Genomic DNA, 288,358 nt, shown 5'->3' with positions numbered 1-288,358 from the left:
CTGTCTCCATTTCAGTTTTGAAAACGACATCCCTCCAAAGGCTCTCGTTGCAGCGCCATTTCCCACTATTTTTAGGTAGGTCGGCCCACTGGATGTCTGTGAGGACCATGTTGTGGTCGGACCAAGTAATCGGGGTTATCTTTTCCTGTGACGTTATTTCAGAGAACTCTCTGGAGAGATACATGTAATCTATACAGGTGTACGTATTATGGGGAGCGGAATAGAAAGTGTAGCCTTGTTCTTCCGGATGAAGAGCTCTCCATGTGTCTACCATGTTATACAGTTCCATCATATTAGCTAGCTTAGTCGGTTCAGGTCTATTCTGATGAGTCGTGGTAGGGTTCCCAGGATTCCGGTCTGTGGCCGGGTTCGCCCATTGGTTAAAATCCCCCCCCCAAGATGATGTGCCTGGTGGCTTCAAGTAGTATCTTAGGGATTGTTGTGGAGAGTAATCTAGACTGGCCTGTGTTCGGAGCGTACAAGGTGGCAATTGTGATGTTCAGATTACCTAGTTGCCCATTTACCAGCATTGCTCGTCCTTCAACGTCTGACCATGCCTTGGTCATCACAAAATCTATGCCTTTTCTAATGAGGATTCCCACCCCTCCCTTTCTGAGTGGACCCAAGCCCCAAAATTCAGTTCCCACTCGTTTCCCAAGAATCTGTCGTTCATCTCCTTTTATGTATTTTGTTTCCTGGAGTGGAAGAATATCTAGTCCGCTTCTACGAAATTCTCTGGCTACAAGGGACCGTTTCGTCGGTGAGTTGAGCCCTTTAACAATGAGTGTTCCAACTCTTAAGGAGACCGGTTCCCTTATATTAACGTTCGTAGCCATAGTTCTTTCTCGCTGGGAGTTGTCTCTTTGTATAAACTCAGCGATGCTCTATGCTCATGAGCCGCACGCTGATTTGGCTGTTGTCGTTCATTATGTTTGCTGCTCTGACCTTCTCTGTTCCCACCTCCTCTGCCCCCTCCTTCCTCCTTCCTAATTGATGGCATCGATCGAGCCCAGTCGGTTGTCCCAGGTCGACATCGGACCACTTCCGGGGGTCGTTACTTCACGCCCCTTGACCAGAATAAGTCATCGTAGTCCAGAGTGAGCCCCCTGGTGGTTCCCCCCTAATTATCTTCATTAGAGTCCAGGGAATGTGTGTGCATTTGTGCATCCATATCACACCATTTAAATACTTTGATTGGAATTGTCTTACCGGTATCACATGGTGTCAGTTGTCCGTTTCTGGGGAGAGATTGACCCTCCTGAATTTTCGCGACCCCTTTACTCTCTTTCTCCAGGGGCCTTGGAGTCGCCATTCTCTTCCTTCCTTATTTGTCGCTTCTTGACTCGCCTCTTCTCCTTGTGACCCTAAAAGGTCAGATATACACGATTTTATCTTATTCTCCGGTCGCAGTCTGAATCTGGTCCCCTCGTATTGGAACGTGAGGGAAAAGGGATAACCCAATCTATATCGAACGTTCTTTTCCTTGAGCATCTTAGTTAGAGGTCTGCACATTTTTCTGAGGGCTAGGGTCAAGGAGGAGAGATCTTGGTAAATGGAGATTTGTGCTCCGCATAGCGTAATCTTCTCGCTCATTCTGGCTTTCTCAAGAATTCTAGCTTTGTCCCTGAATCAGTGAAATCGGGCGAGGACTGAGCGTGGTCCACTCGCTGGGCCTCCTGCCCTATGAATTTGTTCGGTTACCGGTTCATCCACCACATCATCCGTTGTCACAAGTTTGATGATGTTGTGAAGTGTCTCCTTAAGGTCTGCTTCGGTTTCCCCCTCTCTCTCCAGAATACCAAAAATGTGTATATTATTCCTCCTTTCTCTGTTCTCCAAATCATCGAGCTTAAGTTTAAACTCGTATTCACGTCGTTCCAGTTCCGTCATTCTTTGGTCGAGTTGCCCTTTCAGTGTGGCCTGATTGTTTTCAACTCCCTCGAGTCTGTCCTCCATGCTATCAAGCCGTTGAGTGATCCTATCTATTTTGCCACCTATATTTGTTCCCAGGTTCTTAATGTCCCCCAGTAGGGCGGCTATGTCTCCTTTCGTAGCTGCAGCCAGGTCATCTCCTGTAGTGGCGCAGTTCGCCATCTTGGCGCCAGTGGTTGTAAGCAAGTTGGGGATGTAGGCGAAGTGAGCTAGTTTATGCTTAGTACTCATACAGATCACCGATGGTGGGCCTGGGTAGAAGCTACGTGCGCTGTAATAATCCACGCCTCACTCGATCGAGGTGGATGATGACGGCCTACTCCCTCAAGGTGCGTTGCGTGTTGTTTGCGGATGGGGCGGCGTAAGTTCTTGTGTGGGCCTGGGGTGGTGTCGTGGGCAGGCGGGGAGTCGTGCTGGGTAGTCGGCTCCGAGGGGTGGTAGGCACTGTCCCCTGTCGGTTCCGATTATGAATTCCGTCTCTGGTGGAGTTCGTGCATCTTTTTTGGGCCTGGACAACTCCGCCGTTGGGTTCACTCGGGAAGTCGCAGATCTGTGAGGGCACCACTCGTTTTCCCCAATGTCACTCGGTCACAAATTGGTATGTTCGCAATCCGCAGTTCACTCCTACTTGCAGCACTTATTTGCGCTCACCGGGTCAGTCGGCTGATCTCACGTCCTCGTGTGAGGGTGTTGCACTCCAGGAGCCGAACACACGCCTTCCGGGCTTTCCAACGGTGAGACACACGCAGTTGGTTTCGATTTCCACGTGCCTCGGAGGCCCTGATTTTCTTTCGCGTTTTCTGAGGCCGTGGAAGGCTGATTTTCATCGGGATTATTCCTCGGGGTGGGGGGGGGCGTTCACACAGCGAAATCCTGTATTTGTTCAGTGGGTGGGTTCCAAAAGACAGGGCTCATTCCATCTTCCGGGGTGCTGGTTACGGAGCTCATAGAGAGAGCATGCTGATCTCTGCGCCCCCTGGTGGCCGTCCCCCCGCATTTTAAGTTTTTAAGTAGGACAATGGAATCTAATGCTTTTGCAATTGTGGAGTTATATAGGTCTACTAGTTCAGCTGGGTCCGATGCTTCTGATGAGGAGTTCAAAGCAGGAAGGAAAAGGGGAAGGAGCTTATCTGTGGTTATGTTCCATTTGTTCCTTGTAAGGAGAGGCGGAGCTATGAGGTTGGTCTTGGTTGTTACTTGCTTTGCAGGGATATTGAAGGATGTTAGAAAATGGTCTGTCCAGGTCTGAGGTTCGATCGAAGTAATAGAGGTTTCGCAATTGAAATCTGCTACCCAGTCTAAGGTTCTGCCTTTCTTGTGGGTAGGTTGGTTGACTCTTTGCGTGAGACCAAGTTCAGTTAAAGTATCAGACAGTGCCTTGGCATGTTGGTCGTTGGGGTCGAGGTAGCCCAAGTTTTTTTTTTAAACAATTTATATTATTTTTTATTACAACCAAAACAAAATGCAACAAACTTACAATGCACATTATAACATTTCAATATTTAAATTTACGCTTCCATGTCTGCTGCCCGCCCACCCCCCACAATCTGTGCCTACTCCGCTTCTCACTCTGCACCTGTTTCTTCTAAAGGGATTCCTCTTTCTGTATCCTCCTCTGAGTCCTGGTCGCTTGACCGGTCCCGAGTGAGCCCATATAGTGTGGCCACTAAGTGCTTCCAGGCCGTCAGGGTTTCTGCCTCTTCCTCCCCTCGTCTACTACCCGTTTCGTGACATACTGCTGTTTCAGCTTCAGTCCATTTTTGAAGGTCACTCCACCAGACATCTATTCTAGGTCTGTTACATGCTTTCCATCCCATGGCAATTCTGCGCTTGGCAAGTATGTATGCCAAGTCCTTTAATTTGCTCACATGTTTTAGTTGGCGTGGCTTAGGGAATCCTCCTATAAAACATGCCCACGCTGATTCGACATTTAATTTGATCCCCTTCTATTCAAGCCGGTGGGCTATTTCTTCTCAAAATTTCCCAATTTCCGGGCAGGCCCAAAACATATGTGTCATCCCCGCGTTGTCTTCCCCGCATTTGGGGCATGTTTGCCGTTTTGCATTCTTGAATCTGGCTATTCTTTGGGGAGTCATCTATGCTATGTGGGTTATATATAGCTCTATTTGTTGTAGCCTCGCGTTTCTAGATACTTTCTTGTGGTACCCTTGGGCCTGCTCCCACATCCCATCGCTCATTGGTACCCCCACCTCTAGTTCCCAGTCATGTCTCAATTGTGCCACCTCCTTCCCCACTTTGGACATCAGAAGTTCTTATAGTCTGGATATCTCATGCCCTCTTCTGCTATTTCATATATTGTTTCTATGGTGGCATCAGGGTGCTCGTCTAATGTTTTCTCCGACCATGTCTCTTTAATCCGCTGTACCATTCTGTTATATGTGATGTATTGCCCCTCATGCAACACCGTTTCCTCTACCAGCCCCCAGAATTCCTTTATCTCCCCTTCCTGCCATTTATCTCCCAGTGTTACAATTCCCACCGGTTCCCAGTGCCTCCTGATTGTCTTCATTAGTTGCTCATCCCTTCCCGGCAGTGCGACCAGCGGTATTTGTGGAGAACAATGTGTCAGGTTCTCCATGACCTGACAAGCTTTTCGCCATGCCTCCCATCGCAGTGCCAGCATCTTTGAGCGCTCTTTTATCTTTACTTTGGGCAGCCATATTATTTCCTTTGGGAAGAACGGGGCACATTCTAGTCGCAGCACTCTCGATTCTGAGGTGTGGTCTTCTGACAACCATTTGGCTGCATATTGTAGTTGACTAGCTAGGTAATAGATCTCATAGTTCGGCGGTTTTATACCCCCTTTGTCGTGTGTATTCTGCAACTTCCAAAGGGCGATTCTGTTCCTTGTCCCATGCCATAGAAACCCCCTGCATATGCTCTGTAGCTTCATGAAGAATCGCCTCGGTATCAGGTATGGTATATTCCTGAAAAAATGTAATAGTCTCAGCAATACTACCATCTTCAGCAGCGCCCACTTCCCATCATTGCCAGGGGGAGCATAGACCAGAACCTCGTACGATTTTCTGTACCGCTTTCTCAGTGGTGTTCTGATGTTCCCCCTCCACCATGTGATAAATCTCTATCCCCAGGTATCTAAATGATTTTGGCTCCCATGGTATTTGCAAGACCGGTAATTGATCGCATGGGACTCCTGCATACCTCCCTAATGGGAATATGCATGATTTTCTGGGATTCACCGCTATACTTGATAGCAACACGAATCGCTCCAGCATTTCCAAGATATATTGGAGATTTTCTTCAGGGTATTGTAAGTATAGCAGCATGTCGTCTGCGTATAGCGAGATTAAATGTGGCTCCCCTCTTATTCTGATCCCTATTACCTCGTACTGCTGCCTCAGGTATATTGCCAGGGGTTCCAGTGCTAAAATATACAGCATCGGAGACCATGAGCATCCTTGTCTGGTACTCCTGCTCAGTTGCCATCTTTCAGAGATGGTGGCTCCCATTTTGACTCTGGCTAGCAGTGCGCTGTACAGTAGGTTGACCCATTTGATGTACCCTGGTCCTATCCCATAGTGAGTCAAGGCCACGATCAGCCAGGGCCATTTGACAGAGTCAAAGGCTTTTATTGCATCCAGTGATACAATTGCCATCTCCGCCGAGATTTCTTTTGTGTGTTCTATAACCCGGTGGAGTCTTCTAAGGTTGTCGGATATGTTCCTGCATGGGACATACCCAGTTTGGTCAGGGTGTATTAATTTGTTAATGATCCATTTAATTCTGTTTGCTAATACCGCTGTAAGTATTTTGCTATCTTGATTCAGCATCGATAGTGGTCTAAACGATCCACAGTGCTTGCCTGGCTTGTTGGGTTTGGGGAGTGGGATGATTATTGCTTCTCTTAGGGATTCTGGCAACCACCCTGTCTCGAATGCCTCATTTAGCATTGCGAGCAGCGGGGGAGTACCTTGTTTCTGTACATTTTGTAAAATTCACTGGGCAGCCCAATCGCCCGTGGGGTCTCACTAATGGGTAGTTGTACCACCAACTCTTCCAGCTCTTCTAGAGTGATCGGGGCATCTAGGACCTCACGCTCCGCCGTGCTTATTTGTGGCAATCCTATGGCCTCCAATGTGTCCATAATTTCCCCGCTGTTGCTACCTTCTTCGTCGCCATATAATTTCCTATAATATTCAAGGAACTTTCGATTGATGCCCTCTTGGGTGTCCACTAATTGCTCATTCTCCCCTGTTATTGCCCTTGTCGTAGGTCTGGGGGTCTCCCTTTTGTACAACCATGCCAACATCCTTCCTGGTTTGTCTTCCACTGCATGCTGCCTCTCTGCATACTTTTTATAGTTCAGATTACATAGTCTCTACCAGTATTCTGCACATTCCTGTTGCAGTCGGCTTATAGTTTCGGCATCCTCCTTCGTGCTACCCCCGCTGCCCCAGGTTATCTCTAGTGTGGTTTTGGCCTTCTGCAATTCCCTTAGTATGCCTCACTGTAACCCTTTGGATTTGGCTATTTCTACCCCTCTCACCAGCACCTTAAAGGTTTCCCATAGAGTACCGGCCGACTCCATGCTCCCAGTATTGGTCTCAAAGTTCCTTACAATTTCTTATTTTAGCTCCACCCTAAACAAATGGCGAGTGATCCGATAGGACCCTTGCCTTGTATTCTGTCTGTAGTACTTCTGCTATCACTTCCTGCGTGGCGAACATGTAGTCTAGTATCGTATACAGATTGTGTGCGAATACTGTCTGTCTTGTGAGTGGCGCACCCTCCATGTATCTTCTAGTTGAAGATCCGTGAACAAGGTCTGCAGGGCCTTGGCTGCAGGAGCGGGCCTGTCTTGTTTATTATCCGACATGTCTACCTTCGGGTTTAATGTGCAATGAAAATCTCCCCAGATCACCGCCCCCCTGATATGCAAGCTCAATTTGCTGTGTAGGGTCCTGAAGTATGTCACTGTGTCACTGTGTCCTGATTCGGGGCATATGTGTTGAGACCATGGACTCAGCTTGTATAATCTTTATAGCTGACTGTATTATTGGCTTATATACACATCATATAAATCGAAATTTAAAATGGCAACTATCCTAATGGGAGTGCGCCGTCCTGAAGAAGATGGGCATCAACCGTGAAACAGCTAGATGCTACATACCATAGAAACTACCTATTTCCATCCATGCCAGACCTATTGTTAAACATTGGATTATGACAGTTTAGTAGTTGATGTACGGCACCCCTTTACTAGTTTTTGAAGAAATCCTCACTGGTTTGGTTGTATATTTGTGATTCTTTTTAAAGCTTGTTTTGTAAATTTTGGTAATGCATCCGTAGCTCCTGGCTCCCACTCGGGTGATCCCCTTCACCCTTTTGGTGTCCAGATAGCTCGGCTGCATTATGTTAGTTTTGACTGGATTGACAGTCTTGGTTTTATACAAGTACTTTATTTGACTATGCACTTTACTATTATAAAAATAATATGTTCATATTAAATGTGAGCTCATAATAAGGTTTAATATATATTTTAACAAATAATGAAATTTAATTAAAAACTATCATATTTTTCAGTACATTTTTGTTTGTTTGATTTTAGTTCCGATTTGGTGGGCCCTTTTCCCTGGCTTTGTGCCAGTCCCCTTTACATTTTCTTTTCCTATTCCGCTGACATACATATGTGTTAATAAGGCAAATTTCTTTATTTTCCACCAGCCCCTGTATAGCCACCAACCTCCCATCCGCTTCAATTGTGGATTGTAGTAATTGAAATGGGACATGCGGTGCTACCTAGGTAATCACTCCCCTGGCATAAGCCGAATATGTTGCCTCGATAGCGGTCCCTCCCCACTTCTTCTGGATCATCTTTAATTTTTCTTTTGTGAGGTGGGTCTCCTGTAGGAGAGCTACATCTATTTTCTGCCTTCTTAGATACATCATGATCTTGTTCCTTTTTAGGTAGCTGTTGAGCCCCCTGACATTCCAAGAAATTACCTTAAGGTCCACCATGTTCTAGCCTCTCCCCACCCCCTTTTGTATCTGCCCAACCCCTGTCGAGTATGCAAGTGCTAGCATGTCTAAGCCGTACCCCAACATAAACTGCCCTTAACTATTAATACTTCAACTTCCCCAACCTCCTCAACTCCCCTCCCTCTCCGTTCCTTCCCTGCCCCAATTTAATCCCCAACTCCCTGCATTCCCTCCCCCATCCCAACTGTTGCCCAGCTCCAGCCCTGGATCGCAGGCACCCCCGCATCCAGCCCGTTTCTTGGCTGTCACCAGTACTCGGGGCATAGCAGGGAGATATCGCCCTGCAGGCGTTTCAACAACTTTAACTACTGGGGGTAGGTCGTCTTCATCCTATGTCTCCTATATTGACCATAGTTTGCAGCGCATTTGTGACTCATAGCTACCTTGTAGAATTCTATACTCCAGTCCAACAAGTCTGCCCACTGAATTTATCAATTAGTTAGCATCTCCACCCCGTTAGCGCGCTCACTTCACCCGTTTCTGATATCTCACTGTAGCTTCTCCTACCCCCTGCAATATCAAGCATGGTGCTGTGTCACTTATCCTGTCCATCTCGTTCTTGACCGTCTCCAGACTCTGGGCAGCCCTGGGTATCCAGCCAGCATGCCGCCTCCTCCAGGGTTTCGAAGAAGTGTACTTTGCCTTTGTGTAAGACCTTAAGTTTCGCAGGGTACAAAAGCATGTATTTGAATCCGGCTGTTCGCAATCTTCTTTTCACAGCGACGTAGCTGTACCGTTGTCTCTGTACCAGCATGGTATAATCCGGGTATGCCGTGAAAGTCGCCGATGCTCGCGTTATTGTCGCTCCTTTCCGAAAAAATTCCAAATCTTTTCACTGTCTCTGTAGTTCAATATCTTTGCTATTATAGCTCGGGGAGGGGCCCCAGTTTGAGGCCTTCTCATCAGGGCCCTGTGCACTCGTTCAATCTCAAACCCCTGGGAGAGCTTGCCAGCCCCTATTTCCTGGATGAACATGTTTTCCACGTAGTCCGTAGGATCCAGGCCTTCGTCTCCCTCCGGTAGGCCCACCATGCGTATATTATTGCGTCTTGCTCGCCCTTCGGCCTCCTCAGCTCGATTTTCCAGGTCAGACATTTGTTGTTTCAATATGTGGACCTCTTTGGCGTTGGTGGTGCTAACCTCAGCATTGGTTTTTACGGCACTCTCTAGGTCACTTGTTCGGTCCACAAGTGCTCTCACATCCTGTCTCAGTAGGTTGACCTCTATCCCTACAGCATCTATCTTAGTTTCCAGTGCCGCTTTCAGGTCTGCCATCGCAGCTCCCTACAAGGATTTCAGTTCCGTTATGGCCGCCAGGATCTGGTGATCGCCTCTCTTCAAAGTCGTCTCTTCCTGTGTGGTGGCCATAGCTTGTGCAAGCATGGTCGGGGCTTGCTTTGATTTGGTAAATATGTCCATTATTGGCTGCTTGCCTTTACCTTTGCCCCCCTTGAGATCCATTGCACTGAACGTCCCCAGGCCTGCCCGTCTGCTCCTCAGGCGTACGCCACACCTACGTTATGTTGGTTTTTGTGCTGGCCCGCAGCCTTAACTTCTCAAGTGCGGGTCTCCCTGTGGCCCTGTCTTCTGTGTGCGCCTATTCCTCAGTGTGCAGGTCCACCATGTGTGTAGCCTGCAGTTCTGACCCCCCGGTTTCCCGGCTCTGCATGCTCTTAACTGTTCTGTGGGGGCTCCAGCACTGCACCTGTTCTGTGCTTATACCTTGGCTCAGTCTCCTCTGGACCCCACTTCTATGTATACAGTGCGCGCCACCCACGCCTAGGCAGCCCGCATGCTGGCAATCCAAGTGGGGCTAGTGCGCTGTTTTGGAGGTGTAGGACGGGCCCGGCGCTAGCTCTACTGGCCTGATATCATTTTGTGGGGCTGCCTGTGCCACGTTGTTATACTGCACTTATTTGGCAGCCGGTGCTCCTCTCGCACCGCACCAGGGGTATCCCCCTCTCTTTTCCACACTCTTTCAGTTGCCTTCGACTTTTGTTTGTGGGGGTGCGCCTCCTTATGCGCCAAAGTCTACTTCCTTTGTGCCTCTGACTGAGGCTTAGTTCCCCTGTCCCCGAGGGCCTCCGCTGTTCAGCTGTTCGGCGCTCAGTCTTGGCCAGCGTCCTCAAGGCAATGTTTCTGTGTGTGCAGCTGCACTTCGGTGTACGTGTCTTCTGGTGGTGGCCTCTTTTTACCTCGAGACTTGCCACCTATTTCCTTTGTCAGGGACTACTTCTCGTGTACCACCCTCACGGTGCACCGCAATTTGTCGCTATTTTCCTGATTCTCATTCAGGGCGTGCTGCTATGTCCATGTCATGCACATTGGCCTGCAGGGGAGATGTTACACTCGTGTTGCATGGCACCTTCCTATAACAAGGCTGTGTCTGCTTTGTGTTCACCTGCCTTCATGCAGTGTTGATGGATAGTGGCGTTGTCCTCATTCCGTTGGCTTTTGCCTAGCAGTGCGATTCACCGGGGCTCCCCATAGCCTGCTATACAGCACATATTTTCTTTGTTGTGGCCACGCATTTATTACATATGCGCTCGCAACATTCTGTTCAGTGTTTGCAGCTGCCCGTCATTCTTGGCTGCAGGGTCTTACCGCGGCGCAGGAGGCCGCTGATTTTAGCCCAGTTCCTGGGCATTTGGCATCCGTACTGTGGGGGGCACCGGGCGTCACAGCGCAGTTGTCCCAGTGCTTTCAAGGGAGACTGCCTCCCGTTCCCAGGCTACCGCGGGGCCGCCGCCTACTATCACTTTCGTTCGGGCGCTCCAGCACGGGCAGCTTTGTTCGGCTGAGCTTCCCCGCGTCCTCGCTAGGTATGCTCCTTGATATCGAGCCGTTGTCCGCCTTTGAAGATAAACACCTGCTTCCCTGGCCACCGCAACCCTCACAGCAGGCACGGTCATTTACCCAGGGGCACCTTTGTTCAGAGCTTGCCGCCATCTTGATGCCAGCCCTGCATCGCCCGTCGGAGGCTTCAAAGTTCCATAACTCCTGGCATCTTCACTCGATCTGCACGTGGGAACGTGCGTTAGAGTCCACTCACTTTCCTGTTTATTCAGTCTGGTTTTCCTGCTGGAATTGGTGGTCAAAAGGCATGCGCTCGTCCGGATCAATTTTGGGATCCAGGAGCTCACAAAGAGAGCAGCCTATTCCATGGCTGCCAAGCCACGCCACCCGAGGTAGCCCAAGTTAAAATTTCCCAACAATAATATTTGCAAGGTGGCTTTGGTGTTATCTGAGAGTATGGTCATGATGTCTTCCTCAAAGGAGCCATTGGGACCTGGAGGTCTGTAAATTAAATGGATAGTTAATGTGCTTGACTTGCTTATAGTTAGTTTGACTGTGAGCAATTCGCAAGACTTAACGATGGGCGAAGTGGATATTCTGAGCCCTAGGCTTGACTTTGTGATGAAAGCAATACTGCCTCCTTTCAAAGTTGTTCTATCTGCTCTCACAATGGTGTACGATTCACAGCCAGTAAGAGGGAGGGTCCTGCTGCAGCGTGGAGCCATGTCTCGGATAGAGCTAGGAAATCTAATTCTCCAGTAGTGATTAGGTCGGCTATATCTGTGGCATGTGCGACCAATGATCTAGAGTTAATTAGAGCACCTTTGATGTAAGGGGTCATAATGTGAGAGCGGGAAGGGCACTCTTTCACTTGGTTGTGTTTTGTTTTTTTCAGGTAGTTAGTCTTAGGCTTTGAAACATTGTGGCACGTTGGTGGGTAAGGTTTAGCAGGACGTTTGGTTTGTAAGGAGAAGTTTGTAGTAAGTCTGGCACCAAGCCTTATGTTTCTAGCTCCAGCGGAGCAAGGCTGGTTAGGAGTGGGTTTCCTGGCATAACGGTTGATCCATTGGCTAGGAGTTAAAGTGTCTCCTGAGTCAGCAGTACTGATTAGGTCAGTACTGTGGGACTTAATGCTTTGTTTTAATTCAGGTAGGAAGGTAGCTGGTCTAATATTAGTTTGAGATAGGCTATGCTTCAGTGGCGGCAGAAATTTGGAAGGTTTGATCACTAGTAATGTGGATGGAATCATGATTATTAATGGATGTCTGGACTCTAGCTGGAGGTGGTTGGTCGCTGTGGCATGAAGAAGGCTGGCTACTATAAAGTGCAGTGGGCTGGTAGGGAGGTTGGTAGCATGCATAGTATAAGAAGGAGCCGGCTATTGAGAGTAGGAAGGATGTTAAGAGACTAGGTGGATACTGCGTCAAGTGACCCAGGTACACTAGTAGTGCTCTAGTACGTGATGGTAAAGATGGCTGGGGTAGCAGGAAGTAGACAAAAAGAGCAAGTACTCTATACAGTATGTCACATACTTCATTATGAACAATAGGGTGCTACTAATCACAGTAGACATGTGGCCTGAGGACATTATTTGTGTAGGTAAATAAAAACAGCAATTTACTGAGCATGAGACACTTATGATGCAGTGACGTGAACTTCACCATGTGTATAGACAGTAAAACATGTGCAACTGGTAGAATTTGCTTAGGGCTAATTGCGAATATTAATGGCTAAGCATCTTGTAATAGGCTTAACAGTACAGTCAAGTATAGGTTTCGCATAAAGTACATGGAATAGTTGTGTGTGCCATTTACTGTATACATACTATTAGCTGTATTAAGAAAGCCGCCAATTAAACGACAGGCAGATATATGTATAGTCGAGCAGTAATGGCCAGCTCCGGGCATATGGGGATCAACCAAGTACACGTGGCAATTCAGGGGTGCTTAACAATGTGTTAGAGTGGCACACATATTATACGATAAACAATATTAAATATAACTGAGCAAAACAGTAGTCAAAGTGTAGTAACGCCTAACAGTACTATCTAAATGCTTAAGGCAGATGTGTTAGTTGTACAGGCAACATTATACCCATGAAATGGGGCACATGTGGAGGCAATAGTCAGTAGACTTTCTCCGGCATATACAGCATCATAAGCAATAAATAAGCTTACGGTAGGAGCATTTATAGCAAGTAGCTTGTATCCGGTGAATGTTAGTTGTACATAGAGCCTTATGTTCCTTGGAGGGGTCGCGACAGTTCCATCGGCATGGATTAGGCTAAAGGAGTAGAATTTTTAGTAGTTGCCGAGCATAAAAGAGGAATGGGTGCCTGAGTAGGCTCTCACCTCATAGTGGGAATTGAGTCAGTGGCATGAAGAAAGCCTTACAGAGGTGCTTTTCGTGCGGACTGAAGTGTCAGGGGAGGTGCCACGGTACGGACCTCCCTGGAGAGACACAGACATATGGCAAGCCTTCGGTGAATAGGCCGGCTATCGCCTTCCGGTGATCCCAGAACTGCCAAATAGCTCACGGCAGCCAATCAGGACAACAGGTTGCATTCAAATGTTGTTAGGCAACTTGTAAACATCTTGCGGTGGCCATCTTAATTATCAGCACACGTGTTGCTATGTGTTCAATACAAAGAAGAAGCAGCTGCCGGGTTGTCACTGCTGCAAGATAATTAGAAAGTTTCAAGGGTGCCACTGGGGACAATCGAGGTGGCAGGTAGTGCTTCCTTGTGCATATACACCGTTACCCTAGGGTTAGTTCAGGTCAGGATCTCCGGCAGCAATGTGAGAGGACAAAAAGGTCAGGGACGGGCTCCAGCCCTCCTCCCTTCGCAAGGTGGTGATGCGGAAGGGAACCCTGAGACCTGAGGAACTGCAAATGCTGTTTTGGGGATGGAGCCTTAAGACCCTTTTCTTTTGAACTGTGCTGCTTGGAACTTGGGGAAGGAAATCCTGAGGATTGTGCGGAACTGTATTGCCTTGGCCCAGAAAAAAGTAATCTTAAAATGTTTGTGGAACTTTCTTGAACTTGAGGAAGGGGAGCCGAAAAGCAGGCTAAAAGCTGGGAGAAGCTCAGACTTTGTGTTGAACACCATTTCTTTGATTAGTGACATCTCTACATATTGTTTAGCTTTAGATGTGAGGGCAAGGATAGGTTTTGGACACAGACAGACTTTTAGGTTAAACTCTTTGGCTCAGACTTTCCTTAGTTTTGTTCAGGTAGGGAAATCCTGCCTTAGCATAGGTTAATTTAGGTCTTCAACCATCCTGACATTTACTTTCATAAATTATCTTATTTTGAACTTTAAGTCTGTTGTCTGTGTCTTGCTTCAAGATGCCTTCACAGAGGTAAGCCAAGGGGATTACGTTATGGCTTAATGATTGGTGCAAAAGGGGAATGGAAGTCTGAAAGTTTATTGTAAGGAAGTGGTTAAAGGTGAATTTGGGATTTAGAGCAAAAGAAGAAAGTCAGAGGGTGATGGGTAAGGAAAACAGGGTAAATGAACCAGAGGTAGAAATCTGGAAAGGTAGGTTGCCGATTCAGTGCCTGTTGCAGAGCTCTGGGCCTAATCTGCATTTAAGACAAATGAATCTATACCTGATTTATGCGAATGTTTCAATTAAGACTTCTCTTATATTTTGTCAGGTTGCTTTATCATGCAACTTGGTGCTTTAAAACCCTGATTTATTAAACAGTGTGGTAGTTTATCCCTTGAATACAACTTTGCTGAGAGTGTTTTGTTGGTTCTAATATTGAAGATGGAATAGAAGATGTACTCTCCTCTGCTGTCTACATTTAAAACAGGAAGCTAGGGCCTAAACCCTGCCTTTGAAAAAATATACACATTATGTGATCGTGAGCCAATTACTTTTCATCACCGTGCCTTGTTTTCCTTAACTGTCTGTAAGGATGCGTAGTGTTACTCCATAAATACATATTAAACACTTACATAATGCTTACTGGTGGGGAGGCAGGAGGCCAAGTGAGATTCTAATGCTGTGTGGAAGGGGTGAACAGGATGCCAGTTGTGGCTTTTGTATTGTGGTTGTGGAGGCAGGAAGTCAAGTATGGATCTTTTGTGGTGCCAGAACATGTTTGGCTTTTAGAGCGAAGCCAGGCCCCCTGACTCGGATCTACTAATTAATTCTCTAGCTTCTCCACCTCTTTACATATGTTCAAAACTAAAGATGGGATGTGATGAGCTGGGAGGAAATGTACGAATTGCAAACTGGAACTCAGGGTAACCTGGAGTAAAATTATATCATCCTGCTGAAATCATTTTGCTGCATTTGCATACATGCCAACATTCTGCAGCACCTGGGAGGGAGATTTCCATAAATGCCAACATTCCGACCCACCTGGGAGGGAGATGTCCTCCGAAAAATCGGGAGACAATATTTGTGCCATAGGAATGCATTGGCCAAAGATGTATTTTTGGCAGGAGACGTGAAAAATAACAATATTTTTCAAGGAAAAATCGGGAGTCTCCCGCTGAAATCGGGAGGGTTGGCATGTATAGATTTCATCAGAGAAATCGGGAGGAATTAATTTCCCCATAGGAATACATTGTGGTTTAAATTAAACAAAATCGGAAAGGTTGGCATGTATGTGTTTGGTATGTGTGGGAGGTTCCCTGGGACTCCGTTATCTAAGAAATGACAAACATAACTGAATGATGTATTTCATAAAAGGACATAGCTCTCAAATCACACGCTTTTGGCGGGTGTCACCCCCCTTGTAAAGAGCGGACTCACCCGCCAAGCCTCCTGCATGCCCATTCATTTCAATGGACCTCTCACCCGCCAAAAACAAAATCGGGTGTTTTCACCCGCTTTTGCGACACTGTCAAACTGGATATTAAATTATGCCTCTTATTACAAACGATTTGTATGTTTATTGGCCTACGCCAAGTTGTTTAAAAATTGTACGCGAATAACTCTCTGTGGCAAGGTCTTGACCTTAGAAATTGATGTAAGCCGCCATCTTGAATCAAGCCTCCATTTTAGGTTAGAAACCGCCATTTTGGGGTTTTATACAAAGTCACCCTGTAATCTAAAATGGCCGTCTCGTGTGTCCTTGTTCTTGCCTTAACCTCTCCAACCTCAGTAGGGAAGTTAATGTCCAACCTGCCCTCAGGCTACATGTTAGGGTCATGTAGACCTTGTCCTTTGTTGACCTCGGGAGCAGGGGATTACTTGAATTAGCAATGTTAAAGTACAAGCATACAAGAACATTAATGCTATCCGAATATAATATGTGAAACATTGTTTGGTCTGTATTAAAGCAATATATAAAGAGTGTAAATGTTAAATTGAAGAATAATGGAGTGTGTTAGTAAATGTATTGAAAAGTAAACCGCATGCACGAGATATGTAAATTAGGAAAGTGAACCTGGCGCGACCCTAGCCCAGTGCATGATTAACCTGTAAAGGGGCTGTACATCATTTTACAAATTGTATAAAAGCGTCGATGTCCAGCTAGGAAATTCCCTCACTGCTCATATTGAACCCTGCTGGTGGTCTCTGTGATGTATTGACGGCCAAATAGCTATTTGTGTACTTTGTTGAATACTGTTCAGTTTTGTAATAAAGATTCTGGGAATCTTTATAAGCCTGTGTCGGTGTATTTTCCTTTGTTCTGTGTAACAGCCGTAATATTGTATTTTTTCTGATTCCAGAGATGGCGCCCGAATAGGGACCCTCAAGATTGACTTCGTCTCGTTGAAGGTTGGCTCGGCTATCGGACCGGGATCGGACGGTGTCAACAGAAATGGCCACTCTAAGACGAGAAGTGAATTCCTCGACGAAACTGCACGATCCGATCCCTGGACGGTGAGCTGTAGCCCGAGACGACATCTTGACGAGGGTCCATATATTTGAGGTGGGTAAATTTGCCGAAAATCACCAGACACGTGGGTCCTTTGCATTGTCCTTAGTAACCCGATCGGGCCTCCCAGTCCTTTGGTCAGGTGAATCGTGTCCCGATTCTTAATTTAACCCTGACAAATTTGAATTTGGAGCATTGTACTCGCGAGCACAATTATTTAACCAGATAACACCAGAACTTTGATATGCCTGGGAAATTGTCTGCCTGCTTTAGGGAATTTTTCCGCAGTGACAGATAATCTTTGGAAGATAGCCATCCCGCACCACAGGAGGGGTCGCCGGCATTTACTATGTACTGTAAGAAAGGCTTTGGTAGTATAGCATTTAATGTCATTTGGCACAGACAAACCAGACATAATTCTAATCTTCGGTGGCCAACCAATGGTAGTTTTGAAATCCCTTGTATAGAATATTTAGAGTCTGTATTAGTAAAGAAGAAGGCTAGGCCTGTGGCATTTTACGCGTTGCACAGTTGGAAAATGGAAGCTTTGCAGCAACAAAAGAGTAGAGAGAAACATATGCGTCAGCATATGACGAGTGTCGAAAAGGCACGGTTATATGATCAAAATAAGCAATTGGAGTCAGTTAGGAACACGGACAGGGCATTTCAATTAGGCATTCAGAAAATCTACCCTTCAAAAGATTTTCATACGTCAGAAGAATTGATTAATAAACTTTTGCATGAACGAAGGCCCGATGCCTCCACGCCACCTCCATATGTCCCTCCTCCTGGCGCTTTGCCCCTTCCTGTTGTAGTTCCCCCTCCCATAGTTCCTCTGGTCCTCCCTGTTGTTCTTCCTGTTGTTCTTCCAGCCGTCACCCCTTTGCCTGCCCCCTTGCCTTCACCTGTTGTTATTCAGAATGTGCCTACTTTTCCTCTTCCAAGTGATCCTGCATCGCTTGTAGTAGACCAGGGAGCAAGACCAAGGGTTGTGACTCGTAATACTGTGCCGCCAGACTAGAGGAATGAATTGACTGCTTCGGCTAAACATTGTATGGAGAAGGGTGAACAAGCCCACGCTCGAAAATTTAAAAGATATTCCTGAGAAAAATGTTTTTATCGAAGGATTAAGGACTCATTTAAGTATAATGTGGAATAGACTAAATGATGTAGATTTCCCACAAGGGTTACGGGATTTGAACGCCTTAGCGTTGTCCAGAGATACTGCGGAGAAGGTATATGAGCATGTTGAGAGGATTTTTGAGTATAGGAAGGAGTTGGAAGAGTTACAGAACGAGGAAGTAGATGGTGATAGTTTAGGTATTATGTACTTACAGAAACGGTTTTCTCCTCGTCGAGAATTAAAAGGTGAGGAAGCACGAATTTGTATAAAGGATGGATTTCGGATATGTCGATAACTCCAGATGAAGTATATGACACATACAGTCAATATACGTTAGAAATGCAAAAGAAAGTGATACAGGTGATGGTAGAGCACCTGCAGAATGAGTGTGTAAGAAGAAAGATTTGTTGTCCCGCAGAATTATTGAGTGTTTATAAGAGAGCTTTTTCGATTGATACTTCTTCGACTGCCTTAGCGCTTGACTTGGCTCTGTTGCTTAGTAAGCGTTCGGAGATGCCTATTTCTCAGTTGCCTATGAGAGAGGTCCCTCCGACATTTGTCCCAAAAGTTGAGATTGCGGCTGATGCTGCACGAGGTATAGTAGCCGGAGAAATTCCTGCACATTACGTTTCACAGTTTGTTCACGTCCCGTTTTCAAGACAGGAAGTGAACACCATAAAGCAATCTATTCCTGATATACGAAAAAATCTGACCGGATTCTATAAAGAAATAGAGTCGGTCTTACAGTCGTCGGTATTCACTCTAAGTGATATTGACCTATTATTTCCCGTACTCCTGCCAGTTGATTTGTGGAAGCAGATTAGGACTATAGATGACATACCTGAGTTGGGAGATACATGGGATAACATGACTAGGCTGGACAGAGAAAGACCAGCTGGCGAACGACCACCACCAGTGATATTAACCTTGCCTGATAGAATTATAGTGAAATTGAAAACTATGGTTCCATAAAAAAGAATCATATGGGACAAGCTTACGGCCTGTGTCCAAGGAAAGTCTGCGGGTTTGAGCAGGTATTCTCGTATTTCAGTGGACAAGACTTGGGCACAGAGTCAGGGAAAAGGTTGTTTGTCAACAAATTTGTATGTGGATTGCTGCCTGACATCCAGTTACAGATTATGTCCTCTGAAAGCGCTTGGCAGGCGAAGTCCCAATCAGAAGTATTGCATATGGCTCAGTATTATGAAAATCGTGTAAACACTGAAAAAGAGAAACTTGAGAAAAAAAAGGGTGACTTGAAAACTAAAGTTTTATTGCAGCAGATTGTTAGAAACCCTAGAGGAGGTAATCAATTTAGAGGTCAGTACATTCCACAGGGAAGTGCGCCCTTGGCTCTGGTAACCATTAACCAGCGTGCCTATTGCCGGCAGGAAGGCCACTGGCGCGCACAATGTCCGACCTTACAGCAAAGGTCATTTGCGAACATGAATAGACGATGCAGAGGTCGCCCAGGTGCAGGGGGCCCTGGCAGAGGTCAGTTTACACCAGAATCACAGCAACCTCCTTCACAAGATAAGCAAGTTTCGAATGTGGATAGTAGAAACATTTTTGATCACCCTTCTGCCGCGTACCTCTCCGAAGAACTTCCTTTTGATAATATTTTGTTCCGCTAGGATTGCCCGAAACAGGATTTGTAACCTACGCCTATTCCCGTTCATCAGAAAGGCCCCTACGTTGAGATGGCGGTGGGAAATAGGAAGCATCTATTTTTAGTAGATACGGGAGCACAGAAATGTTCCATTGACCATTCACGGGTTCCAAATATTCCCCTGTCAGGGCAATCCAATGTTTCCGTAGGGTTTTCAGGCACACCTGTAGTTTGTCCGGTCTCTTTGCCGGTACCGATAACACTGGGTCCCTTCACGGAACAGTGTCCATTTTTACTTACCACAAACTGTGGGGAGAACCTGCTGGGGCTAAACTTGTTGAAGGCATTACACGCAGTAATTTATTGTTCTCCGGATGGAATTCGGCTAACAATTTCACCCCAGCAATCACTCGCCTCTCAGTTTTTGACTCGACCTTTACCGCCATAATTTAGTAATGTTCCAGAATGCTTATGGGCAATTGATGAAAATGATGTGGGCATTCTCCAAATTGAACCTGTTAAAATTATTTTGAAACATGGAATAAAATTGCCTCGCATCCCGCAGTATAAGATCTCAGTTGAAGGGGAACAGGCTTTGAAATGAATAGTTTCTGATTTTGTACATTGTGCAGTAATTGAGGAGATTACGGGTAGCATATGTAACAGCCCCATTTTGCCAGCATACAAAAAAGGTGATAATGTGATTCCCTTTCGTTTTATAATTGATTTACGCGCTATTAACAAAATTGTGGCTCCTCAATTTCCTATTGTACCTGATGTTACATCGATATTAACCATGATTCCGGCTTCTGCCACTCACTTTAGCGTTGTTGATCTTAAAAACGCGTTTTTCAGTATTCCTATACACAAGGATAGTAGGTATTTGTTTGCGTTTACCCTAGGTGGACGCTTGTTTACATTCACTTGTGCACCACAAGGGTACACTGAGAGTCCAAGTATATATAGTAGGGCATTGAAAGAGCAGCTTGATACCCTCGAGTTGCCTACTACTTGCACGTTACTACAGTACGTAGATGACCTCCTCTTGGCTGCTGATTCTGAGAGTGCCTATAAAGAAGGCACTGTGTTGTTGCTTTGTCATCTAGCAAAACATGGCCACAAAGCTTCACTTAAGAAATTCCAATATTGTTGCCAGGAGGTCACCTATTTAAGCTATCTCCTGTCAAAGGAGGGAAGACGGTTGACACCTGAACGAATAAAGACCATTTCTGGTATGCCTGTCCCAAATACGCAAAAGGAAGTTGGAGCCTTGATAGGTATGGCTTCTTATTGTAGATTGTGGATCCCGAATTTTTCGTTAACGATTAAACCAATGTTGGCTTTGACAAAGAAGGGCATTTCTTTGCCATTGCCATGGACCTTGGAACACCAGACAGCATTCGATTTGCTCAAATCCCCGCTGTGTTCGGCGCCGGTTTTAGGAACTCCGAATTATGATAAGGCCTTTGTATTGTTTGTGCATGAATGTGATGGATGTGCTTTGGCTGTGTTAACGCAGGAACATGGAGGGAAGAATAGGCCGTGCGGCTACTATTCCTCCGCCCTTGATCCTGTAGCATGCGCTTTGCCAAGATGTTTGCGCGCTGTTGCTGCTGCTGCTGCGTCTGTAAAACAGAGTGAGGGAATGGTCCTGGGTCATGCGTTAACCCTAATGGTACCTCACTCTGTAGATATTCTATTGAATAGAACTCAAACGCAACACCTCACTTCTAAACGATTGACAAGATATGAACTGATCTTGTTTGCGCCCCACATTCAAATTCAGAGGTGTTGCATATTAAATCTGGCTGAACTTTTACCTGTCTCACAAAATATTGTTAATGATGACGATATGTCACACCATTGCCTTTATATGACAGAACAAGAGACTAAAGGCAGAATCGATTTGAAAGACACGCCTTTGAATAGCCTCCAAGGAGAGCTATTTTGTGATGGCTCTTGTTTTAAACTTCCAGACAGTACATCCACGGCTGCTTATGCTGTCACTACTTTAAGCACGGTTGTGGAAACTAAAAGAATTATGCATAACTGCGCAGGCCGCAGAAATTATAGCGTTAATTCGAGCTTGTGAGCTTTCTGAAGGGCGTACAGTGAATATATATACTGACAGTCAGTATGCCTTTGGGGTGGCCCACAATTTCGGTAGACTTTGGAAAGAACAAGGTTTCTTGATCTCGCACGGAACGAAAATCCAGCACGGCACTTTAATAGTACGATTGCTTTCAGCACTTGCACTGCCTGTTCAGTTAGCTATCATAAAATGTTCAGCACATCAAAAAGTTACAGATGATGTAGGAAAAGGGAATGCCTTCGCCGATCAGATAGCTAAACAGACTGCCACTGATTTTAGTTCAGAAATGTACGCTGTAAAAGAAGTTGTACATGTTTGCACTTTGGGAGAAAGTATCGATGTTGTAAAAGATATTCAAGCAGATGCTACTATAGAGGAAACTAAGAGATGGATCGAGTGTGCAGGAAGATTGGATGATGATGGCTGTTGGGTAGACAATGTTGAAGGGAAATGGATACTCCCTGATGCCTACTGAAGTGGGAGAATGGAAGAACAGGCTCCCGCCCTTCCCCTCTCGCGCTTGGCCTAGAGGATCACGGCCTAGACACCCGCCACGAGAGGAGTTTGCCTATCTACCAGACGACCAAATACCCTGGTACAGGAACATATGGATGTGCCCACCTACCTGCCCAGCAGCCCGCCCTGCCCATGCCGACACCTGCGGCATGGATCAACTCGACTAAACCTACACGTCGTTAGTGATGCCATGACGACCTAGCCAACGGTCAGCACACCTGTGCAAACATGCACACCGGACACTCCCACACCAATCCACACGAAGAACATACTCAGTGCTATGACGTAGGCGACAGACATACCCACGGACGTGCATCTTTATTATTTTCCACATAGGCTCTCAAAATGCAGAAACGCAAGACGCATAATGAACTTATCTAAAAAGGCTTGCTCATGCTTCTTCTAAGAACCATGTACTATAATGAAGAATATAACGGAGACACAATACTGGGGATAGAGCAATATGATACCGTAACCTAAAGCGCTCTGCATCAAACGGTTCCACCTATGCACCAGGCCCAAGTAGGCTGCAAGCAAAAGCTTCCATGAACATTGAATGAGCAAGAGCTCGGTTGCTGACCCTGCAGAATGAGCCCGGCGAAAGCACACAGCCAAGGGCACGATGTTGCAATCTCGCACGCCGCAAGCCGACGCCAAGGTCGCACCTGCAAGATAAACCGGGCACACAGTGGGAAAAACAATATTAATTGTGCTGAATTATGCCTCAAACACGGTCCCACCTCACGTGACAAAGCCAAACCTGACAGGCTGCCAAGCCCAGGAGGAAGGAGACGCCTGAATCCCACGTTTCAAGACACAGGCAGATACAATTAAAAGACTCATTGGACATCTGCAGCAGTGGGAGTAGTCGACCTCCCAACATATGAATAAATCCTCACATTGTTTACACCAACCCATAGTAAAACATTGTTGCAAATGACAGGTGCACCGCGAGCTGGGAACAGCGATAGTCCCAGACGGGGAGGCTCGCGAGTGGACCAATCAGAACATGGGGCTCTTATCACTGACGCCATTAACATTGACCAATCCTCAGAGGTCTTCATGTAACAATTTTCATGTATCAAATTGAAGGGACAGCCCAAGTATATCACCTGACTAACCCTCAACCACTAACACCGTTCTCTATATGTAAGCTATACTAACCCTACCACTCGAGTAACCGATCCAGAGTGGAAATAGGTTTTTTGCTAAACTTTGTAAGGTGACGCAAGTAGCGCGTCATACTAAGGTAAAAAGGGCCTGCGAGCCCCACGATTGTGTGTGTGTCAGGACGGACGCGTACGATCCTTGACCCATCCCTGCCGTTTTGTCTAATAAACAGCAGAGTCACCTTGCTTCTTGCGTGTGTCTCATACTCTATCTCTTTTGGGATATACGGGAGGAGTTGGGGCCTCCCTGCCCGGAGGTCTACGTACGGCCCGGCCGACCCCGGCAGAATTTCCCCCCGACAAGTCGGAGGCACTGCTGAGATCTGTTTAAGATCTGCTTTTTTATTTTTATTTTTCCAGGTACTCCCGTTGCGAGGAGGCCCGGCGGCGCAGCCCCCTCTGCCGTTGCCCCCTTCTGAGGACTACAGGACCATCACGGAACTGCAAGACGACCGGACAGCGCAATCCGGATATTGGCCTTCGGGAGCCGGTTGAGAAGTATCCCGCCCGCGGTTGGCGAGTGTCCAGACGTGGTCCAGACGAGGGGAGGTGGCGAGCCGCTTGGAGGGGTGCACGCAGTCGAGCGGCCCCGCATCAAGAGAACTTGGTGAGCATGCCACGCATAACAAGCAATGTGAAATTGTGATGGAGGGGGGAGGAATTAAATACGGGAGGTGGGAGGTGTTGCACAGGTGCGCGGCGAAGGTTTGACAATTTAGTGTTGGCAATGAAATGAATGGTAGCCGAACGAGTGCGAGAGCAGTCGGCTACGTTATGCGAGAGAGGGGGAGGAGCACGAAAACATCACGTGCGGCCGCTCGTAGACACTGATTGGCCTAGGTCGCGACTACGTGTAAGGGTGTGTGTGTGTGGTTTCCTACGATTTGGCATTTATTGATCAATGAGTAGATGAGGATCCCTTTTGTTCGAGCAAGAAACTCGATAGGTAGATGACGTTTCCCTGTAGGCGGTAGCTAGTTAGTTGCCCAATACGGAAGATAATTGGCTGGTTAAGCCCTCCTGTCGAGGGGCGTATCACACGCAAGGCGACGCAGCGTGCACAGTCCGATTATATTATTGATTACCTTGTTCCAGGAGTGACAGGAAGACAGCTGTGAGGTTAACGGGGGTAGATTGCAAGTGTATTTTGGACTTAAAGAATATATGAAGAACTTACCAGTAGTTCGAAGAGATCGGTGACGTCACCAGTAGGGCTTTCATAGGATATCCCGAGCACAAGGCATCTTTCTTTCTGAGAGTGGTGGGGAAGAGAACTGTGGTAAGGGAGTGGAAACGGAGATAAACGGTAATGAGTTGATCGGGGAAAGGCGAAACGGGGGACGTGGCTGCGCACGGAGAACGCCGGCCACGGCAAGTTTAGAAGAAGGAGGAGGAGCAAATGAAAATAGGACGACTGTATAAGAACGTCACAAGGGCTACGCAGCCGCAGGGGGCTGCTTGCGCTTCGGCCGCAGGGGGCCGTAAGGGTGTTGTGTAAAGGAAGAAAGAAAGAAGAAAATATACAAATGTAAATACTATATTTTAATAATTTTCCTTAGCGGACTATCGCAAGTCCCCATATTTACGGGGCCAGGTAAAGGTATAAGGCTGTGTATTGTAAGTGTTAGTAAGATAATAGCTACCAAATAGGGGAAGGATAATAAGTGAAGCGCTACTATGTCATACGGGACAGGATCGGGAGGGTGGGGGAACACCCTCACTACCCCACTACAACACATATGTACAACACTGTCACCCCATAGGGAGAAACTGATCAAGTATAGCATAGAATGGACACAGGGGATGGACAACAAAATGATAACACCATGGCCGCCTAATGGTAGCTTCGATCCATATACCCAACATTCACTATTAAACCATCTGCATAATACATACAAAGGGAAGAAGTTGACACACCACGTGGAGGTGTTTAACTTATGGAGGATGTTCCAAGGGTCCCGACCAGGACCAAATGGAATGTTCACTGTGGGGGAAATACCGGAAGAAAAAGAGATTAAGGAGGAAGGAGAGAATGGGAAAAAGGGGAGTGAAGACCCAAAGAACACGGGGAACGGACAAGAGGGAGGAGAAAAGAATAATAACTCAAAAGAAAATGAAATAAAAAAGGAACAGAGCAACGATATACCCCTAGCAAAGGTAGTGAAAACAGAGGGAGGGGGGTTGTACCCTTTAAGAGAATTAGGAGAAATAGCAAGAGGACAGTTAAGGGCGGCTGAGGGGTACTCGAACCCGGCATACAGCCCGCCACCATATGTGGCTCATAGGAAGATGCCAGCAGGGGGGGGGGAAGACTGGAGAAGAACAAACTGTGGAAATAGGACATGATGAGTGGGTAGCTGCGCAGATACTATTAAAATTATGAGGTTCATTAACCGGAGACGAGAAGGAGGTAGTAAGGAAAATAGACGAGGATAATACCAGGGAGAGTGGAATGAGAGGGGAAGAGCTGTTGCGACAAAAGGAAGAGATTTTGGAGGAACGACTAGCAGAGTTAAGGGATGAGCAGAATGAACTGATCAAACAGCTCGAGAGGGAGGAAAGAGAGAGAGCGAGGGAAAGGAAAGAAGGAAAGAACGAATTGGAAAAAATAAGGGAACGAACTGAGGAGCAAAGGAGAGAAGCTGAAAGGGTAAAAGCAGCAGCAGAAAGGGTATCAAGAGCAGTGCTACGAGAGAGGAAAAGGGAAGAAGAAGAGAAAGAAAAAGAAATGGCAATGTGGAAGAAGAGATTACTATCAGAAACGACTAGGAAATACGAAGAAGGGAGGGTGATAGAGAGTATATTAGAAAGGGAGAGGGTGAGATGGGAAAGGAAGAAAGAGGATGAAAGGATATTGGAAAAGATGAGTAGTGAAGTAATGGAGGAATTAAAAAGGAAAAGGGAGGAAATTGGTAGAGAGATGGAGGAGAGAAATGAAGGGGAAAGAGAAGATAGGAGAGGGGAGAGTGAAGTAAGGGGGTATGTATATAGAGACACAGAAGTAGCAACAACATCAGCGCAAAGGGGAGCGGTTGGTAAAGGAGAAAAGGGGGAACCGGACCTAATAGACTTAAAAACAGTAACAATCAAGGGGAAAAAGACAGAGTGGGGGCTGCCATTTACGAATGACTTTTGTAGTGAGGAAGAAGAAGGAATGGAGAAGGAAGGAAGAAACAGTGAAAGGGAAAGCCTAGATAAACTATACACCACCCAGACCAATACAGACTCACCATGGATCTGTAGGAGAAAGGGTGAATTGGAGAGAAGTGAGGAGGAAGAGCAAGCAATAGCGGAAAGACAGACACATGAAGCCACACCGTCACCATCACACCCTCTCCCATCCCACCCTACATGCTCAACCACCTCACGCTCATTACGTACAATCAAACTTGCGCTCTTCACAAACGAACTGACACCCTATGCAGGACGGCTTAGAGACCTCCCTAGACGCAGGCAGGAAGGACGAATACACACGCCCACATTAAATACAGGAAATGATGGAAGAAGGGGAAAAGATGGAGAAGAAAGAGTTACGAGCAGGGGAAATACGGACGAAATTGACGATGTAGGAGAGAGGGAAGAAGAGGAGGGGTGTGAGGACTCGATTTTATGGAACCCAAGTGGTAAAACGAGACACAACTTAATGCCACTTCTGGAGAGGGGAGGGGTTAGACCACAATACGTCCCTTGGAAGCATACAGACAAAGAAAATATAAAGTGCAGGCTCCCATCATTAAGTGGAGGTGCGGGTAAATGGATATATGAAATGGAAAAACACACCGCAGGACAGAAACTGGCAGTGGGAGATGTAAAGGGCCTTCTAATATCGATATTAGGGGATGCAGCGGATGACATTTGGAAGAGAGCGGGATTCACTGGGGTAACAATAGCAAACACATCGCACGATGGGGCACCATTCGCAAACTGCAGACATGCACTATGGCAGGCACTGAGGGTACAGTACCCAGACACATCAGACATAGGAGCAATTACCTCACGCAAGATGCGTGAGAACGAAGATCCTGTTGATTATATCCAGGAAATCCAAGAGAAGTGGCGCATGGAAACTAGAGAACAATGGGACAAAACACCAGCAATATTTTATCATATACTAGTACAAGGGCTCCCAGAAGGAGTTCAGAAACAACTGAAGAAAGTAGTGGGTATGGAAGCAAAAGCATGGCCATAAATACAACTGACAATAGTGCATCATTGCAGGACATGGCAAGGAAAAATGAAACAAAAGGAAGAGGACAGGAAAACGGAAGAGGCTAAACTAGTACAGAAAAAACGTACTAAATACACAATGGAAGGGGCACTAATAACTACACCTACAACAATGACCCAAAGCCCCACAAAAGTAGTGGCTGCACAAGATCCCTCCCAAATACCACCCTCACAGACTATAACACAACAGGTGCCGCCACCCCAACCATACACGACCAACATGGGAGGAGGATACTCAATGCCAGGAGCTGGGTATTATAATTACAACAGGGGAAGAGGAGGAATTATGAGAGGGAGAGGATACGGATATAACACACAACAGCAGGTGGGAGGACTTAGAAATTCCTACCCCACCGGGCAACCAGTATACCAGGACAACACAGGAAGCTTTCCATGGCAGAGTAGGGAACCACCGGTGTGTTGGAGTTGTGGATTAGTAGGGCACATGTCACGCACGTGTAGAGTAAGACCAGGAATACCATCATGGAGCGAACAGGGACAACCAAGGCCCACACAGGAACAGCAGGGCATACAGCAGCAGCAGACGTTGCAACAGGGAAATGAACAGCAACAACTAACAACACAACAACAGCCACAGACATATTCACTGCCACAACAACAGGTAGCGATAACACAACAACCCCAAGCACAACAAACACAACTGGGTAGGGTGACGGTCCTGGGACACAACCCTTACACAGGAAATGGTCAATCGTTGTACCCCCAATAGGACAGCACACAGACGGCCTTGGTGTGTCCCATCCTGTCAGTAACACCTAATAGTGCGGAGGAACCACACATAGAGGTAACGATAGATGACAAAAAATTATCATTCCTTGTTGACACCGGGGCGACCCGGTCTTGCATAAGGGAAGGTAAATTTAAGATGTCGGGCGAAGCCATGAACACCCAAGGATTCTCTGGGGCTAGAGGGTTGGTTCCCTTTACTGATAACATTCCCTTATCTATAGGAGATTATGACATGTCACTCCCACTTTTATATTATAGTGCCTCACCAGTAAATATACTGGGGAGAGACATCATGAACAGGTTGAATATGACGATCTCCTTTACGGAGGACGGCATAATTTGCTCTACTCCAGGAATTAACATGCTCACAGCACGACAGATTATGCAGGCATACTGCGGAAAGACAGCGATTAGGGCTGAGCCAGTAGATGGCGAACTATTCCAGTACGGGAAAGACATGGCATTTGCATGGATGCCAGGGATAGAGGGAAAGATCTGGAGGAGGCCAGCAGCCTATTTGTTCAGACCAGAAACACCAACCAATGAACCAGAATGGAAGGTGGTTCCAGTGGACATTGAGAGCATTATAGCAACAACTGATTACATTGCGGTACATGCCCAAGACAGAGAAGGAACAGCATGGAGGGCAGTGATAGCACTAGCAGAAGGATGTAGACTCACCCAGGTGTCAGATGAGGAGCTGTTCTCAGAAGAAAAGGAGGAAGGTGAAATGGTGTTTATGATGAGTGTGGAAATATGGCTAAGAGTGGCGTACAAACAAGTGGCATAGAAAATTGCAATGGCACTTGAGCCCCTATGACGTGGGGTGCATAAAAAGTATAGGGGGAGAAAGGATAAAATTGAAAAAAGGTGCAATACTCCCCAGAGTGAAACAGTACCCACTATCAAAAGAGGCAGATGAGGGCATATATGAAACCATAACGGCCCTTATAAATAATGGCATATTGGTCCCCTCAGAATCACCATGTAACACGGCTGTATACCCAGTGCGCAAGGCTAGAGGGTGGTCTTGGCGCTTCATACAGGATCTCAGGCTCTTGAACAACATAGTAGAAGCAGAATACCCCATAGCCGCAAACCCGGCCACAATATTGTGTGGCATTCCAGCAGAAGCATCACAATTTACAGTGATCGACCTTAAAAATGCTTTTTTCTCAATACCATTGCACCCAGACTCACAAGATCTGACAAGCTTCACTTACAGAAACACAAAGTGGAAACACACCAGATTGCCACAAGGGTACTGCGAATCACCCTCAATCTTCAACAGAGTAATACAGATGGATTTGGGTAACATTGAAGTGGAAAGCACAGTGTTGCAGTATGTCAACGACATAATAATTTGCAGTACAAACGAAAGAACATGCAGAGAGGACTCATTAAAGATGCTGACAATATTGGCTGAAAAAGGTTACAAGGTAGACATGGAAAAGTTACAGTACTGCATCAGAAATCACCATGGGGTGCCCAACTACACTGTTTGTAGAACATGCACTATTTGCAATATTGAATAAACCTAAGTCCACCCTAACCACGCAAAGGGCATCAGGTTATGAGATCATCTTATCCAGAGCTGAACTACCAATTGTTAGATGTAGCACGGTCAACCCTGCAAGGTTCCTAGCAGAAGTAATTGAGGAAGGAGATTATGCCCACGATTGTACGCAAATAACTGAAATGTACTCATGTACTAGAAAGATTGAAGAGAACGCACTCGAGGGAGGTGAGCTCCTGTTCATTGATGGGTCATCAACTATCGACCAAAGGGATGGTATAAGGAGGACTGGGGCAGCAGTGGTAAAAATGATGGAGGTACCGGTGTGTGTGGCAATGAAATGTGTACAACTACCACATAATTATTCCGCTCAAGCAGCAGAATTAATTGCACTAATCTTGGCGTTGAAGGAAAGCTTTGACAAACGAGTGACCATATATTCCGACAGCGCATATGTTACGTCCACTGTCCACTCAGGGCTGTCGAAATGGAGAAGAAGAGGGTTTAGGAGAGCTGATGGCACTCCAGTGCAACATGCCCTCCTATTGGCTGAACTAATTGAAGCAATAAATGACCCCCGAGAATTAACTTTGGTCAAATGCACCGCACACACCAATGGTGAAGACCACATTTCAAAAGGGAATGCAGCAGCAGACGCACATGCGAAGTATGCTGCATATTTTGGTGAGATATGGAACCCCCCAGAGTCAAAGAGAGGGAGAGGGAGGGGAATGGCTAAGGAGATGTTGATAAGAGAAGGGTACACCCATCTCCCAGCCACACAGATAATGGAGCTACAAGCGGCTGCACCAATGGCAGAAAAAGAAATATGGGTAAAAAGAGGATGCACAATGTCACCAACTGACGCACTATGGCGCCAGGGTGACACTGGAAAGATTGTAATACCACTGGCACTATTGAACACCGCCCTGAGCCAACTACACCACCCAGCCCACACAGGCAAGGAAGTAATTGCAGCACGAATTAGGGAAGACTGGTTCTGCCCCGAGTTAAATTCTCATGTGTCAAATTGTATCAGCAATTGTCTCACATGTCAACAGTTTACGGCCGGTCACACTCTGAAGGTGATAAGAGGTACTATACCCCGGCCAGAGGGACCCTTCCGACATCTCCATATTGACTATGTTGATATGATCAACGTATGTCAAGGAAATAGGTATGATTGTAGTAGTATGCCCATTCTCGAGGTGGATTTAAGCAGGGCCCTGTTCACACCCAGATGCATTCAGAGCAGCTAAATTCCTAGTGAGGGAGGTCTTCCCCAGGTGGGGAGTGTGCGAGGTACTGCGGTCAGATAATGGCCCACATTTCGCAAACAAAATGTTCCAGCACATCACATCCTTACTGAATATCAAGCACAAATTTGCATGTGCATACCATCCACAGGCCAACGGTATATGTGAACGCCTGAATGGCCTATTAAAGGAGGCAATTGCAAAAATACAGCAAACAACAAAGAAGAGTTGGTTGTATTGCCTTCCACTAGCCCTATTTGAGCTAAGGAATAGACCAGGTTCCGACCACCACCTCACCCCTCACGAGGTGGTTACCGGACGTCAAATGCGCCTTCCCCTAACGCCAACATCAAGAGCATTTACCGACCACGAGAGTACTGCAAATGTCCTTGGTGATGAAATGTACCAATATGTGTCTTCTTTGATTACTAGTGTAGTGTTTGTGTCTCAACAGCTCGAGTGCACGCGGGGCGGGTCTAACAGCAATCAACAAGAAGACGCGGATAAAGAATTGGAAAAGGAAAGACTGTGCAAAGTTGCTAAAGGTGACCACGTACTACTTCGCAATTTCAACAGAAAGTGGAACAGCCCACGCTTCACTGGTCCCCATCTGGTAGAGGAGGTATCAACGAGAGCAGTAAAGCTACAGGACAAACGTGCCTGGAACCACCTACACGACGTAAAGATCTACAAACTCCAGACCCGCCCCAGCGCCACCGACAGGGCCACTGGAAGAACAACAACAGCGTCACCAACGGAGGAAGAGACTTCTACCACAACTAACGGCCTAAGTGTCCCCATACCCTGCCACCCCTCAGATTCCCCAGAGACAACTACTAGAAAAGAAAGGGGTGATCCCCATACCGCCCACCCCATGGTTACACGATTAAAGAGTAAAGAGACTTCCGCCAGTTGAGCCTCAAACCCTCTGCCCATTGACCCCCTACCCACTGTAGTAATAACTGAACTGAAGGACATTGTCTTGCACATATACACATGTAAACACCTGAATGTTCTCTTTCTTTTCTCTTGCACATGCAGGTACAGCGTATTATTGTACTACTAAGAAAGTAGATAACTAACAAATTCACTGCCCAGGAGTAGATGGTACCCTCAGACGATAATTACCTGGAAGAATTATCACACCAATTTGTATATGAAATAAAAAGGCCAACGTACCTGAAAAGAAGGAGGGTACGTGTCTACTACACAGCATTCCTCTTGGCCATAGAACATTCAATGCCCCACCTCCAACCATACTTGCCTGCCCTAAGAAATAGATCGCTTAGATTGGCGTGGGAACAGCTCTTCGCCTGGGCACTGAATGACTACTTGATAGGGAGAGCTTAAAAACAACAACTAACACTAATAACAAGCATATTAAGAATTTTCAGGCGGGCAACTGTAACGTCGCAAGAATAAGCTGCCGGACTGCAGCAAGGTAAGAGCAAAATGCCGGTGAAATTAGCATATGTAATAAAATTGATAGGGATTTTAATGACCACCGGGTTCTTGGCTGCCTCTGTATGGCAGTACAGCTATGCTATCAATATTATTGCCGTACCCAAACCTAATACACCCCCACCCCCAGCTGCAACAGGTGTTACGTCAGGTGGTACTAGTAAAATCCCACACAAGGAAAATAGAGTTAAACGCAGCACATACTCAGATAATAAAGGTATTGACAACTACATACAAGATTCAACACACATCTCAAACAACATATGGTACCAACACATGACCCACATAGGTAAGCAGACAACAGAAGACAGCTGCTACGTTTGCTCATTAATACAATACGCCATGAGCGCTTCTCGAACATTTGTTGCCACGGAGATAGATGAAAAAATAGCATGATGTATAATATACCTGGCACTGTTCCAGACGAAAGGAAGATTTCAAGGGACAGTGGTGCAACTGGTGTGGAAAACACGAGATACATATCCATATGAAAACAACTTCCTCAAGACTTATTTGAGTTACCACAAGAGCAGTTTACATGCTGAAGGATTCAGATACATAACAAGTGGTCCTGAAAAAGGAGAAACAAAGAAAGTAACACTACAGTACCTACCATGTGATTGGTACGCCACTGAAGTCCCTGGTAAAAACGGATGTTGGGAAAGACCACTGGTGATAATAACAGGGAAGGTGTACATGAACAACAAATGGGACATAGGAGTGGTTGGCAGCAACCTGGTAACAAGAGAGAATATTTCAACTATTGATGGACACAACCATAGATGTTGGATGACTTGGGTCAAGTACGTACCCATGCTCACGTGGATGGAGAAGGATGAAGACCCAATAACAATACTGCCGCTAACTGCGCCTAAGGTATGCTACCAACATAAAGGGAAGGTGAACAGCAACTGTGCAAGCGTGATGGAGTTACCTGAGGGGGGAGCAGGAACAGCAGTAGTAATGGACCATTACTGGGCCTGTGGAGAAAAAGCATACCACACACTGCCCCCTCTGTGGAATGGTATATGCACAATGGTGCACGTTAATGTACCATCACTAGTGGTACCCCAGAAACATGTCAATGTGGCGAACTTCCCCAAAATGGATGAAGGGAACAAGAGGAAGAAGAGATCTGTACAACCTCAGAAGGGGCCAGAGAGCAAAACCAACAGCAATAATACTGTCCTGAATAGAAAGAAAAGACAAGGAGAACCTCTGACAGGAAATTACCTATGGGGAAGGTCGGAAACAGCACTCACTTCAATTCCACCAGACCACAGACTATTCAGCAGAGCAGCAATGTTCTTCTCCTCAATAATACATCCTGGACTACAGGCTTAGGCAAACGCAAAATGGCTCCAGATAACTCGATGGGAACTAATGATGACTATTAATTCTACGGTAAATGGATTCAACGCAATAAAAGAGGAACTGCGAGCTGTGAGGATGGTAGCACTTCTGAACAGATATGTACTGGACCTCCTCACAGCAATGGAAGGAGGAGTTTGCGCTAAGATAGGCCAATCATGCTGCACATTCACCCCTGCCAACGATGCTGACAATGGTACACTGACAGAAGCAGTTTTACAATTGGCCCAGATGCACTCAAAAATGATGGATGAAAGTAAAGGTGTGAAAAAGGATGAGAGCTGGTTTTCAATATTATGGTCATGGATGCCATCTTGGCTGTCAGATGGACTGAAGATTATAGTTGGATGTACTATTTTGGCTGGAGCTACACTGATCATAATAAGATTTTGGAAGGCCCGGAAGGAACGCACCACAGACGAGATGATCGAAATGGTTGGTATACACCTCTTGATACCAACAGATGACGGCCAACACACAGGCACAATCATAAAAGAGAGAGAGAAGTTGCGCAACCAGATCATCACCAACCACCTGGACCCACCATCTGTGAAGCTCGAAAACCCAAGAAACCCAAGGAGCTACATAGGGAAATGGGTATACTGCACTCCTGGAGGAACCTGTGCATATATGTATTGGTCATTTGAAGACCATGTTAACCACTATGGACATTTGGGAGGAATAACTAAAATATGGAGAGTAAGAGGAGATAAAGAAAAGGATATGTTTGTGGTCGACAAGTCGACCAGAGGGGGGACTGAAGTGGGAGAATGGAAGAACAGGCTCCCGCCCTTCCCCTCTCGCGCTTGGCCTAGAGGATCACGGCCTAGACAACCGCCACGAGAGGAGTTTGCCTATCTACCAGATGACCAAATACCCTGGTACAGGAACATACGGATGTGCCCACCTACCTGCCCAGCAGCCCGCCCTGCCCATGCCGACACCTGCGGCATGGATCAACTCGACTAAACCTACACGTCGTTAGAGATGCCATGACGACCTAGCCAACGGTCAGCACACCTGTGCAAACATGCACACCGGACACTCCCACACCAATCCACACGAAGAACATACTCAGTGCTATGACGTAGGCGACAGACATACCCACGGACGTGCATCTTTATTATTTTCCACATAGGCTCTCAAAATGCAGAAACGCAAGACGCATAATGAACTTATCTAAAAAGGCTTGCTCATGCTTCTTCTAAGAACCATGTACTATAATGAAGAATATAACGGAGACACAACACTGGGGATAGAGCAATATGATACCGTAACCTAAAGCGCTCTGCATCAAACGGTTCCACCTATGCACCAGGCCCAAGTAGGCTGCAAGCAAAAGCTTCCATGAACATTGAATGAGCAAGAGCTCGGTTGCTGACCCTGCAGAATGAGCCTGGCGAAAGCACACAGCCAAGGGCACGATGTTGCAATCTCGCACGCCGCAAGCCGACGCCAAGGTCGCACCTGCAAGATAAACCGGGCACACAGTGGGAAAAACAATATTAATTGTGCTGAATTATGCCTCAAACACGGTCCCACCTCACGTGACAAAGCCAAACCTGACAGGCTGCCAAGCCCAGGAGGAAGGAGACGCCTGAATCCCACGTTTCAAGACACAGGCAGATACAATTAAAAGACTCATTGGACATCTGCAGCAGTGGGAGTAGTCGACCTCCCAACATATGAATAAATCCTCACATTGTTTACACCAACCCATAGTAAAACATTGTTGCAAATGACAGGTGCACCGCGAGCTGGGAACAGCGATAGTCCCAGACGGGGAGGCTCGCGAGTGGACCAATCAGAACATGGGGCTCTTATCACTGACGCCATTAACATTGACCAATCCTCAGAGGTCTTCATGTAACAATTTTCATGTATCAAATTGAAGGGACAGCCCAAGTATATCACCTAACTAACCCTCAACCACTAACACCGTTCTCTATATGTAAGCTATACTAACCCTACCACTCGAGTAACCGATCCAGAGTGGAAATAGGTTTTTTGCTAAACTTTGTAAGGTGACGCAAGTAGCGCGTCATACTAAGGTAAAAAGGGCCTGCGAGCCCCACGATTGTGTGTGTGTCAGGACGGACGCGTACGATCCTTGACCCATCCCTGCCGTTTTGTCTAATAAACAGCAGAGTCACCTTGCTTCTTGCGTGTGTCTCATACTCTATCTCTTTTGGGATATACGGGAGGAGTTGGGGCCTCCCTGCCCGGAGGTCTACGTACGGCCCGGCCGACCCCGGCAGAATTTCCCCCCGACAAGTTGGAGGCACTGCTGAGATCTGTTTAAGATCTGCTTTTTTATTTTTATTTTTCCAGGTACTCCCGTTGCGAGGAGGCCCGGCGGCGCAGCCCCCTCTGCCGTTGCCCCCTTCTGAGGACTACAGGACCATCACGGAACTGCAAGACGACCGGACAGCGCAATCCGGATATTGGCCTTCGGGAGCCGGTTGAGAAGTATCCCGCCCGCGGTTGGCGAGTGTCCAGACGTGGTCCAGACGAGGGGAGGTGGCGAGCCGCTTGGAGGGGTGCACGCAGTCGAGCGGCCCCGCATCAAGAGAACTTGGTGAGCATGCCACGCATAACAAGCAATGTGAAATTGTGATGGAGGGGGGAGGAATTAAATACGGGAGGTGGGAGGTGTTGCACAGGTGCGCGGCGAAGGTTTGACAATTTAGTGTTGGCAATGAAATGAATGGTAGCCGAACGAGTGCGAGAGCAGTCGGCTACGTTATGCGAGAGAGGGGGAGGAGCACGAAAACATCACGTGCGGCCGCTCGTAGACACTGATTGGCCTAGGTCGCGACTACGTGTAAGGGTGTGTGTGTGTGGTTTCCTACGATTTGGCATTTATTGATCAATGAGTAGATGAGGATCCCTATTGTTCGAGCAAGAAACTCGATAGGTAGATGACGTTTCCCTGTAGGCGGTAGCTAGTTAGTTGCCCAATACGGAAGATAATTGGCTGGTTAAGCCCTCCTGTCGAGGGGCGTATCACACGCAAGGCGACGCAGCGTGCACAGTCCGATTATATTATTGATTACCTTGTTCCAGGAGTGACAGGAAGACAGCTGTGAGGTTAACGGGGGTAGATTGCAAGTGTATTTTGGACTTAAAGAATATATGAAGAACTTACCAGTAGTTCGAAGAGATCGGTGACGTCACCAGTAGGGCTTTCATAGGATATCCCGAGCACAAGGCATCTTTCTTTCTGAGAGTGGTGGGGAAGAGAACTGTGGTAAGGGAGTGGAAACGGAGATAAACGGTAATGAGTTGATCGGGGAAAGGCGAAACGGGGGACGTGGCTGCGCACGGAGAACGCCGGCCACGGCAAGTGTAGAAGAAGGAGGAGGAGCAAATGAAAATAGGACGACTGTATAAGAACGTCACAAGGGCTACGCAGCCGCAGGGGGCTGCTTGCGCTTCGGCCGCAGGGGGCCGTAAGGGTGTTGTGTAAAGGAAGAAAGAAAGAAGAAAATATACAAATGTAAATACTATATTTTAATAATTTTCCTTAGCGGACTATCGCAAGTCCCCATATTTACGGGGCCAGGTAAAGGTATAAGGCTGTGTATTGTAAGTGTTAGTAAGATAATAGCTACCAAATAGGGGAAGGATAATAAGTGAAGCGCTACTATGTCATACGGGACAGGATCGGGAGGGTGGGGGAACACCCTCACTACCCCACTACAACACATATGTACAACACTGTCACCCCATAGGGAGAAACTGATCAAGTATAGCATAGAATGGACACAGGGGATGGACAACAAAATGATAACACCATGGCCGCCTAATGGTAGCTTCGATCCATATACCCAACATTCACTATTAAACCATCTGCATAATACATACAAAGGGAAGAAGTTGACACACCACGTGGAGGTGTTTAACTTATGGAGGATGTTCCAAGGGTCCCGACCAGGACCAAATGGAATGTTCACTGTGGGGGAAATACCGGAAGAAAAAGAGATTAAGGAGGAAGGAGAGAATGGGAAAAAGGGGAGTGAAGACCCAAAGAACACGGGGAACGGACAAGAGGGAGGAGAAAAGAATAATAACTCAAAAGAAAATGAAATAAAAAAGGAACAGAGCAACGGTATACCCCTAGCAAAGGTAGTGAAAACAGAGGGAGGGGGGTTGTACCCTTTAAGAGAATTAGGAGAAATAGCAAGAGGACAGTTAAGGGCGGCTGAGGGGTACTCGAACCCGGCATACAGCCCGCCACCATATGTGGCTCATAGGAAGATGCCAGCAGGGGGGGGGAAGACTGGAGAAGAACAAACTGTGGAAATAGGACATGATGAGTGGGTAGCTGCGCAGATACTATTAAAATTATGAGGTTCATTAACCGGAGACGAGAAGGAGGTAGTAAGGAAAATAGACGAGGATAATACCAGGGAGAGTGGAATGAGAGGGGAAGAGCTGTTGCGACAAAAGGAAGAGATTTTGGAGGAACGACTAGCAGAGTTAAGGGATGAGCAGAATGAACTGATCAAACAGCTCGAGAGGGAGGAAAGAGAGAGAGCGAGGGAAAGGAAAGAAGGAAAGAACGAATTGGAAAAAATAAGGGAACGAACTGAGGAGCAAAGGAGAGAAGCTGAAAGGGTAAAAGCAGCAGCAGAAAGGGTATCAAGAGCAGTGCTACGAGAGAGGAAAAGGGAAGAAGAAGAGAAAGAAAAAGAAATGGCAATGTGGAAGAAGAGATTACTATCAGAAACGACTAGGAAATACGAAGAAGGGAGGGTGATAGAGAGTATATTAGAAAGGGAGAGGGTGAGATGGGAAAGGAAGAAAGAGGATGAAAGGATATTGGAAAAGATGAGTAGTGAAGTAATGGAGGAATTAAAAAGGAAAAGGGAGGAAATTGGTAGAGAGATGGAGGAGAGAAATGAAGGGGAAAGAGAAGATAGGAGAGGGGAGAGTGAAGTAAGGGGGTATGTATATAGAGACACAGAAGTAGCAACAACATCAGCGCAAAGGGGAGCGGTTGGTAAAGGAGAAAAGGGGGAACCGGACCTAATAGACTTAAAAACAGTAACAATCAAGGGGAAAAAGACAGAGTGGGGGCTGCCATTTACGAATGACTTTTGTAGTGAGGAAGAAGAAGGAATGGAGAAGGAAGGAAGAAACAGTGAAAGGGAAAGCCTAGATAAACTATACACCACCCAGACCAATACAGACTCACCATGGATCTGTAGGAGAAAGGGTGAATTGGAGAGAAGTGAGGAGGAAGAGCAAGGAATAGCGGAAAGACAGACACATGAAGCCACACCGTCACCATCACACCCTCTCCCATCCCACCCTACATGCTCAACCACCTCACGCTCATTACGTACAATCAAACTTGCGCTCTTCACAAACGAACTGACACCCTATGCAGGATGGCTTAGAGACCTCCCTAGACGCAGGCAGGAAGGACGAATACACACGCCCACATTAAATACAGGAAATGATGGAAGAAGGGGAAAAGATGGAGAAGAAAGAGTTACGAGCAGGGGAAATACGGACAAAATTGACGATGTAGGAGAGAGGGAAGAAGAGGAGGGGTGTGAGGACTCGATTTTATGGAACCCAAGTGGTAAAACGAGACACAACTTAATGCCACTTCTGGAGAGGGGAGGGGTTAGACCACAATACGTCCCTTGGAAGCATACAGACAAAGAAAATATAAAGTGCAGGCTCCCATCATTAAGTGGAGGTGCGGGTAAATGGATATATGAAATGGAAAAACACACCGCAGGACAGAAACTGGCAGTGGGAGATGTAAAGGGCCTTCTAATATCGATATTAGGGGATGCAGCGGATGACATTTGGAAGAGAGCGGGATTCACTGGGGTAACAATAGCAAACACATCGCACGATGGGGCACCATTCGCAAACTGCAGACATGCACTATGGCAGGCACTGAGGGTACAGTACCCAGACACATCAGACATAGGAGCAATTACCTCACGCAAGATGCGTGAGAACGAAGATCCTGTTGATTATATCCAGGAAATCCAAGAGAAGTGGCGCATGGAAACTAGAGAACAATGGGACAAAACACCAGCAATATTTTATCATATACTAGTACAAGGGCTCCCAGAAGGAGTTCAGAAACAACTGAAGAAAGTAGTGGGTATGGAAGCAAAAGCATGGCCATAAATACAACTGACAATAGTGCATCATTGCAGGACATGGCAAGGAAAAATGAAACAAAAGGAAGAGGACAGGAAAACGGAAGAGGCTAAACTAGTACAGAAAAAACGTACTAAATACACAATGGAAGGGGCACTAATAACTACACCTACAACAATGACCCAAAGCCCCACAAAAGTAGTGGCTGCACAAGATCCCTCCCAAATACCACCCTCACAGACTATAACACAACAGGTGCCGCCACCCCAACCATACACGACCAACATGGGAGGAGGATACTCAATGCCAGGAGCTGGGTATTATAATTACAACAGGGGAAGAGGAGGAATTATGAGAGGGAGAGGATACGGATATAACACACAACAGCAGGTGGGAGGACTTAGAAATTCCTACCCCACCGGGCAACCAGTATACCAGGACAACACAGGAAGCTTTCCATGGCAGAGTAGGGAACCACCGGTGTGTTGGAGTTGTGGATTAGTAGGGCACATGTCACGCACGTGTAGAGTAAGACCAGGAATACCATCATGGAGCGAACAGGGACAACCAAGGCCCACACAGGAACAGCAGGGCATACAGCAGCAGCAGACGTTGCAACAGGGAAATGAACAGCAACAACTAACAACACAACAACAGCCACAGACATATTCACTGCCACAACAACAGGTAGCGATAACACAACAACCCCAAGCACAACAAACACAACTGGGTAGGGTGACGGTCCTGGGACACAACCCTTACACAGGAAATGGTCAATCGTTGTACCCCCAATAGGACAGCACACAGACGGCCTTGGTGTGTCCCATCCTGTCAGTAACACCTAATAGTGCGGAGGAACCACACATAGAGGTAACGATAGATGACAAAAAATTATCATTCCTTGTTGACACCGGGGCGACCCGGTCTTGCATAAGGGAAGGTAAATTTAAGATGTCGGGCGAAGCCATGAACACCCAAGGATTCTCTGGGGCTAGAGGGTTGGTTCCCTTTACTGATAACATTCCCTTATCTATAGGAGATTATGACATGTCACTCCCACTTTTATATTATAGTGCCTCACCAGTAAATATACTGGGGAGAGACATCATGAACAGGTTGAATATGACGATCTCCTTTACGGAGGACGGCATAATTTGCTCTACTCCAGGAATTAACATGCTCACAGCACGACAGATTATGCAGGCATACTGCGGAAAGACAGCGATTAGGGCTGAGCCAGTAGATGGCGAACTATTCCAGTACGGGAAAGACATGGCATTTGCATGGATGCCAGGGATAGAGGGAAAGATCTGGAGGAGGCCAGCAGCCTATTTGTTCAGACCAGAAACACCAACCAATGAACCAGAATGGAAGGTGGTTCCAGTGGACATTGAGAGCATTATAGCAACAACTGATTACATTGCGGTACATGCCCAAGACAGAGAAGGAACAGCATGGAGGGCAGTGATAGCACTAGCAGAAGGATGTAGACTCACCCAGGTGTCAGATGAGGAGCTGTTCTCAGAAGAAAAGGAGGAAGGTGAAATGGTGTTTATGATGAGTGTGGAAATATGGCTAAGAGTGGCGTACAAACAAGTGGCATAGAAAATTGCAATGGCACTTGAGACACCCACATCCACCCCAGTTCCCTTCTTTGAGGAGGATATGACAAAAGTACCCACATCATTATGGACTACTAGCCCCTATGACGTGGGGTGCATAAAAAGTATAGGGGGAGAAAGGATAAAATTGAAAAAAGGTGCAATACTCCCCAGAGTGAAACAGTACCCACTATCAAAAGAGGCAGATGAGGGCATATATGAAACCATAACGGCCCTTATAAATAATGGCATATTGGTCCCCTCAGAATCACCATGTAACACGGCTGTATACCCAGTGCGCAAGGCTAGAGGGTGGTCTTGGCGCTTCATACAGGATCTCAGGCTCTTGAACAACATAGTAGAAGCAGAATACCCCATAGCCGCAAACCCGGCCACAATATTGTGTGGCATTCCAGCAGAAGCATCACAATTTACAGTGATCGACCTTAAAAATGCTTTTTTCTCAATACCATTGCACCCAGACTCACAAGATCTGACAAGCTTCACTTACAGAAACACAAAGTGGAAACACACCAGATTGCCACAAGGGTACTGCGAATCACCCTCAATCTTCAACAGAGTAATACAGATGGATTTGGGTAACATTGAAGTGGAAAGCACAGTGTTGCAGTATGTCAACGACATAATAATTTGCAGTACAAACGAAAGAACATGCAGAGAGGACTCATTAAAGATGCTGACAATATTGGCTGAAAAAGGTTACAAGGTAGACATGGAAAAGTTACAGTACTGCATCAGAAATCACCATGGGGTGCCCAACTACACTGTTTGTAGAACATGCACTATTTGCAATATTGAATAAACCTAAGTCCACCCTAACCACGCAAAGGGCATCAGGTTATGAGATCATCTTATCCAGAGCTGAACTACCAATTGTTAGATGTAGCACGGTCAACCCTGCAAGGTTCCTAGCAGAAGTAATTGAGGAAGGAGATTATGCCCACGATTGTACGCAAATAACTGAAATGTACTCATGTACTAGAAAGATTGAAGAGAACGCACTTGAGGGAGGTGAGCTCCTGTTCATTGATGGGTCATCAACTATCGACCAAAGGGATGGTATAAGGAGGACTGGGGCAGCAGTGGTAAAAATGATGGAGGTACCGGTGTGTGTGGCAATGAAATGTGTACAACTACCACATAATTATTCCGCTCAAGCAGCAGAATTAATTGCACTAATCTTGGCGTTGAAGGAAAGCTTTGACAAACGAGTGACCATATATTCCGACAGCGCATATGTTACGTCCACTGTCCACTCAGGGCTGTCGAAATGGAGAAGAAGAGGGTTTAGGAGAGCTGATGGCACTCCAGTGCAACATGCCCTCCTATTGGCTGAACTAATTGAAGCAATAAATGACCCCCGAGAATTAACTTTGGTCAAATGCACCGCACACACCAATGGTGAAGGACCACATTTCAAAAGGGAATGCAGCAGCAGACGCACATGCGAAGTATGCTGCATATTTTGGTGAGATATGGAACCCCCCAGAGTCAAAGAGAGGGAGAGGGAGGGGAATGGCTAAGGAGATGTTGATAAGAGAAGGGTACACCCATCTCCCAGCCACACAGATAATGGAGCTACAAGCGGCTGCACCAATGGCAGAAAAAGAAATATGGGTAAAAAGAGGATGCACAATGTCACCAACTGACGCACTATGGCGCCAGGGTGACACTGGAAAGATTGTAATACCACTGGCACTATTGAACACCGCCCTGAGCCAACTACACCACCCAGCCCACACAGGCAAGGAAGTAATTGCAGCACGAATTAGGGAAGACTGGTTCTGCCCCGAGTTAAATTCTCATGTGTCAAATTGTATCAGCAATTGTCTCACATGTCAACAGTTTACGGCCGGTCACACTCTGAAGGTGATAAGAGGTACTATACCCCGGCCAGAGGGACCCTTCCGACATCTCCATATTGACTATGTTGATATGATCAACGTATGTCAAGGAAATAGGTATGATTGTAGTAGTATGCCCATTCTCGAGGTGGATTTAAGCAGGGCCCTGTTCACACCCAGATGCATTCAGAGCAGCTAAATTCCTAGTGAGGGAGGTCTTCCCCAGGTGGGGAGTGTGCGAGGTACTGCGGTCAGATAATGGCCCACATTTCGCAAACAAAATGTTCCAGCACATCACATCCTTACTGAATATCAAGCACAAATTTGCATGTGCATACCACCCACAGGCCAACGGTATATGTGAACGCCTGAATGGCCTATTAAAGGAGGCAATTGCAAAAATACAGCAAACAACAAAGAAGAGTTGGTTGTATTGCCTTCCACTAGCCCTATTTGAGCTAAGGAATAGACCAGGTTCCGACCACCACCTCACCCCTCACGAGGTGGTTACCGGACGTCAAATGCGCCTTCCCCTAACGCCAACATCAAGAGCATTTACCGACCACGAGAGTACTGCAAATGTCCTTGGTGATGAAATGTACCAATATGTGTCTTCTTTGATTACTAGTGTAGTGTTTGTGTCTCAACAGCTCGAGTGCACGCGGGGCGGGTCTAACAGCAATCAACAAGAAGACGCGGATAAAGAATTGGAAAAGGAAAGACTGTGCAAAGTTGCTAAAGGTGACCACGTACTACTTCGCAATTTCAACAGAAAGTGGAACAGCCCACGCTTCACTGGTCCCCATCTGGTAGAGGAGGTATCAACGAGAGCAGTAAAGCTACAGGACAAACGTGCCTGGAACCACCTACACGACGTAAAGATCTACAAACTCCAGACCCGCCCCAGCGCCACCGACAGGGCCACTGGAAGAACAACAACAGCGTCACCAACGGAGGAAGAGACTTCTACCACAACTAACGGCCTAAGTGTCCCCATACCCTGCCACCCCTCAGATTCCCCAGAGACAACTACTAGAAAAGAAAGGGGTGATCCCCATACCGCCCACCCCATGGTTACACGATTAAAGAGTAAAGAGACTTCCGCCAGTTGAGCCTCAAACCCTCTGCCCATTGACCCCCTACCCACTGTAGTAATAACTGAACTGAAGGACATTGTCTTGCACATATACACATGTAAACACCTGAATGTTCTCTTTCTTTTCTCTCGCACATGCAGGTACAGCGTATTATTGTACTACTAAGAAAGTAGATAACTAACAAATTCACTGCCCAGGAGTAGATGGTACCCTCAGACGATAATTACCTGGAAGAATTATCACACCAATTTGTATATGAAATAAAAAGGCCAACGTACCTGAAAAGAAGGAGGGTACGTGTCTACTACACAGCATTCCTCTTGGCCATAGAACATTCAATGCCCCACCTCCAACCATACTTGCCTGCCCTAAGAAATAGATCGCTTAGATTGGCGTGGGAACAGCTCTTCGCCTGGGCACTGAATGACTACTTGATAGGGAGAGCTTAAAAACAACAACTAACACTAATAACAAGCATATTAAGAATTTTCAGGCGGGCAACTGTAACGTCGCAAGAATAAGCTGCCGGACTGCAGCAAGGTAAGAGCAAAATGCCGGTGAAATTAGCATATGTAATAAAATTGATAGGGATTTTAATGACCACCGGGTTCTTGGCTGCCTCTGTATGGCAGTACAGCTATGCTATCAATATTATTGCTGTACCCAAACCTAATACACCCCCACCCCCAGCTGCAACAGGTGTTACGTCAGGTGGTACTAGTAAAATCCCACACAAGGAAAATAGAAATAAACGCAGCACATACTCAGATAATAAAGGTATTGACAACTACATACAAGATTCAACACACATCTCAAACAACATATGGTACCAACACATGACCCACATAGGTAAGCAGACAACAGAAGACAGCTGCTACGTTTGCTCATTAATACAATACGCCATGAGCGCTTCTCGAACATTTGTTGCCACGGAGATAGATGAAAAAATAGCATGATGTATAATATACCTGGCACTGTTCCAGACGAAAGGAAGATTTCAAGGGACAGTGGTGCAACTGGTGTGGAAAACACGAGATACATATCCATATGAAAACAACTTCCTCAAGACTTATTTGAGTTACCACAAGAGCAGTTTACATGCTGAAGGATTCAGATACATAACAAGTGGTCCTGAAAAAGGAGAAACAAAGAAAGTAACACTACAGTACCTACCATGTGATTGGTACGCCACTGAAGTCCCTGGTAAAAACGGATGTTGGGAAAGACCACTGGTGATAATAACAGGGAAGGTGTACATGAACAACAAATGGGACATAGGAGTGGTTGGCAGCAACCTGGTAACAAGAGAGAATATTTCAACTATTGATGGACACAACCATAGATGTTGGATGACTTGGGTCAAGTACGTACCCATGCTCACGTGGATGGAGAAGGATGAAGACCCAATAACAATACTGCCGCTAACTGCGCCTAAGGTATGCTACCAACATAAAGGGAAGGTGAACAGCAACTGTGCAAGCGTGATGGAGTTACCTGAGGGGGGAGCAGGAACAGCAGTAGTAATGGACCATTACTGGGCCTGTGGAGAAAAAGCATACCACACACTGCCCCCTCTGTGGAATGGTATATGCACAATGGTGCACGTTAATGTACCATCACTAGTGGTACCCCAGAAACATGTCAATGTGGCGAACTTCCCCAAAATGGATGAAGGGAACAAGAGGAAGAAGAGATCTGTACAACCTCAGAAGGGGCCAGAGAGCAAAACCAACAGCAATAATACTGTCCTGAATAGAAAGAAAAGACAAGGAGAACCTCTGACAGGAAATTACCTATGGGGAAGGTCGGAAACAGCACTCACTTCAATTCCACCAGACCACAGACTATTCAGCAGAGCAGCAATGTTCTTCTCCTCAATAATACATCCTGGACTACAGGCTTAGGCAAACGCAAAATGGCTCCAGATAACTCGATGGAAACTAATGATGACTATTAATTCTACGGTAAATGGATTCAACGCAATAAAAGAGGAACTGCGAGCTGTGAGGATGGTAGCACTTCTGAACAGATATGTACTGGACCTCCTCACAGCAATGGAAGGAGGAGTTTGCGCTAAGATAGGCCAATCATGCTGCACATTCATCCCTGCCAACGATGCTGACAATGGTACACTGACAGAAGCAGTTTTACAATTGGCACAGATGCACTCAAAAATGATGGATGAAAGTAAAGGTGTGAAAAAGGATGAGAGCTGGTTTTCAATATTATGGTCATGGATGCCATCTTGGCTGTCAGATGGACTGAAGATTATAGTTGGATGTACTATTTTGGCTGGAGCTACACTGATCATAATAAGATTTTGGAAGGCCCGGAAGGAACGCACCACAGACGAGATGATCGAAATGGTTGGTATACACCTCTTGATACCAACAGATGACGGCCAACACACAGGCACAATCATAAAAGAGAGAGAGAAGTTGCGCAACCAGATCATCACCAACCACCTGGACCCACCATCTGTGAAGCTCGAAAACCCAAGAAACCCAAGGAGCTACATAGGGAAATGGGTGTACTGCACTCCTGGAGGAACCTGTGCATATATGTATTGGTCATTTGAAGACCATGTTAACCACTATGGACATTTGGGAGGAATAACTAAAATATGGAGAGTAAGAGGAGATAAAGAAAAGGATATGTTTGTGGTCGACAAGTCGACCAGAGGGGGGACTGAAGTGGGAGAATGGAAGAACAGGCTCCCGCCCTTCCCCTCTCGCGCTTGGCCTAGAGGATCACGGCCTAGACAACCGCCACGAGAGGAGTTTGCCTATCTACCAGATGACCAAATACCCTGGTACAGGAACATACGGATGTGCCCACCTACCTGCCCAGCAGCCCGCCCTGCCCATGCCGACACCTGCGGCATGGATCAACTCGACTAAACCTACACGTCGTTAGAGATGCCATGACGACCTAGCCAACGGTCAGCACACCTGTGCAAACATGCACACCGGACACTCCCACACCAATCCACACGAAGAACATACTCAGTGCTATGACGTAGGCGACAGACATACCCACAGACGTGCATCTTTATTATTTTCCACATAGGCTCTCAAAATGCAGAAACGCAAGACGCATAATGAACTTATCTAAAAAGGCTTGCTCATGCTTCTTCTAAGAACCATGTACTATAATGAAGAATATAACGGAGACACAATACTGGGGATAGAGCAATATGATACCGTAACCTAAAGCGCTCTGCATCAAACGGTTCCACCTATGCACCAGGCCCAAGTAGGCTGCAAGCAAAAGCTTCCATGAACATTGAATGAGCAAGAGCTCGGTTGCTGACCCTGCAGAATGAGCCCGGCGAAAGCACACAGCCAAGGGCACGATGTTGCAATCTCGCACGCCGCAAGCCGACGCCAAGGTCGCACCTGCAAGATAAACCGGGCACACAGTGGGAAAAACAATATTAATTGTGCTGAATTATGCCTCAAACACGGTCCCACCTCACGTGACAAAGCCAAACCTGACAGGCTGCCAAGCCCAGGAGGAAGGAGACGCCTGAATCCCACGTTTCAAGACACAGGCAGATACAATTAAAAGACTCATTGGACATCTGCAGCAGTGGGAGTAGTCGACCTCCCAACATATGAATAAATCCTCACATTGTTTACACCAACCCATAGTAAAACATTGTTGCAAATGACAGGTGCACCGCGAGCTGGGAACAGCGATAGTCCCAGACGGGGAGGCTCGCGAGTGGACCAATCAGAACATGGGGCTCTTATCACTGACGCCATTAACATTGACCAATCCTCAGAGGTCTTCATGTAACAATTTTCATGTATCAAATTGAAGGGACAGCCCAAGTATATCACCTGACTAACCCTCAACCACTAACACCGTTCTCTATATGTAAGCTATACTAACCCTACCACTCGAGTAACCGATCCAGAGTGGAAATAGGTTTTTTGCTAAACTTTGTAAGGTGACGCAAGTAGCGCGTCATACTAAGGTAAAAAGGGCCTGCGAGCCCCACGATTGTGTGTGTGTCAGAACGGACGCGTACGATCCTTGACCCATCCCTGCCGTTTTGTCTAATAAACAGCAGAGTCACCTTGCTTCTTGCGTGTGTCTCATACTCTATCTCTTTTGGGATATACGGGAGGAGTTGGGGCCTCCCTGCCCGGAGGTCTACGTACGGCCCGGCCGACCCCGGCAGAATTTCCCCCCGACAAGTTGGAGGCACTGCTGAGATCTGTTTAAGATCTGCTTTTTTATTTTTATTTTTCCAGGTACTCCCGTTGCGAGGAGGCCCGGCGGCGCAGCCCCCTCTGCCGTTGCCCCCTTCTGAGGACTACAGGACCATCACGGAACTGCAAGACGACCGGACAGCGCAATCCGGATATTGGCCTTCGGGAGCCGGTTGAGAAGTATCCCGCCCGCGGTTGGCGAGTGTCCAGACGTGGTCCAGACGAGGGGAGGTGGCAAGCCGCTTGGAGGGGTGCACGCAGTCGAGCGGCCCCGCATCAAGAGAACTTGGTGAGCATGCCACGCATAACAAGCAATGTGAAATTGTGATGGAGGGGGGAGGAATTAAATACGGGAGGTGGGAGGTGTTGCACAGGTGCGCGGCGAAGGTTTGACAATTTAGTGTTGGCAATGAAATGAATGGTAGCCGAACGAGTGCGAGAGCAGTCGGCTACGTTATGCGAGAGAGGGGGAGGAGCACGAAAACATCACGTGCGGCCGCTCGTAGACACTGATTGGCCTAGGTCGCGACTACGTGTAAGGGTGTGTGTGTGTGGTTTCCTACGATTTGGCATTTATTGATCAATGAGTAGATGAGGATCCCTATTGTTCGAGCAAGAAACTCGATAGGTAGATGACGTTTCCCTGTAGGCGGTAGCTAGTTAGTTGCCCAATACGGAAGATAATTGGCTGGTTAAGCCCTCCTGTCGAGGGGCGTATCACACGCAAGGCGACGCAGCGTGCACAGTCCGATTATATTATTGATTACCTTATTCCAGGAGTGACAGGAAGACAGCTGTGAGGTTAACGGGGGTAGATTGCAAGTGTATTTTGGACTTAAAGAATATATGAAGAACTTACCAGTAGTTCGAAGAGATCGGTGACGTCACCAGTAGGGCTTTCATAGGATATCCCGAGCACAAGGCATCTTTCTTTCTGAGAGTGGTGGGGAAGAGAACTGTGGTAAGGGAGTGGAAACGGAGATAAACGGTAATGAGTTGATCGGGGAAAGGCGAAACGGGGGACGTGGCTGCGCACGGAGAACGCCGGCCACGGCAAGTGTAGAAGAAGGAGGAGGAGCAAATGAAAATAGGACGACTGTATAAGAACGTCACAAGGGCTACGCAGCCGCAGGGGGCTGCTTGCGCTTCGGCCGCAGGGGGCCGTAAGGGTGTTGTGTAAAGGAAGAAAGAAAGAAGAAAATATACAAATGTAAATACTATATTTTAATAATTTTCCTTAGCGGACTATCGCAAGTCCCCATATTTACGGGGCCAGGTAAAGGTATAAGGCTGTGTATTGTAAGTGTTAGTAAGATAATAGCTACCAAATAGGGGAAGGATAATAAGTGAAGCGCTACTATGTCATACGGGACAGGATCGGGAGGGTGGGGGAACACCCTCACTACCCCACTACAACACATATGTACAACACTGTCACCCCATAGGGAGAAACTGATCAAGTATAGCATAGAATGGACACAGGGGATGGACAACAAAATGATAACACCATGGCCGCCTAATGGTAGCTTCGATCCATATACCCAACATTCACTATTAAACCATCTGCATAATACATACAAAGGGAAGAAGTTGACACACCACGTGGAGGTGTTTAACTTATGGAGGATGTTCCAAGGGTCCCGACCAGGACCAAATGGAATGTTCACTGTGGGGGAAATACCGGAAGAAAAAGAGATTAAGGAGGAAGGAGAGAATGGGAAAAAGGGGAGTGAAGACCCAAAGAACACGGGGAACGGACAAGAGGGAGGAGAAAAGAATAATAACTCAAAAGAAAATGAAATAAAAAAGGAACAGAGCAACGATATACCCCTAGCAAAGGTAGTGAAAACAGAGGGAGGGGGGTTGTACCCTTTAAGAGAATTAGGAGAAATAGCAAGAGGACAGTTAAGGGCGGCTGAGGGGTACTCGAACCCGGCATACAGCCCGCCACCATATGTGGCTCATAGGAAGATGCCAGCAGGGGGGGGGAAGACTGGAGAAGAACAAACTGTGGAAATAGGACATGATGAGTGGGTAGCTGCGCAGATACTATTAAAATTATGAGGTTCATTAACCGGAGACGAGAAGGAGGTAGTAAGGAAAATAGACGAGGATAATACCAGGGAGAGTGGAATGAGAGGGGAAGAGCTGTTGCGACAAAAGGAAGAGATTTTGGAGGAACGACTAGCAGAGTTATGGGATGAGCAGAATGAACTGATCAAACAGCTCGAGAGGGAGGAAAGAGAGAGAGCGAGGGAAAGGAAAGAAGGAAAGAACGAATTGGAAAAAATAAGGGAACGAACTGAGGGGCAAAGGAGAGAAGCTGAAAGGGTAAAAGCAGCAGCAGAAAGGGTATCAAGAGCAGTGCTACGAGAGAGGAAAAGGGAAGAAGAAGAGAAAGAAAAAGAAATGGCAATGTGGAAGAAGAGATTACTATCAGAAACGACTAGGAAATACGAAGAAGGGAGGGTGATAGAGAGTATATTAGAAAGGGAGAGGGTGAGATGGGAAAGGAAGAAAGAGGATGAAAGGATATTGGAAAAGATGAGTAGTGAAGTAATGGAGGAATTAAAAAGGAAAAGGGAGGAAATTGGTAGAGAGATGGAGGAGAGAAATGAAGGGGAAAGAGAAGATAGGAGAGGGGAGAGTGAAGTAAGGGGGTATGTATATAGAGACACAGAAGTAGCAACAACATCAGCGCAAAGGGGAGCGGTTGGTAAAGGAGAAAAGGGGGAACCGGACCTAATAGACTTAAAAACAGTAACAATCAAGGGGAAAAAGACAGAGTGGGGGCTGCCATTTACGAATGACTTTTGTAGTGAGGAAGAAGAAGGAATGGAGAAGGAAGGAAGAAACAGTGAAAGGGAAAGCCTAGATAAACTATACACCACCCAGACCAATACAGACTCACCATGGATCTGTAGGAGAAAGGGTGAATTGGAGAGAAGTGAGGAGGAAGAGCAAGGAATAGCGGAAAGACAGACACATGAAGCCACACCGTCACCATCACACCCTCTCCCATCCCACCCTACATGCTCAACCACCTCACGCTCATTACGTACAATCAAACTTGCGCTCTTCACAAACGAACTGACACCCTATGCAGGACGGCTTAGAGACCTCCCTAGACGCAGGCAGGAAGGACGAATACACACGCCCACATTAAATACAGGAAATGATGGAAGAAGGGGAAAAGATGGAGAAGAAAGAGTTACGAGCAGGGGAAATACGGACGAAATTGACGATGTAGGAGAGAGGGAAGAAGAGGAGGGGTGTGAGGACTCGATTTTATGGAACCCAAGTGGTAAAACGAGACACAACTTAATGCCACTTCTGGAGAGGGGAGGGGTTAGACCACAATAGGTCCCTTGGAAGCATACAGACAAAGAAAATATAAAGTGCAGGCTCCCATCATTAAGTGGAGGTGCGGGTAAATGGATATATGAAATGGAAAAACACACCGCAGGACAGAAACTGGCAGTGGGAGATGTAAAGGGCCTTCTAATATCGATATTAGGGGATGCAGCGGATGACATTTGGAAGAGAGCGGGATTCACTGGGGTAACAATAGCAAACACATCGCACGATGGGGCACCATTCGCAAACTGCAGACATGCACTATGGCAGGCACTGAGGGTACAGTACCCAGACACATCAGACATAGGAGCAATTACCTCACGCAAGATGCGTGAGAACGAAGATCCTGTTGATTATATCCAGGAAATCCAAGAGAAGTGGCGCATGGAAACTAGAGAACAATGGGACAAAACACCAGCAATATTTTATCATATACTAGTACAAGGGCTCCCAGAAGGAGTTCAGAAACAACTGAAGAAAGTAGTGGGTATGGAAGCAAAAGCATGGCCATAAATACAACTGACAATAGTGCATCATTGCAGGACATGGCAAGGAAAAATGAAACAAAAGGAAGAGGACAGGAAAACGGAAGAGGCTAAACTAGTACAGAAAAAACGTACTAAATACACAATGGAAGGGGCACTAATAACTACACCTACAACAATGACCCAAGGCCCCACAAAAGTAGTGGCTGCACAAGATCCCTCCCAAATACCACCCTCACAGACTATAACACAACAGGTGCCGCCACCCCAACCATACACGACCAACATGGGAGGAGGATACTCAATGCCAGGAGCTGGGTATTATAATTACAACAGGGGAAGAGGAGGAATTATGAGAGGGAGAGGATACGGATATAACACACAACAGCAGGTGGGAGGACTTAGAAATTCCTACCCCACCGGGCAACCAGTATACCAGGACAACACAGGAAGCTTTCCATGGCAGAGTAGGGAACCACCGGTGTGTTGGAGTTGTGGATTAGTAGGGCACATGTCACGCACGTGTAGAGTAAGACCAGGAATACCATCATGGAGCGAACAGGGACAACCAAGGCCCACACAGGAACAGCAGGGCATACAGCAGCAGCAGACGTTGCAACAGGGAAATGAACAGCAACAACTAACAACACAACAACAGCCACAGACATATTCACTGCCACAACAACAGGTAGCGATAACACAACAACCCCAAGCACAACAAACACAACTGGGTAGGGTGACGGTCCTGGGACACAACCCTTACACAGGAAATGGTCAATCGTTGTACCCCCAATAGGACAGCACACAGACGGCCTTGGTGTGTCCCATCCTGTCAGTAACACCTAATAGTGCGGAGGAACCACACATAGAGGTAACGATAGATGACAAAAAATTATCATTCCTTGTTGACACCGGGGCGACCCGGTCTTGCATAAGGGAAGGTAAATTTAAGATGTCGGGCGAAGCCATGAACACCCAAGGATTCTCTGGGGCTAGAGGGTTGGTTCCCTTTACTGATAACATTCCCTTATCTATAGGAGATTATGACATGTCACTCCCACTTTTATATTATAGTGCCTCACCAGTAAATATACTGGGGAGAGACATCATGAACAGGTTGAATATGACGATCTCCTTTACGGAGGACGGCATAATTTGCTCTACTCCAGGAATTAACATGCTCACAGCACGACAGATTATGCAGGCATACTGCGGAAAGACAGCGATTAGGGCTGAGCCAGTAGATGGCGAACTATTCCAGTACGGGACAGACATGGCATTTGCATGGATGCCAGGGATAGAGGGAAAGATCTGGAGGAGGCCAGCAGCCTTTTTGTTCAGACCAGAAACACCAACCAATGAACCAGAATGGAAGGTGGTTCCAGTGGACATTGAGAGCATTATAGCAACAACTGATTACATTGCGGTACATGCCCAAGACAGAGAAGGAACAGCATGGAGGGCAGTGATAGCACTAGCAGAAGGATGTAGACTCACCCAGGTGTCAGATGAGGAGCTGTTCTCAGAAGAAAAGGAGGAAGGTGAAATGGTGTTTATGATGAGTGTGGAAATATGGCTAAGAGTGGCGTACAAACAAGTGGCATAGAAAATTGCAATGGCACTTGAGACACCCACATCCACCCCAGTTCCCTTCTTTGAGGAGGATATGACAAAAGTACCCACATCATTATGGACTACTAGCCCCTATGACGTGGGGTGCATAAAAAGTATAGGGGGAGAAAGGATAAAATTGAAAAAAGGTGCAATACTCCCCAGAGTGAAACAGTACCCACTATCAAAAGAGGCAGATGAGGGCATATATGAAACCATAACGGCCCTTATAAATAATGGCATATTGGTCCCCTCAGAATCACCATGTAACACGGCTGTATACCCAGTGCGCAAGGCTAGAGGGTGGTCTTGGCGCTTCATACAGGATCTCAGGCTCTTGAACAACATAGTAGAAGCAGAATACCCCATAGCCGCAAACCCGGCCACAATATTGTGTGGCATTCCAGCAGAAGCATCACAATTTACAGTGATCGACCTTAAAAATGCTTTTTTCTCAATACCATTGCACCCAGACTCACAAGATCTGACAAGCTTCACTTACAGAAACACAAAGTGGAAACACACCAGATTGCCACAAGGGTACTGCGAATCACCCTCAATCTTCAACAGAGTAATACAGATGGATTTGGGTAACATTGAAGTGGAAAGCACAGTGTTGCAGTATGTCAACGACATAATAATTTGCAGTACAAACGAAAGAACATGCAGAGAGGACTCATTAAAGATGCTGACAATATTGGCTGAAAAAGGTTACAAGGTAGACATGGAAAAGTAACAGTACTGCATCAGAAATCACCATGGGGTGCCCAACTACACTGTTTGTAGAACATGCACTATTTGCAATATTGAATAAACCTAAGTCCACCCTAACCACGCAAAGGGCATCAGGTTATGAGATCATCTTATCCAGAGCTGAACTACCAATTGTTAGATGTAGCACGGTCAACCCTGCAAGGTTCCTAGCAGAAGTAATTGAGGAAGGAGATTATGCCCACGATTGTACGCAAATAACTGAAATGTACTCATGTACTAGAAAGATTGAAGAGAACGCACTCGAGGGAGGTGAGCTCCTGTTCATTGATGGGTCATCAACTATCGACCAAAGGGATGGTATAAGGAGGACTGGGGCAGCAGTGGTAAAAATGATGGAGGTACCGGTGTGTGTGGCAATGAAATGTGTACAACTACCACATAATTATTCCGCTCAAGCAGCAGAATTAATTGCACTAATCTTGGCGTTGAAGGAAAGCTTTGACAAACGAGTGACCATATATTCCGACAGCGCATATGTTACGTCCACTGTCCACTCAGGGCTGTCGAAATGGAGAAGAAGAGGGTTTAGGAGAGCTGATGGCACTCCAGTGCAACATGCCCTCCTATTGGCTGAACTAATTGAAGCAATAAATGACCCCCGAGAATTAACTTTGGTCAAATGCACCGCACACACCAATGGTGAAGACCACATTTCAAAAGGGAATGCAGCAGCAGACGCACATGCGAAGTATGCTGCATATTTTGGTGAGATATGGAACCCCCCAGAGTCAAAGAGAGGGAGAGGGAGGGGAATGGCTAAGGAGATGTTGATAAGAGAAGGGTACACCCATCTCCCAGCCACACAGATAATGGAGCTACAAGCGGCTGCACCAATGGCAGAAAAAGAAATATGGGTAAAAAGAGGATGCACAATATCACCAACTGACGCACTATGGCGCCAGGGTGACACTGGAAAGATTGTAATACCACTGGCACTATTGAACACCGCCCTGAGCCAACTACACCACCCAGCCCACACAGGCAAGGAAGTAATTGCAGCACGAATTAGGGAAGACTGGTTCTGCCCCGAGTTAAATTCTCATGTGTCAAATTGTATCAGCAATTGTCTCACATGTCAACAGTTTACGGCCGGTCACACTCTGAAGGTGATAAGAGGTACTATACCCCGGCCAGAGGGACCCTTCCGACATCTCCATATTGACTATGTTGATATGATCAACGTATGTCAAGGAAATAGGTATGATTGTAGTAGTATGCCCATTCTCGAGGTGGATTTAAGCAGGGCCCTGTTCACACCCAGATGCATTCAGAGCAGCTAAATTCCTAGTGAGGGAGGTCTTCCCCAGGTGGGGAGTGTGCGAGGTACTGCGGTCAGATAATGGCCCACATTTCGCAAACAAAATGTTCCAGCACATCACATCCTTACTGAATATCAAGCACAAATTTGCATGTGCATACCACCCACAGGCCAACGGTATATGTGAACGCCTGAATGGCCTATTAAAGGAGGCAATTGCAAAAATACAGCAAACAACAAAGAAGAGTTGGTTGTATTGCCTTCCACTAGCCCTATTTGAGCTAAGGAATAGACCAGGTTCCGACCACCACCTCACCCCTCACAAGGTGGTTACCGGACGTCAAATGCGCCTTCCCCTAACACCAACATCAAGAGCATTTACCGACCACGAGAGTACTGCAAATGTCCTTGGTGATGAAATGTACCAATATGTGTCTTCTTTGATTACTAGTGTAGTGTTTGTGTCTCAACAGCTCGAGTGCACGCGGGGCGGGTCTAACAGCAATCAACAAGAAGACGCGGATAAAGAATTGGAAAAGGAAAGACTGTGCAAAGTTGCTAAAGGTGACCACGTACTACTTCGCAATTTCAACAGAAAGTGGAACAGCCCACGCTTCACTGGTCCCCATCTGGTAGAGGAGGTATCAACGAGAGCAGTAAAGCTACAGGACAAACGTGCCTGGAACCACCTACACGACGTAAAGATCTACAAACTCCAGACCCGCCCCAGCGCCACCGACAGGGCCACTGGAAGAACAACAACAGCGTCACCAACGGAGGAAGAGACTTCTACCACAACTAACGGCCTAAGTGTCCCCATACCCTGCCACCCCTCAGATTCCCCAGAGACAACTACTAGAAAAGAAAGGGGTGATCCCCATACCGCCCACCCCATGGTTACACGATTAAAGAGTAAAGAGACTTCCGCCAGTTGAGCCTCAAACCCTCTGCCCATTGACCCCCTACCCACTGTAGTAATAACTGAACTGAAGGACATTGTCTTGCACATATACACATGTAAACACCTGAATGTTCTCTTTCTTTTCTCTCGCACATGCAGGTACAGCGTATTATTGTACTACTAAGAAAGTAGATAACTAACAAATTCACTGCCCAGGAGTAGATGGTACCCTCAGACGATAATTACCTGGAAGAATTATCACACCAATTTGTATATGAAATAAAAAGGCCAACGTACCTGAAAAGAAGGAGGGTACGTGTCTACTACACAGCATTCCTCTTGGCCATAGAACATTCAATGCCCCACCTCCAACCATACTTGCCTGCCCTAAGAAATAGATCGCTTAGATTGGCGTGGGAACAGCTCTTCGCCTGGGCACTGAATGACTACTTGATAGGGAGAGCTTAAAAACAACAACTAACACTAATAACAAGCATATTAAGAATTTTCAGGCGGGCAACTGTAACGTCGCAAGAATAAGCTGCCGGACTGCAGCAAGGTAAGAGCAAAATGCCGGTGAAATTAGCATATGTAATAAAATTGATAGGGATTTTAATGACCACCGGGTTCTTGGCTGCCTCTGTATGGCAGTACAGCTATGCTATCAATATTATTGCTGTACCCAAACCTAATACACCCCCACCCCCAGCTGCAACAGGTGTTACGTCAGGTGGTACTAGTAAAATCCCACACAAGGAAAATAGAGTTAAACGCAGCACATACTCAGATAATAAAGGTATTGACAACTACATACAAGATTCAACACACATCTCAAACAACATATGGTACCAACACATGACCCACATAGGTAAGCAGACAACAGAAGACAGCTGCTACGTTTGCTCATTAATACAATACGCCATGAGCGCTTCTCGAACATTTGTTGCCACGGAGATAGATGAAAAAATAGCATGATGTATAATATACCTGGCACTGTTCCAGACGAAAGGAAGATTTCAAGGGACAGTGGTGCAACTGGTGTGGAAAACACGAGATACATATCCATATGAAAACAACTTCCTCAAGACTTATTTGAGTTACCACAAGAGCAGTTTACATGCTGAAGGATTCAGATACATAACAAGTGGTCCTGAAAAAGGAGAAACAAAGAAAGTAACACTACAGTACCTACCATGTGATTGGTACGCCACTGAAGTCCCTGGTAAAAACGGATGTTGGGAAAGACCACTGGTGATAATAACAGGGAAGGTGTACATGAACAACAAATGGGACATAGGAGTGGTTGGCAGCAACCTGGTAACAAGAGAGAATATTTCAACTATTGATGGACACAACCATAGATGTTGGATGACTTGGGTCAAGTACGTACCCATGCTCACGTGGATGGAGAAGGATGAAGACCCAATAACAATACTGCCGCTAACTGCGCCTAAGGTATGCTACCAACATAAAGGGAAGGTGAACAGCAACTGTGCAAGCGTGATGGAGTTACCTGAGGGGGGAGCAGGAACAGCAGTAGTAATGGACCATTACTGGGCCTGTGGAGAAAAAGCATACCACACACTGCCCCCTCTGTGGAATGGTATATGCACAATGGTGCACGTTAATGTACCATCACTAGTGGTACCCCAGAAACATGTCAATGTGGCGAACTTCCCCAAAATGGATGAAGGGAACAAGAGGAAGAAGAGATCTGTACAACCTCAGAAGGGGCCAGAGAGCAAAACCAACAGCAATAATACTGTCCTGAATAGAAAGAAAAGACAAGGAGAACCTCTGACAGGAAATTACCTATGGGGAAGGTCGGAAACAGCACTCACTTCAATTCCACCAGACCACAGACTATTCAGCAGAGCAGCAATGTTCTTCTCCTCAATAATACATCCTGGACTACAGGCTTAGGCAAACGCAAAATGGCTCCAGATAACTCGATGGGAACTAATGATGACTATTAATTCTACGGTAAATGGATTCAACGCAATAAAAGAGGAACTGCGAGCTGTGAGGATGGTAGCACTTCTGAACAGATATGTACTGGACCTCCTCACAGCAATGGAAGGAGGAGTTTGCGCTAAGATAGGCCAATCATGCTGCACATTCATCCCTGCCAACGATGCTGACAATGGTACACTGACAGAAGCAGTTTTACAATTGGCCCAGATGCACTCAAAAATGATGGATGAAAGTAAAGGTGTGAAAAAGGATGAGAGCTGGTTTTCAATATTATGGTCATGGATGCCATCTTGGCTGTCAGATGGACTGAAGATTATAGTTGGATGTACTATTTTGGCTGGAGCTACACTGATCATAATAAGATTTTGGAAGGCCCGGAAGGAACGCACCACAGACGAGATGATCGAAATGGTTGGTATACACCTCTTGATACCAACAGATGACGGCCAACACACAGGCACAATCATAAAAGAGAGAGAGAAGTTGCGCAACCAGATCATCACCAACCACCTGGACCCACCATCTGTGAAGCTCGAAAACCCAAGAAACCCAAGGAGCTACATAGGGAAATGGGTATACTGCACTCCTGGAGGAACCTGTGCATATATGTATTGGTCATTTGAAGACCATGTTAACCACTATGGACATTTGGGAGGAATAACTAAAATATGGAGAGTAAGAGGAGATAAAGAAAAGGATATGTTTGTGGTCGACAAGTCGACCAGAGGGGGGACTGAAGTGGGAGAATGGAAGAACAGGCTCCCGCCCTTCCCCTCTCGCGCTTGGCCTAGAGGATCACGGCCTAGACAACCGCCACGAGAGGAGTTTGCCTATCTACCAGATGACCAAATACCCTGGTACAGGAACATACGGATGTGCCCACCTACCTGCCCAGCAGCCCGCCCTGCCCATGCCGACACCTGCGGCATGGATCAACTCGACTAAACCTACACGTCGTTAGAGATGCCATGACGACCTAGCCAACGGTCAGCACACCTGTGCAAACATGCACACCGGTCACTCCCACACCAATCCACACGAAGAACATACTCAGTGCTATGACGTAGGCGACAGACATACCCACGGACGTGCATCTTTATTATTTTCCACATAGGCTCTCAAAATGCAGAAACGCAAGACGCATAATGAACTTATCTAAAAAGGCTTGCTCACGCTTCTTCTAAGAACCATGTACTATAATGAAGAATATAACGGAGACACGATACTGGGGATAGAGCAATATGATACCGTAACCTAAAGCGCTCTGCATCAAACAGTTCCACCTATGCACCAGGCCCAAGTAGGCCGCAAGCAAAAGCTTCCATGAACATTGAATGAGCAAGAGCTCGGTTGCTGACCCTGCAGAATGAGCCCGGCGAAAGCACACAGCCAAGGGCACGATGTTGCAATCTCGCACGCCGCAAGCCGACGCCAAGGTCGCACCTGCAAGATAAACCGGGCACACAGTGGGAAAAACAATATTAATTGTGCTGAATTCTGCCTCAAACACGGTCCCACCTCACGTGACAAAGCCAAACCTGACATGCTGCCAAGCCCAGGAGGAAGGAGACACCTGAATCCCACGTTTCAAGACACAGGCAGATACAATTAAAAGACTCATTGGACATCTGCAGCAGTGGGAGTAGTCGACCTCCAAACATATGAATAAATCCTCACATTGTTTACACCAACCCATAGTAAAACATTGTTGCAAATGACAGGTGCACCGCGAGCTGGGAACAGCGATAGTCCCAGACTGAGAGGCTCGCGAGTGGACCAATCAGAACATGGGGCTCTTATCACTGACGCCATTAACATTGACCAATCCTCAGAGGTCTTCATGTAACAATTTTCATGTATCAAATTGAAGGGACAGCCCAGGTATATCACCTGACTAACCCTCAACCACTAACACCGTTCTCTATATGTATGCTATAATAACCCTACCACTCGAGTAACCAATTCAGAGTGGAAATAGGTTTTTTGCTAAACTTTGTAAGGTGACGCAAGTAGCGCGTCATACTAAGGTAAAAAGGGCCTGCGAGCCCCACGATTGTGTGTGTGTCAGGACGGACGCGTACGATCCTTGACCCATCCCTGCCGTTTTGTCTAATAAACAGCAGAGTCACCTTGCTTCTTGCGTGTGTCTCATACTCTATCTCTTTTGGGATATACGGGAGGAGTTGGGGCCTCCCTGCCTGGAGGTCTACGGACGGCCCGGCCGACCCCGGCAGAATTTCCCCCCGACACTACATTACAATGATGGTTATTATGGCTCATGGTCCGACACATGTGTGTGCGAGGAAACTAACAAAAATGCTACACAGTGTATGGGCCAATGATAAGATTTTCAAAATTGCGGAGCGTTTTGTCCAGAACTGCATGGTTTGTTTGCAGCACAATGTAGGGAAAGGTACCTCGACTCCTAGAAGAAGTTTTGCTCCACCTTCTGTCCCGTTTGAGGTTATTCACTTTGATTTTATTGAAATGGAACGGTGTAACAATCTTAAATATGTATTGGTTGTTATTTCCGCCTTTAGTAAGTGGGTTGAGGCCTTCCCGGTTAAAGATGCAACGGCCATAACCACGGCAAAAACTCTGTTGAAAGGGTATTTTCCTAGGTTCGGGCTGCCGAGAGTAATCTGCCGAGAGTAATCTGGTCTTTATTGCCACTGTAATCCTGCAAATTTGCAAAGGACTACAGATTGACAAGCGGTTCCATTCAGCTAGACATGCCCAGAGTGCCGGATTAGTGGAAAGGCACAATGGCATTATAAAGAACAAACTTGCTAAGACGTGTGCTGGCACCAAGCTAAAATGGCCGGACGCCTTACCAATCGTGTTACTATCGATGAGAACGACCCCTCAAACTAAGACTGGGCTCTCTCCCTTTTAGGTGGTAATGGGGAGACCTGCTAATATTTGGGGTATGCCAAAAAGTCGCTCATTACAGGATATAGAAAATGTGCTTCTTTCAGACTACTGTAACTAGTTGACTAAAAATCTGTTTTCAATTTATCACAAGCTGCGAGAGGCATTACCTGTACACTACGAGGGCCCCATTCACAGTCTACGACCGGGGGACTGGATCCTCATGAAGGTTTTTGAGAGGTCATCTTGCCTTGCACCTCGGTGGAGGGGTCCCTACCAAGTCCTGCTAGTCACCCAGACTGCCGTGCGGGTATCGGGTCGTAAACACTGGATCCATGCGACGCACACCAAACGGATCCCACAGCCCGTGCCATATGATACAGAAGACACAGAATCTCTTCCCACTGCTTTAACTTGCGTGCCTGAAACAGCAACAACCAACAAGGGAGAATCGGAGACCGCTTCAGAATCCGCAGGGCCGGACAAAACGGCCATCTTGTCTCTACACTCCCCAACAGTGGAACTTCCGGATCAATCCTTTGATCCCATTTCCGTCCGTTCACCACTTCCAGGAGGAAGTGACGACACTTTGTTCTCACCAGAAACTGCAAAATATAATTTGCGCCAAAGGAAATAAAATGTACAGCATGGTCTGACTGTGCGACTGGAAAAAAAATCATTTGAGGGCTTGTCTTTTTTGGCCTGATTGTACGGAAAGATTCTGTTAGCTAAGGGTTGTGGGAAAGACATTAAGAAGACGCGCGACTGGAGTCGCCAGCAAACAAACAATTGGTGTTTTTCGATTGAAGACTACGATGCCAGCACCCGCTACCGCTCGTACTGAACTTTTAGATAAAAATGTGACTAGCAAAGACAATGTTCAAATATTTAAAGGGACCCCCAAAGTGTATTGTTGTCTTCTCGTACTAATTATTGGATTTGTAATGACTTTTGGGTTTGGGTTATGGTATCTGGAAGAAGCATATCCGTTAGAGGACTTTTTACCTATTGAAAATGTATCTGTGATTCCCACTCCTTCTGTGCAATTGCATACTTTGTCGCCTAGAGATTCTTTGCATAGACGGAATTATCAGAATAATACCCTTTTATTAATAATGAATGCCACTCATACAATTTTTAATAAGACCAATTGCTGGATCTGTACACATTTACCGCAACATGGGGATAAAGGGCTAGGTTGGTATATTTACCCTTTGCCTCTGACAACTGCCTGTTATGCTTCTCTTAGAGCACTATTTTTTGGTCGATGGAATGACAGCATCTCAGGGAACTTTGATGGTACAAATTTAAATAGTTTTGAAAAGAATGTTTTGATGCCCCTGGGATGCTCGCTTTTTGCAAATAGAAGCAAGCCAAACGTTGCTTCTGTTAGGCCCTCTGATAGATTGTCTCGTCCTTTTCATCCTTTAATCTCTTTCAAAATGGCTCCTATAGGCAATAAGGATGCCACGCCTCCATCTTATTCTGTTAATCACAGCCCCGATTCAGTATCCTTCTGCATACAGAGGAATGGAACACGGTCAATGGGTAATTTTAGAAAGTGCGCCAATGTTGCGAATTTGACTAGTGAAAACAGACCTCTGTACGCAGGCGAACCTGTCTATTTTGTTTGCGGTAATGTGCCATTTCCATGGTTGCCCAGGGATTGGCAAGGAACCTGTTATTTAGGGATTCTATTACCTGGGGTAATTATTGCCAGTACTACAGAAATTTCAAAGACTCGTCCACAACAAGGTGTAAAAGGGGATACTCCAGCGCAAACTTTAGGAGATATTATGAAATCTTTTGTGCCATTTTTTGGGCAAATTACGAATTCAGAAGATATTAGGGGACTAGCGAGAGTATTGGAGAGAACTATTAATCGGACCACTGACATACTCTATAATATGACGTTAGAGCAGGGAGCGATAAGATTAGTGGCTCTTCAGAACCGGATGGCATTAGATGTCGTCCTGGCAGAGCGAGGAGGAGTATGTAAATTAGTGGGGTCCTCTTGCTGCGTTTACGTTCCAGACTCCTCTCCAACGATCTTTAGGGCGATCCAAAATCTACATGTTCTTAGTTCAGAAGTGCATGTTCCTGAGGGAAATTGGGAACTTGGTACATGGTTTTGGGACCTCCTACGGTCATGGGGATGGAAGTTGTCCTCGGCCCTACTGATTATCTTGGCAGGTTTTCTGTTTCTTTGTTGTTGTATACAGTGTCTCCCTGGTATATGCTCAGTATTAGGGGGATGTTGCGCGCAAGCAACAAGTGTATTAGGGAATAAAATATACGCCCCAAAGGAGCTCTCCAAAGAGTATGTGTTGAAGGAAACTCTGCTATCAGACCTAATGGCAATAGATATGTCCGACAATGATTCGGGGTGTCTGGACGATGACGCATGGAGTTACTTGCAATCAAATCAGAAATAGTATTAGCACTTGGCATAGGCCAAAAGGAGGGTTTGTCAAACCGGATATTAAATTATGCCTCTTATTACAAACAATTTGTATGTATATTGGCCTACGCCAAGTTGTTTAAAAATTGTACGCGAATAACTCTCTGCGGCAAGGTCTTGACCTTAGAAATTGATGTAAGCCGCCATCTTGAATCAAGCCTCCATTTTAGGTTAGAAACCGCCATTTTGGGGTTTTATACAAAGTCACCGTGTAATCTAAAATGGCCGTCTTGTGTGTCCTTGTTCTTGCCTTAACCTCTCCAACCTCTGTAGGGAAGTTAATGTCCAACCTGCCCTCAAGCTACATGTTAGAGACATGTAGACCGTGTCCTTTGTTGACCTCGGGAGCAGGGGATTACTTGAATTAGCAATGTTAAACTACAAGTATACAAGAACAGTAATGCTATCCGAATATAATATGCGAAACATTGTTTGGTCTGAATTAAAGCAATATATAAAGAGTGTAAATGTTAAATTGAAGAATAATGGAGTGTGTTAGTAAATGTATTGAAAACTAAACCGCATGCACGAGAAATTCCCTCACTGCTCATATTGAACCCTGCTGGTGGTCTCTGTGATGTATTGACGGCCAAATAGCTATTTGTGTACTTTGTTGAATACTGTTCAGTTTTGTAACAAAGATTCTGGGAACCTTTATAAGCCTGTGTCGGTGTATTTTCCTTTGTTCGGTGTAACAGCCGTAATATTGTATTTTGTATGATTCCACAACACAAATGGTTGAGAGCTATGAAAGGAAAGTAATGTCTTTTGCTATGTATGCTAGAGAATGTATACGTGGGGTGTGGTTGGTATTGAGTTAGTTGCTCTGAAAGTTGGGGCCAACTTATTGTGTGCTTTGACCACTGCACCATGGGCCAGAAAATGGTTCTTGCACCCCAGGCCAAGAGCTGCTAGTCTCCCTGGCCCCAGATCATTTAAAGAGTATGAAGTAAAAATGTAACATCTTCTTAGTTATCCAAGTTAGGATATACACACATGCAATAGAATCTGTCACTATAATGTGTAGGTGGCTGCACTAAAACCAATAGTCTACTGACAAAATATGTAGGGTATGCAAGTATGCTATACACGAAATCTTTAATGTAGCTCTCGTGAGGGCAAAGGCAAAGCCCAACCCTGCCTCCAGCCTTCTCGAAGTAAACAGCACGGAACGTTTTCAGTTACAATTCTTAACATGGGAGTTGTATAAGTGCTAACTCTCGGCTGTTACTAGTGAGACTTCCTATTTTTTTACGGAAACAATGTATTTTCCACAATTTTATATTCTCCCCACTAAAACCTTTCTAGGCCAATCCAAGTCAATGGACAGATCGAACTCTGTTGGCTAATTTGAAATGTTGACATGTTAGGTTGTAAAATGAACTTTGAACATGCAGAACTTGTCCATTGTCCAAACCCTGGTAAATTAGTATTTCCTCTGTTTCTATCACTCTTGCCAATCCGCTCGCTGGAGAGATCATTGAAAGGACTGGGAGGGAGCAGCTGACCGCACGTCTGTGGAATTGCGTAATGGCATCATCGCCGATGTTTTTACGTCACAAAAGGAAGTGCAATGCACTTACAGCTGTATGTATAGAGTGCTGCGGTAGAACGAGTCGGCTGGAATTGTGGGGACTAGAGACAACAGCGTGGGTTCTACAGGAGCCGGGGATTCTAAAGACAAAGTACAGGCGGCGAAGAGGGACAGAAAGCTTCTGCAGACGAAAACTCCGTGCGACCGGAAGCGCTGCCTTTATTAGCACAACAATAAGCGGCAGGAGGCAACGCGTAGTGCTGGCCACAGCGCCTCCCTCGGTGGCAGGCTTCGCGGCGGCGGCGGCCCGGTGAGCCCGAGCTCCCCAGGGCAGGGGAAAGCGTATAGACGGGGCAGTGCTTGCGGGGCCCCCGGGAGTCCCGCCGCGCAGCCCCAGCGTGTCACTGTGACACATAGTGCGCTCTGTGCCCCGCGGCCAGCGGTCGCTGTCGGCATCGCACTCCGGGGTTCATGCCCCCCGGCCGCGTCACTGAGCCCCGGTCCCTGCTCTAAGAGCCGCTGACAGTGGGGTGACGAGAGCAGTCGAGCCCCCTTCTCTGCCAATCCCCCTTTTTTTTTTTTTAGTTCGGAGCCCCTAAACTGCTGGACCGTGGGGTACAATTTCCGTTGCCCCGCCGAACACACTGCGTTGACTATCAGCTACTGATATCTTGCACAGCCCAGGGGGTAAGGCTAACTGCATCCTATCTCAGGCGAAAGAAGAGCCCCTGTACACCTAGTTCTGGGATAAGGAGTGTCCCCCCACTCTCAGCGTGATCGCTTCTCTGAAAGACTTCTTGCAGCTTCTCCACTGTGTTCCCCTGCAGAGTCCCCCTGGGCGTTATTCTGCGCTCCTTCACCATGGCCCACCAGCAAGTGACCAGCTCCCAGAAGGCCCTGATGCTGGAGTTGAAGTCGCTACAGGAGGAACCGGTCGAGGGCTTCAGAATCGCCCTAGTGGACGAGTCTGACCTCTACAACTGGGAGGTTGCGATCTTCGGGCCCCCGAATACCCTCTACGAAGGGGGCTACTTCAAGGTAAACGCTCTCATCTCCTGTGTGTCATCTCGTGCACTCTGTTTACTTGCGCTCATGCCCGCTCACAACACTGTGGCACCCCCGGGCCGCCTCATTGTTTATGTTGGGTGTTAGCATAGCACGTAAGACAGACACGCAGGCAATAACGCACAACTGTAACTGTACCTGGTTTAGGGCCGACCAAAGCACTAATGTTGAAGAACATCTGGGTTGAATAGCTTCAACTGTAGTGATGGGTGTCCTGAAATCTGATCTTTGCACCAGGAGTCTCCTCCCGAATACACCAAACTGCGCACAAAAGCGACCTCCATCATGGTGATAAAGTAACAATGATGGTCTGTCTATGTTTGTGCTATTGGTATTTTTTGCGTTTGTGGGCTTCGTGATATGTACTACAATACAATCCAGTACACGTTATTGGTGCATTTTGGCACTGCGTTTTAGCTACCAATTTCAACCTGGGAGAGTTAGTTTCATCATACATATTGTAATAGTGTCGAGCAGGAAGTTAAAGTTTCCCTAAAACTACGAACGCCCTACATAAGTAAAGTTCTGCTGGGTATAGTCTCTGTAGTTCAGACCAGTAAACTGTATGTTCTGTTTACATTCGCGGTATCGTACAACATTGTGAGGATCTGCTAGCTTCAAACGGTTCTGTGCTCCATGCATGGGGGACCAGTTACGTTTCGATGCCACCTACCTTTTTAATGTGTATGTCCAACCTTAATATCAGGCCAGTGTTGGGAGAATTATATAATCCTCTGCTTGAATGCGGATTGCACTCACCTATTCAAGTTTCCAGTCATTACAAAAGTAATATTATCTCGATCATATTGAGATGGTTCTGTGACTATCATTACTAATTTGTAATCTTTAGGCAATATTTTGGCCTTGCCACATTTTGTCCCTGAAATTTCTTTTAAAAGAAATTATTCTGGCCGGTCTGCCATTCTGTTTGTCTCCCGAATCCATAGCGCAGCCTTACCAAGTTGTAGGTATGTTGCCAAAGTGTCCACGAACGGATAGCGGTGAGAAAGTAAACACATTGGCAGCACACCTCCTGTGTAATGTTGCCTTTTAAGGGCAGCAACATGGAGGGCCTCAACTAGGCCAAGAGCGTAAGAATATATATATATATATTTCTCCCATTGGTTAATACATTTTGACCTTTTACTGCACCAAACCAATTTTTCTTTTAACTGTAAGAGCTGATATCGGTCTGTGTGGGGCCTGCGGACATTTGCTTTAATTTCTAAAATGGATGCTACTTTTCCCGTTTACAAAGTTGCCCATGACCTTTCAGTAAATAAGGAACGTTGTCTTGCAGACAGAAAACTGCCTTAATTATGAACGAAAATGTGCAGTAGATGTTCACGACACAAAGTAGGTGCCATATTTTTTTGCTTGCAAAACCAGGGTTTTAGGATGGAGAATCCCTTCGCAGTTCCTACCCTGCAATCCTGAGGGTTGCTAGGGCTGTTGTCAAGCTGTAAACCGAGCACATGCAAAAGTAGAGTCTTGTATGCCAGTCCTCCATTCACTGTCACAGACTATGGCGCTTTTATGGAAGAACACTTTTCTATTTTTGCATGCACCTCAGCGTCTGGCCCTCATTGATTAATGGTGTTTCCTGATATACAATTATTTTATTTATTTATTTATTTTGGGCCCTGAAATCTAATTCTGGAGATTTTTTTTCTTGATGTTGTATTGCCAATTTTGATGTTAAATAACACGCCTGTTATGGTTGACAGCAAGGTGAACTCTATTTATTCTTTGTAGAATCTAAAATAAGTTCCTGGTTCGGACATTTTCTTTCTAATGCGGCTTACTACCTAGTGTCCGCTGTTTCTCTTAAAACGCAAAAGGTGCGAGTGTTGGCAAGCTACCAAACGGCAATTGAAGTGTTATTTAAACTCAAAATTGAACAGCAAATTGTAACGCTCGGAAGAAGTATGAAAGTATTTGTTTTGTGCTGGCGATAATAATGGGTATCTATGCACCTAAGCCAACAACCATATGACCTGACATTAGAAAAGCTCGCAAACAGAAAGTAGCAATAAAGCAGGTTCCAGAAAGAAGAGGGATAATTGGTTTGTAAAATATATTTTAGTTAATGTTTGGCTTCTTCACTAAGTGGACACCCTTCTCTAGTACCCATTAGAAAACACCCCCACCCTACAATTCTAGGCAAGGCGCAGTTTTATCAAAACTCAAATGTAATTAAATAAATGGTCCCCCAAGCGTTATACAGGAGAGGTCACTGCAATATTGGCCTGGTTGCTATAATCTCACTATTTCTCACAGACAAACATCCACTGTATATTATAAATCTGAATAGCAATCAGTATTTTAAACTTGAAAAGGCTAGAATGTTTGATAACGTGACCTAAGCGCTCCCCTATGTTATGTTAGCGCCTTATGTACCATTGGTATGATCTCAAGGCGCTGGTAGGTTGAACGCCCTCGGGAACCGAAGTTCAAGTCAGTAGAGAGACAGTCATAAGGTGCATGTGAGCACCGGATGGATATGTGTGCAGCAGGTGTGGTATTCGTGTGATAGCTGCTTCTTAGCAGTAGGTGTGGTGGTTGGGAGATCAAGAGTATGTGTTTGTTCTGGCAGGTTGTTATCCAGACCGATTCTGGCTGCGTTAGGCCTGAGAATGCCTAGGCTGGAGGGTGTGTAACCAGCTGTGTTTAGTTAGGATGATGGGGAGTATGAGGCAATTGATGGCATGAGAACAGCTATACCGAATGGTGTCATAGTATTGCTGTGTTCTATTTGGTTGGTGGTGTAAAGAAGAGAGTAAGCGTGGAGATGGGATATGGTGGTTTACCTTAGCTGCTTGGAATCGAGCACACTCCTATAGTTCCAAGCACTCCAAACCGTTCAATTCACTCCGTTTTATGCACTCCAACCATTTTATGCACTTCAGACCATTCCATGCACTCTAATCATTTTTGTACAGTATCCGTTCCATGTCCCCTATCTGTTCTGTGCATTCCATCCGTTGCATGTACTTGCTCAGTTCTATGCACACTATCAGTTCTATGAACTCTTCTGATTAAAGCACTTCGTCCGATCTATGCATGTTATCCCTTCATCTGATTCGTTCTACCCACATTATCCATTCTCCATGTCATCCATCCACGTACTTCGCCGGTCCGCTCCGCAAGCTCTACACTTGCTCCATCTGCTCAACAACCTACATCCGCTCCACGCTCTCAATCATTCTGCGCACTTCATCCATTCATCCTGCATTATCGGTTCAACCTATGTCACTTGTCGAATGTGCTCGATCCGTCCCTTGTACTCATCTGTCCCATGCACTACACCCGTCTCATGCACTTGAATCGTCTATTCTATTATTTCCATTTGTACCATCAAACTAATACCTCTAACATTCCATGCCAACTATCTGTTCCATGCACTCTACCTATTCTGTGCACTAACCCATATCATGTATTCATCTTTTGCATCTTCTCCATTTTATTCCTCTCGACTATTTTGTTCCTCTCGTCCTTATCTATTTCATTAATTTCAACCACTTTACTGCTCTCATACAACTCATTCTTTTTATCCACTTCAATGCTTTGAACCTTTGTACTCATTCTATTTTGTTTGTCCTTTTTAGTTTACCTTATAGATTATTAGTTATCGATTTTTCGCTCGGATTATGATGCTGGATTGTTATTTATGATCTAGCAGTTTGGCTGATGTTATTGAGTTGAAGTTATCCAGTTTGAGTTAGGGGTAGGTTTTAGGGGGAAGAGCCATGTTTTCAGTAATTTGTGGAAAGACATGAGGTCCTTGGTGAGTGGGATGGGAGTGCGTTCCACAGTGTGGGGGCCAAGGCTGAGAATGATCCACCTAACCTGACTGAGCTTGTTTTTGGTATGACTAGGAGGCCGGCTGAGCTTGATCTTGGAGTACATACAGGGTGATGGGGTTTTAGTTTGTCTTGAAGATATTGAGGTTCCGTTTTATGCACAGCTCGGTGGGAAATGCATAAGGTTTTGAAGGTCACCCTTCTGCAATCGGAAGCCAGTGTAGAGTTTTGAGGGCTGGGGAGATGTGGTCCCTTGAGCCAAGCGCTAGTAGCAGTTTGGCTACAGCGTTTTGTGCTCTTTGTAGTTTAGTAAGTTGGTATGCATGTACTCCGAGGTAGAGGGGGTTAGCATAGTCTAGTCTTGATATAACAATTGATTGGACTGCGGCTAGTCTGTTGGGGACAGGAGAGCTAAGGAAAAATGTGCCTAAAGTTTTAAGGTGGTAGTGGCAGGACTTTGAGACGTTGTTGACTTGGCGCGAGAGGGTTATGAGTCTAGGGTCCATCCAAGGTTTTTTACTGAATTAGAGGGTGTCGGTGAGTTGCCCATGGTAGATGGCCAGGGTAGTGGGTGAGGAAGAAGTTTGGTGTTGCCACATACCATGATTTCTGTTTTGGAGGGGTTTAGCAAGAGGTGGTTTGTGGTCATCCAGAGATCTATGTCAAGGAGGCAGGAAGCGAGGTTAGGTCGGCAGTTGGATTTTTGGGTTCAGGAGTTTTAGAATTAGTTGAGTGTCATCGGCGTAGTTGAAGCACAGTATGTTGTGCAAACAAATTATTTGTGGGTTGGTGGCCATGTAGAGGTTAAACAGGAGGGCTGATGGGCATGCTCCTTGTGGAACTCCAGTGTCGACTGGTCGGGCTTGCGAGGAATAGGAGGAGACTAGGGTTATTTGTTTCCTATTATTGCGGAAGGATTCTATCCATTTGAGAGCGGTTCCACGAATTCCTAGGGAGTGCAGGCGGTCAAGGAGGATTGAGTGGTTGATTTTGTAGAAGGCGGTGGATAGGTCGAAGGATTAATGCGGCGCATCCCGCAGAATCTGCCGTGTTTTTAAGGTCATCCCAGATTGAGGTTACGGTGGTTTTGGTTCCGTGTCGGGATCTGAAACCTGATTGAGCGGGATCTAGGCAATTGTTGGCTTCGACAAAGGCATTTAGTTGGGAGTAGGTGGTTCGGTCAATGAGTTTGGCAAGGAACCTGGTGTTTGAGATGGAGCAGTAGTTTTTGGTTTCAAGAGGGTCGAGGGGGGGTTTTTAAAAACATTTGACATGATTCGTTTTGAATACGTCAGGAAAAATTCCTGAGGAAAGGGAGTCATTCATTTATGATGATTCTTGCATGCGTGTTCTCCTGCGCAGGTAGATGCGAACATTTCTTTGATGGTTGTGGCTGGGCAAGGGTCATGTAGTCATTATTGTGCTTTAATCAATCGGCTTCTAATGCAGAACCCCTGCTGCGTGGCTCATCTGGTGGTTGTATCAAGGTTAAAGATTAAGAAAAAGAAATCCAGACCTTACCAGCGCTGAGGATCTAAAAAAAAAAATCATTTATAAAACATGGTTATTTCCAAACATCATATGATTTCCAACAAAATAATTTAAAGTCAGTGGTCACATACACGATCATGTTATCTAACACCATCTGCAAAGATGCATTAAACCGAGGAGTGTACCTCAATGTACCCAATTATGAAGACCTTAAGAAAAACCCAACATGAACTAATTATCAAGAACATGCTAATGTTGCGCCCATTTGTTTGGCTTTGTCCAGGCTATATTCTTTGACAGTAGTTGTTGAACATTAAGTTCCAATATTGTCCTTAACACTCCTATTTGTACAACCTAATCCTACATCTCTCAAATGTCTATCCTATTAATTAATGATAGATAATATTGCATTCTAAGTTTCAACAAACACTATTTCATTTCATGTATAACCAATTGCGTCAATTTGGAAAACTACATCTAAGCTGTTGGCCCTGTTATTGGCTTATTGTCCCGAATCGCACACCCCAGGTCCCCCACCTTGACCAGACGCACTCAAAAGATGTACAGTTCCAATTCGTATGTTATACAAAAGATATATATGATTCATGACTTAAAGATGGGTCAGTAGCACAATCTATATGAATATAATTTTTCACTAAGTCATGTTCACTCCATTGCAAAATGTTTTTAAATGATTGGCCATGTTCTGTATTCCTGTTAAGAATCGGGTTATCACATCAAACTATGTGCCATCAGTTACTATATCGAAAATTGGTGAAAGCTATAGTTGAATCAATGGCATGTTCTGCCTTCCTAACTCGCCTATGGTTGTGCGCACTGTTCAGCTTGGTTTCCGGCCGTGCCCTGCATTCAGGAATGCCGCCGCCATCTTGTTTTTTCTTTTATGTAAGTCACGTTTGTGACGTCAGCGGGACATTCCGCCTTTGTAAATACCGCGAACAAGAACGAGCGCTGCCAGCTATGTTGTATCCACTTGTTGTTGGTTCAAGCATTATTTTTGTCTACACTTGACTGGTGCCTTATGTTAATATGACATGCTAACATTCAGGGTGTGATATGGAATCTTTTATAATAAAGGTTCCAATTATTATAGAATTGCCTCACTCAATTATTATACAGGCATTTATCTTTATATTAACCTCTCCTACCATTAGTGATATATCTATCCTGCCAGACTTGGCACAGTCCAACCGTGTATGTAAGAAGTATGACCAATAAGCGTTGGTTTGAATACCCCTTCACTTAACCACACCCATTTGTAGATATAGTTGCATGGTCTCTCTGCGTTACTTAGTTATGGTTCTGATTAGTTAATATCGTCAAAGGTGTAAAAGTATTACAATGTCACCATCAAACTTCTAGTGACAATCTGATACTGGTGTCAAATCAACAGCAGTGAAAACGGTCCCACAAGACATGAGCAGTATCTATGCCAAGTTTGCAGCAAATTATAACTGTGCAAATACATAGTGTCCCATATACAGGTCAAGAAACGAGTGAGTTAAACATTCAACTAAGTGTTTTCTAACCATGCGACTTCATATAAAGGCTTGCATTTCTGTATCCTTGTTCGTCCCAGTGTGGTACTTTTTTAGTTTTGCCTCTTCCTGTCGCAATATCAATGGCCCCCCCCCCCCCAGATCATAATATATTTTTGTTTTCCAACATTTGATCAAGGGAACAGCATGGTCCTACTTCTTTGGACTGTGCCAAGTCTGGCAGGATAGATACAACACTAATGGTAACTTTGAGTTGGAGGTTAATATAAAGATATATGCCTGTATAATAATTGAGTGACGCAATTCTGTGATTGTTATGTAATAATTGGAACGTTTAGAGATGCCATATCGCACCCTGCATGTTAGCATAAGGCACCAGTCAATTTTAAACAAAAATGTTTGTGAACCAAGGACAAGTGGATACAACAGAGCTGGCACTACTCAGTTTTGCGGAATTTACAATGGCAGAATGACGCGATGATGTCATGGAACGTATGACATCCGCAAAATCTTACTTAATCATGTTCCTTCTATAGCTACATCTTGCCAACTTCCATTAATTCTCACCTGTCTCCACATTTAATACAGGATGCACTACCTGCATAAGAGATCCCATAAAATATTCCCATGCTCTTTTTCTCCTTCTGTTTGCCGCATTTGACTAGCTCAATAACCTTTTTAACATAGGAAGAAAAGGCAACAAAAAAGAGAACTGCACATAATCAACATTTCATCAATGATAATAAAAAAAAAACTTGGGTTCATCAAACTCACTACAAAGCTTTATACAAAAGTAGAGAAATATGATCCATTCCCATATCCTTAGAAACGATGCAATCCAGTAAGATTAGTCTGAAGAAAGCGTGACCACATGCCAATTTTGAGCCTTTAAAACTAATAGCATGGCAGTTTTCCATTGACTCTCCCAAATTCTGGCCAGCCTTAAAACATAATCTACCCAATTCCTCAATGAAGACATAAGAGTGGAATATTATCTTGAAAGCAATTATTCATGTGTGTTTTGTGAAGCATGGTAATGGAAGTATCTGGGTTGAGGGGAAAAGGCATGCCCACAAAGCGTAGGGGAGTAAAGTGCACCAGAGGCAGGAGTGTAAGGAATCCTGCAGACCAACAAGGATAGGCAAGAACTACAGACGGGCAACAAAGGTAGTGAACAGAAATGGGCAAGGAGTAGAAGTAAGAGCAACATGTTAGGTTCCCAATTGTGGTGTACATGGAATTGGGGAAAGAGTTTCCCACAGTGTCGGGGGGAAACTCTAGCCTTCTGAGCTGGTTACTATTACAGGTCCCCACTCTGAATGCTCATGGAAAAGGCAGCAGGAGTGGGTGTCTGTGTCTGGACCATAAGGCACGAACAAGGAAACGGTCCCAAGGCTGAAGCCTGTATGGGTTGAGCAGGAACTGAACAGTGATTGCCTCCTGAACCAGGACACTGTTAACAATATGGCACAAGGTACAATAATGAAACGCAACAAAGGAAAGGGGGTGAGATTGCCTGCTGGGAAACAGCCAAACTCTTAACAATGAACTTTCACAAGTGAGGGCTAGAACAGCAATGGAAATATCCAAGGTTCAGGACCGAGAACCTGAAGAAAGAGGAAAAGCAAGAAGATAAGAATCTAGTGCAAGCTTACAGGAGACTGGAACTGGAGACTGGAAGCAAGGAACAGCGAACTGAACTATAGACCAGGAACAAAAAAACTCCAGAGGACAACAGGAACTGAACTGCAGACTGGTAGCAAGGAAACTCTGGACTGGAAGCTAAAGCAAGGAGAAACAGGCTATGGGCACAGAGCAAGGAACCGCAGGGAACATGATCGTTGGTGGTAGAGAGCAAGGGTCTGCAGACAAGGAACGACTGCAAGCAGTGGAGCACAGCTGCAGTGCAGGATGCGCAGAGGTGCAGGGAGCACAGTGCACTGGAACAAGAGCAGATTCTTGAAACTGCAGCAACATGATGAAGCAGAAATCCAAGGATCGAAGCACAAGGGGCAGGCAGCGAACTCGATGCAAGAGCCTGTGATCCTGCAGGCAGCTGCATAAATACTAACTTGTTTGAAGCAGGCTCGTTAGCACCTGGAGCACCACACCGGAAAGTATTTGCATCCTCCCTCTCTGGGTCTAGGGCAAATGAAGGAAGCCCAGATCTCTAAGGCTTCTGGGGATTGTAATCCTAAACTGCTGCATATGGATAGCCGGTGCATTATGGGATGTCGTTTCTGAAATTAAATAAGGCAGTACCAGTCTTGCAAACAGAAATTAAAGACACATTATGAATAGGTATTGCTCGGTAAGGATTATGGTGATGAATGAGTCCCAAATGTGCCGAAATGGGTTCCAATTGGTGCACCAGTGGCACTTCTTTTTAATTATCCCCTTTCTTGTATGCATCAGAAACGTATACAAAACCTTATCCTCCTGTGCCCTCACCCTGGGATGACACTCCGCCTGTCACTGCATTTACACTTACTTTGGGCATACTAATCTGGTTTACACAGTGCAATTGAATATGTAGGCTTTAATGTGCTCCCTTACATGAAGACAAGAACTATGCCCTAGGATCTTGTATGATCGCTCTTTCAATTGTATCTATCTTCTGTTTAGAAAGTGTAGTTAACGTTGTTCATGCTAGGTGGAGTTTGATTCTTCACTGGCTCTTCCTCTGTTTGCCCACTTGTCAAACAAGGCGCATCAAAGCAGCGCTTCGTGTGGTGGCTCGGACACCCACATATGCTGTGCTAACATTTTACATGCAATACCAAAGCAATGGAGTTCTGGGCTAGTTGTGGATGGTTGTCATAAATCTAATTCTGCAGCTGTTGCAATAGGTACGATTTTTCTCTTTTTAATGTATTTCTCATATTTTCTTTTTTGAATAACGCACATAAAACCATATCTGAGTTTAGTTTTTAAGTGCAGATCTGGGATTCGTACCTCTATTGGTATGCATGGTCTTGCTTCCAAGACCAGCACGTTGCTCCTGTGCTATCCTAGACATTTAATTGTTGGTATATATCTAATCGTTGAGAATGTGCATTTCATTGGGATAAATTGTGCTACAGGCTTAAGCGAAATGGATCGTTTGCTTGCAGTCCATCAAATAATAAGTGCTGCTAAATGAAGCAAGGTGTTTTTTTTTTTTTTTTTTTTTACGGAACGAATTATTTCAGTGCAAAGCTGCATTTCAGAGAAACGATACATCAATCGGGTCATTTCTGCTGAATCCCTTTCAGGGCATGCTACAGCAGCATGACTGTAGCAGGCATGCGCTTCGATTGATTTCCCGCACCCCTCCATGACTTTGTAATGGCTCTGCTGTGGTCCAAGGGCATACCATCTTGGCTACTGTATTGTAGTTACTGTAACTTTGCTATATTGTACTCTGACCTGGCATGTCACTGCTCAGAAGTAGAATAGATCTCCCTCCACCTCATGAAGCTGTTGAAGTGGGATGGTGCACACATTTTAAATCCGCGTCCGAGTTGTCGCCAAACTCTTTGCTGTTATCGCTGGAGTAACATGGCTCCTTCCGAGGCCCATAGATCAGTAGTGTTTGCGTTTAGCATTGCAGATGGATGTTCTGGATGGGATTTGTAGTTAGTTGAGTGAATTCCCCATCTTAGTTGCTGTGGGGCAAGTACTGGGGACCGAGTTGACCCAGCCATTACTCCATGTGGAGTAGTGGTATCATTCAGGTTTGCCACCCCTCCTAAGGTGCAGATCCCTTCAGAGTTGACGCAAGAAACGGAGAAGAGATGATCTGGATACATTGGGGAAGAGACAAAGATCAGAAGTAAGCTAGTGAGCATATCTTGGATTTATAGGGAAACTACTATCTTGGAGGAAAGGTAGTACATATTCTAACCATCGGCTGCTCTAGAGAAGGGTAACTCTGGTACCTAGCCACCAGTAGAATCGGAATGAGAGTATGTGCTTTAAGGAAGGCCCTTAGGCTAAGCAGAAGGGAGTATAGAGAACCAGGGTTTCATAATGTCTTTCTGGAGAAGAGAACCCTGGCCGCGGGGTGACCTAGTATGGCCTGCCTGGAAAGAAGGGGGAGAACCTGAACGAGGTGGTGTGGGGACAAATACCCATTGATGTTCAAGTGACTGCATTTCAAGGTCTGGGAGAGAGCTAAGCAAGTCTGAGATGAAACCTGAACCTCTAAGGTCTTTAGAGACAACTGAAAGCAGGAAGACAGTGTCGCGTTGCTGGGCCTTACATTGCAGTCCAAAGAAGCATCTGGTTGTGCAGGGTTGTTTCAAGCTAGACCTTTTTAATGCTGAATAAGAATTGTAAATACAGTTTTGGGCTTTTAGCACAGCTATTCCCTCTGCTTATGAGACCGTTTTATCTTTCTTCTCCTTTGTCGAGCATGCCAGGGTGCTGGGGGGGTTATACACCTAGAAATGGGGCCATTGAAGAGGCAATGAGGCTTCCTGACGTGGGTTGGTAAGTACTGGAAGAGGGATGTGAAGTAATGCTTACACCGAACTGGTTTGCACATGACATCAGAAAGAAATGCCAACAATTTGTCTCCATTTTAGCTGGGGGTGAACAACCTTGTAGAATGTGCTGATCTAACTATTTATGGCTCCACTGTGGGGGAGGTGTGTGTGTGTGTGGTAAGATATGAAGTATCTCAAACGTTTACATTTTGAATTTTACATCTTGCTAAAGAATATAGGGGGGTGTACAAAAAAAGTTATGGTGGGTTCATAAAGGCTTGAGAATTGAAAGGTGAAATGCAGTATTTATTCCAAGTCACACATTGCACCCCACCACCTAATAATAACCATTGCTGGAAGTTCACTTCGAGTTCACAGGCACATCGGCATAGAATTGTGGGTGTCCAATTACCTCAAATGCATGCCTTTTGCTCCAGAAAATGGACTGTTTTACAGGGCAGTTGCTACTTTATATATGGCGTAATCCGTGTTTCAGAGGAGTTTTGGCTGTTGGGCTGCCACTCTGGTTCTTTGTTCCTGCAGCACCTGCTTTGCAGTCGGTAATCAGCAAGAGGGAGAATGCCTGCTGGCTCACCCCTACGTTATCACCCAAGTAATTATTTGGATTGTGTGCTTGTGCATACGCTCTGGGACTTGTGCTGGTGCTTGAGCGGTGGGCGGCAGAGCCATTATCTGATTACGCTGTCATTTTTATTTATTTATTTTTTGTTCAAATTGCAGCCCCTCCCGCTGTCCTGCCCACTGTTTCAGCCTACCTATAAAGATCCAGTGCGCACGCATCCGTAAGTGTTTCAGACGTGGTCTGGCTGTTGGCTGGACAGTGGCGGGGAAGTGGCAAGTTTTTCAATTAATATATATATATTCCACGTTATCTTTGATAAATGTAAGTTCTTGCTCATTAGGCACACTGTTGAAAGCTCATCCGCCTCCAATTCCCTCAGGGTTAGCCGCTTCTCGAAGCAATGAACTGGGGGTAGATCTCTCTCCGCGGCAGGGGCCTCCCTCTGGAACAGCCTTCCTGCCTCCCTGAAACTTGAGGAGAACCATCTCCGGTTCCGGAAGCACCTCAAAACCTTCCTCTTTGCTTCTGCTTTCTCTCTCCCTCTCCCCTGCTGAACAGCTAATTAATTCTTCACTGAAACTGCACTTATCCTGCAACTGGACCACTCTAGACGGCCTCGGTCCTTGGCCCAGCCACTCTCCTCTTGCACTGATGCCCTGGAACCCCTTTGCACTGCGGTACTGTCTCTGTATCCCTACAGCCCCCCCCCCCTTCCCCAGCACTTGCTTTGCACTTACCTCGCACTTGCCACCAGCTGGCCCTATTTATTTATTTATTACTTTACGCCACTTACCTTGTACTGCACCTCCCCCCTCCCCTTCCCTTTGCACTTTTCCCCCTCCCCCACCCCTGCACTTGCGCGATCTGAATGACACCTGGCCTAGTAGGATCGTTGTCTGTCTCCCCTTGTCCCTCCCCTCCCTGCCTCGTCGCGCCTTGAAACACCTGTGCATAGGCGCGTTACAAATATCATATCATATCCTTCTGTGCGCGGTTGAGGCGCTTTGATGTTCGATTGTTGAAATTTGTTATTACACTCACAAGTTGCATTTAAAATCTACTTGTCATTCAAATACATGGCTCCTCTGAGGAGATTGCATACGGCTTGCGCGCCATGGACACGCACACCGTCCCTTATAGTACACAATCTTTGGCCATCGAACCCACTGATAGTGTGCTTACCAACTTAATGATCACCCCTGCACGGGAGATTCCTTTGTGGGTGCCGTTTGACTCTAGTAGCAAGCATCAGTTTACCCATGATAATCCAACAATGGGTGCTTTTTGGCACTGTGGGAGCTTTTAATAATCATCTGTTTCGATTTTGGCACCGACTCTTAAAATTAATGGGGGGAAACATTGCCGTATATATTATTGGATCCTACATCGCCGGTAGTATTTCTCCCCTCAGAGGTGGAGAGTATATGTCTACATAATATACGGAATGAAGATAACTTGGATCAGTGCAAAGGGCATCCAGTGCAGTTAAGAACAAGGCCGCCTGACTAGTTCACCAACGCATTTTCAGAAAGGGAGCCTGGCTAGGGCTGGCTTTACGGTAACTAACCAAACATTTGACTCCTCTGATGGTGATGGGATCGGCCAGTATGAAATTGAAAAGTCATGAATGTTTCTGCCCTTCAAAGTGAGCATTCTAAACCACTTTCCACCTCTGTGGTAGAATCCTCAACATTTCCAGTATTCTAAACCTTCTAGACAAAGAGCATGATCTGACTCAATAAGGTAGAATCATTGATTGCGGATTTTGCTGTCAAAGTCCGTAAACTAGAGGGATTTATGGTAGCTCATGTTTCATGCCAGACTGAGACTTTTTTTTTTTTTTTTTTTTTTTTTTTGGACTGTGCCATTTTGAAACTATTGATTCCGACCTCTCCGGTTGTGTGTAACAAATCTACTCAAATTCGTGAAGAGGAAATGGGGGGGATGCTTCTTCTCGGCGTTTTATGTGAATGCCATCTGTGGCTGTGGAGTTGTAACCACTGCCCCTGCTTGTAATGACTTGACTTCTCCCACTATTGGAAGCTATTCATCCAGTTTAGGTGGTGATTTTCAGTATTGCACAACATCCAAGAGCATCAGATGGTGCCGCACCCACATCTTATACGGCTGTTATTACTTCGACGCACTCTGATATTCCAGATGACTCGCCTAATAGTCGTTCACCTCTCATTGATATTATTGAGCGAGCCGTCTCTGAACTTAATGAATCTTCTTTTGGTCAAGTCTCTGCTGACACACATCCATACTTATTTTCGCGTAAAATTAGACGTTTCCATGCAAGAGCTCTACAACGTAATAATATTTTTAAAAAAAGTTGTATCACAAGATGCTCATGAGAAACCACTGCCTGTGAGAACCATGGGTCACAAATCTAACACAAAACAGTATGCAAACGTGTCCACTGGTGACGCACAAATCGACTTGAACCAACTTAACAAGGAATCGAAGATGGTTCTCTATCTAGAATTGCCTGGGGGACAGAGTGAAGCGCCCACCAAAAAATTGTTCCCTGACTGCCTCCCAAATAGTTCTGAGTAAGGAAACGTCAATACCAGTGGCGGTGCAACCGTCCAGCACACATGGTCAACTATTCAACTATTATCCTTTTGGTTTCCATCAAAATAACAGGTGGTCATTCTGGTTGAGGTGTCAAGATGGAGTCGTCGGTCACAAGTCTTCCAAAGGGACCCACGTTGCCAACAATGTCCTTAATGCACCACCCCCCCCCCCCCCACCCCCCCCCGCTCCCCCTCCACTCATTGGAATCTCGGAGTATGCCTGTGGCATCTGTTCACCTGATCTCACTCCTCATAGCATAGAATCCACTCGGGCTAGTCAGTCGTGGCTGGATCGATGGTAATGATTGTATCAGGCCTTGTGGTGAAGCTCCTCCTATACCATCTGCGATAAGATGATTGTAATTCTGGTAGGGAGTAGTCTGGACTGAGACAAAAAAGTGCTCACTCCCCTACCAACTACAGGATGGAGCAAGAGGAGTTTGAATTTGATAGGGACTCTGCGTTCATCTTGGAGTGAAGTAGTGACCCGAAGCTAAATGGCCCCCAACGGCCAAATGGGTCCTATATTTTAATATGTTCAAAGGCAACGCACAAATGTGCACTCACCATTCAGATAACATAGACTGGATCAGATTAGCAAATCATAATTTCCGAATGGGCTCCCCAATCAGTGATTATTTTTAAGCTGTTATCGGAACATAGAGCGGATTTTGCAATGTGTGGGCTTTTGCTCTGTCTATTTCACACCATCCAAGAGGCCACAAACTTCTTAGGCTCCATGACTTGCACAAAATGCTAATGCAATGACTTATAACGCCCCCTTGAGGGAGGAATTGAATAATATTGTAATACAAAATCATCTTAAGGCACTTGCGCTTCGCTCTCATACAGCGCATAAGATGCACGCCACCTCCTCAAATCCAACTATAGCCGCATTGAAACATGAAAAAAAAACATAGAAACTGGTCACTTACCCACATGAAATTGCGCCCTGAAAGGTATATGGAAGCCAAACGTAGGATCCTCCAAAAATATCAGAATCGCACAAAAGCCATTAAATATCATCTACATCTTGAGGCCAATCAACGGATGATGTTGCTGCTTGTTAATGACTCGTAATATCTGGTCAATATTAAATGGTAAACCCAGTGCTCCAGATAAGATTTTGAGGTGGGAGTATTTTACTCCCTGTTTTTAAACTTTAAGAGTAAAAATGACTTTTCTCCTTTGCAAGAGTAAAATGTATGTGACATCCAGCGACGCATGCACAAACTGTATGGAAATCCTTACCGTACGGCAGCTTTCTGCATTGTGACATAATACACCTTTTATTATTTCTCTAAGGTCTGGCCATTTGATCTCTCTTGTATACATTTAAATGTTGAAATCACAAAAACCTAGCCGGCTTCAGAAAAATAAATTCTGTTTCAGAGGTGGCTTGCAATTACATCCATGTAGAGAAAAAAAGTCTTCTGGTTTCTGTCAAGTAACCTGACCTTTGCACTGCCCTCTGCTCTAAACCTGTGCGTAAATGTACACAGGAAAATAAAAAAGCTGTCGTATTTGCAAGATTTTCATGCGTAAAAAGGCCTGGTACGCACCTTATCTGGAGGCCTGGGTAAACCTCATGGTGATCAACATGAGTTGGCTGCATCCATTTCCGCAAACACCTGGAAGGCTTACATTGTTTAAGTTTAAATTACCCCTGGCTTTCAAATATATATAACTCGGGGATCCATCTCGTTGGTTGCAGAGAGACACTGCCATTTTTTACAGAGGATATTCTCATTGCCATTCAGAGTTTAACATCTTCGAAGGCCGCAGGCCCTAATGTGATTCCCTCGTGTATTCTGAAATCCGATGCCCGTTTTTGGGCAGCCATTTTGTTTACTAAATTCAGTAACTTTCTATGAACCAATTCTATTCTGGCATCGTGGCAAAATGCAGTGATCACCCCCATTTCCCTTGAATCCTTTATCGATGAAAATAACATCTATTCCAAGTATCAAATTGGATTTTACAAGCATATGGGAACGTCCCTAAACGCCTTCATTATAGAACATATTCTTGGGAAGTCCAAACTAACCAACACTGGGCCCATATACGTGGCGGCATTAGATCTCTTGTGTGCCTTCGACACAGTGATTGGAGAAGTGCTGTGGACTAAGTTATCATCTCTGGGTTTTTCAAAGAGGTTGGTACAATTGATTGCAATGCTCCACTCAAATGCCACCTTCCAAGTCAGTCACTCAAGGTGTGCTCACTCCTCCCCATTGCTAACATGACTGGAGTGAAACAGGGCTGTATCCTCACCACCACCATGTTCAATCTTTACGTCTGTGACCTGGACAAATTATGGCTTGAGCCCTCCATGTATCCAGTTAACTTGGTGGGATGAGATTGCATTGGATCTGCTTCGCTGATGACATTATACTGCTGGACAGGACTCCCCATGGGCTTCAAAATAAATGAAATCACTTCCAGGTATATACGACTCAACACAACCTAAAGGGCAGTTCTGCCAAGTCCCAAATCTACATCTTCAGCAATAAAAAATATTGATTAAATCGTAATACTGGCACGTTGCTGACGCTAGAATTGAGCATACTAATGCCTTAGGCTATCTTGGCTATTCATTATCAGATGCCAACTCCATCAAATCATGGGCCAATCGCTTAACATCCAAAGCTCGCCCCTTTACTTCCATGATGAGAACATTTTTTTCGGAAGCATTGTAAGTTTTAAATGTTGCAGTTAATCGATTTCTATCTGATGAAAGCTGAACCAATCTTACTATTTGGTCTCTGTCTTCTGTAGATGGACGATATCCTAAATAGCATTCAGGGGCAATTATGGAAATGTACATTAGGATTGGCGGGATTGGTGCCAAACTCTATTGTTCGTCATAAATTAGGGCTTTCTTCTCTAGCGTCAAGATGGTCTTGGCGTAAACTGCCCAGTTAGGTGAAAATTCTGACACCGCCGTGCAATTCTCTCAAGATTTACATGTGCTCATGTGGGATGGCAATCTCCCTTGGATGATGAAATTTGTAGAACAAATGAATCCAATCCTGGCTAAATTAGATGTAACCTCTGATCTTATGTTGGGCCTTCCCAAGGTCAACTCAAACTTTGAGGTCGATTGGATCACTACGATTGACTCAAACAATTCTTATAAAACATGTGGTGAGTATTGTGATCTCATTACATAATCAAGTGTCCATGTGACAAGGTTCTATTAAGCTATGAGATTCAAGCTCAAACAATTTCACAATGCAGAGTTGCCATGGCAACTGAACACTGTAGCCTTCAACACTGCAGAGGTATCATTTGCCACTTTTGCAAAGTTACCAATAGGAGAAATGAAATTATGCTTTGAAATCTTGGAGGCTTTCAGATTAGGGAATGCTCGAGTTCTCTGCATTGCAACGCCTCGGGCAGTAATATATTCATATTAGAGTAGCACGAGTGGAAAACGTGCTTTTCAAGTTGGGGGGGAAAGGTCGGCTTATTGCCAACATGTTGGAATTCCCCTACTAACGTCCTCACCTTCCAACACCGTTTTTTGTACCAGGCTGCGTTATGCTTGTCGGATTGGCAAACAGCAGCTCATGTGCTCTTTGTAACCAACGCCCATTTTCATAAAGAGCACTTGCAAAGTCATGAAAACATTGTTTTTCAAAAGCGTGTTCTTAAAGCTACACTTCCCTTTCCTATGTACACCAAGCCATGCCAACAGCCAAATCCCACAGGATGGGCTTTTATCCGACTCCAACTGGCTTTTAGGTAGGACCCTATATAAATAACCAAATATTCCATTTGATACTGCAGGATCCATGATGGTGACCCTGTAGTTAGTTACGATGCCTTCCCCATTTTTTTTTATTTTTAAAACATTTTTTTTTTTTATATATAAATCTTGAGCTCGTACAAATTATTGTGGCAAGTATGAAGAAGACCATGGTGATTGCCGTTGTTTCATTGGGGGTGGTGGGGGTGTATTGAGAGAATATATGAAGGGATACGATGGTGGATGGGGTAATTTGCCTCTAAGGCATGATCCAACTTCTCTAGTCAAAATCTATTAGTAATAAGAATGTCATTAAAAGTTTGTTGGTTTTATTTGAACTATGGGGCAGCTACCACTGCCCCATAATGCATGCGCAGATCAAACCCATGTTGCACAGCATGGCCGTATTCCCAAGGCTAACATGTTGCCTTTGACCTATACTCGCAGCATAGAGTAGTGCGAATCGTGAGGCTTGCACAGAGGCACGTTAGTCTTCTATTCTTTAAAAAAAAAAAGCCTACTCTTTTTCTCCTATAGCTGGGGACTCCATTCTAATCCGAAAAAGAATAAAGGGGTGCTCGTCTGGGTGTACTCACCATAAATACAGTGCTCACCCTTAATACTGTACTATCTAGAAATCCTGACCTAGTTTCTGTCCCCATTTCTAGAAAGCGAAAACCACAAACTGACCTATTTTGGGTAATTTTCTCATGAAGGGCGAGGCTAGTTGCTTTTGACTTCCACCCCTTTTGGACTTGTTACTATAGACCCTTGCCTAGATTTACAATTCCAGTTTGTACCGTTCAGGCACTGTAGAAATACTGTCCTAAGCTTTTGGGTGTAGGAGGGTGCAGGGGAATGTCGGTAATTTGTCTTGGTTTCTCAATCTGTATTTCTCATTGTTGGGTTTGCTCATTCTTATTCCCCACTCAAGGGTTATTTCTTATTCTCTACCCCGCCCCCCCCCCCCCGTCACTATGTACCATCTTCTGCCGTGTGGTGCCTCTCTCCTCTTGCTTGCTTCACGTGGGTATGCGACTGCAGCTTCCCTGCTGCCCTATGTCTCAGCGCTCTGTTATCTGCTGATTTGCCAAGGTTGACCGTGCCGGCTTCTTGTCCGGTATACACGGCTGCCTTTTCTCAGTGCAGTCCGTGGGTCGGGCTGCCGAGTTTGCTGTGCTTTTTGTGGCCAACCATATAAACTCTGGGCCTTCCTGCTCACTTAAACTCTGTGCGGGGTTCTTCCAATGGCGCTTATGATATATTCTTTATCTGACGCCCCCTCCAGGGGGCACGTCAACTCTCTTCCCCACTGTAGGACTGTGGTGCGTCAGAAACCAAAGTCGCCATGACAAAAGGGAGTTTAGGATTATCATACATCTCATCTCTGACAAATCCAAAAAAGGTTTTGATATTTTCTGTCACCGGGTTGGGGGGGGGGATTAGGTTGTAACCATTCCAGAGGAACCCTTTTTTTTTTTTTTTTTTTTTTAAATATTTTATTGATTTTATATTTTAGAAAACAACAACACACAACGCAATACAACTATTAATTACTTACAGAAACACAAAAGAAAATACGAAAAAACTCCCCCTCACCCCCCATCAAGTCAGAGCCGGCTTCCTTGTATCCTCAGTCGGGGCACTGTCAGGTGGAGCATTGTCCGTAGGCCCATCTTCCGAATTCTCAGATTCGTCCAAACCCTGTTGTGGGTTGGTCATAGAGGCCACCAATTGTCGCCAGGCCAGCAAGGGCCCTATCTCCTCCTCGCCCCCTCTAGTGACCGCTTCAAACCATACCACGGATTCCGCCTCCGCCCACCTCACAAGGTCCGCCCACCATAGTTCCACTCTCGGCCTGCTAGCCGATTTCCAGTTCATGGCAATCCTGCGTTTGGCCAGAACATATGCCAGGTCCCTCAGCTTGCTCAGGTGCCTAAAGTGTCTGGGCCTGGGGAAGATCCCAAGCATACACAACCAGGCAGATGTCACGTCCAACACCACTCCCCCACCTGCGAGCTTCATCTTAACCTCCTCCCAAAATCTATACACTTCCGGGCAGGCCCAAAACATGTGTAGCAACCCAGCGTCCACCTCCCCACACCTGGGGCATTTTTGAGTGATCGAGCCTCTGAACCGTGCGATCTTCTGGGGAGTCAGGTAGGCCCTGTGAGTAATGTAGAACTGGAGTTGTTGGAGCCGTGCATTTCGGGACCCCTTTTTATGATAACCCAGGACCCTCTTCCACTGACCCTCCGTCATGAGTCACCCATCTCCTCCTCCCATTCATGCCGCAGTTGGGGCAACTCTTTCCCAGCCTTCGTTCTGAGGAGTTCGTATATCCGTGATATTTCATGCCCGCCCTCTGAGACATCATACATAGTTTCAAGGGTGGCATCAGGATCATCTGCCAGTGCCGTCACCGGCCATCTCTCTCTTACTCATTTCACTAGCCTGGCATAGGTGATGTACTGGCCTCTGTGCACCCCCGTCTCATCCTGCAACTTTTGGAAGTCCAACGCCTCCCCCTCCCGCCATATGTCCCCGAGCGTGGCCAGCCCACCGGCTCCCAGTGCCTACGGACAGACTGAAACAGTTGGGAGTAGTTTTCGCACAGGGCCACCAGCGGGACCTGCCAAGATAGCGGTTCTGACTCCCCCATCAATTTCCACGTTCTGTGCCGGACCTCCCATCCCAACCTCAATAGCCGCCCTCTTCCTGTCAGTTTATTCCTTTGTAGCCACACCACCTCTCTCAGGAAGTATGGGGCCGCATCCTCCCGCAGTAACCTAGATTCCGCCGAATCTTCATCAGACAACCACCTGGCCACATACAACGGCTGTCCCGCCAGATAATATAGTTCGAAGTTGGGCAAGCCTATACCCCCCCCTTCTCGTGCGGGTTCTGGAGCTTCCACAGGGCCACCCTATTCCTGGAGTTACCCCACACGAAGCCCCAACACATACTATGAAGTCGTACAAGTAGGCTCTTAGGGATCAAATACGGGACGTTCACGAAGAAATGCAGGAGTCTGGGAAGGACCACCATTTTCAGCAAAGCCGCCCTCCCCATCATGGACAGGGGCAATCTGGACCAGAATGTCATGCTGTTCCTGACCCCCTCTATGGCTCTCTCTCTGTGTTATGCTTGTGTACCGCCTCAGTCCGATGGTAAATATTTACCCCCAGGTACCTAAACGTGTCGGTCCGCCATGGTATTGGCAACACAGGCAGCCTCTCCAGCGGGACGTCCCTGTACCCGCCCAGAGGGAACAGGCTAGACTTCCTGGGGTTCACTGATCTGCCCGAGAGGACAGCGTAATGATCCAGTACCTCCAGTACGTACTGCAGGTTCTCCTCCGGGTAGCGTAAGTAAAGCAGCATATCGTCCGCATAGAGAGATATTAAGTGGCTGCCGCTGGCGGTGTTAATGCCCACCTCTCCGTATTGTTGCCGCAGGCATATCGCCAGCGGCTCCAGCGCGAGTATATATAACATGGGTGACCAAGGGCATCCCTGCCTGGTCCCCCTGCTGAGTTGCCAGGCATCCGAGACTGTGGCCCCAGTCTTGACCCTCGCCACCGGGCTGCTATATAACAACTGGACCCATCTGATATACCCAGGGCCCACGCCGTATCCCTGCAGGGCCGCTTTCAGCCAAGGCCATCTCACTGAATCAAAGGCCTTGACCGCATCCAGCGACACTACCGCCATCTCGCCCGTGTCATCCTTAGTATGGTCGATAACATGGTGCAGCCTCCTATGGTTATCACTGATATTCCTGCCTGGGACATATCCCGTTTGATCCGGGTGGATCAGCTTGCCAATCACCTTCTTCAACCTGTTGGCCAGCACCGCCGTGAGTATTTTGCTGTCCTGATTTAGCATGAACAGAGGTTTATAAGATCCACACTCAACAGCCGGCTTGCCTGGTTTCAGTAATGGGACAATCATGGCCTCACGGCGGGACAACGGGAGTTCTCCCTGTTCGTATGCCTCGTTAAACAAGGCCAGCAGTGGCTGGAGCAGCTCCTGCACGTACACCTTGTAAAACTCACTAGGCAGTCCATCCACTCCAGGTGCCTTACACGTGGGGAGGCCCCGGATCACCACCTCCAGCTCGTCTGAAGTGATAGGGGCTCTTGTACAGCCAGGCCAGCAGTCTGCCTGGCTTGTCGCCCCCCCCCGCGTGCAGCCGCTCGGTGTATTTCCTATGGTTCAATCTGCATAGTCGATCCCAAAGAGCGCTGCACGCCACCTGAAGGTCCCTCGTCCTAGTCTTGTCTTCCTGAGTGGCGTTCTCGAGACGAGCTAGGCTCTCCAGTTCCCTTTCAGTGTCCTGAAGCTCCCTCTCGATACCCCCTTGAAGTCCCTTGGATTTAGAGATGGCCACTCCGCGCACCACTACCTTAAAGTCCTCCCACAGAGTTCCCACAGAGCGCACGCTACCCGTGTTTATCTCAAAGTATTCCCCGATGGCGACCCTCAGGTCCTCCCGGAATCCCTCATCCTGCAGTGCCTCCGACCGGAGCCTCCATTTGGGGACCCGAGGCCTAGGGGATTGGTGTCGCCACTCTACCACCAGGGGCGAATGGTCTGACAATACTCGGGCCTTGTATTCCGCCCCCACTATTTCACCCGCTATCTCGGCAGTTCCAAACACATAATCCAATCTCGTGTATGAATCGTATGGCGCCGCATATACTGCCTATCTGTGGGGTGGAGTTTCCTCCACACATCTACCAGTCCCAGGTCTCCCAGCAATGTCCCGAGCGCCTTGGCCGCCGGCGACATTTTCCCTTTGGTATCAGCGGACCGGTCGATTTTGGGATCTAAGACGCAGTTGAAGTCCCCACCCCACACCATCGCACCCCCTACCAAGGGGCCTAGTTTGCCATAGAGGGATCTAAAGTTGGCTGCAGTATCATGATTGGGGGCATACAGGTTGAGGATGTGTACTTCCCTGTTCTCCAGGAGTCTAGTTATCGCCACCATTCTACCCTCCAGGTCCACTATCGAGTCAAGCACCCGGAACGGCACGTGCGGCGCCACCCAGGTGATGACCCCTCTAGCATACGCAGAGTACGTGGCACCCACCACATTGCCCTTCCACTTCCTCTTGACCACCTCCAATTTCTCCCTAGTGAGGTGGGTCTCTTGTAGCAGGGCTATATCTATCTGCATCCTCTTCAGGTATAGCATTACCTTGTTCCGCTTGAGGTAACTATTGTGGCCTCGGACATTCCAGGTAGCTATGCGAAGACTATCCGATGCCATCAGTTCGGTCTATATTCCGCCCCGCCCTCCCTAAAATACTCCCTTGGTCTAACACTCCGCTGGCTCTTCCGTCCTTGATCCCCGTCCCCCCTCCCTGTTTCCCGTCCCCCCCCTCCCTGTTTCCCAACTACACACCACAGCAAACAACCCCTCCCACCCCAACAAAAGCCTAGCTCCATCCCTGGATCTCAGGCCCACCCGCGCCTGTCTTATCCCGTATTCAAGGAGTAGGGCCCCGCGGGGCGTCGCCGATCTAACAGCGACCTAACTAACTAGATATGTTACTACTGGGGACAAAGGAAGCCTCTCGGAGCTCCCAACCAAGTAACCACGGGTAGGCACGCCCAATTGGCCAGCCAGTCAGCACCACATCATACGCATCATATACCGTATAAATGACTATATTCAAGTCCCAATGTCTCGGCCCCATTGCCCTAGGCGACCCAGCCGTAAGCTACTTATCTTCCATAGTCTCTGCCTGGATGCCCGGTTCTTGAGGACTGCCCAGCGCGTCTAGCCAGTCCTTTGCTTCAGTCGGTGTTTCAAAGAACAGGGATCTGTTTCAACTTTCAACTTGGCCGGGTAGAGTAGCATGTAGCGATGGCCAGCTTCACGAAGTCTCCTTTTCACCGCCCCGAAGTGCATCCGACTCCGCTGTACTTGTAGCGTGTAGTCAGGGTAGGCCGTGATCTTGGCCGATCCTCTGTCAATCGTTCCCACTTTTCGAAAGAATTCAAGAATCTTTTCGCGATCTCGGTAGTTCAGAATTTTCGCGATCACCGTTCGCGGGGGGGCCCCAGGAGGCGGCCTCCTGGTTAGGGCCCTATGCGCCCTCTCGACTGCAAACCCCTGGGTCAGTACCCCGCCGGTAATCTCCTGCAAAAACATGGATTCCACAAATTCCGTGGGGTCTGGCCCTTCCGTTCCTTCAGGTAGGCCCACGATGCGAATATTGTTGCGCCTGGCACGTCCCTCCGCCTGCTCCGCTCTGTCCTCCAGGTTGCCCACCCGTTGCACAAGGGCATGTAGTTCCTTTTTATGAGCAGCGCAGTCTGCCGTGTTCGTGGCCGTCTCCTTCTCGATGGTCCCCGTGCGCTCCGAGATCGCCCTCACATCCAGTCTAAGCAGATTCACCTCCTCCTGGACGGCACCGATCTTAAGGTTTAAGCCTTCCTGCAGCCCTTTCATGGCGAGGCCCAACTTGGTCTCCCATGACACTTTTAAGTCTGCAATCGCCGCCAGCACCTCCTGTATCGTGCCCGGCGACTCCGCGGCCGTCACGGGGGTCTCTTTGTTCTTGCCTCCATCCGCCCCTGAGGGGGACTTGGCGTAGGCCTCCATCGTGGGCTGTTTGGCCTTGGGTTTCGCACCTCTCGTGGTCATGTTGTTGTATGAGTCGGGCGGGGGCCCGTCCCGCCAGGCACCGAAGGGCAATCTCGCCACTCAATGCTCAAAGCCTGGCCCACCATACCATGGACCATCCAACACGCCCAGAGCACCCCAACCACCGGGCCCACGGTCCCGTCGTCACAGCTACATCCGTTCGGCCCTCCAGCTCGCCGGGCCACCGTGCGTCCTAGGTGGCGCTCGCGTGTACTAGTCCCCAAGCGAAGGGACCCATGGGTCCTGCACTCGTGATTGCGACACTGACTTCACGGTCCTCGGTGTTCGCAAAGTGTCGCCGCCATTTTGTCTTGTCCGCCTGCACAGGGCTCATCCCAGTCAATTGCATTTATTTCGGTTCCTGGGTCTCCTAGACATCACAAACTTTCATCGGGTGTAGTGGTGGCATTCCCACACCTGGACATCGATTTCCAGCGTCGGCCGGCCCCCGTGGACGTACCCCTCCATCAGGATCAAAGCAGGATCAGCGGCGCTCCTCCAGAGTGCGACCCTTTACATGGCCGTCCCCCCCCCCCCCCCCCCCCCCCCCCGAGGAACCCTTATTCCCCTATTCCCCCTTGGGGCTGTTGGGTGGCAGGCTCGCCTCCCCAGTCCCAACGATGTGGTTCTTTTTTAGATGGAGATGACATCTCATTGGACTCGTCGCAAGTACTAATGATGATGATGGGATTTCAAAAGTAGAACTTATTTTATAGTGGTAATATTTGGTTAATCATGTTTGTTTTGGATCGGTTCTTGCGTTAATTGACCAATCACACGAAGGGGACTAAAAAAATAAAAATAAAAAAAAAAAATCTACTAAAGCACATGTAACCTATACTGGGGAATTTTATAATTTGATCACTCTGAAGAAGAAAAAAACAGACTAAATGCAAATCATGAGCAATTGACATTAGCCATATTGCACTAGAAGAACATTGCAGTTCTTGTCAGTTTGTCCTTCTTTCTCTACCAACTGCAAACACCATGCAGTCTATAGCTCTAGTTTTAATATTACTACATTAAATATTCACAACTATTTAGATCTGCTACCAGTTATATAACGTATGTTGTGTCCAGATGTTTAATTCTGGTTTGATTCAGTCATATAGTGGTATATCGGTTGATGGTCTGTGCCACGTCTGAAGAGACATTTTTATCCATGTTGTGGTGTGATGTTGTACCAAACATTTCAGAAAGATTGAGGGTACCTATTGCTTTTGCAGGTTGTCTTGCTGCATAAACCATCGAGATTTGCAGAGGCACTTTATTTTTTTTTATTTTTTGATACTGGGCGCAGTGTGCTTATTGTGGGGGGGGGGGGCAGGGGGTGTCAGCTTCTTGCGTACACTGGATGACGATTCTACAATGTTCTTGGGCCTTTGCTCCAATTGTGAACTAAGGGTTGTAGGGAAATATATGCAAGAGAAAAGGAAAATTCCACATGTAAAAATGAATGTATGAACTGCATTCTTTGCACAACCACTCTGGCAAGAGTTGGCAAAGGTGTGAGTAATTGCGTGTCTTTTGATTATGGTGGGGAGATCCGCAGCCAATGCAGGATCTTGAGGTAGGCGAATGTAGCCCTGCAATAAATGGTTGATGGCGCTGTGGCTCTACATTCCCAGGAGATCACTGGGGGGGTGGTAGGGCTGAGAGGGGCCCCATGGTTCAGGCAGTTGAGGTGGTTAAAGGTAGACTTGTCGTGAGACAATGCACTCCCATTGTCATGCTTCCTTTCCCAGAACGTGGCAAGGGATAATCTTGGGCTGTAAGGGTACTTCGTGAAGCTCCTGTGTGTGCTAGGTATGTGTGACACCTCCCTGTACTTTAGTCTGCAACTGTGGGTTTGTCTGTCTTTGCATAGTATTATTAGGGGTGATAGCATTTATAACGCACCTATGCACAAGTGTTTCAAGGTGCAACGAGGCAAGGGTGGGGGGAACAGAGGGGAGACGGACAACAATACTACTAGACCAGGTGTCATTCAGACTGTGCGTGCATTGGGGGTGGGAGGGCGAGAGAGGGGGTAACAGTGCCTGGAGGAGGTGGGGGGGGCGGGGGTTTTCAAGTAAAGTACGGCCAGCAGGGGGCAAGGGTAAGTGCAGACATCGGGTGGCAAGTGCTGGTAGTGGGATTGTAGAAATACAGAAACAGTCCCCAAGTGTGGGGGTTGCCAGGAAGGCAGTGCAGGGGTGTGTGACTGGCAGTGAAGGGACTTGGGCCCGAGATCAGAGGGTGGCAAGGTAAGCTGTGCAGATTCAGTTTCAGCCAGGAGGTCTGCAGGGGAGAGGAGGAGAAAAAGCAGAAGGGAAGGGTTTTGAGGTGCTTTAGGAACCGGAGATGATTCTCCCCATGTTGCAGCAAGGTTGTTCCAGAGGGAAGCCCCAGCCGAAGAAAGATCTACCACCAACTTGTTTCTTGGAGAAGCGACTGACCCTGAGGGAGTTGGAGGCGGATGAGAAGGAAGATATTTAGGAAGAGAGAGTTGGGGGCATTGAGGCCCCAGAAGGCCTTGTGGACAATGCAGAGGGTTTTGAACTTGATCCTTTCAGCCACTGGGAGCTAGTGCAGAGATTTCAGTCCTGGAGAGATACGATCCCTGGTCTTGAGGCCAAGGACAAGTCTCGCAGTGATGTTCTGGATGAGTTGCAGAAGGAGGAGAGTAGTAGAAGCAGGCAGATTTAGAAAGAGGCTGTTGCAATAGTTCAGCCTAGAAAGAACCAGAGCTTTGGAGACAGTGAGCTTTTGGGGGAAGGATAGGAAAGGAAGAATACCTCTGAGGAGGTGCAGCTGGTAGTGCGACTTCTTAGAGACGTCCGACATGTGAGGAGAGTGTGGAGTCGAAGAGGACCCCAAGGTTTTTAGCCTCATAGGTGGGAGCAGGAAGAGGTCCAAGAGAGGCCGGCCAAAGTGACAGGAAAGGAGGGAGCAGGTGTGCCAATGAGGAGAATCTCAGTTTTACTGGCATTAAGGCAGAGATCATTGGCGGCACACCAGCCAGGATGCCATGGTTGACCGTGTCAAAGGCAGAGGAGAGATCAAGTAAGATAAGGACAGGGGGTGGAGGGCTGTGGGAGGGAGGGGTTGGAGAGCAGGTCTTCACGGATGTTTAGGCGAGCAGTTTCCATGTTTCTGGCAGCTCTGAAGCCAGACTGATGCTCCTGGAGACAACCAACAGATTCAGTGTGAAGATTGAGTTGGGAGAGGGAAGACTCCAGTGGCGAAGGAGTGGCTGCCAAAGTCGGCCAGGGCAGGAGCCAGGGAGTCCATGTCCCCAGGGATCAATTGTGTCTCCCACTATGTACAACATCTTTACCAAACCTTTGTTTGACAAGTTGGACAGACTGGGCGTCATCTACACGAACTATGCAGATGACACTTGGATCCTTATCCCCCTTTCGGGTAACTTCCTGACCAGAATTATGCTTTGTTTAGCATTGTTGCCAGCAGTCAATACCTTTTTTGGGGGGGGGGGGGGGGTTATTTGGACTCAGCACTCACTCTTAAGAAACAAATCAATTCCCCAGCTTCCTCCACAGCCTATACTTGTAAACTGATCCGAGCATGTGGACCATTCCTTAAACTACAAACACTCCTAAATAACGCTCTTGGAGTAGCCTTAAACATTCCTAACAGAGCCCATGTCTCTACTTCCAGAAGGAACATCCACTGGCTAAAAATTAAAGACCGAATTACCCTCAAAACTCTCTCTCACGTCCAAAGGCCTTGACAATATAGCTCCTCCCTACCTAGCAAATAGAATTAACAAAAGAATCTCAAACCGCCCCACAAGAATGACTTACACTTATACACTGACGGTGCCTAGATACAAAAAGAGCACAGCTGGCGGCGCTAGCTTTCCAGTCATAGCAGCCCAAACATGGAACAAACTCCCCTTAGAACTTAGAAAGGACCAACCTTATCCAAGTTTCAGGTGCAAGATCCTTTCATAGATGTCATTCGATCGTATCCAACGTAATCCCCCCTCTCACCAGAACCACTTGTACCGAGTGTCACCCCTGTCTATGCCCTTTGTTAAACCTGACCCCCCTGTAGGGACTTCCGTCTACTACTGCTAGTATCTAGGAATCTCACTGGATCCTCTGGGACTACAATACTTTGGCTGATGGTAACTTAGCACTTCATGCTCCTGACACTTGGCATTAATTGTGTTGTATAGCATATTCAGACTAACGCTGCTGAACTGTCCCACTGCCTATTCTGTTTTCTATTGTAACAAAGTTCTCAAGTTTCCTTGCAGTGCTTACGCCCGGCACCCTGCAGGGTTGGTTTTTTGCGCTATATCAAATAAATAAACGATGTGGTCCTTGATGGTTTTGGAGGAACAGGGGTGAACCTGTTTTGACGAGACTTTCATAGAACCAACTTGTCTGTGTGGAGAAAGGAGGAAAGTTAGAGAAGGAAGGAGAGGTGGCCACAGAAGGGCCAGAGGAAGAGCAGGGAGCAGGGAGCAGGGAGTAGAGGGAGAGGACCGGATGTCCTGAGTTTTGGAGATGAAGTGAGAAGCCATGGCCTGGAAGGGACCAGGAGAGGTAGGGACTGCAGAAGCATTGGCCAGCTCCTTGGAGATTTTTATAAAAGTTCAGCCGAGTTGTTTGATGCGGAAGAGATGCATGCTTGGATGTGGGCTCTTCTTGGTGCAGACAGAGCCGGTATTGCCTTTGGAGCAGGCGGCAGGCCAGTTTGTCAGAGGATGTACATGAAGTACGCCATTTCTTCTCAGACAACCATCACTTGCGTTTAAGGGTGAGGAGGTCTGAGTCGTACCAGGAGTTGCACTTGGCTTTGGGCTTCAGGCGGCTCCTCATGGCGGGGGCAAGAAAATCAAGAGTATCAGATTGGAGCATGGAAAGGGCTGGCTCAAGGTGAGTCAGCCAAAGAGCGGGGTTGGGGGAGGGGGGGTAGGTGAGAAACGTGGCGGTGAAAGCCTCAACATAGACATGCTTCATGGGTTGGATGACTGAGAAGGTGGGTGGCAGCGATGGAGTTGGCTTGGCCTGAGGGGGTATGGAGGGTGAGCTGGGAGGAAAGGAGAAGGTGATCTCTCCAGGAGAGGAGTGGTGAGAGGGACAGAAAGGGAAGGTCTGAGATCAGATCATCCAGAGTGTGACCTGCATAGTGAGTCGGACCAGAGGGGAGATTAGGGTGAGAATCTCAAAGGTCGCGAAAGAGTCCAGAGGAACCACAGGTGGCATCCAGGTGGATGTTGATGTCTCCAAGAAGGAGTTGAGTGGTTGAGACCAGGAGTGAAGAGGAGAGGTCCGCCCACTCGGAGAAGGATATCTGACCAGGTGGCCGATAGATACTAGCCACAGTAAGGGAATGACTAGGAGAGAGGGAGCCTGCAGACCAGGCATTCGAAAGGAGTAGTAGGCCTGCATAGAAATGACAGAGGCAGGAATTCACTTGGGGAAGATCAGGGCTATATCCCCTCCGGAATGTTTGGACCTGGGCACAGAGAGGTTCTTGTAGCTGTCAGGAGTGTCAAAGCTCGTGACAGAGCTGGCCGTGAACCATGTCTCGGTGAGACAGAGGACATCAAGGTCAAGTTCCTCCAGAAGGTGGCAGATGCCGAGTGTTTGACAGCTGAATGAGAGTTGAGAGTGGCAATATGGAGAAGGTTGCCGTCCTTGGAGACTTCCAGGGAGGGGTACGAATCGGAGGTATGCCCTGTGGAGGTGTAAAAGAAGCTTGGGGGGGGGGGGGGCAGAAAATGAGTCGAGGCAGCCAAGGGTGAGGCAGTAATTAACACTGCACTCCTTCCAGATCATTGAGTCCAGCAATTTCTAGTGCCCAACTACAAAAAGGCAAATTAAGTAATATTGATTTGTATTTGTTTTATTTATGTTGGCCCTATTTGCATTATGCGGGTCTACCTCCTAATTGAAACGCAGAAGTTGGTGAGAAGGGGTATGTGGTGTCTGTTGCTACTGCTGGGTTTGTGACCTTTTGAGAATGTGAGGATTATGCAATCTACCAAGTCTGCGAAGGCTGTTTATGCGTTAAACCATTGCTTGGGGATTCTGCACCTTTAAGCCTGCATTCGGCAAGCAACGTGACAACAGGAAAATAGTCACTTATCTGCACGTAGCACACGTGGAAGTGCATTAGAAGTGGTCTGTGGGAGTATTTGCTCCGTACTCCTCTTCTCATTGGTATAGTGAGCTCCCTTTCTTATTGAAATACATGGTTGCAGACTGTCCTCACTGTTGGTGAGTGCTGGCGATGGCTTGGTAACAATAAGCTAGTGCTGCGACTGCAGGCTCTTGTACCCTTTGAGCAGCAATATTTTACGTGTCAGGGAGCGAGGGGAATAAGGAAAATATGCATTTTGTGATACATATTGTGTACTCGGTGACTGCGGAACAGGAGTTTTGAGCTGTTGTCATGGTCATCGGGCCAGGGGCACTGACCTTACAAGGTCCCACACACAGGGGCCCCGGGTGGACACAGTCCTTGCGCCTTTGGCACCAGTCTCATAAAGAACAATAAATAAAACCATCAATTTGGGTCCAAAACATCTTTATTATGGACATAGCACCTAATTTCTGGTGCATCGTGTGTTTAACAAGTGAAATATTCTCAGCAGCCCCACGTGCACTCTTGGGTGGGGCTGCTGCTTTTGGGTTGCCTGGCACATGCTGACTCACTAGGAGTGGCAGGCAAGCCAAGCCTAGTGGGCGTGCCCACGATCACAGCTATATAAGCTTCTCCAATCCAGAGGCAGACGCTTTGTGTTATTCTGCACTTCCATGCAGCCCAACGTTGCCTGGGATTCAATTTACCTGGGGAAATCCTGTAATCTACATCCATACTTACCATCTGGAGGACCCTGCTCTCGCCTGTACGCTTCTTCTGGCACCGGGGCTCACCTGCAAAACATCTCGGAGCGCAGACCGTAATCATCTGGGCACCGCGGCACAGTGCACTCCATCCGCACTCGCAGCATCTGCCAAAGACAAGGTTAGACACTTAACAGACATTACGGTCGCGCTGCCATTAAACCTCGTGAACCCAAGGTCCCTTTGCTTCACTTCCTCACATGCCGCAGTTCCCCTCAGATGAGGACAAAATGGCAGCCATTCCCGCCACGACCACGGCGGCCATTTTAGGTACTACCCCCTACAACTACGCCATCGGCCCCTGGTGTAGGGTTCGGTCCTTCGGGTGAACCCAAGGTCCCTTGTGCGGGACCTTTGTCAATAAAAAAGATTGACGCGAGGTACAGGCTACATTCCTTGGAAGAAGTGCCTTGTAGTCTTGTCCGCCTCCCTCCTCCACAGTGGTGGCTGCGGCCACGTTGCAATCCAGACCTGCAGCATCCTCCTCCGCGACGGCTACTCAGGTCTTGGGGAAAGGAGGACAAGCTTCTGGACTCCCTAGGGAGGAAAATCTTTGCCAATTCGGCCTTGCAGCTCAGGCAGGCCAATGCAGAATTGATTTTGGCGGGAGCTAACATGCGGATGTGGAGAGGTCTGTCGGAGTTTGAGGAGCACATTCCGGTCGAGAAGCTGGAGGATTTCAGAGGAGGCCTTTCCGATGCCAGGGTCTTGGCCCAGGATCTCCTGGAGGCTGCGGCTCATCACGTTGACAACTCGGCTTGGGGTTGATGTCTCGCGGCAAGCATTGCCACATGCCACTAAGTTCTCGAAGGAGGTGCAAGACAAGGTTCTGGACCTTCTATTTGATGGTAAGGAGCTTTTTCACTCTTCTACTGATTTAGAACTCGCCAAGACCAAAGACAGCACTCAGACGGCCAAATCATTGTCTGTTCTGGTCAAAGCTCCCTTCAAGCCTCAAAGGCCGTTGTCGCAAGGTCGACCTTCCTCTGGTTTTAGAGGCTTCCTCGACCACAAATTGCAGTGGATACTCCTGCAGGAAATAACTGCCATAGACAACAGCGTACGCGGTATTTCTCCCGCTCCTCAGCCTCCTCATCTGGTTCAGGTGGCACCGCCACTGATAAACCTGCCAAATGAGGGTTTTCCGCGCTTGCACGAGACCCCGGTGGGAGGACGCATTGCGTCTCATTGGGAGGCGTGGCAAGCTATCACAGAAGACAGATGGGTCTTGTCAGTCGCTCGAGCGGGCTTCCTTTTACCTTTACCCCCTACCCCACCCTGAAACCCACCTTTTCAGCTGTCGGGCTCACCCTCCCTCAAGGCTGAGGTTCAGAAACTTCTGCTCCTCAGAGCTGTGGAACCCGTTCCCCTTGGGGAGCGAGGGGAGGGCTTCTACTCCCGGCTGTTTACGGTGCCCAAACCCAACCAGGCTGGCCTGCGCACCATCCTAGACCTTTCCCAGTTCAATCTTTCCCTACCCCAAGAGAAATTCAAGATGATCACGCCCAGCCAGATGCGGTCCTACTTGCAGATGGGCGATTGGCTCAGCGTGGTGGCTCTTGAGGATGCGTACATGCATATCCTGATTTGGAACCCACACAGGAGATACCTCCGGTTCTCTTTGGGAGAGGAGCACTTCCAGTTTCGAGTGCTTCCTTTTGGCCTCAGTTCGGCGCCGCGTGTCTTCACGAAGATGTCCGTGATTGCGGCCTATCTTCGTCTCCAGGGTATCCATGTGTATCCCTATTTGGACGACTGGCTCCTACGCAGCCCTTGTCCATTGGCAGCAGCGGGCAACCTCCAGTCTCCTTCAGCTCCTGGTCCATCTTGGGCTGTCGGTGAACTGGCGGAAATCCTCCATGACGGTCTCAAGGGCCTGACTTTCCTGGGTTTTCGTTGGAACACGATAGACTGCCGAGTATATTTGACCGGGTACAGAATGGCAGATCTGTTGGCCACGTGTCAGATGTTTACGCAGTCAGAGAGCATGTCGGCCTGGTGGTTCCAGAGGCTTCTGTGCCTCATGGCCTCGTGTGTACTGGCTCTTCCTCTTGCTCGTCTCAAAATGAGACGACCCAGATGGGCTCATTCGGAGTTCCTGGCGTCAGGCTGTGGACCCGGATTCCAAACAGATAGTGATTCCGGATTCCGTGAGAGTGGGCCTGGACTGGTGGTCGCCTCTCAGCAACCTGTCAGTGGGCGTGGGGTTCCAGTACCCAGCCCCCATGGTGACGATCACGACAGACTCCTCCCTTTTCGGGTGGGGCGTGACGTTCGATCTTCTTCAGACCTCTGGTCACCTCAGGACAATCTCCTGCACACCGGAGGTGGACCTCTTCGCCACAGCGGTAAACAAGAAGCTTCCTCGGTACGCCTCCAGAGGGGGGCTGGGAGCCTCCACTCTGGGGGACGCACTTGAGATCCCATGGTACAACATGAGAGCTTACGCCTTCCCGCCTCTTCCTCTGATTCATCGAGCAATTTGGAAGTTGAAGAGCTCTGTCAACTGTTCTCTTCTACTGATAGCTCCGTGGTGGCCGGCCAGGTTTTGGTTCTCAGAACTTCAACACCTGTCGGGTGTGTCCGCCGATCAGGTTACCAGTAACTCCCGATCTTCTTCACCAAGGGGAACAGCAGATGTAGCACCCCTCCCCACAATCGCTCAGCTTGGCGGCATGGTGCCTGAGTTCACGGCTCTAGAGCATTTGGGTTTGTCTGCGGATAACATGTGCATTATCAAGGCAGCCAGGAAACCCTCGACCAGATCTCAATACCAGAGTAAATGGCTCAGGTTCTGTCATTGGTGTTTGGAGAAAGAATTGGACACGAGGGTGGCGACGATTGACACGGTGCTGTCCTTCGTCTCCTCCCTAGCAGAGTCAGGGGTTCGTGTCTTGTCCTGCAGGACTTATCTCTCAGCGATCTCCGCCTACCTCTCTACAGACCAGTTTTCTTATTCGTTAACTAACCCGGTAGTGAAGAAACATTCAGGCTGGTTTGACACGCATCTACCCTCCGGTTTCTACTCTGCACCTGCCCTGGGGCCTAAATGTAGTCCTGACGGCGCTGTGCCATAAACCTTCTGAGCCAATGGCTACGGTTGACCTCAAGTATGTGTCCTGGAAAGTGTTCTTTCTGGTAGCCGTTACGTCAGCGAGGAGAGTGAGTGAGTGAGTTCCAGGCATTGTCGATGGAGCATCCTTTCTTGGTCTTTCACAAGGACAAGGTAGTCCTTCGGATGAACCCAGCTTTCCTACCAAAGGTAGTGACCGAATTCCATCTGAACCAGTCGATTTCCCTTCCGTTCTTTTTTCTGAACCCTGCCTAGATGTCCGAAGAGCTCTCAAGTTCTACCTGGACAGGACTGCCGAGCTTCGGAGCTCTTCCCGACAGTTTGTGTCCTTCGGTAAACCCCAGGGCAGGCCGGCGCCTAAGGCATCCATTTCCAGATGGATTGCTGCCTTTATCACGGAATCTTTCACCGTCCAAAAGCTGAAACCTCCTAAGGGTATCCATGCACATCAGGTGCAAGGCAAGGCAGCTGCGGTTGCTTTTCGGAAGTATGTTCCCTGGGAGTCCATCGCTAGAGCGGATACTTGGGCCTCCCCATCTGTTTTCTGTAAGCATTACTGCCTCGATATGAGCTCTAGGGCTGACGCTCAGTTCGGCCAGGCTGTGCTGAAGAACCTGTTTCAGTAAGGGGTATTTCCATCCACCCATAGTTCCTGTAAGGAGTGCTTGGGAATCTCCCATAAGTATGGAGGAAAGGGGACGGGACGTAGGAGTATTACCAGGTCACTACTCACCGTAGTGACCACCTTACTCCTAGTCCATAGTCCCATTTCCTCCATACGCCCGCCTACCATCCGCTCTAATAAGGTTCCTCTGTTATTGCTAATGGGTCTTGGACCCTGCGATAGAAAAGGACTGATGGGCGATGCGTGGGGCGGAGCCAAGGTGGGCGGGGTCATGGCGGAGGGACACATTTTTGAAAAAAATTTGGATGCTTTTTACAAAAGTGCTACGGTCCCGTCCCACAGGATGGAGAGATGTCCCATAAGTATGGAGGAAAGGGGACTGTGGACTAGGAGTAAGGTCGTCACTATGGTGAGTAACCTGGTAATTCCCCTGGGTCGACAAACACTTCATTTGTGTCTCCCAAGAGACTACATTGAAACGTCTTGTTGAACATGCAGGCTCTTCAAGCCTAAGACATTAAAGGACTGCTCCACGAAACGCTGGGCCCACTACGCCAGGCAACTGGAGGCCATGGAGGTAGAGGGAGCCCTTAGCGATGGGTACTTTCGGATGGTGAGGGCATCTGAGTAGCTTCAGCTACTCAAGCACAGACCCCCGACTCCGTAGGACAGGGTGGTGGCCATGTAGTGGGGACTACATCAGGCGATGCAGCTCTACAAAAGCACATAAACCCATTCGACAGACTCAAATACTCGCCAACGTTCGACACCCCGAGAAAGGTCCGAGTCCCGGTCCTCTGGGCAATCTCGATGGAGATCACCACACGACAGGGTTCAACCGTCGAAAGACGGTAAGGGTGTTGCTTGAAAAACTCCTTCTGAAGGCCGATCGTCAGCGGATGAAGCCTCGGTTCCCACACCTGAAGTTCGTCAAATAAAGCAGCAGGCCTCAAGTCTGACTTCTGAGCCCCAGGGTGGGGGAAAACGTCATTTAAAAAGTCATCTAAGACCCCTCGTGGGGACAGGAGAAGACACGACAAAAGGGAATATTCTCCAAGCCCATAGAGAAACCTAAGGACTCTAGACCTAGAACTATACCTCCCACTGATGAGGACTTTGGTATGGCCCCACAGTCTATTGTGATCCCAAGTTCAAAGGAATGGTCATCGCAGGATATTGATAGGGTTATGCGAAGAATGACCTTCATGGCTAATTTTTGAGAAAAACCTGGATTACTTTCAAAGCTCCCACCTCAGCCTCTTCCGGCTCTCAAGCCTCTGCCTTAACCACTCAACCCCCTTTAGAGGTCTTGCTCTAATGTCACCTTACAAAATACAGTTCTAGACCTATATGACCCCGAATTAGAAACGGGAGGATCTTTTTTGTGGAAACACCTGATGCTCAACTTAATGAAGACACAGATTAACTTTATTATGGGGATGATGCAGACACAGAGGCAGACCAGGAGGCGTACAGGTACTCCATAGATTCCCCTCTTAATCGGGACACTCCAGTGGTCGATTCCCTCGTCGATAATCGGCCCCTCCTCAATGAAGTCTTAGCCAAAGCGGCGGAACACTTCCAAATTGACACACGGGAGGTACAGGAGGATAGAGACTTCGCTGAACAAATACTGGGGGACAAAAGGACAGTAGGTCAGTTTATCCCACTACTAAAATCGGTCTAACACAGAATACAGCCTTCCTTAGAATAACCCAATCTCGCACGGGCCGTTAACCTGTGTGTGGGGAAAAACGATTCAGGCCTGCACCTTCAGATCCCCTTTATATAAAGGGGCCAATTGAAACCAGACTCATTGGTCGTTACTACAACAAGAAAGAGAGCAGACCCACACCTTGCTTCCTCTGAGGCTCCACCGGATAAGGGAAGCAAAAAGCTGTATGCCATGGGCAGAAAGGTCGCTTCCTCTGCAGCCTATCAAACTAGAATAGCCAACAACACAACACTTTTGGCAAGTTATAATTGCCACAAGTGGGAGGAGATTTCTGCATTACTTTAGTCCGCCCCAGAGCCACTTTAATCGCAACTAACTTAAGTGGCAGCAGACGGAAGGGCCGTATCTACCTCAAATCCAATTTCGATGCAGCTGGCCATGCCGTAAGAGTCATTGCAGTGGGGACTATTATAAAAAGGCATGCATGGTTTCGCCGGTCAGGCTTTAGGCCAGAAACACAAGCCACTCTAATAAACAAGCCAGTGGAACCTAATGTGCTCTTCGGTAAGGCGGTGGAAGATGCACGTAAGACAGCAAAGGATGAGTATGACACTCTAAAATCTTTAGGCCAGCTCACAAACCAGCCTACTGGTCAAAGGGGTAATGGTAATTTTTGCTGTTTTTTGGGGCTAAAATTCAGAGGATCTGGCTACAATGAAGCCCAAGGTTCCTATGGAAATGAAGAACAAGCCTTCCAAGGCTATCCCAGAGAACAATGCATGGGTCATGGTCTGGGCAGAGGCCCTGCTCGAGGTGGCAAGTGACATTCCGCTCCAGGTACCCTCCCATGCATCTCCAGTAGGACGACGCATTTCCAACTTCACCCACGCATGGGAGGGTATCACCTCCGACAGATTGGTGCTGTCCACGGTAGCAGGGGGCTACTGCATAGAACTTCTTAAACGTCCTCACAATCAAGAAAATCCCCTTGGAGGAACATCAGCGGATCCTTCTAGAAGAAATAACAATGCTTCTATTAGGGTATTTATTGAACTTCCTTCCTTGTGCCAAAGAAAGATTTAACAATCCGCCTTGTATTAGATTTATGCCCTGCAAACAAGTATGTCGAGCCACGAAAGTTCTGCATGACTACACTACAAGAGGTAATACCGCTACTAAAAAAGGATTACATGGCAACACTGGATATGAAAGATGCCGATTTTCATATTTCAATGTTCCCAGTGCACTGAAGATTCTTGCAATTTAAGATGGCGAACAAGCACTACCAATTCAAAGTGCTGTCCTTTGGAATAACCTCGGCTCCAAGGGTTTTCACAAAGGTTTTGGCAGTAGTGGCAGCGCCCCTGCGCAGGGGAACAATCCCAGTGTACCCTTATCCGAACGACCGGCTCATAACAGGGCAATCGCCTCTGATTTGCAGACAAAACATCCAAACGATCAACCTCCTCTTTCAATTGGGCTTCTCAATCGACGAGAAAAAATCAAGCCTAGTGCCAAGTACTTCCAACAGTTCCTAGGAGCTATACTAAACACAGAGGAAGGATTGGTCTTTACTTCAGAGGAAAGAGTGTAAAATGTATTACTGCAAATACCACATCAGGCTCGCCGCCAGATAAGGGTGCGCAAAGCAATGCGTTTAATAGGCACAATGGCATCTTGCATATACCTGGTTCCCGCACGCGTGCCTGCGTCCCATACAGGAGTGGTTGGCGACAGTGGTCTCAGGCAATCGGTCCGTAAAATAATCTTCACTGGTGGACGACAGAACATAAGAGGGAAACCCTTCTACGACCCACAGATACAGGCAGGGGTCACAATGGATGCCTCACTGGCAGGGTGGGGGAGGGGTGGCCCTCACTACCTTCACCACCCAGCTCAGGGTCTGTGGTCTCACTGCAGCTCAGAACCACATCAATGTGCTGGAACTTCTGACCGTATTCAATGCCCTTCAGGCATTCGAACCCCATTTAACAAACCTGTCGGTGCAGATCCTAACAGGCAGCACCACAGCAATGTTTTATATCCGCAAACGGGGGGGTGGAGGGGGAGTCGGGGTTACACGTTCTCCAATCTATCCAGACTTGCACAGAAAATCTGGAAATGGGCACTCGGACGGAAAATGTTCCAGGGGAACTCGCCGCTCTAGCAGAGATCCCCTACCAGAGGCGTCTACACGAAGAAGTAGTAGAACACCTCTTCTCTCAATGGGGTTTCCCAACTATAGACTTATTCGCCACAAGTGAAAATCATCAATACCCAGACTTCGCATCTAGGTTCCCCCAGCCAGACTCTAAGGGAAAAGCCCTATGGATGAACTGGTCAGGGAAATTTGCTTATGGTTTTCCCTTATCTCTCATGAGGAAGGTGGTGAACAAGTTGCACAAGGAACCGATGAAGCTTATCCTAGTTGGTCCTATGTGGGCAAGGTAACCGTGGTATCCCCATCTGCGCAACTGGCGATGTGCGATCCCATCAAGCTCACGTGCCTGTACAACCTACTCACCCAGCATGAGGGACTAACCGTGCACCCACAACCGCACTCAATGAACTTGGCAGCATGGCTCCTGAAGTCGGTGTTCGGGTATCTCAATCTACCGCAAAGATGCACGGATATCTTGAAAGAATAAAGAAAATCAAACCCTAGGCACTATTATTATGACTAACGGAGACTATTCGTAATCTGGTGCCAGACTAAGCAAATCAACCCATAGATTGTACTCCATCTAACCTATATGCTCCACTTGCTAGATGCAGGGTTAGTGTTCAACTCCCTAAAAGTCTACCTGGTGGGCTTGTCGGCCTACACCACCTCCCATAATAAGGTCTAATGGTGGAAGGTACCATCAAATAATTTATGGAAGGGGTTAAAGAGACTCCACCCTCCAACTTCTAACCCACCGCCAGTTTGGGCCCTCCATGTGGCACTCTGACACCTATTCGAACCTATGCACAAGTCTAGTCTCAAACACCTGACTTATAAAACTGCCTCCATAGTGGCTATCACTTCCATAAGAAGGGTTGGTGAAATCCAAGCATTGTCAGTGCAGGATCCTTTCTTTACTATACACAAGGACAAGTTGGTTTTACGTACTCTCCCTAGGTTAATCTCCAAATTCCATGTAAACCAGTCTATTGAGCTACCAGCTTTCTTCCAGGAAGGGCAGTCAAAGTAGGCTTTGGCCTTCACCCTTGGCTGAATTCTGTGACTTGGCACAGGTGCATGCTGCAAAGTTTACTATTTGCAGGATTGCGCATGTGCTAAAATGGCACTGGTTTAAATTTTTGGACAAGGCAGTTTCTTTTGTGTAAATTTGAAAGCCACAAAACATTTGTCAAACATGAGGGACGTGCCCTCTACAAGCAATACCGATGTTGAAACTTCCCCCACCCCCCTCGTCCCTCTAGCCCTAAGTGAACCCAACCCCTAACTTCCCGATTTTTAAACTGCAAGCAAAGGACCAATGTCTGAGTGATCCTGTAAAGCTAGAGTTCCAGCATAATGTGCTTCCTGTTATGTCTTGTTATCCATCCAGGCCAGACCCGGTCTAGCCATATGTCCCATCTGCCCGTTAACCCCTCCCCCAAAAGTGTTCCAAAATTGTTGCCGTGTCTTCTCTATGCATGAACTCCCTCCATGAATTGCCACGATATTCTTTTCCATCAAATATATATCCTTTGCTGTGTTTGACCACTCTTGTTATACCGGGGCGTGACACCGTTCCTTGCACCTCAAGACCAAAGAGTACCAGCATTGTACCAACATCTGAAGCCCGAAAACCGTCCATACTCCATTATCGCCAGGTCTGCGGGAGTGGCGCTAGTAGGGTTCGCTAAGTGTAACAGTTCATAGGTCTGCATAAAGGCCCAGTTTAAATTCCCTACTGCCCTCCACTTATGGGGCCCTCCTCGGCCGCTTGGCCTGCACCTCCATCGTGAGCACGAATGAGGGATAAGAGGGAGCAACCCTGCCTGGTGCCTCTCTGTAGTTCAAATGACCGCGACAGTCGCAAGTTGTCACCCGGGCTACCGGTACTGCGCAGAGTGCCCTTATCCCTCTCAAGATCCTCAGGTTATTTATAATGCGCTTAATACCCAGTCATATCCAGGGCGACCAGTTCAAGATTACCCTCCTTCTTTGTTGCTACTTCCATGAGGTCCAGCATTTTCCGCAGGGTGTCGGCACCTTGCATGCCCCGAATAAGCCCTGCGTGGACCGTTTTGCCATGAGCCCCTGCATCCACGTGGCCAACACCCTGGTAAAAATGTTAGCATCAATGTTTAGAACTGAGAGGATATGACTTTCAACTCTCAGGGTCTCTTCCTGCCTTAGGTATGACCGTGATTGCCGCCCTCCCAAAAGCGGGAGGAGCTCTCCCTGTGGCCAGAATGTTAAATAATTTTGCCAGATGTTGGGCGAGAGATACTGCAAAAGTCTTATAAAACCCGACTGTGTACCCGTCGGGCCTTCCCTGGCTTCAGCCCACCAAAAGCCCTCAGCACTTCCTCCTGGGTGACTGGCTGTTCCAATTCAATGATTTCACTACTTTGGAGGTTCGGTAGGGACACTTCTCCCAAGTATCTATGTAACTCCTCCTCCCCTGTCTCCCCCTCTATCCCATAGCAGTGTTCATAGAACGCAGCAAATTCCTGGACCACCTCTCCCGCAGGGTAATATGACCCTGCAGCCTGGCCTCCAGCACGGCGTCGGCCTTGTCCCCTTTCTCATAGTAAATTTGTTTCAGAAAATGCAGGCTGCAGATCACCCTTCCCACTCCAGGTCACTCGGCTCCCGACTGCTAGCCTCAAGTCCTCCTCCTTTCCCTCTTCCCCTTTCCCTTCCAATGTCTCCAACTTCCAGCTTTCCTTCCTCAGTTTCTTGTCTAGTTGGGTCCTAATTCTTTTTTTGGCAGCACCCTCTCGCATAAGAAGGCCTCTGAAGGTCACCGTGGACGCGTCCAACGTCGTACCCAATTGCACCTCCCCTATGTCATTAAAGTGAAAGAACTTGTCAATCGCCCCCTTCATTTCCCCCTGCAAAGACCATGCCCTTCAGCAAGGTGTCATTACACCACCACACTGATTCCTGAGGCCTCAATCTCGTCGAGCACTGTACCCATCCCCACTGTTGTGATCTGACCAACTGATTGCGGGGGGGTGTGAGGTCACGGTCACTAGTGTTGAACCTAGGGACATGCCGCTGATGCGCGAACCAGTAATCGATCCTTGTGCGGGGAACCATGAACAGGGGAGAAAAATGTGACCTTTTCACAGGGTGGCTGTCCCTCCACACATCATTCAGCCCCTGAACCGACCTGTAAGACCTGAACCCACCCTCCCAGTTGCACTACATCTCCTCCCATGGTGTCTGCCTGCCACTGTGTTCATGGCTTGATCTGCCCACATATTAAAATCACTTACTGACTTATCCAGGAATTGTAGCTGCCCTGTGTTTGGGCAATATACTGAGGCAATGGTCACCTGCACTCCTGCAAGGGTCCTGGAAATCACTGAGCCATCTCATCTGCCTTCCCCCAAACCAGTGGATCCACTATCCGAGTTCTACGATTAGCTAATGCCCACTCCACCCCTCTTGAAGGGCCCGGAAGCCCAGTCCAACGTGAGCTCCTGAGATGTATCTCAACTCCCTCTGAGCAAACCCTTGCACCACCAATATATCCAGATCTCGGTTGCATATTACCCTGCCCAACAGCGAGTGCTTGGTGGGTGAGTTCAGGCCCTTAACATTCAGGGTCCCCAACCTAAGGACTTCGGTCCAACTCCCATTCTCAATGTGCGACATCTGGAAGCATAAACTCTCGTCCTGACCACTCGACCCCTTGTGATGCAGTAACCGCAGTCTTCGCATTCACTGTAACCTCCCCCATTCACCCCTAAAACTCCCTTTCAAGACGCCCACCTTATGATGGGCCACCAGGAGCGACTACTTGCCTCGCCCTCCGTCTGTTATCCCCTCTCACCCCCACAATCTCCTCACTCTTGGGTGACCGTGTCGTCTACCCTTCCATGACTTTGTTGGCACCTTCCCTGTGGTGGTGTGTTTTGAGGTTCTTGAACTTCCTGCCATCCAGAATCTTCTTCTTTACACTCTGTGGACCATCTGGTCAACGCTGTTCCACCACTCAGGGCCTTCGTTCTAGTTTTTACCCTTGAGTACCTGTTGTGCTTCTTGGCCACTGGTCACCTATAATCCACCTCACCTCTTTCAAATGACAAGGCAAATTGAAAGGACCAACGATATCTAATGCCCTTTTCTGTCCGCCACTGCATAAGGGGGAAACAAACTCTTCAGTGGGACAGGGTGAGTCCCGAAAGATCCTGAATGTGTCTCCCTCGTATTGGAAGTTCCCAGATGCTTTGCCTTTTCCCGGACCTCCATTTTTGTTTTCTCTATACCTTAGGAAGCAGACTACTATGGACCTTGGCCCCTTTCCTCCTCCTCTCTGAGCCTTTTCCAGTTGCACCTCCTTTCCGTCTTCAAAGGCAAAGAGCTAGTTGATCAGTCCTTGCACCTTCCTACCCACCTGTGTCACCGATTCTCCCTTCTGTTCTCGGATTCCAGGATGCGCAGGTTTTTCCGGCGCTCCCTGTTTTCCAAATCTTCCAATTTCAAAAGGGTTTCTTCTTCCCATACCTCCAAGTCTGTCAGGCGTGCCTCATGTTTCTTATCCAGGAGGTCCATCTGTAAATGATTATTCTCCATCCCTCGACCCTTGTGATCACAAATTGACGCCTAGATGTCTGTCTAGATCGCCTTGATCTCCTGTGATATATCATGCAGGTCTTCCCTGGTCAGGGCCGGAGCTGGCGTACTTCCTCCTGCTGCCATCCAATTCTGGTTTGGATGGGGGTGGGGTTCACCTCTGGCCACTGCCTGAGCTTCTGCAAAGCGATGTAGTGACGCAATCCCCGTCGGAGCACTACCACTATGTCCAGGGGACCCCCAGGGCTTCGCCAGTGTGGTCCAGGAGGGGCCCACTGCAACCCCAAGACTTACTGAACACCAGGAAGTCACTCCTCGGGCCCTAAACAGCACTTGTCTCGCTATGTCCTTTCGCCTCCTTCTCTGCTCCAATCCCAATGTTTACTCCTCCTCTCCCTGTGGTCCGGTGTGTCCACTTGCCTCCCCATTCGCCAAGGATACAGACACCTCCTTGATAAAGTTTCTCAATCCTCCACGTGTCTCCTTCATACCCTGGTTCTGGTCACCTTCTGTTCACCACCTGCTCCACTGTGTCCCCAGACTCTATTCCCTCAAGTGCTGCGTAATCCGTTCCATGCCTGTCCAATGGCGCTGGGGATCTCACATCCGGCACGGGCTGGCCCTTCACCCGCTATCCCGGGTTACACAGGGGGTCTCTGACCACCCAGGGGCCAACCCAGATCTCACTCTCCAAGGCCCCTCAGGACTCATCACTTCTGCACTCGGGCCGCCACCTGGTGAGTCAGAGCTGTTGTGCAGGGTAATGGGCCTTTCTCCTCCTCCTCCTCCTGTGTCTCAATCAGCTGGTCTGCTCCTACATCTAAGGATCAGCCATCTCATCTCGTGTCTCTCCATGCTCTCTATGGCTTTGCTCGGGATTCACGTCCTTTTGTCCCTCCTATGTGTGCCATGTGCCCACTGCGCTGCTCTACCGAGCCTTTGGATTCCGGCACTCCTCTCTGCTCCAACGCAGCCTGGCCCGCTGTTCCTTTTCGAGCATCCTCCGCTCCCTCTCTAGTCTGGCACACCGCGCATAGCGTCCTCTGCTCTCCCTCTGCCAAGGCTTACAAGGCCTCTCTGGGCCAGGATCATCCCTTCAGGGTGGTTGTTGAACTCCTGAGTCGCTGCTCCCTTCCTGGTCCAGTGTCACCTGTTGTTGGGCTGCTGTTCCCTCCCTGGTCGGGAGTTCCTTAGCGGCGTGCTCTATTCGGTGGGCCCCACACTGCACCACTTGGCTCAACCTGCTGGCCGTACCCCACATGGTCTCCACTTCTCCTTTCCACGAACAGCGCCATCTGCCTCCGGTCCTTTACAGGCTGCACCACTCCTTCACACGCCACCCACACCTCTGGGTATCTTTATAAGGACCGGGGGAGCCAGATACTGCTTCGTATGGATAGTGAATGGCTGAGCTCCAGTGCTACACAGCCATGTTGATCTGTGCTCAATTTCTAAAACCATAATAACACATTGAAAAATTCTTCCAATTGCATTGCACGTGTAGTCCCAAAAGTAAATTACAAAGTACACTTGTTTAAATCTTGGATTCCGAAGTTGGTGGACCATCCAAAAACAATGCAAGACATGTCATTTCCATCAAGAGAGGGAGACTGCTTTCTTTTTCTCCAGCATAAAAGGAAGCGTGTGCTCAATTTGCTGTGCCAAAGTTGCAGTGAAAAGTGTAATGTAGGCATTTTGCAACAATGCATACAAATTATGAAAAGAATGTTCTTAATGAAGCAGTCTGCGATCCCAAAACGTAGCTGAACTGAAAGCTGCACTTTTTGTACCCAACCAGCAAAGAAAGCAAATGCTGCATCAGAGGTACTTTTACAGATTGTGCAGTTTTGAAAGGTGCAAGGACTTGTCAGTTTTTCGGAACTGCCCTGATATTGTCTTTCCGTTTCAGATGTGCAGTTAGTGCAGGGTACCCTCCATGCTATTGTATTTGCACCTATAAGCCAATGTGATGTGGCAGCTAGAAAAAGATCTTAAGAACATTTAATAATTTTTCTCTATTCAATGTGATGAATCAGTTGACGCTGCCCAGCTCGCAGTGTTTGTTCGAATGGTGTTTGAAAACATCACCAACAAAGGCATTCTTGACATTGTTGCCTCTGAAATCCACAACCAGAGGTGTTTATTTACGAGGTGAAGAATTGTTTTGTCAGAACAAAAAAATCAATTTAACAAGTTGCCAGGCGTAATTCTGATTTTGTTGTAAACCACCAAAATGATGGGGTTTGATAATGTGATGGCTCCTGAGAATTATTAATTCAATTTGTGCAGTGGGCAAACTGCAAAGAATGTTGAAGCTATTCCTGGAAGAACTATCTGCTGCACATGGTGATCTATTGCTACACACTGAAATCTGATGGCTTAACAGGTGAAAAATACTACGTTGATTTTCTTTCACTTTTGCTCGCAATCAAAGACTTCATGAGGCCAAGAAATCAAGCTATCTGCTAATTATGCACCATTTCTTGATTTGGCATTTCTGGCAGATGTTACAGAGAAATTGAACACTGAGCTGTGACGAAGGTAAAAACATTGCTGACATAAGCGCAGTAAATACATTTAAGTCCAAACGTAAACTTTTCAGTGAACAAGTGGTGAAAAGGAAAGAATCATTTTCTTTCTGTAATCCAAATGCTGACGGAGAATACAGCTAGTGCAGAATTCCTGAACATTGCTGTATTTGTCAATCTCCTGAGCAGGCTTAAGGAAGAGTTGGTGATCGGATCAGGGATTTAGAAAAGATTGAACCGCGTGTGCTGTTCATCACAAACCCCTTCATGCAAGTCCAATGTTGGTGAACTTACAGAACAAATGGGTGAGCTGTTTAACCTGAACAGTTTTGCTATAATGGAGATTCTGTGAATCATACCTTTTTCAGATATGAACTTCCCCAAATCGAAATTTCTAACCTGCCTGACAGATGAGCATCTGAGTGACTCCATTCGAGTTGCTTCACATTGAATGTCGCCATTGTTTTCCTGAATGTGAGTCTTTTTTTTTTTTAGACAGCTACTAATAAAAAAAAAAATGCAGTAAAGCGTTTTTTTTAACTTATAAACATTGTGAAGGCATGTGTAAAAGTTCTGATGTTTATGAACATCCCCACTCCCAAGATCACCTGCAAGTAGCTCTCCACTATTGGCCCTCCATTGAAAGTAGCTCTAGCTAACGTAAAAGTTGGAGCCCTTAGGCTAGAGCAACAAAATAATGGCGTAGCTTTTAGATGTGAACCTGCGCAAGACAATAAATCGGAACAATGAGTTTAAAAGGAACACGAGCAGTGTTCTCCAATTTAGGAGGCCCTAGTTCTGAAATACTAGGGTACTCGCACACAGGTGAATCTGGTCTGAAGCACGAGATAAAATCAAATCGTAATCCGTTTTCACTTTTACTGCCTACAATACACTAATCCATCTTGAGGATGAGGGCTGTGAATGGCTGAGTCTATCCAACCAGTTTAACAGACACATGACTCATGGCATCAACCTGTCCCCAAGGCAAGCATCTTGTGCTTGTGCTATCGGCTCAGCTAATTACAGCTATTGATGGCCACAGGCAACAGGAGTACACAAAGTGGCAATACTGATTAATATTTCCACATGCAGCATTAAAATGTTTACAGTGGTAAAATACTTCCATATCATGTGGGTACAGGAATCGTGGTCTTGCAGTGACAATGCTGGCATACGTTGTGGGAAAAGGCAGCATGAAATGTGTTTGGAAAAAGCTGAGTTGCCTGGAATCCATTGGATTTTTTTCATGCAATAACCTGCAGAACCAATTCTAAATAGTTTTTGCCCGAATAAACACAAAAGATGTGCATTAAAGACACCATGTTATACAATTTTGTTTTAAAAAAAATAGCAGGGTAAACCCCCTAAACCTTTTTAGGAGCTCTTTGCTGCAGTCTATCACCAACTGCCGCTGCCGTTGGCTTGCTTCTGTGTGAGAAAGTTACTTCAATCCCTTGCTTAAATGCTAGTGATACGTATGACTTTGTAGTGCTGATCGTCCTGTTTTAAACACTCGTATTAGAGAATTCGTCCACTTAAATTTCAGCATGCTTACATTGATTACATCCCATAAATTACTATTCCTTAGTAGGCCAGCCATCTATTGGACTTTTCAAGCAGACGGAAGCTACCGAAAAATTAGGCTTTGGTTAGTGTTTTATACAGTAGCACTCTGTGACGACCAAGCATGGCTTTGCCGCCCCAAGCAAAGAAGTGTGTTTATAGCCAGCATTTGCAATGCCAACAGTTTGGGCTTTTGTGTAAGCGTGGCAAAGGCCCTTGCCAGCCACTGCTGTAGTTGCATTAACTGCATAGATGGTAGCAGGTGAAAAATGGTGCGAGTACCTGGGCATGTGTAAGGAACTCATGCTGGCAACAGTAAAGACAGACACAAGTGATCACAGTTTAAGGGTCTTTATTGAACAATAAATGCAGGGTGGAAAAACGCCTGAACTAAACCTAAATCTAAGATTGGAGCAAGTGTCGACCAACAAATGGAAAAATAAGGCGGTCCTAGTGGAGTTGTCAAAATAAAAAGGCCTATGCTAAGAAAAATCTATTGCCAAATCCTAACAACTAATCTGTGTGTGTGTGTGTGTGTGTGGGGTAGGGTATCACAATAAAGGAAATGGTGTTCAAATAATACTCCGGGGTGCGATTGCCATGAGGTCTCCCCACATTATTGGCACAGGACAAGGTGGCACTTTGGAGTACAGCACACACTCATGCTTTCTCTGCTTGAGCTGACCGTTCCGTATCGGCTATCGGGTTCTTCGTTGGAAGTCTCTTGTCAATAGGTGGGTCACCTTCTTCTGGGTGCCGACCCCTCAAATTGTATCCCAAATTCCCAAGACAATCCCTTCTCAGTGAACTTTGGGTGATAGTTTTCCACCCCTGGATCTCCCTCGATTGGGCTCGGATCCCACCCCAAATGACAAGAGGGACACTTCCTTCCCCTTGTCTTTCAATACTTCTTACTATCTTTTTTAAACAGGTTTTCGGGCCTTTGCCCCTGGTTGTCGACTTACCTCTGCCAAGTTAACTCTCATCGACTTAACCAAAAAATTCCTCATGGGACTTCTAGACTCCACTCCTTTCATTTTAACGTCCTTTTGGCCGTGCTCACTGTTGTGATTTGTGAAACACAGTTCATGTGCTATTTTTCAACTTGCAGGATTCACTTCCCTTAATCTCTCGGTCAAAGGCTTTAGATGCTACGGAGGATTTGACAAGACCCCTGTATGACCACTTTGACCCCTCTTCTCACCTTTCTCCCAAGGTCTTCTGGTTACTGTAGTTCAATAGCAGGGTAATTGCCTAGCGTTTCTCAAACACCCATGTGGTGTTTGATTCTGTTGGGCTGGCTTTCCCCTTTTCCAGTAAGCATCAGTTCCTTATTTATCCGAAGTTCAATTAGCCGTGTGCTACTTTCTTTCAAAACAGTTGGGTTTCTTTATTAGCGTTCCCCTCGACTCACCGGCTGTGATGCTTTGCTTTGTCTTGTATATTCAAGGCCAGTACCATTGGGCCATGTGGCTCTTCCCCGGCTTGGCTGTCAGTGGAGGAGGCGCCTGGGTACCGTTTACATCTGCTGCAACACACGTTTCCTATGGTTCGTGGTCTTAAGATTTCTTCTCTTGAGGCTTCACTGATCTGTCGATGGGCGCGGTTACTTCTGCCCTTGGTATCCTCTCGTGGTGTTTCTGCCCTTGAACTGCCACGCAGAGTTAGCGCTCACGTCTTGGGGTCTTGTCTGTGCTCTCGTGCTCCACCTTTTAACCCTGTGGGGGATGGGAAAGGGCTGTTGTGTGTGAGATTCTGATCAATTGCCTGACTTTGCTTGACCCTGGTATTGGGTCACGTCGGGTAAATGGCCCTTGTGTTGGTCTTTCTTTCATGTTGTGCCAGTGTTCGTGTGAAAAAAGGGGGGGGGGGCAGCGTTTTGGAATATTCTATATGGTAGGCTGGGGAAAAGGTGTTGAAAGAACTCATTGCACGGAACCGCCTCCTCACCACCCCCAACGGATCCTCCCACACTGGTCCACACCGAGGGACTGGATCCAATGTGATGGCTGTGTCTTGGCCACCTGGATGACCAATTCCTGGGCACTAGACAGGGGTGTACCTTCAGGTTTCTCAGAGCAGGTAATAACAGTCCCTTGCAAATGCCTAATACTTGCAAAGCCAACCATTTTGGCGTCTGTATGTGTGTTAACAATACTTCAAGCAAGGACATGCATATTCCTTATAAAGAGAGCGGCTGAATGCCGATTTTATTACAGGGTAACATGGGGGCAACGTGCTTGCCTTGGAAGCAGGATGAGCCAGAGCAACACAGGTTCGATCCCAGGGTCCGCGCTTAGAAACCTCTGGGTATTACGCGTGTTATAAATAACCTATCATATCAATAGCTTCATTTCAGCTTACATGAAGTCATTAACTGACTGCTTTGTAAAAAACCGTGTCAGGCATTTGGAGTGCAATATTTGTTGAGGCTTGATAAAGGCGACCTCAGATTTCCCATGCAGAGGTGGTTTGGGCTGCGTCTGGGTGGCAATGGCCATAGGCACCATCCTGTCCATAAGAAAGCCTACAAGCTTTGTATCCCTCTTTCTCTGCCATTTCTCCCTATCTGTACTTTAATGCAATTAGTTTCAGCTCTGTGGCTCAAGCGCCACTTAATGGCACAGCCTAAAAACACCCTTGGCAAAATGAGGTATCACCTACACCAGACAATACCCAGATCCTCCTCCCACTTACAGGGGACTACGAGGAGGACCTAGCAACTAACCGCAACAGCACTTGGTTAGAAGTAGCCAGAGGCAGGCAGACCATGTTTGGGCCAGTGTGGCATGCAAGTGGAGAACCGCAGGCAGTTTCTTTTGTAACTCAGGTACAGTTGGACCCCGTCTATGGGCCTTTGGAAAGGTGACTCCTGCCTGTGAGGGTGCCACGGACACTTGCATGGTTGAGTCCTGGGTACCAGACTCCTAACAAGCAGGCCTTTTCCAAACGCATATCACTTTGAAGTTTCCTCCAAAGTGGTTGGTGTCTGACTCGCACCTTGCAAGGCTTTATCTTCAACCCAGTGGCCAAGGACTTTGGTCAGACAGTACCCAAATAAAGTTTTATGGGAATAAAGATGATTCAACAAAGAGGCGGGGGGAGCTCACTCGCTTCCACTCCACCCAGTGTCCTTTTGCCAATTGGATTGAGAGGTTTCTGGCCACCGTAAGGGGCTAGTCCTTGCTGCCTTATCAACTGTCGTCCACTTAAAGAGTGCCTTGTCTGCAGGAATTTTGGCGGGAATACTGAGTGTGTGGCCTAGGAAAATTTGAGTTGATGGAATTATTTTCCTGGTTATGTCTCTCCTGGGCTACTCTAAACATCCTTCTCTTCCGGTCTTCCTTGCATCAGTTAACAATAATTTCCTCATTGGTGTCATTTCATCTTTTGTGTTTCTCTGGCATGCCAAGTGATGAAGAATATAGATTACGATTGTCCTCATATTCTGAATGTTACACCTCGCATTGGGGGGGAAAAATGACGAGGGCTCAGAAGTTTACCATTTTGCTTTTTGGAAATCACCTGCAAGCAGAATGATCCATTTGATAATGTCGGTTTCTGTTGTCGGGAAACATCGTTGTTGAATGGTCCAATAATTGACTGCTTTGAAATCTGCCTCCTGGGGAAGGGGCAGACCGTATGGGTGTCTAATCTGTGCGATTAGAAAAGGATTGAGGCATTCAAATGCAGAAATTACCGACAAACGGGAATGCCATTTTAATGGTGAACTGCCATGGCAAGAGGATTTGGATACTGTAAAGACTTGCCTATTGCTAAATGTTTATTTGATTCCAAAGTTGGAAGGTGCAGATGTAATTTTGGAATGCCATTTCTGAGCTTTTAATGATGGAAATTCCTGATCGTGTTTATTTAATGTTTTTAGTTGATTTTAACACTGAATGCCTTCATGTAAAGTATTATAATGGGGTTGGGGAGCATCTTGTTTCACTGAGCTCCAGGGAACGTGGCTTAAAAACGGGAGCTGCTTTAGATGCTTGGGACTTGTTGCTTACAAATGGTAATATTTCAGGAGACTGAGCCCACCCCTATCCTCGATACACTTGGCATGGCTCATTTTCACATTCAACTATAGATTACACTTGAGTCTAGATTTGAATGTTTTAGATTGCATAGGGAGTGATCATAGCATATTGGCTCTGTAGCAACTACTTTTCAACCAGTAAATAAGGCTAGGTGCATCCAAAATGTGGTTTAAAAAAAGAACTCTCCCAGAATTATGACTGGTACTCCTGCATAATTGCTTTACTAAAATAACTCCCCCTTTTGTCTTGGATAAAGCCAATGTGATATAATTTAGAGGCCCTAGTAACTATAGGTTATTGGCTTTATCTGTGGTCGTGTCCAAAATATATTTTTCCTGCTCAAGAAATTTGAATGAGCCGGTTGATGAACTGACTATACTGATGGATGGATAGAATACAGTGGAGTATTGATAATGTCGAAATATTCCAGAGAATGTTCTTCTCGATTATGGTGCCAAAAACAGGGTAATTATAGTAGCATTGTGATATATTTTGATATGTCTTGATGAACTATGTGTTTGTAATTTCGATTCTGTCTAAGGTTTTATAATAAACCAAGTACATAAGAAATCGTACCTAGTGATTGTTCAGTATTTTGGTGTCCAAGAATGGTAAGTTGTTTTTAATTCAATGATTGAATGTTACTCAACAAATGTTGTGTTTTTTTTTTTTTTTTTTTTTTTTTTTTAGAACGGATTTCTTTTGTACCTACTGAAGTCATACTTCGTGGTTTGACTACTGTAAGGCAATTGAAGAGTGTACCAATAAACATCCCAATGTTTACCATCTAATGGTACGTTGGGGGTAAGGGGGAAAACTTAGTAAGATGACAGTCTCTTTAGACTGGGTGTCTATATGGACACTAAAGAACATATATTCGAATTGGCGCTAGATACCAAATAGCCTTGAGAGATGTGGAAACAATGTTGCAGTGACTGGAGGGTAGAGACGGAACTTCATTCTGGACAATAATGAAAGCGCCCTATGTGACCCAGGGCTTCCCATTGTGGGTGGACTACTTTTTGCAAAAATATAAGGGTTCCCATTCAGAGAGCCCGTTGCCAGAACAAGTGGGTGGACGCTAGTAATTTTGATTTAAGCTCATTTTATAGTGCAGTTCTAAATCGTCAAATGCCACAGACCCCAAAGGTTTTGTCTAATGTGGCACTAAAATCTGAACCCTTGCTTTGGGACAATGTATTGTGGTGCTTATTTCACGATATTCTAAGCAAGCATTTCCACCCTTCACTTTTACTTTAACGCACGTCAGGGACTTGGAGGCTTAAGGGCACAGACAAATGATAACCCAATATACATTGCGTCAGTTGATTTGTCTACAGCGTTTGACCGGGTGATCCGAGGTCGCATTGGGCTAAACTGACTAAATGGGGCATGCCAAGCGGCCTGCTGAAGCTTAGTACGGCCCTCTATGAAAACGCAGGAATCTGCTCAACCTTGACCCATTGGTATGATGATGGAACCCCCCCCACCCCACATCCCCCTGCAAATATCTGACTACATTCTGGTATATTTGCGATAAGTTGCTATTGGATCTTGGTATGTGTAGGCCAATCTGATTACGAATCCTGACAAAGTGAAACTACTGCTATATGAAAGGGACTGGATCATAACAACGGAGAAATTTCACACCTATCCGTCACTAAGCCATTTGCAGTGGACCATAGACAGTATGGGTCTGTCTCATTTTTACAGACCCAATTCCCAAACCGATATTAACACAATCTACTGCTTAAATTACCCTGCCAACGAGAGAGGTACCCTATAGGAGGAAGGTCATAGATGTGGTGGACACCGCGTGCCATTATTGTGAGAAAACCAGGAGAAACGGAAACGATGGCGCATTTGCTATTGTATTGTCAGCGCTTCAGACAATGAATGTGGACTTATCAGAAGTTTGTCAAGTGGGGGACAAGGGGATGTCCATTATATTTGATCCAGATATATTACTATTCAGAATATCTCAGTTCTGGTGGTAACATCTTTTATTAAATCTTTACATTTTTCTATGGTCCAGGATCAGGAAAAATTGACCGGTTAAATTGATAAGACTGTAGAAATGGGATTTTTGCTTGGGTTGTTGAAATATGTTGCCATTGATGTTATTGGATTTATGTTTATATCTCTTGAAAGGATCTGTTTTTATTTTGTGATTAGGTATGTCTTCCAGTAGTTGTGTAGTATCTCTATAGGTTAGGGACACTGAATAGTAAGCTCACTATTGGTGATGGGGGGGGGGGGGGGTGGGGGGGTGCGGGGGGGGGGGAGTGCTGTATTTTGAGAGCGGCAAATTTATACCATCTGTTGGTAGGTGTCCTGTTTTATTAAATCTCTACTGTATGGCATTGCTCCTATGATTTTAGTAGGACTATAGGCCTTTTAGACTAGATTGCTGTTTGGTTCAATGATATGATGAAATGTCATATTGAGGTTTTTTTTTTTATTCTTGGTGCTTGATTATGTTAATTCAATCACATGATTAATTCAATCACATGAGTCTGCCTTCATATGTATAATGAAATTTATGCATTGTGGTTTAAAGGTTTCAATGTAAATCGTAAACCAAAAAATTAAATCCGTCCTGGAAAGAGCATTTAACTGTCTTCATCTTTAACGGGTGTTGTGTGGCTGCTACCAGCTGTCTAATACTGCCCAATTTCTCTCCGGGATTCATCTAGATATTTGCGACTATGATCTTGAGGGAGCTGCAAAATTGGGCGTATAAGGCTGATTGCAGTGATTATTACCATCTGTATTAAAAAAAGGGAAAATGCCTGATGCTTCATCCAAGAAGGTCAGTTTGACCAAAAGATTGTTTTAGCGTGCCTTCTTGGCTTTGCTGCAGGCATTTGATTGTGTAGTCCGAAAGCAAACTTTGGCAGAAAATACTGGCCTTGGGTTGTCGTCGTGTTATGGCCGGAATTTGTGAGGTACCAGATCGTGAGACAAAGGTGACTTTTACCTTCTAACATTAAAGACAGCTGTCCCATTATCGTGTCTGTTTTAAATTGATCGAGATCTAGGGCAAATCCGAAATTTCCTTCTATATTTGTGTATTTTGTTCACTGGACCATGAAGGTGTGGTTCCGGGGTCCCCAAATGAACAGATGCATGTTGACCATGCGATAAACCCATTTTTGACTGGGGCATAGGTATGTGACTCTTGGTTTAGCTGATCAAGATCCCGCTACAGAAACTTGGAATGCTATTCTCTGTCGCATTTACGGTTTGTTACAAATCTTTATACAAACACATTATTTCATCAATTAAAATAAACATACATTCTATCACAAATAAAAGAATGGGTTTAGTTTAGAAAAGTCAAATTTCTAATTTAAAACTGCTCTTCACCTAAAAGAGGGTAGATGTGTTTTTATAAAAGAGCAACAGTCGGTCAGATTTTAGTACCACATATTAGCTGGTGCTGTATGTCCACTGATAATTAATTTGCCTAGCCACTAAATAAAAGTGGAAGTTTTTCTTTTTTTCTTTTTTTTTTTTCGTTTCTATCGCTAATTTGGGTGTTTCCAACATTCCAATTTGTATTTATATTTGCACAGCGGATGCTCATTACTTTTGGAATGCCCAACCTCGGGCCAAAAACATCTCAAGTGCACAGCTGGTTCAATCTAAACCTCATACAAAAACGTTATGATCATTGGATCAGGAGGGAATACATCGATTTTCTTCATTAAGTGTATATTCCTTTAAGAGGGCATATCTCTGTAAGGCCTCATACTGCATAATCCAATCGATCTTCCTCTTCCTTTTTATCGTTAATGGATTAGTAGCTAAAAGATCTTTATTGCATTCCTCCAACCTAGATATACACTCCATCCTAAACAAATGTTTTTTATTTAAACTTTATTTTTATTTTCCAATAAAACATGTAACCGGATCAACAAAAGGTAACAGTTCTCAAAAGTTCTAACAGTATTTACAGTACAAACTATCAATGAGTTAAATGAGTAATTCCTGAGATTATAATTATCCAATGAGCATAATAACAAACGTACCCATACCCTATTGTCATCAACCGTCTATACACAATTAGTAAATTGGTATATCTAAAACCAAGAAAAGAGGGGAAAAAAACATGAAGAGGAGAAAAAAAACACTACACACCCCTCACCCAGCATGACTTATATTTGTCATAACCCACATGAACACGCAGCGATCAGATGTCATTCACTAAACCCACTTCTATGCACCATACAAATCGTTAAAGGGCGACCAGATATCCAAATAAATCTCTACCTGATTTCTCCTGTAATGCATATACTTTTCAAAATCTGATATCATTGACCCAATGTTCCACCTGCCGCTTTTTCCTAGTTTTCCACAATCGCTAAATTTGTTTCACTGCCACTATTAAAACCTTATTAATCCAACTCCTATACCATCTAGCAGTCATAGATTTAGTGCATGAGATCCAGTGTCTTTCTCACGTTCTCTGCCCCTTGCCTACCGGAGATTAAAACCAACTTGGTCCCCATGCACCAGTGTTGGAAGATGCTTAGCCAGCCTGTTAGCAAAGAGTTTGGCCAGTGGTTTAACATCGGTGTTAAGAAGAGAAATTGGACGGTAAGATTGACAATGGGTAGGGACTTTCCCTTCCTTCAGGAGAACCACGACTAGAGTGGACATCTTAGGAGGGAGAGCCCCCGTGACCAGCACAGAATTAAACATTTTAACCTTAAACGAGGCCAGGACCGAGCAGAATGGTTTAAAGAAACTAACCATGAATCCGTCATCACCAGGCGTAGTGCCCTCTTTCAGTGAAGAGGTAGTATCTATTATTTCCTGCGGCGTGATGGGGACCTACAGGGGGGTCAGCCCTCTGGGGTGGTGGTGAAGGGGGTCAAGAGAATCCAAGAACCGATCAATATCGGTACTGTCCCCCGAATAATCGGAGGAATAAAGACGCTCACAGTATTGCCGAAATTGTGGGACCCGATGGCATCCACCTCCTATTATTTCTGAGCTCCCTCAATCTCCAAGCCAATATCCTGTCTGCCGTTTCCCCCTCATCTCCATATTTTTTTTTATTTTACATTTATAAAACGCTCACAGCCCGCAGGCATCGAGGCGCTGTTACAGGAATTGTTTGTTTTTCTTAGTTGCGTAATTGTGTTTTTTTTTTTTTGTCTTAGTTACGTATTTATAACGCGCTTAAACACCCAGAGGTTTCTAAGCGCGGACCCGGGGATCGAACCTGTTGTTGCTTCGTGTCGTCTTGCTTCCAAGACGTGCGCGCTGCCGCTGAGCTATCCTCCCGGGACAATATCCTTCTGCTTTAAAATAGGCGAGCTTCCGCTCCGTCTGACCTACCAAGAGAGCTTGAACCTTAACTGCTGCTCTTTCCCATATACCTGGGAACATCTGCAACCTCAATTTCCCCCCTGGTTGAATGGAAGCTATCTTGGCTGTTTTTTTTTTCTCTCCTCACTGGCCCTTTCCCTCTTCCTCTGCGCGCCCATCTCCATGAGGATGCCCCTGATGGTAGCTTTGAACGCCTCCCAGACCACTGAGACGCCCACCTCTCCATTATCCCTAATAGTGAAATACTTGTTAATGGAACCCCAGAGAGACTGCCTCAATTCCTTATCCTGCAGCAGGGAATTCTTGCATGACCATCGACTTCCAGATGAGTGGGGAGAAGGGACTCCCAAACAGACCCTAACTAAATCATGGTCAGACCACGGAATGTCCGATATGTGCGCCCAGAGCGACAAATCTATCGGGATGTAATCTATCCTGGAAAGCGTCGCATGAGGCTTAGAGAAGAATATGAAAAGCGGGTTGTGACCCTGTCCACTGTGAGTCCAACAACTGCAGCTCCCCATTAACCCTAGGCACAGATCGGCACCCAATTTGGCCGACTTCCTATCCCTCTCAGGACAGAGAACCATATTAATATCCCTCCCCTTCCCCCCCACCACCAAGAGAATACCCTCTGAGAAACCCATAATCTTCTCCCTTCTCCCTCATCCCCTCCCAGAATAGATCTTGTGCCTCGTTTGGGGCATAGATGCACATCAAAGTCACTGTCCTACCCCTCACCTCCCCCTTAACCATAATATATCGACCCTCGTGATCGGAGCGCTGAGCTCTGGGAGTAAAGAAGTGGGCCTTGGGAGACACCAGGCTTTCAGCACCCCATTTTTTTTTTTTTTTTTTTTTTTTTGCAGCATAAGATGAAGAAAACATGTGCTGGAGGATTGCAGCCAATGCCCCCCCACCCCGCCCCCCCCCCCCCCCGCAGCGAGGGTCCAGAGGACTCCAAAAAGGCCTGCGGTGAGGGGGGGCACGGGGCGCACCAAGGCCAGCAGAACATCTCTGCGCCCCCTGGTGGCTCCCATGCTGGCTTTTTTTTAAAACATTTATTTTTGTTTTCAATTTTGATCTACAAAGGGAGATGAAATTCGTTTCTTGGGTTTTCATCTTTGGCAACTGTCTCAGAATCAAAAAATGTATGCCTGCTGTTAAAGCAAGGAGACCTGCTGATGGTTTGCGCCCCCTCAGTAACCCGCTCGCCGTTATACTTTGTACTATATACTGTTCTTAGGTTACCAACTGAAGTTCTGCAACCTGGAATGTGCTTCCTTGTGTCCCACTCTAAATGTTCTTATTTCTCAGGACTTTAACGATTAGCCTAGTTTGGGTGCACCACAACCAAGACATTTGGATGGGCTCATCAAACGCATGCCACAACTCCCCTTCAAGGTCTCCAATGAACTCTCCTAACAATAACCTGCTTACATTCTACACTCCAACACAATACACTTGCCATCCAGGTCGTCATCCATTCACAGCAAATCCACCCCCAGTTATCCCACATCTTATTACATTTTACCTTCAATACCCGACTAATGTATTGTGGCATAGTGGACACACAAGGCACCTGTTTAGATCCTGATTGCTAACTGCATGCATCCATTTAACAGCAACATTTCTTTTTTATTTGGTTTGGTTCTCTTCCCTCAAACCGAGCCACACTTATCAGCTAGAGCACCAAGTATACGCATTGCACGTTGACTGCAGCTGCTCCAATCGCCATGCCAAGAGCCTCTCCCAAGGAGAGCAGCACAATTGACAGAAGTTTCTTCACATGCACAGAGAACACAGGCGGTATGCTAAGTGATGCATGAACTTCAGTGGATGGATATGAAAGAAAAAGTAAGACATTTTTACATGTGTTCTGCTGCGGCAATTCATTACCACTTGGTCTGTTTCAAGATGCATTAGCATGTCTTTGCAAGCTTCTAGATCAGGTCCTGATAAAGTAAGTATAACTGCAGTTTTTAATACTAAATAAAGTTCTATATGCAAAGCCTGCCCCTACGCTATTGTGTCTGGAATCCGTGCGATGCAGTGGAGTAACTTTGCTGAACATGTTGGGGGGACATGACATCTGATGAAAAGGTGCCCCATCCAAATGAATGGGGACAAAATGGTGTGCCATGAAAGTTGGGGGGGGGGGGCACAAACACACCCGCCCCCCCTAAAATTACGCCCATGGTGCGATGTGTATTACTTTAACACTTGAATAAAAGCATTGCGTGGTTGGTAGCCAGACTGGGTTTCTGGGCCATAGTGTTTTGCTTACCCAGTTCTTATCTTGGTGCACATTTGCTCAGTGTAGTCTGTCCTGTGCTGCATAGGCGGGCTTGGCACATTTTGGGCAGGTTAAAACGGTTTGCTGAGCCATGATGCTGACAAGGCGTTGGCAATAAATGGTGTCTGTGTTGCAGAGCGTGCAGCCTGCCTGTTGCTAGGGCTGTTTGCCATTCTGCCTGCACGCGGCTCCAAAGTGACTTTAACCCCATAGCTGCTATTTCAATAATGAATGGAGGCAGCAAAACGCCTCCATAACTTTTGGTTCGAGGCGTTTCCACAGTGCACTTTTTGTGCGATTCATATTGATTGGGATAAACCATACTAGTTTAATTGCAAGTTGAATGTACGTTTCGAAGGTCTCCTGCAAGCAGTGAAACTGAACTAATGCAGTTGATTAGGAAAAAACAGAATCGGATGAAGTTATATTTGCTATCGCACAAGGACTGATCAAGGCATATCCACTGCATGCAAACGAAGGAATACATTGTGTCCATCCCATTTAAGATTTTTTTTAAAATGTGATTTGCTTTACAAAACTTCACATTTCATTATACTAAAAGATTCACCTTTTCAATGCAATCAAATAATTGACAATTCATGAATAGGTTAAAATATTTAAACTAGATTTGCGTGTCTTATATAAAAAATGAAGACAGTTAAATGGCGCTCCTAACATAGCATATACTAGTGCAATAATGATAGATTTATATGTGCGTGCCTGCAAGTAGAAGACACCACAATATTTCAGATTGATTCATTGTAATGGGGCGATATTCCCCCCCATGCCAACCCGGTCGGCATATTGCTCCGTTGGCATCTGCGTAGTTCCCTACTTGGGTGTTAAATGTTGCGTTTTAAAAAAAAAAAAATATATATATATATATAACGTACCTTTGCTCCCCGTCGCCGTGCTATTCCGAAGTTGGTTATTGATGTTGAAAACGGACTTCCGGAAAGCACTGAGCGGCCCAGTGGCGGGAAGCAAAGGTATTTTTCCCAAAAAAGATTTCTTGGCACCTTTTGTAGGAAACTACACATGTGCTAAGAGGTGAAGTGGGTGCGCGGGGGGTGGGGGGGAGCGGGTGAAGGGAAGTGGGTGCTGCTAGCCAGCATCCACTGCCCCGACCCACCACTCAGCGCACGGAAAGCTGGCTTGTACCATACAGTACAGCCCGTGTTCCAAGCATCCGATACACTAAAGGAGTTGTGTACATGATCACCTGCCCGTGCAATTTGCGCTACATTGGGATGACGGCCAGAGAAGTCAAAAAATGAATGATTGAACACACATCCTGCATACGAACAAAAACTGGCAGCACCTATGGTTCCTCACTTCCTGGCAGAAGGCCACATAGCCGAATCCTTCAAATGGACTATCCTTGAAAAGCTAAAGCGGCCAAAACAAGGAGGAAATTACCACGCTCTGCTCTTCACCCAAGATAGGTTCAATCGAGGCCTCAACGAAGCCATGCGGTAGCAGGAGCTTGCTGTTCTCCAATTTTGAAGTACTTTTCAGCCCCTTCTGTCCGCCTGCAACATGTACCCAGCAGATGTTGTGGCCCTGCAGACATTTTGGCACACTATGGAATTGACCCACTGCATTCTGTTTCCTTGTGCTTTTTTTTTTTCTGTTCCTTCTTTTCGCCCTTTTTTTCCCCGCCCTTTTCTTTCCTCCTTTCCTCTTGCACCCAGCAGTTTTTGCACACTGCAGCCCTGCAGTCCCTGAGTTTGCCATCCCCGATGCATTCCATCCATGCAACCACATGACCCATGGCGGCCGCTTCTCCCACCAACCACCTGATCTTGTGCTCTCATCCTCCCCCCACCCCACCAACCTGTGTTCCTTTCCCCATCCACAGGCCTCCGCCTTATCCACCTACCCCCCCCCCCCCCCCCCGGTGCTGTGGCCCACCGCATCTTGTTGCACCCCGTGACTTGCCCCAGCCCTTTAGCTGCCAGCAGACCAGCCCCCCCCCCTTTCACCCTGCCACTCCCTGCCGGCACAACACCCTTTTCCCCCACCCCCTAGTCAGCCACCCTTTCCTTCCCCCTCAGACACGGGCACTTGGTGCGGGCCTCCCATCCCCGGGACCTGCCCTGAGCGATCGTTCGTGGCTCGCACACACCCGCGACCATAATCACCCACATGCAGAGAGCTTAACTCCGCTCCCATTTTCATCCCCCCCCACCTCCCCTCGCAGACAGGTATTACACCTTTCCCTGTCCACAGCCAGGCAACCCCAGGGAACAAGAAACCCCCAAGCAAACCCTCCCTTTCCCCCCTTTTTTCGTCCACGGCGGGATTGAGGGTGCCTGACTAGAGGGCCAGAGCAGCTCTTTTTCTTGTGTCCAACGACCAGGACTTCCACCACCATTACCTGTCTCCTAGTATCCACCCTTAAGTAGTGTCCCCATTGCACCGTCCACTGTGTACCATTATGCCCTTACGGTGTGGGATGGCATTTGCTACCCTGGCTTAGGTAAGCCATAATTGACCGTGTTACTTCCTGAATACTCACAAGGCATAGTAAGTTCGTCCTCTTCTCCTTTTTCCCCCAACTGCTCTTAAATATTGTGCATTTCCCCCCTCTTGCTCCCTCCCTTGCCCTGTCGGGACTTAGAAACAGTATTTTCATATTGTATAAGCGCCTCACAAGTAAACAATAAAATAAGTGGACCACCTTACCCCGTGAGGTTAAACGTGGGGAAGAGACTTTGCTCAGCCACAGCAACATATCAATTGACAAAAGACTGACTAGGACTGTGTTTTCTTCGATTTGATGGTCAAGACTGCTCCCATTTTAGATCTATGGCTAGATAGTTTTTTTAACACCATCCAATTATTCAAATAAAGATTTTGGAAACTTGCAGCCTTTGTATCTGTCATACGTTTGATACCATGAGTCTCTCTCACCGCACACTACACTACATTAGTTAATAAAAACAACTTCACACCGGGCTTAGGCTACTGCTCTATCTATGACCTCTTCAACCACAGTATTAATTGCAGAGCAAACCTCCATCTGCTCCCTGGATGCTACATTCTAACATGTTTTCCTCCACTTGAACCTTTTTGCCTGGCTGGAATGCTCTAGGTCATGGGTGCACAACATACGGCCCGCGGGCCAGTTGCGGCCCGCCATGCCGTTTTTTACGGCCCGCCTGCAACAAAGACTTTCCTAATGGAGGGCAGCCCGCAAGCAGCATCGGCCGCCCTCCATTAGGAAAGTCTTTGTCTTTCGGGCCGGACAAAACACATGCCCTCATTGGTTCAGTGCACACGAACCACGCAGCTCCTACGAGCCACATAGTGCGTGTGTGCTGCACCAATGGAGTGCCAGCACTACGGCTGGCGTGGCCAGTAAGGCTTGATGCCGGCAGGCATTTCAGCCTTGCTTGCCACGCCAGCCGTAGTGCCAGAAGCCTCGCCAGCGTTCCAGCACGTCTGGGTAAGTACATTTGGGGGGGGCGGCTGTATGTTTGTGTGTGTCTGTCTGTCTCTGGTCAGGCCTGACTGTTTTTTGTTTTTGTATTTATGTTGAGATGTGGAGGTGGGGAGGGTGTCGGGTCTTCCTGAATGTGTTTGTGTGCACGTTCAGTGTATGTTGAGATGTGGGGGTGTGGGGTCCGGGTCTGTCTGTCTGTCTGTATGCATGCATGCTTGTGAGTTTGTTTGGTGAGTCGGGGGGGGGGGGGGGGGGTTCAGGTTTGTATGGATGAATGGTGTATGCATGTGAGTTTGTATGGTGAGTTGGGGGTGGGGTCTGTATGGGTGCATGGTGTATGCTTGAGTTTGTATGGTGAGTTGGGGGTGGGGGGTTCGAGTCTGGTCTGTATGGGTGTATGCTTGAGTTTGTATGGTGAGTTGGGGGTGGGGGGTTCGAGTCTGTATGGGTGCATGGTGTATGCTTGTTTGTATGCAGGGGTTGGGGTCTGTATGAGTATGTATGTATGCATGCATGCATGGTGCATGCTTGGTGGCATGGGGCATAGTGTTTGAGGGGTGGGTGTCTTGGGGCATAGTGTTTGAGGGGTGGGTGTCTTGGGGCATAGTGTTTGCATGTGGGTGGGTGTCTTGGGGCATAGTGTTTGCATGTGGGTGGGTGTCATGGGGCATAGTGTTTGCATGAGGGGTGGGTGTCATGGGGCATAGTGTTTGCATGAGGGGTGGGTGTCATGGGGCATAGTGTTTGCATGTGGGGTGGGTGTCTTGGGGCATAGTGTTTGCATGTGGGGTGGGTGTCTTGGGGCATAGTGTTTGCATGAGGGGTGGGCGTCTTGGGGCATAGTGTTTGCATGAGGGGTGGGAGCCTTGGGGCATAGTGTTTAATAAGAATTAGGGGTTGAAAAAGCCTCCTGCCACGCCACGCCTACCGCCCCACCCACATCTACTTTTCGGCCCACTATAGCCATCATGTAGGGTGCTTTCTGCCCTCTGTCAAAATCAGCTGTGCACCCTTGCTCTAGGTACATCAAGTGTTACGTTTTTAATTTGAACTTATTAGGGTTAGAAATGAGCTTTTCGCTATTGGAGCCAATGTTGTCCAGTGCTGTCAAGCAAACTGTATACATTCTAGACCGAGTGGTAGAGTTGGCCAGGCAGACTCATCAGATCTTATTGCAGTCATTTTTTTTCTTTTTTTTGGTGGATTCATGATCTTGTGTAATACAATCATCCTTTTGTGTAATACGATGAAATCGAGAGATTGTAACGCAACTCCATTCTAATTAAGACAATTGGTAGACTAAAAGGAAGATATAGCGATTGTTTCCATACATAGTTCTCCAGGTTGTCGAAAGAGGTCGCCAATGCGAAATTAAGGATCTCAAGACCATATAACTGGGTCTGACTCATTTTGCCCTTGTAATATCTTCAGTGGACTCATTGTAAATGTGAAAAATGTAACTTCTGTTGCATCTGGACTGCCAGAGGCACCAGTTTAGCTCTGTCTTTACGGAATAGGCCCCTGTTGTCTTTTAGAATATAGTGGAAAGCCCAAATGAACAGTTCCCCCCCCCCCCCCCCCCCCCACCTGCCTTCGGTCTCCTTCCCTCATTCTCTCGGCAGCCCAGCTGCATTTGTTTAATTATCCTGACTTCCCGCCGCCATTTCATTATATCACTCCACCATCCTGCAGAATTCTTTTTTATTTCCTCCTCCTGGGCGACGTTTATCTTAGTCCGCCATCCCGCTGCATTTTATTGAATTATTTAAACCCCCTTCCCGCGGCATGTTTATCTCAGTCCCCTACCACATTTATTAATTTTAATATTCCCCTGCGCCTGCTCTGTCCAGTGCGGATAGTCCCACACAGACCCACGTGGCCGGTGCAGCCACCCAACCTCAGTTCCATTGCCATGCTCCCTTGCAGTCTGCCAGTCTTTTATGCTCCGCTGCTCCCCGCCTGATTCTTTTTCCTTTCAGTTTATTTTTCATTCCTATCCCTTCCCTGCCTTTCTCCAGCCCGCCTTCATCACCTCCTAACCCCCGCCCAGACCTGTGGTGATTGGCCTGCTGATGGAACACCCAACCAGCATCCCTGCGATTTGGGAACCTGCTCAGGCAGCCATTGGCTAAGGGCCACAAGGCAAAGGGCCTCTGTGTTTGCCAGTGTTTGCCTGATGCAGACAACCTACATCAACCAATAGTGTGGTGTGGGCGGGGAGTACAGCTATTACTGTACTCCAGTAAAACCCCTCTACTCCTATTGCCGAATTGTGAAATGTATTCTACATTTAGCTTAATTGTGTACAGATGCCCCAGGATTCGGTGCACTTTAAAATAAATACTTGAGGATTACCCTAATTGTGAAAGGTTATTCTGCATTTAGCCCAATCACTCAATGTCTTGCTACACATTTTAGGCCCTCTTACAGTGAATGTATGATTTTTCTTAATTGTGATCACATTACTTCTTGCTCCGCATTTTAGGCCCTACTCCTTCTTGAATCTAGGTGAGATGTAACACTGCTCTTTGTACATGGATGGAACCCAGGATGTAAACAAGGGTAACCATTTTCTCCCCTCGCACACTGCGCCTTCATAATGTAGCTGAAGGCACATGCTCATTCCGCACACCCTACACTCTCGTAGAACACCAAGACTATTGCACAGTACCCCTGCCATAAGAATGAAGCTACCTTTGCCTATCTGTTGGCTTTGCTACCTATTCTGTTCAAGTTCGCGTGTGAAAATTGATACAGCTTATATCAGTCATCTCAGCGATTTAAAGCCTGTAGTTTTGGCTGGGAATTACTATTGTGAATATCTGCACACACATCCACTTATTTACAGTTTGGACATAAAGGGACCTGAACTTTGGCTGCTTTAAGTAGACCATAATAACAGAGGGGCCAATTGGGTCCGTAAAAGCCGAGACTGTTGGAGGGCCTGCTTCCTATAATTCTGGTGCATGGTTTCCTTGTGGTTTCCACGTTTCTGGGAGACTGCGGGAAGCCCCTTCTTTGCTCCGTGTCCACTCCTTGTATAACTCAGTTTTTTTTTATTATATTAAAAGATGGTACCTTAATCTCAGTTCTTCTGTCAACTGATTGTTTTATATTAAACCCTGATTCGCACTGTATCATTCGGAATAAGTGTTTTAACTTTTGAATGCGCTGCTGTTTCCACAGCACCCATTTCAGCTGTTCTCATTATGCTGCAAAAAGGCCTTAGGAGTCAACTGAATGATGAAGAGGCCATTATTGAAAACCTAACCATGGAAGAAAACGCCAGTGTGGCGCAGCAGGTTAAAGATTCAATTAACAACTTCACTATGGAAAAAACATTAAAGCAGCGCCGCATGATAAAGATTCTATCAATCTTAAAACACCACTGTGGCCCCACAGACCAATGAGCAAATATGAATTGGCCGACAGTAAGATTCTTTTTTTTTTTTAAACATATCTTTATTATTTTCATTGGTCATAAACACAACAAAACTTTATCAACATTTCACCCCCAACTCTCCCTCCCCCCCCTCCCACCCAGGGACCCATGTGACTTTATTCGTGGATTCTTTGTGTTGGATATGTCTGTGACCTTTATGTTGTGGGGGCACCATTGATCCATAAAGTCTGACTGCAGGTGTTCCAAGACCCCACCCCATTCTTTGGTGAATTTGTTCTTAGTGCCTTGGATTGTGTGGGTGACTTTTTCCATTGCTAGCTGCGCCCATACTTTTTGAAGCCACGTAAATATTAGCGGTGTATCCTTCTTTTTCCAAATTTGGGCAATTGTTGTCCATGCCGCGATGAGAAGCCCCACTAAGCATCTCCATTGTGCTTTCGTGTAGCTTCTTGTAGTGTCATCTCTCATGCCACACATCCATACTCTCTCTTCTAGTTGTCCCACATTTGGGAGTATCTTGCCCATTTCTCCCTTAACTTCTTCCCAGAACGGGACTATTCCTTTGCAGGTCCACCATATGTGTCTCCATGTCCCTACTTCTCCGCACTCCCTCCAGCAGAGGTTAGATGTTCCTGGGAACATAGTATGTAGTCTCTGAGGCATGTAGTGCCACTGAGTCACTATTTTTATCCACATTTCTCTCATCTGCACAGCTCTTGTCAGTTTGGGGATTTGAGCCCAAATGTCCTCCCACTGTTTTCTCGTGTGTTCCATTCCCAGCGTTCTATCCCATTTGAGCATATATGCCCATTTGATTTCTTCACTTTGTTTGTTTATAAAGTAATATAGTGTTGAAATCCATTTCTTTGCCCCAGAGTTGGTTGTGATGTATTTCTCAAATGGGGTTAGGGTTCTCGTAGCCGCATTCGCTATTTCGGGAGTTTTTAGCCAGTGTTTAAGTTGTTCATAACAATATCTATTCCGTGTGGTTCTTGTTGTGAGTGTGAGGCATGATTCGTATTGAATAATTTCATTGTTGCAAAACATTTCCCCAATTTTCGTTATGCCCGCCTCCTCCCAGATGTCTGATGTACCCTGCTCTAGCCCTGGCGGAAACTGCGGGTTCCTCCATATGGGTCTGAATGGGCCTAGTGTGTTGGACAATGCGCCCTTTCTTGTTTGGGTGTCCCACGCCTCCAAGGTCGTGCTCAGTATTACGCTGATCCCTATGTTGGGGTGTCTGTGCTGTTTCTGCTTCCATAGTAGTTCCACTAGAGGGGTTCTAGCCACCGCCCTATCTTGTGCTGCCCATAGCTGTTGTGGGTCTTCTCCCAGCCATTCCCGAAGCACCTTCAGTTGGGCCGCTTGGTAGTATTTTTGAAAGTGGGGCAGTGCCATCCCTCCTTCCCTAGTTGACGAGGTTAAGACCGTCCTGGACAGCCTCGGAGTTTTCCCTTTCCACACAAAGGTTGAGACTACCCTCGGGAGTGATTTGAAGAATGAGCGGGGAATCCCCACCGGCAGGGCCTGGAAGTGGTATAGGAGCCTTGGGAGAATGGTCATCTTTACCGCCTGAATTCTACCCCACCATTAAATCAGCAGTGGGTTCCATCTTCCTATGTCTCTTCGAATGCTAGTGAGTAGTTGTGGATAGTTTTTACTGTACAGTTGGTCTACCTTGTGTGTGAGAGTGATTCCCAGGTATTTAATACCCTCCTCTGCAATCTTGAGGTTGAGTGCCCTTGCTTCTCTCCTAATCTTATCCCCGTCTCCTGACAGTAAGATTTTATAGTGGTGGCTTTGATTCATAATTTAGGGGAAGATGTCACCATCCCAGCTGTATTGGATTAGAAGGCATCTCCTTAGGCTTGGCAAGTTTTGGCAGGTTGTCTCACTGGGGGGAGCAAAATACCCTAAAGGTAAAAGTAACAGCCAGAAAATGTAAGGCAATCCACCCTTTTCTCCATAATTGCTGGGCAAAAAATAAGAACTTCTTCGGCAAACAAACATGTACTATTACTGAAATAAAATCAATCCCGCTGAGGGGGATTGCCAGGCTAGAACACTATGATTGAGGATATACGGGTGCCAAGAAACACTGAACTCCATGACCCGAGCATCATAGTTTGCTGACCTTGCATTGGAAAACATTGAAAATATGAACTCGGACCAAGTAATCCACGGTGTTGTACAACAGACATGTGATTCATCGATTGGGGGGGTCACCTACGGAGCTAACGACTTATCAATGAATACACAAATAAAACTGGCTTATAGAGGGGCCTTATTCCGGAGGCTAACCATGAATATGAAGAGGCAGCAGTTCACCTCAGGGAAGTAGATGACGGAATCGGTTTAACACAGCTCAGTTTTTACATCGAACATGGTTCTAACATTTGGTCTGAAGTGAGAACGCACACCGAATTAATGACCAGTTATAAAAGACTGGCAGGCCATGAAAAGAGTTGTGTATCCGCAGTGAACCAAGTGCTTTTATTGTAGGCGAGGTACCTCTGACAGCGGCAGTTTATTGAACACCTGCTGGGCGAGGTTAAGGTGAATGTAGAAATTGAGGTTGTGAAAGCTACTGAGGGCTCCTGTGCCAGTGGCGGAACAATAGAAGATCGAGTGGTTGTAATGGTTTTACCGGGTATCGTAGATCTGACCACAGATGAAGCTCTTGAGGGAGAAGAGTGGCATAATACAATCAAGAGGGTACAAGGCTAAGATATAAAAAGAAAAAAAGTTGAAAACATCAAACGTAATGCCGCCTCCCGTAAATATTTCTGCAACCTCACCATACCAGAGTCAAGGGTGGCAATAGAAGAACTGGTTGCTTTGGGTGATTACACCAGTCCTGGAAGAAAGTATGAAGGGGGGTCGCTCCTGAAGTGAGAGTTGATGCTAGTCGGGTAGACTAGAAGCAGCCAACCTCAAAGTAATGACCACAACCCCGGAGAGAATATTTTGTGCAGGGCCCACAAGGCATAAGGGATTGATTGGGGATCCAAACTGACCCTTAAGAGGAACATTGTGGTGTGAAATTAGATGGCATGATTGGGGACCATACAACTTCCTCTGTCCTGGAAAAGGGGGAATCCCAACCCTAAAAATATGAGCTGGATTCCTCTGGTATGGGCCGAGATCCGGTCAGAGTTGTTGCCCCCTCAATGGACTTGAGTGAACAGTTATTTGCTAGGAAATTATACTACCCTACCATGTCCATCATCTGTCATGGCCAGCAATGAGTGGATATTTTCCACCCACAAAGTAACTGGACCAGCTGGCAGTACCCACCAACAACAGTGCCCAGAGCAGGCTACAAGTCTTATGTACCCAATCCTGGCATTACAGGTCTTCCACTGCTGACCTGGCTGAAACTGTACTGGTTTTCTGGCCGTCCTCTGATCTCTGGCCCAGGTCACCTCTCCTGCCAGTCACACACCTGCACTGCCTTCCTGGCAAACTCAGCACTTGGGGGGCCGTTTCTGTATCCCTAAAGTCCCACTATCCGTACTTGACACCTGCTGGCCTTACTTTTTACTATTTTATTCTTTTATCCCATGTACTGCACTGTCCCCCCCCCCCCTTCCCATGCACTTGTGCGATCTGAATGACACCTGGCCTAGTAGGATCGTTGGCTGTCTTCCCTCGGTTTCCCCCTCCCTTGCCTCATTACGCCTTGAAACACTTGTGTATAGGCGCGTTATAAATGCCATATATCATGATGTGATTCCCTTGTTATCAGAATAGGAAACCTCAGAGCTCGGGGTTGGTGAGATCTCAGAGCATTTTGAGGAGAGCCAAAGGAAGTGAAGGGCCGGGGGCAATATATACATGAAAAAAAATGAATATAAGATTGAGGTATTGGGCATCCCTGCGGTCCTGATCTTCTGGATTTCTATGCTCCACAATTTCACAGCTTATAAAGTCAGGGTCACTAGGGAAGGTGTGCTTACTGAGCCCATAAGGACATATATGGGCCTGAAGCAAGGTTGCAATTTGGCAGCAATACTTTTTAATCTCTACCTATGTGACCTTGATAAGTTGTGGAAAGGGATGGGAACGAATGCAGTGAGAATGGGAACTCTGCAAATGCATTGGATCGCATTCGCTAATATCATTCTGCTAGATTCTACTCCAGTGTGTCTCCAAGCGAAGCTCCAGTCATTTGAGTTATATGCCCATGCCCAGAACCTCGCGCCTAATGCAACGAAGACTAGTATAATTGTACTTCACGCAGGAAGGAAGCTAAAGATGTATAGATGGAGGATTGGGTGGAGTGGCAATCCCTCAAATGTCAGAAATAATTTATCTAGGCTATTACATGAGTAAAAACTGTTAAATTATGGAAAGACAGGCTAAATCAGATGTTTGCTAAATATTGGCAATTTTCTTTAATACCGTTGCGCAAATTTCTGTTAATGAAAGTTGAAGCCATGATGCTTTACTCTTTGGACATGTGTCTGTTTGATCTTAGTAAACCACTTGACACCCCACAGGGGTGTTTGTTAAAAGGTGCCTTACATTTAGATTGTGTAGTGCGCCATGAGCTTGGCCTTGTTTCTGTTATGTAGGGTATTATAGCGTTTATGCAAAAATTCTGAACCCTCCAAACTCCCTATATCAAGAACTGCCAGAAGTAATTCAGTCTAAAAGGGTGGACACTCTCAACCTATTTGATAGGCGTATGCAAGGCGTGCTAGATCTTTCTGTAACCCACAGTGATCTATGTTTAAGACCAGCATTGGTTTGAGAAGGACTGGATTTGCACTCTGGAACAGCTTAAGGATTACAGTACCTATACTGAATATGCTAAATTTCCTCATAGAAGATCACCATGATGCACTTACATAAGAATTTTTCCTTGCATATATATTCGGATGTGTATTATGCGTTTCAAACTGAACCAATTCCGTACGCGTGAACGCTGCATGCATTGGGAAGGAGTTGAAAGGAGTATACGGCTGGTGAATTGTAGATTTGCTATGTGATTTGAGCCTTTAGATACAATTAAGCACTCCGTATTGGAATGTCCTCAATTCAGAGTAGCTCGGACAAATATTTTGCTAAAATGTGTTAATTCAAACTCTGAGGACTGTTTGCAATTTCTGTAGGAAATTATAACCCATTAACATTTGCCTTCGTACAGCTACTGAAAACTATTGAAGCCAATTTAGCCAGTACTTTATAATTTGATTATGAAGTTGAAAATGTATTTTAGTGATTATTGAATGTTTATGTATTTTATGAAGAAAAATCTTAAGTTGAAAATGCAGATCTGATATTTTATTTGATTGTGAATGATTTTGGTTTTCTATGTAATCATATTATGTAAAGGTTTGTTTTAACCATAAACACATAAAACATATTTTGGAGGGAAACCAAATTCCCATAAGTTGTAATAACTACGGTGGGAACTCAAGTTAGTTTTCCAACCAGACTGATCAGGTCTGATGCAAGTGAGGCATTATAAAGGCTTTAGAAGGCAAAACTAAGACTGGTCCCAGGTTAAAGCAGCATTATGGAACTGAGCCTGCTATGGTTGGTGTGGACGTTGATGGGTTGATTCAGGAGGATATGAATCTGAAATTCCTCTCCTGGAATACGAGGGGGAATGCCCATTTGCTAACTAAGCCGGAAGCCATGACGATTGTTGGGGAGGAGCAAGCGGCTTTGGCTAGCCCTCCCTGCACCCCCCACGCGTTTTACAATTAGTCAAGACTTCTAAGCACTATAGAACAGAACTTATTTTCATGCAAAATAATCACACACAGGTATGGTCAGTCACTAAATATACGTTGGTAACATTTTAAAATATAATGTACAAATAAATTAGTTGAAAAACATGTATTGATGTTGTTCTGTGTAGTTTAAAATCAAATGTCAAAGCACACGGTAAAAAGCAGGTTATCTGCCAAAGAGGAATGTGCTTGCGCTAAGAATAGATTGCAGAGCTTGTGTGCAGTGTTGCATCACTGAGTCTAAAGGCTTGAACAGAGAACATGGTTGTCCAACTGGTCCTGTCAACCACAGGCCAATGGGGACTAGAAAATGATTAAAAGCACGACAGAATACTGTGGGGAAAAAAGGATTCAGCACAACATAGTAGTAGAAAGGTGTTTTTCTGTAGGAATTATTGGACCACATCAAATGTAATTTTATGGAGTAAGCGCTGAGAGAATGGCGGGGAAGATGTGTTTATGTATGAATGTTTATAACCTAGTAAATTATGCTAAACAAGAGCGACAAAATATTCTTGCATATTCAGCATACTGTTATGTAGATTGTCCCAAATGGAACATGACCATGCAACACTGGAGCCTCTGTAACATCCCTTGTATGGCAAGAAGAACAAGTTTGGAGAAGCTCTGCTGGTATCCAGTGACCAAGTGAAGGGTATTTATGCCCCAGGCACAGCTAAGTATCCAGAGGACCTTGGAGGGATCCAGCGACGACGACAGAATGCTGGCCTCAAATGGCAGAGTTCTCTGCCATTTCCCCATTCCTCATGATCTGTAAAGATTAAAGTCTTGTCATCACCTGCAAGACAGCTTCATGACTTTTGATTCTCTAGAGGGGTGCATTTACTATGGTTTATGGTGCTTATGGGTCCCCTGTATTTTAGGGGTGCACCCCTGTAAAATGGGGTTCGCTTTCTGGAGAGTAATTGTATATTTTTGCAAGAATCATGGATGGTGGAAAATCTGTCTGGTTATGAGGGCTTTGATCAACCAGACCAGCAGAACAAGATGGGGGAGACAATCAGGTGGCCTGCTAAATTGCTCTAAAAAGTACTTTGGGTGTTACATCTAGATCTTCTAACCTCCCCTTTGGGTTTATGGCAGTGAAGGTACACTCCTTGGTTGTGGATCTGGAATGACTTCCCATTAATGGGCTGGTCCAGGCCTCTTGTGCAGTTTGAGCAAGATGATCTTACCGACATCTTGGCTCAGGGTCTTTCCACTGACCATGTGTTGCCATTTCATGTGGCGTTGCAAAAGAGGGTGGCTGCTACTTGGAAAACCCGGGAGAGTATTCCGGCGATGAACACGTTAACAAAGAAATACCACCCATCCTGTAGTGACCCAGCTTCGTGTCCACACACCCCACTCTGTAGAGTTTGGTGGCTACAGCCACCTCGAAGCAGGCAGCGTACCCTACCATCCCTCCTGATGATAATAAGCGGGCGGGCGGGCGGATGGATGGATGGGCAGGCAGGCAAGTTATTTTCTGGTGGGAGTATGGCGTTGACATCGGTCAACTCCACCTGTGCCTTAGCAAAGTTTTTGCACACACTGTGGAATTGCATCTCTTTAGCAGCTGAGCATGTTCTTTAAGGGAAAGAAAGGGATGGTTTTCTGCCTATTGTGAAGGATGCCATGTGTGAATCCCTTCAGTCTGGATTGGGCACTGCGGATGGTGTCAGCAGGTCCATGACTACGAGCACTGTGATGCACAGGTTTGCGTGGTTGTGGAAGTCCGGGTTTGCACCAGATGTGCAGGCTCATCTTCTCAATGTGCCTTTTGTTGGGTCGCCTTTGTTTGGCAGAAAGGCTGACAAGAGCCATGAGGTTGCAGACCTCCAACGCAGCAGCCAAATCTGTTTGGGCACAGCTGTTTGACAACATCAGCCGTTTCGTCCTAGGGGACAGCAATGGAGGAGGTGGGGGTGCCTTTCGCTACTACTCCCCATTTGGAAGGGAGAGAGGGATGGCCAGTCGGAGGGGCTAACATGATTTTCCTTGTGGTGGATGAGGTAGAGGTGCCAAAACCACTCAAGCAGCAGCCTCTTTGCCATCGGGTTCTGTCGCAGCTGCTTGAAAACTGCTCTGAGGTCTTCAATCATTGTTCACAGGTACGGGGCAGGCTGTCTTAACATGTAGAAGAGTGGCAAGCCACGGCTACTGCCTTACTTTTCTACGACGACCTCATGACAATCCACCGGGGAAGCAATCTTTGAGGGTTCTGGATCTGCTCCTTGTGCAGGAGATTTTAACCCTGCTGTCGAAGGGCACTATCGAACCGGTGCCTGTGGCGAGAGGAACCAAGGTTGGTATTCCCCCATATTTTTGCTTCCCAAGAAGGACGGAGGACTGAGACTCATCTTGAACTTGAGATACTTGAAGCAGGCAGGGCGCAGTCTCCCACGAGTGGGAACTAGCTCAGGAAGTCCTTCAGGAGATCTTCGCCCTTTGGGAAACCCTGCAGTGGACTTGTTTGCGTCCGGTGCCAACCGGAAGTGCGAAAGTTACTGCTTGAGGGCATTTCCTCTGGGAGGAGCTCTAGGAGACGCGTTTCTCGTGGATTGGTGATTCCCGCTTCTGTAAGTGTTTCCTCCGATCCCCGTCATGCCTCAAGTTCTCAGGAGGGTACGACTGTTCAGGATCCTCATTGCTCTGGATTGGGCCAGGAGAGCGTGTTGCATGTCTAGACATGTCAATCTGTCCTCCAATACATCTTCCCCAAAGAGAGGATTTTCTCGGGCGAGAGGAAGGTCTGGTTCTACACCCAGAGGTCAAGACTCTCAACCTTCACGCATTGTTTAAGCGTTTGAGATATAAGGATTCTGACCTCCAGGATGACGTGATCGGCAAGGCAGCCAGCAGCAAAGTCCCTTTACTGTTGGCGTAAGGTTTGCTACTGGTGCAGAGGAAAGAATGTTGATCCTTTTCAGTGCTCCATTACAGAGGTTCTCTCCTTACTTTCTTTGGCCCACAGGGGTCGTCCGGTGGGAATCATTAAATCTTCTTTCTTCGAGCGCTGTCCGAGCAATGCTCCTATTTTAAGATTCCACTGATCTGTTTGTGAAAGGGCTCACAAATGTGTTCCTGCCGTCGCCTTTTAGGTGTCAGTCTGGGACCTTAATTTGGTCTTAAAGTTTCTGAAGGGTGCTCCGTTTGAACCTTTGCACTCTTGTCCGTTAAGATTGTTGACATTTAAGACTGTTATCTTGGTTGCAGTTACCTCCGCTTGAAGAGTGAGCGAGTTGCAGGCACTTTCTTCTAAGCCATATTTTACTTTGTTCCACAAGAACAGGGTTGTATTGAGTGTACGCCAATCCTTCCTACCAAGGTTGTGTCAGAATTTCAATTGTCAGAAGGTGGTGCTCCCCGCCTTCTATCGACGAGGAGAGACTCCATAGGTTGGATCCTAGGAGTGCTTTGAGCTTTTATCTTTTTTAGAATGTCGCAAATCAGAGTGGCCAACCAGCTTTTTGTGGGGGTAATCTGGACACTGATTGGGCTAAACAGACCTTCCTTCATCCTCACCATCTGACTGACTGACAAGGGCCCTCCTGAGGGCTTGCGGCTCATTCCACCAGAGGCATGGCTACATCAACAGCCCTGCAGAAGGGTGTAACAAAAAGAACATCTGTGATGCTGCAACATGGTCTTCCATACACACGTTTAAGCATTATTCCCTGGATACTTACCATGCTGCTTTTGGTAAGTCAGTGCTGTATTCTGCTGTTTAATTGTGTATGTCTAAATTCTTCTCACTCCTCCACTCATGGATACTGCTTTCGGAGTGTGTCCTAGATGAGGAATACATTGGAGGACACAAATCCTTTCAAAGAACAAGTTACTTACCAACTGGTAACGTTCTCTTGACTGGCTGTTCCTCCAACGTATTCCTCATCACCCTCCCAGCCTACCCCTCTCCAGAATTTCCAATGCCATTACAGCTTTCGTTCCAACAAGGCTGTGCAGTTGAGGTCGTATTATGGGGATGTGTGCCACACGTGAGGGGGGGCATGAACTGAGGCTACGGGCGCTGTGCCTGCTACTTGTATCATCTGATGACGTCATCCCCGACAGAAGCCTTCGAGGGACATCGACTCGACACAGGGCGCGTCTGCCAAAAAATTCCAAAGCAGCATAGCTGTGGACATTATATGTCATGAGGAATATGTTGGAGGAACATCCAGTCGAAAGAACGTTAGCAGTTGGTAAGTAACTTGTTCTTGTGCCTAGTCAGGCACTAAGGTGAATTTTCTATGTTAGCTAAAACTCTTGTATGTATTACCATATACATATATCTACATGTTTCTATTGAAGTATACCAATACTAAGTTAGTTTTCAACTTAACTCTACGTAGGTGCATGAAGCAAGAATTATGAAGGATCACTGTACCTTATAAGTCTTGTCGCTCCTAATGAATGGACTATGATCCTGAAACGTATTGAGCTCACAAATTTACTTGTGCTTATTGTTTAAAATGACCACTTTATTTTGTATTAATAAAGCATCAAACAACACTTGTCAGTAACAATTGAACAACCTGTATATTTGTGAATGCAACTTTATTTTACTGCAAACCAATTCAGGCTTTAGTGTCGCAAGCTTTGACTGAGCTAGTCCCAGTACCAGCGGTGTTCAGGGGAGGGGGTGTCCGTCAATTAGGACACTACTTTACTTTTCTCTTGATAACACAGTAGTGGTTAACGTGCCAGAGCTGCAATTTCTCCCCTACACCCTTCATTTATTAAGTATCAAGATGCACGCTCTGAGTTCCTTTACTAATCCTATAAGAGGTGTGCGTCTCACTTAATTTAGTCAGGGGTTGGAAGCTGCAATCCCCCAAAAGGGTGGTAGAACACCAATACCTTAACTATGCTGGCTGTCTGGGACATCTTGGATCGCTTCTAGTTTCAAGCCGGCTGCCCCCCTTTGCCCCATCTAGCTTGTTGAGGCCTTCCGACTTCCTGGAGTCGTCACTGCTGTTTTTACTCCTGGCTGGTAGGCTGAGAAGGCAGATTGTTCTTATTTTGGTCGTTATTGGTCCATGGGTTCAAGTCTCAGATCCTAAAGATGTTTCACTCACTGTATTGTTTCACTGTTCCTGAACAGTTTTCTGGCACTGGCAACACGTGTTTACATCTAGGAGCTGCCATAGTGGATTTTTAATCTTCCAAGGTCCCCATCGGTTTCTGCAGGTCCCCTTCTACCACGTCTTTATACTTCTATAGGCATGATTCTTGCTGTGCTACTTTCTTCCTGGGGCTTCTGGGTTTCGAACCTCAGCCTGGAACTTGCGTATTGGTGCAGGCTGCTGCCTTCTGTGCACTTGTGTAATTGAGCTCTTACCTGACTTTCCCCTGAACTCCATCTGTGCCTACATAATTCGTCCCATCTATTCCTATGAAGAACTTTTGAAGTTGCCACAAACTTTTAATGTTACTTGAAGGCACCCACCTGTACATGGGCTTTTTTTCCTGGGTCCCCCTTGGGTTCTTGGAGTTTTAGGCTAACTTACATTTGAGAATTAACTCCTTATTTGATCTGTATTTAAAAGTGTTGGCAATACCCTCCAGTGTTTGCTCTTGCTTATTACTGTATCATTTTTTTCGTATTTTAAGACATTACATATCCACTGAGTCTAATGTAAACCTAACGTGGTGGCTCACTGGCTTTGGTTTCTGTTGTATTTGGTATCCATTTGTATGATTTGCTACTGTGTACTGGACTTATAGGGGTTTGACTGTTTTCTGTGTTACATTTTGGGTTCTGATAAACTACAGTAATGTAGGTTTTTATTGTCCAGCAGTACTTTCTTCTTCCCACTTTAGATAGAAGTGGTTCCCACCATGTGTTGGGCTTGCATTTAGTATTTGGAGTGGGTAGGGATGTCATTCGTATACCATTACTGTTTTTATACATGAACGTGCTTTTACTGTGCGTCTACTCAAAGTAATTATTTGACCTAATAGATGTGCAACTTAAGTGTATATACTGTTTTTTTTCTTTATGCTGGAGTTTAAATATACCTCTATCAGCCTCCTTACTCCATCTCTTGAGTTAAACCAAACTACTGTCTCTGCTATTTTAGGGAAGTATGGTCTATCATTTGGTTGGGGGGCCTGGTTTAGCCATTAGTTTAGATGGTTTCATATCCCCCACTAAAGGATAATGGAGAATCCTCCCTAACAATATCAGTTTTTCAAAAAAGTTGCCCAATTAGGAGTTTAGGTATATTTACCATTTGAGTACGTGACAAGTAATGTATAGGTTAAAGCTAGAGTGTCCGCATGCAGTGAATGCGTGATGCAACTGACATTGTAAAAAATATAAACCTACCTTTTTTAGACGAAGTAGACCATTTTTCTTGAAGACTATTCCTTGAACTAGAAGCCCTGGTTGAACACTGGAGAGGAGAGACTGCTTTCTTGGCGCTAAAACTGTTGACATTTTAGAGAACCAGTAGTAATGCCCAACAGCCTCAGCAGGTGATTGAGATAAGTGGTTAATGAATTAAGTCTGATTAATTTGGGATCCCATGAGTTCAGGATGGGAACATTTGGTGTGCCCTGCATGCACTATTTGCTACCAATGTCGGTGAGTTCATGTTTCTTTATGACGTAGTCTCTATTAACCTGCCATGCATAGTTAGAATTAATGGCAGGGTGGAGTAGTGGGTGTGCAATCTTTTATGAAATACATTCAACGTGATGTCCACCCCTGTGGACCCATTCAGAAAAGATCATTTCATTGAAAGCGTGCACATTGCTTACTAATTGAAATTCAACTAGTTGTTTACTTTTGTGCGTTCATTATTTGTAATGGAATTAACTTTGGCTTAACTTTGAAGTATGCCACATAAACTGGTGGAATTGTCTAAGTCTCCACTGTTATTTGTCCCAAATAATTGGTTTAAAATACCATAAAATCGTGACAGACTATTGACCACAGTTTAACCATTTTGTTGTTGCAGGCTCATATTAAATTTCCTATGGACTACCCTTACTCTCCTCCAACATTCAGGTTTCTGACGAAAATGTGGCATCCCAACATCTACGAGGTAAGCCATGACATGCATTTGAAGTGAAATATGGTTATCTTTAGAATGTTTTTCGTTCAGTGAAACTTGATCAATCCCTTTTTAATGTTTTATTTTTTCCTTCAAAGGTTTCAATTATCAACATAGTGTAATTTGCAATTTCTTTTTAAAATCTCAATACAGATTTTGTTTATGTAATTTACAAACTCAAACATGTTATGGCTTTAATACTTTATTGTATGCAAGCTTATAACAAATCCTTTCGCTGTTGGTCATTATTACTGCACCCTAAAGTCGATAATCACTGATGCAGAAGAGCTTGCCATTACGCCTAGCATAGGATGCTGTTGATCAATTAGATCAATCCTCTTCATAGCCTCTATAGAAATCCTTACCAGTCATTATTCAGATGCAGCATAACATGGATTTTAGAGATTGTCTGTAGCTTTTGTCTAAGGCTTGTGTGTTGGCTCCTCCCCCAGACTGGTTTACCAAATATTTTCCGCTCCCAATGCGACATAAGGGATACAAAGCCTGAATGTTACTCGTTGACACTTGGGGCCTTCTTAAGCCCCAAGTTCCCTGGCAGTCTCGTTGCACAGAAAGCAGACTGCCATCCTGGTTTGTGGCTGATTTTGTAAACTGTTATTCGATGCAGCCTACAGTGATGGGGTCCTACCCCTAAGCATTAAGCATTAAGCTAGTAATTGCCTCCAATAGCAACATCCACATTCAACTTTCATGTATGGTCATAACTGCTGTCGGCCTTGGTGTATGTACCACTGTTGCCAGAAAATTGCTTTTGTGAATGATCTCAAGTCCATGCTGCATCTCGCCTAGGGAGAGCCGGGACGAAACCTGAATGTCGTAGTCCACCAACACAAGTTTCAATGGCTGCAACCATGTGATTTAGAAAATGGAGAGAGGAGAGGCTCTCAATTTTTGGTTTAAATTTAGAGGTGAGTAAGTAGCTATCCTTGCTGAACGTAGTAAATGACAAACCCAAAGAGGAGTGGCCAGAATTCTCTGAATCCCATGATGATGTTGGCAAGCTTCTTTCCAGGGCAAACAGGCTCACAATGCCTCCATGGCCAGTTTGATTGTCTGTTAAATAAGCAAATTGTACTTCGTCCAAGGGTTTTCTTGTTTTTGCTGCAGTTCCATTTGACCTGGTTTGTGATAGTGACTTGAGGTACTTCCCTGTGTTTGGACTGCACCGAGCTCTAATCCAGTTGCATAGCTGATGCTCCATTAAGTGTGCAGAAACCTTTTTGGATATGTCACTAGGCACATTTTTATAATCTCCAAGAAGTATAGTTGTAAGAAGACTGGAGAGCGAATATTAACCCCTTACCATAACAATGTTATTTCTGAAAACCGCTCTCCATTTCACTGATGAAACGTGCCAAAAACTCCAAAAAACAATTGGTGTGCATTAAAAGATCAACATAACACATACATTTATACCAATATGTCATTTGTAACGTGCTTGTACACAAGTGTTTCTAGGCATGACCAGGGAGGGAAGACCATTCTACTAGGCTTGTCATTCAGATTGTGCAAGTGCGATATGCACAAGTGCAGGGGGGGAGAGGGGAAGTGCCGAGGGGAGGGGTGCAATCGGGGCAGCGCAGCTCTGGGTTTGAGCATGGAGGCAGGGGACTGTCTGGTTCCAGATACAGCCCCTAAGTGCGTGGTAGGCCTGGAGGCAGTGCAGGAGCTACTGGTCGTTGGGGTACTTGTGCGAGAGAAATCGCAAGAGATTGAGATCTTGGCAAGGTCTGAGATGGGAGGAGGTAAGGCGAGAGGAGTCGAAGATGTCACCATGGTTTCTATCCTCACAGGAAGCTGAAGGAAGAGTGCCCATGGAGGTCAGACAGTGTGAAAACAGGAGCAGGGGTCCCAATGAGAAGGATCTCGGTCTTACTGGCTTTAAGGCAGAGATGGTTGGAGGCGCACCACTCCTGGATCACAGAAAGCCAGTCAAGAATGAGCGAGAGAGGAGGCTGAGGTGTCGCTTGAAGGAGAGTAGAGGCATCAGCCTAGCACTGAAAGTTGGAGAAGGTAGAGATGAGGTGAGCCAAAGGGGCCAAGTAGACATTGAAGAGCCAGGGTGAGAGGTTGGATCCCGGAGGAACACCACATGTGGAGAGAAAGGACCCAAGCTGGACCTAGGAGGGTCGGTCCAGGAGGAAGGAGGTCAACCGAGCCAGGGCCTGATCTGTGATGCCCAGGTTCTTGGCTATTGATCCGGATGGCATGGTTGACCGTGTCAAAAGCGGAGGAATGATCAAGGAGGGGGCGTGGCTTGGCAGCCATGGAATAGGCTGCTCTTCTTGTGAGCTACTGCATGTCGGCAACTGATCCTGAAGCACGTAGAGATCGAAACAATTGGAACTATATGCAAGCGCGCCCATGGAGATCGGAAAGCAGGGTGCACATAATGTGTGCCACCGGAATTAGATTGAATCGACCGAAGCGAAGTTATGGAGCCGTTGGGTATTAACGTGACATCACGGAGCTAGCAGCAAAATGGCGGATGCAACCAGACAAAGGAAAGTAGCAGAGCACTGAACTGGCTTTGTGGGGGCCCCCGAACGTCACGTGCAACGGATTTCCCTGAGGAGAGCACGCATCACATCCGGAGCAGAGGAATTGCCTGCAATCAGCTGCTCTTAACAGAAGTACACATCAGGGAGATGCATTGTCACTGCGAAGACCGCGCACAGGCAGCGTGGAACAGAGTCAAGGAAAGCGAACGTACACAAGTGTGCCCAGGTTCGTGATGACATGGGAAGCCCATTGCATGCCCAGAGTTACAATGGGATGACCAGTTAACTAGTAGCAGCAGGAACAAGCCCATCGCACATTAGTGGGCGGTCGGGGAGTTGACAGACCTCTGGTGGATAAGGAGGCGAATGGACCTCTGGCAACAAGTAAGCTGACCTACATCCAATACTGAGGGAGCCCGGGATACGAAGAGCCCCCGCCGTGTACAGAGACCCTTTGTCTAGACGACTGAGGAGGAGCTGAGCAAGGGTGACGGGTGCCTCCTGAAATTGCAGCGAGGGAAGGTTCACCACGGCAAGCACCCCAAATAGTAAGAGCAGCAGGACAGCGTATGTCCTTACGAAGGAGACATTAGCCTGCTTGCCCAGCATATTGGGAACATGAAGTATGGCATACTGTAGCCATAATAGAGGCCGAGAACCACGTGAATGCCTAGTGGTGAGGCAGTGACTTGCTGATATTGGTGAGCTGGAAGCTGCTGTAAGATACAGAACCAATCTGGCTGATAAGGGCATAATTTACCTGGATATTGTGTACCCCAAGATGGCTGTACATTGCTATTTTGCCTGGAAGTGGAGTGCCTACAGGGGTGCGTAGCGCTACGACAGGCGACCATGAGGGCCTGAAGATATTAGTGCGCTCTCTGCACACAACACGGGCTGAGCCGCTCCTGGTAGGAAGTCCAAGCCCAATCCATGCTGCATTAACAGTTGTGCGCTGAGAAAGGGGGAAATGGGCCTCGTGGACTGATAGAAGCGCGGATAAGGCAAGCCATAGCACAGAAGGCAGGTACAGTGGCAACGGATGGCTAGGTGAAGTGGTAAGCAGGGAGTACACGCAGATTGCACACCTTGGGAACCAGCCAGTCATCTAAATTAGGCACTGGTATATGGCACCTCGCACAACAGCACTACTAAGGACAAGTGCATGGCTTGCTCTTCAACGACCTGCGTACAGAATCTTCTTCAAAACTTGTTCAAAAGGAAACATTTTGTCAACCCGCAACATCACCTAATCCTCACAATGGCCTACACCTCACGGTTCAAGGAACATGCCCTGTTTTCACTAAAGAATCGGCACATAGAAGCTTAATGGAACTTCTAGTTACCCGCATGACTCCAAGCGCTTTTCAAATGCATCTAAAGGGAGTGGGAGCGTTCTGATTGCAACGAACATGCTCTGTTTTATTTGACTAGCACTGGATAGACTCCTATAGTTGTCGCACATGTTTTGGAGCAACTTTGAAGTGGTGTTTTCAGAGGTCAATACACCTCAAGGCTCAACATGTTCCAGGGGAGCACAACTCTCTGGCTGGCATCTTAATCAGAACAGGATCAATCTAGCACGAGTGGAAGTTGAAGTAAGTTTGTGTTCAACACATTTTTGCACCATGGTGACAAACGCCAATGGACCTTTTTTTCGCAGCAGCAGATCACGCAAAACGCCTAAACTACGCCTTCAGGTACCCACAGAGGGGGTGCAAATTCCCTTCCACCTTAGAGACCCTCAGTTCTTTTGCTGGACTTTGGACTTTATTTTAACCCTGGAGTGAGAGACCTTTTTCTCACTAAAGGGAGGATACCTTGGAAGCAAGACGACACGGAGCAACACAGGTTCGATCCCCAGGTCCGCGCTTAGAAACCTCTGGGTATTATGCACGTTATAAATAACCTATGATATATCAGATCATGTGTTTACCTGATTTGGATTTTGTGTTTGAACTGTTTCAGAGTCTGACAAACTCCATAGGAATCTATCATATCATTTTGTATGGCAACGCACAACACTTTAAGTGCAGTGTCACAGAGAGATACTTTTAGATTTCGCACAAGGTTTAACTACCTTTACTATTCGTGGGAAGAAATTGACTTTACATATCTTTTCTCTTTATAGGACCAGCACAGACCATCTTGGGGTGTTGCAGGGGTTACCTAGTAGCCCCTTATCCTACTCTCCCATGTAACATGTTTGTTACCCTCGCTACTTTAAATGGCTGGCGGCAGTGGTTTACTTATTCCTACCATTGTTCTCTCCGACTGCAGACTGAACCCTCAGCTGCCGTATAGCACCCATGGGTGACCATTTTGTCAAAATGGCCCCTGTCTTTTCTTTCACATTTTCTGTTTGTGAGGGCTGCCTTGGGTTTTGCTCTGTGTTGAAACAGGCTTGAGCCTTTTGTTTGTCTTGCCTTTGGCAGGCTTCAGCCCTGAAGCCCGCCTCTGGCTCCAGTGTCTGGAAGGACAGGATGTGCGGGTGAGTCCCGAAACTCTCTATGCATGAATGCAGCTAGTTCGGGAAGGCTGGCTGTCCTTTCATGACAGCTACCCAGCTGTGTGATTGATGGCCTCTGCTGTACACGAGTGAAAAAATCCTCAAAGTTGAGGCTTTTGGCACTAGGTGCAGTGTCGACCACTGGGAGAAACGCTGTGAACAAAGCTTGCTGCAACCTCCTGGACCTTTGAATCGCCCGGTGAAGCCCTGTTGCCATGCTGAACTCCCTTTTCACCTCTACAGAGAAGCTCTGGAAGGGTGACTTCTCCCCCTTGGGTTAGTGGGACCAACTAACCCTGAAACGTACTACACTGAACCACCATCCCTGACTGGCTGCGCTTTTAAGTTGCTGTAAGAGCCTGATGCTAGGAGGTAGTGTCCGTAGTCCAGTGCAACGTCTGACGCAGAATGAATCTGGCTAGAATCTCCAGGAGACTCTGAAGGACCATCCGAAGTAGGACCTCTAGATCAGTCCCCTCAGCCGAGTGCAGGACTGAGGGAGCAAAGAGGCAAACCGGTATCCAACCTCCGCAATGGTGCTGTTCGCCAAGCGCTGAACCCGCAAAGTGCTGCTGAACCGAAAAGAGCCCATAGCTGCCGAGTACCGCCCCAGGAGCCCTCCATACATCCTTCCCCTTGTCCCCACGACTGAGGCTCAGGAACATGGCTCTGCACCGCTATAGCAAGACAGAATCCAGCTGGACCGCTCTTCAAACCAGAGTTACTGTTTAGGCTTGAGTTACTTAACTCATTGTCTTTAGCCATGCTCTTCTCAGTTGGAAATTGCATTGGCTTACCTTGTTTTTTTTTTTTTTTTTTAATTCTCTCACCGGCTTAACAGCTTGTGGCCCTACAAGTGAATTTCTGCAAACTCTACCTTTGCAAGACGTTTGATCTAAGATGTGCATCGAAACCATAGACTGTTCCACGCAGCATCTCTTCGATCCGACGCTGTCTCCATCTTTACATCGCCGAATCCCGGCACCTAAGGGGGACCAGAAACAAGGTGAGCAGAGAGAACAGAGACAATCTCTTTAGCGGCCATATGCTTACCTGATTTTACCGCCGGAGGTATAATTCATCAGCATGCCACATCTTCTTATGCCGCACCTGTAAAATGAAAAAGCAGCAAGTTTAACCCTTGGCATTATTTACCGGACAGTGTTGGGTAACGCAGACTTTTAACGGAGCGCTTTCAGCTGTCAATCTTCTTATTGGGTCAAAGCTGCAAGATAAAAGAGGAATTAGACAGGAGTGAATTCCAGACATTTTGGACTCTTATGAACTATTTACTTACGGCTCTTCGCCAGGACCTTTTGGAGTCAGGATTCGTCTACAACTCTTCCAATATCTTATGCCAGTGAAGTAACTGGTCATCAACGCGCCCCTGCGTGATTCGCAGGATGGAGGGCTCATCCTTCAAGAATGAGGTGAGATTGCTGAGAGGGCACTTCAGAAGTGATTAGTGGGGAGGACAGTGTGGGGGCTATCACTTGAATCCACAAGTGGCTAAATCCATCTCTCCACTTGTAGGAGAATATTTCTACGGGTTAGGAGGGCAGATCCAGTCAGTCATTGCTTCACTACGCATCACGTGGGTGGAGGCCGCAGCAGTCCGGGTCCGACCGACACCCCTGTGGGAGCCAGGTGAGCGTAACATGCTCTGCATACACCGACACCTAGTGTTAGTCGCGGAGTATTACATGATTTGTTTTTGAAACTTGAAAAAGGATGTCGACTGGGTGCATTAGTAATACTATCCCTAGTGACGTCTACTGTACCCATGTCCCTTCATGCGTCGAGGTCCCTCATTATTTATTTATTTCAGCCATTGTGGTTGGTTGCAAGTTGCGGATTTCCATTCAGATGCCTTTGGCTAACTAAATGTTTATTCGTAGGCTTTCTCTTCTATCCTTTAGCGTCTGCCTGTTGCTACTGTATCATTACTTCTTGACCCTCGGCGGACAGTTCAATTGACCACGCCTGACTCGACAACCAGACACTGCAGCCTTCACAGGTCTGTATCGGTGTCCAGAGTGATGCTGAAGACAGAGGTTTGTCAGAACCCCAGGGGCAGGCCCCCCCGACTCCACTAACCAGGACTGTGGCTCTGTGTTCGGGCCGCAGGGTGTAGTCTCTGCAAAAAACCACACCAACCACGCTGAATACACAACCTATGGCCGACTGTTGGCAGTCATCAACGGTCTAAGCCCACGTGGTGTCTGTGCAGAAGACCTTTTAACCTTCCCTGTCTTCTGGGCCATCGCGCAAGCTTTCGTCTCATGACAGGCCACCTGAACTGGCACTAAAAGCAGTTTCGGGCACCGCGCATAAAAAGGCCCTCCTTTCGCGCAAAAACATGCCTCGAAAGTCCCCCAAGTCTATGCTATAAATGAAAACTTGAACCTGTACCTGCTACCCTTCGAAAGACAGATGCCGAAACAGTCCAAATCCTCAATGCCTTTGCCACTCCAGCCCGCTGTCTCTTAGGTTGCTGGTTCCTCCTCCCCTGTAGATACTCAAAGGGACAATGCAACACAAGGATCAGACACCCTCTCGACACACATCTACCCCCTCAGGTTTACAAATTTCCAAAGGGTGAACAAGGGTGGAAACCTTGGAGCCTGATGGCGCGAGAGGGAGGGAATGAAATGTGTGCGTGTGGAGGTCAGAGTGCCCCAGAATCTCCCTTGTGCCAGTCTTAAAAACTGTCGGGTTTATTTGTTTATTTAGTATGGCGCGCAAAACCCAGAGGTAACAGGGCACAACAGAGGGCAGGAAGATAGGATTACTTAAACTTAGTTACATGATAAGGCACGCATGCGAAGAACAGAAAAACGAGGCATGGCATTACATTGCGTGGTGTGTACATATAGTTAAACGGATGCTTGCATATTTGAATATTTACTGCTATACATGGGGGTTGCACTTACATATTGCACTTACATATTTACATATTAAAGCTGTGCATGGCAGTCAGGTTAGAACAGCGGCATGGGCAGATGAGATGGCAGGTTTAGTCGTGATCAATGACCCGCAACCAGGTGAGGGGGTTTCGCCTGAAGCTATAGTAGGATTGGTCTGTCCATATGTGTTCCTTAGAGGGTAGGTTGAGGCTGTTCTGGGAGCGTTGTTTTGTAGTGTCTGTTGTTTGTTGGTTATGTATTTGTTGGCTCCTAGGTACATGGCGTTGCAATAGTCCAGTTTGGATAATATTAGGGCGTTGGCTATGATGCAGCTAGCTTGGGTGAGGAAGGCTCTACTTGCCCTGATTGGCTTGCATGTGTAGGATGCTAGTGAGTTGACTTGTTTTTTTAGTGACATGGATGCATCAAGGTGAAAGCCTAGCGTTTTCATTGTTTTGGCCACTGTGATGGTGGTGTCATCAATGTTGAAGGCCTTCTAGTTGGAATAGAGTTTTTTAAGATTGTTCAAACTAACGGATTTACCATTAACACGGCAAAGTCTGAAATTCTCGTGCTAGAAAATCTTAGAAGCAAAGGCAGAGTAAGTAAATTCCGCTGGTCATTAGAGAAGACTTTCCTTCAAAGCACACCATCGACAAGATACTTAGGAATGATCATCAACTCGAGCATTAATGACACACCTTGGGTTGCTAGTGTTAAATCTAAATGCCAACAATTGGCAAATCAAGCATGCATTATCCATAAAAAATATGGACAATACTCGCTCCTCCCAGCCTTGGCGTTTTACAAACAAAAAGCAGTTCCAGCACTCATATATGGAGCTGAATGTGCATTTGGGGCCTCATGGGAGCTGTGGAATTCCCTTGAATACCTTTGGACCAAGGTATTACATCTGCCCCAAGGTACTCCGACAGCGTGCATCAGATATGAGCTCGGCCTCATATCAATTCACGCCAGAATCTGCTGGAACACGCTAAATCTATACTCGAAAATAACCAACATAAATACACCTATTCAATTTGAGATCTTAAAAAAACATTGAAAACTCCAAGGAACTAAATGTGCTAACCTCATGGGTGGAGAGCTGCAAGATGATTTTAAAGAATCTTGATACTGATACCAAAACCTTACACAGTAACCCAAACTTGGTGAAAAAATACCTATGGAGAAGTGACTGGATCGCAACAGAAGAGAAAAGAAGAACGCACAAATTGATGGAAAATGTACCACATGAAAAACGAGCATACAACGAAATCCCAAACTACCTAAAATTATTTCCAGAGACGCGGCAACGTGATTTATACTTTAAATTCAAATCCAATCTATTTAAGACACGAGCGAAAAAGCTTATGGCAGAAAGATAAAAACATGACAAAGATCTGCAGATTCTGTGGACTATGTGAGGAGACGTTAAAACATCTTACTTTGCTGTGCACAGCCCTCACAAGGGAACGAACAAGGTGTCTCGGAGACTTGATCAACAAAAGACCCTTCCTAAATGCTGACGAGTGGTGGCAAATCTTGTTTGATGAGACAGATAGGAAATTAACTTTTGCCCTTACCTTTTTTTATAGATATTGTGGAAATTAAATAAAATGGCTTTGAAAAGGAAACTGCTTACAAGCTGTTGAATGAACATTTTTGTTGTGTGTGTGGATTCGATCATGTAATCATATTTTAAAGGTTTGTAATAAACCGTATAAAATTAAAAAAAAAAAATTGGTATTGGATCAGAGGAGCAGGATTTCGGTTTTCTCATCATTCAGGCATAGGCCGTGTGGCCATCCATGCCTGAATGATGAGATATATTTTGTTTACCAAGGCCGTATCTGCAACGAAGTTGCCCGAAAGGGGAATGAGGATCTGGGTGTAATCTGCATAATTGGTATGAGACACCCAGTCTGTTCAACTTGTCAAATAGGGGCTTGGTAAAGATGTTGTAGAGGGTGGGAGAGACGCAGGAGCCCTGGGGTACCCCACAAGTTATTTTAATGGGGTTTGCTGAGGCTAGTGTAGAGGAGACCCTCCTTGTTCGGTTGTCCGAGAATGATTGGATCCAGGCTATGGCCTTTTTCGGGAAGTGGGCAGGTGTTTGCACAGGACTGCGTGATCCACCAGGTCGAATGCTGCCGACAGGTCGAGGAGGAGTAACGTGGCGGTGTTCCCTTTGTCATTAATCTCATTGATCTGGGTTTTGAGATAGATTAAGGCTGTCTCGGTACCGTGCTGTGAAGCCCGATTGGCAGGTGCCTAATAGTTTGTAAGTTTCAAGATATTGCTGAATTTGCTGGTATGCTACTCTTATCTTTAACAGGAATGGCACCGTGGTGATGGGCTTGTAGTTGGTGGGAATAGCAGGGTCTAGGGTTTGCTTCTTGAGGAGAGGCAGGAGCCAAGATTCTTTGAGGTTAATTGGTATGGTGTTGGAGGAGAAGGATGCATTGATCAGCTTGGTTATAAAGGGGGCTAGGTCCCTGGCAGCATCCTTGATTATCTGTGGAGAGCAGTTGTCGCCTTTGCAGTTAGATGGTTTAAGTGAGGCTATAACTTTTTCTGTTTCTGGGATAGATATTTTGGTGAATCTGAAGAGATTCTGGCCTGGAGGGTTGGTTATTTTGGCGTGGTTGCTGGGAGATGCTTCATTGGTGGTGAGGGAGTCTTTTTTTCAGTGCGATTTTAGTTTGGAGAGTTTTGATTTTGTTAATTATGGCGTTTTGGACGTTGGTGCACCATACTTTGTCCTTAATTATATTGTATGGGGGATTCTAGTTCCCTTAGTATGGCAAATAGTTCTCTAGTGTTGGAACTAGATTTTTTTGATTCTTTCATTGAATAGTTTCTTTTTAGTGAGATGAATTTCTTTTTTATAGTTGTTTGCACAGAGTTTAAGTTGTAATTTGTTCTCTTCTGTAGGGGAATTGCACCATTGGCTTTAGAGTTTTCTTTTGTGCAATCTAAGTTCTTTCAGATGTGGGGTGAACCAGGTGTTTAGGTGGGCTTGCTGTTTGCTCTTTTGCAGTTTAAGAGGGGCAATGATGTCTAGTCCTTTCTTTATGGCCTCGTTATAGTTTTCTACTACACTTTGGATTTAGGTTATCGGGAAGAGCATTGAGGGTTGGTAGTAGTAGTAGTAGTGGTAGGAGATTGTCAGGGGTTACTTTTTTTTTTTTTGCTCTAGTAGGTAGTGGTGGTGCCATGATTTTTTTCTTTGACTTGTTTATTGAGAAATAAGGTGAAATCAATGAGGTGATGGTCTGTCCAGTGTATGGGGGGGTGATTTTGGTGATGACGGTGTCGCAGTTCAGAGTGGGTATCCAGTCCAAGATCCTACCTTTTTTATTATGAGTGGAGGTGAGCACTCTTTGGATTAGGCCGTGTTCATCTAGCATGTTAGCTATAGTTTGTGCTGGTTTGTCGTCAGGGTCGTTTAATCCAAGATTCAAGTCGCCTAGCAATAATATTTGGGTGGTGTCTTTTATGTTGTTGGCTAGGAGGCTGGATAAGTGCTTCGAATGAGCCAAGGGGGCCAGGTGCCTGTATATTAGATAAATGGTTAGGGTGCAACAGTTGGAGATGGGTAGTTTGGCTACTAGGAGTTCGCAGGATTTGAGAGGTGATTGAGGCAGTGGTCTTAGCTTGAGGTTTGTTTTAGCTATAATGGCTAGGCCACCTCCTCTGTTGAGCCTGTCCATTCTGATTATTTGGTAATTTTTTGGAATGGCTATTGAAAGTGCTGGGCCTGCTGCTTCGTGCAGCCATGATTCAGTGATGGCTAGGAAGTCGAGGTTGTTTGAGGATAAGGTGTCTGCTATTTCTGTGGCGTGGGCCACTAGCGATCTAGCGTTGATCAGAGCTCCGGATATAGTGGTAGTGTTGGAGGTGTCCTGGATAGTTATAGGGATGAGTTTGGGTTGGGTGGAGTTGTAGCAGGGTGTGGTTCGGCCGGATTTTAGTGTGTTGCAAGGTGGGTCTCTTGTGGTAAATGGGCTCCTAGAGGCGGGGTAGTCTGGCTCGTAGTCTGGTGTTTCTGGGGGTTGGACAAGGTGCATTTTCTACAGGGTGCATGGTTATGGCAGCAATAACGATGGTAAGGTGTAATAGAGGTATGAGGAGGTACGGTAGGGTGGCTGTTTGGCTCTTACTAAGGTGCATTGTATGGTTTGGCATGTGCAAATAGACAAAGGGGTTCACCTAAATTCAGAGATCACACTTAGGCTAAAAATGGCATGTGCAAATGGACAAAGGGGTGCACAGTATAATGATGAAGTAGCATTGATGAGTGTAGTTAATTTGATCTTTGACTCTCGTTAGTGAGAAGATTATCTCCTCCACAACACCCACATGAAGGAAGACTGACAGAACCAATGACCTGGCATCCCTTATGGAGCAGACTGATCATGTATAGGCGCACACCAACCAGCCGCGCAGGTTTTTACTGTATAGTATTGCGTCCCAATGACTGTCGCCTCTTAAGCCTCTGAATGTACCCTTTTTCGGCTGAAGGTTCTTGGCAGTAGAGTTCTTTGCCGGTGCTCTCTTTTGTGTGGGATTAAAACTTGTTATCCTTACAAGATTGACTTGGGCCTTTTTCCCCTAACGGTGTGACCGTTTAGGGGCATGCCTTCAATTGGTGACCATGACGTGATCCCAGCACACCTGTATTTGTGGAGGCTTCCTGGCCGCTTCTCCAGGAGGAGTCCACCCACCTACAGCCACCGGTCCCAAAAAAACGTGTTCCGAGTGGTTTAGCAGGAACCATTTTAAGGGAAGTCCGCTGTGCTCTTTGAAGCGAGGTGCTGCTGCGAGGAGAGTGGCGTCCGGTGTTGGAACCCTGTGACAGAGGAGTTTGGGTGGGCATGCACATGTGAGCAGACTCTTGTAGGATATTAGATAGGGGACAGATGCATGGGTATGTGAGGTTTTTGATGTGACGTGGGTGTGGTTTCTTATTGGTGGTTGTATTGGAAAGAGATTTTTTTGTTAAGGAATTATAATGTAAGGCAAAGTTAAGACAGGGAGCCCCTCGGAGGAGGGAAGGTGCTACCACAATAAAATATATTTAAAGGATGAATACGGAAATCCAAGTAGTGGTCTTGTATACGTAGTTTTGCTTTGTTTGCTTTAGTTTAGTTGGCTTTGCTTTCGTTTGCTGGGGGAGTGGAGGGGGGGTCAGGGAGGAGTTTGTTCTTTGATATTTTTTATGCGCCAGACCCAAGGGTATCAGGGTGCAGGCAGAAGTAGGCAGTCATACAGCTTGGTGCATAGGTTACATATGTTACATAGTATCAGAAACATATCAGTGGTAGAGAGTATACAAAAGTGGAGAATGTATAGGCAATCTATATACAGGAAAATGTACAATTATTTACAACTATATTCACATTTTGCTGGTTAATTTAGCATCATTCTCCAGGAGCCATGTGATCAGATTTTGCCTAAATTTGGTAAAGGTTTGGTAGAGGTCCATTCTAAGTGTGGTAGGTAGTGAGTTCCACAGTTGGGCTGCTTTAACTGGGAAACTGGTGCCCTCAATGGTGGAGAGTTTAAAACGAGGCACATAAAGGCAGTTGGAATTCACTAGTCTTGTAGGTCTAATAGATGTTTTTCTAGCAAATCTTTCTATTAGATATCGTGGTGCTTTATTGTTTAGGCATTTATGGGTGAGGGATGCTGTTTTTAGTCTGATTTTTCTCATGTGCGGATAACCACTTGTACTTCCTTGTTTCAGAAATGTTATTTCTTAGAGAAATTAAGTTCAGCTCTGAGGGCATTGTTGTGTAGTATCTGTATTTTGTTGATAATGAATTTGGGCGCTGCAATATATAGGGCATTACAGTAATCTAGCTTGGATATAATGTGGGCTCAGGCTAGGATCAAGCAACTGTTGGGCGAGAGGAATTGTTTGCCAGCTGTAATTAATTTGCTTGTATATGCTGTAGAGGAGGCTAGGGTGTTTACATATTTAGTGAATGTTGGGGTGGAGTCTAAGTAAATACCTAGGGTTTTTACTTCCTTGGCAACCTTAATAAGGTTCCCATTGATGATGAAAGATGAGTATTCTGTACCAAGTCTGGTGAGAAAAGAGGTTCCCAGGATGAGAAGCTCTTTTTTTTTTTTTATTATCGTTCAGACAGAGGCCGTGAGTGGCCATCCATGCTTGAACGATACTGTAAATTCTGTTCACCAATGCTAAATCCTTGCTGTAGTTCCCTGTAAGAGGATGGAGGATCTGGTTATCATCTGCATAATTAGTGGAGGTGATACCCATATGATGACATGGTGGGGGCGGGGGCTTGGTGAAGGTATTATACAGGGTTGGAGAAACACAGGAACCCTGGGGCACCCCGCAAGTGATTGGGGGTGGTGGGGGAATAGGGTCCGTGGCCGCAGATGGCGAGAAGACCCTCATGGTTCATTCGTTGAGGAAAGATTGTATCCACGCTATTGCCTCGCTAGAGAAATGAGCAGCTGAATCCAAGTGGCTACGTAAGACATTGTGATCCTCTAGGTCGATAGAAACCAATAGAGAAAATCTACACCCTGCCACTGTATTGTGACAGAGTGGAAAAATACCATAAACAGTGGATCGCGGAGACTGGAGGAGGGGAGGCCCTACCTGTGGCCCGAGCAGGGCTCCCACAATAAGAGCATCTTGGAACAGATGTCCACATTCTTAGTAGTGAAGTATAAGAGGAAACGGCTACAGAAGAGACTACATTTTGGACCACTGATTGTTTAAGGACAAGGCTAATGGGGAGGTAGGTCGGGAAGATTGAGGAATAGGGTCAGCCAGATGGCGTTAGCAAGGGAAAAGGAAGTTTGAAAAAGGGTGTGGAAAGTGGGGCAGGAGGGTCAAGCGCCCCTCATACATAAAGGGGCAGGGAGGACACAGTATGTGCCCTGGCCCCAGATGGATAGAAACAACTTGATTAGGGCTCTCGCAGCAGAGGAGAGTAAGTGGATGAATTTGAAAAGCAAACGGCAGGGGTACCCCTGGCAGCAGGTGATATCAAGAGCTTGATTGTTGCTATAATTGGGGGGGGGGGGGAGGGAGATATAAGTGCGCCAAGGATGTGTGGGTGAAAACTGTGTATCCGGGAATAACCCTGGGGGATGATGCACACAACGGAGCATCATTCAATGGAATTGGAGCACAGGTGTGGGATACGCTCGAAGGGCTTGCCCAGATACCCCCTATTTAAAGTTCCTGATGCAGTATACAATGGGCGATGACCCAGATAAATTATTTCTTAAATTACAACAGATGTGGAGAGCTGAAATGGGAGGGCTTTGGGATCGTTCAATGTCATGTCTATTTTCTTGTAAGAGGGACTTGCCAAAAGAAGTACAGAAGGGGTTCAATAAAATTGTGGGTATCAAAGCAAAAGGGTGGTCGGAGATAGAGGATATTAGTGGACCATTGCAAAAGAATCCAGGAGTGGGACATGGAAACAGCCCAAAGGCGTCAGAGGCAGCAACTCTAAAAAAAAAAAATAACACAAGTTGTTGTCCAGGCACTTGTGTCGATGCCAGTACATAGGAGGGGACAGAGCACCCAACAGGTCATAAGCGCCACCATTGCTGTGCTCTGGGCTGAAGGACGACAAGGACACTGGGGCGGGAGCAACAGTATTCCAGCTCAGTGGCAGCCAGGAGGACCGCAGTGAGCAAGAGAGGCCTTCTGAGGACCGGGGGTGGGGATTTGGACCCAGAGGGGTGGGTTTGGACAATATGTTAGATTGGTTTGAGGTGGCATTTTACAAGGAATGCAGGAGCAGGTCTGCAATGGGGTATAATTGCAGGTATCGGCAGAAGGGCCAGGGTATCGGAATAAAGGGCATCTACAGGGACCTAACCAAACCTATAACCAGCAGCCTAAAGCATCTGACGACAAAGTGCAGCACCCACCACAGCAACAGCATGGCGGTGTTGCCGTGGTCAATGGGTACCGACCAGGACCACCACCTCCCCTGTGGAGGAACAGTGATTGGGGCGGAGGGAGGGTAACCCCTTCTCGTTATCCAGCACACACATCAGGATTAGGACAGACGACAAAGAGCACTTGTGTATTTGGTCTCGTCAGCGACCATCCACCATGCAGAGCAACCCCTGGTGGGGGGGGATGGTGAAACAACCAGTTCATATTTATGGTGGACTCTGGTGCAATGAAATCATGGTGGGGAATTATCCACTATCGCGCAAATATCTTGACCTGCAGGGATTGTCCGGGGCTGTTTCCACGGTTCCATACACAGGGGAGTTGGATCTAAAGGTGGGAGGAAAGGCGGTGCAGGCTTCCTTTTTTATATTTTCCCGAGTTCCCCTGTTAATTTGCTGGGGAGGGACCTGCTCAGCAAATTAAACATCACCATATCAATCATAAATTGTGGTATTTCCTCCACACCTGGGATGTGCGCAATAAGGGCAATGCTGATAATGCACACAATGACAACAAGCGAGGTGGTGGTTTGTGGGACTTCCATGGATGCAACCTGTTCATTTATGGTATTACTGTGCTTATGGATGTGGGTCCTCAGATTGCTAAACAGTGTTGTAGAGGGCCTACAAATATCTTTTGTCCAGTTGTGACGCCTGAGGTGGTGGCTTATCAACCCTGATCAGCCTCTGCCGATGTATGAATAGCTGTCACTGGAGGGGACAATTTAAATATGGGGTAATAGCTCAACCAAACTATTTTCCCTGACCCCACAACACCCTATTCACAATTTGAATTTCACCCCTGCTCTTGATGACCGAGGCTTTTGTTCCTGGAGGACATGAAGCTGCAAATGAGAAGCCAATTTATTCAATTCAGAGATTAGGCCCATTGAGGACTGCAAGAGGGATGTCTTACAGAAATAGACTACCAGTATTGCCACACATGACACCAGGCTTTGGACGAAGCCACGAAAAAAAGCTGGCATATGTGGACTTACTATTTTGTGTTGTTGTAAGCAGTTATTTTTACTTTTGACCCTCATCCAGGGTCTTTTTAGATATGTACAGGTTTCATGTTGCCACAAGAAAAGGGCCTCCCATATTATACCAGTATACCGCACATAGATTTTAATTTTACAGGACCCAAACGGGGGGTTGGCTGGGGGGGGGGGGGAGGAGGAGGGGGAACTCATGCATATGGAAATCGCCAAAGAGCAAAGATGCTCAACATTCCAATTACACATATATATAATGTACTAGTATGGTATTAAACTCCAAATTGTACAAATTCTTTTCAGACAGACACATCTGGTTTCTGTTTGGAGATGTGCAATCAAGCAGCCTCGTATCCACACATGATGGACCTATTCCAAACACAAGTCCTACTGGGCGGGGATATCAACTGCCATCAGTCAATTTAGTCAGAACTGTTAACTTCACTCCTAGTCTACACAGGGGCTCTTGTGTGACTTGCCCCAGAGCATTCATCATATTTCTATTCCAAAAAAAGAATGGCGCAAAAACATAATTTGGTGCTAGGATTGCGGTTACTTCGCACTGGACTTCCCTGCAGGTACCTTCTATGTCATGTGGGGCTCATTGCAGGATCATGTGAAGAACAAAGGCATCATTTGACCTTCACGGCTAAGAGCAGTAGGACCTTGCTCTATGTCAATTATATCTCTTCTCTTGCTCTATTTTAGTTACATTTTTTTTATTAGTTACCAAGTCTGTCTGAGGAAGCAAGAGTTTAGTGAGGGCGGATATGTGAAATCTTTCTGTCTGTAGTTGCATCATTTCCTTAACAGCATTAGCCTTCATTCTGTGTACCCATTGTGTTTTCCAATGCTCTGCACACATGATCACCTTTATAAATCATTGCCTTTTTTGATGGCTGTGACCTTAGTGAACTCAAAGCTCAGCTCATAATCATTAAAAACGAATTCACCTGCCAGGATGTGTATTTGTTGGCTAGATTATGCTTTGGTTTGTTTATCTATATTCCACATCCCTCTCGTATAGTTTGCTTTATGCTGTCCTTGATGTCCCCAAGCTCTTGGCCACATTATTGAACAACTTGTTAAGTGTTCCTTACTATTCTGTTCTGTTTTTAGAATGGAGATGTATGCATTTCAATCCTTCACCCGCCTGTAGATGATCCTCAGAGTGGAGAGCTGCCATCAGAGAGGTGGAACCCTACGCAAAATGTCAGGTACTTGCATACATGTGTTGCGGTGTGCAATATGTATGGCCGTTGTGAGGTCATTGTCCCCATATCATGGGTGAAGTTGCTGTAGACCTCTGAATGGAGAAATGCAAGCTGGTATAATGTCTTTTGCAATGATGGTGTTTCTTGTCTATTCTAGAAGAAGCCACCTCCTTCTCAGATTGGTAGAAGGGGGAATAGTGTTAGTAAGAAATGGCTTTCTATGGAGAGACTTGGTTTCATTACAAAGTGACAACCAAAATATCACGGTGGCGGTGCCCAGCATTTGGAAGGAATTGCCTACTCTTTCTGCTGGTGTAGGAAAATGCAGAGGTGCACAAAAGGTGGTTGTTGCAGTCTTGCAAAAATATACTATGCTTTTGGGTATTGTTTTTGGTCTTTGTGCCTATGTAAGAGATTCAAATAAAATACAATAATACTCCCATCCCAATTTCTACTTTTGTAACTGGATTAACTGACGTAGCTGACAATAAACAGACTGATGTAAGGAAAATAGTGCTGCACCCTATAGGTCTAAATTGTGGTTAAACCAGCTGTTTCTTGACTAGTGGATGGCTGGCAGCAATGTGTTGGGGCATTGTGCTTGTCTGGCACAGATTCTCACTTTTACCCTGTTAAACGCACGCATAAAGTAATGGGCCAAAAATAGATTAGTAGGTTGGGCCAAGTCTGTACCTTACTGGTACTTCATGTCTCGTTTACTCCAGAGACTGGGATGTCCTCCCCTCTCTAGCACAAACTGAGCGTTTTTTGCAAAGCAATGGAACCCTGTTCTGAGCACACGTCTCTGAAGCCTGTTTACTCTGCCTCCTTGTGCAGGCATGCTTCTGTACTTCGGGTTCTTCCATCCACTAGTTCAGATTGGATGCTGCTTGTAGAGGTGTGCTACTCCTCTCATGAAATCTTTTGATTCTTTTTGGGGTGAGTCTTTGCGAATTCCCACCTTCACTTTCTCCCTCAGCGGTCCGTTTAACCATATGCCTCAAAGGACTGGTTTTAAATGTGCCTGTGTGGCTTTGTGATATTTTCTGATGCTCATCCTAAACATCTGTACACTATCTCAAACCAAACCTCTCTGGCCTCCATGCACCCCTTTCCCTCCAGATCAGGCTTAACCATTATGTGAAGATTTTAGTGGCTAAGCTCTATTGTCCTTCGCACAAGGTTTTGTGAAGGGGAGCAGGTATATCGAAGACCATGACTTATTTGTACCCATATGTTGCCACCAGTCTCTCCTGTGCCTATCCAGCCTTATTAGTCTTTACTTCCAGATTCCTTGGGTGAAGCCTTTGTCTGCTGATTCTTTCAATGCCGCACATATAGACCGATCCCCTTCCTGTAAGTTTACTGAGGCTCGGCATTAATTCACAAGTGACATTGACCAAATCGGCCCTATTGAGAATTGGGATGCTGGAGACATTTGCTGCAAGTACCCTGATCATATATCGATACCAGTTACCTTACCAGTTATGGGAGTGGTGGCGTTTACATGCCCTTGAGGTTTGAACCACACCCTTGCTGATGGCAATACCTATTACTTATTGGACCCTGGATTGTGGTTCTTTGGCAGGGTTTGAAATTGAGGGGCGCTTGGAGCAATTTTTAGCTCCTACTTGTAGTGTGAAAGAGCCTGGTTATCTGACAGATACTAGGAGCTATTTCTGGTTCCCCAATCCAACTGATGCCGAACAAACACACATGTAAATGTTCATTATTTAGGACAATCTATAAATGCAGTTCTGGGGCTTGTTCTACTTGGTCACATGCTTTGCATAGTCTGCCATCTAGAGGTTGCTGCAATATTGTTTTTTGAATTTGGGAAAGGCTGTCGGCAGGAGAGTACCTGTAAAACTATCCCTACTGTAGATTTATGGGTTATGTGAAAAAATTGCAGGGGAAGCCTTTCCCTGTAAGGTTAGGGAGTTGAGCCCACTACACAATACCCTCCATAGGGGTTGGACGCAAGTGGGACCTCACTGGGCAAGACTGCGCTGCCCCCCACCCCTCCATTGGGGACAAGGACCCCCCATTGTTATCCCCATTGTTATAACTCTCTAAGCAACATATCACTAACTCTCCTTCAAAAACATCTAGTAAGATATGAAGAGCAAAACAATCTGTTATTGTCAGCCAAACAATCTGTACCTGTGAAGAAATGCTTATGGTACTGAGATGAAGAAAACCACTGGAGGCATAGAGTGAATCAAACGGAGAAGGAGGGTTTTGACACTACAGCAGTGAAGTCCCATGGCAGCGTCATTAAACTTAGGGGCATATCTTGAGAGAGAACCTATTTGAAACAGCTGGGAGAAGTTCTGTAAAGGAAACTTGGACGTGCAGTGTACGATGTTTGAGAGCACCTACAAGTGCAGCCTGAAGTGTAGCGTTGGAAATGAGGAGACCGAGGTGGATGCAAGATGTCCTGAGCAAGAGATGGTGGCGTGGCTGTAATCCAGTCGTAGTGTACTTGGATGTCCGTGAACCACGCTGATACCACTGCCATTAAGGTATGGCGGAGTGAATCCACTGAAGAAAAATTGAGAAACTTTGTGACAGTACCAAAGAAACGAGAAGCCAGCCTGACAAACTAAGGAGGGGTCCCAGACTGATGGAAACCTGGGCCGTCCAAATTCAGGATTGGTTGGTGTCATTGGACCTCCTGGATGCTTATTTTCATGTACCAATCCATCTCGAGCACAGGAAATGCCTGAGATTTGCCGTTGACGGCTCGCACTATCAGTCCTGACATTCTTCACCAAGCTGATGGTGGTGGCAGCGTATCTCGAGAGAGGGCAGGATAAAGTCTACCCCTACCTGGACGATTGGCTGATCAGGGCGCATTCTCCAGAACGAGCACTGGATCATCTCAGCGTTACCTTGCACACACTTCACAGACTGGGCTTCTCCCTCAATTTCAAGAAGTCCCATTTGACACCTTAACAGCTCCAGTACATCTGGGCCCGGTTTATACACTTCCTTAGGGAAAGTGCTTGCCTCCCATGGTGAGGGCCCAAGACATTCTCCAGATGGCTATGAAATTCCATCATGCCCAGAATCTTCCAGCCTTCAAGTTCTTGAGGGTGCTCGGCCTCATGGCATCCTACATTTTCCTGTTGCCAGTGGTCCGCTTGAGGATGAGATCCTTTTTAATGGGCTCTCCAATAATAATGGTCCCAGATCTCAGGACAGATGTCGGACCACCTCAAGATTATGACCAATGTCTCACAGGATCTGCTGTGGTGGACCTGCGAGGAAAATGTTAAAGGAACACTTTTGGCAACCATGGCCAGAGAACACTGTAGTGACGGATGCCTCAATCATTTTGGAGCTGAGAGCAATCGGACTTGCACTACAGGCTTTTCTACCATCTGTACAGGGAAAGCATGTACTGATAATGACGGATAATAGTGACCATGCACTACCTGAACAAAAGGGGGAGGCATAGGGGTCACTATCACTGCAGATGGGCACATCAGCTCTGGTATTCGCCTATTCAAGAAGGAATATCTCCTTATCGGCGGTTCACCTACTCTGGGTGGAGAACATGGCGGTGGACGCTCTAAGCTGGCATTGCAGTGTCTCCCACGAGTGGGAACTAGCTCAGGAAGTAATTCAAGAGATCTTTGCCCTTTGGGGAACCCCTCAGGTGGATCTGTTTGCGACCGGTGTCAACCACAAGTGTGAGCTGTTCTGTGCAAGGGAATTTCCTCGGAGGAGCTGTAGGAGCCGCGTTTGTTGTGGACTGGGAATTCCCACGGCTGTATGAGTTTCCTCCAGTCCCTGTCATTCCTCAAGTAATCGGGGGGTTCGGAAACCACATGATCCCCATTGCCCCGGATTGGGCCAGGAGAACGTGGAACCCAGACCTTCTGGATATGTCGATCTGTTCTCCGATACGTCTTCCGCTAAGGGTGAATCCTCTCTCGTGAGAGGAGGGTCGGGTTCTCCATCCAGAGGTCAATACTCTCAACCTTTACACTAGGTTTCTGAAAGGTTGAGGTACAAGGATTGGGTACTTCCGGGTTAACGTGATGGAGGTGTTGCATTCAGCTATGAGACCAGCAACAAAGTCTCTGTGCCGTTGGGCTACGTTTTGTGACTGGTGCAGAGACCGGAATATTGATCCTTTTCAATATACAAAACTGGATGTTCTATCCTTTCTCCTTTCTTCTTTCCTTGGCACATAAAGGTTTGAAGGTTGGTACCATTAAGGGTTACCTGGCAGTGCTATCCATTTTTAAGCACTCATCAGAGGAATGCTCCTATTTTAAGATGCCTTTGGTCACTCAGTTTCTAAAAGGGCTCACAAATTTGTTCCGACCTCTACATTCCAGGTTCTGGTATGGGACCTAAACTTGGTTTTAAAATTCCTGATGGGTGCTCCTTTTGAACCATTGCACTCATGCCCTTTACGGTTGTTGACCATTAAGACCATCCTGTTGGTTGCTTACTTCTGCTAGAAGAGGGAGCATGTTTCAAGTACTTTCTTGCAAGCCACCCTTTACTATATTCCATAAGAACAGGGTTGTTTCGGAGTTTCACCTACTGCAGAAAATTATGCTACCAACATTCTATCCTCCGCATCCTAGCAAGGAAGAGGAAAGACTTTATCGGTTGGACCCTAGGAGCGCATTAAGCTTTTGCGTCTAGGATGGTCAAATTGAGAGTGGACGACCAACTCTTTGTAGGGCATATTGGACACCGGCTAAACTAGGCTGTTTCCAAACAGACCTTGTCTAGGTGATCATCCTAGCTATTTCTGAATGCTACAGGCTAGCAGGCAAGGACCCTCTGGTTTACGTGCTCATTCCACTAAGAGGCATGGCCACTTCGTCTACCCTGCAGAGAGGTGTCCCTATTAAGAACCTCTGTGATGCTGCAGTGTCGTCATTCATACACACGTTTACCAAGCATTACTCTTTGGATACTTCCCACGCTCAGGATGTTGCTTTTGGCAAGGCCGTCCTTCATTCTGCCCTTTGAAAATTCTGCATGTCTAAATTCTCACCCTCCTATCATGGATTCTGCTTTGGGATTCTTGTCAAAGATGAGGAATACGTTGGAGGACACAATCCATTTGAAGAAAGTCACTCCTGGTAACGTTCTTTCGACTGGATATTCCTCCAACGTATGCCTTATTGCCCTACCAACCTACCCATCTTTTTGGAATTTCCCATGCTATTACAGCTTTCGTTCCAACAAGGCTGAGGACTGTCCTGCCCATGTTTATTGGCACTTCTGCTACACGAGGAGGGGGGAAAAAGAACGGAGTCCAACGGGCACTGTGTGTTACTTATAACATCGCCCTTTACAGAGGCCTTTCGAGGGACAGCGACTCTATGTAGGGCTCCCTCTGTCAAAAAAATGTTTCGGAATCAGCCGAAGCTGGACATTCCATGTCAAAGATGAGTAATGCGTTGAAGGACCATCCAGTCGAAAGAACGTTACCAGGGGGTGGTAGTCTCGCAAACTGTAAACTGAAGTAGTCTTTAGTGGTCAGTAAACAATATGATCATAGACGCTTCATTTCACCACTGCTGTAAATCACAATAAGACCCCTAAACCAGAAGACCTACCACATTAATTGGTTAGACCTCTTGGCAATAAAAATGGCATTATTTTCTTTCAAAACTGCCCTAAAGAGAAGTGTATCCTTGAAAACCGACAACACAACCGCAATGTTTTAGATCCACAAACATGGCTGAAAACCCACCAAACAACTGTCCACCCTAGCACAAAATATGTGGGGCACTAGCGTATACAAAACAAAGTAACCTATCCATCTAAGCACAGCATGACCCAGGGGTTCAGAACTGATTAGCTGACTCTTTTTTTTTTTATTATTTATTTATTTAAAAAAATTTTTTTTAAGTAGTCTGAATACCGGAACACAAGTGGGAACACCACACCAATGTACTAAAACAGATCTTTGTAACATGGACAATCAAAAGTAGAACTATTGTAACAAAAAAAGACCCCCGTGCCTACCATCTCCTCGGATGCCACTTGTACGCAATGTAAATCACAAAATGCAGCAAGCAAGCTCAACAATGATTCTCATGGCACCAATGTGGTGAAGACAGCCATGGTACCCCCAACTATTGCACATGTCTCTATGCCCACCAATCAAGCTTCTCCCAATCCAAGACTTGTTCACAGAAAAACAAACCAGTAATGCACTAGACACCCCAGATGACCAACTTGGCAGTCTGTTGCCTGAGGTCATAATTGTGGTCATCTACCGAAAAGATGTATGGATATCCTTAGAGAAGCTAGAAAAAACAAACACCAGACACTGCTATTTCAACAAAAGGAAGGTATTTGTCTTCTTTTATAAAAGAAACTAGATCGAGCCCATTGATTGCTCCGCTACAGATGTGGTACTATCTCATGTATGTATTAAACTCTGGCATTGTGGTATAGGCGGCTGTGTTAACATTGAGAGAATTCTACATATCGCACCGCAAAACCTCATGGTGGAGGGTACCAGTAGTAAAAGCCTTCATGGTGGGAGTCAAATGCATACACCCACCAGTGTCTTGCTGTCCTCCAGGCAGTCTCACTGCACCACCTTTTGAACCCATACACAAAACTCACTTGAACTGATGTACGAGGTGGCTCTGCTCATTGCGATTAAGTCTGACTGACACGCCCCGTCTATTTCAGAGCCATTTGTCACTATACATAAAAACAAAGTGGTGTTAAGAACACACCCAAGGTTTTCTCAAATTCCATATTGACCATTTGAATTACCAGCTTTCTTCAAGAACCCATAGAGTAAGGTAGAAAAAGCACTATAGAGAGTAGATGTTGGTTGGGCTGTAATGTACCTTGATAAAACTAAACATCTACATACGAAAAACACTGCTGTTTTTTGTTCATGGCAACCAGGAGAGCAGGAATGCAGTCGCCAATGCAACTATTGCTAGGTGGAGTGTAGGATGTATACAAATGTTCTACTCCATTGCCAACTAAAAGTTGCCATTAATACTAAGGGCCCATTAAAGTTTGTTAGCAACTCTGGCCTTTCTCGCCAACTTCACCATAGAGGCCATTTGCAAGGCAGCTTCTTGGCGTTCAATACACATATTGCTCATTGTGTAGCCACAAATCAGACCCACAGGTGGGTCAAGCAATATTAAGACTCTTATTCACTTCTATCCCTTAAGCTTTTCACAAAATACTGCTTGCTAGTCTCTGCAAGGAATATGAATCTGGGAGGAAGGATAGCTTGGGGGCAATGCGTTTGTCTTGGAAGCAAGACCACACAGCGCAACAAAGATTTGAATCCAGATCCTGCTTGTTGGTATTCAGCGTGTAATAAAAACAATCTAAGCAAATTCACCAGCTCCAGAGGATCGATATTGGAGACAATTCCTGGTGAGACATGGTTTGCATGTCTGAAAACAATCCATCTGAGGATGTTGATGCATGAAGGATCATGGGTACACCCAGAGTAGGGTACACATAGTAGGGATAGTGTTACAGGTACGCCCCTGTCGATGCCCACACTTTGAATTAAAACAAAAGTAGAATCCTCCTCACCAACTACTAGATTTTGGTCTATGCAAAGCATGCGATTCTAGAAAGATTACTGGTAAATATTGGTCATTGGGGTAAGTCTGACATTTAAAGCATATGCGGTCATAAATGATGGACACAATTGTTTGCGTTTTATGTGGATGTTAGATTTGAGGATTGCTATGTATTAACGCCTTGTTCCACAGTGATCGCCCTTGGTCCCTGTTTTATGCGGGATACCCAGGAGCTGCATTTATCTCCTTAATTTCCAGTCTTATTCTTGATACCTGTTTGGCTTATGTGGCCACTCTACCATAGTGGGATACCCTCTAGCCTCCTATACAGTGCCTAGGCCGGTCCGTGCTCTGCAGAGTATTTGGGAGGGGTACTTTGCATCACTTCTGACCCAATGAAGGAAAATCACCAACCCATACAGTAATTTTAACTTAAATCTTATTTTATAGTGCCAGCTTATCTGGCTTCACCACCAACTCCTGGTGTCCAATCCCCTCAGGCTCTGGACGCTATGGCACCTGTTGAATATGAAAACCTATATCGATTCTTTGCCAGATGAGTATGAGGAGGCTGCTTTATGAACGGCTAAACAGTAAGTCTATCACGGATGGGATCTTGGTGTGAATGGGCATGAAATTGAATCAGATTGTCGTTTCGGTGTGGGCGCTTGCCCCTGTAGTTCCTTCCAGGACTGCATGGTGTTCAGACTTGCATCATTGTCTGCATCTTCCCAGGTCCCAAACATGTAAAAAAAAAAAGATACTGAAATACTCCCAATTGGTAAACTACCATTGCTTGGGGGACACAGTATTGTCTGACTGCCAAGGGATGTAGACTTTGCAGGTGCTACATGGGGTTGGGGGCTCACCATAGCGGCTGCGCTCTTTCCAAGTCGTCCTACTTTCTGGTGCCAGAGACTGATGGTCACACTACCATCATAACTACCCAGTTGCTCGTATGGCCTGTCATAAAACCAACCTCCCAAAAGAATTACTTTATAGGTGGACAACGTCCAAGTATCATTTGCCTCAACCCAATCATTCTTGCAGGGAATTACAGGCAGGATCAGCACCTTTATAATATAAGCTCTAGCATCCTCGCAAAACTCTCAAAGCTGAAGTCCACCATCTAAAATAGATTGCCAAAGAGCTGTGGAGGGGGCGGGCTTGAAATCCTTGTCCAACCAGAAAAAAAAATCCCCTCTAGAATCTGTGCTTCATAAAGGCCCTACCCCTATTGTGAACATTCTAGATTAGAGGTTTATAGGAAGGGTATAGTTCCATGAGGTGTTACTTTATCTTCCTCAAAGGTTCAGCTTGAATGCTCTGCCACAGAGTCGAGAATACCTCACGGTCCTGTGTAAAGTAACCCTAACTAGCATCCTACACTGGGGACCATGCAAGATTGTAAGGAGACCCATTCAGAACGACACTTTAGGAAGTCCTCCCACTGCTGTGACAGGTCGATTGATATGAAAGATGCTAATGTTCACAATTCAATGCATCACCCACAACCACAGAAAATGGGCAAGATTCATGGTGTATACTAGTCATTCTCGATTCAAAATAATATATATTTATATTTCGGAGGCTTGTAGAATCTGCATAGATCACATGCTGTGTATAGGTTGACATCTAGTGGAAGCTGAGGAGTATTAGTTGTTTTCGAAACTCGAAAGGGACATAGACAGGGTGTGCCATTAATACTATCCTTAGTGTGATGTCCACTGTACCCATGATCCCTGACGCGTCAGGGTGTAACGCTCACCTGATTCTCGCAGAGGCGCCGGTCTTGACTGGGCGACTACCGTATCTTCAAAGGTGATGTGTAGCACCCGGTTGGCTCTTTGGGCTGGACCTCTGTGCACTGTATGCCTGACGTGTAGAGTAAGATGTCTTAGGTAAGTGAATGCCGAGCTCTCCATCTGCCTCGGGGCAGGGTGCTGTAACCAGTTTCTTCACTGGATAGGTAGCGCAGGCCTCTTGACTTCAGAGGACTGCTGTCCTTTACTGCACGAACGGTAAGTTTCGAGTCATTCAAATGTCTTTAAAGTCTTTAGTAATGATGTCTCTTGTTTTGCAGGGTTCCGGCGATGGCGGATGACGGGCTGAAGTGAGTTGAAGATGGAGCCCGTGTGATGAATAGAAGCGCCTGGAAGCACGTAAGTAAGCGCTTGTTGCCTGCTTCACTATGCGCTCTAACTGTCTTTTTATTTTGCAGGTACGAGTTCGGAGCGGCTTCAGGGTGCCGGAATACCCACTGGATTAGATGTGGAAAGGAGTAATGGCACGTGAGTATTAAAGTTCCCCAATGTCTTGAAACACACCTTGTTTTGTCTTTCAGATGCCGGAATGCAGTGTGAAGACCTCCGGAGCGCACGAAGAGTAGGTAAGCCTTTGCCTTTCAGATGCCGGAATGCTAACCTGTTCTTTCTTGTCTTTATAGGTGTTGCTGAAGACTGGATTCAGGATGGTAAGCCTTTGCCTTTCAGATGCCGGAATGCTAACCTGTTCTTTCTTGTCTTTATAGGTGTTGCTGAAGACTGGATTCAGGATGGTAAGCCTTTTTCCTTAGGCCCAGGACCGGATGCAGAAGACACGATGAGCGTTCTGCTGCAGAGGTTGCAGAATAACACAAAGCAAGATTCATCCACCGGGTGTGGTTTAAATAGCCTCCTGTAGTGCTTAGGTGTCTCCTTCCACAGCCACGCCTAAGTAAGAAAAGAGTTCCTGGTAAGAAAAGAGTTCCTGCCTTCCAGAAGAGTTCCAGTGTTCTGAATCTAGGGAGTGGCTCCAGCCCCACCCAACAGGAAAAGTAGTTCCAAACAGAAGAGGATCAGAGGCTCAACTGGCAGGCAAGTAAGCAGCATGGTCTGCTGAAGGTAAGTCCACCCAAGCATTATGAGCCCGGCACTTCCAGCGCTGGGACTGGGCATATTTATGAGCCTGGTGCCACTGGCGCCAGGACTGGGTCCAAAAGGTCCCAATTGGGACTGGTTGGCACTCGGAACCTGGGTTATGGATCTGCTTCCAAGGGAGTTGGGAAAACCCTGACCTTTTGGAAGCAGAGATCATGACACAGGGCCCCTCGGATTGTTTTTTTATGCCATTCTAGACGGACGCGTATAGGAGTTCCTTTCGGCGTAAAGCCGTTGACTATTTATAATTAGCGATAGTATTTCTATCCTTTCACCGACCTCTGAAACACCACGCCAGTGAAGACTGAGAAACTGCCCGTCTAAGACTACCGTGACAGACCATACGGCCTTCGAAGGACACCTCGGCCCAGATGGGAGGGAGAGGGGGGGGGAGGCCATTTTAGGATGTACATACTCCCCTTCCTACACTTTGTTCGTCATCCTGTTATCTATGTAATACTCCTGTGTGATAAATTCGGAAAGATGGGTTTTCATTTCATGTCGATGACTTCCAATTTGTCATGGACCTTACAGGTGACCATACAAAGGGTGCTTCAACTTTTTAACAAATTACTCGATCATCCGGGAGTGGATTATTGAAAGTTGGATGTGCTTAAATAGTTCTAAGACAGAACTTGACGTTTTTGGATCAAATCGGGCTAGAAGAAGACTGAATCAATCCTATATTAGCTTTATGATTAAAACCTTAGGCACTATGTTCGAGGCCTCACTAAATATGGATGCAAACTTCAACTGCGTGACACAAAATACACAGTACCATCTTAGAATTCCAAGTCAGGTAAACCCTCTGGTATCTCGCAGAAATTGTGAAACCTTAGAGCCATTATTTTGCCCCGGCTGGACTAAAACGCCCATATGGCCGGAGCAAGTAAAGGGAGCATCCAAAAGTTGTAGACAATTCAAAACGATGATGTGAGAATAATGTACAATACAACAGATGGATCACGTTTCACATCACCGTAGGGAGCTTCACTGGCTACCTGTTGGAAAATAAATCTTATTTAATACGTTGTCTCTTACGCACAAGTGTCTGTATGGAGAAGCTCCACAATAGAGGAAATATTCTTCTTGCAGGCCTTTGCGTTCAAGCACCACTCACCTTCTGACTATACCTCATGTCAAAAGCGCCAGAGCATCAGTAAGATCTTTACCCATTAATGCTGCTAGTAACGAACAAACTTCCTGGATCTATGCGAGCAGAGGTAAATTATGCTGCTTTCAGAAAACATCTGAAAACCTCTGTTTTGAATAAACCAACCCCCCAGACTGTAAACTCTGTATGTTTTGCGCCCTGATGCCTGTGGGCTATGGCACAGTAGAAATAAATGAAAAATGAATAAATACATCTGGTATGTTTGTACATCTAGGTCTGTCTTGTAGGCAGTCGTATGGGTGTCGGATTGGACGACACTAGGATACGTCATGTACCTTCACTGAAATACCTAGTCTTTCAGTGGCACATCATTACAGATCTGTCTCCTTGCTGAGGCCTCAGTCTTCATCTGGGGAAAAGGTTGGGTCAGCCTGGCGGGGGTACAGAAAGAAAAATCAGTCCCTTCCAGAGATGCAGTAGGGACTTTCTCCCGTTCAACTTTTTCTCCATTAATTTTAGGGACACACCAGCATATGACATTGACTTAATATTCTAGCTGCTTTTGGGGTTAAGTCCTTTTTAGCCTCACCTTCTCAACTGTCATGTTTTGTGGGCACTAGTTCCTGTGGCTGCCAGTGCTGGGTGTTTCTCCCCCTGCTACACTTTACTTTATTTTTTAATTGTAACACAATCTCCTTCAAGGAGTGTTAAGGGGACCTAGCAATATTTTTGTTAGATCTGTGCTATGCACTTGACAGGCTGTTCAGAGAACAGTGGTGTGCTTCTTTTTCTGGTGTGCTACCATGCGCCATTCTTTTTACTACAATCATTTTTTTTTTTATTGGTTTGTTACAAACCTTTTAAAAAAAAGGAACAATTCAATAATCAAATATGATTCATTAAAATTATCATCACTTAAATATCCTAACAAGTCATACTAAGAAGGAAAAGAGGAACATAAATCGGTACCACACCAGGTTTACAGCTGCACCTCATGAGTTAGTTGAATTGTCCATTTCCGATCAGAGTCGTTAAACAATTCAAACCACCAGTCTTCAATATCTAACGATGGTCTTGGCGCAAATAGTCCTCTTAAGTGCAGATTTCGATCTTCTGTCAATCCCGGACACATTAAGGTTAGGTGCTTCTGTTTCCCGAGGATTTCCACACAAGCGACAAGATGTCAACGCAGACTCATCCGTTGTCCAAAAGTTCAAAGTTTCTTTCTTCGGTAATTGATTTAACCGAAATTTCAAGAATGAGTCTGCATGCTTTTCCTGGAAACTTCTCAAGATACTGCTCATCCCTATTGTACCTTTTTGCTTTAGGAGGAACAGTATTCATGGCTCTTTAGTCCGAATGTCGCTAGTATCAATCCAATCTTGAGTCCACAACATGTTTTTAACTTTATTTGGATTGTTTTCCAAAGTCCAATTATCGCAACTTATGTCTGCCAGAATTTTTTTCACGTTTTGCCCACAGGGTTGGAACACTCTTGATTTCCGATGTCTGGGGCTTGCAATAAAACGTATTGCAGCGTCACCTATTTTGCAATCATTTTACGATATTCATTGAGTGTATCCCAAGCTATTCTTGTGTTACTAGACAACAGCTCACGTCTTATACAAGCTGTTGGCACGCCCTTGGGCAACCACAACACCTTAGAGCAAAATTTGTGTTCAAGAGAGGGCCAGAGTTCCGATTTTCAGCCAGTGCAGCCTCCGCTCCATGTATCAGGGCTGGGACAGCTTTTTGCTTGTAAAAGTTCAATACTGGTATTAAGGAGAACTTCCCAAACTTTTTATTTAATATGCATGCTTGAACAGTGAGTTGTTTACATTTGTTCTTTGAACCAATGGGGCATCATCAATGCTGGCACTGATGCACATACCGAAGTACATAGTTTGTGTTACCAATTTAATTGATTAATTTCCAATTTTCGAAGAAACATTTTGGACAAGTTGGCACATTTGTTCTTTTGTAGGTTTTGTAAGACGAGAATTTCTGATTTGTTTGTATTTACACACAGCCCATTTTGCTGAATATATTGTTGCAAGATGTTTAATTTTCGCTGCAGGCCAATCGGAGTCAAATCCAAAAGGACGAGATCATCCGCATACAAGATCCAGTTTACTTCCTTGCCATTGATCTTTGGTGGAAAAACTTTGGCTCCTACATAGGCCTCACCAATGTCGGAGATAAAGATTGAATATTATTGATGCCAAAGGGCAACCTTGTTTAACGCCTCGACCAGTTGTTATAGGTTCTCACAAAGTGCCCTTTTGGTCCAATCTCGCTCTTATCATTGTGTCTGTGTGTAGATCTTTTATTATCATAATGAGACTTTCAGGACATCTCCATATGATCAATTATGTCCAAAACAGCTCTCTATCTATGCTGTCAAATGCCTGCGATAGGTCAATAAACGCAAGATGCATGTTCTTATCAGATCTGAAAGCCTCCATTTTTAAGAAGGTTAAGGTCAACCGGTTTAAACCACATACTACTCCTTTCACAAAACCCATTTGACGGTCTTGGTGTCCACTCGTTATCCAGCTCAGTAGTTTTTGAAACCGTGTTGCAAAAGCTTACCTAGAACATCAAGGAGCGAGATTGGTCTATAGTCCCTTGGGTCTTGCTGATTGCCTTTTTTGAATATTGGGAACACAATCGCACTCTTCCAGGTAGCAGGAGTTACTTTTTTGTGAGCTATGTTTGTGAAAAGGATGGAGCACAAGTTTGCCCACTCTTTTGGATTCAGTTTTAGTATATAATTTGTCAGACCGTCGGAGCCCGGTGCCCGTGACGAGCTGCACTGCTGAATACTTTGCAAGATATCCTCTGCATCAAAAAGAAGGTTCCACTTTGCTAGTTCTGGAAATATGGGATCAGGTACACATCCTTTCTTTTCATACACTTTTTGTAAAGTGCGAAACCCACTGACCTTCTGTGACCATACTAGTTTGTATGGCTTGCTGTTGACAGCTGTTATGATTTATTAGTTTCCAGACCTCTTGTGAGGAGTTTTTCTCCAGGCTGACCATCATTGCTTCTGCATCCTGTTGCCGGAGAATTATCCTATGAGAAATCAACCAGTTTTTGTAATTTTGTCTGCTTTTTTTCCTGGCTAGCTGTTGTGCACTACTTGTTATAGTGGCGTGATGTGTCATTTCTTTGCGCAGTTGTTTACTTTTCACAAGTTCATCATACAGGTGCTTAGGTTTACAAGGTCCCCTTTTTAAGCCCTGCTTTTGATGTGTACTGCTGCAATAAGTGAGAATATTCCACTTCATTTTTAGAAGGACCACTGGAACATTTGGCATATGCATCTACAAGTGACTTTACCTCAATGGGATTTATTTTCAAACGAATCTGATTAGGTTCAACTGAGACAATCTCTTGCCAGCTTTCAGATTTAGTTCCCTCCCAGTATAGCAGTGATAATTTAAGTTGGCTATGATCACTTGAGGTTGACCTCTTTATTTCTAGAGAGGCTATTTGCTGATTCAAATTGTCAAAGACGTAGAAATAGTCTATAATCAATGACGCCTTCTTATTACTCCAAGTTGCTTGGGCCGGGATATCTCCCTTACCATTTGACCTCATTAGATTTCTGTCATCCATCACAGCACACCATTTAGCTGCTAGTTTTAGAGCACCATTTTTTGGTCTTCCGGGAGTTTGCCACTTTTATGCATTCCAAATAAAGATCCCTGCAGACAATGATTTTTGGTACTTCTTGGTCGCTATTGATGTCATCAATTAGTTTGCATACCATCCTTATAGATTCATGATGCCTGTATACATTGATCAAATCAAGGCGATTTATTTCCTTAGCTATACTTCATTTAGATTCCACCACATGGTGCTGTATGAATGCAGAATAATTGACAGAGATGATTTGCCATCCTGAGTTTTTCTTAATTAATGTCATCAAGCCAGCGGTTGGACGTCCATTATTTCTCACTGTAGCAGGATTCATTACCAACTCAAAGCCCTCTGAAAGCGGGCAACTGGCCATCCATGTTTCTTGAAGACCTATGATGGTAATGTCATCTGTCCATTTTAAGGAATCTCTAAATAAATGACTAAATCCTCTGGTGTTCCAGGATACGATGAGTTCCCTGCCTTCCGGCCCATTCTGGCATTAACTTTTTTGTCCTCCCAAGACCCCCAGCTAACCATTTCTATTGAGCTGAAGGGTCCACTGATTTTACAGAAGCCAATACGTCTTCATTTTGTCCCTTAGTGTTAAAGGTACTTTTTAATTTGCTCGCCTGGGATTACTTCTCTTGGACTGTCATCACTTTTAGATACGGCCAGTTGTTCACGTCACAAATCGTTTTTCATTGCTACTTCGGCCTTAAGCTGCATCAGTGACTGCTTGAAGTTTGACTCAACCGACCTACCTCTTTGTGTTTATTGATTCATCCTTGGCTGTTTTTTTTTTCTCTCATTGTTGAATTCTTCATGAATATCGAACCCCAATGATAGAATAAAGGGGACAGCCATTATTAGTAGGTCACATATAAGTCTATAAAGACGAGCTCTATCATTATGTAGATCATCCAGCAATTCAACTGTTTGGATGTCACTGGATTTGGTTGATCCTAGACCAGGAACGTGATGTAAAAGTTGAAGCATGTTTCGATTGAGAATTAGATCATATTTAGCTGTCATTCTTTCAAGAACCAGTCGATAGTTCACCATTTTACACTGAGGTTTAAGGGAACTGTTTACCCTTTGTGTTAAATTCCCTTTTCTTTCTTTGAAATTTGGGCCCTTGATTTTGTAATTATTAGAACTTTGGTTTGGTTGTCTAGGATCCTTTTAGGTCGGACATATTTTTTCCTTCTATAGTGAATGAAGATCCAACTTCTTGGCCTACAAAGTCTGGTCTTAGTCTGCTATCTTCATGTAGTATAGTATTTGGCTTATTTATAGTTCTCATATGCTTCCTTTTTTCATCCATGGTTACAAACTTTGCGTCTTGATCATAGAATTTTACCATCTTGTGACACGCCTGAGGCAACACCAACTTACACACTCTGCCCAATGCAGGGCTAGAACTCTTTATTTATGGATCTCACAATTTCCACATCAGTGGCGGGAATTAACCGACCCACTGGACTATCCGGATTCTAGTTTTCCCAAGCATCTTGATTGGCATCAGACCCTATTTCATCCTCATGTGTGGATAAATTCATCAATTCGTTTGAGACTGTGTCTGCAATTTGAGTCTGGTCATTGGGTACGCAATGTGTGATTCAACAATTTGTTTTGCCACTCGTTCATCTTTTTTAGACTTTGCAGTGTGACTCTGAGTTGACTAACACATTCACTGATTTTTACATTTCTAAGGAATTTTTCTGACCCCACGTTGTTTCTTTTCCTTACTCTTTTGGTTTTTTGAATTTTTTTTCATTTCTTTAATTTCAATGGCACTATTCTTTTGAAATATTGAGTAGGTTTTATCTTTCTTCCACAGTTTGATGTTTACTAACGTCCGGGTTACCAATAATACCTTCGCCATTTGCTGATGTTGCTGGTTTTGAGGGACTCGTACCACTGGGTGCTTTATTTCTGTTTTGCTCACTTAGGCTTCTATTTGAGCCTATTAAGGGCAAATGCACAACGAAAGCCACCTGATTTTCGTTTATCACTTCTAGATCAATTGCTTCACTTCCGATCATTGGTACATCTGATTGCTATAGCACTGTCCTTTTGGTTCGATTTTGAATCCGAAGTAGGCCTACAGCTCATCTGGGTCGTTGGAGTGTAACTTAAGCACCAGTCTATCTGTTCAGGTATTGCAGTACTCTTGGTATTGACTTCCTTATATACACTTTGATTGTGTTTGTGTAGACCCAACGCTTCTCTAGCAAACTCAGCCAACAGTCTCTTGTCTTCACTATTATTTTTTTTTTTGATCCACCAGCTCTTTCAGGGACGCATCTATTCTCCTTATATTGTCGCATATTTTAGATTTCGCAGTAGCCTCTTCAGATTCGTCACTTGCCAGTTTTGAGTTCATTAGTACAGATAGTGTTGAGAAGTCCTTTAAACTTTCATTAATTTGCTCATATAGCTTCATCATGGGGCCATTGAGATGGTTAAAGAGGACATTATATAAGGCCTAAGGTCCTTTAGGGAGTCCTTAACAAGATCTTGATTGGTATTCTCTTTGCAGTCCTGATTGCAATTGACTTTGTTTGAAGTGTCTTATTTTGGGATATTGCTGTTTCATAATGGACGATTCAAGAAAATTTTTATCTGAAGAGGAGGATGTGTTGATGTCTCCATCAAACCACTCTTGTGAAACCTCCATGATTGAATTGTTTTTATGCTGGGACGACTGACATTCATATGTTCTCTGAGGCTTGGTGTTTTGTTTCACAAGTACTTTCTGTTTTGAGAACAGAAAATAGCTGGTAAAGGACTTTAATCTACTCTGCGTTCTTCCGGGCTCCCGGAAGCCAATTAGAGGCCGGACCATTAGTCTTTAAGTTAGGACTGTTTGGTACACACTACATCAACAGTTTGTTGTCCTTACTTTTTAATTGCTTCACCGCAATGAGCAGGTGTGGCAGTAAGCACAGCTTTTGAATTTAAGTCAGTTCATTTTCGTTAGATCCTGCAATAATTTATTTACGACTGACCATGAATCCCGCCGCTTCTTTGGGCTTGGGCTCCTTTTTCCACTCTTCTGTTGAAGTTTATTTGATTTAAAGACTCCGGGTTAGAGCGAAAAATGGGGACCAATTCCTCATGTATTAGGGCAGGTATGTGTCTTGAATCAAGCGCAGAGAAGTTCACGGCCGCTGTATGTTGGTACTCCCCTTGTTTCTGCAGATCTATCTTTGATTTCTGCGAGAGCAATGTTAATGGATCAGTTTTTGTTAGCACATTGGCACTTTCGATCCAGGTGCCAGTACTTTCAGAAGTCAGACGCTGCATCCTACACATCGGTATGTCCTCTGGTGGCGTCAAGATTGTTTTGATGTTCGACACTTTGAACCACGCTAAAACACGTAAAGATGGTATAGGATCTGAATTCTGGCCCCTTAGTGCTTGTAATTCATTTGCAATTACATTTGCCAAGTTCTTCAGCCCCGACTCGTTTAATGCCGTTCTGTAGGAGAACAGCGGCTCACTTAATGGAGCCATTTCATTCTCTCGATCTGCATTGGATAGATTCAGCATACACTGGGCTAGTGTGCGGTTAACCGAAGCAGTCAACTTTCAATGTTATTACACACACACTTGTACTGCCAGCCACACCCCTGTTGCACTGCATGGGCAAAACTCAATGGTCATGTACTACAATTGAGTTTGTTTTCGTTTGGAATATTCGTGTCACTATTGAACGCATAAGCACCAAGCCCGTCATGATTAGCGTGATTGACATGACTGCTCACGTGTTTAACAGGGCCAGGCGTAGAGACAAAAGTGGAGCACTCGGGACTTTTGTTTTGTTATCTCACTTTCCTTTCAACTTATCTGCAGTGAACAATTGACGCGACCTCCTTCGCAGTCACGTAATTGCAGGCGAGTGAGGGGCTGCCTCTGCATGTTTTTCCTGTTGCATGGTAAGAGCTGCTCGAGCCTCGGGAGCTCTGCGGACTGCAAGGTGCTTTTGTAGGTAACTTCTACCAAATCACAACAGCAATAGAAAATGGACTGGTCTGCTCTCAGCAGACTCTCACTACGATGTCATTTTGAGTACTATAGCCTCAAAACAGCTGCTGGTCATGGTACAAGACCTGTACCTGGTGCCATTTTGAGTCTTGGTTGTAATCCTGCCCTCTGAGCCCAGAAACTCCCAAATGATTTGATACATTTCGCATGATCCAGCCTTGGATTCCCAGTCAGGAAGGGACTGTCTAGTCTCAGTCCACATTCCTCCTGGGGAGGGGTTCTGAGGTCTGTTGCTAGACAGATATTGGATGGCCTTCGCCTCTTTAAATATTGTAGAACCTTCCTATTGGTGGGCTGTGGCATCCACCACCCCAGATTAAGGGTAGATGGTCTGGCGCAATTCTGGAAATCTCTCAAGCTAAGTCTGACAAATGAAGAACATGAAGGGAAGCTGCAAAAGCCATACTCCTGGGAACCTATGGACCATACAACTACCAGCTTCTGAAGTGTTGGATTTAACTTGTCTCGCGTCCATGCCAAAGAAGCATCGCAGAGGATCTACTGAAAGGGGAATGCCGCTGCACCAGACAGCCTTGCGTGCATTCCTGGCACCTGGCAGATCACTGTTGGACCGGTACCCAGTCACCTGCATTACCTGATCTCCAGAGATAACCCTGCCTGGATACTGAGTTCTTAGCACCTGCAGGCTTTAAGCCTGCCTGGTATTTGAATGGGGTCATCCTGCCAACTTGTCACATCTGCAGTCCTACAGGTTGTCTGTCAGTGTTGCAGTGGTCATACTTAGTTATGTCCCATCCAGCTGGTGGATCCCTGGGACTTTGAGGGTATTGGAACAGCCTCTAGCCTGCTCACCAAACCAGACATTAAAAACGACCTCTGCAATACCTGGGACACCTGCTTCCACTCCGTAGTTGGCCCATGTGATTTCTACTTACTTGAGGGTGGCATTTTTTGGGAATCTTGGGGACAAAGTGTTCATAATGCTTTTTGTTGCTTTATATTGGAGTGTAACCTCTTTTTGGGCTACCTTTTGTGAGTGTGTATCGCGTAATACCTTGTGTATGCACCAGTGTGGATCTAGAAAACCAATTCCACTCTGCAATGTTGCCTGGGAGTTTTCTACTGTATCTGTGGGGCTGTCCAGCTTCGGGGCCAATGATTCTTATATTTATAAGATACTGAAGCCTAATTAAGTTCTCCATCACCATGTTTAAGTTGAGGTGTCGTGCCACTCTCGCAAAGGAGTGGTTTGAGTAGGTAATGTCTAGAAAATCAAAATTAGGTTCTCAATGTTTAATCTATGGACTCCCTATAGGCTCCCTTTTGATGGATCAGAGTGTCTTTTCCTGAGAGTTTTAAGTGTGGTCATGTCCAGTGAGTTTGTCTAACGGTTCTGTGAATGTACAATCCAGTAAAGAATCCCATCATTTAATGGAATTGTATTTTTAGCTTGCAAGCTCCTGTGAGGGATGACTGGGCAGAAGGTACCCTAAGCTCAACTTACATGATTTCATGAGCCAGTGTTTCATGAATCCATATGTATACAGTTATGAGCATGGCTAATGAATAATAAAGCCTGCCTAATTAAATGAGTTCTCTTGCTCTGAGTTTTTTGCTTCTGATTTTCATTACTATATATTTCATGTGGGCAATGACTGACTCCTAAAGTCACTGTTTCTGCATCTCCTACCAAGCCTGCCCCCATCTACTCCACCACAAGGTAGGTGGTTCGCTATCTAAAGGCTGCCAGGTATAGCATGTGATGCGGACCTAGGACATTATTGTAAACCTTTAGGTTTCTTATGCTTTGTCCCCTTGTTCTGCAACACGGGTAAATCCCTACTCTCATCTGTGACTTTAATGCAAGTCTAACTCCTTTCTTTTAAACTGCTAAACTTGTTGATGAATCTGAAGATGTAGAGTCTGAGCCGGGTTGTACTGACTGCAGTTTTAACTAGTATTCAATTCCTCTTCATGTGTAGATGTAATGCATGTTGCAGCATTTCTTTAACTAGCAGGTGTCCCTGTGATCCGCATAATTCCTACAACTGAAGTGTGTAAATTTGAAGCATATATATAAGCTTCGTACTGTTGAGGTGGCATGGATTCATCAACTTCTGCGGGGAATGAAGTACCTGTAATTCTTAATGGAGATATGTCGCAAAGTGACGGACAACATCATTGCGGACACTAATGAAGAGGCATGCCTAGCTTCCTGTCGCCCGCATTACTACAAAAGCACAATTTTTGTCTCACTCGCATTACTTCGAAAGTGGGTGCCGCTAATGTCAGTTCGAATGCCGATAGCGTGGAAAGTCCAGGGACCATGAACTGCTGAACTTTAGGAACAATGAAAGTAGAATGATGGCACGAAGAGCCATATGGAATGTGTAAGCATTGCAGACCACTTAAACATGTTTTTTAAAGTAATAAAATATTTGAAGAAAGTATATTTTATACTTTTGTCTGCACCATGGAACCTACTCGCATGTCATATTTCAGGTTTGTAGCATGTTGGGAAGTATGCTGAACGTTTTGAGGCTGATATATAAACATTTTGAGGCTATAAGGGAAGTCAACCGGGTGTGCCAGTAATACTATCCCTAGTGTGACGTCAACTGTACCCATGGAACTTCACGGGTCGAGGTCCCTCAGATTGTTTTTTTTTTTTCCCACCATCATAGTTGGACGCATATATTAGAGTTCTTTTTCAGTTTAAAGTTGGACTTTCTGTCCTTTCACGACTGTACACTGCAATATCTCCGGCAATGGCTTTTGGGGACAAGACATCCATTGATGACGATGACTCCAGTCTTGACAAACTTTGTCTGCGGCCAACGTAGCCCCAACTGGCCTCGGCCCTGTACAGTAGGGAGTGTGGGAGGAGGACCTATTCCATCTCACTTAGAATGCATGTTCCCCTATACTTCCTTGTATTCTGCCAGGCTGCCATCTTTCCACACAATGGAAAATACTCCTCTTAAATTCAGTTCCCCTGGTAGGATTCACAGTGTTTGCCTTCCTAGGGATCACGCCGAAAAATAGTGCAAGTCCTGTAAACTTTTTAGGCCGAAAACCTGGACCGAATAAGGTAAGCGACAAGAAATGTATGAAACTAGCTAATGAGTTAAGAAAGCAATTGGATATAGCAACCAATACTATTGTCATTCTTTTACTAGCACGAGATAAATACAGGACAACAGAATCTGGAATCATTGGAGTAAAACCGCACAGTGACTAAACATTTGCAAAAATTGGGAAAATAATTGGAAAGGAATAATAAATAAGATACCAATGGAGCAACAAAAACTGGTAACACCCAGGAGTACTGATAGATGTACAAAGTATAAAGACCTGATACAAACACTTTCTTATAACACAGGCCCAATTAAGCAAATGTCCTAACTACACAATCTTGTTCCCACAGATAACTAGACTTCAACTTATAATTCTATAATCATACTCGCAAAAATAATTGAAAAATACTGATAATAAAAACTGAATCCCTCCCCAGGAACCACTTAACAAGATGAGGAAACACGTGTAGAGGGAAAGAATCCAATGTTGAATCATGTGATGAAAGAATTGAATACAACTTACAAATGTTACATTTTTTTGATCCACAAGAATTGTAAAGAGGAAAGTTATCTGATGTTGAAATCCTCTTGTGGTGGAGAAACAGCTGTAGTACAATGACCTGCTCCTTAAGGCTGCAGAACACTTTTAGATACCCAAAAAACTCAAGTCAATGAGGACGTTGTAGAGGACATTCTTGGGGTTAAGAGATCTGCGGCACAGTTCATCCCACTGCTTCAATCAGTCCAGAGGCGTATTCAGCCTTCTCTACCTGCACTCAATCTGACAAAGGCAGTCAACCCACGCATTGAAAAAATGCTTACATCAGACCCATTGTACATTAGGAGGCAACTAAAGAAGCACCTTTAGCCTCTGCTAAAGCACCTCCTGACAACGAGAACAAGATCTACACCCTTGGCAGGAAACTAGCTTCCTCGGCTGCTTTTCAAGTGAGGATAGTCAGCACTGCGCTATTGTCCAGCTATAATTGCCACAAGTGGGATGAGCTTGCACAACAAACAGACCCGGTCGCTGAACCCCTAAAGACACAGCTCTTACAAACTGTTGCTGAAAGCAGACCAGTAGCAACCTGCATTCTGCCATAATTCGCCCTGCATTGTCTGCTGCATCCAAGTTCTTTTTAAGAAGATACCCTCACCAAATGCCATGCACGGCTTCGTCATCAGGTTGGAGACCCAAGCTACCCTTTTAAACATGCCTGTCGCGTTATTCGGCAAAGTGGTTGAGGACTCACTAAAAAGTGCTAAAGAGGAATGACTCCCTCAAATCCCTGGGACAACTCACAAACAAACCCTTTGTGCAGAGAGGTTCAAATGCACGCTGGTTTAGGGAACTCCAGCAGTCCTCCAACTGCCAACCAGGGCGGGCAGAGTTCGTCCTGGGGTTCCTCCCAACAAAACTTTCAAAGGAGCCATAAAAGGTGCAGAAGTAGAGGTAGATCCTCCTCAAGATGGGTCTCCACCCCTCCTAAGCAGTGACCAACCGCTACAGGGCCCAGCCTCCCATGCTTCTCCAGTAAGAGGTCGTATTTCTCACTTTATCCACGCATGGGAGGGGGATCATGTTGGACAAGTGGGTACTGCCCACCGTAGCGGGGGGGGGAGCTATTGCATAGAGCTAATACAAACAAAGCCAACCACCCGTCAAGACAAGGACAGACTACACAGGAAAACAAAATATCCTATTAGAGGTCAAGCATTGCTATTAAAGGATGCAATAGACGACATCCTGGCAAACCAGGTAAACAAGGGTGTTTTATGCAATGTGCTTCCTTGTGCCAAAATAAACGTAACCATGCACCCTGTCCTAGACCTGCACCCTGCAAACACTTATGTCAAGCCACAAATATTCTGCATGACAACACTACATGAAGTAATCCCACTGCTAAAAAATGGGTTACTACTTGGCAACCTTGGACATGAAAGATTCATACTTTCAAATGTCAATGTTCCCAGTGCACAGAAGCAAACAACCCTACCAATTCAAGGTCCTACCCTTCGGCATAGCCTCCCCTCCAAGGGTATTTATGAAGGTACTAGCAGTAGTGGCAGCACTCCTGCGCAGAGTCGATCCCAGTGTACCCATATCTGGACGACTGGCTGATAACCGGGGAATTCTGCGCCCAACATTTGCAAGCAAAATATCCAAAGAACAATCAATCTTCTGGTCCAATTGGGATTCTCAATCCCTGAGTTTCATTCCAAACAAAACAGTTCTTGGGAGCTGTCCTAAAGACAGAAGAGGGTCTAGTCATCCCATCAAGCGAGAGTGCAAAACATACTGCTGCAAATACCTCAGTATCTAGCCAGTCACCAAATAACTATACACAAAGCAATGCTCTTGCTCAGGATGGCTTCATGCATTTTCTTGCTCCTACAAGCACAGTTGCGCATGCACCTAATGCAAGAATGGTTAGCAAAACAGTGGTATCTGGCAACCAGTCAGTGGCATGATCCAGTGGTGGTTTCGCTACCCCTAGTTCAAGCGCGACGCTGGTGGGCAAAGGGGAATCTGTTGAAAGGAAAACCTTTTCACGACCCTACAGTGCAAGCGAGTGTCACAACCGACACATTACCTTCATCACACAGCACATGGCCTGTGCACCCATATCACAGCCCAAAATTGCATGAACCTTTTATAGCTACTAAGTGTTCAAAGCCCTACAAGCTTTTCAAGTGCATCTGTCAGGCAAGACAGTAATACGCTTCAAACAGCACCACTGCCATGTTTTACATAAACTAGCCAGTAGACGCTCTCCAAGTCTGCCCAGGCTAGCACAAAAAATGTGGAAGTGGGTACTCAACCGGGACGTGTTCCTAGTGTCGCAACATGTTACAGGGAATCTCGATTCTCTGGCAGACTCATTAAGCGGAGATCGTCTTAAGCCTGAAGAGCACGCGTGGCAGCTCAGTAGAAACATTTCAGACAATCTTTTCCCGCTGGGGCTATCCTCCCTTAGACTTGTTTGCCACAAGCCAAAACACGCAATGCCCAGACTACGCATCCAGGGTTCCCCAACCCGGATTCCGGGGGGACGCCCAGTGGATGAGCTGGTCAGGGAAATTTGCCTACGCTTTCGCCCAACTCCTCTACTGAGCAGGATAGTGAACAAAATGCCCCAGGAACAAGTGACGCTAATCCTGGTTGCTCCTATGTGGGCGGGACAACCTTGGTTTCCGCATCTTCGCAAACTGGCGATGTGCCTTCCAGTCAAACCTTTGTGCCCCTCCAACATGCTCAACATGGGGGGGGGATATTACACCCACCTCCTCAATCTATGAACTTGGCATCTTGGCTCATGAAGTTGTAGTTTGGCCATTTAAAACTCCCTCAAAGGTGTATGGAAATCCTCCATGAGGCACGCAAAACAGACACTTATTTTAACAAATGGAAAAGATTTGAAATATGGTGCCAGTGAAAAAATGTAAACCTTATCGAATGTACTCATCACACATTCATTACATGCTCCACTTGCACTACTCCGGTATAGTATTCAACTCCAAGGTTCACCTAGCAGCTCTATCCACGTGCACCCCTTCTCAAAGCAAGGTGCCATGGTGGAAAGTCCCTGTCATTAAGGCATGCATGGGAGGAGTAAAAAGGGTTTACCCTCCCATCTCAAACCCGCCTCCAGGGTGGGATCTAAATATGGTACTTGCAAAGCTCATAAGTCCCCACTTTGAGCATATGCACAAATCCAGCCTTAAACACTTAACATATAAAACAGCTTTTCTGGGTACCATCACCTCCTTAAGAAGAGTCAGTGAATTATAAGCTTCATCAGTGCAAGACCTTTCTTTGTTATCCACAAAGACAAGTTGGTACTAAGAAAGCGCTCTAGGTTTTCACATAAGTTCACATCGAAGTTCCATGTCAACCAGTCCATCAAACTACCCGCTTTCTTTCAAAACCATTCAAGCTCAGCTGAGGAAAAACCTCCTTACACTAGATTTAAGGGGGGCGGTTCTTTACTATGTAAAATAAAAACGCTATGAAAAACAGACCAACTGTTTGTCTCCATAGCACCTGGCACGGATGGTGATCACTTTTCAAAGAACGCCATCTCCAGATGGCTAGTGAAATGCATACAGCTCTGCTACTCTCTATCAAACAAGACTCTCTAAGCAATCAATCAACACACTCCGACATAAGACTTGCACCAGTTGATTTTGCGGATGTAGTGTGTTGATAGTTATTTCAGGTATTTTATTTGGCTTTTCAACCACCCTACTCAGCAGGACGCAACAGCGACAATTGAACGCTTCATCTGGAACAGACTATGTGGCAACATATTTATATCAAACCAAGTAGAGAAGTGTTGCCTAACTGACTAGCCCCTCAAAAGCCAATTCTGTGACTAATGTTATCTAAGCAGACCCACAAGCCTCGGAAGGGATGCATTACTCACTGGAATTGTATTCCTGATGCTTGCATCTGGTTGGATTCACATGCGCCCACCCTTCCTCCTGTGGAGTAGGTGCATGGATGTTGTCTGGTTCATCTACTCTTCTCATTTGATGGTAACTCATGTCAGAAACAAATGAGGGACCTTGACACGTGAAGGACCATGGGGACAGTGGACATCGCACTAAGGATAGTATTACTGGCACGCCCTATCAACGTCACTTTTCGATTACGAAAATAAAAAATGTAATACTCCGCGGCTACCAGTAGATGTCGACCTATGCATAGCATGTGAATCTAAGCAGATAAAAGCATCAGAAATACGATTACGGTGAGTAATGGATCGTATGTGTGTGTGTGTATATCTATATAGATGTGTAGAGATGTATAGCGTTACCTATCACTCTGTTAGAAGCCAGCAATGCTTTCAAGGACATGTTCATATAGTGCAGAACTAAGAAGCTAGAATATTATTTCCCAGAAGCTGTACCGTCTGCAGCCATTTCATGGCTCTTTCGGACTGTTGCAGCAGTTCACACATGCCATCACAAGGGCTTTCATTGACTCCACCCAATAGTGCCAATTAGCTGGCTGAGTTTTCTGGAGCTTTCTTTGCTGGAAAGTAGTGCTCTTGTCTTGACGAAAAAGGTGCGTGACCAGTAATCTGGGAGAAATAGAATAGTAACTTTCTGTGGCAGGGTGTTACTAGGCTTTGGCAAGCTTAATAACATTTGCCCATGCCCCACTTTTTCATGTTACTGCTAGTCATGTATGAATGGGATCCATTGATATTGATTTCCTGTTAATGGGGCAGGAAATGCCCCAGCTACCGCTACACTAATTGCTACCCATAACGTTGATCATACTTTTTGGGATTCTTAGGAAATATTTCTCTTTACTGCACCTTTCCATCCATTTCTATGGAAGCCCAAACGTTTTGCTTTTTATTTTTGATTCTGACCTCATCTAGCAGTGCAATGAAGGCTTAAGCTTCACTACACTGACTTTTGCTCGTCTGTCATGGGACAACGGACATGTCCTTCAGGCTGATGGTACTGGGAAACCTGGTTTTCCTTAGTCTTGTTACTACTTTTGTAAACTTATCGCTTTGCTAACTTTATCATTGTACAATGGGGTACGCTTTTTGTTTTTTCTTAGACTAACTACACAGATCATTTTTAGGGTGCTCTAGGTATGCTAAAGGGACAAGCTGGTGGCAGAAGTCCTTGCTATTTTTCTGTGTTTTTAGTTTTAGCCTTACCGCGTTACTGCATTTGGCTACTAACGTGGCTAGTGGTCAAACATGGCCATGCCACAAGGTTTTTCTGTGTACTTTAATCTTATCTTTAACTCTTCTTCCTGGCCTGTGAGGCCAGGAAAACTCTTATATGGACTTCCAATGCCCAGGAAAGCAGAGGCTTTTGGTGGGCTACTGGAGGGCTATGAGTGACTGCTGCCAGGCAGTGGGTTGGAACTGTCTGGCCCCAATCCACAAACTGGTATTAGTGTGTCTGATTGGTATGCAGGAGTGTTGCCGCCAGTGGTCCTGACTGGACCACTGGTGGGGAGGCAGATCTGTTATTGGTTAGTGGGAGCTGCAGCTCTTACCTGGCTTTTTGGATAAGAGGACACCTGCACCCACTCTAGAGATCCTGGAAGAATCAAAGAATCTGTCCAATTCGGGACGTGTTTGTTAGATTAACTTGTCTCCTGACACTTGGCGTTGTTCATTGGACCCCAGAGACCCTACCTTTATTTGTTCCAGCTTCACAAAACTGTATGCAACTTTGCTGGGCTTTTGGTCATCTTAAGGATGGACTTCTGTTAGGCAAAGCATGTATGCAGTACCCTAAGGGTGCACTACAACAACTCTGACTACAGGTAGTAGGAAACCCAACCTTTGGTATAAATCTGCACTGCACAGGTTGCTAGTGTGAGGAGCAGCCAGGCTTATCTCAAGAGGGTATTATACGAACAAGGAACTGACCTCATCACGACAAATATTTTTACACACATTATTACTTCCCGTGTGGTTCTTTATAAACAGAAGGCTTAAGGCTAATTCGCATGTATAACAATGAATGTAGAACCCACATACTCAGGATATCTGATTAGTTTGATATCTCAGGCTACCCCGAAGCATCCAGTGTTACTGCCTTGGGGCAAAAAACAATACATAAAGAAAATTGCTGTAATAGCTTAGTGGCTATTTATTAATTTTGCAGTTATTGTCTAACAAGTAAAAATGATCTCCAAAAAGGAGCATTTACAGAAATGACACTTTCAAAAGAATCAGTGACCATTAGTGTGCATAATAAATTACATCAGTGTAAGACATAAACTCAAGTGTTGGCAAGGAATGAACATTTTCAAACAAAAACCATCCACAAAATACATAGCTGAATAAACAGTCTATCCAATAAAAAACAGGACAAAGGAAGAAAAACAAAACCCATAAAAACGTGCTGATTGTTTGTGGTAGGGAAAAGCAACCAAATGCGTCCCCCACCAGAGTCTGGTGTATTTGTGGCCACGGCTAGTGAACCAGGTGTCAAGTCCTATGGTTCAGGGACCAATGTGTTCGTGATTCCAAACCAGTGTCAAAGGTAAGGTCCTCCTGGTAGCTTGGAGGATCAACTGGTGGGAGTTGTATAGAGATCAATCCTAGGTCTTATCTCAAGAGGGGTCAATGTGAGCTGTAGGGGAGTTAGAGATTGACAGTGACAAGTATTCAAATAAACACTTACACACAAGGTTTCTTGAATAAACAATTATTATTTTATTAGTCGGTTAGAGTAAGCCTTCAGAAGGGAGCAACACACAAATGCACTTCAATACTATACACTCTTAGTTTCTAAATCAGTAAACACCCTTTTGGGTTGGCCCACAGACACAACCTACGGTGACTTCAATAGCTAGAGTGCTGGGGACATTAATATCTTACTTTTTGCATTTAGAATACGGTTAGAAGATGGTAAAAGGAAAGGTTTAGTTTAGTTTAGTTTTGTTTATTCATTTGTATTGCGCACCAGACCCGAGGGTATGAGGGCGCATGAGCAGCAAGGTGATTCAAAGCTTGGTTACAGGATGCTTATACTTTACATTACATAATTATACTTTACATTACATAATTACAGTGTGACGATGAAGGAACATGTGTACAGTTTGGCAGGAGAGAATGCAGTAGATGTATTTAAAGAATTACAAATATATACAAGTTTAGTATTACAAATTTACAGATTCTCTTAAAGCATGCAACGCGGAGAGCAGCTGTGTGGTGTTAGAGGTGTTAGTGGTTCGTGTTCTTTAACCAATGGATGTAGTTGCGTCTAAAAAGTGAGTAAGGTTGGGGAGTTCTGAGCGATGGTGGTAGGGAGTTCCAGTGTTGGGGTGCTTTCACCTGGAAGCTGTTGCCACCCATTTTAGTGCGTTTAAACCTGGGGACGGTGAGCAGATTAGCATTGGAGGTTCTGGTGGGTCTGATGGGGCTGTGTTTGCATATTCTGTCTGCCAGATAGCGTGGGGCAGCATTATTCAGGCATTTGTGGGTGAGCGATGCTACTTTAAGCAGGATTTTGTCTGTTGTGCTGAGCCAGTTATGGGATTTCCTGATATTGGAAATGTGTTCCCTCCTGGGAATATTGAGTGCTGCCCTAAGGGCGTTGTTTTGTAGCGTCTGAATTTTGTTGGTGATTTGTTTGGTGGCTCCTATGTAGAGGGCGTTACAATAGTCCAGTTTGGATAATACCAATGCTCTGGCAAGTGTAGTGCAGCTGTGGGTGGAGAGGAAGGGTTTGGCTGCTCTTATGAGCTTACATGTGTAGGCCGTAGAGGATGCCATCGAGCTAACCTGTTTGTGGAAGGTTAGGGAGGAGTCGAGGTATATTCCTAGGGTTTTTACTTCTTTCGAAACCTTGATTAGGTTCCCATCTATGATGAAGTTGGCATAATTGTGGTCGAGTTTGGTTAGGTTGGACGTAGAACCAAGGATGATGAGTTCAGTTTTGTTGTCATTCAGGCATAGACTGTGCGAAGCCATCCATGCCTGGATGATGAGATACACCCTGTTCACCAAGGCCAAATCCTGGTTGTAATCTCCCGTCAACGGGATGAGGATCTGTGTATCATCGGCGTAGTTAGTGTAGGTGATACCCAGGCCGTCTAGATCATCAAACAGGGGCTTTGTGAACACGTTGTACAGAGTGGGGGAGACGCACGAGCCCTGTGGGACTCCACATGTAATGGGGATGGGTTCGGCGGCGGCAGAGGAGGAGAAGACTCGCATGGATCTGTTGTTGAGGAATGACTCAATCCAACTGATGGCTTCTTGTGAAAAGTGGGCAGCTGAGTCTAAATGATTACATAGGATTTTATGGTCAACTAGGTCAAACGCCGCAGAGAGGTCTAGCAGGAGTAGTAATGCAGTTTTCCCGTTATCTCTAAGGTCGTCTATTTGGGCTTTCAGATCTATCAGGGCTGTTTCAGTTCCATGTTGGGGTCTGAAGCCGGATTGTCTTATTCCTAGAAGGTGGTTTGTTTCAAGATACTTTTGAATTTGTTGGTATGCTGTCTTGTCTAGTATCTTGAGCAGGAATGGGACGGTGGTAATCGGTCTGTAGTTGGTTGGGATGGACGGGTCAAGGGAGGGTTTTTTGAGGAGAGGGAGGACCCAGGACTCTTTAAGGTTACTGGGGACTGTTCCTGAGGAAAGAGGCATTGATGAGTCTGGTGATGAATGGCGAGAGGTCTCGTGCCGCGTCTTTAATGATTTGTGGGGGGCAGAGGTCACCTTTGCAGTTGGAGGGTTTAAGGCCAAGAATTATTTTTTCTACTTCGAGGGAAGAGACTTTGGAAAAGCTGAAGCGAGCAGAGTTAGGTGTGTGGTGTGAGGGTGGAGGGCTCGAGTGGGCGGCGTTGATGGGGTTGGTAAGATTGGTGAGGGAGTCTTTCTTATTTTTAATTTTTGTTTGAAGGCCAGTGACTTTGTTGTTTAGTGCATTTTGGACACTGGTGCACCATTGTTTGTTTTTAACGCAAGTATCTGGGATTGTTACCGGGGTTTCCAATTCTTTCAGGATAGTAAATAATTCTCTGGAGCTGGAGTTGGATTGGGAGATTCTCAGGTTATAGGATTCTTGTTTGGCCGCTATGATTTCTTTTTTATAGTTGGCCGTTATTTTGTTAAGCAATAGTTTGTTGTGGTCAGTCGGAGATTGTCTCCAGACTTGTTCCAGTTTACTCTTTTCCAATCTAAGGGTTTTAAGATGGCTGGAGAACCATTGGTTGAGGTGCTTTTTTGGTTTGGATTTTCTAAGTTTCAATGGTGCAATGGCGTCTAAGGCTATGCGCATGGTGTTATAGCCTTCTACGAGGTCATAGGGATTAGAGTCTTGGAGTTGGCTTAGTGTAGGAAGAATGAGTGGGATCAGTTTTTCTACTGTGATATTTTTTTTTGCTTCTCGTGTGGATGGCTGGGGCTAGTGCCATGTTGGTTGTAGGGCTTGAGGCCTCAAGTGAGAAGGAGAGGAGGTGGTGGTCGGTCCAGGATTGGGGAGTGTTAGTGATCGATACGGCACAGTTATAGTCTGCTATCCAATCAAGGGTTCTCCCTTTGTTATGGGTGGGGCTGGTTACTTTTTGTGTGAAGCCTAGTTCAGACAGGGTGTTGCTGATGAGAGTGGCTTGATTGTCTTTGGGGTCTTTGTAGCCTAAATTGAAGTCTCCTAAGAGAAGGCATTGTGAGGAGTTTTTTAGGTTGTCGGTAAGGATGGCATTGAGGTCTTCCTCGAAAGATCCCGAAGGGTTTTCGAACACGAGACCACAAATATTCTTAAGCAGGCAAATACTTTTGGATCCCCTCAGAAGTCATTCAGTATAGTAGGCTAGGCCAAAGTCAATGGGCAAAAGTCTTACATAGGATAAAGCACCTCTGGTAGGTAAGTAGAAAAGTCTTTGCCCAATGTTTTAGAAGTCTTTGAAGAAAGGAATTGTATGTAGGGCCAGAGTCTGTTTAGACTTGAGTGGTAGAAGATGCAAGCAACTCTACAATGAGAGGTAAGTTCTCTCAGACTTAGAGTACCTTTTTGTATTGAAGAAAGTGCAGCAGATGACTTTTGTTCCTGAGCAACTCTGCAGATTTCACTGTTCCTGGGCCTCAGTTGTGGGGACAAGAGGGAGGACTTCTGGGGACTCTTTTCACTGCAGTGGAACAGTCGCCGCTCGCAACCCGCAATCTTTCCAACAAGTGGCTTCGGTGTTTCAGCTCCACGCGACTACCGCAAATAGCAACATTGCGGCTCCTGGCTGTCTATGGACTTTCCTTGCTTCTGGGGTCCCGCACTCTGAGGGGTCTCAGGCTCTGTCAGTCCTGCTTCTTGGAGCTCTTGGCCAATTAAAAAGCAACACACACAATCTGGTGTTCCTCTCCCTGACTATACAATACAGTTTCCATCAGCAACTCTGTAGAAATTCAACCAGCTCCGAGAAGGATGTCCAGGTGGCTTACTTTGGAGGTGATTGGTCCCACCAACTCTGGGGCTTCTCTGTCTCTACGAATTTGGAGTTTCAGCACAGCAGCAGGGCTTCACCGGGCAAACAAACGGTCCAGGAGTTGCAGCAGGCATCCTCTTCAAGTTCTTCTTTGGTTCCTTCGTCCAGTGGGCCACTCTGCCTTTCAATCCAAAAGCCTCGCCTTTTTTCAGTTCTCTCCCATTCATTCCAGCCTAGGTGTCAGTCACCCAGCAGGGTGGCTGTTCTTGCCGGGTAGTCAGCCGGGCAATCACTGCAGAGTGCATTTGGGTGTTCTAGGAGACGAAGTACAGGGAGTTTCGGACACCTCCCTCACTTCCTGCCTAGCCCAGACACACTGGAGCCAGAGGCGGGCTTCACTTGTGAATCCCGCCAAAGGCAAAGCGAACAATGGGACCAAACCTGGTGAGCAAATCTCAAGAAGGACCTTTCCACAAAGAAATGGTGAAAACACTGGGGCCATTTTGACAAAAATGGCACCCTTGGGTGCTTTACTGCAGCTGCGAACGCAGCCTGCAGTAAATGCACACCACAGTAGTTAAAACAAAACCACTGCCACCAGCCATTCAGTGAGGAAAGGGTAACATAAAATTGTTACATGAGAAGCTAGAAAAACGGGATACTAGGTAACCCCTCCAGCACCCTATTGTAAGATGGTGTGTGCTGGGTCTATAAAGTTACACATGTAAGTAAAGTAAATTTCACTTTACTGCTCTGGGAAACAATAGTTTATCCCAGAGAAGGTATTTAAACCTTGAGAATGCCGAAAGACTTCCCTATGCTACTGCACTGAAGGTGTAGTGGGACACAATGTAAAATTATGCCTATGGAGTTTCAGACTCTATAACCAAAAGAGACAGTGTTCAGAAATCACATTAAAATACATGAGAGTGGGGGGAAAAAGGGTCTCTCTCTCCAGGTTTTAAAAATAGAGTCCTCAAAATCCAGCAAAGTTGCTGGGGGGGGTCTCTAAGGTGGAGGGAATTGGCACATTTCCGATAATTCTCCCCAACAACTTCTTAAACTAGGATTGTAACTCTGTGGCCCTGTGGTGCTTATACTAATCTGTACCATCCTTGTTGTATAAAACTTAATGTTTTTAATGTATGATCTTGCACAGCAATGTAACCAAAGCAGAACAACCTTCTTGATGCCTTTTGCGCCCTGATACCCTCGGGTCTGGCGTGCATTTTAAATATTAAAACGAACAGGGCTTTGATCTTTATTTCCCCACTTCACTGATTGTGTATATGGATCTTTTAGGGTTGTGTGATATTATGTGTCAGTCATTTTTCACTGTTATTTGGCCAGAAGTAAGTATTTTTATAATTAATTTTAATACTTTATTGAATATAGCTGAATTTATATCAACTTTTTCTTTTTTTTTTTACATAAAAGAAAATTCATAAACTTAGACAATAACAATGAAAAAAGTATATCTAGAAAATAGCCGATTAAATACATAAGTTGAGAAAAATTTGGTAGAATATTAATAAAACATTTCATGATATGATAAAAATGTCTATAGACAAGTTCAATCTTGCTAAACAGATAGTGTAGCACCAAATTCATTCCATGTTCAAAGCCTTTAAAAAATTAACTGTGGCAATTCTTATGCTCATACATTCGATTGCAGCCAACGCGGCCCATCTATTACTTGGGTCAATTTGTGCAAAATACGCAAAATGATTCACAAAATGTACACTTCTCGTACTCATGAGGGCCGGACAGTCCAATATTATATGCTGCAGAGTTTCAACAATGGCGGTATTTTTGCAAAATCTGCACCAATTGAGATCTGGGGAGATCTGCTTCCTTCTTGTTTTAACCTGGCGAGTGGGCCAGATGTTGAATCGCAATCGCAAGGTGGCTGATCTAATAGCAGCAGATGGAGCCAAACATAGATAGGATGCAGTTGCTCTGTATCGTTTAGGACCAAATATTGCAGAATCAAAGTCTTTATAAGTTAAGCACTGGGTTCTAGTGTCGATCCAGTCCATCATGTACACTTTCTTCTTTGCTTGCTCCGGATGGAACACGAGAAGATCAAGTGGTATATCAGCGTTCACCATGATCTTCAAAATACTTGTGGACCAATTTTTAGGAAAAGTTTCTGATGATTTGAGTAAATAACTGGAAATAGAGGATAGTGTAGAGTTGTCACACGTGGATAGCAAGCATTTACGAAATAAGGCACATAGTCGCCAATTGTGAAGGGCCATTAAGGATATTAGGCCTAGTTCATAGCGCAGCAACGCACCAGGGACACATTGAGGTAGATGAAAAATTGCTCTCCAGAACTTGGCTTCTAATAAATTTAGGAAACCTTTAGGAATGATTTGCGTTTCAAGACCATAAAGAACAGTTGCTACAACGTTCTGGTTCCAATAAGTAATGGCTGCTTTGATCGAAAACTTACCATATTTCGAAATAATCAAGCGTGTGTGACAAGTTGCCATATTTAATTTGTTTGATTTTGTTCAGGTGCGACTCTAGTGCCGGACAGCCATCAAAAATGAGACCCAAGTAAACATAATTTGGAACCATCTTTATGGGAGTGCCCTCAATTTGCCATTTTAACAAATGCTTATGTAAACCTTTAGGGACAAACGTGACAATCTGTGTTTTACCAGTGTTTACTATCAGTTCATTTTCTTTAAAGTAATGGCAAAGAGCTGAGAGAAGGTTACGTAAGCCACTAGGTGTTTTTGATACTAAGACAAGATCGTCAGCATACCACAAGGCACAAATTTTCACGCCATTTAGTTTAGGTGCATCAGTTATGATTTTATCAAAAATCCATCGGACATCATTAATGAAGAAATTAAACCAGGCTGACGCTAAAATGCACCCCTGTTTTAGCCCTCTAGATGTACAAATTGGAGAAGATAAGAGGCCCTCAGCGTTTAGTCTTATGTAGACCTTAGTTTCTCCAGCATGGGGTCTGGCATGGATTCACATGCTCATGAATATTCCCCGTCGTCAGGCTGGGAATCCTCGGTAAAGAAAAAAAACAGTATCAGTTTCGTTTCTGATCTGTCTTTCGTAGTAATAACCAATCACTGGTCTCTGCGTCATACTGACCACAGCCAATGACTGCCCTCTACCTAAGCACCGCCTCTGGCAGCCATCTTCAGATTTTTACCGCACGTTCATGTGTTGGGATCCTCGTGCTATTGCTCTCGAGCGTTAGTGCTATTTTTTCGCGCTTTTTACAAAAAACTTCGATTCTTTCGGTCAAAAGAGCCTCAAGCTCCACCGATTCTACATCCGATCAACGGGGACCCGTGTCGGATTCATCTGTGCCCCTCAAGGGTGAAGATTTCGTCGAGCTACACTTCGGAGGGCTCCAAAAGCTTCTCAGGCCCGGTCTCGGAGATGGCCCAGGAGAAGGGAAGCTCGACGCCCGGAAAGCTGTTCAGGGTCTGCCCTGGATGCCAGCTGCAGAACGTCTTCAAGGAGGACGAACACTCTTTCTGCCTTTACTGCCTTCATGAGGACAAGACGCACGTGGAGAAGGACTGTGCGTTTTGCGGCAACATGTCGGAACGGACCATGAAGGACCGCCATCAACGTCTCGCCAACTGGCTGGAGGGTAAGAGTCCGTCTGGCGAGAAGAAGAAATCCGAGCGGTCTTCTAAGACCTTTGAGGGCGCCCCGGCGACGGGGGCCCAACATAAGGCCAAGCACCGCGAGTCCGCTGGCACCGGGAGCGCCGAACGGTCGGGCTCTACGGGCGCCAGGCAGGGCGCACCCTCCCCGGCACCATCAACCACGAGCCAACGCTCTGGGTCGGGTAAGAGGAAGGCCGAGCACCCGGCGAAGCTCCTGGAGAGGCCCCGGTCGAGCTCTAAGGCAGAGGAGGAGCGTGGCAGTGCCCCCTCCCTCAAGGATAAGGCGGTGAGCGCACCTAAGGTGGTGAAGGCCTTGATCCATCCGACCAAGCCCTCTATCGAAACGGTCGCGGCGGCCCTGGCTCAGCCTGTGGTGGCTGCACCAGTGGTGGCGACCTCAGGGCCCAGAATCTCCCTGCCTCCTCGGAGGGAGTCTTCCTTTGTGCCCATCGATAGGACCCCCGTGAAACCCCCCGTGGGGAAGAAGGGGGGGCAGGGCGTCGTCGTAGAGTCGGCCTCAACCTCAGAAGAGGAGCTGATCGAGGTCTTAAGCCACGGCCTAGGCGTGGAAGAAGGCCAGCCCGTCGGAATGGACCCCGACGCAGGTGACGACGACGACATCGTCGAGGATACCGACGGGGCCCCTGCTCGCCCGTCGGATTCCCCTCTGCCAGCGCCGCAAGACAACTCGGCGGCCATTTTGTTGGCCATACAGTCCTTATGCTCCGAGATAAGGACGAGGCTACCGTTACCGACGGAGGAACCTCTCCCGTCGGGGGATCCAGAACCGGGACCTTCTGGTGTTCCCCCTACCAAGAAAAGAAGGATCCATCCACCACCTCCTTTTCAACCGTCGCGCCCCTTCCAGCCCTCCTCCCCGTCCACCCGAGGGGATGATACGGGGACTGACACGGCAGCGACGGGTACGGACGACGAGGCATACGACGAGGATTTTCCGTCGTCGCCTCCCACCAGGGCCTCTCCGCCCGACGAGATCGGATCTTTCCACTCCATGATCTCCAGGGCTTCCGAGCTTTTCCAACTCTGCCCTGAGGAGAAGAAAAAGGAAGGCTTCCTTTATCAGCGGCGCGAGGCCAAGAGGAAGACGGTCCTCGCAGTGCCTCTGTTGGACGACATTTGGGATGAGGGCCTTTCCCTCCTCAAGAACCCTTCCACGACGCCAGCTAGAAGAGACCGGTACGAGAAAAAGTACCGGGTCCCGGACACGGCCCCCCTATGCCTCCGGGCGCAGCCTACCCCGGACTCCGTCGTCTCCGCGGCAGCCAGGAAGAAAGCGGGGGGGGGTGCGGCCTCCACATCGACTTCCCCGCCGGACGGCGAGGGAAAGAAATTGGATACTATGGGGCGTAGAGTCATCTCGTCGGCAGCGACGACGATTAAAGCGGCCACCGCCTTGGCTATCGTGGCCCGCTACGACAGGGAGCTCTGGTACAAGATGGCTCCCCTGCTGGATTTTCTGCCGGACGACAAGAGGGCGGAGGCCCTTGAGATCCTGCAGGAAGGTGAGGTGGCCTCGGACCACGCCATCACCGTGGCGACGGACATCGCCGACACTGGGTTCCGCCAGCTGGGCAACAGCGTTTGCCTTCGACGTCGTGGATGGCTCAAAGCTACGGACTTCCGGCAGGACGTCCAGACCAGAGTCCTGGACATGCCCTTCGACGGGAACAACCTGTTTGGGAAGACAGTGGACGATTCCCTTCAGGCCATCAAGGCGGATACGGAGACGGCCCGGGCCCTTGGAGTCCTACAACGACGGACGCCCTTTCGGAGCGGCGGAGGCAAGGGCGCCTCCAAAGGTTCCGGCGGCGGTTTCGCTTCCTACCGTCAAGCGGCCCGCTCGTCGTCGCAAGAGGCCTACAGAGGACGAGGCAAGTCTAGCGGACCCCGCCGTCGTCGCCAAGGAGGTCATGGCGGCAAGGCCGCGTCCAAGCAGGATTGAACCGGCCGTGGGGTCGGGCCCCCACCGAAGCACCCCGGTGGGAGGCCGGCTGGCGGGCTTCGTCAGCGTGTGGGAGTCCATCTCCACCGACCGTTGGGTGCTGGACGCCCTGGCCCGGGGCCACGCGCTCGAGTTTCAAAGAAGGTGCCCGCGCGTCCCCCCCGTGGCCAGGAAAGAACTTCACGTCCCTCAACTTCTCCTGGAGGTAAAGGCGATGCTCAGAAAGGGCGCCATCGAACTCGTCCCAAAGAGGCTTCGGGGCTCCGGAGTCTACTCGAGATACTTCCTCGTGAAGAAGAAGACGGGAGGATGGCGCCCCATCCTAGACCTGCGACGTCTGAACAAGTTCATCAAGGCGCAGAAGTTCCGGATGGTCACCCTCCAGCACGTCCTGGGTCAGCTGGAGGAAGGAGACTTCCTATCGTCGTTGGATTTGGAGGATGCCTACTTCCACATTCCCATCCTAAAGGGGCACCGCAAATTCCTCAGATTCGTGGTCCAAGGGTGTCATTACCAGTTCAAAGCCCTTCCCTTCGGACTACGGTCGGCACCCAGGGTATTCACCAAGTGCCTTGCACCGGTGGCGGCGCAGCTGCGCCGCGAGGGGATTCACGTCTACCCCTACCTGGACGACTGGCTCATCCGCGCCAAGACGAGGGAGCTCGCCGTGGTCCACACGGCAAGGACCGTCCAACTCCTCACGGACCTGGGATTCTCCGTGAACTACGCCAAATCCCACCTGGTGCCCGCGCAAGTCGCACTGTTTCTGGGAGCGAGGCTCGACACAGTGTCCCTTCTGGCCTCCCCGTCGGAGGAGAGGACCAGGACCATCTTGGGCAAGGTGCAACGGATGTTGGTGGCCGACGCGGCCAAAGTGAGGTCCATCAAGTCCCTCCTCGGGATGATGTCTTCCTGCATCTACCTCATTCCCATGTGCAGGCTCCGGATGCGCCCGTTGCAAGAATTCCTGGATGCGCGCTGGATCCAGACGACGGGCAGCTTCGAGGAAAGGATCAAGCTCGACGAGAGTTTCCGACGAGCGATACGGTGGTGGGGCACCCGCGCGCATCTGACGGCGGGCATGGACTTGCAGACCCCAGCCCACCAGGAGACTGTGACCACGGATGCCTCCCTGGAAGGGTGGGGAGCGCACACCGAAAATCTGCACGCAAGGGGACTCTGGCTCCCGACGGAGAAGTCCCTACATATCAACGTCCTGGAGCTCCGTGCAGTGTTTTGGGCCCTCAGGTCCTTCCTTCCGTCCCTCAAGGGCAAGGTGGTGAGGATCTTCACCGACAACACCACCACCATGTTTTACATCAGGAAACAGGGCGGAACCAGGTCCCCGGCGCTGTCCAAGGAGGCGCAGGACCTGTGGCATTGGGCCGTCGCCCAAGGGATTTTTCTGGTGCCGTTTCATCTGGCAGGGATAAAAAACACCATCGCCGACTCACTCAGCAGGGAGCTGCGCTCGTGCCACGAGTGGGAGCTACGGCAGGATCTGGTGGATCGCCTCTTCCGACGGTGGGGCACCCCCCAGATCGACCTGTTCGCGACGGCGACGAACACCAAGTGCCGGAGGTTCGCCAGCAGGTTTCCCCAGACGAGGAGCATGGGCGATGCTTTCTCGTTCCCCTGGGAGGGCCTGTTCCTCTACGCGTTCCCTCCCTTGCCTCTGCTAATCCGGCTCATCAACCAGCTCAAGAGGTCACGGTGCAGGATGATCCTCATCGCACCTGCGTGGCCGAGGCAGATATGGTTCCCGGACCTTCTGGACTTGTCAGCGTCCCCGCCGATCAAGCTGCCGGCGGACGCGGATCTACTCTCCAGGGAAGGAGGCGCCATCCTCCACCACGACCCGAAGTCGCTGAACTTGCAGGCCTGGCTCCTGCAGCGCTAGAGTTTGGAGGATACGACATACCGGCCGATTGCAGAGAGGTTCTTGCAAAGGCCAGGGCGTCCTCGACTCTTAAATGCTACGGACACAAATGGAAGAGGTTCTCTGTCTGGTGCCACGCACAGAAGATTAACCCTCTACGGATTACGGCTCCCCAAGTACTGCCGTACCTGCTGACGCTGGCCAAAGCTGGTCTGGCACACGCGTCCATCAAGATTCATCTTGCTGCGATCTCCCGATACACCAGAACCACGGGCCGGACGTCCTTGTGGTCTCATCGTCTGGTGAAAGAGTTCATGAAGGGACTGTTCAGATCGTTCCCGCCGGTGAAGGCTCCGGCCCCGGCGTGGGAGCTCAACGTGGTGCTGACCAAGCTCATGGGACCTCCGTTCGAGCCTCTGCACTCGGCCCCGTTGAAGTTTCTATCGTGGAAAACAGCTTTTCTTGTGGCCATCACCTCCGCACGACGAGTGGGAGAGATCCAGGCCCTTTCCTGCAAGGCCCCATACTTGACTTTCCACGACACGAGGGTAGTGCTCAGGACGCACCCCTCCTTCATGCCCAAGGTACCGTCGGACTTCCATCTCAACGAACCCTTGGTGTTACCTGTGTTTTTCCCGTCGCCTTCGTCGCCGGCTGAGAGGACTTTGCACTCGCTGGATGTAGCTAGAGCGCTGAAGTTCTACGTGGACCGCACGAAGGGTTTTCGGAAGACGTCACAACTCTTTGTGAACTTTGGACCTGTCAATCAGGGGAAGGCTCTCTCGAAGGCTTCCATCTCCAGATGGCTCTCCGGCTGTATCATGTGCTGTCACCGGTTGGCAAACCGACCGCTGCCTGGCCGTCCGAGAGCCCATTCCACCAGAGCGATCGCAGCTACCACGGCGTTCCTATCTGGTGTGCCCCTGCTGGACATATGCAGGGCTGCTACGTGGAGGTCGACGCACACCTTCACGAAATTCTACTGCGTCGACCGGGATTCCAGGGAGGAGTCCAGGGTCGGCCAAGCAGTGCTGCGCAACCTGTTCGCCTGAGGTGAGCCTGGTGAGGAGGTAAGATGCTTAATGTTGAGTTTATGTGATGCTTAATGTTGAGCCTTTGCCACCTCCCGTGGTTGTGCATGTGTGTACTGCTATGTATTCTTTATTCATGAGCATGTGAATCCATGCCAGACCCCATGCTGGAGAAGGAACAAGTTACTTACCTGTAACTGTTGTTCTCCAGCATGGGTCTGGCATGGATTCACATGCGAACCCTCCCGCCTACCCCTCTGCGGCTCTTCACTTGGTCATACTGCCACTTCACGTGCTTCCAAATCTGAAGATGGCTGCCAGAGGCGGTGCTTAGGTAGAGGGCAGTCATTGGCTGTGGTCAGTATGACGCAGAGACCAGTGATTGGTTATTACTACGAAAGACAGATCAGAAACGAAACTGATACTGGTTTTTTTCTTTACCGAGGATTCCCAGCCTGACGACGGGGAATATTCATGAGCATGTGAATCCATGCCAGACCCATGCTGGAGAACAACAGTTACAGGTAAGTAACTTGTTCCTTTTGAGTGGAGAGCGTAAATGATATCAACTAGAGTGGAGGGACATCCCGCCCTGATTAGTTTATCTATTAGTTTCGGTCTTGAAACCGAATCAAAGGCGGAATGAAGATCCACAAATGCAAAATATCTAGGTTGTCTCTTATTCTGTGCTTGTTGTCTTATGGCGTTTAAGGTAATTAAATTGACACTAGTGCCCAAGCCAGCCACAAAACCTGTTTGGGCTGGATCTCGTTGACTAGCCAGTATTGACCAGTCATTAAAGTCTCTCAGCACCAGTCTGGAGAATAATTTTCCTGGAGCATCCAGTATTGCTATTGGACGATAACTCTTAGCATTCATACGGTCGCCTTTTTTATAAACCGGAATAATTACAGATGAACGCCATGACTCAGGAATGGTTTTAGTTTGCAAAATATAGTGAAAAGCATTATTCAGGATTAACGCCCATTCATTTATATGTTGTTTAAACATCCAATTCGTGAGCCCGTCGAGGCCTGCCGCTCTTGACGAGGATGATGACTTAATGAAGTTCTGAATATGTTGTGTACAACGCAAACTCCAACATTTCACAGAGTTGCTGTTGTAATTATAATGACTCATTTTAGAATCATCATACAGTGCAGTAAAATGAGTGACCCACACAGATTCAGATACTCCATTGAGTTGCAAATGGACTTGGGGGACATTATTACATTTGTTCAGTAGTTCCCACACTGTTGCAGAGTTTTTATTGTAACAGGCTGCACGAAAGTTTTCACCATCCATTTGATACAATGCAGCTTTTCTGGACCGAATCCAGCGGCGGTATTTTGCTTTAGCAATATTGACGGCTTTGATCTGAGCATTCATGGGTAGTTTTCGAAGAGTTCTAATTTCTTTTCTATAAGCTTTTTTTCTCACAGAGAGCTAAGTCAAACCCGTGAACATGTCTCTTTGATGGATTTTTAGAAACAGGAAGTAGATTTGCAAAGGTGTTCAAAACATCTATATAAGAGTCAGCTTTGCGTAGCTTTTGATTGCTCAAAATGGCATCGTTCAGTGCTAAAAGTTTATCAGTTGACCATTTAAAGCGATTTCTGGCATTATTGATTAATAAGGTATGTTTGTACCAACGGGCAGGATTAAGGTGGTTGTCAATTCGGACCGACCAAAATAATGCTAGGCGATGGTGATCACTAGCTGTCTGTTTTACAACAACAAACTTCTTAGTATTCATAAAGTTGTTATTGGACATAAAGATGTAATCAATAGTCGATTTAGAGATGCCTCTCTCCCAGGTATTCATGGGAGGTATGTCGCCTATGATCGCACCGTTTGCCATCTTTAGATCAAGATCTTCCATAAAGGACAACCACCTCAATCCCTCACGATTCTTAGAGCTTGTACTAGACTCAAAGCAAGACAAATTCAAATCGCCCATTACCAAAATTCCAGCAATGTTGTCCTGAACAGAGATGTTCAAATAGAGTCGAAAGAGCCGTATAGAAGCTATCGTCGATAATACCCAGCGGATTACGATATAGGGAGAGATTTTAAAACCCTTGCTTGCTTTTACAGCAACTAATAGACCAGCAGTAGGTCTCCCTTTATCACCTTGTTCTGCTGGGAGTAGAACAAGTTCATGATCATCCCATGTAGGAGGGTTTACGAGCCACGTTTCTTGCAAGGCTACTATATCATATGTATTCAATTGCGTGTTTAAAGTCCATTGCAGGTGAGATGAACCACGCGTATTCCAACTGGCGAGGGAAATTTCAGTTGAGTTGGTACATATTCGTGGTTATGAGTGAGGATTAGTGGAAAACAAGGAATCAGGAAATGATTCTTGAGTGCAGAAGTTGCAAGAACACAAAGGTTCAGGTGCCGTGCTTGCAGTGGGTTCATTAAAATCAACCTTCTTAATTTGCTGGCGTGTTGGATCTTGTGCTAGTAGAAAGCCAAGATTGAATAAATCCATTCTGGCATTCCATAAGGTATTGCGTACAATTCCGGACTTTTTCCATAGTCTAACAATGGAGAGGTTCTGATCACACAAACTCAATTTGGTCTAAATCAGTAGAGGCAATGGCGTCCAGTCCTTCTATATCCCCAAAAATGTTAAGAACACTAGCACGGCATAATCATATTTTGGGAACGGCCCATCTCGACCCTTCAGAATCAAACTGTGTAACAAATTACATTTTTTTGATAGTGCAACGCTGGCATCATCAGTGCGAGGTTTGGTGCCACCATTGCGAGAATCTAAGTTCCTCTTGCTGTTTTGTTTAAGAGGAGCTTGATTGCGATGGCAATTAAGTGGTTTGGTACAAGTGTCTATTTGGGCTTTTGGGAGTGAAATTTCATTTCCAGTGATATGTTGAACATTAAGTGTTTGAGAAGGTTGGGTACTAGCATTTACAGCTTCGGGCATAACCTCAGAGATTCTATTGTAAAGGTAAGTATCAACTGCTGCTTTTAGTGAGCTTAATCGATCATTAGCCCCTGTTGTGGAGATGGTAGATCGGGGTAGCTTACCAGCGCTAGAAGAGATTGCGTCACAGTGGGCAGTCAGTGTTTGTGCAACCAGAGAAGGTTGCCTGATTTGCACATTGTCAGGTTTAGCTGTTAGCAAGGGTACCAGCTCATTCAAAGGATCATAGTTTAGTGAAGTGTTAGATACCGTCTTGGGGGTAATTTGGAGTGGAAAAGAGTCGCACTGCAACACTTGGTTTGCTGACATACCGGCCGTGTCATTGTTTGTAGTTTCATTGTATGTGTGCATTGGAGCTGCAGGGGAGTCGTCAGAAGTGTTGATAACACCCACGGGGGGAGTCAATTGATCTTGTTTTTGTGTGGCACCTGAGGGTTTGTGTCTTTGAGTGGCCTTAGAAGACACATTTTTTATTTTGCCAGTGCTTGCAGATGTACGATCAGTTTTATGTGAATTTTGTTTTGAGCAAGCAGGCAAATTGGGGTTGGTCACTAATTGAACAGCAGTTCTCACTGGGGAGTCAACACTAATCCAAGACTCATTATGATTTGAGATCAAGGCATCTTCAACACATTCAATCAGTCGAATGATCTTTGAAAAAGCTGGTAGCACTGGATAGGTGGACGGGGAAGCTTTATTTAGTGCTTCTAGATTTGAGAGACGTTGTGTGATGGTGGCTCGAGATTGTTCCTGAGCGCTTCGAACAGAAGACCAATTGGCTTCAAGAGTGGTTATTCTTTGCTCCAAATTTTCTAAAGAGAGGCTTTTAGCGTTTTTAGGTAGTTTGTCTCATCGAATTGCTTATTAGGTCTAATTGTGTGGTTTGACTGACTACTATTTCTAGTCTATTCAAGCTTTTTGAAACTCTAGATCAGAAAATAGTGTTAATAGCTCCCAGGGTAACTTCTAATAAGGCAGGGTTAGCTGGGGATATGAGAGCCTGTTTTTTCTTATCAGTGATAGGACAGCGACGGGGAGTCGGTTGGATAAAGGACACCTCGTCCTCCTGTCTTGTTGAGTCCATGGAGCATGGTTGTTCATAGTCAGTCAGAATTGAGACTCTAGAACTTTCTAGGGTTCTGCTCTCAGCAGGAATGAGACGGGGAGATAGTGAGGGCTTATTTAAGCTAACTTGACCCACGTCTTCAATAAGTACTGATGCCACCGAGGTGTTCATGTCAGACTTATCACAAGCTAACTTACTGTTGTCTAGTAATAACTGTTCACTATCATGAGTGGATTCTTCTAAAACTGTAGCAAATATTTGAAAAGGTTTAATAGTTTTATTGGGAGAGTGAGGCACAGTTAGTAGAGTTTGGTCTGAAATGGTAATACTCAAAGGGGAAATAAGAGGGCATTTGTTTATGGAGGGGAGTTTTGATGGACTCGCAACACTTTGAAGAGCCTTGGGTGAGGACAAAACAATGGGTGTGTTCCCCGAAGATGCAAAATCGATCGGATCAACTGTCGCCCTACCACATGGTGTTTTCTCATAAAATTTGCGAATATCATGTTGAGTGGGGGCTCTAATAGGAGGTGTCAGATTGATATTTTTCTTAGAAGTACGCATACGACTATTAGGCTTGTTCTGCAATTTAGATATATTCAAATTCACAGGAGTTTGTGGAAGGCACTTGTGATCCGGTAGATATTGCGTTGAGCATGGAGGAATACTCATTGGATCTCTAGTGACCTCCGATGGCATACCTGTTTTCAAGCAGAACATAAAATGGTTTACAAACAGTTACTAAGAGTGAGTTAAATTTTCCGCTTTGTATGTACTACAAAAACAATCAATTATTAGGGAGGTCAGTTTAAGAGGAGTATGTTCAGGCAAGCGAAACCTTATTGCATGATGGGTGGCTAGGTGATGGCAGCGTAGGGAAACAGTACCTATGGCAAATTAAATAGTTCGCTACTATCCACCTAACAGCCGCACAACAGCCAGCAGGCTTGTCTCCGCCGGGCTTATCGCCGCAAGGGTGGATGTCAGTGGGCTTTGAAGCTGAGGAATACCACGTGATAGGTCACGTGGTGAGCGCAAGCCCCGCCTCCTCTAGGCAGCGTTCGAGTGCCTGCACCTGCAAGAGCCCCGTCTCAGCTCGCAGTGCAGTGCAGTGCAGGTCAGGTCAGGAAGGTAAAAACGAACGTTATTCTCCGGTAAAAAAGCACTTTTTCCTTGTCCAGATACACGCCGCTCAGGCGGATGTCAGTGGGCTTTGAAGCTGAGGAATACCACGTGATGGGTCACGTGGTGAGCGCAAGCCCCGCCTCCTCTAGGCAGCGTTCGAGTGCCTGCAAGAGCCCCGTCTCAGCTCGCAGTGCAGGTCAGGAAGGTAAAAACGAACTTTATTCTCCGGTAAAAAAGCACTTTTTCCTTGTCCAGATAGACCTACATAGTATTTTTATAACAGTTTGTGTTTCTTGACTATTTCACTGTGTGGTCCCCTTCTGGACCCCTTGCAAGCTCACCATCTCTTGAGAATTGGCCTCAACCACTCATCCACATACCTTGAACTAGTTTGGCTACAGCTTCCAGAGTTGTCCCTATCATAATACTAGGATGGCTGTTTATACATCTGTTCACCAGGCCGGAGTGTAGAAAATCAGTCCTAACGGAGGGGTGAGGGGTGAGGGGGGTGGGAGGAGAGAGAATCTGTGTTTTTGGGCAATAGGCTGTTTCTTTTAATATAACTGGGTTGTGGGAAGAAAGAAGACAAACTTTACGTCCTCCCATTTATCTGTCCAGTCAGGTTAGCACCACCTGACTGTTTAAACGAAAGCATCCTCTAATGCGATTGCATAATTTTATCTACTCGAATGTAATACTTTTGGGACGAAAAGAACTTCAAGCAAGTTGTCTTTTTTTCAATATTTGTTTTTGTCCTGGGTCTATAAGACTATGAAGGTTTGTATACTTGGGTTGCGTTATGTTCTTGTACACCAGTAAAGCGTACAATAGTTTGCATAACTATGATCTACTTTTCAGGACCATCTTACTGAGTGTAATATCTCTTCTTAATGAGCCCAACACCTTCTCACCAGCCAATGTGGATGCGTCAGTCATGTTTAGAAAATGGAGGGACAGTAAAGGAAAAGACAAAGAATATGCAGAGATTATTAGGTAAGTCAAATTCCTTGCTGAATTGTTACTTGTAATATTATCTGAACAAAGCATGAATAAGTAAATTGGCCTGCGTATGGTTTTCCTTTCTCACTGATCTCTGACCCATCACTATACTGAACATAAAGGGTTTATAATGTTTGAACGTCTTACTGCCCAAGCACACGAACATTGACTAACGATGGTCTAGTTCCAGGGAATAACTTAAAAGGTGTCAGTCCTAAGCCTTGTTGAACTCCAACAAAACAAAAAAATGAAGTTTTCACGAAAACATCAGATATGAATATTTACTGTATATACAAATAAGAGAAATAGAAATATACATGCATATTCATCATTAGAATCAATTACGCTAAACATTTAAAAAGCATTATTCAGCATGTCCATCCAATATAGAATATAAATACCTAGTCCTATCGAGGCTTGCATGTCATAAAAATATATGAATTGTAAACCCTGGCATTCGTCTGAACATTAAAACATAATACTGATTGTATCTTCGTATCTTATCACTTGGGCAGGCACTCACTTTGGGAGCTTTGGAGTACTTTGGAGTACTCTCCTCCAAAATAGGCCCTCAAGTTTGATCCGTTCAGCCTCGAAAACATAACCGGTTTTCAGCACTATATGTAGTGACAGGCATTGCCTTGTTGCAGTATTCAGTTGCTGGGACCAATGAAAAATAGCCAATCTTTCTATTTGGGTTACTTGTGTTTGCAAGTGGAACAATTTAATTTCTTTTAGTTAAATTCAATTTCACTCTTTGCTTTAAGTAAAGCCGGAGTAAATAAAATTGTCATCTTTCCAGTGCCTTATTACCCAAATTGCAATCGACATTCTAAGTGAAGACCGGAGGCAAGCATTATGCTTTACTTTTGCTCTCCAGTTTTTGGCAAGAGCGTGGCATGTTTGTCCTATTTTTACGTGGGGTACCGCACGTGGCCTTAACGCCACCCTTCTGAGCTCTGCCCTGCGCATCACCCTTCAGTTCTTTTCTCCGCATGGTCGGGGCTAGCCGCACTTGCATAACTGGGTATTTTTTCATTATTCCCTTTGTCCGTCCTTCCTGCTCCAGTTCTGCAGTCATCCTTCTGTCTATCCCAGAGCGTCTGGGATTTGTGTCCTGTTCTTCATGTAAACGTCATTTCGCTAGGGCGTATCCCCATTCCCTCTGCTTGGCGTGTCTGGGGCTGGACCATCGTTGGGACTTGTGTTTCTGCTGCGACTCCCTCTCCGTCCGGGCACTCTTGTCTTCTTCGGTGGGAGGTGTTGTTTCAGCGTGTTCCTCCACCTCATTTCAAGTTTTTTCATCAAAGAAGAAAAGCCCGTAAAGTTTTTACTTTTTAGGGCGCCCCAGCCAAGGGACTCCTTCCCGAGGTCTTTCAGGTCTGGGGAGAGCGGGGGGGCTTGAGTAGGGGTTCCCCTGAGGTGCCTCGTAGGCCTAATAGACGCACGAGAGATTCCTCCAAGGGTTCCTAAAGCAGACCTGCCAAAACCGGACAGTGTTCTGAGGTTCACCTGTTAGGTACTAAAGTTCAGCCCAGTTCGTCTGCGGCTCTGGATACGGGGGTACGCCCTGAGGTCTCTATTTCTGGAACTTTCCACACTGGCACCGGGGTTCACCCTGAGGTCTCAGTTTCTGGAGCTTTCCATACGAATCCACGGGTTGAGGCCCCTCTTGAGGGGAGCTAGTAGTACCGGGTTGAAATCTGAGGTTCCTCTTCTCGAGCTAAAGGTCAGTAATGACAGAACCGAGAGACCGGCTCTGAAGGTCTTGTCTGTGAGGTGGATTCCTCAACATTCGTGCACTCAGGGTCGCAGTGATACCGGTTCTGTTGAGGCGACAAAGGGGGCGGTCACGGACCATAACTCTTCCACTACCGCCTAAGCCTAGGGTCCTCCTCTGGAGGTTAATTTTGGGGCGATCTCTAAGATGTCCAGTAAATATCCAAGGCCTCCCAGTACCGGCTTTGCCGAGGATCCTTGTCAAGGCTAAGGTGTTGCTTAAGTCCCCTGGCTCGCCTGTGGAGACAATTGCCTCATCTACACATGTGACTCAGTTCTCTTCAGGTGTCGACAAAATGGCGACCCAACCGCCATGGCCCACGGCAGCCATTTTGGACTCCTCTCTTACACCTACTTTCACGACGTCTGGTACGCGGAGCATTCCTTTTGGGGCTGGGCAGCCATTACCATGCCATGCGGATGACAACCTGTTACGCCCTTCTTATGACTGGCAAGCTTGGGCACTGCTGGCTCATACAGTCTCGCTTCCTTCTGCTCCACTGGTCTGTGGACCCGGCGGGTGTGGGCCTTCCTGGCAACCATCCTCACTGCGTTCATGGGGGTATGCTATTTTTAAACTGCCTCTGCCTGCCCCCACGCCTAAACCTTCTTCGGAGGATGCGTTTTTTGGTGAAGTTTCAGACGCTCATGCACTCTGACCCCATGAAGGAATATTTTAAGGGTCTTTTCAAGGAACCTTACCCTGAACGTCCTGTTCCTTCGGTCCTGGCAGTTCCTACACTAGACGGTGGTTCCACCCCTTCTCTTGGCCCACCACTGCCTCTTTCTCCTCTGCCTCCATTGTCAACTGTAAAGAAGGCACCGGCAGAGCAGGATTGCACTTTAAAACCTGAGGCGGTGTACTAAGCAGACTAAGCGTCTGTTTCCGCTTCACTGGATGACCCTCAAATGGATACAGATAGCGATGAGCAGCCCTGCTCTGTGAGAGCATTCAATGACCGGGTCCTGGATATGATGGGCCTCCTTGATATCCCAGGACCTAAGGCCCCCGCTCTGTAGGAGGGGGTGTTTTCGGGAGTATTTACCCTGTCACCTCAAGAGCGCACCAGCCTGTTCCTCCAGAATGACGTCTTGGCTGAGGCCCGTAAGGTCTAGGATAAACCCCACAGCGGGCTACACGGCAACAAAAGAATTGATGCTCGATACAGGCTTCTCACCTACGAGGCGATGGTCTTATCCGCTCCCTTCCTCTACAGTAGTGGCTGTGGCCACCCTTCAATCTAAGCCGGCCTCTGCACCGTCTGGACTTGTTGGGCTTGGAAGTTTTTGCCAATTCGGCGCTCCAACTTCGTCAAGCAAACACCGAGCTTATCCTAGCAGCAGCCAATCTGAGACTGTGGAAGGAGTTGGCCGATTTCCAGGAGTGTGTTCCTGCGGATAGGCTGAACTTTAAGGCCTGCTTGTTGGATGCCAGCGTCTAGGCACAGGATCTGCTGTAAGCTGCTGCACGCCATGTAAATACCTCAGCTCGAGGCATTATGGTGGGGATTGACACTGCCTGCCAAGTGTGGCTCCATGCGACAAAGTTTTCGAAGGAGGTGCAAGTCAAAGTTCTGGACCTTTCGTTTGATGGCAAGGAATTGTTTCATTCTTCTACGGATGAGGGACTCTCAAAGACTAAAGCGAGTACCCAAACCGCCAAATCTTTGTCGGTCCTGGTGAAGGACCTGGCTAAGGCAATACACGGAGGTCAGTCACAGGCTCAATCCTTCTCTGCGTTCAGGGGGTTTCAGGATCGCAGCGCACGCCAAACACACTCCGGTTGGAGGCACACGTCGAAAAGCTACAACGGCAAGGTCGGTTTTTCTCTCGGGCCATCGGCCTCTTCTCCAGGGGCAGATGGTTTCTCCGCTGACAAATCAGCAAAATTATATTGTCGGTCGCACAAGACTCCGGTGAGAGGACGAATCTCGGCTCATCTCGAGGCGGAGCAGACCATCACAGAAGACCGGTGGGTTTTGTACATAGCTCAAGCGGGCTTTTGCTTGCCTCACCCCCCTACCCCACCCTTTCTCCCTTCCAACAGACTGGGACGCCCAACCTCCGAGCTGAGGTACAGAAACTTCTAGACCTCAGGGCGGTGGAACCTGTTCCCGTTGGATCAAGGGGAGAGCTTCTACTCATCTGTTCAGTGCCCAAACCCAACCAGGCTGGCCTGCGCACTATCCTTGATGTGTCCCAGTTCAATCCGTCTCTTTTAAGAGAAATTGAAGATGATCACGCCTTGCCAAATAAAGTACTCTCTTCGGAAGGGCGACTGACTCAGTGTAGTGGACCTGCTGGACGCTTACATGCACATCCTGATATGGAGGCTGCATCGTAAATATCGGTGGTTCTCTGGAAGGAGAGCATTTTCAGTTCTGTGTGCTCCCTTTTGGTCTCGGCGCTGCGTATCTTTATGAAGATGTCAGCCATCGCAGCTTTCCTGCGACTATAGGGCGTTCATATATATCCATATTTGGACGACTGGCTCCTGCGCAGTCCTTGTCTACAGATGGCATTGAACAATCTCCAGTCTCTTCTCCAGCTCCCGTTCCACCATGGGCTGTCGGTGAACTGGCGGAAATCTTACACGACGGTCTCCCAAGACCTGATATATATATATATATATATATATATATATATTTTTTTTTTTTTCCTGTATTTCCGGTGGCATATGATAAATTTCAAGGTTGTGCTTAACGGCGGACAGGATGCGAGTATATCCACCACGTATCAGCTCTTACTCCAATCATCGCACATGACAGCCTCATGGTTTCAGAGACTTCTGGGCCTCCTGGCCTCTTGCGTTCTTGCCCTTCCTATTGCACGCCTGAAAATGAGGCATACTGAACTAGCTCTTGGGAGCTCTTGGTCTCACACTTTGGACTTTGATTCCAAGATGATTCCAGTACTATCCTGCATAACGACGGATCTACTATAGTGGTCCTCGACCAACAATCTTTCCGTGGGGGCCTCCTTTTCAGGAGCCTGCCCCACAAGTGACGATTACCACAGACGCCTCATTTTTGGGGTGGGGTGCAACACTGGATCATCTCCGGGTATTGGCTCTATGGACACTTCAGGACAGGCAGTTTCATGTAAAGTATCTGGAACTACTGGCAGTCTTTCTGGCGCTAAAAGCTTTTCAACCGTCCATCACGAACAAGGTGGTCCGTGTCTGCACGGGCAACTCGGCGGCCATGTCTAATAAGCAGGGTGGCACCAGGTCACCCCTCCTTGTGGAACTTGCCATTCGGATTCGGGAATGGGCCATCCAGCACAACATTTGGCTCCTGGCTGTTCCTATTCCGGGTCACATCAATATAACTGCAGACTCACTCAGCTGCCAGACAGAGGCAAGCTACGAGTGGGAGCTGAACTCCAATGTTCTCTCCACCATCTTTTGCCAATGGGGCACTCCAGATGTGGACCTCTTTGCGACTTTTGCAAACAGGAAAGTTCCTCTTTATGCTTTCAGGAACAGACTCCGTGTCTGCACCCTAGGGGACGCTCGCGCGATTCCCTGGCACAACATGAAGGCCTATGCGTTTCCAACCCTGCCTCTCATTCATTGGTCACTCTGCAAGCTCAGGAACGCATTGAATTACACATGTTCATAGCTCCTTCGTGGCCATCCAGATTCCGGTTCTCGGCACTTCAGCATCTGTCTGTTCTTCCTCCGATCAGACTACCTTTGATTCCCGACCTGCTTCACCAGTGCGATCATCCAATGTGGCTCCCCTCCCCAGAATCTTTCCGCTTGGCGGCCTGGTGACTGAATTCAGATCTTTAGCTTAACTTGTCCGAGGACAACATGCGCATTATCCAAGCGGCCAGAAAACCTTCTACAAGGTCTCAATACACGAGCAAGTGGCTCAGTTTTTGCCACTGGTGTTTAGCTAAAAGGCTTGACCCCAGGCACTCTACGATTGACACTGCAGCTTCAGGCATTCTTGTCTTGCAGGACTTATTTGTCGGATATTGCTGCCTACCTGTCCACTGACAACTGTTACTTTTCTTTGACGAATTCTGTCATTAAAAGGCATTTTGCGGGTCTATTACATATTTTTCTTCCGGTACGCGATCCTCATCCCAAATGGGATTTGAATGGGGTACTCACCACCTTATGCCATAAACCATTTGAACGCATGGCCACTGCTGATCTCAAATACCTTTCTTGGAAGGTCGCTTTTTTTGATTGTGGTGACATCTGCAAGGTGAGTTAGCGAGCTTCATGCTCTGTGGAACCTTTCATAAGGATAAGGTTGTACTTCGCACGCATCCTCCTTACTCCTACGCCTCTTTCCTCCATTCTTGTGGGGCATTCCGTCCTACGGGACGGGACCGGAGACTGTTTTCAAATAGCATTGTCCTTCTTTTTACGCAGGGTATCGCATGCGGCTATAACCCCACCCTCCTGAGCTCTGCCCCACTCTTCAGTCCTTTTCTCTGCGCTGTCGGTTGGACGCACTTGCATCACCTGGAAGAAATGTTCTGTTCTCGTTGTCCTTATCTCCTGCTCAGGTTCTGCGGTCGCTTAGTCCTCGTCTATACCGGAGCGTCTGGGATTTGTCCTGTTCATGCGAACGTTGCTTTGCTAGGGCGGATCCCCATTCTCTGCTTGGAGTGTCTGTCTGGACCACCCCTGGGATTTGTGTTTCTACTGCGATCTTGCCATCCGGGCACTCCAGCGTCGTCTTCGGTGGGAGGATGTCTTTCAGTGTGTTCCTCCACCACATCTTCAGCTTTTCATTGACGAAGAGACCCCCGGTTAAGTTACTTACTTTTTAGGAGCACCCTGGCAGGGTGACTCCTTCCTGGGGTCTTCTAGGTCTGGGAGGGGCTTGAGCAGCTCTACCACCAGGGGTTCCCCTCAGGTGCCTCGCAGGCCTAATAGGCGTACCAGAGTTTTCTCTGAGGGTTCCCACGACAGACCTTCCAAGACCGGACCACGTTCCGAGGTTCAACTGTCAGTTGCTAAACTTCTGCCTAGTTCATCTGTGGCTTTGGACACTGGGGTTCGCTCCATCGTCTCTGTTTCTGGAGCTTTCCACAGACGCCAGGGTATGCCCTGAGGCCTCCTTTTCTGGAGCTTTTTGTACGAAGCCACGGCTTGAGGCCCCTCACAAGGGAGCTACATGTACTGGGAGGAAGCCTGAGGTTCCTCTTTTTGAGGCGAAGGTCTGTAACGATAAAACCGAGAGACCTGCTCTGAAGGTCCTGTCTGTAAGGGTGATGTCTCAGTATTCCTGCACTCGGGGACGCAGTTATACTGGTTCTGTCGAGGGGGCAAAGAGGGTGGTCATAACCTGTAATTCCTCGGTTACCGGCTCTGCAAATTTTGGGGCCACCTCCAAGATGTCCAGGAAACATCAGAGAACCTTCCCCACCCCCCAGTACCGGCTTTGCCAAGGATCCTTGTGTCAAGGCTAAGGTGTTGCTTAAGTCGCCTGACCAGCCTGAGGAGATGGTTGCCTCATCTGCACATGTGACACAGTTCTCTTCAGGCATCAACAAAATGGCAGCCCATCCCTCATAGTCCACAGTGGCCATTTTGAATCCTTCCCTTACACCTACGTTCTTGACGGCGGGTGCTGAGAACCTTAATGTTGGAGCCAAGCAGCAGTATCCACCTCAGGGGGGAAGGTAAAAATCTGTTCCGACCTTCTTATGACTGGTGTGCTCGGATGCCGCTGCCTAATACTGTCTTGCTTCCACCTACTTCTGCTCCACTGGTTTGAGGATTCGATTGGTGGTGGGCCTTCCTGACGCCATCCTCTTTGCGTTTGTGGGGGCATGCCCCTTATGAGAGGCCTCTGCCTACCGCAGCGCCTAAACCTTCCTCAGAGGATGTATTTTTCGGAAAATTTCAGAGGCTCCTGCACTCTGATCCTATGGAGTATTTTAAGGGTCTTTTCAAGGAAATCTACCCTGAACCTCCGGCTCCAGCGGCTTCTGCTTCCTCTCTTACCCCTGCTGTCTCCCATAGAGAAGACCCCAGTAGAACGGGATATCACTTTAAAACCTGTGACGGCCCAGATGTCTGCTCCTGATTCGCTGGCTGACCCTCAAGCATATCAGGATGGTGATGAGCAGCCCTGCTCCGTCAGAGCATTCCATGACCGGGTTCGGGATATGATGGCTCTCGACAATCCAGTACCTGAGACATCCGCTCCGCAGGAAAGTGTGCTTTCGGGAGCGTTCACCTTGTCACCACCAGAGCATACTGGCCTGGTCCTTAAGGAAGTTTTGGCTTTGCCCGTAAAGTCTGGGATAAACCCCACAGCGGGCTGATTATCAATAAGGGAATTGATGGCCGTTACAGAGATTGCCTTGGCGTCTTGTCCGCCCCCCCCGCGCCCCCTGCCTTGACAGTGGTAGCTGCGGCCATGCTTCAGTCCAAGCTGGCATCTGCGACCTCAGCGGCTGCGGTTCCCAGTTCAACCTTTCTCTTCCGCAAGAGAAATTCAATATGATCACACCGTTCCAAATAAAGTCCTCTCTGCGGAAGGGCAACTGGCTCAGTGTAGTGGACCTTCAAGATGCGTATGCACATCCTGATATGGAGGCTGCATCGAAAATACCTGCGGTTCTCCCTGGGAGGGGAGTATTTCCAATTCTGCATGCTCCCTTTTGGTCTCAGCTCGGCGCTGCATGTCTTTACGAAGATGTCTGTCATTGCAGCTTTCCTTCGGCTACAGAGTGTTCATGAATATCCATATTTGGACGACTGGCACCTGCGCAGCCCTTGTTCACTGACGGCTTTGAACAATCTCCAGTCTCTCCTCCAGCTCCTGTTCCATCTTGGGCTGTTGGTGAACTGGTGGTAATATTCCATGACTGTCTCCCAAGACCTGATTTGCCTGGTGTTCCGTTGGAACACTATCAACTCCAGGGTGTATTTGATGGCGGACAGGATTGCATATCTATTTGCCACGTGTCTGCTCTTCATCCAGTTAGAGCACATAACTGCTTGGTGGTTCCAGAGACTTCTGGGCCTTGTGCGTTCTTGCTCTTGCATGCTCAAAATGAGGCATACACAGCTGGCTCTTCGAAGCTCTTAGTGTCAGGCTTCGGACTTCGATTCCAAGATGATCCCAGTTCCATCCTGCATGGTGGACCTTTTACAGTGGTAGTCGACCAACAATCTTAGTAGAGGCCCCCTTCCAGGAGCTCTGCCCACAAGTGACGATTACCACAGACTACTCCCTTCTGGGGTGGGGCGCGACACTGGATGATCACCAGGTCTTTGATCTATGGACACTGCAAGACAGGCAGTTTCATATAAATTATTTGGAACTCGTGGCTGTATTTCTGACGTTGAAAGCTTTCCAACCATCCATTACGAACGGAGTGGTCCGCACGGACAACTCGGTGTCTGTTTTATATCGACAAGAAGGGTGGCACCAAATCACCACCTCTTGCGGACCTTGCAATTCAGATTTGGGAATGGGCCATCCACCACAGCATTTGGCTGCTGGCAGTGTTCCGGGTCAATGCAATGTGACTGCAGACTCACTCAGCCGACAAACAGCCAGCTACGAGTGGGAACTGAACAGAGGTCCTCTCCACCAACTTTCGCCAATGGGGCACTCCAGAAGTGGACCTCTTTGCGACTTCTACAAACAGGAAACCTCCTCCTTTATGCTTCCAGGAACAGTCTCGGGGTCTCCTCTCTAGGGGCCGCTCTCAAGATTTCATGGCACAACATGGAGGCCTAGGCCTTCCTGCCTCTTCCTCTGATCATTGGTCACTTTGCAATACTGACATTTTGTTTTTTATTTAGTATAGCTCTCCAGACCCAGGGGTAAATGGGCGTTTAAGGACAAGTTAAAAGGAATACAGTAGAAAAACTGTTATGGCGGAGAAATGCCATATATGGTGTGTACAGGCAGGAAGTAGGAAACATATCAAAGTATGTACAATATATACAAAAAGTACTGAGCTTAGTCTCTCTGAGGTTTACCCTCTCCAGGAGCCAACTAATGACTAGTTTTCTGAACAATTGGAAGGATTTTGCCAGTTTAATATTCGGTGGTAGGGTATTCGAGAGTTGAGGGGCGAGATCCGTGAAGCTCGAGCCTCCCGCTCTTTTGGCTGTGAATCTGGGCACGATGAGGCTGAGGGTATTGGATGATCTAGTGACTCTTATGTTAGGTTTGAGAGTACGTTTGTTGGTCCGGTACTGTGGGGCCAAGTCGTTTAAGGCTTTGTAGGGGGGGCAGAGGGTTTTTAGGTCATTTTTTTTGCTGAATGGATAACCATTTACAAGATATTCTTGTGTGGGAGATATGCTCTCTTGGGAATATTTAGTGCTGCTCTCAACACGTTATTTTGGAGGATCTGAAGTTTCTTGATTATAGCTAGGTTGGCACCAAGATAAAGGCTATTACAGTAGTCAAGCTTTGATTGTATGAGGGCCCTCGCCAGAATGAGGCAGCTGTTTGTAGATAGAAATGGTCTACAGGCCCTGATTAGTTTTCCCGTGTATGCGGTGGCTGAGGCAGTCATATTGACTTGTTTGGCAAGGTTGGTATTGGCATCGAGGTAGAAGCCTAACGTTTTCACGTTTTTGACAACTGGGATGAGGTTGTCATCTATGGTGAAATTCGAGTATTCAGGGCCGAGTTTCTGTAGATTATTAGGGAACCCGACCAGGAGGAGTTCGGTCTTCTCATCATTCAGGCAGAGGCCGTGTGAGGCCATCCATGCTTGAATGATGGAGAAGATTTAGTTAATCCTGGTGGTGTCAGTGTTGTAGTTGCCAGAGATGGTGAGGAGTATCTGGGTGTCATCTGCGTAATTGGTGTAGGTGACACCCAGATGGTCCAGTTTATCAAAAAGGGGCTTCGTGAAGATGTTAGAGGGTAGGGGAGACGCAGGAACCTTGTGGGACACCACAGGTAATGGGGATGGGGTCTGCTGCAGCCACAGATGAAAAGACCCTCATGGTTCTGTTGGCTAGGAAGGATTGTCAACCAGGTCGAAGGCTGCTGAGTGGTCTAAGAGGAGTATAATGGCTGCTTTGTTTTTGTCCTAGATGTCATCAATCTGACTTTTGGTCAACAAGGGCAGTTTCCGTTCCATGTTGTGGGCGGAAGCCAGATTGACGCAGGCCTAGCAGTTGATTGGACTCCAAGGAATCCTGGATTTGCAGATGGGCAACTCTGTCGGGGATTTTTAGCAGGAAGGAGACCGTGGTGATGGGCCTGTAATTTGTGGGAATGGCCGGGTCGAGAGATTGTTTTTTTTTAGAAGAGGGAGAACCCAAGACTGTTTTAGGTTGTTGGGTACAGAATTGGTGGAGAAGGATAAGTTTAAATCGGCAGATGTGGCACCCCTCCCCCACAATGATTTGGCTGCCTGGTGCCTGAATTTAAAACCTTACCGCGGTTTAACTTGTCCAAGGACAAAATGCACATTATCCAAGCAGCCAGGAAACCTCGGTATAGGAGGAAGTGGCTCTGGTTTTGCCATTGGTGTTTAGCTAAGCAGCTGGACCCCAGACAGGCTACGATTGACACTATTCTCTCGTTCATCTCATCTGGCAGCTTTGGGCATTCATGTCTTGTAGGACTTGCTTGTCGGCTATTGCGGCCTAACTGTCCACTGAATCCAGTCATTAAAAGGCATTTTGCAGGTCTATTGCATCTTTTTCCACCTGTATGCAATCCTCATGCAAAATGGTTTTTGAATGGGGTCATCAACGCCATATTCCATAAACCATTTTAACCCATGGCTACGGCGGATCTAAATACCTTTCGTTGAAGGTTGCATTTCTGATTGCAGTAACTTTGGCAAGGTGACTAAGCAAGCTTCAAGCTTTCTGTGGAACATCCGTTCCTCACCTTCCATAAGGACAAGGGTGTGCTCTGCACTCCTTCTTTCCTTCATAAAGTAGTGACGGATTTTCATTTGAATCAATCTATATCGCTACCTGTCTTTTTTCCGAACCCAGCCTCGGATGTTGAGAGATTATTACACAATTAAGATGTCAGACAATATCGAGGGCTGCACACATCTCTTTACTGCGCCACAATTGTATTTCAAAAACTTGGACTCTTGGTCATAGTGAGAGTAGGTTTATTAATAGCCCTTTTTTGATAACACGTGTTTCGGCACACTCCTTCGGGTTTCTAGAAACCCGACGCGTGATGCAGTAAAACAGAACTTGTCAGAAAACGTTTAGAGTCTGATGGGACTCAGCCACCAAATACGTTATTTGTAGCGGACAGAACAGTCGATGGTAAATAGATATTGCCCTGATCTGAGGAAGGCACTAGGAGTGTGCCGAAACACGTGTTATCAAAAAAGGGCTATTAATAAACCTACTCACTATGACCAAGAGTCCAAGTTTTTGAAATACAATTGTGGCGCAGTAAAGAGATGTGTGCAGCCCTCGATATCTCTTTCACAATCGGAGTGAGGGAACTCTTTGTCTCCGTTTCTGCTGCACACACCATTGCGACACCACCAGATTTGGTGTACATAATTGAAGTCGCGGAGGTCAAAGAGTGATTTGCCCTAAAAAGTTCCCTATAAAAATTATAAGATGTCAGACAAGCTCTGAAGTTCTATCTCGACAGAACACCTGAACTCTGGGGCTCCTCCCACCTACATCCAGAGACCCGAAAGGGAAACCCTCTTCAAAAGCTACTATCTCCCGATGGATTGCCTCCTGTATCTCAGAGGCATAATACCATTCAGGGCCTTCAACCGCTGAATGGCATTCATGCCCATCTTGTACGTGACAAAGCGGCTACGTTGGCCTCCATCTGCTTTTTTGTAAGCATTACTGCTTGGACCTGAGCTCCAGGGGCGATGCTCAATTCGGCCAGGCTTTTCTTAAACTCCTTTTTCAGTAAGGAGTTTCCATCCACCCTTATTGCCTGTGTGGAGTGCTTGGGAATCTCCCACAGGTATGGAGGAAAGGGGACGGGACGTAGGATTATCACGAAGTACCTCACCGTAGTGACTACCTTACTCCTATAGTCCCCTTTCCTCCATACGCCCGCCTGCCGTCCCCTCTAATAAGTAATCCTCTATTGCTTAAATGGTTGCAGACCTGGCGATAGAAAAGGACTGAAGGGCGATGCGCGGAGCTCCAGAGGCGGGGTTATAGCTGCGTGCGGTACCCTGCGTAAAGAGGACAAAACATTTTCAATATTTTATGCTTTTGAACAAAGTGCTCCGGTCCCATCCTGAAGGACAGAATTTTTTTTTTCCATTTGAATCCATCTCATTACCTGTCTTTTTCCGAATCCAGACTCCGATACAGAGAGTCTTACACAAACTGGATGTGAGGAGAGACCTAAAGTTTTATCTCAATAGAACTAGTGTACCGGGGGGGCGGGCTCGGCTCCTCGCAACTCTTTGTAACCTTTGAAGACCCGAAAGGGAAACCTGCTTCAAGGGCAACCATCTCCCGATGGGTTGCATCCTGCATTTCTGAAGCCTATTCTATTCAGAGCCTTCAATCCTCCGAAGGGCATCCATGCCGATCTTATAGAAGGCAACAGCAGTTGCTTTGCCACGTACAAGTATGTTCCCTGGGAAACCATCGTCAAGGCGTCTACGTGGGCTTCACCCATCAGTTTTTTTTGTAAGCATTACTGCTTGGACCTGAGCTCCGGGGCTGATGCCCAGTTTGGTCAAGCTGTCCTTAAGAATTTATTCCAGTAAAGGGGTTTTCCATCCACCCGAGCTAACTGTGGTGCATCCTTGGGAATCTCCCACAAATAAGGAGGAAAGGGGATGGGACGTAGGAGTATAACAAAGTTACTCACCGTAGGGACTATCTTACTTCTAGTCCCCTTTCCTCCATACGCATGCCGTCCCCTCGAACAAGTGGCCTCAATAATTGCTTAAATGGTCTCAGACCTGGCGATAGAAAAGGACTGAAGGGGCAATGCGGGGGGCGGAGCTAAGGAGGGTGGGGTTACGGCTACATGCTGTACCCCACGTAAAAATAGGACTTAAATTTTCAATTTTTGGTGCTTTTTACAAAAGTGCTCCGGTCCCGTCCCAAAGGACAGAATGTCCCACAAGTATGGAGGAAAGGGTACTCTGAACTAGGAGTAAGATGGTCACTACAGTGTAACTTTGTTAAATTAATACATTAATTTGCATTTTTTTTATATTTATGGTAGGCTGCGTGCATGTGAATGTAGCATGTGGAGTGTGGGACAGGCGTTGTGTCCTATTGGAGTGTGAATTGTGTTGGGGTTGTCATGAGTCTTTGTGTTTGTAATTTAAGGAATCTGGGTTCCGTATGATCGGGACTGCATTGTGTAGTAGAATTTGTAGGCGGGTCTTGTCTTTTTTTTGCGCTCAAGGTAGTGGTTGGGACAGGGCTGTGCATCACATTGGCAGCGTGAGGGCGGGGAGGAATGGACAGATGCAGATGCTATCGTGGTGGCGAGGGTATGGAGCGAGTCTAATATTCCCTTTCGATATTGATATTTTATTTCTATTGCTCTTGCACACAAATCGGAGCGTGATAATGTAGCACTGGCAGGACAGGGATTCGGGGGGGGGGGGGGTACATCGGGCTTACCTGACAAGTTGTTCCAGCTTGCGGGAGAGTCTGTTGGGGAGAATTCTCAGATATGCTAATTCCTTGCTATCTTAGAGACCCCCAGCAACTTTGCTGGATTTTGAGTACCTGAATTTTAACTTTAAGAGAGCAAGTCCCTTTTTCCCACTCTCTCGTGTATTTTTAATTTGATTTGAACACTGTTTCTTTTGGTTGTGGAGTCTGAAACTCCATAGGCGGCATCTTTTACATGGTGTCACACAGCACCTTCAGTGCAGTTGCACAGAGAAGTCGTTCAGATTTCCCCAATGTTTCAATACCTTCTCTTGGGTAAACTATTGTTTGCAAGAGCAGTGAAGTGAAATTTACTTTACTTACATTTGTAACTTTCTAGACCCAGCACACACTATCTTACAATAGGGTGCTGGAGGAGTTACTTTGTATCCCCTTTGTCTAGCTTCTCATGTAACAATTTTGTTACCCTTTCCTGGATGAATGGCTGGTGGCAGTGGTTTACTTTTCTACTGTGGTGTGCTTTTACCACGGGCTGCGTTCGCAGCTTCAGTAAAGCACCCAAGGGTGCCATTTTTGTCAAAATGGCCCTAGTCTAGTCCCCACATCTGGTTTCTATTTTGTTTTGAGGTTGGAAATCTCTGGTGTCGCGAAGGCGGTTATAACATCATACATTGTGGAGGTGACCTTGGGTATGCACTATGGCATATCCGAGATTGCAGGGAGACACGTATGCAGTCCATGGGTAAGTTGGAGATGGTGGTAGTGCTCTGTGCTGAGGAGACCAGCTCTTTCTTCCAGTTTGGCGAACAGGGTTAATTCCCCCCCCCCCCCCCGTGCCCTTCCCCCACCCCCTCTGTAATATGTCACCAAATGGCGCGCTCCAAGGAAGTGGTCCGGAAGTGGCTGTCTGCTGTGATTGCTGTGGAACTCTGCCTAACGCTGCATACCAAGAGACTACTGCAAAGGACTTTGTTTAGAAGTACGACTTTATATAGAGTACTGTAATTCACTTCTAATAGATTTTACAAGTTTCCAGAGTAAATGTAGACTCTGAATATATATTTACATTCGTTTTTTTGTAGGCCACGGCCACTTTAGAAAAAATCTTTAACCACCACAGTGCGCGCTCCTGCGTGCGCGCTCCGAGGAAGTGGTCCGGAAGTGGCTGTCTGCTGTCCGCTGCTCGCAGCACAGCAGTGCAGCCGGTGAGGCTTACGTATTTTTAAATCTTCGTGGAGGTAGTGTATTTTCGTCTAAACATCGATAGTTGCATTTATTTTTTCTTGCAAGCCTCCATTTGATTTATTCTTTTAGTTAGAAAGATTACGTAGCAACCGAAGGGTAAGACAGACAGCTTCGACCTTGTGTTGGATTCGGTTGCTGCTGAATTTTTTTAGGAGAGAAATATCACTGGGTGCTGTAGCACCTAATGAGTGTCTCGGGTGCGCAGTGCATAAGCGAGTCAATTGTGCCTGTTTCCAGTTGCCCGGTACACTGCATATTTAAATTGTTGAGAGAAATAAAACGGTATGCTGCAGCACCTGATAAGGAGAGCGTTTCGGGTACGCTGTTCAAGCAGGGCATAAGCAAATCAATTGTGCCGGTTTCGAGTTGCGTGGGACACTGCATATTTGATTTGTTGAGGAGTGAAATATCCATGTCTGCTGCAGCACCTGATAAGGAGTGTGTTCATATTGTGTAAACGTGTTAATAGGGGAGGTTGAAACGTTCTAATATGTAGCGTATCTGCTATTTAGCGGCCTTTGAATTTTTACATCATGGCAAGTAATACTCGCAGTGGAAAACAAAATAAACTTACTACTTCTGTGATTTAAGGAAGGGGCATTTAAATTTGTAGAGAATCCAACACTTCATACTAAAGAAGACTTGGATTCCACTGGGATTCATGCAGAACATAACCACAAAGACATTGAAGCTTTCTCTAGTGTGCCTCAAGTAAACAGTGATATATTAACTGCTGAAAAATTAGTTGATATTGATGGCATTTGCACTAATGAAGAAATGAATACCCTTAATAAAAAAAAAGTTACAAAATGAAAGATGTATGATGGTGAACTATCTATACAACATAGTTTCCTAAGTGTCCGTAATACTAGTATACCAGCAGGGTCCAGCACTAATCCCTCTTGTAACCCCATCTCAGATATATCTATGATGGGGGGCTACAGTTATGACTGAATTATCTAAACGCGCCCGTCTCTCACTCGGTCCATCGACACCTGTTACATGTAGAACTGGGGCATTAGAACATGTTCATTTACATATTCCCAGTGAGAGCGAAGTTCACGCAAATGAGATGCCCATAGTCCAAATCGGACGATATTGATGTAACTGACACTGCGAACATGAGTCCTTCAACAGTTGCGCAGCTAAAAGGATTTAGGATGGCTGTTCCAAATGGATTTGCATGGGGTGGAGGTACATAAAACTCCAGGTAGAAATAATCACGTAAATAGGGGATGCTCTAGCCCCGTTGACTTAACTTCTCCACCTAGGTTAACCTATGAACCTGCGCTTCCCACTCTCATGGGAACATCTCCTGGTATACATTCTTCAGGAAATATGGAGTCTCAATTTCCTGTTATGAGCAGAATCCTTAATCTATTAGATAAATGACACGAGCTGACTCATTTAGAAATAAGAGCGCTGAAACTATCAAATATGGAAATACGCGCAAGTATTTGCAAAATTGAAGGACTGTTATATGGCTCGTTAAGTAAAACGCCTTCGACTAATACACCATCTGAAGTATTAGTGCGAGACTGCATCGCAAACAACCTGCCTGGAAACCTTGACAAAGGGTTCACAGAAATTGACGGTCCTACAGTCATGTGCTTGACGCAATCATTTTCGCAAGCGCTATTGGGCCTGAGAGGCGTGATGCCAACCAGTGAAACTGGCACCAATAGTCAATCAAAACCAGCTAGAGAACAGCCAATTGGAATTAAGGAAATGCTCTATAAAATCCCTAATGATATAGCATGCCTGTCCAGTCAAATAGAGCAGATTATACCTCAAAATGAGTCAAATATTGCAAATTTGATGGATGGTCCTACCCCACTTGTCCAGATGCTTGAATGTAAGCAGAAGGTGGAAGAAGTTCTACAGAATGTTAGTGAGGAAAGTGGATCTGATATAGAAGATCTGAGTTCAAAGAAACTACCTTTCATGTCCCGTAAACAGAGGCGTTTACATATAAGGGCCATAAAACGCACCCAAAAGACAAATTCTTTAGAGTCTGAAAAATGAAAACAAATCTAAAAAAAACGAATACTATTTCCAACGATGAACCGATTGATGGTCAGATCTTGGAGGATGCTGTTGATTTAGGGCAGTTAAATGCTGAAAGCAAACTTGCTCCACAGCTCCCTCATGTTATGAAAATCACAATGTCCTAAAAAAATAAGAAATAAAAAAAAAACACTAGCTGTAAATGAAAAAAAAAACTTGTAATCAACATCAAGATAAGCAAACTGAGAATGAAGGTTCCACGGAAGAAAGAAAAGCAACGGAACTACCTTTTATTCATACAGGTGATGAACTAATTGTAGGGAGTAAGCAAATGCAACTTTCTTCCTTCTATCCTATTAGGAAGATTTCCACTAAATCTCTGTGGCAGGATTGGATCCATGCATTCGCTTCAAAGAAACAGGGAATTAAAGATCCGGTACATTGCCCTCCAAGTATTTCGCTGGTAGAGTCCACCCATCCGACTGGATCGGCAAAATCGCACTCCCTAAAGGAGAGCGAGCATAATAATTCAAATGATTTTCCTCACACATCTGATCCTCCTTTAAGTAGAGAAAGAAATACTCATGATCTAGTACATGAGGGAGAATCCAAAGGTGTGCTCTGACTCGAGGAAGAGAAATTAGCAATACAGAACCCTGATACTGTAGTGGGATGGTGTAGTGACCCTAAAATATATGGAAAGACGAGGTTGAATAAAGAATTCATCTTTAGAACCTTTTATAAAATCCCGATGCTTAGACTTTTGAACTCCAATGATGTAGAATGGGTTAAGTTGGCAAACGAAAATAATGGAAGAATGTTATGTTAAGTACCTTCCTCTATCATTCTAAAACAGATATGGGACTTTAAACATTTCGCTCATTTGGGGGTTCACTTAAATCTATTACATAATGAGAAAAAGGCTCTTCAGTACCTAAATTATGTGGCTCCTCAACCTGAGATTACCTTTGGTACCGCCAATGGGGAGAGTATCTCCCATCTTGAAGTCTGATGCTATTGCCCAACTAGCAACTATTGCATCTAACATAAAGGATTGGTCCTGGATAGGTAATTTGGTAAATGCTGTAACTCACAGTAATTCAGGAAATCTGTCACGGTAGCTGAAATTCTATCCAGGTATTTTCCTGGAATGTATGCGGTTATCGCAATTTTGTCTCGGCATTAACGTTAAAAGACATATTTACTGAACCTTCAATTATGTTACAGGAGATGATGCTTTCTAAACATATGTTAGTTGATGGATATTGTGATATCTAGTCCTGCGAGTATTCTTGGGATGGGCCACCCCGCTGATGGCCTTGCAATTTTGATCAATAGGATCAACATACATTATAATGAATCTTATTCATCAACTAATATTTTGGCTGTTGACATTGCACTAATTGCGGGGAAGAAGGAAATGTTCTATGTATTTTAACCCCCAAACACAGGAGATTGAAGAATTTATGAATATATTTGATGCAATATTTGAAGATGCTGCTGTGAATAATAAGTATGAAGGCATAATCATTGGTGTGGACTTCAATGCAAGTTGCCTAGGTCAGATGTATGATATGCAAGCACGGGTCGCCTCTTTCAATCAAAACAAAATCTGTTAAAATTGGCATAAAATGGAAGGACTTTTTCCGTCGATTGAATGAGATTTGTAAGATTACATCCAGATACGCTACAATAAACTTGGCATAAGGGAAAGTCTGTATCTACAATTGATTTCTTTGTGCTATCTGAAAATGTGCTAAATTTAAGTTCCTCAACCCACTCCATCGATGTGGGTTTGAGTGATCACTGTATTATCTCAATTAAAATAGATCTTCCATGGATGGGTTTGTTAAATTCCCCCGAATTTGCCCCAATAGAAATGGAGCGTCTGTCGAGTACTATTAGTTGGAATAGACATTTGTGTCTAACATTGGTTGAAAATTTAAACGGCTTAACCAGTTGTAACCCTGAGATTGAATATACAGCTCAAGATCTTTTTGATATCGAATCTGGTAATACTATTATACGTGAGTCACTAAATTGACTTTCTAAAAGCAACTTGATGAAGCAGAAAGCTCATCCCCACCAATATGATCCCCATATAGCAGTGTTAAAAAAACAAAAACACTGCAAATTAAGACATCTTAAAACCTTAAATCTTGATTTAGATGAATATTTCAACAGCAAAAAGCAAATCTTACGTTAATTTAGTAAAAACTGTTGAAGTTATCGTCAATCCCTCCACTTAAAGGATAATCGGGAGATCATCAGATGCCTGTGTAGACTTATCTATCTGGCAGATGTTTAATAAGTCAAAACAGAGTATAACTGAAATCGCTTTACCAAATGTAGTCTCTGCAAATAGATAGGGAAACTTTTGTTGGTGACAACTTTAAATTGCCAGCATCATTTGCAGTGAAATCTTTCACAGTGAAAAGATTAAACTCTGCCCTGTTTCGAGTGGTCAGTTGAAGATGATATCTGGGCCATTGGGAAGATGAATTTTTCTATGGCTTCTGGGCCCGATGGTATACCAGTTTGTGTCTTTAAAACTGATCCGACATTCTGGGAAAAAATATTGTATTTAAAGTTTAAGAACATTTTTTCTGACAGGGTCTATTCCTCATTCGTGGCATATACCTATGATTGTGCCCATCTATAAGAAAGTCAATTCTGCGGATCCAAATAATTACAGGCCTATTGCCTTAAGGGACTGTTCATACAAAGTCTTTATTATTCTTCTCCTATATTATATAGAGCAATTTATGGAATCGCATGACCTTCTGTCCCAAAGTCAAACCGCTTTCAGAAACAAAGGAACGTCGATCAATGCAGAAATTTTATCTCATATGCTACATTTGTGTAAAAAAAAAAACAGATAACATCTATATGGCATCCCTTGATATGCGCTCTGCTTTTGATTGTGTTGTACGTGACAAACTGTGGTGCAAATTAAGAAAGTTGGGATTTCCTGAGAATGTTGTTCAATTACTCGCCCTATTGCACTCTGATACATTCTTTAGGTTAAGAATAAACAGACAGGGTGATTTTGCGAACAGCATTCCCACTTACATCGGGGTGAAGCAGGGCTGTAGCCTGGCTGCGACTCGCTTCAACTTATACTTGGCTGATATTGGGGAAATTTGGAAAACTGTTCTGTGCAACTGGAGCACCTCAGGATTGGATTCACTGGCTAGCATATGCTGCTGATATCATAATTGTTTGATAAAACTCCCCTTGGGCTTCAAAATAAATTTGGAGCGTTCTCTGCATTTGCTAGTGAACACAATCTATGTGCAAATGTAGATAAGTCCAAGATACTCATTTTGTCAGGCTCAAAAAAGATTACACGATATGTGTGGACACTTAACAATCTGAAATTGGAGAGAGTTACTATGATAAAATATTTAGGTTTTGACATCTCTAATGATTTTTCCCCAAAAAATTGGTTTCAAGTGATGATAAAGAAAGTTAGGCCTTTGATCTCACTTCTAAAAACAATATATAGGAAGTATTGTACCTTTCATTAAATCCCGCTCTTCAGTTCTACCAGTTGAAGATTGAACCTATAATTTTGTATAACTTGGATCTGTGTTTGCACAATGTTGATGACTTATTGAACTCTGTCCAGGGCTGTATGTGGAAGCGGGTATTGGGCTTGGCAAACTCAATTCCTAACGCATGTATACGTGTTGAATTGGGTTTATCAAGTCTAGCCTCTCGTTTTCTGTTGTCAAATAACTACATACGCTAAAATTCAAAATCCGCCTAGAAATTCAATGCATGTTGCGTTTGCGAAAATGTTCTTATTAGAAAATCCACTATCCATGGTAATGTTTAAACTAAAGATGGAATCGGCTTTACTGCGTATTAACATCACAAAAGAAGATCTAGTGGGGTGAGTGGGGTATTGTAAAGAAAATGCTGTACCAAATGGACTGGGTTGACTCACAGGACATGGTTGGAACATATCGGTTGTACAAAGAATTTGCTTCCCATTCACATAAAAAATTTCCGAGACTAATGAATATAGTGTTTTCCAGACTGTAAAGTACGGGATATCTATATGCGTTTAGTCTAAACCAATTACACTCTAAAGAACGCGTAGGCCAATGGTTGCATTTTGAAACTGATATTTGCCAATTTTGTATAATTAGATCCTCCAAAAAAGAAACCATAAAACACTTGGTTATTTATTGCAGTTATTTTGAAGACAACAGAATTAGGTATTTGGGAGACAAAAATGTTGGAAATTCTGTTTCTTATCGGGAAATGCTGTGGCGAAAATGTATGAGTAACCCTCACATTGCCTTTGTGTGCCCTCGTTAGATTATTAGTTGAAATTGAAGATGAACTACTTCGAAAAATGAACGACTCTGATATTGCCACAAAATTAACATCTAGTGCGGTCAAAGTATTTTCTTTGTCAGTAAGTGGTTTAGAAAGTGTATTATCTACTAATGACAGACGTTTGGATCTTTTGTGTAAATATTTTAATGTAAGAATTAGATACATTTTTAATGTTTGTATTTTATGTGGTTATGTTAAATATCACTTGTGTAAGTTTGAGCTATTTTTACTTTTGGTTCATAAGACGTGCTGATACACTTTTTAAATGATGTAATTGAATTTGAATTTTTAAATGTGAAAAGTTCTTTTTTTGTAACTATAACACACTATATAAAAAAAAAATTAAAAAAAAATTGTCACAATCCCAGCCTCCGACCATACTGGCAGTCTGTTTATCTCTGGCAGACTACAATGTTTTCCATAGGGTTTGTACTGGTGTCAGTTTTTTTTATTCCAGCCTATGTTTGTGGTTTTCCCACCATATTAGTGATGTGTATTGGATTGTCCAGGGAGGGGACCTACCGAGGGTTCGGTATAGATTCATGAGGCGACATATCTTGTAGCCCTCTAACCTCAGCCCAAATGTGTGGTAGTTGACAATTATCTGGCTCGCCCAATACTATGATTGAAGATATGGTAATCCTATTCCACCCTCCCTGATAGTATTGTAGTGACTTTAGAGCAATTTGTGGATGTCCCCCTCCCCATAAGAGACCTCTGAGGATACCTTCTATTTTACAAAACTCTAGGTCAGGGACATGAAGTGAGGCGTTTTGTAGGATGTATAAAGTGTGGGAGTGGAAGCATTTTAAAAAGGGCCGCTCTGCCCTCTGTCCAGTGCCGAGCATCAGTGGTGAATCGTCGGTGACTGGGTGTGTTGAGAGATATTCCGAGCGGTTGGTTATCTGTACCCACAAGTAGCGGAGGTGCTAGTTTTCTATTCGGTATGGGCAGTTTGGGGGGTTGGATTGCATGGTCTGTTAACCCGTAGCCCACTGAATTTCCCATACTGCTCTGACCAAATGGACAGGAACAGGCCGAATCGCTCGGATATATCAAGTGGTAGTCGGCCAGTGATACCTCGTCCTCTGAACCTTCGGACCATTGAAGTCCTGTCCACGAATCAACGTGGCGGAATAGTGCGGCTAATGGTTCCATAACCATTGCAAATGGCAGCGGGGTCAGAGGGTACCCTTGACTCGTCCACCTCCAACGGGAAGGTTCGTGAGGGCCATCCATTAACCTTGACTTCTGCCATTGGGGATTATTACAATAATTGAACCCAGCCGAAAAAGGTCTCTGAAACCCATTCTTCGCATGATTTCCCAGATGCTGTCCCACGTCACAGAATCAAAAGCTTTCTCGAAGTCGCTAGCTAGTAATGCAAAGGGTTCTCGAAGGATCGGTGGCCCTCTTGAGCATCAAATGTAGCCTATGTTCATACATGTTGACCTATCTGGCATAAAGCCACATTGGTCTGGGTGAATTAGGGAAGAGATCAGTTTGTAGTCTGGCTGCGAGTACTTTAGCCAGGATTTTTGTTTCGCTGTTCAACAGTGAAATTGCCTATACGGACTACAAACTTGCCAGAGGTTTCTCCTATTTCGGAAGAACTACAATACTTGCGTTACTTAAGTCGGGGGGGGGGGGGGAGGTGGGAGTGAGAGTATCCCTTGCTCCTTAGAATGGAGTAACATATTAAGTAGAGGAGTAGCCATTTTCTCCCCCACCCCCTTGTTTCTTCCATGTTTCAATGGGGAAGCCGTTAAGACCTGGTGTCTTTCCGGAGTGTAATTGGGAGATAGCCGCTGCAATTTCAGATTCTGTGATGGCTTTGTCTAGCTGTGTTTCTTGAGTCACAGATTGACATGGGAGTGCAATACTGCCCAGCACGGTATTGTTTGTCGGGCACTTGTACAGCGCAGTATAGTAGTCCTCGAAACCTTCAGTAATTTCGCGGTCCGGATGTACTAGCACAGTTTGTAATTCTAATCTCCCTGACGAGGCAGTGTCTCGTTCCTGCCACGCCAATATTTTGCCAGCTTTATTACCTGTTTTGTAAAGTGAGGGTGCGCATTTCCGAGCGGGCCTGTTTTGCATTATCTAAGTCAATATTACGGAGGCATTCCTTGGCTGCCAAGAGGGACTGATGGGTTCTGGGTGATCCTGTAAGTATGTGTTTTGACTCCCTTTCCATTACTTTTCGTTATGTATCTGTTACTTCTTGCCGGTGATCTTTATTTTTAGCAGTTATCCAGGATAATCTCTCTCCATGGAGCACAGTTTTGCACGCTTCCCACAACACCTCTGGGCTGTCTACAGTATCGCTATTGGTTTCGAAGTAGACCGCCGTTTTGTCTGGGATATGGTCAATAAATTCCGGAAGCCAAGGTAGTAATTTAACTGGCATTAGGGGGCGTGGTGTAGGTTTGTGTGCCTTCAATCCTAACTTTAGGGGTGAATGATCAGATTCCCTAGGGAAGCAGACGCTCAGTGACCGGTCTGCGTGCATCTAGTGTTTTGGGAGAAAAAAGTTGCCTCAATCTTGAGGAAAATGTGGACTCGAGTGATGGGAATATCCACACTCCTGCGGGTGAAGTTCTCGTCACACATCACTTAGACCAAGTGCAGAGGCAAAGGCTGCCAGGTTTGTGCGTGCTTTAGGGTTCTTCCCGCACATATGTGCGATCTAATCTAGCATGACCTCGTTGAAGACTCCGTGGACCCATAGGTCTGGGCGGGGTTGTTAGTATAGGTATTTTGTCATCCAGTAGCTCTGTGGTGAGTGGCGAGGGGGATCGGGGGGCATATAGTGCTAGTATTGCCAAGGTCTCTCCCCACACAGTACCCTGTACAGCACAAATCTACCCATGGGGTCTTGTTCGACCGAAGATATAGTGCAGGGAAGCAGTTAATGGAGTAAGATCAGAACCCCCTGAGAGCCCATGGAAAATCCTGCGTGAATTGTGGTGCGGTAGTTGGAGCGCCGCAAAAGGGTGCATGTTGTACCTGCTAGGTGTTTCAGTGAGAAGGGCAATGTCTGGAGAGTATCTGTTGAGAAATTGTATGACCAGGCAGTCGCTTAATCCCCGAACCGAGGCCATTAACATTCCATGTAAGGAGCTTCAGGGATCTCATGCTATCCTTGGTCATTCCAACCCCTGAGATATAATATGCATCGGATTGTCAGACAATATATAGGGAGTGTCCTGTTTGTACACACAGTAGTATGGGCCAGTGAATGCTTGGTTGAGTAACAGGTTGATTATTAGAACAAGCACTAACCCCCCCTCCAACCCCACAGATCGTGCTCTGCCCAAAGTATCTGTAGCCCGAACAGCTGTTGATGGTTAAAACAGTCGGGCATCAGCATAAAAAACATACAATTCTGTGATGCCCATAGCAAGACAGATGCTGTGGTAACCCAACAAGTGAAACTTGGGGGTGGGGTTTGGGGGTGTACAGCCATTGGTCAAACCACAGCAGGTCCATTTGTCCTTTTCCGCAGTCTGGGGATTGTTTGTCCGCGTACAGTGGCATTATGTCTCGGTCTTTCTCCGGTTCTGCTCATTTAGGTATTGTTTGCAGGCGAGGGTGGATCTGGTTCTTGTGCATTCAGCGGTTGTTCTGGAGGAGGTCGCTCAGAATGGAATCGAGGTCTATTATTCCCCTCATTTCTTTCCGGCCCCCAGTGTTCGGCCCATTTGCAAGCTTCCGGGGATCTATGAAGTGTATTGTAGTGCCTTTATATTTTCAACTGCGCTGGGTACCGGCCATATTTGACGTTCATGGAGTGTAAACGTTGTTTGTTAACCAAATGACTGCCTAGCACGCTGCACCTCTCTGGTATAATCTCGGAAAAAGTAAATCTGGCACCCATTATAGGTAATTGGCCCTTTTGCATGGGACATTTCGAGTAGTACGTCATGGTACCTGTAGTTTAATAGCTTGGCGATGATCATGTGCAGTGGTGTGCCCCAAATAGGTTGGAAAAGAAATTTGAGAACGTCTTGGGTGCGAACATATCAGTTTGAGAGTTCCATGTTGGGCCCCTCTGTCTTTTCAGGGATTTCTAGGATGCGCACATTGTTGCGCCCGTGGTCTGCCCTCTCCCTTGTAACCCCATTCTTCCATTGTATTCAGACGCGCCATCCCCCTTGACATCTGTTCCAGTGTGGAGTCCATCCTCTGCTTCAGAGAAGCGACTTTCTATTTCCCCTGTACAAGAGGATAGTTTTCATGGATGTGCAGGAATTGGCTATGGCGTTCATTACGTCCTTCAAGGAGATTGTTTCCTCCATTGCCATCGTATCACATGGTGTTTTTATCAGTGGGAACAGCTGTAGTAGTCGCATACTGCTCCATTTTGCTCTGAGTGGAGGCCTTCTTAAGTTGGTTTTTGCCCATGGTGCCTGTGGTATCGAGGAGGGGGCAGGGTTATTTGGTTCTCGTAGGTAGGGTGAAGACTTGAAGATTGTTCAGAGTGAATCCGGGGTGGTACGTTCGGTTTAATCGGGGGCTGTTGTGGCTCTGTTAGGGTACTAGGTGATATGTTTATACAGCATATACATTTTCCTATTTAGAGTTTCATTAGTGGTGTTGTGGCCCCTTGACAATTAAGGCCGGAGTGGGAATCCCTCTGGATAGATAGAAGTGTAGTCACTAATTTGGTTCCGTCCAGTATCCCTGGGTCAAGAAGCGTTGTTCAGCCTGCACTATATTGGTGCCACAGTGTGCATCGACCTTATTGCAGGCTTTCAGGTTCAGAAGTTTGTTAGCATGTGTTTCAGGTAGTTCTTAATGTAGAGTCCCCCGACCCCACCCCCGGGGTCCTGATTCCTCCCACCAGGCAGGGGCTGTCTGATCTTAGCAAGCGCCACACTGTACCTCAGTGGGAGTCACTAGCGCAGTGCCCCTGCCAGCAGCACTTTGACAGTTGTACCCCGTTGGCCGTCCTGCACACTGTGTATCCACAACTATGTGCTGGGGGGGGGGGCCTTTATGTGGGAGGATGCTGCTGGTGGTCCTCAATCGCACTGAAGTTCCAAGGCAGGGGCGTACTCCATTGTCCAGGTAGGGTAATGGGGTAAATGTGTCTGGGGGGGGGGGGTTGCTTCTGTTAACCCCCTCAGCCCCAAATGCATCAGTGCAGAGTACCTCGGTTCTTGCATTCGCCAGTATATGTTCATGCTTGATGGGCTCCTAGATGCAGAGGGTTGCTCAAGCGTATGGGGGGGCACCATATATTGCCACAGTAGGGCCAGTTTCCTCCCAGCCACACGGTCCCAGTATTCGTCAGTTGTCCTCCCTCCCCCCTGGCCTTGCCGTTGTAGCAGCCAGACGGGCAGCCGAGTCGGCTGCGCCTCAGTGCCTCCCAGCCAGCCCCCTGCAGTTTCGTCCTGCAGTCTCCAGGTGGCACAGGCTGGTCGACGGGCTCCTTAACCTGTACAGATGCAGCAGGGGTCGGTGAAGTATTTCCACTGCATGTGGTCCCTGGACAGTTCAGGCTGGTTGCTCTCAGCAGGGACAGTTGGTGTCCGTGCTCAGCATCCCTTCTCTGCTGGATCCGCTCTGTTATGTGGGGCCACTGGCACATTACTATGCCGGCAGCAGATCAAGCGTCTCCCTGTCCTGCTCGGGCCAAACCCCCACAGCTACCGGCCTTCGAGTCGAGAGGTCCTCTGATCCTCCCGGGCGCAGTGTTGAGGGACCGGAAGGTTCTTGTACCGGGTCTACACCCGAGGGGCTACACCCTTTTACCAGCACCATGACTGAGGGGCTACACCCTAATACCGGCACTACAACCTAGGGGGCGCCTAAACGCAGCTCTATCGACCTCTGGGCCGAGGGTATGACACCTACTGGGCCAAGGCCTGAGGAGAAGGGTAGGCCTCATGATCCACATGCAAGAGTCTTGGACGATGCCGGGCCTAGATGGCCGAGCAACACGTCACAGGCACGTGGCAGGCAGCTTGACAAAATGGCTGCCGCGCCAGAAAGGGGCACCCGTCTGACGCCATTCCACGAATTTGGCGAAGAACAAGTCAAGGTGGGACTGGCCTCAACCAGGTACGTCCCCCACTACCCCATCGGTACCCCCGGCCACCTCTTTGGCCAGTGAGGAGGTGCTCTTCGAAAAGTTTCTCAGCCTCATGCGGTCTCCTCAGATGGGGGTGGTTTATCATCAAAGACAGTCGGGAAGTTCTCCGCGCCATGCTAGAGGCACCCCAGACTCCATCGGACCTCATCCCCCCCCCCCCCCACCCGTGGCCCCGGTACAGCCGCCTCTTCTGGCTCCACAGCCGATTCCGCCGCCTCTGCCTCCGGCTGTGGTCCCTGTACCCCAGCCGCCGGTGCCATCTACCCCTCCCCCCCCCCCCCCCCCCCTCCACAAGATCCTCCAGATCCGCAGGATACGGACGAGGAGGATCTGGACACGCCATCCTCAGACAGGGCCTTCCATGAACGTCTTGCTGGCCTGGCAGAGTACCTGGGCCTCCCCCAACCCGAGGTCGAACAGCTGGCAGAGGGGGTTCTGGCTGAAGTCCTCACAATACGCTCCTCTGCCAACACAGGGATTCCACTGCAAACTGTTGTCTCCCTGCCCAAGAAGAGTTGGCTTAAGCCCCACTTAAGCCGGTCAATCGACACCTGGACGCTAAGTACAGGTAGATGGAGGGGGCTACGCTCTTGCTCTCGACCCATCCTCAGCCACACTGCTCGGTGATCGCTGCAGCATCACTATACTCCAAGCCTCGGTCGTCTGCCTCCTCCTCTGCAGCGCTGCTAGGCAAGGAGAAGATCTACTCTGACGCCTCAGCTGGACAAAAAGAACAGCTCTCAAACGGCAAAGTCTTTATCCATCCTTGCAAAGACCACACCCAAATCGTATACCCAATCTCAGCAGCGCTCGGAGAAGGATCATACATATTGAGGGTTCTGCGGCTTCCAGGTACGCAGATACAGGCAGCCGGACCACTTGCTGTTTCAGAACGCAAACACCACAAAGGGGCGGGGGGGGGGGTTAAGGGCTTTTTCCAGTCCCTCTCCTCAGCCTCAGAGGGAAAGAAGGCATGACACACCCCTTCGGGTCCACGTGTCTCCGGTGGGGGGCAGGCTTGCGCTCCATGCCCAATTCTTGCGTGTCTCCGGTAGGGGGCTGGAATGAATGGGAGAGAACGGAATAAAAGGCGAGTCCTTTGGCTTGGAAGGCAGAGCCGACCACTGGAAGAAGGAACCGAAGAACTTGGAGGATGCCTGCTGCAACTCCTGGACCGTTGGTTTGCCCGGTGAAGCCATGCTGCAGTGCAGAAACGGCAAGTTCACATCGACAGAGAAGCCCATGCATGGATGACTTCTCCCGCTGAGTTGGTGGGACCAATCCACTCCAAAGTAAGCCACCTGGACATCCATCTCAGAGCTGGTTGAATTTCCAGAGTTGCTGCTGGAAAGCGTATAGCCAGGGAGAGGAACACCAGCTTGTGTGCGTTGCTTTTAAGCTGGCATCGAGCTTTTGGAAGATGCTCCGGACTCCCAAGAAGCAGGACTGACAAAGCCTGAGCCCCCTCAATGGAGTGCGGGAACCCAGAAGCAAGGAAAGTCCATCTCGACAGTCAAGAACCGCAGTGTTGCTATTTGCGGTAGATGCGAGGAGCTGAAACGCTGAACAGCCACTAAAAGTGAAATTTGCTGGTTGCTAGTTTTGACCGTCCCAGTGCAGGAGTCCTCTGACGTCCTCACTCTTGTCCCCACGACTGAGGCCCAGGAGCAGTGAGACCTGCAGAGCTGCACAGGAACTGAAGCGATCTGCTGCATCTTTTCTTCATCTTTAAAGGTACTGTAAAAAGTCTGAACTTACCTCTCATTGTAGAGTTGCTTGCCACTTCTGCAACTCGCAAGTCTAATTGGCTTGTGGCCCTACATTTGATTCTTCTTTTCATCAAAGACTCCTAAGAACTTGTGCAAAGGCTTTTCCATTTACTTACCAGAAGTGCTTCATTCATATACAAGTCTTTTGCCCACTGACTTTGGCTTAGCCTATTGAACTGAATGACTCTTCTAGGAAAATCTAGAAGTACTTGCCTGCTTAAGAATGTGTGGTCTCTTGTTCTAAATAACCTTCGCCTTTTGCCAACTTCTAAGAGTATTCTGAATGCCAACAGTAAGATATTAATGTCCTCGGCACCCTAGTTATTGTAGTCACCTGTGGGTGTAAGTTGTGTCTGTGGGCCATCCCAAAAGGGTCTTTACTGATTTAGAAACTAAGAGGGTACCGTATTGAAGTATATTTGTGTGACTATTCTAGGCTTTATAACTGACTGATAAATGATTAGTTGTTTATCCAAGAAACCTTCAGTCTATGAGTTTAATTGAATACCCGTGACTGTGAATCCTGTAGTCCTAGTTGTTTGTAGTGTTCCCAGAGGGTACTGCATAAAAACATTGCCTAACACCACTCTTGCCACCAACAGCGGGTAAGATAATTCCAGCAGTCAAGACCAAGGGTTCCCAGAATGGTCAAAACTCGCAACCGGCAAAATTTTCTTTCAGTGGCTGTTCAGTGTTTCAGCTCCTCGAATCTACCGCAAATAGCAACACTGCGGTTCCTGACTGTCGGGATGGACTTTATTTTCTTCTGGGGTCCCGCACTCCATTGAGGGGGTTCAGGCTTGTCAGTCCTGCTTTTTGGGAGTCTGGAATATCTTCCAAAAGCTCTAGGCCAGCTTAAAAGCAACGCACACAATCTGGTGTTGCCCTCCATGGCTATACGCTTTCCAGCAGCAACTCTGTGGAAATTCAACCAGCTCCGAGATGGATGTCCAGGTGGCTTACTTTGGAGTGGATTGTTCCCACCAACTCAGGGGTAAAGTAGTCTGTGCAGGGGCTTCTCTGTCGATGCGAACTTGGCATTTCTGCACTGGAGCAGGGTTTCACCGAGCAAATCAATGGTCCAGGAGTTGCAGCAGGCATCCTCTTCCAGTTCTTCGGTTCCTTCGTCCAGTGGTCGGCTCTGCCTTCCAAGCCAAAGGACTTGCCTTTTATTCAGATCTCTCCCATTAATTCCAGCCTAGCTGTCAGTCACCCAGCAGGGAGGCTGTCCTTGCCGGACAGTCAGCTGGCCAATCACTACAGAGTGCATTTAGGTCTCCTAGGAGACAAAGCACAGGGAGATTCGGGCACCTCACTCACTTCCTGCTTACCCCAGACACTCTGGAGCCAGAGGCGGGTTTCACTCGCGAATCCTACGAAAGGCAAAATGAACACAGACAAACCTGGTTTGGCAGCCAGAGTAAATCTCAAGAAGTACCTTTCCACAAAGCAGTGGCGGGAGAAAAAATAAGACCGGGAGCCATTTTGACAAAGATGACGCCCGTAGTTGCTTTACAGCAGCTGTGAACGCAGCCCATGGTAAATGCACACCATGGTAGTTCAAACAAAACCACCGCCATTCAATGAGAAAAGGGTAACATAAAAAATGTTACATGAGCTGTTAGACAAAGGGGATACTAGGTAACCCCTCCAGCACTCTATTATTGTAAGATAGTGTGTGCTGGGTCTAGAAAGTTATAATGGTAAGTAAAGTCAATTTCAGGTGCTGTGACACAATGTAAAAGATGCCTATGGAGTTTGTCCGCAACAAAAAGAAACTGAAAAGTCACATTAAAATACATGAGTGGGGAAAAAGGGTCTCACTCTCCAGGTTAAAAAAAGTCCTCAAAATCCAGCACAGTTGCTGGTGGTCTCTAGGGTGCAGGAAATTAGCAAATTTCTGAAAATTCTCCCTAACGGGTGGCGCTGCGAAGATTGACAGCAGTACTGTAGTCTTTGATATTTTAATATTTTACTCTGGCGTATGTATGAAGTGAGGAGCCTGGGGGAAAAAAAAATGGACCAGGATGATCCAACCGCATTTATACTGGCGGCTGAGCTGCACCTTCTACCACTGCCTAAGGGGAGTAGTTCTGGCGAAACTGTTAATGCGGCTGAGGTGTTATTGCTACAAAAACCTGAACAAGGCTAAAATAACATCTCATTTTAACCCAGCGCAGAATGCGTGAATAACACCATCCACATGAGCATGTGAACGGGTAGTGGGAGATTGGTCCAGGTCAGTGTGCGACTATATCGGATGCGGAACTGTTGAGTGTTAGGCAGAAACCTGTGCAGTTCCCTTTGGGGACACTGCAAAAGATTTAGGACTGCAGGTGTTAGCAGTAAACCTACTTGGTAGCTGTCTGTACCACCCAGATTTACCTGGTAGCTGTGGCTGAGCAGTCAGACCTCCCTCAAGAAGAGTTAGGCAGTATGCAAAGTATACTCAATAGGCACTCAGACACAATAGCACAAGCAAACACTGACCAGAGCTTTGGTATCAAAGTATATAATTATTTATTTAAAAACACACTGAAACACTCCAGCACTCTTATTTTAAAACACTCTGAACACAGTTACTATTATAATATATACAACCCTTATTCCTTATCAGACAAGTCTTAGTTAACACCACTTATTTCCAGACAGAGGTGAGCGCTTAACTATAGATGGCACTCCAATAAGTTCATGAAGAAGGGAGGGGAAAAAGACAAAATATGGAAAGATACACCACTCTAAGATTTAGGAACACTATTAGCAAGGCAGAAGAGCAAAAGTCACTTGTGAGCCAAAGTCCATAGGCTGGCCCACTCTTGGAGAGAGCAGAGCACAAATGCGCCCAAGATCACAGTTACACTAGGCTTAGAAAGTCTTGCAGAGAGTTCGAAAAGAGTTTAGAGAGGCTCAGGAAAGTTTAGCCAGGGTGTCCCAGGCTAACCGAGCTTCGAAAGCCGGGGGCTAAATCTACCCCGTACAGTAGGTGGCAAGGGAAGCCAGGCGGGACACGGTATCTTAAGTGGGAATGATCCTCCAGCGGTGGCAGTTGTTCCTGGCAGCGGGTGCATGTCTCGTCGTCGTCCAGGGGAAGAGAAGATCTCGACTTGGAGGAAAGATGAAGGTCGTTGCACTGCCAGGGAAGAAACCCTTTATTTTGCGGTCGTGGTAAAAAGTGGTATTCCGGTTGCCAGGGTGCTTGGCACAGGCAAGGCGGCCACGAGATGCGTCGGGGAAGGCGAAAAGACGGTGAAACTGGTTATCCCTACCAGTCAAAGGAATAGGACTCTCCGGCGGGAGATCTCCTCTGTCGTTGGGAAAAGTGGTGAGACGGTCAAGCAGGGCTCCACCGGTGGTGTCGTCATGGCAGGTCAGCTCAGCTTCTCCCTCGTCGGATTCTTAGGTCCTGTGGCGACTTCTGAAGTTCCAGTCCCCAAAGCCCTGCTTTTATGCAGAAAACCCCCATTCACTCAGCATGTTTGAGTGACAGCTAGGCTAAGTGGTGAGCCGACCGGCTCACCACTGGGCCAATCAGGATGGAGTGCGACTTCAGTTGCCTAGGCAACTCAGTCCAGGGTGCCTAAATCCCTCTCCACCCTTCCTAAGTACCCCAGACAGAGAGGCACCACTTTGGAGGGCTTCTGTGGAGAAGCCCGCCAAAAAGTGGAACAAAGGGCTCGACTTGGGTTGGAGTCACAGAAGAGAACACAAACGCCATTTTAGAACCGAGTTTTGGCAAAAAATACTAACCGGAGAATTAATAATAATTAAACCGGCAGTATCTTCGAGGCTATCGTAATTAAATAAATAAGATAGTAGCCTCGAACAATGGGAAAATCCCATAGAGAAATATTTGCGGTTGAATATAAAAAGTAGTATCCACTGCCACCAGCCAAAACTCTATCAAGGGGAACGGAGACGTGCCCCCTTGACTAACCGACCCCGGGGCAATCTAATTGCCCCAGCCAGTATGTCCACAATATGATGGTTTGTACTGGTTCTGTTCAGAATTCAACAATAGTAAAGTCAATGGTGACTTTACATGCCCTAGGAGACAGTAGTCAGTCCCAGGGTATGGAGTCTATACTGGGTAGTCACTATGACACCCCTGTGTTACTGCACTGAGGGTGCTGTGTAACACACATCACAAAAACACATGAAGCCCTACGGAGTAAAAGACCCCATAGCCCATTAAACACCTCTAGAGTCAAAGAAACACACTCAAATCATGCCCAAGAGTGAGGCAAAGCTGCTGGGGGACTCACTAGGTTAGGAAATTCAGCCTAAACAGAGAATTCTCCCTAACATTGAGCATTCCAGAGATTTCTGGAGCAGTTCAGATACAGGGGCATGATTCTTTCCCAGACACTGCCTATATTTAGATAAGTTGTTATCTAGACTGATTCCTCTATAACTTCCTATGTGCCTTCAAATGGCAGGTTGAGAAGATGTTACTGCACGCCTGGGTTGAATTTCGTTGCTTTGAGCCACGCTGCCATGTCGGTGGCGATAAAGATGGCTCTGCCTGAGGTGTCAATGTGTGCAACCGTTGACTCCATTATATCCTGGGCCACACTTTTCGCCTAAGCCAGCCCTGCCTCGAACAGTGCCTGGCTGTGGGCAGGAAGCTCTGAAAGGAAGTCTGCAATCTCCCTCCACAACTTCTGATTAACAGCAGCAAACATGGCATCTGTGTAGGCCTGCCGCAGGGGGACTGTGGCTTTTCAATAGATCTTCTTGACAAACTACTCCAACAGTTTTCCCTCCTTTTCAGGAGTGAAGAAGCGGAAGGCTGCGGAGAAAGACTGCGGCTTGGAATATAGCAATGCCGTAGGTATAACTAAGGAATGGGGCTCAGGGTGCACCGGCAATAGGGGGGGGGGCGGGGCCTCCGTCTGCCTGTATTTGGCATGCAGGCGCTTGTTGGTAGGCTGGGTGGATTGTGGCTTGGACCAGCCCTTTTTGGGTAAGGGTTCCACGTCCTGAAGAGGATGCCAGTTCTCGTGGGGAACGAAGTGAGCACTTAGACCAGTATCCCTGCCTCAGGTTTCTCCGTCAGCAGCTGAGTTATGCCTAGATACTCTGCCAGCCCCTCAAGAACTGCTTTCACCAACTGTGTGCCCGGGTCTTCCTCCTCGTCCGTTTCCACCGCTGTGTCCTGCCGATCTGGGGGTGCAGGAGGCATGTTGGGTGAAGGCAGCTTTGGCGTGCTGACTGGCAATGCCGGGGGATGCTGAGGGGGCTGAGCCACCGGGAGTGGAGCCGTCGTGGGAGCCAGGGTCTGAGCTGGACCCAAAGCTGGGACACCAGATGGAACTTGTGGCAGTACCGGAGGGAGCATGTCCCCGATTATACCCCAGAGGATGGTGCCCATCTGTGGCGATCTTATAACGGTGAGGAACTTCTCAAAGAATCTATCTTCACAAGCAGGGGGGGCGGGCGCCCCTACACCCTAAGTGGCTGAGCCTTGTGGCTGCGGTGTCCTAGGCCGTCCCTGTCTCGCCAAGCCGGGGGATGCGTACATCCCCAGCGAAGTGAAGGGATGAGACGTGGACCAGGTGGCAGGCGTTGTCCAATACCATCTGGATGTGCGCTCCCCTGGCTGATTTCTCTGCGGATAAGGCGACTGGGGAGCTGCCATCTTGTCTGGCCCGGTGGCCATTTTATCTTGCTCCGCACCTCGTGCCTGAGGCGGGGTGGTTGCTGAGCTTGGTCCAGTCTCGACCTGCACACTGAACAGAAAAAGGTTTGGACCATTCTTGCAACTCAGCCCGCGACCTGGGAGGCAGTGCCCTCGGCCATGGTGTCGGTAGTGCTGTGTACAGGCGCCCCCTCGGGCCTTGTTCAAGGGCGAAGTCCCTCTGCGGTGATACCGGTAGGATCTTGCAACCCTCCAAATCCCCCCCCTCCTAGTAACACCCTCCCTCTTCTCGGCTCATGGTCCCCTTGCCGGTTTTAGGACCTGGGAGGTCCCTCCTGCTTTGGCGTTTCCCAGGGAAGGAGTCACCCTTGGGGGGGTGCAGAATAGAACAGAGAACCTACCTTGGGCCTGGTCTTCCTCTTGACTTATGCTTTTACATTCTCTGGAGGTGTTCTGTCAAAGAGCTCTCTACCTACCCAACCAATTCCTCAGGGTGCGCAGGGTCAAGGTCTTGTACGTGGAACAGCTGTCCCAGCCATGGTCTGGGCCAAGGCACCGGAGGCAGAGTGCGTGAGGGTCAGACGTCGGGAAGGAACCCTCGCGAGCCACACACCTATTGAAACCCACCGTAGTCAACATGCCCCGGGGAGGAGCGTGGCACCAGAGGACACTGCAGTACCTAACAATTGGAGACAAAGAAGTAAGGAATAACTTCCTCAAGGGAAGGGCGCGTGGAATTACAAGGCTGGATTCCAAACCCAGGTGCACTGGTGAGTCTCATGAGATAGATATAGCTCCATCTCTATACATAAATATAAAGTCCTGCCCGACTCAAACACTCAGCTCAAACCGTTTAACCTAGGAATGTGAAATTTGGAAGGTATATCATTTTCATGATGGCACTCACTAAGGATGGATTTTTGGGACATTCCGTCCCTAAGTAGGTGAAAGGGGGTGAATTATTTTATGAGGATACCTACATCTCAAAAAAAAGGAAATGTTAGACATTCACAGTGGCATTTAGATCCTTCAAAAGTATGGTAACATGTTTTAACATTCTATGAAAATGTCCAGTTAAGGGAGGTGGAAAGGGGGGGGGGCGTAATTTTCTTTTTTTTTTTTGGGATGCCCATACCTCATAAATCAGATGTTTATAATAAAGTGTGAATTTTTACTTTTCAAAGTAAATTTCCGAATTGCTTCTTAAAATTGGTAACGCAGAGTATCCCGTATTTGAGAGCAAAATTGTTATCCCTTCTGACCTTAGTACATTTGTCCATTCTCTAGCAGACCTTGCATCCAAATTTTATCCCAACATAATAAATCTAATGGAGAAATGTACACAATGGCTATGTGAGCATGCCATTTTAACGCCAAAGACCAGCATGGCTGCTGTAATCAATAAGATACTTGCCAATTCTTTTGGAGGAGTCCAAATCTGTAAACTGTGGTTCAAAGTGATTATGCAGCTCACAACCCTGTTGAGTTCTTCAAAACTTTAAATCCTTCTGGTCATCACAAACGCAAAGTGGGAGTACCTGTAATAATATTGCAGAACGTCAACCCACCTTCTTTAATGGCACCAGATTGCGATAAAAAGCTCACCACAAAAATGTGATTGAGGCTATGGTGCTAACGGGTTCTAGCTAGGGGGAGTCGGTGTTCATACCACAAATACCTCTTATACCTTCAGAATATCTGTTTGAATTCAAAAGACTTCAGTTCCCCTTAAAGGTTTGTTCCGCCATGACCAAAAAATCTGTAGGGCAGACTTTAAAATGTAGCGAGGATTGACCCAAGGGAAGAATGCTTTTCGCAAGGGCAGTTTTAGGTTGCCTATTATAGAGTGAGCTCAACTAACTCTGGTAATCCTAGTACCTGAAGGGAGAACCACAAATGTAGTTTACAAAGAAGTACACAAGTGTTTTTTCTAGGTTGCAAATGCCAAAGAAGTAATTGAATTTTTATTTTTTTGTCTACCTCATTGTCTGTAATTACAAGACGAAAACCTTTCTGGATGGCCATCAATGGAACTACTATCTTTGTTTTGTAGCCTATATGCCCCGGCTGACATCTGCAATAAACATTGCTTATAACGTTAAGATGTCAACCTGTAAATTATATTTCGTCCAGTGTAAAGTTTTATTTTGTCAACTGTACTGAAACGTGCACCCTAATATAGCAATATTCATTTCTCAAAGTGTTGCAGATATGCGAGGCGAAAAGAGGCATAGACCCCACCTCTTATTTTAACACGAAAAAGGAATTTCCACACACAAAGGACTGCACCACACATTGTTTTAATGGAAGAATTTTACATTTTCCAAAATCGTACAACAAAGAAACAGTGCCCTTTTGGATAACACGTGTTTCAACACAACAGTGTCTTTGTCATATCAGGGCTAAATCCCACTAATTGATATTCTATGTGTTCAAGTTCGGAGAACAGTGCAGTCTCTGGGAAAATCCCTCCTCAAAAGAGTGACACCAGAGTTAGCTCTTTTGACCGAAAGATCATCCAGGGTGGCTCACCAGCCCTCGAGCGAGGAGTCTGTGGTGATGGTGGCCTGCTGAGAGGGTAGCCGGAAGGGCTTGCCCATCCGTAGGTTGCAGTCCATGACCACCAAGTTGGGTCCGGGTGGAGAGATGGAGGAACGTGGATCATCTCGGATTGCGAGCCCTGCTCCTGACTCCATGAGGCTGCGAAGTGCAGCTCAATCCTTCTCATCCTTAGTCTTGTGTGGCGGCATGGCTAACAGAACTGCCTCTTGTAGACCCAGGAGATGTTGGTGCCACCATGCTAAGGTCGAGTTGAGGCCAAACGGGAGGATTTTGTATTGGAAATGGTAGCCCATGATCCTAAACCGTAGGAAAGAACAATGGGGCTGCCAAATTGGGACGCGTCCTTCAGGTCCAGGGAGCACATCCAGTCTCCCTTGTCCAATGTCTCCGCTATAAAAGCTGGCGTAACCATATAATTTTTGCAGGGGTAAGGAGAGGTTGAGGGTGGAAAGGTCCAGCGCAACTCTCAGGCCCGCCTGGTGGTTCTTCTGAATGGCGCAAATCCTGGAGTAGAAGCCAAAGCCTTGCTGGGAGGCTGGAACTTCCTCCACTGCCTAGCTCTCTACGAGCGACCGGATCTCCACCAAAATAGTTGCTGTCCCAACCTGTGGGAGGGGAGAAGGGAGGAGAGGCTGGGATGGGAAGGCAGTACCCCGTGGATACTACGGAGAGTATCGCGGGGCCCCCGAAATTCTGGCATCAGAATTGTGCATGGAACGCAAGCCTGCCCCCCACCGGAGACACGTGGACCCGAAGGGACGTGTCATGCCTTCTTTCCCTCGGAGGATAAGGGAGACTTGAAAAAGCCCTTACTCTCCCCCCTTTTTCTTTGCGCGGTTCTGAGACTGCGAGCTGTTTAGATGTTGGGACCACGTTAAATGTGGGTGTGAAGATTGTTTCAGAAGTTGCCCAAAGAGGTTTACAGGTGAATAAATGACTGTTCATAGCTTCTAGAGCAGCCTTTTCGACAACTGTTTAAAAAGCAATGGAATAATAAATCCAAGTTATTTACAAAATGTTTAATGGAGGAGCTTGGGGCACCGGTAAGTATTGCGACTCATCGCCACCCTTACTCTGATTTTTCAAAGGACTTGGCAGGTTGGATGGGGGTCCGAGGTAGGGTGTCCATCTGTTGGATCCATTAGAAGATGCCCCAGGAACTGCAGGTGCTATCAAGTTTCTGGTTGGATGCAGGAGCTGAGTGCAGCTCTTTACAGTGAAGAAATGCAGCAGCCATTGATGCCAGACTCGTTCTGACACTCTAACAGATGGTGGGGGTCGGGGGGTGTTTCCAGTGACGGTCACTGCAACGCAGCCTTGAGTCTCACCAATCGTGAACAATGGAAGCCTTCTAGAACAGGACCTATTGCTGCTGGGACACACATTGCAGGAAGGTGACTTGTAGAACTAGCTGGAGATCACCAAAGTTCCGGACAAAAACACGGTGTTGGGCAAGATTGTGTGCAGTACCCTTTGGATGCACTACAACCCTGACCACCTGGCAATAGAACCCTCCCTTTGGTATAAGTCTGCACTATACAGGTTGGTAGCATGTGGAGCACCCAGGCCTATCTAAAGAGGCGTCAATGTGAGCTGTAGGGGAGTTGCACAGAGATCCACAGTGGCAAGTATTCAAAAACTCTAAAATACAAGGTTTCTTGAGTAAACGATTATTTATCAGTCAGTTATAGTGAGCCTTCTTCAGAAGGGAGCAATATAAAACAATACACAAATATACATAAATAATAGTTATCTAAATCAGCAAATACCCATTTGGGGTGACACACAAGCACTACCTACACCCTCAGGTGACTTCAATAGCTAGGGTGCTGTTGGCATTGATATATTACTGTTGCATTTAGAATATTCTTGGGAGTAGTGTTCAAGAGAAGAGTTCAGAATTAAACAAGTATTCACACAGTTAATCTTAAGTAGGTAAGTACTTTCAATACAAGCCCCCAATGTAAAGTCAATTAACCCTTTCCTGGAAGAAAGGCAAAACACATAAGCAGAAGAGAAGTCATTCAGGGATCCAGGCCAATGTTAAGTCCGCAAAAGTCCAGGTGAACTGAAGCGCTTCTTGCAGGTAAGTAGAAAGTATTTTCCACTGTTTAAAAAGTCTTGGTAGAATAGAAGAAATCAAGGTAGGGCCACAAGCTGATTGGGCTTGTGAAGTAAAGAAGCTGCTAGCAACTCTACAAATGCAACAAAGCAAGTCTCCAACCAAGACAAGTGGCAACACAACAAGAGGTAAGTTCTTAAACTTTGCAGTACTTTTAGGTTGAAGAAAAAGTGCAGCAGATGACTTCTGTTCCTGTGCAGCTCTGCAGATCTCACTGTTCCTGGGCCTCAGTCATGAGGACAAGAGGAAGGACTTCTGGGGACTCGTGCACTGCAATTGGGACAGTCACCGCTCACAACCGGCGAGCTTCAAACAAAGTGGCTGTTTGGTGTTTCAACTCCTTGCGTCTACCGCAAATAGCAACACTGCGGTTTCTGGCTGTCGAGATGGGCTTTTCTTGTGTCTGGGATCCTGCACTCTGTTGAAGGGGCTCAGACTCTCAGTCCTGCTTCCTGGGAGTCCAGAGGATCTTCCTGGAGCTCTTGGCCAGCTTAAAAGCAACGCACATGAACAGGTGTTTCTCTTCCTGGCTATCCGGTTCCATCAGCGACAGCAGTGGATACTTGATCAGCATTGAGAGAATGTCCAGGTGGCTTCCTTTTGAAGTTGATTGGTCCCACCAACTCAAAGGGAGAAGTGCTTGCTGGAGCTTCTGTCGACAGAAATTTGGAGTTTAAGCACAGCAGCAGGGCTTCACCGGGCAAACCAACGGTCCAGGAGTTGCAGCAGGCGCCCTTTTCAAGTTCTTCTTCGGATTCCTTTGTCCAGTGGTCGACTGTCTTCCAAGTCAAAAAGCCTTGTTTTTTTATGCTGCTTGCTACCATTCAGTCCAGCCTATCTGTCAAGTCACCCAGCAGGGTGGCTGTCCTTGCCGGACAGCCAGCCGGCCAATCACCAGAGAGTGCATCCTGTTTTCCTAGGAGACTAAGCACTGGAAGTTTTGGGCACCTCCCTTGCTTCCTGCTCCCGCCAGACACCCTGGAGCCAGATGTGGGCTTCACTCGTGAATCCCGCCATAGGCAAAATGAAAAAAGGGTCCAAACCTGGTTTGGCGTGCAGAGTATATCTCAAGGAGGACCGTTCCACAAAAAATGCCAAAAGACTACCAGGGCCATTTTGACAAACATGCCACCCATGGGTGCCTTAACGTGGCTGGGAACGCAGCCCATGGTAAAATCCCATAATAGTAAAAAGTAAACCACTGCCACCAGCCATTCAGTGGGGAAAGGGCAACATAAAAATGTTACATGAGAAGCTAGACAAAGGGGATACTAAGTAACCACTCCAGCACCCTATTGTAAGATAGATCGTGTGCTGGGTCTAGAAAGGTACAAATGTAAATAGTCAATTTCACTTTACTGCTCTGGGAAACAGTAGTTTATCCCAGAGAAGGTATTTAAACCTTTGGGAAATGTGGAAAGACTTCCCTGTGTCACTGCACTGAAGGTGTCGTGTGATTCAATGTAAAAGATGATGCATATGGAGTGTCAGACTCCACAACCAAAAGAAACTGGTACAAAATCACATTAAAACACGAGTGTGTGGAAAAGTCTCTCACCAGGGTAAAAAGAAATCAAGTCCTCAATCCAGTAAAGTGGCTGGGGGTCTCTAAGGTAGAAGGAATTAGTACATTTATGAGAATTCTCCCTAACACACAGTAGCCCTAAACTGAGCTGCTCAGTCCACCGGGTGGCTGGGCAACACTGCTGGAGGCTGCAGACGTTGACTGTTTGGTCCCACCTGTCCAGAGGGTTGAAGCAACAGCAAGGGTCTTCTGAGATCAAGTAGTCCAGGGGGGCTTCACTGGGACTGCCGCAAGAATGGTTGCCAGACCTCTTCAGGATTTGTCTTCAGTCATCTGCCCCACTAGTAAGGATACTTGGCTCCTTCTGATCTGCTAGAATGGCTGCTGGACTTCTTATCCCAAACTCAACCGTCCAATAGCAAGGATCTGCACCGCTTATGCACACCAGTAATTGTCCAATCGGGGACCACTGTGGGGCTGGCTCATGCATGCACACTAGACATATGGGTGCCAGTATGTGGGATGGTCCAGACTGCCAAGCCCCCTTCCTGAGCCCATAGATGCATGGCATGCACTCTCTCGCAAAAACCACTGCTTTCCCAGGCAAATGCATGGCCATAAAAGGGAGACAAGGTAGTATTCAAATTCACAACCAAGTCATGTATTAACTCAGACCCATATAACTAAGGACGACAGATCAGGTCTTTGTCTCAACAGAACCCGAAAGCTATTTGGTCAATCATTGGTTGCAAGATGGACTGTTGGGAGCATATAACTGTTAAACTAGAAAATTCATCCTTTAGCCCCTAAAGCACTCACCCCTGTTCAATGTGTTGATGTTCGCTTTCCTTGTTAGTGTATCACTAGAGGCAATTTGTAAAGCAGCAACATGGTACTCTGTTCTCACTTTCACACTATACTGTTGTATAGACACAAAGCCAAAAACAGATTCGCAAGAGGCAAGCAGTTTTAAAACATTCACAACTGTAATTTCAGCTTACCCACCACGTAATGAGGTACTGCTTCCTAATGTATGCTAAGTATTTGAATGGAAGGAGATTCACAAAACTCACAAGACATCCGTTACAAAGTAATCATGTACAATTTTTAAAAAATATTAATTCGGGTTCTCCCCATAACTTCGGCTTCATCCACTAACACCAGGTTACCCGCCCCAGTCCCACCACCAGTCCGATCTGCCATGGCTGAAACATTCTTTCCCCAGTGGCATAGCATTTAACTGAAGCCATTGTATAGAAAAAATTACTCCTAACCATCTATTGCTCATTGTGCCAAAATGGTAAGACGAATGACATTTCAAACAGTCTTCAACAATATGAAATGCATAATTTAAGCTTATGCATTCTCATATTTCATGTGAGCTATGAAGAAAAATGCACCATTGCTGTAAAAATTAAATGGAAGTAGTGTTAGGGTGTTTTACACCAGTTGCTGCCTGTGATGGAACTTGGAAAACCCACCTTTGTTGGCGGAGTTTACACCTTAGTTTAGGCCTGAACCACCAAAAGGTTTGATAGCAATGAGTGAGCAGCCAGATTTAGAATGAGGGAGAATGGATGTAGTGAGTCACACAGTACATGAAGCATGCGCTCAGTTCAAGGAAACATTGACGCACTACAAGTTATATAAAATAATTATATATACAATAAGGCTTTAGAAATAAGTCATGCAAGTACTATCCACACAGTAATATCACTAGAATTAAAAGGTAGCACACTTTAAACAATTTAAAGCAGCACAAAAGTGAATCTATCGAAACTGTTTAACTTCATATAGACTCGTGTAACTTCAATTAACCCTTGCCAATCTTTAAAAGTCCAACCCATACTTTTTAGAGCCAAGGGAGGTACTGGGGGTTCAATGGCCAGGCGTTCAGGAGGCAGGTGTTCAACTTTCAGCAGAGTCTATGAAGGCTTTCTTCAGATTTCCAGGTAACGGTTTAATTGGGAGCCCAATGGGTTGTTCACCCAAATGGGACCCAGGGTGCTGTTGAGGAGGGTGCAAGTAACTGCTTAACTACAGCTCTCCTTGAACACAGCAAGAATAATAGAAGTACCTAGGCTTGAGACAGTACCTTTTCAATGAAGAACATGATACAGCAGGCTGGTCCCCAAGGTTCGGAGACAGTTGTCCCCTGTTCATTTTTTTTTGGCTTGAATGGTTGAATGAGCTTTAGAGGGAACAGACCTGCATTCGAGCAGTACGACTCCTCCCCACCCCCCAGCAGTGGATCTTCACGCCACTGGTGCATTGGAGCACATCACAGGCTTTGCGTTCAGCGACTTGTCGTCCCGTAGACTTCTCTTCAGTTCTTGGTCCTCTACTTAGCTGAGGGGGCGTCTCGGAGCGGAAAAGTCTCATTGCACGTCCAGAAGAATGCCCTCAAAGTTTCATCTGGAATCGCACTTCTCAAGACATTGCACTGTAAAAAGGCACAGGTCCCAGGGTATTGGGGGTTTGCAGCCCGGGAGGGTCCCAGCTCTAGCTCTTTGTCCTACGAATTTCTCTTTGAATCTTCAGTCCAGTGCTCTACTGAGGTTCAGCTCCAGGAGCCTCACCTTTTATGCAAGAAAACTGGCTGAGCCCATCAATCGGGCCTTTTTAATGCAAATCTGGGGATTAGCTGTTCAGGGGACCCGCAAGCCTCTTCCACTTCAAACTGGTTCCATGCAGTCACACTGCAGGACAAAGACTTGGGGATTTTCGGCTGACTCCCCCTCCCATCCACCCAACTTCCTGTCCTTTCAGGCACTCTGAGCCTTGGCAGGCTTTAGAGGGTATGGCTGCCAAAGACCAGACCCATCAAGACCTCCCCATACACCCCTCTCCAACTCCCCAACGCAGGCAGGTAGAAGGCTCAAGTAAAGACATGTCAGGGCTTAAAGTACAGCCACCATTTTTGGCAGATTGTGACCCTAGTGTCCCCTACCACAGCTGTGAAGACAGCTTGCGGTAAACGTCCAAAGTAGTGCAGAAAGGTGCACTGCTGCCAGCCTGTCAGATGATCTTAGAACAGTAACTAGAAGTTACTGGAAAAGGGACACCGCTTCCCATCAGCACTCCACATAAGGTGGGGTGTGCTGATCTCACAAAATAAAATGCAGGAGGGACACAAGGGTGTTGCCCTGACCTGGTAATGTGATAACACAGGTTAGATAAAAAGCAAAGGTCAAGGAGCTTCCACCAACACTGCACAAAGTGCTGTGTGCTGCAATGGGAAAATACAGATGCCATAAAAGTTGGAGGAAAGCATCACTCCATTAAGTACCAAAAAGAGTTAACAAGGGTGCCCATATAAAGCGTAAAATGAGTGCGTGTGGAAAAAGGTTCCCACTTAGGGGAACTGGTCAGAAATCCAAGAGTCCCACAAGAAATCATGGGGGGGGGGGGGGTGTCCTGACTCACAAAGTGCTTATAATTACTCTAAAAGAAAATGCTACCTAAAGTGTTATTTTTCAGAATTTCTTTTGCACATGGATAGACATCAGCAGTGCATGACGGATTTGTTTTTCCTATGACTGTGGTCGAGTTATGGTTGCTTTAGAAAAATATTTTTCTGTTGTCTTGGGCTGCTGCCATAATGTCCCTTTTAAACGTTCTCCACAAAATTTTGTATTTCTGTTGAAAACTTCTTTACCAGAACAGCTTTTAAGCAAATAATCATGCTTCATGTTTGACTCATAACTGCAATGCATTTCACTGTCTGATAATGTGGCATCCAGGACTTGAAACCATACCCAAAATTAATCGGTTGCTAATTTTACCTTTTATGAACCCTCAACATTCCCCTAAATGTGACGTTCACACTTAAAAACCCACCAGATTACTGGAAATAACATTGTGTACTGATTGCTTAGTCCTAAATGATTGTAATACATCAAACCTAGTAACCAGCTACTCTCTTCCAAAGCTATGTAATTTACCTACCTGTATTTTTGTTTATGCCGTTTGCAGAAAGCAAGTTTTGGCTACAAAAGCAGAAGCGGAGAAAGATGGTGTGAAGGTCCCCACCACATTGGCGGAGTACTGCATTAAAACTAAAGTGCCTTCCCATGACAACAGTTCGGACTTGCTTTATGACGACTTGTATGATGATGATATAGATGATGAAGATGAGGAGGCAGAGGATGCAGAATGTTATGACGATGACGATTCTGGGAATGAGGAATCGTGACCTACCTTGGATGGGTGCTCTACGTCCTCTTCCCCCTTAATACCCTGATGACTCAGGCCAAAAAGGAGTAGCGATGATCTACCGGCAGCCAACAAAAGCAAATATATATATGGGGGGAACAAAAAACTTGTCTACTGCTGTCTCCTATTGTGTGGATCTCGATTGCTCCTTTTTACGGACCTCTTATGGAAAGCAAGAACATCCAACGAATGCCCCTGAATTGTTGCATTCTTTAACACTTCATCACTGTATTAAGATTTTTTTTAAGAAAACCTCCCCTTTTAGGAAAAATATCCCAAAAATAGTTAACACAAGAAAAGTTTGTTTAGATACTGTGAGGAAGTAAAACCTTCACAAATCTCACATCAAGGTGTTTAATGTATTTATGAGCCGGGGCACCCCATGGATGCCGGACCTTAAGTCGTAAGTAATTTGTAGCATTAAAAATTGAAAAAATGCCAAGGTTTAGCTGATCAAAAAAACAGTGATAGTGTGTGCACATAAGTGTTTATTTCCTTTTTTTTTTTTTTTCTTTCAATCCTTGTGGTGGTTATTTTTTGTTTAAGGTGTGGGGTGGAGAGTGATAAGCTACTGTGGGCTTGATTGAATGTTACTGAAAGGTACAGTATTCAGTATCCTTTGTCATTTGCATATATGTAGATCTATCTTTACAAATTGAAAGATATGTACATATATAGCCTATACATAAAACACATTTCTCTAGTTTTACGTCGCAGGATAAAGTTGAGGCCTGGATGGTCTTGATTCTTTTTTTATGTTATCAAATGATTGTGAATTTGAGCCCTGAAATAAACGTTTAATATTTAACCTTTGAGCATGATCCCATTGGCATTTTCTTCCTCAATTATTCCATCAAACAAAGCTGTAAATCTTTATTGATATTTTATTAAAAGTTGCAAGTTTGCACATAATTGCTTGTATACCATTTAGACTGTTCTAGACTACATTCAGAGTAGCTACATTCTATAGAAACCTTTGAACATTTGCAGACAGCTTTTCCATATTTCTGCTGAGTTGGAAATCAGTTGGAGTGGTCCCAACATTTCAAAATGGGCAGGTAATTTTGAACATTGGTGCGCATCGGAAATCTACATTTTCTGCAAGCCGACATGACCTGCAGATTTGTGCTCTTCATTGGCCTACTCACATTTACCATACCATATTTTAATGCATCAGGCTTGCATATCTTGGTTTCTAATGTAGTGTCGGTTGCTGTCTATGGTACAGTGGTTAAATGTTTTGTTGTGCTGTGGCCGCTGTAGCCACGTTTCTCAATAGAAGCACCATCAGGAAGTGACTACCCTTTACCCTTGGCCAAGGATGTCTTTTGTTCAAGGATCATTTGGAGTCCACCATAATTGTTACTGGGATTTATATGCCACAGTTTCCATTGACATGGTGTCAAAAACCCAAGGGGCTTTCCCAACCTACGCCCCAGGGAGCTTCTACGCAAGTGACCAGGGCCGGGCCATCGCTTTTCGATCCCAATCTTGGGGGTGGACAAGCGAGCGAAGATCACCTGTGGTAGGCATGGTATTCTCCCCCCCCAACCCCCTTCTTGATGGTGACCTTGCCAACCCCCGCCTCCCCCCCCCCTGCCTTTAGAAGGGTACATTCAAGAACACACACCGTCCTTTCCCTAAACACTAGTCAAATATTGAGATGACTAGGCAATCAAGCGGAGTACTGAGTTCCCATGAGAGATGCCAATGGGTTACTGGGACGAGGAAAATGCAGGTCAAGGCACACCAACTTAACCAATGGACAAGGCGCCACTTACTATAAAACTGCCATGTTGATTGGCAGACATGATTTCTCTGATGATTGCATCAATAAAGCCAAGTAATCTCAAGGTTTTCCCATTCTAAAAAAGAGTGCAAATGCCAACTCCGCCATCACTAAAAGTAATCAGTGGTGTTTAGACATTCAATTGGGCTTTAATGCTAAACTTAATCTTCATTGCAATAAAATTGCCTCACTACAAGAAACTATCCTACTCTCACAGCACTACTGAGGTATATGTTCCTCACCTATAGAACACCTCCATCCCTACCTTCAACGTTAAAGAGATATCGGAAACTGAGCTGTCTGATATTGTTCAACACTTCAAGCCATCCCCCTGCCCTGATGACATCTATCCTCCTGCTAAGATTAAGGATGTTTTTTAGCTGCCTAGCCTCTCGTCACTAAAGTGGTTAATTCCTCTTCTACCAATTGAGTTGTTCCTGCTTCACTTAAAAATGTTTGGATAACCTCTGTCTTGAAGGCTACTCTTGACCCAGGCTCTGTGGATAATTATCGCCCCATTACTAATGTCACCTTCCTGTTTAAAACTTTGGACAAAGTCACCTACAATCAACTACAGCAACACATAGCAAATAATAGTCTACTTGGCTCATTAGTCTGGTGTGTGTTTCTCATGGCACAGACAGCCTTGGTTGACTTAAAATCTAATTTGTCACATTGTTGACACAGGACGGATTGCCCTCCTAATTTATATACCGGACCTATTTTTGACCTTCTTGATCGCGTCAGCGTGCTTTATACCTTCGAATGGATTGTGTCCTCCCACGTATTCCTTATCTTTGATATTTCCAAAATCCACCTTTGCTGTTTCGGAAAACTTTTTTTCAGCAGGGGGCGCTGTGCATCGATGCCTGTTGACTAGATGTCCCTCGGAAGCCTCCGTCTCAAAGTAGTAGTCACCGAAGGTATATGTAGTACGCGCAGCGCCCGTTGGCCTTAGTTCGGTTATTCTGCGCTTGCGCTTCGGATGCAGTATGCCTCGTTCCTTGACAGCAATCTTTTCGATACTACTTTGAGAAATGTCATCCATTCTTTGAGTAGAATATGTAATGGCTTTGTCTTCGGCATCGTTAACCCCAAAATCCGGCTAAAAAAAAATACACCGACTGCAGTACAAAGATGTCCGTGACGGACCCTCACGGGATCTGCCTGTGGTCAACTCACACGTCATCTGAGTGAAAACTGCCTTTCTATAACAGCCAAGACCCTGAGCAAGCATATTGGGAAGCTGGCAGCAGGTATGACCCAAACAAAAAAAAAATCCCCATCCACTCTGTAAAAAAAAAAAAAAAAAAAAAGACTTTGGGTGAGTCGAATAGCTTCTCCTGGTCGAAGAAAGAACAAAGTTTCCCGGTCACGAAGTGGCTCACACCACTCGTCGACCTGTAGACACGGAAAGAAACAGTACCATAGATCGCTCTCTTCTTCGTCTACAAGTTCCTTGCCGGAACATGACGTTTCCCCCACTAAATCTATTTCAACAGCCCAGTGGGAAGAGTTTCAATTACGATTGTTAAAGGTGTTTGAGAATGCGGCTTTACCCCCCTCGACTACACCAAAAACACATGCTCCAGTCGAAAGTCACCTCGGACTGAGCCATCAACGCCGAAAGACATAAGGGTCTAAAGGTGCGTCATCAACGCCATCCGCGCCGATAACTTTGGAGAAGCTATCGACTCTTGGAGTGTCTACTTACTCAATGCCACATATGCAGAGGGCTGCGGCGCAACCGTTGACGCACTTGTCGAAGCAGTCAGTGTTTTCAGCTCCCTTGACCACAAATATGACCCCTTCGCTGGAAAAGACTTGCACGCCTTTACCACAATATGATGGCTTCAAATCCCTCTTCTATTTATGAAGATGCAGAAGTATCTTCTGATGAAGCCAGGCCTTTTGGGTTCGAATATGGAACACCATTAGTGTCTGAGTCATTGATTTCAGAAGATTCACTTATGAAATGATGCTAGGGGAATAGACGCTTCGCCAGAGGCTGAATTTGGCAGGGCTGACCCAGGGACCACGCAGAAATGACATAAAGGCAACTAATGTCAAGGGTTATGGAGTACATGGGGTGGTCAAGACCTGCACTAGTCTTTGTCCAAGATATCGGTAAGATCATCTTGCTCAGAGGGGCACACATGTGTGCCTTTTCATCAAGCCTTACAAAGGTGTGACTACTAACTGGGAAACACCAGAGGTCATTCTGACAGTCAATTAGAAATTGACGACAAAGTACAGAGTTTCACGCTCTGACCCTTATTACCTCTCCAAGTACCCTACAACAAAGCGTGGTGGTTCAGGTGGCCACCTCCACAAGTAGGCAAAATGCCTATCCTCCAATTCCTCAGGATAGGGACGACCAGCATTCCGACTGTATAACCCAAAAAGTTTTTTCGGCTGGGAGCATGGACTTTAAATCGCCCAATGCTACGTGCATGTTAGCAAGGTTTACACACCCTTTGGGAGTGCATTTCTATGGCGGCTGATCATATCCCTGAAGGGGAAGAGCAAGACTGATTCATTAACATTGTCAAGGATGGGAAGCATGCAATATGCAAATCCATCCATATGGGAATCGACTGACGGTATCAGCAGAGCTATGGCGGCAAGTACAGTGAGGCACAGATTTTGCTGGTTGAAAGTCAGGATTTACCCCAGACGTACAATCCAGGCTTCTCAACATGCCCTTTGACGGAACTCATTTATTCGGTAACAAAGCAGATTTAGTTTGGAGAAGCTGCAAACTTCCAAGGCAGCAGCCATATCCCTTGGTACTGCTATCAGACACTCAAAGCTGCCCTTGGGCACACCCTGGAGGGGGAAGGTCCTTTCACCACTACTCCATATTTGGAAGGGGCAGAGTACCGCCAGCTCAAAGAGGACAAAGAAGATTGCCCCGCGGTGGACAGGGAAGGAACACTGACTGCCACTGCAGCGAATACCTTGCCTTTAGTGCCTGCGTCAGCCGCTCCAAACCCCCTCTGAGGTCTTCCTTCACAAAACTGCAGTAGGAGGCAGACTGTCCCAGCATCTGACAGAATGGCAGGCTATTACTTCAGATGCATGGGCATTGGAAATAATTGCCCAAGGTTACTGCCTCCCTCTTCTGCAAAAACCTCAGTCATCCACCAGGGAACAACTCTTGGAAAGTTCCAGATCTGCTCCTTATGCAGGAGATTTTAACCCTGCTAGAGAAAGGTGCTATAGAGCTAGTACCTGTAGCGGAGAGGAATAAGGGTTGGTACTTCCTGTATTTTCTAATCCCCAAGAAGGATGGAGGATTGAGACCCATCTTGGACTTGTTCAAGTTACTCAAACGACAAGTTCAAGATGGTAACCCTTTCTCTGATCCTTCAGGCCGTCCAGCTTCAGGATTCAGTGGCATCATTGGACCTTCAGGATGCTTACTTTCATGTGCCGATCCATCTCAAGCACAGCCAGTCCATGAGGTTCGCCATTGGTGGTTCTCATGTTTCGAGGTCTGCCTTTTGGGTTAACCTCCGCCCAAGGGTTTTCACCAAAATGATGGCGGTTGCGGCAGCAAGTCTCAGAGGTGGAATTCAGGTTTACCCCTACCTAGACGATTAACTTATCAGGGCCAGTTCCCCAGACTAGGCCCTGGGTCATCTGAGCTATACCTGCCACTTCCTTTACAGACTGGGCTTCTCCCTCAACTTCAAGAAGTCCCACATGATATCATCACAAAGACTCCAGTTCATCAGGGCAGTCCTGGAAGCATTGCTGGGAAAAGCCTCGCAGCCAGAGGTGAGGGCTCAAGACATTCTGCAGATAGTGACCAAATTCCAGAATGTTCAGTGTCTACAAGCCCTTGATTTTTCTGAGATTGCTCGGCCTCATGGCATCCTGCATTTTTCTGGTGCCAGAGGCTCACCTGAGAATGAGATCTCTCCAATGAGCTCTCTGAACTCAGTGGTCACAATTCTCAGGATGTCAGACCTACAAAAATCCCAAGCAGTCTCACTGGATCTTCAGTGGTGGGCCTGTCGGGAGAACATCTTGAAAGGAGAACTCTTTTGCCAACCATGGCCAGAGATAACAGTAGTGACGGATACCTCACTTACTGGTTGGGGAGCCCATACTAACGATCTGACAATCAGCGGTCATTTGTCTCCATCGGAGTCCAAACTACATATAAACCTTTTAGAGGTGAGGGCAATCGGGCTAGTGCTGAAGGCCTTTCTGCCATCTGTACGGGGAAAGAATGTCCTGATAATGGACAACCCAGCGGCCATGTACTTCAACAAGACGTGTAGGGTCACTACCACTGTGCAGAGGCAATGCAGCTATGGTGGTTTTGATCAATACAAGAAGGAATCTGTCAGCAGTTCATGTAGCCGTAGAGTAGAACCCGACGGCGGACACTCTGAGGCAGAGCAGTCTCCCTCTTTCACGAGTGGGAACTAGCTCAAGAAGTTTTTCAAGAGATCTTCATGCTTTGGGGAACCCCTCGTGTGGATCTGTTTGCGACCGGTGACTAGTTCCCAGTCGAACCAGGAGTTGCACTTGGGTTTGTGCTTCAAGCGGATTCTCATGACGGGGACAAGGATATCAAGAGTATCAGATATAGCAGAGTGGAGCGTGGAGAGGGCTGTCTCAGGATGAGTCAGCCCAAGGGGGAGGGGCTGGAGAAGGTGGCAGCGAAAGCTTCATCTGACACGCGCTTTATGGGTCGGATGACCGAGAAGGTGGGTGGCAGTGATGGAAGTGGCTTGGCCTGAGGGGTAGGGAGGGTGAGGTAGGAGGAGAGGAGAAAATGATCAATCCAGGAGAGTGGTGAGAGGAACAGAGAGGGGAAGGTCTGAAGAGATCAGAACATTCAGAGTGTGCCCTGCAGAGTGAGTTGGGCCAGAGGGGAGAATGGAGAGTGAGTCGCAGAGGTCGTGAAAGAGTCCAGAGGGAGGACAGGAGCCATCCAGGTGGATGTTGAAGTCTCCAAGAAGGAGGAGTTGCGTAGTGGTCAGGAGAGAGGCGTAGAGGTCGGCCCACTCAGGATGAAATCTGACCAGATGGCCGATAAATAGTAGCCACAGTGAGTGAATGGCTAGGAGGGAGAGAAACTGCAGACGAGGCATTCAAAAGAGTAGACCTGTGTAGGAGTGACTGAGGCAGGAATCCACTCGGAAGATCAGGGCTACACCCCCACCAGAGCTGTTTGCCCTGGGTGTGGAGAGGATCTTGTAGCCGTCGGGTAGCAAAGCTTGTAATACACCTATGGTGTTTTCATTTTTGGTGCATCCCACAAATCTAGGGCTCCAGATTGGTACCATCAAGGGATATTTGGCAGCGCTTTCGATTTTCAAGAGCACTTCTGAGCAAGTCTCATACTTTTAAGATGCCTCTATAGTACAATTCTTGAAAGGACTAATGTTTTCCTTCCAACCCCTTTTCAAGTCCCACTTTGGGATCTCAACTTGGTGTTAAGGTTTTTGACGGCAGCTCCTTTCGAGCCTTTACGCTCCTGTCCCTTGAGGCTACTAACTCTAAAAAAAATCTTTTTAGTAGCAATTACTTCTGCCCGAAGGTTGAGTGAGCTACAGGTCTTATCCTGCAAGATTCCTTACACTATCTTTTATGAAGACAAAGTGGCACTGAAAGTGAAGCCCGCTTGTTGTGGAAGATTGTATCCAGTACCCTTTGGGTGCACTACAATGACTTTGACCTCTTGGCAATAGGGGCCCAACCTTTGGTATAAGTCTGAACTACACAGGTTGGTAGTGTGGCTGAGCAGCCAGGCTTAACTCTAGAGGGGTCCATGCGAGCAGTAATGTGACAGTTTCACAGTATCAGTTCTTCAAATAAACACTTATACTCAAGGTTCCGAGGGGATTGGGTCCTCCGACGTATTCCATATCTATGACAGGTAATGTCCACAGCTGTGTCATGATCTCTGCTTCCAAAAGGTCAGGGTTTTCCCAACTCCCTTGGAAGCAGATCCATAACCCAGGTTCCGAGTGCCAACCAGTCCCAATTGGGACCTTTTGGACCCAGTCCTGGCGCCAGTGGCACCAGGCTCATAAATATGCCCAGTCCCAGCGCTGGAAGCGCCGGGCTCATAATGCTTGGGTGGACTTACCTGCAGCAGACCATGCTGCTTACTTGCCTGCCAGTTGAGCCTCTGATCCTCTTCTGTTTGGAACTACTTTTCCTGTTGGGTGGGGCAGGAGCCACTCCCTAGATTCAGAACACTGGAACTCTTCTGGAAAGCAGGAACTCTTTTCTTACCTAGGCGTGGCTGTGGAAGGAGACACCTAAGCACTACAGGAGGCTATTTAAACCACACCCGATGGATGAATCTTGCTTTGCGTTATTCTGCATCCTCTGCAGCAGAACGCTCATCGTGTCTTCTGCATCTGATCCTGGGCCTAAGGAAAAAGGCTTACCATCCTGAATCCAGTCTTCTGCAACACCTATAAAGACAAGAAAGAACAGGTTAGCATTACGGTCTTCAGTGACAGCTCTTCACTTACCTGGTCCATCGGCTGTCACCAACGCCTCGCGCTGCATTCCGGCATCTGAAAGACAAAAGCTTACCAACTCTTCACACGCTCCGGAGGCCTTCGGCGCTGCATCCCGCATCTGAAATACAAAACAAGGTGCGTTTAAAGACATTGGGGAACTTTAATACTCACGTGCCATTACTCCTTTCCACATCTAACCCAATGGGTATTCCGGCACCCTGCAGCCGCTCCGAACTTGTACCTGCAAAATAAAAAGACAGAGCGCATCGTGAAGCAGGCAACAAGCGCTTACTTACGTGCTTCCAGGTGCTTCTATTCATCACACGGGCTCCATCTTCAACTCACTTCAGCCCGTCATCCGCCATCGCCGGAACCCTGCAAAACAAGAAACATCATTACTAAAGACTTTAAAGACATTAGAATTACTCGAAACTTACCGTTCGTGCAGTAAACGACGGACAGCAGTCCTCTGAAGTCAAGAGGCCTGCTCCCCTTATCCAGTGAAGAAACTGGGTACAGCACCCTGCCCCGAGGCAGATGGAGAGCACGGCGTTCACTTACCTAAGGTGAGAGCGTTAACCTTTGGGGTTCTACAGGAGAAGAGAAAGGGAAGAAGAGAGAGACATTCAATAACCCAGTTCCTTAATCCCATATTTTCTATCTGCAGACATCTTACCCTTCAAGTCAGACATACAGTGCACAAAGAGCCAGCAGTGTGTTACACATCACCTTTGCAGATACGGTATACGCCCAGTCAAGACCGGCGCCTCTACGGGAATCAGGTGAGCGTTACAAGCTGTGCTGCTTCGGAAAATTTTTGGCACCTGCGTCTGACGTCGATGCGCCGTCCCCGAGGACCTCCTCCGACAGCCGATGTCACCCGATGTGATAAGTAGGACGCACGACACCCGTAGCCTCAGTTCTGTTTTTTCCGCGAACGTGTTCGCTTTGTGAATCGCGGTACGCCTCGACTCTTTGGAGTTTGTTGTATTCTTCTCGGTTCTTTGAACCTGTTCGGTTTTTGTGAAAAAAGCCTGTTGGCGGCAATGTCTACCTCGTCTTCCAGCCCGAGTCCAGGCTTCAAGAAATGCGGGGACTGTGGGTCCAAGATGTCGGTCACGGACTTGCACAACGCCTGCCTCTGGTGCCTCGGGGAGGCCCACGATACGGACGACTGTGTCGACTGCCAGTCACTCACGGCCAAGGCCTCGCGGGAGTGCAAGAAGTAGTTGTCGGTAGGTCGGGTGTCTAAGCCCCGGAAGTCGAGGTCTACGGGGCTTTCTAGGGATGACTCTAGAGGCGACTCCGCGTCATCGTCGGAAGTCCAGTGGGTCTCCTTCCAGGTGTCGATCTCGCCACTCTTCTGTCTCTTCGAGGCATTCCCGGAAGCGCCGGCATCAGTCGCCTTCCCAGTCCTCTTCCGAGGACTCCGACGATCGGCGGGTCGCTTATCCCACCATGCAAGCGACACCAGAGGAATGGGCTTCCTTCGGGAAGAAAATGTTGGTGATTCTCAGGTGGTTGGCACGGCTCGCGGGAGAGCTCCCGCTCGAGCAAGGGTAGGCGTTCTCGCCATGGCCGTTCCAGGTCCCGGTCCTCGACGCGCTCGAGACTGCGTGATCCTGTGCCGTCTTCGAGGAAGATGTCGACGCCTGTGGCGCCGAGTTCGTCGGCGATCTCTCGAGGCTCCGCCTCCGAGGGGGTCGTCGGCACCTAGGTCGTCGAGCCGCTTGGAGCTCCGGCTTCGAGGCCTGCGTCGACGCTGGCAGCACTGCAGCTGACGACGCCGATTCTGCCAGCGCCGATTCGTTCGGCGCCTTTCGAGGCGGTGGTGTCGGATGGGCCCCTTGGCATGGGGCAAGCCCCTAGAAAGGCTCTGGCTAAGGTCGGGCATAGCTTTGGTCCCCAGGTGTCTTCCTCTCACCGCTTGGAGTACACTTCAGAGGGTGATGAAAGCCTGGTTCCGGTTAAGGTGCCAGATGAGTTTCTCTCGGGCCATAGCCAGTTTGATGACCTGAGGCAGTCCCTGCATGATGCCAGTGGACTGGACACCTCTCCGGAGGTGGAGTTTTGTAGGCCGGAGCCTGGCACTCATGCCGATTCGTCGTACCGGCGCCTTATGTCTCGGGTCACCGAGTACTTGGGATGGTCGGCTCCCCCAGGGGAGTTTGTTCAGGATGATCTCACGGACATCCTTGATCTTGGTCCCCCCCCACTGACCCAGTACTGCCATTTCAAATGGCTCTGCGGAGAAGGGTGGCGGCGGCTTGGACTGCTCCAGAGTCGCCTGGCAGTGGGCTAGTCTTTGTCGCGAAAATACCGTCCAGCCAGTAGCGACCCCTGCTACTTGTCCAGGCACCCCACTTCGGAGAGTTCGGTGGTGCAGGTGGCACGGCCCCAGCAAAGCAGGCATCGTATCCTACCAGCCCTCCGGATGGGGACGACAAACATTTTGACGGCTGGGTGAAGAAAGTGTTTTCTTCAGGGGGTATGGCGCTTCATGCGGCCAACTCTGTATGTGCCGTGTCTCGTTTCCCACACTCTGTGGAACTGTTTCTTTAGCGGCTGAACATATTGCCGAAGGGGACGAACGGGATGGTTTCCTTGCTATGGTTCAGGATGGCAAGGATGCCATGTGTGAGGCCGTTCAGTCGGGTTTGGACATGGCAGATTGTGTCAGCCGGTCCATGGCGGCGAGCACTGTAATATGCAGGTTTGCGTGGTTGCGGAAGTCTGGGTTCGCTCCTGATGTGCAGTCCCGGCTCCTCAACATGCCCTTTGACTGTGAACATCTTTTTGGCAGCAAGGCTGACGAGAGCCTTGAGAGGTTGCAGACCTCCAAAGCTGCAGTAAAGTCGTTGGGCGCTGCAGTTGGACAACCTCTGCCTTTTCGTCCTAAGGGACAGCAATGGAGGGGAGGTTCCTTTCGTTATTACTCATCCTTTGCTAAAGCGAGAGGAGCTGCCAGTCAAAGGGACTGCCGTAAGAGTGCAGAGGTGGAAAACAGGGTACTTGAGGTGCCAAGGCCGCTCGGGCAGTTGCCTCTTTGCCATCAGTCAACGCTGCAGCTGCTACCACTCAGTCATGAGGCCAGGTCCCATGGTTCGCCGGTTGGGGGAAGGCTGGCACAGCATCTTGTAGAGTGGCGTGCCATTACTTCAGATGTTTGGGTTCTGGAGATCATAACACACGGCTAGTGTCTTCCCTTTCGGCAGAGGCCTCACGACAATCCACGTGGGAACCTCTTTGAAGAGTCCGGATCCGCTCCTTGCGCAGGAAATTCAAGCCCTGCTGGAGAAAGGCGCCATAGAACTGGTGCCTGTAGCGGAGAGGAACAAAAGGGATGGTATTCCCCTTTTTTTTAATTTTAATTTCGAAGAAAGACTGGGGATTGAGACCCATCATGGACTTGCGTGGTTTGAGCAAACTCCTCAGGAAGGTCAAGTTCAAGATGGTTACTCTCAAGTCCTCCAGGCCCTTCAACTTCAGGACTGGTTAGTGTCTCTCAACCTCAAGGACGCTTACTTCCATGTGCCGATCCATCCCAAGCACAAGAAGTACCTGAGGTTTGCGGTTGGCGACTCGCACTTTCAGTTTCGGGTCCTGCCCTTCGGATTGATCTCCGCCCCAAGGGTTTTCACCAAGCTCGTGGTGGTGGTGGTGGTGGCAGCGCATCTCAGGAAAGGGGGATTCACGTCTACCCCTACCTGGACGGTTGGTTGATCAGGGGGAGCTCACCCGAGCAAGTCCTGGATCATCTGTCCGTCACCTGCCACTCCCTTCACAAGCTGGGCTTCTCCCTCAATTTAAAGAAATCCCATTTGACGCCAACACAGCGGCTCCAGTACATCGGAGCAGTGCTCGACACATCCCTGCAGATGGTGCACAAGTTTCAACTTGCCCAGACTCTCCCAGCGTCTGAGTTCTGGAGACTGCTTGGCCTCATGGCATCTTGCATTCTTCTGGTGCCAGAGGCTCGTCTGAGGATGAGATCTTTGCAGTTGGCATTCAAGCTCCAGTGGTCTCAGTCCTCCGGCAGGATGTCGGACCCTGTTCAGGTGCCACCCTCGGCCGCCCAGGTCATTCTGTGGTGGGCTGTCAAAGGCAATCTGATAGGGGGGGCCCCATTTTTGGCTGCCCTGGCCAGAGGTGATGATGGTGACGGACGCATCCCTCACGGGATGGGGAGCTCATGCCAACGAGTTGACAGTCAGCGGTCGTTGGTCTCAGTCAGAGTCCAGACTCCATATCAATCTGTTGGAGCTGAGGGCCATCAGGCTAGCCCTGAAGGCTTTTCTGCCGACTGTGCGAGGAAAGGGTGTCCTGATTCTAATGGACAACATGGTGGCCATGCACTACCTCAACAAAAAGGGGGGGGGGGGGCGGCAGGATCACTTCCTCTGTGCAGGGAGGCGATGCAGCTCGAGTTCTGGGCTATCCAGCAGGAAGTTTCGATCTCGGCTGTTCATCTGGCAAAAGGAGCCTTAGGAGACGCGTTCGTGGTGGAGTGGTCATTCCCACTGCTGTACGCGTTTCCTCCAGTCCCCGTCATCCCGCAAGTACTGCGGAGGTTACGGTGGTTCGGTTCCCCGATGATCCTCATTGCTCTGGCGTGGTACCCGGACCTTCTCGACTGTCCATCTGCCCTCCACGGTGTCTTCCCTACCGAGACAATCTGCTCTCACGGGAGGGGGGGTGGGGGGGGGGGGGGGGGTCAGGTTCTCCATCCAGAGGTCAGATCCCTCAACCTTCACGCTTGGCTTCTGAAAGGTTGAGGTATAAGGATTAGGACCTCCCTGAAGACGTGATGGAGGTGTTGCTCTCGGCCAGATGGCCGGCAACAAAGTCTCTGTGCTGTTGGAGAAAGTTCTGCGACTGGTGCAGAGTTAAGAATGTGGATCCTTTTGAGTGTGACATTCCCATGGTTCTGTCTCTTTTGCTAGCCTTGGCCCACAGGGGCTTGTAAGTGGGGACCATTAAAGGTTACCTGGCGGCGCTGTCCATATTTAAGCGCTCGTCTGAAGAATGTTCCTATTTCAAGATTCCTTTAATTTCTCAGTTTTTGAAAGGGCTCACTAATGTGTTCCCTCGGTCACCTTTTCTGGTGCCCGGTTGGGATTTGAACCTTGTTCTTAAGTTTCTTATGGGTGCTCCGTTTGAGCCTTTGCATTCTTGCCCTTTGAGACTTAACTCTGAAAACTGTGTTTTTGGTTGCGGTTACGTCCGCTCGCAGAGTGAGTGAGTTACAGGCACTTTCAGTTAAGCCACCCTTTACTGTGTTTCATAAGGACAGGGTTGTCCTTAGAGTTCGTTCTTCCGAAGGTGGTTTCGGAATTTCATTTGAGCCAGAAGGTTGTTCTTCCGGCGTTCTATCCTCCACATCCTGGTAAGGAAGAGGAGAGGCTCCATAGGCTTGATCCTAGGAGAGCGTTGAGCTTTTATATTTCGCGCATGTCCCGGGTTAGAGTGGACGATCAACATTTCATTGGTTATGCTGGGAAGCGTTTGGGACAAGCTGTGACGAAACAGTCTTGTTGGATTATTTTAGCTATCTCAGAGTTACTGCTTGGCGGGTAAGGACCCTCTGGATGGCTTGCGGGCCCATTCCACCAGGGGAGTGGCTGCGTCTACGGCCCTGCAGAGGGGTGTTCCTATTCGTCACATCTGTGATGCAGACACCTGGGCTTCGGCACATACTTTTGTACGTCACTACTCACTCTATTCCATCCGAGGGCAGGATCTGGCCTTTGGCAAGGCAGTCCTTTATTCCGCAATTTGATTGGGCATGCTAAATTTGTGTTCTAAATTCTTTTCCCACCTCCTTGCTTGGTACTGCTTTGGGAGTCTGTCATAGATATGGAATACGTCGAATACGAAGAGTTACTCTTACCTGGTAACTTTCTTTCGATGGGATGATCCGACGACGTATTCCATATCGCTCCCTCCCTACCTTCCCCGCTGCAGAATTTCTTATGCGATTGCAGCTTGCGTTCCGCAAGGCCTTGTGTGTCTGGCAGAAAACTGGTGTCACACGTTCTGGGGGAAAAAACTACAACTGAGGCTACGGGCGTTGTGCGTCCTACTTTTCACATCGGGTGACTTCGGCTGTCGGAGGTTTCGGGGACGGTGCATCGACGCAGGCGCCAAAAATTTTCCAAAGCAGCACAGCTGTGGACATTACCTGTCATAGATATGGAATATGTTGTCGGACCATCCCATGAAAGAACAATTAATTTATTTTAGTCATTTGTATAAGCTGCCTTCAGAAGGGAGCAATATAGGTAACAATTAAAATACACTCAAACACTGTCTCTAAATCAGATGATACCCATTGGGGATGGTACACACATGTCCTACACACTCAGGTGACTTAAATAGCTAGGACACAGAGGACATTGATTTATCACTGGTACATGTAGAGCAATACTGAGTTTGGTGTAAAAGCTAGAAGAGAGGAATAAAACAAAGGTTGGCACAGTGTTTGCAGAGTGTTCTGCTTAGAGTTCGTGGAATTTTCCTTCCTGGACGTTTTTTTAAAACATATTTTTTTTGACTGGTTGGGTCTCTCTTCTTTGCCTACACTACCACTTTGCGACTCTCCACATCAGGAGTGGGAGTTTTAAGTCGAGTGTTTGCAGAGTGTTTGCGGGAGTGTGAGATTGGAACCGCTCTACACAGCCTAGAAACTCAACTAATCGCTGCCTCGTTGCACCGAACTGGTGCCTAATGGAGGTAGCCGCAGACCCAGGATTACATGGTGCAAGGTGCGTGCCAGTGCGCTTCCTAAAGCTTTGCTAATAAACTGCGAAAGTACAATTTGAAGGTGTAGCAGAATTGAAAGCGTGAGGGGTGTATGCAAAAAAATCATAAAGTGACTGATGGAATCTAAAATAACACGCGATCCCTATCAAAGTCAGAGCCATTAGTACCTAACGCCCTGCCACTCCTAAGCTCCTCCCCTGCTCCAGTTTGTTGCGAGATCACTGATGCAGAACTAATGGAGCCACAGTGCTCAACTTCAGAGCCAAAGCCTCTTATTTCCCCACCGTCATCGGCGATTGATTTAATAGACAAAATTGCTATTAGTGCACCGGACATTTTAGAAAGGAGTGGTGATATGGCAGAGAAAGCCCTCTTTGGTCAACTTACTTCCATCCCCCGGATCCTCCAAATTAAATGCATGCCGAGTCTGCACAAAAGTTGCTTTCTGACTTGTGTATAATGAAAGAGCTACAGCCAATTGAAGTGGCTCTCGAAAATGGAAGTGATATCCAGGCTCGAATTTTTAAAGACTTGGTACAAAAGAACACAGGCACCAGAGAGCAAACACTTGCTAAATCACTGGTAATGAAAGATGCTTTTCAATCCAGCCAGGTGAGGTTAAATACCCTATCGCCATACAATGGTAACATAAAAGGAAAGGACTATCTAAAAGGAAACGCAGATCGCTTTCCGAAGAAAAGAGATACTTCGACTTTGGCACCTTAAGATGACATTTTAAACCTTGAGATTTAAAAAAAAGAATGCCCCAGGTGAAAAAAGCTCCAGACTAATTGGTGACAAAATAAACTCATTGGAGAAACCGTACAGCACTAGAGAAATCACAGATGAAGACCTTTTGACCAGCGTTACTAACTCTGACTCATCTGCTTATCTCTCTGCAACTCCACCAGAAAGTTTTAACGCAGCAGACACTGCTTCTACCGCACCATCAATAGTTCCATCCAGCCAAATGGCTCCTGAAATGGAGGAAAGCAGAGAATACACAAACAACGCTGAAGACAGCGAGATCTAAGTTCTCCTTCCAATACATGAGTTGGAGATGAAATTGAATCTCAACTGATCGGCCAGCAAATGCTCCCCAAAACAATTGCCCCGAGAGATCCCTCATACGAGCAGCCTCTGCAAAACTGCATCCTGAGTAAAGGGGGATCTTGTAATGAGACTGATGCCAATGGAATAGGTCCTTCCATTAAAGAAGTAGACCATTCCATGTGTGATACAAGATCTACACACAGGAGAGAAGATCCTGAAGAAATTCACCAACTCATAAATAAAAATACCAGTGCCATTAAAGAAACATCAAAAGAGCCCAATAAGTGGTGTATCTGACGCTTCTGACTTAACATACTCATTTGATTCTCCTTGTCACAGAACAGTAAAGGATAATCCAACATATAAACATATGGCAACAAGAAATACTCCTGGACCCTCTAACATATCCCAAGATTGGGAAAAACACGGCCATACTTCAGTGACTTCTGCAGGAACCATATCCCTCGCACCATACTTCAAATTAAGTCACCTTGCGATAACTACAGGGACCAATCTACACTAATTGCATTGATGAACTCCAAGTTAATTTCCATAGAAAACTTAATTGAATCAGTGAAAGAAAAAAAATAGAGAGCTAGACTGAGTAATATTGAAATCCTTAATAGATGCAAAGGCAGACAAAAGAATCTTCTTGGAGGGAGTATATGAGATTGTCTCGTTATCATAAATTGAGTTAAAAAGAAATGAGAACGTCCTTGTCATATAGAGATGAAGATAACCCTCCAAGAACAGAAGGAAGAGAATCTGATAAAATAGAAGGAACCTCTAGAACAGACAATACTGCTCCTATGCCTGCACCGTGTGCCACTCATGAGATTCCCTCCAACTTGGTCTCCTCCGGCCTTCCACCATTACATCCTTTGTCACAAGTGGTAATAACCGCCATGATTCACAATCGCACTGATGCAAGCTCAGAAAAAAACTCTAACTGCAAAGTGGATAACCACAAAAGTGAGAAACCAGACAGCATAAATAATGCAAATCCCTTTTTATTTTTTAATCAAAATGTCGGCTTGAACAACTGCAGACACACAAAGTAAAATGAAGCAACCACAAACGGTAAAAAACACTAAAGTGGGCAAAGGCCAAAAATTCCAACCCTTGGAAATTTCTTAGGATCACAAAAGCAAATGATGTTAAAACAAAGCACCAAAAACCACCTGGGTATGGAGAAGATTTAAAGATCTCGATCTCCTCACAAACTGATAAGAATACCAAAAATAAAGTCCCTGACCCTCTCCTACAAGAAAATCGAACTTGGTGTTAGACTTATTAGTTATCAGTATATGAAGATGATCTTGACATATCTCACAAATCAACGTGCAGGGTTGTACTAATGAGTCCGGTAAATGAAATAAAGGATGTTGCCAAAAAAAATCAAATTGTGCTACACAGAGATCACCTAGATTCCGCGCGTTAAGTGAGAAGAGAGAATCAATGGGAAACCTGGGCATGAATGACCCCATTGAAGTACTTGAGAGATCGAGCGAGCAAGCCTGTGAAGGAGAATCAGAGTACTATAAAATTCATAACAAAAAATGAACCAAAATGCACATCACATGCATCAGACAGATAGCAAAAACGAAAATTGGAAGCAAAAGAAGAGTAGTAATGATAGCAACTCCTTAATAATTGAAAGGATACCAAAAGGAGACCATTAGGGGGCGTAGACGGCGATGGCTGCCTGATCCCTTGCTCCTGACCCAACAGGGATTAACGAGATGAAAATTAGCATGTCCCGATTCTTCTACAAAATGGAAACGGCAGAAAGAGTTTGAATACCGGACAGCTAGTGCTAAAGCACCGAAGCACATGGGGCAAATTGTAAGGAAACGCACAGAGGGTGTGAGGGCGATTTACCCTCCCCCACCAGGCACCGACAGCAGAGGCCGGAACATAAAAAGGGGATTGCCCTGAATGTGGTACAGCTAGTGAGGGGGTCTCAAACCTTCGCACAAAAAATACACAAGCTGTAAAGGAGTAAATTCGAAAAAAGCTACTGATTTTAGTTAGTTTGGTATCCAACAAATGGATATCCAAACTTGAAACTACCCAGACTGTCCAAGAGAGACACAAAGCAATGCAAAATCACATCACACACAACTTATTGAGAAAAATATGTGACCATTTTTAATTTGGCAAAAGTGAATGCATATACCAAATACACAAACTCCTATGCTTTTAACAAGAATGTAATAGAAGTAATTTTTTGCAACAGATGCAAGAAGACAAGAAAGATCAGCTTTTCTGGTAAATATCCTAGTTTACCATGTAAAATATGCAAGAAATGTTGTGATTAATACAAACGTTTGCAACAGCAGAGGCCCACAGGAAAAGAGCACCAACTTGCCAGCAATAAGTGAAGTGGCCGCGACCCGCTGACCAGACTTTGCCTGGAGAGATGGCGACCCCGCCAGTGGAGAAATGAGTCGCCGCCAGCCTGGGATGGGGACTGATCATTGCGGCCCCAGGCTTTGGTGGAGGAGACTCGGAGCAAAAAAACACAGCAACCGTGGAAGCGGGGGTCGTGGTCTGGATTGGTTCCCGAGGACGAACGAAGCTCCGATTCCCCCTGCCGGAACCCTGCAGCCCTGTAGATCACCTCCAGTAGGAGCAAACGAGAACAGGGAAGCGTGGGGGCCAGGTGGGAGGTCCGCAGCACCAGTCTGTGTGAAAAGGTGCAACGGAGAGGACCGAAAAAGCCAAAACACCCCAGAACAGACCTCGCTTGCCCTTGCCCGCCTGGAACGGCAGTGCTGGGGGGGAGACGGAAGTGAGACAAGCATACGCACACAGGGCGAAAGCGGGGAAACTGCCCCTCAACTTCACTGACCTGGAAAGCGGAGAAGAGGCGAGTGGCGCCCGCCCCGAAACACCCCACCCCCTCGGCGCACTCAATCAGCTTCCCCCAACAGCGGACCGGGAAAGTGGGAACGAGATCACGGGCCATCAGACCCAGCGGCGCATCGAGCATTCCAAGGGTGCTGAGAGCGTATCAAGTTGCGGAGGTAGCAGGAGAAAAGATAATTGGCCTCTCCCCTCTGCACCCGCGCTCCTGCAAAGAGCACATTAAAGGAAAGTCATTACCCCCGCAGGTCCCTGTGTGCCCTGAAGCAGTCGAACAAAAACAAGAGGACTGAAACACACTGCACTTGCAACTAGCCATACCCAGGGGTGCAATCTTAAAATTCAGAACCCAGTAAACTGCCCCAAGAAACGGCATAAACAGTGCCCACAAGGGGATATGCACTAGTACAGCCCGGAGGACACATCGACCGCTAACCCACAAAAGCAGGCTATAGGGCCTGAAAAGGCCTCAGAGGGGAACACCAGGCGAACCGCTCCGGCACCACTTAAAGCAAATAAACACCAGCACTGCTAGAACACCAAGGCTGCACTCTAAACTTAGGGAAGTCGGACAATTGGGTCACCAGACAACTACCAAAAAAGAGACATCCTTACCAGCCTACCCCTACAACACAAGGAGTAAAAACGTGCAGCTGAGTGCCACAAATCCTAAGAGCCTTCAGCAAACGAGAAAAAAACTGAGCAAGAGAGAAACCCAACACACCCCCACAGTCAAGCCGAGAACCCCAGAAAAATGGTGCAAGAACAAATAAGGGGCCGTGGCGAGAAGTCTAGACGGGCTGCAACAATATAGAAGGGCAGAGAAACCAGACCCCTCAAACCTCCCCGCCCCACCAAAATGAGTACAGCAGCCACGAAAGAGGATATTGCAGGAATCCTGGCGGAAATCTGTGCATTGAGATCGACCTACAAACCTCCATCTCAGAAATCAGGAGAAAAGTGGAATGCATTGAGTAAGGTTGAGAATCTGGAACACAATCAAATTAACACAGACCAGATGGAAATGAAACTCAATGCAAGGATGACGAATAGAAATGAAAGAACTAACCCTCAAGATGGATGACATGGAAAATGGGGAGATAAGGTTCAATCTAAGAAAAACCGCCTAGTAGAGACGGATGGGGGAAACGCCAGCCATGGTCGAGAGAAAAGTTCAGGAAATTATAAATCGGCTCTTTGCAATGGAGATAGGCAAAACTGTGCACATTGAAAGGGCCCATAGAGGAAGGCGGGCATTCGGAACCGTGTTCGATAAAGTTTCTGAGCAACAAGGAAAAAAACAGATGTCCTCCTAAAAGCAAAGCAGGCATAAGATATCCTGTTCCAAACTCAAGGTCTTTCAAGACTTATCCAACTTTACGTTGAGCAGAAGGAGAGCATGCAAATTCCTCACGGCATGGCTAACCGAGAAAGCAGTAAGCTACAGATGGGGATGCCCCTTCGACCTTACCTTCAAGGTTAAAGGAGAGGAATACTGGGTGGTGACCCCAGAGGAGGCAAAACAGGTTCTGAAGCACCAAACAGACCAAAATGACAGAGCCCCATCCGGGCCACCTAAAGACAAGCACCCAAGGCGCAAGAAGTAGACCAACCCCAGCAGTGGCGAAAATGATCGAAAGCTGATAGAAAATACTCCAAACTAAGCCCTGACTCGCCAACAAAGCCTCCATGATGTGATCAAAGAGGTATATGGAGTTAAGGTAACAAGACATATGAAGAAAAAAGGATTCACACAAGATTCTCCCAAGATGAGCGAATCCAAAACCTAGTGGCACTCTATTTTAAGAGGGCGTCTCAGCCCAAAGAGCCTAGGTCATTCACAATGACTGCAGTTCAATTATTGGGAGACTTTGTTTACAGTTCAGTTAAGGGGATTAATTTGGTTAACAGTTCAAGGGGGAGGGCAAAGGGAGGGAGACACACGAACGGGCATACAATCACACAAGACTTGGCACAAATCGGCAGGCAAAACATAACGTACACCGTGGAGAGAGGCTGATGGCCGGACAAGACTTAACTTGATGATGGCAACAACTGCCATACCAAGACGAGAGTTAGGAACTCAAAGTGGGCACACTTAATGGCAAAGGGCTCAACTCGCCCTCTAAAAGGTTGCTTGTGACGCGTGAATTCGATAGTGGACCTTGACCGGCTCTTCATTCAAGAAACCAGGTTTATAGCGGGGAAAAGAAAAACCACTGAGAGGGAAAGGAGTGGGACAAACATACTGGGCCTCTGCAGACCGATAGAGAGGTGGAGTAGGCCTAATTTTCCACTAGAGGTTTAAAATGGAAAACACAGTGGTGCAAACATTGATGGAAGGGAGGCTCTTCATAGTACGGGGAGAATGGGGAAACACCCATCACTCTGGCAGGGGTTTATACACCAAATCTTGGCCAAGGGGAATTCAACGAGTAAGACCTCGCAACAATAGTGGGTACGTCCAGGGGCCCCATATTGATAGAAGGCGACTTTAATATATGGGCTGACCCTCAAATGGACAGACGACAAAGGCGATAACCCATAGCATTCCGGGAGTAAATTGTAGCAGATTTCAAAACTGCCTGAGGGGGGCCGATCTGGTGGATGCCTGTAGGACATTCAACACGAGTGAAAAAGGATATACTTTTAGATCCACGGGACCTTCACCAGAATCCTATTTATTTAATGGTCAGTAGAGAAACCTCCTCAGCAATCGGTAGCATCCGCCCAATAGGATGCTCAGACCATGACATGGTCACAGCGACACTGGGAATGGAAGGGCTTAGCCTGCGGGAGACCAAATGGCGCTGCAACTAATTCCTCCTAAAGGATAAGCTGTATTTGCATGAACTAGACAAAGCAATACTTTCAAAATAAACGTTAATGGAGAGACTGGGATCACTTCGGTTTGGAAAGCAGGAAAAACGGTCTGGAGGGGGCAACTGATGAGACAAGGGGCTCTACGTAAGGGAGAAAGGAAATTGCGGGAGGAACAGCTGGGGAAAGACATCTCATACCTAGAGGGGAGATTACACGCCCTGGGCTCGTATAGGGATTATCACCTGAAAACGCTCAAGCAGAAAAGGGAAGAGTTGAGGGCGTTAGGAATGGCCAATGTCCAGAGAAAGCTGACGTGCCTGAAACAGAAATGTTATGAAAAAGGGGACACGGCAGATAAAATGTTGGCCAACAGATTGAGAGCCCAGAGGGCAGAAAGATGGGTCGACTGGATCAGAACAGAAGAAGGGGGCTTGGTTCACTCCCGGAAGGAATAGCCAATCAATTTGCTGATTACTATGCAAAATATTCTGCATCAGAGGGGGATAAGGCTGAAGTAGAGATAGGGAATATATAAAGTAAGCTAAACTGACCCATCTTACACACACACAGCAGGCGCTCCTCACATCCCCAATAACCCCCCGAAGAAGTAGAGGCGGCAATCAAACACCTGAAGATGGATACACCATGGGCTTTTACAAACACTTCCAAAAGACCCTGTCCCCACACCTCGCTAGACTATTTAATCACATACAAGCCTCGGGCCATGCCCTGCCCTCCTTCTCAATAGCGCAAATAGTGGTGCCCTCCAAGGCAGAGATCCCACATCATGCAAATCCTACCGTCCAATCTCTCTGCTGAACACTGATGCAATGGTGTATGCAAGAGTCCTGGCCACGCGCATGGAAGACTTAATGCCCCGCCTTGTCCACCCAGATCAGGTGGGCTTCATTAAAGGGAGGCAAGGGTCAGATGCAATGAGAAAAACCTTAGACATCATGGAGCACGCCAGAAGATTGACTGGGGATCACGCACTCCTTAGTGTCGACTCAGAAAAGGCCTTAGACAGGGTGGAATGGTCATTCTTCTCTGCTACCATAAGAGAAATGGGATTCGGAGAGTGCTTCCTAACAGGGGTGCAAGCAATATATAACAACCCCAGAGACAGAGTGGCGGTGAACAAGCTCTCACAGGAATTCCGTCTGTCCAGGGGTACCAGACAAGGCTGCCACCTGTCCCCACTCCTCTATGCCCATCAATTGAACCGCTTGGCAACGCAATAAGGAGCAATCTAGCAATAAAGGATATTGCATTGGGCGATGCAGAACATAAACTAGCCATGTTTGCTGTTGAGATAATGCTCTACCTGTCAGAACCCAGCACATCAATACCAAGACTATTGCAAACACTGAATGAGTTTGGTAAATGGGCAGGCCTACAGGTAAATGAGGAAAAATCTTCTCTTTTTACATATGAAGTCACAATGAATCCTGGAGACGGACATATCCCTGCGTGCGGTATACCCACCACACAACAGATTTTAAAATATTTGGGGATTAAAATTGCCAAAGATGTTGTGGACCTCTACAAAGCAAACCTACCCCCACTATTGCTGGAACTAACAAAGGACCTTGATAGATGGGGTAAACTCAAAATATCATGGCTGGGTTGGCTTAACGCAATAAAGATGGTAATACTGCACGAACTCCTGTACCAATACCACATGCTGCCCATTGCTATCCCCACATCGCACTTTACCGAACTGAAAGCTATGTTTATAAAGTTCCTGTGGCAAGGCAAGAAACAACGCATGGAATGGTTATTGGCTCCCAAAAAAGCATTCCTGGACAGCGTACTAAAGCATTTTGCAATGGGCCCGCTCCTGAACCTGTGGTGGAGTAAGAAGGAAATTAAAGGCCTCACGACATGGCCCTCTCCCATGAGCTGTATCTGGGCCCCTTCCATCATAGACAGAATCCAAGACTCTAATCGCTATATGGGATGGTATGAGGCGAGCCTCGAAAGAGTTGGACAGTTCCTAAAATGAGATGGGTGCATAGCAATCCAAGACTTAGAAACAGGACCACAACTGGGATCCCTTCAAATGTTCATGTACATGCAGTTAAAAGGGGTGCTTTCAACGCCAGCATGGAAAGAAGATTTCCAAAGAGACCTCACCAACTTCGAACGGATACTCAGTGAGAACCTCTCCAGTAAAGGCCTTACCTCACGCCTATACGAAGCCCTGATAATGGAACAGAAAAGCAACCTAGAGAGCCTCAGGAAAAGATGGGAGAAAAACCTGGTACCATTAATGTCGGACCAACCGTGGTCAAAGATGTGCGGAACAGCCCAAAAAACACCAATGTTGGTGCAATACAAGATACATGGCTTGACACTATTGCACTGGTGGCAGTATGAACCCCTGAGGCCCTCCAAAATGTTCTGTCAGACTAGTCCAGTATGCTGGAGGGGATGTGGATCTCCTGACTAGTGGCGCATGTGGTGGTTAGTGCCCCGAATCATAAATGTTCTGGAGGGAAGTGCTGGCTTGGATAAGGAACATAGAAGGGATCCCCAGAGACATGGACCCAATACTTGATGTGTTTGGGCTCGAGGACCAAGAGGGGGTTTGGGTTAAAGTCCCACACATGACTCCCTTCCTTCTACACGCAGCAAGGGTTTGTATCACCATCGGCTGGAAAGCCAAGACCCTCCCATCAGAAAAAACTTGGGCATGAAAAAGCCAGAGAACTCTGACATGGAAAACCTCACAGGGGTCATCCATGGATTATCCCCGAACAGGGAAATGGAATGGGCTCCATTCCTCGAGACCTACAAATGACTGGAACCCGGCTGAAGCGCCGAGAAGCATTCTAACCAAAACGCCTTCGATCTGATGATTACTGCTCAAAGTCTGTCATGTCTCTAGAGGGAGGGTGTTTGTTGGGGGGGGGGGGGTGGATAGGGGAGTTAGTCACGTTAAAAAGTTGAATGATCAACATGCTTGTCATTTTTCTTGTGCTGACTGATTGAGCACTGTTGTGCGGTTGTTTGTGACCATTTTCATATGCATATTATCAATCAATTTTGAAAGGATACAAAAAGCTGGGGACGGATTGATCTTAAATCGATCAAATGTGATGGTCCTGCTGCACCATATCCCAAACTTCGAGTGATTACTTCCAAGGACATAAAAGCGGTCTGTTTCCCGTATGAGAATGCGAACGACGTAGTTAAACTATGTATGAATTCAGCTTTCTCTGCCTTTACTGTGTTAAAAGCAAGAGAAGACTTCAGATCTCTGGGATTTGATGTTGAAACTAGCAAAGCTTTTGAAAAGCGAATCGCTGAATCACTGATGAGTTAACTTTCAAACAAGGATGCGAGATTGGACCTGAAAAGAGCTCCCCGCGTCGCAGGGGCAAAGTCTAAAGACACCTACCTGGCTAAATAGCGCCTCTAAACTACCAGAGAATGATACTCCCAGAAATATTTCTAATAAAGACCAACCAAAGAACAGCGAAAAGAGGGGGACCTTGCAGTTCGAACCGCATGCTTTACAAAGAATAAGTCACTTTTTTATTGCAAACACTCTACAAAATGAACATCTAGACGAGGTCTTCTGCGAAAATTAAAAGGACACCGTCATCCTGGGACTGGGTAGCAAGATTGCTTGTAACAAATTCCCAAAAATAGAGCCAGACGAGAATCCAACATGAAAACTGGAAACTTGGATGTTGGAACACTCGTGGTTCTGGCCATTTGTTTAATGAGATGCTCCCTCTCTTTCACAATCTAGATGTGATCTGTCTCCCAGAGACATGGCTAAAAGCCCCCGGCCCCGATATTTGATGGATATACCGCTTACCTTTATCCAGCGAGAAGAGGGCCAAAGAGGTAGACATTCATCTGGCCTAACCTTAACTAAAAACAATCAAACTCTGCATAGTAGAAATATCAAATCCAAATCATTATATTCAAGCCATCAAGCTCAGAATTGTTGACATCAGAAGGGTACAAGAGAATCTTTTGATAATCTCTATTGGAAGCCAGATGCTAAAGAAAATTACGTTTTTATTGAAGCAGTAATGGACATCATCGACAAAAATCTGGTAGAACATCCAGACCTCGAAATATTAATTTGCCTGAATGCGAACTGCCTGAACCAAACCGCAACGGCGACCAAACTAAATCGTAAACTGGACAAAAAAAAAGCAGAGAGGCGACCATTGGCTAGAGGAAATGATGCTGAGAGACTTATGTTTAGTGAATGGAAATATCGATGGTGATATGCCCCCGCCACCACATGGACCGATGGAAACAGCAAAGCAACCCTTGATTGTTTTGCATCTGCAAATCTTTTTTAGAGATCTCCCGAATGGAAGTCATAAAGACCACTCACAGTGACCACGATCCGTAATTATAACTATCAAAAAGATTGTGTCAACAAAATCAATGGAGTCGCACACAGAACTTGAAGGAGGCTTTGTTTAAGAATAAAACCTACTGATGTACACAAAATAACAAAATCTAAAAGAGATCCTCAGAAATGACTAAGAATTGGTCAAATACAGATAAAAAAAGACCATTGAAAGCAACATTTAAACATCTACATATCTTCAATAAAGATATATTTTCACAAAAGGCTTCTAAACAAAGATCTAAGACAAATGAAAAAATGGAATAAAATAAAAATAAGCTATTAAAAAAAAAAAAAAGGAAACTACAAGAATTGGTTGAAATCCCCAAAAATTCATTTCGATGTAAAGGATGCTGAAGATATGCTAGATGCCCTTGCAGAAGTAAATGGGAGGGAGTTCTGGCAATTAATGAATGAAAAAGAGAAGCAACAGATCCACGGCTACTCAATCCAATATCAGATGTATGGGTGAACCATTTCAAAAGTATATTCAACAAACCATCTGCTCAAATTGAAATGTTAGAAACATGTGACTGAAATAAAGCCTCAGAGATTTCGTGTGAAAGAGATGAGATACGAAACATAATTAAAAAAAAGTAGCAGTCCCGTGCACCGGTCCCAGACGGCATCACAAATGCATTAATGAAGGAGGCCCCTGACCGTTGGGCTGTATTTTGTGAAACACTGTTCATTAGAATCCTCAAAAAACGTAAATTCCCAGAATCCTGGAAGTTAGTCATAATAATTCCAATCTTCAAACAAGGAGACAGAAACATGCCCAGGAATTATAGGCCAATCTCCCTACTCTATGTGGTGGGAAAAGTTTTTGCTACTGTCATCCTGATGAGACTAAAAGAATGGATAAAAAAATCAAAATCCCTTGATTAAAGACAGGATTCTTCAAAGAGGTTGGATGCAATTTAAATGTGCTAGTCCTAAACCTGCCGAAACACACCAAGCACAAGAAAACTGAAATATGAGCCAGGCCTTCGATAGCATTGACAGTTATTGTGGAAAAAATTTGGAAAAGGGCTGCCCACATGACTAACTTGAAATCCTAAAAACTTTATTCAGGTACGGACATGCAAGTAAAGCTCGACCAGCAGGAAAACCTATCGAGAAAGATCCAAATATATATGGGACTGAAACAAGGGTGTCCCTTAGCAGCCACCCTATTCAACTATTTTTATCAAAGGTATACGATAAAATGTAACGGATAATAAAACCTTCCCTCTGAAAATGAACGAAAAAGAGGTAGGGTGGTTATTATATGCTGACGATCTGGTCCTCTTGGACCAGACAAAAATTGGCCTACAAAGGAAATTCAGTTTACAAACATACATCGAGAAAAATAATTTAAAGATCAACGCTTCCAAATCTCTAATCATGGTCTTTGGCGACACGAAAAATAAAACAAAAGCATCTTGGGTCTTAGATCAAGAAAGACTCAGGAACAGAAATACTTGGGTGTAATCCTAAATGTAATTAAAAGCAGAAGACCCTGGGAGGAGAATGTGAAGAAAAATGAAACCAATTGACAGCACAGGGGAAAGCCCTAAACAAACGGTTCGGAAGATTCTCCTTAATTCCAATAATAAAATTCTTCTCCCAAAAAGTAACTCCTATCATTATTTATGGAACGGAAACATGTAATGCTTTGAGTGAAGAGTTATAGGACCAATGTGATTGTTTAGGAAAAGGATACTAAATTTACCACAATCCACCCCTGTTGCTGTAATACGCCATGAGTTGGACCTGAATTCATTAATTTCTAAGATTAGATGGAACAAAATCTCATTGTTTAGGAAAATAAGCTTAGAAAATGGTCTGCCCCAATTTGAGATTCTGAAAAAACCTGCCAACTTGGATGACGATTGGAGCCTTGCAAATTGGGAGTCAGAGTGCACAAATCTACTCTCATATCTTGGAATCTCAGAAGAACTGTTATGCAAAAACCACACTGTCGTTAAAAGAATTCTATGGGCAGATGACTGGCGAATGACTAAAGAGAAGCGAGCCGCATCTAGATCCCATACGTTATCTAAAAACAGTAGTGGAGCCTTATATACTACAAGTTATTTGGCAAAATTCCCAAATAGTAACGCTCGGAATATACTTGTGAGATTAATGTTAAATCTACATCATAATAAAAGCATGTTTAAGTATAAAAAAGAAACATCAGACGTATGTCGACTGTGTAGTCAAAGACTGGAATCACAGAGACATTTATGCTTATTTTGCCCAAAATTAAGACTTAAGATCGATTCATCTTCTTCCTGTATTGGGACAGTCTAATGGTTTAGAAGCCGAGATGGTGGGAGAGCATCTACCAAGCAGAAGATCGAAGAGTCAACTATGCTACAACAAACTTCTTGAAAGCGACTTGAGAAATGGAAAGAACTTAATGACAAAGTAACTGTTAATAACTCAGGGAATGAAAATGAATGACTATGAAAAAGTAAATGTAAGTCTATGGAGACTGTAGCATGGTTGGCATCTCCTAAAACAAAGCGATAAGACGAAGGAGGAGTACCGAGATGATTCGGATATTTTTAAATTGTTTGTACTGGTGATAACAAAGAAAGCAAACAAGTTTGTAATAAACAAATTGCTAATATAAAATACAAAAAAAACAAAGGTTAACAAATAATTCATAAACAGCTAAGTACTTTTAAAACCTTCCAATGCAGAGTAAAATTAACCCTTTCCTGGGGGAAAGGCCAAAGCCCTAAGTCAGAGATAAAGAGGAGCCACTGAGGGAGCCACGACAGCCAATGTTAATTGTACAATGTCTAGGGGAGCTGAAGATCTTCTTTGTAGGTAGGTAAAAAGTCTTGCACAATGTTTTTAGAAATGTTTGTAGAGAAGGACCACAAACAACTCAGCAAGGTAACCAAGACCGGTCTCAACTAAGAGCAAGTAAGGCTAGACAACAAGAGGTAAGTTCTTAGTCTTTACAGTACCTCTAGTTAGAAGAAATGGTACCAGCTGGATTCTGTTCCTGTACAACTCTGCAGATGCTGTTGTTCCTGATACTCAGTCATGGGGACAATAGGGAGAACGTCTGGGGACTCCTGCTCTGCATTGGGAAGGTCAGCGGCAGCAATGGGCAAACTTCAATTCAGCGGTTCTTCAGTGTTTCAGCTCCTCGTGTCTGACAGCAAATAGCAACACAGCAGTTCTCGGATGCCACTCTGGACTTTCCTCGCATCTGGGGTCCAGCACTCTGTTGAGGTGGCTTAGGCTTGGTCAGTCCTGTTTCAGGGAAGTCCTGAGGATCCGCCTGGCACTCAGGTCCGACTTAAAAGCAACGCACGCAATTTGGTGTTCCTCCCCCTGACACTTTGGTTCCAGCAGCAGTAGTGGAAGTACAGCCAGCTTCGAGAGAATGTCCAGATGGCTTACTTTAGAGTTCATTGGTTCCACCAACTCAAAGGGAGAAGTCGTCCTTGCAGGGCTTCTCTAGTCGAGGTGAATCCGGAGCTACAGTACAGCAGTAGGATTTCACCGGGCAAACAGGAGTTGCAGCAAGTGTCTCATCCAAGTTCTTGAGATTCCTTCGTCCAGTGGTCGAGACTGCCTTCAAGGCCAAAAAGCTTTTAGAATTAAAAGTACAAAGTCCTAAAGTTCAGCCAAAGAGCTGGGGGTCTCTAAGGTGGGAGGAATTTAGCATAAACTGAAAAGTCTCCCAAACATCACTTTTCTCCACAAAATTGTTTGTTTCATCTCACTCAGACGATAACGTTACTATCTTTTTATCCTTCACCACATCCTGGGAAGGAAGAGGAAAGGCTTCACAGGCTTGACCCTAAATGTGCACTGAGCTTTTACATCTCCAGAATGACCAGTTATTTGCGGGCTATTGCGGATGCAAACTGGGTTTGGCCCTTACCAAACCAACTTTATGCAGATGGATTATTTTAACAATATCAGAATGCTAAAAACTGGCGGGAAAAGATCCCCCAGAACACATAAGAGCTCATTCGACCAGGGGCATGTCCACTTCTTCTGCTCTACAGAGGGGAGTCCCAATAAGGGATATATGTGCAGCTGCCAGATGGTCTTCTGTACAAACCTTCACTAAACATTATAGTTTAGACTCTTCGTGCAGGAATCTGCATTTGGCAGAGCAGTGTTGTGTTCAGTGCATACACAAC

General features: G+C 46.4%; 1 protein-coding gene across 1 annotated transcript; it reads left to right on the top strand.

Annotated features, from left to right (window-relative positions):
- Window positions 1-65,797: 65,797 nt before the first annotated feature.
- On the top strand, window positions 65,798-258,843 carry UBE2R2 (ubiquitin conjugating enzyme E2 R2). Its single transcript, XM_069626861.1, has 5 exons — window positions 65,798-66,858; window positions 146,064-146,150; window positions 164,170-164,267; window positions 212,023-212,157; window positions 257,789-258,843. Exons 1-5 carry the CDS (start codon window positions 66,682-66,684, stop codon window positions 258,006-258,008), a joined length of 717 nt encoding a protein of 238 aa, XP_069482962.1. The 5' UTR covers window positions 65,798-66,681; the 3' UTR covers window positions 258,009-258,843.
- The last annotated feature ends 29,515 nt before the right edge of the window (window positions 258,844-288,358 follow it).

This window comes from Ambystoma mexicanum, chromosome 6p (genome assembly GCF_040938575.1).
Source record: "Ambystoma mexicanum isolate Mex_15411 chromosome 6p, UKY_AmexF1_1, whole genome shotgun sequence".
Classification (NCBI taxonomy): Eukaryota; Metazoa; Chordata; class Amphibia; order Caudata; family Ambystomatidae; genus Ambystoma; species Ambystoma mexicanum.
This window is presented reverse-complemented; position numbering and strand designations above follow the sequence as displayed.

Excerpts from the sequence above, each read along its gene's own strand:
- UBE2R2 (XM_069626861.1), top strand. The coding sequence starts at position 66,682 with ATGGCCCACCAGCAAGTGACCAGCTCCCAGAAGGCCCTGATGCTGGAG. Across the intron at positions 66,859-146,063 it reads ACGAAGGGGGCTACTTCAAG|GCTCATATTAAATTTCCTAT; the intron begins GTAAACGCTCTC and ends TTGTTGTTGCAG. Across the intron at positions 212,158-257,788 it reads GAATATGCAGAGATTATTAG|AAAGCAAGTTTTGGCTACAA; the intron begins GTAAGTCAAATT and ends TGCCGTTTGCAG.